General features: G+C 32.9%; 12 protein-coding genes, 1 long non-coding RNA gene and 1 pseudogene across 23 annotated transcripts; 8 read left to right on the plus strand and 6 right to left on the minus strand.

Moving 5' to 3' along the window:
* The first annotated feature begins 451 nt into the window (after positions 1–451).
* LOC133331829 (uncharacterized) lies at positions 452–1,051 on the plus strand. Its single transcript, XM_061540207.1, has one exon. The coding sequence runs from the start codon at positions 452–454 to the stop codon at positions 1,049–1,051; it is 600 nt and encodes a 199-aa protein (XP_061396191.1).
* A 13,505-nt stretch (positions 1,052–14,556) lies between these two features.
* On the plus strand, positions 14,557–44,745 carry LOC133331824 (2-oxoglutarate dehydrogenase complex component E1-like). Of its 5 annotated transcripts, XM_061540199.1 has the most exons (12): positions 14,557–14,580; positions 32,464–32,575; positions 32,645–32,785; positions 34,023–34,199; positions 35,425–35,554; positions 38,470–38,548; positions 38,626–38,802; positions 39,003–40,106; positions 40,168–41,059; positions 41,129–41,283; positions 42,555–42,833; positions 44,629–44,745. In XM_061540199.1, the coding sequence occupies exons 2-12, from the start codon at positions 32,483–32,485 to the stop codon at positions 44,726–44,728; spliced, it is 3,327 nt and encodes a 1,108-aa protein (XP_061396183.1). In that variant the 5' UTR covers positions 14,557–14,580; positions 32,464–32,482; the 3' UTR covers positions 44,729–44,745. The 5 variants fall into 5 exon arrangements, with proteins under 5 accessions (XP_061396183.1, XP_061396182.1, XP_061396185.1 ...); XM_061540198.1 differs by lacking the exon at positions 14,557–14,580 and having other exon boundaries at positions 32,425–32,575; XM_061540201.1 differs by lacking the exons at positions 14,557–14,580; positions 35,425–35,554 and adding an exon at positions 37,147–37,249 and having other exon boundaries at positions 32,425–32,575; positions 44,629–44,739.
* A 3,910-nt stretch (positions 44,746–48,655) lies between these two features.
* Positions 48,656–97,004, plus strand: LOC133331831 (2-oxoglutarate dehydrogenase-like, mitochondrial). Its single transcript, XM_061540208.1, has 11 exons — positions 48,656–48,748; positions 48,829–48,999; positions 49,065–49,356; positions 50,316–50,397; positions 50,471–50,647; positions 50,709–50,943; positions 51,139–51,852; positions 51,924–52,078; positions 52,174–53,071; positions 53,135–53,283; positions 96,707–97,004. The coding sequence occupies exons 1-11, from the start codon at positions 48,656–48,658 to the stop codon at positions 97,002–97,004; spliced, it is 3,264 nt and encodes a 1,087-aa protein (XP_061396192.1).
* A 1,614-nt stretch (positions 97,005–98,618) lies between these two features.
* On the plus strand, positions 98,619–99,503 carry LOC133331826 (protein big brother). The gene has a single exon (XM_061540205.1). The coding sequence runs from the start codon at positions 98,862–98,864 to the stop codon at positions 99,501–99,503; it is 642 nt and encodes a 213-aa protein (XP_061396189.1). The 5' UTR covers positions 98,619–98,861.
* Positions 99,504–101,306: 1,803 nt separating this feature from the next.
* LOC133331825 (protein OPI10 homolog) lies at positions 101,307–102,167 on the plus strand. The gene is made up of 3 exons (XM_061540204.1): positions 101,307–101,460; positions 101,527–101,886; positions 101,968–102,167. The coding sequence occupies exons 1-3, from the start codon at positions 101,431–101,433 to the stop codon at positions 102,163–102,165; spliced, it is 588 nt and encodes a 195-aa protein (XP_061396188.1). The 5' UTR covers positions 101,307–101,430; the 3' UTR covers positions 102,166–102,167.
* Positions 102,168–107,599: 5,432 nt separating this feature from the next.
* Positions 107,600–116,058, plus strand: LOC133331833 (iron-sulfur clusters transporter ABCB7, mitochondrial). 3 transcript variants are annotated; one of them, XM_061540210.1, is made up of 9 exons: positions 107,600–107,820; positions 110,639–110,780; positions 112,632–112,830; positions 112,893–113,047; positions 113,119–113,285; positions 113,770–113,880; positions 113,944–114,738; positions 115,520–115,795; positions 115,856–116,058. In XM_061540210.1, the coding sequence occupies exons 1-9, from the start codon at positions 107,677–107,679 to the stop codon at positions 116,054–116,056; spliced, it is 2,190 nt and encodes a 729-aa protein (XP_061396194.1). In that variant the 5' UTR covers positions 107,600–107,676; the 3' UTR covers positions 116,057–116,058. The 3 variants fall into 3 exon arrangements, with proteins under 3 accessions (XP_061396194.1, XP_061396196.1, XP_061396197.1); XM_061540212.1 differs by having other exon boundaries at positions 112,707–112,830; XM_061540213.1 differs by lacking the exon at positions 107,600–107,820 and having other exon boundaries at positions 110,640–110,780; positions 112,619–112,830.
* On the plus strand, positions 109,173–110,520 carry LOC133331828 (SET domain-containing protein 4). The gene has a single exon (XM_061540206.1). The coding sequence runs from the start codon at positions 109,186–109,188 to the stop codon at positions 110,518–110,520; it is 1,335 nt and encodes a 444-aa protein (XP_061396190.1). The 5' UTR covers positions 109,173–109,185.
* Positions 116,059–117,160: 1,102 nt separating the features above from the next.
* Positions 117,161–120,189, minus strand: LOC133331835 (vitamin K-dependent gamma-carboxylase). Its single transcript, XM_061540219.1, has 3 exons — positions 119,871–120,189; positions 119,461–119,807; positions 117,161–118,404 (listed from the first exon to the last, which is right to left on the minus strand). The coding sequence occupies exons 1-3, from the start codon at positions 120,182–120,184 to the stop codon at positions 117,161–117,163; spliced, it is 1,905 nt and encodes a 634-aa protein (XP_061396203.1). The 5' UTR covers positions 120,185–120,189.
* Positions 120,190–123,951: 3,762 nt separating this feature from the next.
* LOC133331823 (uncharacterized) lies at positions 123,952–125,376 on the minus strand. Its single transcript, XM_061540197.1, has one exon. It carries the CDS (start codon positions 124,620–124,622, stop codon positions 123,960–123,962), a length of 663 nt encoding a protein of 220 aa, XP_061396181.1. The 5' UTR covers positions 124,623–125,376; the 3' UTR covers positions 123,952–123,959.
* An 11,096-nt stretch (positions 125,377–136,472) lies between these two features.
* Positions 136,473–148,138, minus strand: LOC133331832 (neuronal synaptobrevin). The gene is made up of 5 exons (XM_061540209.1): positions 148,110–148,138; positions 147,745–147,895; positions 144,681–144,839; positions 144,561–144,612; positions 136,473–136,653 (listed from the first exon to the last, which is right to left on the minus strand). Exons 1-5 carry the CDS (start codon positions 148,136–148,138, stop codon positions 136,490–136,492), a joined length of 555 nt encoding a protein of 184 aa, XP_061396193.1. The 3' UTR covers positions 136,473–136,489.
* Positions 148,139–153,237: 5,099 nt separating this feature from the next.
* On the minus strand, positions 153,238–153,898 carry LOC133331836 (uncharacterized). Its single transcript, XR_009754400.1, has 2 exons — positions 153,730–153,898; positions 153,238–153,328 (listed from the first exon to the last, which is right to left on the minus strand). It is a non-coding gene; the product is annotated as an uncharacterized LOC133331836 (long non-coding RNA).
* A 2,144-nt stretch (positions 153,899–156,042) lies between these two features.
* Positions 156,043–158,301, plus strand: LOC133331838 (signal recognition particle subunit SRP54). Its single transcript, XM_061540220.1, has 2 exons — positions 156,043–156,985; positions 157,695–158,301. The coding sequence occupies exons 1-2, from the start codon at positions 156,068–156,070 to the stop codon at positions 158,298–158,300; spliced, it is 1,524 nt and encodes a 507-aa protein (XP_061396204.1). The 5' UTR covers positions 156,043–156,067; the 3' UTR covers position 158,301.
* A 23,949-nt stretch (positions 158,302–182,250) lies between these two features.
* On the minus strand, positions 182,251–226,171 carry LOC133331834 (protein alan shepard). Of its 5 annotated transcripts, none has more exons than XM_061540217.1 (8): positions 225,920–226,171; positions 218,658–218,710; positions 212,887–212,978; positions 196,052–196,193; positions 195,600–195,973; positions 191,161–191,325; positions 190,639–190,811; positions 182,251–182,364 (listed from the first exon to the last, which is right to left on the minus strand). In XM_061540217.1, exons 1-7 carry the CDS (start codon positions 226,039–226,041, stop codon positions 190,650–190,652), a joined length of 1,110 nt encoding a protein of 369 aa, XP_061396201.1. In that variant the 5' UTR covers positions 226,042–226,171; the 3' UTR covers positions 182,251–182,364; positions 190,639–190,649. The 5 variants fall into 5 exon arrangements, with proteins under 5 accessions (XP_061396201.1, XP_061396199.1, XP_061396200.1 ...); XM_061540215.1 differs by having other exon boundaries at positions 212,854–212,978; XM_061540216.1 differs by having other exon boundaries at positions 218,652–218,710.
* A 38,774-nt stretch (positions 226,172–264,945) lies between these two features.
* On the minus strand, positions 264,946–265,433 carry LOC133331827 (cytochrome c oxidase subunit 5A, mitochondrial-like; annotated as a pseudogene).
* Positions 265,434–288,358: the final 22,925 nt, after the last annotated feature.

The following is a 288,358-nucleotide window of genomic DNA, read 5'->3' on the forward strand; positions in this document are numbered from 1 at the left end:
AATCGGCAGCATCATTTGTCCATGACATTCCAATACAATAACTTACAATTGTCCAGATCAAGATCAAGATCATGGTCTTTGTTCTTTTGTTAAACAGTTGGGCTCATAAGTTAGCTCGACTATGCAAATTCAGAAGATAAACCATTTCATGCGGTAATTTATATTGAATATTAACAAAACCAATTTCCATTGTTATTGATATGAATTGGACATTTATTTTGAACTCGATTCGATTTATCAATGCTGAAAATATTTCTAAGAAGTTATATCGATATAAATATCTAATAGTATGGACGTAAGATATCACAACTTCATCATCATTGCGTCAGGTTTGACAAGCAGAAAATCAAACAGCAATCAAAAATGGTAAGCTGATTATTTCAACATCATCAAGTACCCTTTAATAAAATATAATATTCTCTTGTATTTATAGAAATTCCTTATTGTAACAATGGCTTTGGTAGCCACCGTTGTGATGGCTGATGTTTCCGAATTGGCTTATGATTATCATGCTTCGGTCCCCATGGAAACTTATTTCGAACCCGTAATTTCAGCTAATAGCTATCTACCACCACCACCAGCCGCATCGGCACCCGTCGAAACATATGCTCCAGAAGAAAATAATCTTAATAGCTATCTTCCACCAGTTGGTGCATCTGTTCCAGCACCAGAATATTATGCTCCTCCAGCTACCAATACAAACGGTTATCTACCTCCCAAGGCTTCAGCATCAATTCCCATGGAAACATATACTGCTCCTGCTGTAAACAATGAATATCTTCCTCCTGTTCCCTCAGTACCAGTACCCATGGAAACATACACTCTTCCAGAAGTTAACTACAATGGTTATCTTCCACCAGTTTCTTCCAATACTGAAATTTCATATGCTACTCCCATAGCTGAGAGTGCTCCCGTTGATGATACTTACAGTGAAGCTGTAAACGAACCATCTTCTGCAGTTGATGACTCTGCTGCTGCTGGCACAGAATTCGGTGATGATGGTTATCGTTATAAGACTGTCCGTCGTCGTATTTATCGTAAACGTTTGTAGACATGCATTTATTTTTCATAGGTATATCCAAAGATTTGTTAGTATAATTTAGTAATAATAGAACAATTTTAGAAATTATAATTTTTTGACTTTCTAATTATTCGGAAATGTTTTTTGCTAGCACTGATGACTTCTGAAGATCACAGAGATAAAAAAATGTAATACAAGATAAGTATTCTAGAGATAGAATACCACTGAGGTCTTCTAAAGAAAGGAGACTAATCAGGCCTTCTAAAGATATACGACCATTAGGGTCTTCTAGAGAAAACAGACCACAGAGGTCTTCTGGGGACCACTGAGGTCTTCTAAAGAATGACACCAATGAGGATTCTAGAGATAGAAGACCACTAAGGCCTTCTAGAGATAGAAAATCACAGATGTCGTTTGGAGAGAGGAGAGGAGGAGACCGGCCATAGAAGTCTTCTGAAGATAAAACATCACTGAAGTCTTCTAGATTTAGAATATAACTGAGATATTCTAGAGAAAGTAGAGAACTGAGTTCTATGAGGAGGGAAACCACTGAGATCTTCTATTTTAGAAGATCTTCTTTTAGAATACCACTAAAATATTTCATGGTTAGAAAACAACTTCTATAGACAGTAGAGCGCAGAGATATTCTATACATTTGTATAGAAGGTCACTAAAATCTTCTACACATATAAGAAAGAAAATCGTTGAGGTATTGTCTTCTAAGAACACTAAAGATTGGGGAACACTGAAGTTTTTTAGTTGAAGTTGATGTAAAGTCAAGGCCGCTAGGGTCTTCCACAGTTAGATTGCTACTATGGTATCCTACAGACAGAAGACCACTGAGCACCACTAGAAGATCAATCAGGTATTATATGAAAATAAGATCACTGACCACTTCTATAGTTAAACGGCCACTAAAGATAGCCACGGAGCACTTCAATAAATTGAGAGTCTTTTAAAGAAGGACCCGATTCGTTTTCGGTATTTTAAAGATTTAAGTCACGAAGTGTATGTAATTGGAAATTCCGGATTCCGAGTAAATAAAAAAATAATTCTCAATGAAAGGCCCTGCTTAATTTTCGGAACGTTGAAACCCGGTACGTTAAAACGTAACCTAGTTTTTCAAAATGTGCTGAAACTTTATTTTATAATATCACGTGAACGAACTATCCGATTTGAACATAACTTTGCACAACCTAATATTTTAACTAAGACTGTATAATGTTGAAAAATCGGACTTATTGACCTACTCCATCTAATACCTGCCCCACAATGGGTCAATGTCTTGAAAACTTGTAATGCTTTTATGAAACGAACCCAATATCCAATTTCATCGAAACTTTGTACAACGTAATATTTTTATCGTCCTTAGATCATGTCCGAAAATGGGAACCAGATGCGGCCTATGTTAGAGGATGCAGCGGCTATACAAGCCACACACATATGATGACCAGGAAATTTTACACGAAGAATGGGCAATACTTAGCGGGCGGTAAATATGTTCGAATGTGTTCCGTGAAATCGTGGCCGACTTAAGTCAACAATAATCAAAATAACAAATTGTGATTTTATGCTTGCCACTTGCGGTTTTTGCTGCTGTGTGTCGTTTATTTTTGTTTTGGGATACCAGCCCGGACTTGCGTCGAACTGGGAAAGACTTCGGTCTCGAGCCTGATAGGAGGTTTTCCGTATTGCGGGTGACAGGTGCCCCTGGGAAGCTTCGCGGGGTTTGTGGTTTCGCCCCTCACCAAGGGGGAGAGAGTGTGCTTCCGCATGCTCTCCGATTGGTACAGCACTTCGGTGCTAGTGCGCTGGTGGGCGCATTACCGCCTGTGGCTCAGCCATGATGAGGTAGGCCAATAGGCCAGTACTCACATTAAATCTCTCAAGATACCATCAGCCTTATGGCTAATGGAGGTATATACACTTTGATAGGGTGAAAATGTGCCTTATCGAAATATTGGTTTCCGTCTGTCTGTCTGTCTGTCTGTCTTTGCACATCTTAAGATTTCTTCCAAACTTCTTGCAGCAAATGAGTGATATGTGATGGGAAGACCAACACATTTATACATTAAAGGCAATTATGACGAAAACTCAAATCAGAGTCGAATAAGTTGTGTATCCTTCCCGATCCTTACCAACGTCGTTCTTATTTTTATGTGGGTCATGTTATTACTATTTTTTGTTAATGTGATATAATTCTATTCAAAACTATTCTTATTAAAATCCAATAAATGCCTCAAATAGGAATATCAACATATCATTGAAAATAAACAACAAACAATCGTGGATGTTTTTTTATCATTTTTTATTCACGTTTCGTATTTAACACTCTTAATGACGCATTAGTAAAATTTGCATAAACCATTTTATGCCGAATAAAATCTAAATTCAAAGAGGAAATAATTCAATAAATGTTGATATATCTCAATAACTATAAAAGTGGCAATTTGCATTTATTTGATTTGGTGAATAACGATACAAAATTAGTCGACCATGATACAAATGTTACAGTTCGAAATTGTGAGGTGACTGGGGCAGACATAGATTATTTTTTGTTAGATTTTAAACAAAATTCTAATACTGTGATTCAGATTTGTGAATGTTTATTCTTCGGTCTCGAGCCTGTATATTGTATATCATAATAGCTGAACCCGTGGCGCTTCGCTGCCCATACTGAAGTTATTAACATTGGATAGTTAACGTCGAAAACTATTTGTAGGTATTTCGTTGTGTAATATCAGTAATAATATCGTAGCAGCCGGTCTATGTATTAGTATATTTGATTCTATTCTATAGATTACAAAATCTTTGAATAACGCCGCACCAAACTGTGACTTTTTCGTCATGAAGAGGCAACTTCTTGAATCTGCTGAGGATTTTCAGTGGCGTAAAAACGACAATTTTGGGCTTCATCGGACATGATAATTTTGTTCCAAAATTGCTCGTCATCTTCGGCCATTTCGATGACTCTTTGGGCCCATTCCAATCGACGAGGCTTGTCCGCAGGCAACATTCTTTGTGTCAATTGAATTTTGTACCGGAACAAATGCAAATCAATGCGAATAATCCGTTGTAAAGTGGACCGAGCCATGCCCAACTGCTGAGAACGGCGTTTTTGGGATGTTCTTGGGGACCTCTCAACACTGGCTCGTACGGCAGCGATATTCTCGGCCGATCGCCTTGGTCGACTTTTATATGGCCTCTTCGGATTAGAAAGAGCCTTACCAGTCGAAAATTTTTCGTATAAACGCTTAATGGTGTTCTTAGAAGGCCAACTTCTCGCATTTTTTAATGTTTTATAAGCACGTTGAGTTTTGAGTAAATTTCAACTATTTCAGAGCGCTCGCGTGGCGTGTATTGGTTCATGGTAAAAATCTGCTTGGACTGACGCTTCAAATGCGGCATGTCATTAAGCGATGTGACATCTCTGTCAAAAGTTATGGCATTGCCAGATGGGTCCATCGAATATGGGCAACCCTGTACCTGACGTATGATCCTTGTTAAGTATTTTTAATTGTTTCACTGGCAAACAAAATTCACAATAATGCATTATCACATCATAATTTTTTACTGAACCTAGATATAGTATTGTTATTAAGTCCGAAGATAGGGTTTGTGGCGTTTGGGTAAGTCATTTCCTCTATAAATCCTCGAAATATATTACCTATAATGATAAGCCACCACAGATTTCGGACTTTTATAACTTTTATTCCACAATCAGCATTTCTCTCCACAATCAGCATATTTAATATATTCAAATATATGCATAGAAAATGAATATTAGTTCAGAGGTATGATTACTGTTGATGCTATAACTCCTCGCCATCGCGGAAGTTATAGCATCACGCAAAATTTTAGAAGTTTATATAGCCTATATTATTTCCCTCGGATGACATGGATGTGTCTAGAAACAAAACATTCTTTATTTCCTACATGTAGATTATTTAAATGTAACGGAGAGTGCATTTCCACCGATCTTATCTCGCTCATGTTTTTATGAATAAGGTGTATTCACACCTACGATATACAGATAAATTTTGAAGGCGTTATCTGTAACCATTCTTAACATAAACGCATATTACATGTCCAGAAAATTTGAGGTATGTTTACTATTGATGCTATAACTCCGCATCCATGCGGAATTTTTAAAGTTTATATAGCCTTACTTTCAGGGCATGCCCCGACATACAGTTTAAATCATAATAAGATCTGTTCAGCGGTTTTGGCGTCTATCGATAACAAACAAACAAATTGTTGTCTATTTTATATATATATATATAGATTATGTTAAACTGTGAACGGAATTCTAATATTGTTTTTCAGAGTTATACATGTTTATTTATTTACAAAATATTAGTTTTAGAGAGCTATAGAGCTATTATTACCTTACGAATGTATTCTCTCTACTTCTTGCTTTTTTTTGTACCCGATATTATTTAGTATTATTTTCTATTTATATTTCGGATTAGAGAAAAAATTCTATCATATACTCACCCCAGCTATTCGTTTATCTTCAAACGGCACCAGGGTCGGATGATAAATACCATTTGTTAGATCGTCAACACGTGAAATGCCACTCATTAAACGGGCAACCCGTCTACGGGCGTTATCCTCCTCGGAAAAATATTCATATTGATTGTGATTATGATCTTGAAAATATGACTGTTCTTCCGGTATGCCGGTATTTTCGGACCAAGCTGCATCATGTGTGGACGCGGTCTCAGTGGTCTCCATATATTCGATATTATCATCATGTAGATTTATGGGTGGTTGGAATTTAGCCACTTCGTGTTTGAGTATGGAAAATGCCTCTGAAAAAAAGGACATTTATGGACATTTTTATTATTTTATGTAATAAATGTAACTTTAATTTAAACATGACAAATATGGTAACTATCTCAAAAAGAAGAAATTGAATTAATCTGATACTTTTTCTGTATGTAGATTTTATATCCCGAGTCTATTCTATTCTACTCCCTTTATTGAATATAAAGTAGACATACAAGTTGATGGGAGAGTGGTAGATTATATATATATATATATATATATATATATATATTTGTTATGAAAATTAAAGATTTATTGCCAAAGATCGTACGGACAATAATGATTGGGGACTGTGAATTAAAAAAAAAAAATTGGGGTAACAAAGAGTTTCAAAAGGCAAAATTAAGCCCACTTCGGTGGATATCGTCATATGGGTTCTGTTCCAAAAAGTGGTCCTATATATATATATATCTTTTCAGTCAATTCATATATAATTTCCTTTGCCATACGGTTGAGGCCATAAGATGTACTAATATCACCACTTTATGATTGTTCCCTGTGTTCGCCAAAAAGTATGCTTTGATTTGCCCACTTGAAAAATATACTACGCAACTAACAAAAGTCACATCATTTAGAAATGCATTTCGGAATAATAGAAATAGGGATATAATCGTCATTTTTATACCCTTCACCACACTGTGGTACACGGTATTATGTCTTTTTGTATATGTTTGTAACAGGCAAAAGGACTCGAGATAGACCCATGGTTCCTTTTGAGAATATATGAGAATATGTTAACAAAGTACAGGTCGCATTTATCATCCGATTTGGATGAAATTTGGAACAGTTAACTTATTTGGCCCAAGGACGAACCCTATTGAAATTGGAGAAAATCGGTTCAGATTTAGATATAACTCATATATATATATAGTTTCGTCCGATTTTATGTAAATAACCCACCAAACTCCCAATATTTGTCCGATTGGGACACAATTTTGCACAGCGCATTGAATCAGGTCCATGCTTATATGTGCGGAGTTTTGTTAGAATCGGTCCAGATTTAGATATAGCTCCCATATATAGAGTCATCCGATTTTAAGGGAATGATGCACCAAACTCCCAATATTTGTCCGATTGGCACCAAATTTTGCATAGAATACTGATTTAGGCCCAGACTGATGTCTGCTTTGTTAAAATCGGTTCAGATTTAGATATAGCTCCCATATATAGTTTCGTCCGATTTTTTGTGAATGATGCACCAAACTCCCAATATTTGGCCAATTGGGACAACATTTTGCACAGAGTACTGAATCATGTTCAGATTGATATCTGCGAAGGTTTGTTAAAACCGGTTCAGATTTTGATATAGCTCCCATATATAGTTTCGTCCGATTTTGTGTGAATGATGCAATATTTGTCCGATTGTGACAACATTCTGCACAGAGTACTTAATTAGGTGCAGACTGGTGTCTGCGAAGTTTTGTTAAAATCGGTTCAGATTTAGACATAGCTCCCACATATAGTTTCGTCCGATTTGGGGGTTTTCAATTGGTTCAAATATTTATCTAGATAGCACATTTAATTTCGCCCGATTCCATCTCAATGATTCTCGTCCTCGATTCTCGCCTCGTCCGAATTTTGAATTTTCCCTAATGGTTTTATTTACAAATGCCGTCTGTCGAACGATAACTTACGAAGGGAGTAACCGATTGCATCCAAATATAGTAATATATCTTCCAAATTTAAATTCCTTCTATTACCTCACCCACTAAGGGACATCATTTCCAAATTTTTTAAATACAATATTAAGCGAATGAAAGGTCCGATTTGATCCAAACTTTGCACATCATAATATCTTTATCTTGGCTACATCAAGTCCGAAGATGGGTTCGTTACATTGGTTATCTCCTTCTGGTACCTCCCCCACCAAGTGCCAAACTTTTTGAAAAACTTTGCAAATCGTAATACTTTTTCAAACATAGATCATGTATGAATATGGGAACCATCGATCCACTCCTTTTGTAGCTCCATCACAAACATTCAAACATATATTTCTATATTTCGTATCAACTATTTGATACGAACATATACCTTATATAAAGCGAATAATAAAATAATGTGTATTAAGACCTCAGTAGACCTACGCAAATACATCTCTCGGCAACACTGATCGACATTTTTTTACTTGTTTGTAGTTTTTTTTTTTAATTTAAGGGGACCCCCCCATTCTCGGGGTCAAAATTTTTGTTGACTTAATTCCAATCTACACTAATTCAAGAATGTCCCTGCAAAATTTCAAGTTAAAATCTCAAGAACTCTTGAAGATATAGCTGATTTATTGTGTCAGCATCAAGTGACGGCTGAAGGGCTTCTCAAACTTTAAACGCGTTTTTCTCTAAACATTTTTTTGCGAATGGCGGGCACGATAACTCAAAAACTAATAACCCAATCGATTTCAAATTTTTACACGTTTCTCTGTGAGTGTATAGCTATCGTATGAACTAGGATAAAGCCAATCGGTGAAGATCTTCCTTATTTTTTAACTTGGTTTTTGGTAAAAAATCGGCGATTTTCCAAAAATATTTTTTCAAAGGTCCGCCATTTTGTTTTGTTCATACGAGAGCCAGACATGTACTCTTTCTAACACCGTTGAAATTTTCGGATTCCGATGTTCCAGTGAGGAGTTATCATGCCCGCCATCAAAAATAAGGACTTTTCTTTAATTAAAAAAACAACAACAAAACAACAACAAAAATTTTTTGTAAATTATTTTTTTTCCTTTTTAAATCTTCAAATATATGTGTGCAAAGTTACAAACCTTAACAAGCATTGGTATTCATTTACCAGCCCATTTAAAATCTTAAAAAAAAAATTGAGAATGGGGGGGGTTCCCTTAAGTAAAGGCATTCTTTTCGACGGAGGTCATGATTTCGATCATTGGAATATCCGAAACCAAAATTTCCAACAAATTTTTTTTATTATTATTAATTTCGCAAAAAATTGGGAAAACGGTGGACCTATGAAATTGGGTACTTAATGTCTTCACTAAAAATTATAAATAGCCCCCATATAACGGTACCTCCTAATTTTCAGTATTTTTAGGGTTTTTATCGTACTTTTCCACCGCATTGGCTGTAATTAAGTATTTTGAGTTCTTAATAGGTACCAAATCTCACGAAAAATTATAAATATAGGCCAATTTTTTCGGATAGCCCCCATATATGGGTACCCCCAATTTTCCGTATTTTGGGGTTCTTGAGCGGGGTTTTCAACCGAATTCACTGAGTTAGGAAGAAATAGTAAGATGGATAAAAATCTAAATTTTCTGAAACGAATTTTGTCCAAAGAAACATGGGGTCTAAAACAAATATATTTCGACGAGGCATAAGGCTGAGGGTATAATTATCCATTAACAATTTTTGAAATTTATATTATGGTTTACATAATCGGTTTGTAGAAATGTCTGTATAGGTCCACTTTTTGGTATTTTCCCTATATTTTCATTTCAAAGTTCAGGGTATCCAAAGTTCGGCCCGACCGAACTTAACGCTTTTTAACGCTTAAAGCTACATTACATTTATAGTATTATATATTTTAATATTTATAAAAAAACAATTACCTTGTACCAATTTATTTTTCACTTCATCCTGACACTCCTTTATAAAGGTTTCCACTTTTCTTGCCGTTCGGGGAGGATTTAAGCAGCGTGTTTTCTGCAAAAGGTCAATAACACTTTGATCACAACAATACAACCAAATGCACATATCCTTTCACTTGGTTTCTGTCATGGTTTATTAAAAACATAAAAAAAGAAAGACTTAAGACACAAACACTCCATATACCTTATTATTTGCATCATAATAGTGATATCCTTGTATTTCTAAAACATTTATCACCAAGAGTACCACAAAAAACATGGACACTTTCATTGTGGTTGAAAAACTAATAAAAACCCCAACACTGTCACTAATAAAAAAAATTATGAATTTCCCGACTGTTATGTCAACCGTTGATAACAACCAATTGTCTGCAAGGTCTTGCCGCAAATGAAAATGAAATTTTTACACATTTTCCTAGTGGATGTTGCAACACCAGTTGTAGTGTTTGGGGATACAATATTAGTGGCTCCTTGATTGAGAGAAAAAACTAGTTTTTTGTTGTTAATGAAAATCTTAAACTAATATTGCGTAGTAAAATCACATCTGCAGATGTTTGAATATTGAATTGGGTCGTAATATAGTCATATAAATAAATTGAAGCGTTTTTATAAATGAACCACAACAAGGTTTGGACATTTTTTATAAATATGTCATGTCGTTTATTAAGAAAATGTGTGGATTTTCTAAATACTTTTTTTTCAGAGACAACAATATTAAACGTGGCTTTCAAAGCATGTCTTTATAGGGACCGTAAAATGTTGTTTTCATATATATTTTTTTTCTTTTACGACCCCCTCTTATACACAATATTATATTTATTATTACAAGGAATTTCAACGAGAGCTTATAATTGATCAGCAATGCTGTAACAGTGCCGGTTGTTGTAATTATTGTTGTTCATATTATGTCGTGAGAGATAACAACAACAACAAAAAACAAGTTGCATAAAACAAATGTTTGCAGAGAAATTAAAGCATAAGTGTTAGACAACAACAACAAAAAGTTTTAATAACACATCTGCACATGAACTTGTACATAAATACATAGTTCAATGGCAATGTCAAATGAATCCTTAAACTGGTTAATCCAGATGCTTGTCATTAATAATTGAATAATATATTTTGTAGTTTAGGGAATTTTGAACGCATTGATCGAATAAACTACAATCCAAAAATGTGAGAGGTTTATAACGAGGTTATAACGAATTTTTCTAATAGCGAACACATTTCACAAAGAGAACGCCATTTTGTTTTGTGTCCTCTTAAGTTTAGTTCAATGTTTTACCACTTTTGGGGGTGCAGGAAGGGGTTTTGAGTAAAAAGTTGCAAAACTTGTAAAATTAGTAGATTCTTTTAGGTTCTGGAACGGAACTAATGTATCTTTATAATCCGGATTATAGAGTAAAATAGAGCCAAAAAATCCGGACTATTGAATAAGAAATGAATTGTGAAATGACATCCGGATTATCGAGATTTTACTGTATATATAGTCGATTTATAGTGTCAGCATCAGGCGACACCAAGAGTGTTTCTCAAATTTTAATCGCGAAACAGTGTTTTTTCGAATGGCAGTCGTGTTAACTGAAAAACTAATTATCTATTTTTATTTTATTGTGTTCCCTACATTTTATCCCTGAAAGTAATGTATTTCTTCAATTACAAAACCAACAACAAGGTTATATCACTTTATTTTCTTTTCATTTAAAACTTCAAAACACTTATATCCTAAAGCGGTGTACACACTATCATTTTTGACTGTCAACTTTTTTATCGATTACTGCCTGTCCAACAACCATAAATATTTTTGTGGTTGCCTGATGAATGACAAACATGTGAGGCCACACTATCAAACAAGCAAAATTTGGGCAAGAGTGCCATTCAAAAATGCTAGTGTGTACACCGCATAAGTTACCATGGAGAGGAGTTCCTTTAAAACATTTGTTACTGTCCTCGTTTAGTTCAAATTCGTTCATGTCCATATCTTATTAATTGTAGCTTCGCCATACCATTGGTCTGTTCCAGAACATGTAATAATTGGTATGTTCCCGTACTGCAAGAATCTACTATTATTTACTACGATAACACTTTCTTATTTATGATATCGAAAAAATAGTAAAAACTTGTAGATTCTTGCAGTACGGGAACAGGCCAAATGTAAAATTTTTTACTACGATAAAAATAATAAAAATTGGTAGACCTTTGCAGTACAGTAACAGACTACATGTTTAAATTTTCAATTACTTTTATGTGACATAAAAAATTGCATTTTAATAAATATTATACTGCATTTACATTACAACTTTTTACCGGGTTAACCTACTTTATGAGGATTTATTTGGCATATATTCAAAGGAATTGAAAATTTACAGTATGTTTACATTTAACCGGATTTGGTTAACCCAGTGGGTTTCAATTGTCATTTCCGTTGCATATATGTCAAATAAATCCTCATAAAGTAGGTTAACCCGGTAAAAAGTTCTAATGTACAAGGAGTTTTAAGCCCACTGGGTTAACCAAATCCGGTTCAATGTAAACGACCTTTTATTAATAAATGTGGGAGGGAAATCTCCTTCACTTATAATAAAATTATAAAATATGAATTATAACCAAAAATATAGAACATAAACTTCTTTACATTTTAAGCGTCTAAAAACATACACATTTTGTGTATGACAATTCTGTTATTGATAACATACTTCATTCTGCACCACATTTGGATTAAATAGAATATCCATCCTAACAACATTAATTTCCACTCAAATAAATGTTCAAATAATTTTTTGTAAATTTCTATGTGAAGATTTTTTTATCAATATTGTCATTAATAATTATAATAATATGTCAGGGTATGAATCAGTCAAATTTAGGATATATCTTCCCCATAATGAATATTTTTCTCATAAACGGCAATTTTATAGGTCTTAACTGCTACTTAGTAGAAAGTTTCATTATATACAATCAATTAATCTAAGAAAATACGAATTTAAATTAAAACGGTTTTAACAGACATTTTCATAGCCACCAGCTTTTGCATGTCATTGACGACCTACGCTATGTGCAACCCTGTTTTGCATGTGTGTCGATTAAAATGTTTATCGGCGTATAAAGTGAACAACAAGCGGCTACGTGTGTAGCATGGCACAATAAATAGTTAGTCCCAAGGTATATTTAATAAGGTAGCCGCGTCGGCCCAGCTGTTGGTGCAAATAATGTCAAAAATTTTGTTGTAGTGTGGAACCAAAAAATTTAAAAACAAATTATAAATGAAATTCTCCGAATTTTGAAGAGCTTGTTTGTGCAGTACTTTTATTGACATTTTCTACAAGAATTTGTGTAAAAATCTTATGAATCTGTTTGTTTTGGCAAAATATTTTTGACATATCAAAATACAACAACTGATGGTTATTGTAGAAATTCGCCGATGCGGCTACCTTATATATCTTCCTTGGGTAGTCCATTTAGCACAGCTGATGTCTTGATTGACTGTCAAAATCAAGTAATTTCTACATGAATTCGATGTGCAATGTTGCCAACCATTATAAGGAAACATTTGACAGATGGTCGAGACAAAAAAAAATGTTTTTGTTTTGAAACATCACCTTATTATTGCATCATGGCATGTAGCTTGAAACTCATGGCTAAATAAATAGTTAGTCCATTTAGCCCAGCTGACGATTCAATTTACTGTCAACGTGTGTAGTTTCTACTTGAATTCGATGTGCAGTATTTATAATCATGTGAAATATTACTATAAACATTTTGACAGATGCTCGGGACAAAAACAAATGCTTTTATTTTGTCCAGCTCTACAACAACCTTAAAAATTATTTTATATAATTTAATTTATTTTATATAATTTAATTTGAAAAGGATGAATGAAAATAGTTTATATATAAAATAATACTGCTCATGATACAGTCGAGTCCGCCCGGGTTAATTATTATTATTTTTTTTTTTTTTTTGAATATAATAATTCTGTATTTTTTATAATTTTGTACGACTTAATTGAAACTTTGTTTAAATGAAAACTCGATTAATTGAAAACGAAAATGCCTACAAAAGTTTATAATTCTTTGAAAACAATACTAAAACGGCATTTATATTGGAACTTTTTACCGGGTTTATGAGGATTTATTTGACATATATGCAAAGGAATTGACAATTGAAACGAAATCCGGTTAAATGTAAACGTACTGTAATACCAGTTATTTGCATAAAACTTATATGGTCTGTTCCCGTACTGAAAGAATCCACTATTTTCTTCGATTTATTCAGTTCATACGAGAGCTATACACTCCCAGAGAAACGTGTCAAAATTTGGAACCGATTGGATTATTAGCGGGCATTATAACTCCTCACTGGAACATCGGAATCCGAAAATTCCAAAAGTGTTAGAAAGAGTACATGTCTGGCTCTCGTATGAACTGGGATTATTGACTTCGAATAACAATTAACAAAATGGCGGAACTTTTATTATTATTATTATTTTTTTTTTTTTTTTGGAAAACCGCATATTTTTTACCACTAACCAAGTTGAAAAATAAGGAAGATCTTCTCTGATTGGCTTTATCCTAGCTCATACGAGAGCTATACACTCCCAGAGAATTGTGTCAAAAATTGGAACCGATTGGATTATTAGTTTTTGAGTTATCGTGTCCGCCATTCGTAAAACACTGCTTCGAGAAAAATGCATTTAAAGTTTGAGAATCACTCTTGCCGTCAGTTGATGCTGACACAATGAATCGGCTATGTCTTCAAGAGTTCTTGAGATTTTCACTTGAAAATTTGTAGGGACATTCTAGAATTAGAGTAGATTCGAATTAAATAAAAAAAAACTTTTGACACCGAGGATGGGGGTGTCAAAACAATAAAGAAATCTAATTTTTGTTTTTTACGTTCATTTAAATTCGTACATTTTGTGAAGAAAAATACGCTTGTTACAAAATTAAAAATAGCGCAACTCTAATTACTCTCATTTAGCCAATGAAAGGGAAAAAATCTCAAGACGAATGGCCATGACAAATAGTGTAAAGTACGCCTTATTAATAATAACGCCGTCAATATAGTCAGTGTGGCTTAGTTCTCTCAGTGCGGTTCACATTTAGTCTCCAATCCCACGGACGTATCTCAGGTAAAAAATAAAAAAATACTTAAAAACTCTAGAAAATATTTTGAAAATAAATAAAAAAGTGATTCAATATAAAGGTGAACATAAAGTGCCCGTGTGACAATAAAAACAACACCGCATACTGTTAAAATCATCATCCAAAACAGTGAATTAAAGAAAATTCAGGTCAAGTGACGTGTGGTGTGATTTCGAGAGTAAAAAAAAACTTTTTGAAAAAATTGCTATTCCATTATGAAAAGAAAACAAGTTGTGTAATTTGGCCAAGAAAATCTGAACCATATGAGTCAATGAGAGATGAGTTTGAAAACAAATGGAATGTATTTTCCTCGAAGATTAATCGACTGTATCGTACTTTTTCGCAATGCTCAGATAAAAAATTATGTAATTTTACTGCGCCGCCCAAAATGCAATGATGACAGTTTTGTCGGGCGGACGGTATTGTGGTTGTGGGTTGATTAGGCGACCTACGACAGTGGGTTGGTGGGCAGGTATTACAAAAATAAAAGCGAAAGCAAATCCAAGTGGAATTTTTGACAGTTCATAATGTTGCTGTTATGTGTTTCGAGTTTTGCCTGTGCGACGTCTGTGTGTGTTCACACATGTATCTACCTACAAGATTGGAAAATATTAGATTTTGGTGGCACCTATAAATATTTATGAACAACTAATTTTATTGTCGCTTCTAGGGCGATGTGGGTCAGAAGATGAAATACTGTTTCATTCATAATTATGATGCCGCTTTTGCAGTGCTATCACGTGCTTTGTTCTTATAGCGGATTTGTTTCAACTCATGGAAATGAATATTTTAAAACCTCGTGCTATGCCATTCGATGAGTTTTATGCATTCGCAGTTGTCGCCAACCGACCAACCATCTCCGCAACAGCCGCCACCACCATTATAGTTTTCGACACCATTAAACCGGTATTAGTCATCATTTCTGGAGGCTTGGCCTTAATCAAAGTGTATACGTTGTATGAATGACTTGACCGGTCTTGTCTGCCAGCTTGCATGAAAATACTACTCTTTAATTTTTTGTAGTTTTTTTATGATTCCATGTGTACATGGAATCATACGATATAGTTGTACAGTGCTTTCAAATGAGTGGTACTTTTTTATTTTGGTTACTGGATCGATTAAATTTTTAAAATAAGGCTCAGAACTAATCCAACATTTTAATGTGTTTCAAGATTTACAATTAACATGGAGAAATCAGCCAAACGATGGTTGTAGGCATATTCTGAATTTAAACATTTGAAGCCCATGACGAAGGTTGACCAATCCATTATAGAACGTCCCCAGCCTACCATCATAGTAAATACACATTTTTTGAATTTGTATACCCTTCACCACACTGTGGTACACTACATATGTTTGTAAGAGGCAAAAGCAATAGAGGTAGACCCACGGTTCCTTTTGAGAATATGCATAGAATCACTTCCTGAGTCGATTTATGCATGTCCGTCCGTCCTTGTATTTTTGTGTTCAAAGAAAATACAGGTCGCATTTATGATCCGATTTATGAAATTTGACACATGTCACTAATTTAGCCCAAGGACATACCCTATTGAAATTGGTTCAGATTTAAATATAGTCCGATTTTATGTAAATGGTGCACCAAGCTCCCAATATTGTTCCGATTGAGACAAAACTTTGCTCGGAGTACTAAATTAGGTCTAGATTGATGTGTGTCAAGTTTTGTTGAAATCGGTTTTTTTTTGGATATAGCTCCCATATATATTTTCGTCCGATTTTATGTAAATAAAGCACCATACTATCATTATTTGTCCGATTAAGACAAAATTTTGCACAGTGTACTGACTCTAGAAACACAAACGAATATACAAATCGGGAAAAATAAATTTTATATTTCCAGTCGATTTCACTCTTAGAATAAAGACTTCCTCTTTGTCGAACATTTTGTCCGCGCTCTTGTAACAGGTCAAAGGGAAAATCCGTGGACTACCATTTAAACACACGTGATTTGGATAATTTTTATTCGAAATCCTTTACAAATCTAATTTGATTAAAGCTGCTTGGCAATATTTCGAATTTGTTCACATTTTCGAATCGGTCAGCTTATTTACCGCCAATTCACTAATCTTTTAAATAATTTAATGTCAGATGGAGTGTTAGCATTATCGAGAGTTCACGGTATATTACTTAAAAAGCTGGAATAGTTCCAATGAACTAGTTCTTTCCGGAACTACCCAACTCTACCAATCACTTGCTATAATGTATAGAGAGTGAAGGTCTTTATGTATTTGAAGAAAATTTGTATGTTCCCGTTCTGCAAAAATCTACAATTTTTTATTACGATAACAATTTTTGTTTTCTGATAATGGAAAAAATATAGCAAAAAATGTTTAAACTCTTGCAAAAAGGGAACAGACGTGCAAGAATGTAACCAAAAATCTCTTAGTATTTTATTTAAAAGGAAATTTTTTTTTATCCTTGTAAAAAGTAGTAGAGTACGAGAATAGACCATACCATACACATTTTCCATTTATATTATCGAATAAAAAAATTGTAAAAATTGGAAGATTCTTTCAGACTGGAACAGACGTGCATGAATGTAACCAAAAATCTGTTAGTATTTTATTTAAAAGGAAAATTTTTTTATCGTTGTAAAAAGTAGTAGAGTACGAGAATAGACCATACCATACACATTTTCCATTTATATTATCGAATAAAAAAATTGTAAAAATTGGAAGATTCTTTCAGACTGGAATATGTCAATTCTAAAATGAATGACAACATTAAACTCCTTATTAACAATGTGAAAAACCAAAAAAATATGAAAATTCCTTTATAATCATACATACAGTGGTGGTCACAGAATTAAAACATTTACTGTGGTAAACATTTTTTGATCAGCCCTCGATTCGTTTGAAGTATTTTTTAATTTTTTTTAATTCAGAACACTTCGATATATTGCACTTAAGAGATTTAGTGTGAAAATGGACAATTATTGCATGCAATTTTTCTATAAATAACGGTTTTTATGAAAATACGTCGACTTTGAAGTGGCCATATAATTAAAACATTGTGTAATTTTTTACTTTATAGCATTTTTTGAAAATATTTTTAAAAAAGCTCTTTAATTTAGTAAAATTACGTAAACTAAGCACCGATAAAATCATTTACGATAAAAATTTTTGAAAAAATTTGTAAAATCTATCAAAATTGCCAATAATTTGTACAGAACACTTTACATTCAGAAAATAACCCTTATTATAGAAAATAAAGGTCCGAATGCACCAGAAATTGCTAGAATTAGTAGAAAACAATAAATAATTCTCAAAATAAATAAATATTTAAAATAAAAACTGAAAAAATAGGAATTAACCTAAAAGAACGACTCAATTTGGATAGCCTTTATTGAAGAAGGCCGGAATATTTTTGCAGTATGTGAGGAAATATCGATTGATATTGGCATTTATTATACCAAATCGATTGTTCGAGTAGTACAGAATATATTTTATCAAAAAATATATCAGTCACACCAGAACGAACAGAGATCAACACCTATGTTGACGAGAAAACGTTTCTGGTACACAGCAGCATGTTTGATGGTTAACTCTTGACCCTTAAAATCTATTGATCATGACAATATTTTTCCAAAATAATATTTTTGGAATAGAATAATGCCCATTTAATCTATTTTAGCCCAAAAGAAAGAAAAAAATTACAATTTGACAAATATTTAAAGTCTTGTGTTGAGCATCAAAACAGGTTCTGTGTGGCAGAAACTTTTATTCGTCAACATAGGCGTTGATCTCTGTTCATTCTGTTGTGACTTGTATATTTTTTGATAAAATATATTCTGTACTACTCGAACAATCGATTTGGTATAATAAATGTCAATATTAATCGATATTTCCTCACATACTGCAAAAATATTCCTGCGTTCTTCTATAAAGGCTATCGAAATTGAATTGTTCCTTAAGGTTAATTCCCATTTTTTCAGTTTTTATTTCAAATATTTATTTATTTCGATAATTATTTATTGTTTTCTACTAATTCTAGCAATTTCTGGTGCATTCGGACCTTTATTTTCTATAATAAGGGTTATTTTCTGAATGTAAGGTGTACTGTACAAATTATTGGCAATTTTGATAGATTTTACAAATTTTTTCAAAAATTTTTATCAGTAAATGATTTTTTCGCTGCTTAGTATACATAATTCAACTAAATTAAAGAGCTTTTGAAAAAGTATTTTCAAAAAATGCTATAAAGTAAAAAATCACACAATGTTTTAATTATATGGCCACTTCAAAGTCGATGTATTTTCATAAAAACCGTTATTTATGGAAAAATTGCATGCAATAATTTTCCATTCTCACACTAAATCTCTTAAGTGCAGTATATCGAAGTGTTCTGAATTAAAAAAATTTTAAAAATACTTCAAACGAATCTAGGGCTGATCAAAAAATGTTTACCACAGTAAATGTTTTAATTCTGTGACCACCACTGTATATACATACATAGCTAGAAATATGACCTTCAAGATTATTATTTTTATCGCATTATGTCTGTCGCCCCCAATGAAAAATACTTTTCGTCATTTTGCGTCTTATAAATGCAATCATGATAAGGTTAGATATGTGCTGATTACTTAGAAGTCGCATGAGGTGGGCAAAAATAAGATAAGAAGTTGCCAGGCTAAAAAAGAAATGGGTGTGTAACCGGTAAATAGTATAAATGTTTTTTTTTAACCACCGAAGAAATTTGCCAAAGTAATGCCATTAAATGTATTTATAATCTTCAATACCAAATATTGCAATAAAATGTATAGAACTATATGGAAAAGAAAGGTAATAAAATATTCAATAAACTACACACAAAACAAAACGGAAAGAATTTTTTGGACGGAAAACTTCTCTACAAAAATAATAATAATCATAAATCAAAAATTTGTTTGTGTGTTGGTTTATCATTAACATTCCAATCACGTTTTAATGAATTACAGGAAATTCACAATGAATTTGATAGCACCTGTTTAAAAAGGAAATAATTTATAAGCATTTAAAATGCAGCCGTTCGTTTTATATAATGAGAACGATTTTAACAGCAGTTTGAAATGAATTGGATTCTAGTTTTGAAATGGAAGATGTTATAAAAACGACATAAAATCCAGGAGGATCGTATATTTTTTACACGGTTTTTATATTAAACAAACTGAACGATGAACATGTTGTAATATAAATTAAACTCTTTTTTTATTACCCATCATAAGTTAAAGTGAGCAATTTTCGTCGTTTATACTTCTATGTAGCTAATATCGCTTTTAAAGACTTGTACATCGTAAAATACTGATTCGAGAAAAATTCGTTTAAAGTTTGAGAAACACTCTTGTCGTCACTTGATGCTAACACAATAAGTCGGCTATATCTTCAAGAGTTCTTGAGATTTTCACTTGAAATTTTGTAGGAACATTCTTGAATTAGTGTAGATCCGAAAAACTAAAAAATTTTTGACACCGAGAATGGGGGGTCCCCTTAATTGATATTAGATAGCTGCTTGTATTACATATGGTTGAGGGTTGTGAGACTATGCTAAATAAGTGCTTCATATAATCAATTCTTTTTGGAATTGTGTGTTTGAGCCCATGTTATATTACTGATTCTGGATTTTTGTCACCAAAAATCCGCATAGAATTCACAATATTAATAGTCAAGAATAGTCATTGAAAAAACCTAGTATTTTTTTTTTTATATATTTTTTTTTTGTAATTAATTGAACAAGGTCTATTATTAAAAACTTTATGAACTAGAATTGTCTCTTTTATATTGGAAATACAAAAATTAATAACACACAAATAATACAATATTTTTTCATTATAATGATGGTTATGGGAGGAAAAGAAAATAAAAAGTATGTCCTTAGAAGTGGCGAGCGAAAAGTAGATTTCAGCTCTAAGACACTTTGTGAGTTGCCGTGTATGGAGTGTTCAAATTCTAGTATGAGAAATTAACGATTTATTTCCTTCTTTAATGAAGCTGTTTTTTACCCATAGAGTGTTCTAGGCCCGTGTAACGTTAATGATTACTAGAGAATATTTCCATAGAGTCGTGGTGGTAAACTAAACATAAATATAACCATGAGACCAATAGTAAATGCTGCTTATCCACATATGATTTTTAGCAAAATTGTTTCATTTCTCATTTCAAGCTAGGAATCTCAGTTCATCGAAATTACTTGTCCACAGTTGCAAAAGTTCGTAAAACAGTATTGAGCTCAAGATATATATATATATATGTTATTAACAATCTACAAGAGAATCGTTGCTCCAGCCTTACCCGCCATTCCATTAATATCAGTAGCGGACTTTCGCCTCAGCAAACAACAGTAGCACTGCTTCATCTAGAGCAAATGCACATTTAATTTTTATAATGTATTTCATCCTCTTGGTTTTGTTAATTTTTGTTTCGCGGAGAATACATTTGATAATACTACTGTGTCTACTAAGATCTCAAAAGACTTGTTTCCTATATGATGTAGCGAATTACATGCTATCTGCATTTTCCTAGATACGGAGAATTTTTACAAGAAAAACTGTCTTAATATTTATTTAAATTTTTAAGTCATTGCTGTCTCGTCTGATAAAAAAGTATAGATAACAACGAAAGTCATACAGCATATATAATATATCTGAAAACCCGTGCAAATTCCATTTAATTGAAATTATAATGCGGCGGTTTTTTCGCCACCAATATATTTTTTTATCAAAGTGATAAGAAAAATTTTTTAATTGTTGGATACGAATAGATATAAAAAAAAACTCACCGGACTTTCGACGTAAAATACAAAGTACGAAAGAATGTTAAAACAAATAAAAATTTCGTCATGTGGTTGGGAAAAACATTTAGCCAAAGGGGAAATATGCTGCTCTCCTTCACTCATATAAGTTCTCTCTGTTTCTCTACAATTTATTATAGTGAAAGTTTCCATATTCTGAAATCTTTCTCCGCAAACATTAAAATCTTATTTATTCAAAAAAAACGTTTCTTTATTAATTGCTAGCTGTCAGCATACAGCTGTATATGTATGTACCCAGTTGGCTCTCTTAAAGATCCCCATGTATTGCCTTTTGAAATGCGTTCGCTATTTCTATTTCTCTATTCACCGTGATAAGTCAAAAAAAAAAACATCCGGAGAAATGTTATGAAAGAAATAGAAATTTAAACGCACTGATGAGTAGTCTAGGTGTTGAAGTACGAGATATATAAAATGTTATTGTTCATAGTTATTTTTAATAGTTTTCATTTTGGACAGTTTGATGACGTAGTATTTTTTTTTTTTTTTTTTTGTATAGAACTTGTTGTGTTTGAGCGAGTGACTGATGGTGGCGGTATCTCTTTATCATTTCGTAAAACAAAATTCCCTGCACCTTTCTTATAGTTTTGAAAGATAGTGAAACTGTTGTGTCTTTTCTTAAGAAGTGACGTCAATACTCTTTCTACTTCATTACTATTGTGCGTATGTGCGCGTTTTTTTATTTGTTTAAACAAACGTGTCTCAGGAAACATTTTTTCTTGTGTGTTTATTCATATCTCATCAATGTTCCTATGTCTATTTTTAACAAGAGGCTCGTCCATTGGGTTCACAAAAAAAAAAAATTAAACAATAAAATAAAAAAATTAAAGCCTATGTTGCTTGCCACCTACCACCAACGTTGTATGTGTACATAGATGACTCTTAAAAGGTTATTTGTTGCATTTGTGTGTACTTACGGTGGGGGCGATGAATCTTACCCAAGTAAATATTATTTTAGGTCTATGTACCTATTAGTTTGTTTTTATTGTGTTAATGGTTGTTGTAAACAAATCGGGGTTAATGTCAAGGTTCAAGGAAACTAAGTTATCATCAAAAATAAACTAAAAATTCAAATATAAGGTACAAAATTCTAATTTATATTGTATAGGCTACACCGTGGCTTCTAGGGTATGGTATATACGTATACGTATATACGTGACAATCGACCTGTCTTATCCACTAAAAATACAACTGCAGAAGTTCCATATTCTTTAAGAAATTAATATGGACGTGCGATAATTGATCAATTGGCTTCGGAGATTCCGATCCAGGCTATTTGTAATATATTATCAGTCTTGGTTTGTTAGTAGTAGTATGCCCAACAGAATATAAAATCAAATATCATTCCATTTGTGGCTAGCTTTAACCTGTAATGAAGGCGGGAGATCATTGCTCAAGACCTGCATCCTTTTTCCAATTGCCATGTACTACCATTTTACTCACTGTAGACCTCAGGAAATCTGCGTAATAGCTTATTGGAGATTTACCATACTTGGGCGACTGCTAGTTCTGTTGACTCAAATACGATCAATACCGACTGAGTCTATATGTTTTTTATAAATGAAGGTGTTCAATCTGGTGTCTTCTTCCATTCCAGAACTGTTGATTTCCATATCGTCTAGAAAGCCAACGAGAACATTGTCTGCCGGTTCTTCATCTTTACGAATAAATGAATATATTCTGCAGTGACTTCTATGTCTATCGATTTATATAGTCAAGGGTTCAATTTTACAAATCCCATGATAAGCATCATGTCGACCGTGAGGACCCAAGGGGTAAGGGGAACTCCCCCCATTTTCGATTAAAAAAAAAGATTTTTTTAATATGAACTTCTCATGAATATCTCATTAACCCTTTCAGTGTTTTTGTCGAATATATTCGACATTTAAAATTACTGTCTTCCTTTGCAATTTTTCGGTTAACCTATGTACCGTTACAATTGATGTCTTTGTTTTTGCTGAAAGACAAACAAAACAAAAAATTTCATATGATTTTAAGTACAAAATTTTAGATTTTTATTCCGACAAAAATTTTTTTGACACTGAAGGGGTCAGCATCAAGCAGCGGCACGAGTGCTTCTCAAACTTTAAACACATTTTTCTCGAAACATTGTTTTACGATTGAGAGGATAAGTCAAAACAATCAATCCAATCCTATCATATGAACTAGGATAACATCAATTGGGAAAGATTTTCTCAATTTTAAAGCTTGGTTTTTGGCCGAAAACAGGATGTGTCCAAAAATAAGTCAGTAATCCTAGTTCATACCAGTGCCAGATATGTAGTTTTTCTAATTGCATTGGAATTTAGAGATTCAATGTTCCAGTGATCGATAATCGGTGCCGTCGTCGAAAAAAAGGGCTTTTTTTAATTACAAGAAAACAAAATAATAAATAAGTACCTATTATTATAAATTTAATTTAAGTCTTCAAATACAACATAATGTATGCTCATTTACCAACCGTTTGAAAATCATCGAAATTTTAAATCGTAAATGTTTGGGGTCATTCTTGAAAAACATTCAGCTGTTGAAACACACCGAGATGCACTAGAGATGTAAAACATCTGTCGTCAGTATCAAAAAGACTTCAGTTCCTATTTATCCCTTCAAAGAGGAGTTTTCATGATTTTTTTTTATAAAATGGGAATTAGGAAGATGATCCACAATCGCTAGCCCGGTAAATTTTTGCGAATGTGAAATATACCCAGTGGAAGAGCATTTTAACCTGAGGGATGACGTTCTTAGAAATTGGAGTGGATTGTTTCTTTTAAAACGATTAAACAATTTTAATATCAAAGGATTTGAAGATCTATCTTACTCATGCCTCGGCATTATATAATGGTGTTATAATCATTCTAGTCAAAATCGTATCGATAGTATTTTCCCATTCAGTTATCACCAGGAACAGGTCTGGGAAACCTATTAAACTATTGAATTGGTATCTATACCATAATTTGTTCTCAAAAAACAACTCAAAATATTGTTGCTAAGCGTAACAAGCTTGGATTTGGCAATGAAATATCAAAATAATAATATTTACACTACATTTTGTTTGCCTTGGTTGGAATTAAGCATAAGACACTCATCTACAACCACAAGCAAATTAAGATATTTCTATACTCACACATGGATATATTTTAAAATACAAATTATTCACAGAAGAAAATTATACAACCAACAAAGATCTATGCAAATCAAAATAAGCCTATTCGTGATCAGCCGAGGGATTTTTGGTGATCTTTTAGACGATGACACCAATCAAGAATCAACTAATGACACAATCAGCACTACCCCGAAAAAAAGCCAGATACTTCTGTGACGACAAAGTCATGTGTTTACGGCAATGGTCATGTTCTCCATATATACATTGTCTCTGTCAGTCGGTCGATCTGTCTGCCATAGATGTAGGTAGTAAACAAACAACAACAACAATTCTTCGATTTAGTTATTTTGAAGAATTTTTTGTTTATTTTTTCATTTACCAACCAACCCACCAACAAAATGAAATGAAAACGTTTATCATATCTTTGCCGTGTTTTTTGGTTTTTTAAGCAATTTGTTGTACTTGTTGCTGACTGGCTGGTTGGTTTGTTGGCAAATGGTTTTTCTTTTTTATTAGTTTTTTTCATTTTGCTTGTTTATTTGTTTTTTATGATGTTGATGGGGCGGAGGAGAACCATGTTTGACGCTCTGGCGGGTATGGAGGCATTGGTAAGAGCTGCCGCAGCGTTAAACAACTGATGTCTGTGTCTGCGCTCACTCTTATGAATGATAAAAATTCATTGTCAGCTGTTAGATTAAACTGAAATTCTCACAAACGATTTTTAGTCGTCGCGCAGCGTTTCCAATGTTAAGATCGTAACAGTGAAACGCGAAAGAGAAAACGTAAAGTGAAATTAAATTTTGTAAAGGCCTATTACGATAATTTTTTACGATTTAAATTTAAAAAGAAAAAAATTAATTTAAAGAATACGGTTAGTAAAAATGTTTTGGAAATATTTTTCAAAGAAAAGTGTTAATTAAAAAAATAAAAACAAAATAAATTGTAAAAAATTAGAAAAAAATTGTTATCAAATTTAATCACGTAACGTAATAAAACAAATTGTTATATTTCCACGGATAACCGGGCTCATTAAAATATCAAACAATTTCATTTAAAAAAATACCAGTAAAATATTTAAAAAAGAAAAAAAAATATTTTGGAATTTTTTTGGAAATTTTGAAAATTATTATGTAATGTGTTCGCAATGCTTAAGTGAAAATGAAAATTAAGAGAATTTTTACTCAGCGTTTCGCTAGCTTGTTGTTGTACAGCCATACCATGAAAAACAAAACAACTAATTGTTTAAAGATTTTTTGTTTCTAAATAGAAATGGACTAGAAAAAAACTGATAAAAAATAAAACCTTTTACCAATTGTATTATTTTATTTTGTTAATTATAGCTGATTTCTAGAAATACATCTAAATTATTTTCATTCACAAAAGAACGTTTGCAAACATTTCTTTTATTATTATTTTTGTTTATTTATCCGTTACCTACCCTCCCTCCTCCACATTAATTCTCTTTGAACTGTGTGTGAGGGTGTTGTTATTTCTCTTTGCTAATTTTTTGTTGTTGTTCTATTTCCTTTGCCCTCTTTAGTTTATTTTTTCTATATTTCTTTAATGACGCTGACGTCGACGTATTTTATATAAGTCAGCGAGAAAAATCGATATTCTCTTGTTTTATTTTTTGTTTGTTTTTATTTTTAAGGCGACCGGCCGAATTTGTAACGATACGGGCCAAATAGAAATACTGGGAAACTTCTACAGAATAAATCATATTTTATTTTATCTTCTGATACTGATATCAAGTATAATTTAATTCAGTTTTGTAATAATTACTAAAAATTATAGTTTTGTACCCAATTTAAAGAATCCAAATATATGGATACGGCCACCATTTCAACTCGTGGGAAAAAATCAAACATTATTTTTATTATATTTCAGGATCACACTCCCATGATTGACACTCCCTATTGAAACATATTTTATGAATATTGGGGTTGTATTATTCAGGTTCTTGGATGGCTCTGTCAGTGTGAATGGTATTCACAACTCATTTATAAGGTTCTACCTAAATGATAAGGTCCCTTTAGACATCCAAACATGTTCAGCATCGACATAATGTTTTGTCGGTTTTTCGGCTATTCTTAATGGGCCAATAGAGTCAAAGTTCCCATGTAGAGATTCAAACAATTTTGAATATTAATTTTCTGGGTATTCCTTGGCCGGCTATTTGTCCTATTCGTAGTTGGTGTTCAGACTCTGAACACCATCCACCAGTATTTTAAGCGATATTAAAAGTTACCAGTTTTAGACATTTATCAGAATTTTTATCATAATGTTTAATATTAACGTAGGTTCCCATTTTGGCTTCTACACGATTATTGTAGCTTCCATAAAAATTCGGTTGCGTTTGTCAAAAAAAAAAAAAAATTGTAATTCTGTTCGTTGCTAGACTTGAAATTATTTGAAGTCTAAGTACCTTTCTTTCCTCATTACAATATAACGAAATAACAGAGGATAAATGTTAGACCTCAAAATCATGAGATCGAGTCTTAATGTCGGCAAAAGGCAACAAAATTATGGCGACAAATATACCGATGTTAATGAACAACACGCCTTCTCCCAGTCTTATAATCCAAATTAACGCCAGAGAATTTTGCTTCATAATCTTAATTTTAAAACTTCAATATTTTATTAAATAATAATTATTTTTGAATAATATTTGCTCTATCACGAAGCTAGGAGAGTATAGAACAAGATACAACAATAAAATAATTTTTGGAAATTCACTGAGATAACGTTTGCTTTCTAATAGGACGGTGGTGCCAAATGAGTTACTAATTTGTATTCTAAAAAACGGATACCTATTATATTTGGTATAAACTGTACCAATTATATTTTTCCCTTTTCTTTGAACCCAAAGCATTGAAAATCTGTTTAAGGCGCAATAAAATGAACGTGCCAATTTTCACAAAAGAAATTTTTTGAAATACCAATCGAACCGAATACCTTTCGATTAAATCTCTGCATTGATTTTTGTATTTTTGCATTTGCCTTTCACTTTTTTTCTGTTGTGTGTGTGAGTTTTTTTTTTTGTTATTTTATGTAAATAAAATGTATTTTCCGTATATTCCGGTTTAAGGCCAAGGTCATTGCTTTCAATTTTCATGTTAATGTCACTCTTTTTACAATGTATGTGTATAACTTGTTGGTGGTAATTATCAGTTGCTGAGAGCAAGATATTGCGGAAATACATTTAAAGGCAAATTCAAATATATTTTATTTTCTCCAAAAATCATAATTATATTTCTTTTTTCATGTAATTTCTTTCAACGTTTCCCACTTTACCCTTTTATTTTACTGATTATTCGATTTATTTATTATTCAACTCAATTGTATTGTTTTTTAATTGAAAATATTTGAAAATTCTAGAAACATTGTTGTATAAAAATTTTCCAGTTGATTTCCGATTTGATATGTTTGACATCAATCCGTACTATTAATTGCAATTATTTTTTATTGCGATAGTGGGAGCGATTATTTACTGATAATACAAAGTAACAAGTAATTTAAATATGGCGGTATTTTACTATTTTTTTTTTCTACCTTTGTTATGTCAATTAAAAAAACAAAAAAAAGCAATTGGTGAAGAATTTCTTAGGCACCGGAATACAAATTTTCAAAACTCAAATCGAGTAATACGAAAAATATGAAACATTTTGTGACATATCGAATGATAATTATTCCTCGAACCATTTCTAGGTTTGGAAACTAATTTTTTAATTCAAATTTTATGTAGGGCGTGAAATTAACTATCAGGTTTAGAGGTCTTGCCTCCATTTTCCATACATTGTCAACTTGTTCAAAATCTGCCGAAATCAATATTGGTCGATGGTCGATAACATATGTTTGTATGTATTTCTTATATAAAGGTCCCCACTTATAACAAATCTCAGGTTAATTGTTTTTTTTTTTTGCCATTGGAAATGCCAGACTTTCGATGTTCAAAGCCACTGCATTTAAAAATCTTAAATAAATATTTAGTAACATTGATCCTTTTGTATGGGTCAAACACATAATTTCCAAATATTTGATTATTATTTTCTTAACTTTCCGATGATCCGATGATGGGTATCTGCTGTTTTATGACGAAATACCTGCTATGACTAGAAAAAAAACAACAAAACATAACAAAAACAAACGATGAACTCTCTCACTCCCTCTATCGTGATAAGAACATGTGACCAAGCGTAGAAAACAAAAATCACCATCATCATAATGAAATTAAAAGTGTCTCGTCCGTCCAGCACACAAGTCTGGCAAGAACTTATCAGCTATGCAAAAAAATCAATAAAAAAAAAAACCGGCAAATCCAATTCAATTACACATAACGAAAAAACAAAACAAACTAGGCTTGCCTGGTTCACATACATATATCTGTCGTCTTATAACAATACTTGTATATTCAGTTAGAAATTCTTTTACTGCTATGCCTATTCATTGTCGCTCGACTCGCTTATCAAATAGTCAGCCCATTACTTTCTGTTATCTTTGAAGAAGAAAAATGTAGTTTGGTGCGGTTTTTTATTCTCCCTCTACTCTTTGCCAATTTTGAACTTCAACACAATCTTGTGATTATAAATTAGCACTTATATGTGTGCCGATCAACTCGTAGATATGTTGGCGATATTTTTACCTAGTTTTAATCTTTTTTGTGTGGAATTTCGAATATTCAAGAGTGTGTGGTATTAGCATTTCTTATATCTTCGTCTAGGTATATTGACGTCATTTCTTTTCCATGGAATTCACCCGTTTGCTGCTATATAACTTGTTTTTATTATAATTTTTTTTTTAATTTTTGTTGTTATTGTTTGATATCATAACTGTGTTCATTTTAATGATTCATGCAAAATAATATTTGTCTGGTACGTCGTCGTCACCGAATGAGGGCTTTGGAATTATTAATTTATCTTTTTTATAATTTACAAAGTTCATTTGCATTTGGATGCGTGATTTTGAACTCGTAATACAATATTTGAAATATTGTATAACAACATCTTATTAATTTTAGCAGTCTTTCGTTTAAGGGAACATACAAATTTAAAAACAAATTCAATTATTTCGAAATATTAAAATTGATAGTATTGATAGTATATATAAAAAAATTGTCGTATTTATACCCTACACAACTATGTTTAAGGGGATTATACCTTGGTGTGGCCCAAGAGATTGTAACGCCGAAAATACTAATCATCAGGTCTCGACTGTCTGCCAAAGCCAAACTTATGGACCAATTGTCACGAAATTGTACATGTAGGACCGATTCCAAAGTAGATTCCTATCGATGGTAATGATCCGTTAATAATTAAAAAAAAATTATCTGTTTTTCTTGTCACTTTAGAGGCTACAATAATGACCCGAATAGCATGAAATTTTACATTGGAAAGGGGATTTAGACATAGAATAAGGATGACTGTTTTAATGAAGATCGGTCAATATTTAGGGGACCAAATGAAGGATGGCTTTGGGTGTAAAATAAAAAAGCTGAATCCTATTAAGTGAATATTCCTGCTCCTGGATAACATAATTCGGAAAAGATGCTTGGGTGAGAATGTTTAGCTTTTGGCCTCTAATCGGTCAACATGGTGCAAATATTACGAAATATTGTCCAAGCTCAGAATGTAGATCCGCCGAAAATTTAAGCATCCCCTCTAGTCGAAAACCTTTGGTTCATTGCTTTCATCTTCTATATTTAAGAAATTTGAATATGATGCTCAAATAGGGTATGTAAAAGGAAACCAGTAAGGAAAGTAGTAAAGTCGGACGGGGCCGACTATATGATACCCTTCACCACTTTGAGAATATTCAACAGTTGAATCCTAACAGACGTCGCATTTTTAAAGGACCAGTAAAATGAAATTGGAACCATAAACACGTCATTCTGCAACCGATACTATCTAGACCTAATTCATTACGCTGTGCCAAATTGCGTGCAACTGAATGATATTAAGGGACTTTGGTGCACCATTTACATTAAATCGGACGAAAATATATATGGGAGCTATATCTAAATCCGAACCGATTTTCAGGAAACTTAACACACATCATTCTAGACCTAATTCATTACGCTGAGCCAAATTTAGTGCAAATCGAGAGATATATAATAAGAACACAAAGTACCAAATTTCAGCGAATTCGGTCGAAAAATGCGATCAAAGCCCCCAAAATACCGAAAATTGGGGATAATCTTATATGGAAACAATGGACCTTTATTTACAATTTTTGGTAGGGAGATTTGCTACCCAATAAGAACTCAAAATACCAAATTTCGCGCTCAAGAACCTCAAAATACCGAAAATTTAGGGGTACCCTTATATGGGGGCTATCCGAAAAAATGGACCTTTATTTATAATTTTTGGTTGGAAGATTTGCTACCCAATAAGAACTCAAAGTACCAAATTTCAGCAAATTCAGTTAAAAAACGCCCTCAAGAACCTCAGAATACCGAAAATTTGGGGGTACCCTTTTATGGGAGCTATGTCTAAACGTGGACCGATTTTCTCCAATTTCAATAGGGTTCGTCCTTGGCCAATTAAGTGACCTGTGCCAAATTTCATCCAAATCGGATCATAAATGCGACCTGTACTTTGTTAACAAAAATACATGGACGGACAGACGGACGGACATGCATAGATCGACTCAGAAAGTGATTCTATGCATATTCTCAAAAGGAACCATGGATCTATCTCGATTATTTTTGCCTGTTACAAACATATGCACAAAGACATAATACCCTCTCCCACAGTGTGGTGAAGGGTATAAAAAATCAGAAAAGAAAAACACATGTTTACCTAACAGTCTATATCTGCAAAGTTGTGTTGTTCGTTGATTTTCTGCCAAATTAATAGCATTGAACCTTAGACCAACAACTGAAATAAATCCATATGGAAATATTACAACCTCAACATTAATTACTTGAGCTATATAACAAATTAATGCATTAGTGCTAATTAATTCGTTTCAAACCATTTTTTTCTTTTAAATTTAAAATACCCTGCATGACTGCAGTCTGGCGGTATTATGAAACAAATACAAATTGTTTGTTGCAATTAAAGCTAGCTGTGTTTTTTACTTAATGAAATCTATTAACCTTGTGTATTATTCACGTGATACTGACGTTATAGCGTTTTTCAACATTTAGCGTATATTATATCAGGTGTAGATAAATTCGGTAGCGGTTTGACGCACACATCCAGAAAAATAAGTAATATACTCACCGAGAGAGCAAACCAAATATGCTTTCGGAAATATAAATACAAAAATAAAAATAAGTAAACAATTACAAAACAATGTTTGCACATTTTTGATCATTGGTTGCCATTTTTTTTTATTTAATGAAGTTATTAAATAATCGCCAACAAGCTTGTCTGCACAGGTTCGATATTATAAAACAAAAAATATTTATTTTATATATTAAATAGTGTCTTCATATCAAGATCGGAATAAAGTACTCTCTTCTGCAAGTTTTTTTAATGTGATGAGAACTTTCCACCACATCCACACGTCACTGAAACAATTACAATTTATAAAATAATGATCAGATAAATAAATGGAAAATACAATCAATTTATTTTTTCTAACATTAAAGTTATTATCTATTGCATAATCAAAAACAAAGCGTGTGTTTAAATATTTTAAACACACAATTATCTAACAAAAACAACAAAGTTGACAACCTGTCATATTGAGGTGAAAATTGCTGTGTGGTGTGCAACTAAATAATTTAGATAATTCCCCATCGACTTTGCAAATGACAACAAAAAACGCAACTTACCCAAACAAATATAACTTTTACTGCTACCAATTATCAATTACTATAAAGCGTGTGCTAACAAAAACAACAAATATCAATGTACTAATAATTTGCAACTTACCCAAACAAATATAACTTTTACTGCTACCAATTATCAATTACTATAATTTGGTTTTTTCTTTCTTTTTTGTTTTTGTTCTATTACAGCTAAAAATTCGAAGCCACAATGCATAGAGCCAATACAGCCTTTAATTTGGCTTTATCGCCAATTGCGCATAAAAACTTTGCCACATGGCTGTTGAAGGGCAGCAATAAGAAGGTAAGTTGTAACATTCAATTTTTTCAAATATTATTTTTTTTTAAAATGATTTTTTTTTTTGTTTTTTAGATTGTCCATAATGCTATGGCCGCTGCTGCGTTACGTTGTTATAATTCTGCTGCAGCCGAACCATTCGCTAATGGTACAACAGCATCCTATGTTGAAGAAATGTACAATGCCTGGCTTCGAGATCCCAGCTCTGTACACACTGTGAGTATTATAAACATTGAAATATTTTAGGAGGGGAAAATACGAAAATAATCCATAGTACGAAGAAAATATAGGGATTTCATATTTTTATATCCTTTAAGCAATCAATGTTTTCTCCTAAACGTATGGAGAATTTGTATTAGACAAATTACACACAAAAGACTTTTAAGCAAACGCACAGGGCTTGTTCAGTAACACAGGCCAAATAAAAGTCTCCAATGTGACATAATAATGGCTTTTTCTTAGCCCCTAACTTCAAATGACTCCTAACCGAAATTTGTATCTGAATTAAAGCAATTTTTGTCATATAAAAATTTGATAATTATTGGGTATGAGGAATCTCTATTCAAATCGGGTTCAGAGTGAGCTCACTTTCGGCCAAAAAAAAAAAAAAAAAATCAGTCATAGTAATTCACTAAAGGTATTTGACAATAGGTGAAACATGGTTCTATAATTTCACTACGAAGTGAAAAGGGGTCTTTTGGTCCCCTTTTCCAGAAGTGATTGAAAACTCATTCAAAACGGTGTTAAAGGTGCTCAGAATATTCTACAGAAATGTCCGCTATAACGTTTTACTATAAGTCTCAGAATAGACTAAAACTCAAAAATCTTAAAAAAAACAAAAAATAATTTTAGGGTTAAAATCGTACTTATTACTAGTTTTTACCCATTTTCCCACAAGATCTCGTTTTAGGTGGATGGTATAAGGAACAGAAATATTCTCCATCAATTTTAGCATAAGTCACTGAACAAGAGAAATTTGTATATATAATGTATATACCGAATATATAGTCATACATTTTAACCCAAAAATTCAAAATGTTCTTTCATTTTTTTCAAAGACATTTCTTAGTACTTTTTTCGACTAAGCGCATTAAAGTGACATGAAACTTAGTTTTAGGTATATTATGTTAAAGAATAAAATATTCTACGCCAAATTCCACTGCAAGTCCCAAAACAAACTATATATTTATATTCAATAGTTTTTAAGAAATTTACAGTATAAAATTATCTATAATAACAACAATTTTGTTGTTGACACCAATTGTCATATTAGTGTAGGAAAAATAGACTATAAATATTGTAATGTTTCTCCCATAATTTTGGACCGAACAAACTTCAAATTTTTTTTAATTTTTATATTTAACTAACTTCGAACTTCGCCTCATTCCAATTAAAAGCATATGCATAAATTTAGAATACTAATAATTAATATTTCTGTTTTATTTATTTCTAGTCATGGGATGCCTATTTCCGTAACAACAGCTACTGTGGACCCCCAAATCTCGCCCCACAACAATATAATACATTGCCCGCTACCGCTTTTGCTGGTATGGCCGGTGTAGGTGCTGCTCCAGACTCAAAGACCATTGACGATCATTTGGCTGTTCAAGCCATTATCAGAAGTTATCAGGTATGTTGGTTGGTTCATATTGCAATTTGTTGACGTTTGATGCTGTCCCCGTAGTTTTGTTTTCATTATTTTATTTTTTTCTTTGGTATTTGTTTGATTACTATACTATTATTTATTTATGATGGGGTATATTTGTTTGGTTAAACGTTTTTAAATGAACTATTTTATTTTCATATTTTGATTTATTTTTATAATTTCTATTAGTATATTTTCATAATAATTTTTTTGTTACTTTTTATAAATTTTGCATTAGATTTAGGTATTGTTAAGGTCTATAAGGCACAAATTTTAAAGGTGTTTATTGAAACTCCAGTATGTTGTTTAATATGAAAAACAGTGTATTTTCCATCTAGATACATATTTATACATTTCAAAGGTGTTTATTGAAATTAAAGTATATTACTTAATCTAAAAAATAGTATATAATTTTATCTATATAAAAAAATACTCAAATATTTCTTTTTAAAACGAATAAATAATTATAAAATCATCCGCTAATGTCAACTTCAAAGAATAAGAATAAATTTCCAATTTTTTTAACTTCTAATGAAGCATTTTTTGAATTATCATTTATAATGAATTATTTTATTATTGTAGTTTCAATACACACCAAAAAATTCTTTATAGCATTCTGATAGTAATTAATATTCCTTAAGCCATAAATGACCGCTAATTTTTTTCTGACAGTTTGTGAAATTTTACATTGGGGGATTTCTGAAATAATTATACAATTTATAAGGGAAAAATCATTTGATTGCAATCGAAAGCATGTAGTGTTTGTTTTTGTATCCTATCCAAAAGTGTATACTTCATTATGTAATAACAGCAAAATTTTCAAAATTTGTTTCTACCTAATTAACAACAAGTTTATAAAAAAATTGGAAATTGGCTTAAATGAAATAATAATTTTAAAGTATGTATCCTCATAAGAGTAACTAATATTGTAAAAATCAAAATAAATCTTGTTCTTCTATTGTAGTGTTAAGTATATAAATAACTGTTTTATATTAGCTCTCTCTAAATATTCACCAATGTCGTTGAATATTATATCCTTCCTCTCTGTTTATCTCTTACACACATCCTGCCCCCAAAATCCCACCTTCCGTTGACTTGCCACTTCTTGTTGTTTTTTCATCACATATATAATTCATCACAAATTCCTTCATTCATATACAAACTCATTCACTCACTCATTCATATTCATTCGTATATATATACCAATTAGGCACGCGGTCATTTGGCTTCGGAATTGGATCCCTTGGGAATTTTAACAGTTGAAAAGATCCAGGCGAAAGGTGGTCTTAAACGTCGTGCAAATGAAGATGTTTTGCGCCAGCATTCTGAATTTTTGTTTGGTAATTTTCAATTTTATCATCTATCTTTTTTGTCTAATTCTCTCTATATATAAACTTTTTCTTAATATAATGTAGAATATTTATAACACTATGTAACATTAATCATTTGTTAAAACTATTTTGAAAATTCAACGATATTTGAATATGAAAATACTTTTATTTGATATATTTCTTCTCCGGTTATCACTGATTGAGGCGACCTACTTCGTTTCGAAAGAGAGTTCTAATTTTACTCAATTCAATTTACCCCAAAAATATTGTTTTAGGCCCAAGATGGTCCAAATTTACCACCTATCAGCTCAAGAACATTATCGGTCTATATCATCAATTTAGACCCAAGTTGGTCAACAAAATAAACAAGTACAATGTTTATCACCTAGAGCTTTAGCATGGAGTGAGAGTTTCCCCCACTACTGTTTGCCTTTTGTTAATATTGTTTCTTACGAAATTATACAAAAATGAACTAAGTTTGCTCTTGAATTTCGGCTTCATTGAATAATTTCTTCAAACACGAAATGTGTATTTTTAAGTAATAAACAGAGAAAATCATGGATAACTACCTAGAGAGAAAATATATTTAAATAAGTCTATTAATCTAAGTTTAAATGTTCATATGTTTAAAATAATATTGTTACACTGTGTTATAAATATCACTTTCCACAAGGTATTAATACAAAAAAATAATACCTTTTAACAAAAAAAAAGACTAAAATATGAAATTCGGAGTTATCAACATAAAGGATTATTACCACAAAATATTTTCGTGTAAACAAAACTTCTGTTTATTTAGCAGGCTTTTATCAACCATATTTAGTTATATATGTTACTACCACTCGTAATTGTTCCATTAATTTGTTTCTTATATCCAATCAAAATAAGAAATATAAAAACGTAACACAATGCGTACAGATTTTAGTATTTAAGGCCAGTTTACTAGATTCGTTATTGTTGTTGTTTTTAATATTATAAAATATTATTCGTATTATTGTTCTATAATCCCTTAACACAACGTAAATAATATTCTTGTATTCATTAATTAATATTATTATTATTTTGTAGTTAGATTTTTATTTTTTTTTAATTTTTGGGTTTTTTATGATTTTTATTACTATTTTATTTATTTTTGTGTATGTGTGTTTGTGTTTCTTTTTTAACCCCCTTCATTTTAGAAAATACATTTTTGTTTCTATGTTTTCATTTGAATTTCCTCATTTGTTTGTGTTTTGTTGTCTCGCCATGAAAACGGTCATCATCAAATTACTATTTTTTTTTATAAAATTTAACCCAACTTAAAACAAAAAACAAAATGCTTATACAAAATTTATTTTCTTTTCTCTTTTTTGGTTTATTTTTATGGCTTCTAATTCGATTACTCTACTTCTACTTGTCTCTGCCCACCCACCACTAAATTGATGTTAACTTCACCGGCAAATTTTCAACTATACAAATTTCAAATTTCTTTCACAAACAAACTCAATTTTGATTTTCTTGATAATTTTCTGAAAACCAAAAATCATAAACGTTGTTGTATGCACACCAATCAAAAATCTATTGCGTTATTGTTGTTGTTGTCGTTGAAATAATTTATTTAGATTCGAGGCCATAACATTGCCCATCTTGATCCCCTCGAAATTAATTCCGCCGAATTACCTGGCAACTCTTCGACAAAAGCTATTTATGCTAATTTCAGTTTTGGTAAGTAAGTTTAATTTTGGATAGAATTCTTTTTTCTTTGCTATCCCTGCATCTTCTACAAAGTATATCCTTATAATGTTGTTGTCTTGAATGAATTTGAACCTTTGAGTTGATAAAAACAAATATCCACATGCACTTTATTCTCCAACCACCCTTTTTTAGTAATATTTGATATGTATGATTTTTATTTTATTTTAAAATATTAAAAGAAACAAATAAGATATATATATTTTTTTTTTTGTATTTTATTCATATTTCAGTTTGTAGTTATGTGTTTGGATTATAAATGACAAATGTGATTTTGTATGGGAATTTCGTCCAGATGTTATTCCATTTGTCATTTATGTTCATTTTACAACCATGTAGTTTGATTTTGTTACGTTTTGTTACAACTACCCCTCCCTATGTTTTATCCTTCCAGTCTAGTAGAATGAAAATGTCGTTCTGTATCCAATGCCAAAGTGTAAAGGAACATGTAAATATATCCTTAAATCTTTATGATTTACGTCCAATGAACGTTTCATTTTATCCATAGTGTCCAGTGTTGTTTCTTTTACAATTGTTTATTTTTTTATGTTGGTTTTATTACATTTTTTTTTTAATTTTTGTCAGCATTTTTCTTATTGTCCAATTAATATTTTTTAGTTTTGTTTTCTAATTTTTAATTTCAGTATTTTTATTTTTTAGCAACAAAACTTGTCTATATTTTAAAATAGTTTACAAAAGTATTAATTAATTATGAACAAAATTAAAATTACATTTAAAACATGGACAAGCTTTGCAAAATTAGAAAAATCATTATTATTTAACTATAATACTTCAACTAAAAAAATCACACTCAAAATAATTGGCTAGCTTTTTTATGAAAACCCAAAATAAATGTTTTAGAAATAGTTATTTAATTTGTTATACACCAAACTGCATGTGTCTACACAACACTTTTACTACACACAAATTTTCAACAACACGCAGGCTGCACACAAAGGCATGCTTTAAATATAAAAATATATACACACTCTCAAACAATTAAAAAATCCTTCCAAATTGTATTGCAAAACATCCATGTCCTCCGAATTTCAAAAAAAAAATCAAAAAAAGAAAATAACAAATATATTTATAATAACTAACAAAAATAATCAATAACAAAATATAATTTTAAATCAAATACTAAAATATAATTTTCTTTTTTCCAAACCACCACCACCTATCTGTACATGCAGGTGAACAAGATATGGAACGTCAATTTAAATTGCCCAGCACCACTTTCATTGGTGGCGATGAGAAACAATTGCCCTTGAGGTAAGTTTTTTTATTAACTGTGATTATCAATAATGTTGTATTAATTGTTTTTGTTTCCCTCAAAATATTTCCTCTAGAGAAATCTTGAACCGTTTGGAAAATGTTTATTGCAATAAGATTGGTGTTGAATTCATGTTCATCAACTCTTTGGAACAGTGCAACTGGATTCGCAAACAATTTGAAACACCCGGTGTTATGAATTTCTCTCCCGAAAAGAAACGCTTGATTTTGGCTCGTTTGACTCGTGCTACTGGGTAAGAATCAAAATTTTTAAATAAAATCAATTACGAAACATGTTCCTAGAAACTATGTTATGCATAAAGAATTTAAATTATAGAAAATAAATTATTTTCATAGTTGAAAAAATCCTTGGAACATTCGTAATTGCTCTATTTCTCGAATGCAAACTCCAATCTATACTAATCCTTCTAACATTTCTTCTTACATTGCTCAGCTTTGAAGGTTTCTTGGCCAAGAAATACTCATCGGAGAAACGTTTCGGTTTGGAAGGTTGTGAAATGTTGATCCCCGCCTTAAAAGAATTGATTGATGCCTCCACTGAATTGGGTGTTGAGTCCGTTATTATGGGTATGCCACATCGTGGCCGTTTGAACACATTGGCCAATGTCTGCCGTAAACCATTGAATCAAATCTTCACACAGTTTGCTGGTTTGGAAGCCGCTGATGACGGTTCCGGTGATGTCAAATACCATTTGGGTACATACATTGAACGTTTGAACCGTGTCACAAACAAGAACATCCGTTTGGCTGTCGTTGCCAATCCATCTCACTTGGAGGCCGTCGATCCCGTTGTACAGGGCAAGACACGTGCCGAACAATTCTATCGTGGCGATCAAGAAGGCAAAAAGGTCATGTCTATTTTGATCCACGGTGATGCTGCTTTCTGCGGTCAAGGTGTTGTCTATGAAACCATGCATTTGTCCGATTTGCCCGACTACACCACCCACGGTACCATCCATGTTGTGGCCAACAATCAAATCGGTTTCACCACCGATCCTCGTTTCTCACGTTCATCGCCCTACTGTACCGATGTTGCTCGTGTTGTCAACGCTCCTATTTTCCATGTCAATGCTGACGATCCCGAAGCTGTTGTCCATGTTTGCCGTGTTGCCGCCGAATGGCGTAACACCTTCCACAAGGATGTTGTTATCGATTTGGTTGGCTATCGTCGCAATGGTCACAACGAAATTGATGAACCCATGTTCACTCAACCCCTGATGTACCAAAAGATCCGCAAACACAAGAACTGCTTGGAACTCTACGCTGATAAACTTATTGCTGAGGGTACATGCACTTCGGAAGAAGTTAAATCCGTTGCCGACAAATACGAAAAGATTTGCGAAGAAGCCTTTGAATTGGCCAAGACCGAAACCCACATTAAATACAAGGATTGGTTGGATTCCCCATGGTCTGGTTTCTTCGAAGGCAAGGACCCCTTGAAGGTATCACCCACCGGTGTCAAGGAAGAGACCTTGGTCCATATTGGCCAAAGATTCTCATCCCCACCACCAAATGCTGCTGAATTTGTTGTCCACAAGTGGGTACCATAGAAAGTCATGCATTTGTTTCTCAGAATTATATTTTTCTAATTTTTGCAGAGGTCTCATTCGTGTCTTGAATGCTCGTAAAGCCATGGTTGAGGAACGTGTTGCCGATTGGGCTCTTGGTGAAGCCATGGCTTTCGGTTCTTTGTTGAAGGAAGGCATTCATGTCCGTCTCTCGGGTCAAGATGTTGAGCGTGGTACCTTCTCTCACCGTCACCACGTTTTGCACCATCAATTGGTTGACAAGGCCACCTACAATCCATTGCAACACTTGTACCCCGACCAGGCTCCCTACTCTGTGTCGAACAGTTCCTTGTCTGAATATGCCGTACTTGGCTTTGAACACGGCTACTCCATGACCAACCCCAACGCTTTGGTCTTGTGGGAAGCTCAATTCGGTGATTTCTCCAACACCGCCCAATGTATTATCGATCAATTCATTTCCAGCGGTCAAGCCAAATGGGTACGTCAATCCGGTTTGGTTATGTTGTTGCCTCATGGTATGGAAGGTATGGGTCCTGAACATTCGTCATGCCGTGTTGAACGTTTCCTTCAAATGTCTTCGGATGATCCCGATTACTTCCCACCCGAATCTGAGGAGTTCGCCATTAGACAATTGCACGATATTAACTGGATTGTTGCCAACTGCACAACACCCGCTAACTTGTTCCACATTTTGCGTCGTCAAATCGCCATGCCTTTCCGTAAACCATTGATCTTGTTGACACCCAAATCATTGTTGCGTCACCCAGAAGCCAAATCGCCATTCAGTGAAATGACTGAGGGTAGCGAATTCCAACGTATTATCCCCGATAAGATTACCGCTGAAAATCCCAGCGCTGTTAAGAGAGTAGTATTCTGCTCTGGCCGTGTCTACTATGATTTGACCAAGGACCGCAAGGATAAGGGTTTGGAGAAGGAAATCGCTATTGTTCGTGTTGAACAGGTATGTTGAGTTTATAAAAAATGTTTAATGTATATAGAATATAGGTATATAATATGTATTTTGTTTTAGATTTCTCCCTTCCCCTTCGATTTGGTCAAGGAACAAGCCAATCTCTACAAGGATGCTGAATTAGTCTGGGCCCAAGAAGAACACAAAAATCAAGGTTGCTGGACCTATGTCCAACCCCGATTCTTGACCGCCCTCAACCACAGCAAAGATATTACGTAAGTCATTTTAGTTTATTTTTTCATCGGTTATATTTTGGGCGTTTTTCTTATTTTTCTTAACTTTTTTTGAAGAGAAACTAATGCTTTAACCTTTTGTGTTGCTTTCACTTGACTTTCTTTTAACGAAATGGTTGTCAGATTCTTTTTTTAACCCATTTATTGTATATAATTTAATTTTCAAGCTGTTTAATTTTTTTAGTAATTTCTCTTCTTTACTTTGCAAGAAAAGTACATCCTCATTAGGGTTTCTTCTCTTATATTGTTTTCGAATTCAAAACCACTCACACACCAGTTGTTGTCTCTATTGTAGATTTATTTACGTTTTTTTATAATTCCAAGCACCATTGGTTTTTCTACAAAGCTTTCTATGTATTTGGGCACTATATTGAAATGCACATATCAGATTTTTTTGTATTTAAAAAATAATTATTTTAAACATATAATCAAAAGCACTGAGATAGATATGTGGTAAATAGTGTTGAATATTATTGGCAAATCGGGTTTGCGTTCCGAGAAAAAGTTCGAGTTCACGATTTACCTCAACGACCACCAGGCTGATCAATTTATTTTTATTGGGTTGTGTTTTAATTTAATTATAAGATTAAAGAATACAAGTATAATACGACATTCACTTGTTGTAAATTTGGATTCGAACGACTAGTGTGGATCTGGGAGATATTGACAAGGCAGAACTTTTGATTCTCACTATGGTATATTTATACTTTTAAGTACTGACCTATAATTGAATCGTATTCTTCGAGCCATTTCAATTCAAACTTATATTTTCAGCCATATTGGTAAACAATAATTAAGAAATAAATGTTGACCAGATATAAAGTAAACTTCATAAAACAAAACCAACAACTCTATACTTATTATCATTGAGCATGGCTTTTCCTACATATACTTTGTTGGTATCAAAATTATAATTCTAAATGTAAATCAGCTGTAACAAATTCACCCTGACTTATTGCTTTTTGTTTGTGTCCAAGTGTTATTTTTGTATAATTTAAATAATTTCAGCCAGCCAACAACGAACACACACAGAATTGTTAAATAATGTAAATTAAGTGTGCCACAAACCAGAACGCGACACAAATAGTGTAGCGTGTGTAGCCAAGCAACCCAATGGCATTAATGTATAATATTTTTTTGTTTTCTATTGTTGTTAGAATTCCAAATTCCACAATTTGATTTTTTATATGTTTTTATTTGTGCGAGTATGTTATTTGTTTGTTACCGTTGTTGTTGTTGTTAATTGATTGCAGCCCCAGTGATGCTACATCCTCTACCACCTCCACTACTACTACCACTGCTAACGATTCAGATTCTGATTCGGATTCTGAAACAAAATCGAAACCTTGGCTTAAACGTATATTTTCATCTTCGTCCGATAACCAATCTGTTGAAACAAAGCCGGCTAGTAGTAATGAATACAATGCCGCCAAACATTTCGATTTGAAAAATGTACGCCAAGATTTTAATAGACCCATTGGCAATGGTGCGGCACCTGGTGTGCGTGTTACTAAAACTGGACGCAAAATTAGGTGAGGGTTTTCATAGAAGATATGAAACGTCTTTTAATTTAATGCTATAAATATTATTTCTTTTACTTCAATGATAGTTGAATATTCATATGTATTTATTTATTCTTATTTTAATGGAATTAGGCAAGAAAAAAATAAGTTTTGGAAAATTACACTATGTAACAAAATTATATTTTACTTTATTTATTCAAAATTATATGGCTTAAAAGTTTAGCAGGGTTTTAAGAAAAAAAATTTCAATATAATATCCAAAGGGTATTTTCATAAAAATATTCATTAGTTATTCTATTACAAAAAATAATTATTAGTCTATAAATGTATATTGTTAGTACTATAAATCCTACACTAATATTCCTGAGGTAATTTGTTTTGCTACTTGCCCGTTTTTTTTAACAAGAAGGGATTATTGTTGATTATACGTTTTATAACGAGTATCAACTTAATAAATTGTATTGCTGTCGAATTCAGCTTTGAATAGAAATCCTAATCATATTTGTATCATCATTATCATATTGTAAACAAAATATACGTTATTTAGCTAATTTTGTTACATAGTGAAATTTTTTAGTACTTGAAACACTTAATTATTGCATCATTGGCACAATTTTTAAGCAACTAACTTTCTATATTAATTTTCTAAATTTATCTATCGTGGATATTTTTTGTTTATTAACAATATTATTTTCTTTTAAAATAATTTGCTGTCTCATAATTATTCTTAATAGGTTAGGGTCGTCTATGCTTTCCAACTGATATACACTATTCGAAATGTCTAATATGTCTGTGATTTATTTGTTCAAACAAAAACATAAACAAATTTTTCATTGAATAAAAAAATTGGCCTTTTCACAAATCACAGATATATAAATCCCTTTAAAAGCTATATTTCTATACTATTGCATGTTGTCTTTTGTTTCTAGTCTTTTTACTTGTTTCATATTCTACTTACCTTTCGCACTCTGTGTAATGCGTTTTTCACTAGACGTAATTATATCAATTTGTATTCATCTCATCATTCATTCATTATGATTAAGAGTGTTGGGATTGTTTTTTTCTTATGAAATGTAACAAAACTATTTTCTTTTGTATGAGAACCATGAACCAGAACCATCTAAAACCGGTCGGATCATTATGTATATCACAATTTTATAAATTTAAAAGTTAAACCTTAGGAAACTACGAGTTATGACGGGATCTTTTCCGGAGAAAAGGTATAAATAAACAAACAGTAAATGTCTTTTGATACGAAGCATTTGACTTGTACGGAGTTGATCTTTTCTAAATTTTATTAATCCTCAAATAAACGGCAATAGTCCGCTACCATTTTGTGGTGAGAGATATAATTTTACAGTAAGTTTAAGCCCATTGGTCTCTAGTGCTGTTATAGCCAATATGTGGTCTAACAGACTCCTATATCTGAAGATCCGTCGACTTTTTATAACAAATCGCCTTCATATAAAATATTATTCACAATATTTTTTAAATTCAATATCTTTGAATAAATAAAGTTCTTTTTTATTTTTAATGCATGGTTATGGTTAAAATGCATTTCAACTAAATCACTTTCATTCATATTTCACATAATTAGTTAATTATTATTAGTAGTATTTAATTCTATAATGGAGACAAACAATTAGTAATTATAACAACAATTTCATATAACAATCCTCATCATTATAATTTGCTTGGTTGTAGTGAATGTTTTGCTTTATATAAATATATAAATGTTACGTTTCAAAAATACACTATTACAAGATTTAAATTTAAACATTATTTTCTTTTCCTCTTCCTACAGCTATGCTGGTCGTCCATGTGGTGCTTCAACTGCTACCGGTTCAAAGGCTCAACATATACGCGAATTGAATGCCTTGTTGAATGATGCCATTCGTGTTTAAGGCGGCAACAACTGCTCTACGTACGATTCTAGGCTTCAAACAGAATGTTTATATATTTTATAATCAATAACGTTTAAGAGATATTTTCAACATTTGCTTGTGACATTAAGGGGAAGCCAAATATCCTTTTTACGATAGAAACCAACTACAAACTCAGCAATGATATTTGTTTACTTAGAAAAAAACCGAAAGTGTAACGTATTCTATTTTTTCCTATATAGTTTCATCGACAACCCCTCTACCTTCTAAATTGACAACAAATGTTATAATTTATGTTGATAGCAACTCTTATAAACAAAAATATTAGATAATTTTCTGTGCATAATGTAATTGAGGGTAAGATGAATAGTCAAAACTTTTTTTGTTCAAAGTAAAAAAATCTCTCAACAAACTTTAGAAGTATGCAAAAAACAAAACGAATACAAAGAAATATTTTTAAAACTTAAAAAAAAAAAAACAGAAACAAACAATACACATTTTATTTTTAATTTTATTTATTTTAATTATAACAAGATAACAACCAACAAAACCAATAAAAAGGTAAAAAATCCTTTGAAAATTTACAATATTTTGTTCTCATTATTATTATTCTTTTTTGTTTGTTTGTTCAATTGTTAAATATACATACAAAGATGCACATGATATGTGGCAAACATATTTTGGATGCGCGTGCTGTGTTGAATACATACATAAATATTTACTTATCAGGGATTTATTAAATGTAATTTTTAATTCTGTCTTCATCAACATGTATTTTGACCACCCATCAAATCGTTAACAATTAACTCTCTATCTCTTGTCTATATATCTTTAATAAGTTTATAATTTTTGTTTCAAGTATTATTTAGTTTTTTTTTTGCTTTCATAGATATATATTTTTATTTTTTTTCTTTTCTTTTTTTTTTTGAAATAAAATGATTGTGCCTCTTGGTTTAAAAATCAAAAAAAAAAAAATAGTTTTATTTATTTTTTAGAATGCATACGTTATTTAATAATAAAATATATTCAAATTTCTTAAAACATGGAGGCTTACGGAAGAAATGAGATGGATTTGCATAATCTTCCCATAATGCAAGAAATTGAGTTTTTATAAAAATTTTGATAAATCGACTACAGTGGAAACACGATTTTACATGTTTAATACAATTCATTAACGAGAGAAGTGCGTTGCAACCTACTGGTATATGTTATATGGCCCATGTTAGAATCTATGTTGAAGTCCCTTTGAATCTGCTATATATTCGATTTTCAAGACAACACCAATTTGGCAAGGATACTGTATAAAGCCATGAGGGACGTGTGTCATGTTTTAACTAAATATGTTTAGATCTGGATACAGCTCCCATATAATGCTTTGTAAATGTTTCTGTAAAGTTCTCAGATCGTAGTTCACTTTTGGTAGTTATCGTGATATTTACTGGTACTAATTTTACATCCTCAATACAAACACTTCTTTCTGATTTGAAAGACATATTATTTAAATTATTTACTTAATTCTGTTTACAAAAAATAAAACTAATAAATTTGGAAAATAAAACGATTCTAATAGATCAGATATCCTATTGAAAAAATACATTTTATCAACAACAAATTATATCATTTATCAAATCATAAAAAAATAATGCAGGATTTTAAGAATAAAAAAAAAATCGATCACACAAAATACGGAAATTTTTAAAGAGTGATACATTAAGATATTATTTATCTATACATAAAAAAACTCTGGAACAAGACAGCAAACCAAAATAATTAACGGATGTTAACACAGGATAAAACTATATTTAATTTTTCCCTTTTTTATTGAAAATAATATTTTTACAAAGAGAATAAATATCGAAATAAATAATATATGAAATCAGAAAAAAAAACATTTTCATGTTGAACCCATTTCAACAAACATTTGTAACGTTAATAAAAACAAAAAAAAAGATATTTTGGTGGATAGAACGTTTCCAAACGAATATAAAGAAATAAAGCTTTAGTATTGTAAGGCTTCTATAGAAAATATTACTATTTGAAATTTATTTAAAAAGAAAAAAAATACAGCACATTCTAAAAATAAATACGAGAAATGAACACAATGACAAATCTTTGATACCGCACTTAAAATCGATATTACACAGCTAAATGAATAAGAATGGATTATTTTGTATACTATATACATATTTGTATGTGGTATAGTATGTATGGCATTGTAAACTAAATACATGCATACATATATGTAACTGTGAAACCTCTGCACCAATCAGATATAAGTATGCGTAAATAAATACTAATTTGTTGTTTATTAAAATAAAACAATAGAAATATAAAAGTAATACCAAAAAATTACTAATAAAATATTAATTCAATAAAATACACAAATATACTTACAAACAAAACATACATTAGTTGGTTTATACTATATATTTTTAGTTGGGTGTGGTAATTAAATTTCTGATAATCTTAATATATAGAAAAGAGCTTAGTGATATGTGAGTGACTGTCTGGCAGATTATCGCCCAGGCCTTGAAATTTTGAGTGTTGGTTGTTGTTGGTGTTTAGGCGTAAGATAAGGCTTGGTGGTTTGGATATTCGAGCTAGAAGGGTACGGAAAGTACTAAAATGTACTACAAATGTTACACTTTGTATTAGGCAAAGAGGACTAGCTAGAATTCTGAAAATTGGAATGTGGGTCACTGATGGAAAGTTAGAAATATGTACAATAGGTTTTTTTTGGAAATTCGACCTATAAGTGTACGAAAAGTACTAAACTTTACTAAATTTAATTCTAATTGAAATGGAATCTTGAAATTTTATATGGAATACAAGGGGTGTTGATTTGTACTTATGTATATGAAAATTACTAAATGATACTCAATTTGGTAAATATGGGTACGAAAAATTTACCACAATTTGGATTTTGGGTGAACGGATAGAGCTCAAACCCTGAAATATGGAATAAGGATTACTGTTGAGGATTGACCTATAGAGACAGCATTGGAAATTCGTGATTATGTGTACGAAAAGTACTAAACGGCACTAGATTTGGATTACAATTTGGATTTGGGTGAACGAGGAGAGAGCTGGAAACCTAAAATTTGGAATAATGGTCGATTTTGGAGTGTAGAATTGAGATATGGAAATATAGTACATAAGTGTACTAAATGATACAATATTTGGTAGAACTTGCTTATGTGTGAACGGATATAGATGGACTAAAGAAGAGCGTAGGATTGGGGTAGTTTAAAAAAATCGTACTTATGGAAACAAACAGAACTAAATGGTACCAAATATTTTTGTGTGAACGGATAGGGTTGTGGAACCCTGAAATTTGGGATTAAAATTACTGTTGGGTTAGCCTAGGAAATTCGTAAGTATGGGTGCATGGTACAATTCGGACCTATGAACGAATAGGGCTGGGATCATAAAGTTCACTGTTGGAGTGTAGAATTGAGAAAGATTTGGAAAATTGTACTTACGTCTGCGAAAAGTTATAAATGGTACATATTTTAGTACAAATTAAATATTGGTGAACGAATAGAGCTGGAATCCTGTGGACTTAAGATTATTATTGGAGCGCATGACTGAGGTAGTTTTGGAAATTCGTACTTATGGGTACGAAAAATACTAAATTTGGTACAATTTGGACTTTGGAATCTTGAATGTTGGAACTAAGATTAATGTCGGAGTGTAGGATTGAGACAGTTTTGGAATATGGGCACGTAAAGTCCAGAATGGTACCAAATCTGGCACAATTTGGATTTTGGTGAACAGATAGAGGTGAAATTTTTAAATTTGAACTTACGATTATATATCCTACCTTGTATTATTGTGCAGGAACAATTCTAGTGTCTTTTACACTTGACATTTTCAATTTAAAAATTAAATAATTTTTCTCAATTTTTAAATTATATTTTGTAGATATATTTTGAAAATTAACCAAATATGTTTATTTTAAAGTCGAATTACAATAGATGCGCTATTGCAACTATAAAACAATGGTCGTTATATTTGAAACTTGAAAATAAATTACTTGTGGTAAGGGACCAACCAAAATTATATAGAAATTAGGATTACTATTACAAAAATCCTCTCCCCCAAATCTGTTCTCTTAACAGAAATCCCGTAATGCTGTCATAACATCAATAAATTATCGTAATGCCAGTAAAACAGCCAAATCGGAAAAGACCCCACAACAACTACCAACAACTGTGGGTGGTGGTTCAAGTGCGACCTACGTGGAGGATATGTATCGTGCCTGGCAACGTGATCCAACGTGTGTTCATACGGTATAGTATTATATTTTTCTTTTTTCTGTTTTTTTTTTCTATATTTTTCTTCTGGTTTCTTTTAGTCATGGGATTCGTATTTCCGTTCAGGTGTTTACGAACCCGTACCCGCCGAATCACATCCTCAACGTAATACCATGACAATATCCCAATTTTGTAGCGGTGGTGGTTCGCTACAAAAAGCAATAGACGATCATATTTTGGTTCATGACATTATTCGTAGCTATCAAACTCGTGGCTTTTTGGCAGCAAATTTAGACCCGTTGGGTATTATAACGCATAATAAGACCCTAACCAAATGTGGAATGCAATTGAATGCCAATGAAAATGTTTTCATTAAGGCTGATTTTTTTAAAGGTAAATTGGATAAAGAGAGATGATTGAAAAATGTAGAGGATCTTCTTTCCATTGAGAAACTTCTAGTGAAGTCCAAGGACGTATAGAAGGTATTACATCTATAGAAGGCCTATACTATCGATGGAAGATCTTCAGGGGATTTTCCTCTATAAATCAAAGGAAGATTACCTTCTGAATAAGGAAAACATATATGTTATTACTACAGAACATGCTCTGTAGTTGGGTATTTTATATGTAGAAGACATTTTTAGGTCTCCTATATACATTCTATAGATTTTTTATGGATGAAAGGCCGAAAGACCAATCTATGGAAGACCCATAAAAGGTATTTTATTTTCTATCTCTAGATAGCCGCCTATAGGAGGTCGTTTAATTCTTGGTCTACAATATTTTCCCATTTCAAATTTTTTACTCACATTTCCAACCAGAAAATTGTATAATTAATCTATACATAAATGCCCTGCATTCTTTCCCCTACAAAAAGGTGCATTCCAATTTTCGGTATTTTAAGAATTTTGAACATGTTTGAGAAAGAATGTAACAAAATATACTTGGAAAAACAAGATTGTCGGTTAAGGGCCCATTGTTTGTCATAACCACACTTACCAACAACATGCTATACTAGGGCACAAAATCTACCTGGAAAAATATGAACACATGTTTCGATCTGGCAACTCCTTCATATAGAAACATGTCTTTTTTGAAAACCTGTTGCCAGATCGAAACAAAATTTAGCATGTGTTCATAGCAGAGATGGAAGTTTCCAAAAAACTTAACTTTTTTCTGTTTATACCGCGCTTTTTGTGCTAGGCTAAGAACATTCCGAATCTCGTATAAGGTTTGTTCCAAGTGGGATTGGAAAGCTTCATTGGGGATAAATCTCAATATCCCAATGGTATAGGGTATATAAATTCCGCGCGGTCGAACATTAAAAGTTCTTTTCCCTTATTATTTTATAGAAAACCGAAATCTCGACCAGACCTTTAAATTAGCCGGAGCTAGTACATTTATAGGTGGCGATGAACAGGAATTGAGTTTTCGGTAAGTACTCATTCAACAAAAAAGTGACACTAAGAAATTCAAGCATTCCCCATATATTAACCCTTTACTGCAGTGAAATTATCAAACGTTTAGAAAATATATATTGTGATACGATGGGTATTGAATATATGTATATATTTTGTCCCAAGAAACGTAATTGGATACGAGAACGTATTGAGAAACCCGGGCAGCTACAAATGTCTGCGGAAAAGAAGAAATTGATATTATCACGTCTTATCAGGGCCACAGCGTAAGTGATTCGAGAGAGTTATAATTTAAACATTGTAAGAATTTTTAAATATTATTTTCAGTTTTGAAAATTTCTTAGCCAAAAAATGGTCATCGGAAAAACGTTTCGGCTTGGAAGGTTGTGAAGTTTTAATTCCATGTCTAAAGGAAGTTATTGATCGCTCATCGGCATTGGGTGTGGAATCGTTTATTATAGGTTTAGCACATCGTGGCCGCCTGAATACTTTGGCGAATATTTGTCGTAAACCGTTGCATCAAATTTTTGCACAATTTCGTGTACTGGAGGCGGAGGATTCGGTAAGTGATGGTAGGACCTAAAAAATGTTTAATTTAAATGTAAAATGTTGTGTATATATAATTTCCTACCGATTTTAATAGAAATTAATTGTTTTAATTCATGCATCTGTTATTCAGCAAAGTCGTCGGTTAGATAGAATTTTAAAAAAATTTCTCCTTCAATAAATCTGAATTAAATTCTTTAATTTTTTATAGGGTTCCGGTGATGTCAAATATCACTTGGGTACTTACGTGGAACGTTTAAATCGTGTTACGAATAAAAATGTACGCATCGCCTTAGTGGCAAACCCCTCTCATTTGGAAGCTGTCAATCCGATTGTGATGGGTAAAACCCGTGCCGAACAATTTTACAAAGGCGACTCCGAGGGCCGTAAAGTAATGTCCATTTTAATACACGGTGATGCCGCATTTTGTGGCCAAGGAGTGGTATATGAAAGTATACATTTATCCGACTTACCATCGTATACAAATCATGGAACAATTCATATTGTGATTAATAATCAAGTTGGCTTTACAACCGATCCACGTTTTCATCGTTCATCCCCATTTTGTACAGATGTGGCTAGAGTGGTAAATGCTCCCATTTTACATGTGAATGCTGATGATCCGGAAGCGGCAGTTTTTCTTAGTGGCTTAGCATCGGAATGGCGTGCAACATGGCGTAATGATATTGTTTTAGATTTAGTCGGATACCGGCGGAATGGTCACAATGAAGCCGATGAACCTATGTTCACCCAACCGTTAATGTATCAAAAGATACGAAAACATAAACCGGTTCTTGAGCTGTATTCGGAAAAATTGATAAAGGAAAAAATCATATCGAGCGAGGAGTTGAAAGCACTTGTTAAGGAATATGATAATATTTTGGAAGAGGGATTTAAAGAAGCCGACAAAGAGCAACGTATTAGTGTAAGTCCTTGAAGGGAGGGGAGACATTTTTGGGAAACAAATTTTGAAAAGTTTAAAATGTTTCTTTGTAGTATAAAGATTGGATTGATTCTCCCTGGTCCGGATTCTTTGATGGCAAGGATCGTATGCAAATGCCTTCAACCGGGGTCAAGGAAGAAGTTCTTCTACATATTGCCCAGAAATTCTCTTCACCACCACCCGTGGAAGCCCAGTTTGTTATACACAAGTGAGTCTTAAAATAGATTACAGCTGAAAACACAAAGTTCTGGGATATCAAATTATCAGCTTGATGTAAAATATTTGTGTATTCTCTAATTACAGAGGTATAGAACGTATCCTGCAGGGGCGACAGCAAATGCTAAAAGATCGTTTGGCCGATTGGGCATTGGGTGAAGCATTGGCCTATGGTACCCTACTCAAGGAGGGTGTTCACGTTCGGCTATCAGGTGAAGACGTTGAACGTGGCACATTTTCACATCGTCACCATGTTTTATGGCATCAAAACATTGACAAACTGAATTACAATGTTTTGGCAAATCTCTATCCCGATCAGGCCACCTATAGCGTATCGAATAGCAGTCTCAGCGAATATGCTGTATTGGGATTTGAACATGGCTATTCGATGAGTAATCCAAATGCACTAGTTATGTGGGAAGCACAATTTGGTGATTTCAGTAATACCGGTCAAGCGATATTCGATCAATTTATATCTTGCGGCGAAATGAAATGGGTACGACAATCAGGTTTGGTTATCCTCCTGCCACACGGTATGGAAGGCATGGGCCCAGAACATTCATCGTGTCGTCTTGAACGTTTCCTACAAATGTGTCATGATGATCCGGATACTTTGCCGCCATGCGATTGTGAAGATGTTGCTTTACATCAACTGAATGCGACAAATTGGATTGTGGCCAATTGTACAACACCGGCAAATTTATTTCATATCTTGAGGCGACAAATTGCACTGCCATTTCGTAAGCCGCTGATCTTGTGTACACCCAAATCGGGATTAAGACATCCCTTGGCAAAAAGTCCTTTCTGTGATATGGCAGAATGTACAGAATTTAAACGTATTATAACGGATGATGGTCCAGCTGCGGAAAATCCAGATTGTGTTAAAAAATTGGTATTTTGTTCGGGTAGAGTTTATTTTGATCTATTTAAGGCCAGATCGGATAAGAAGGCAGAAAAGGAAATCTGTTTGATACGTGTGGAACAGGTAAGGAAATATAGTATTCTATTAGAAATACCTAATTGTTATTCGTTCCCCCTTTTTGAATAGATTTGTCCCTTCCCCTTTGACTTGGTTAGAGAGGAAATTCTGAAATATAAAAATGCTGACATTTTGTGGGCCCAAGAAGAGCACAAAAATCAAGGTGCCTGGACATATGTCCAATCACGTTTCCAAACCGCTTTAGCTGAGGATGAAGAGTGAGTAGAAACATTGTTTTTTATAAAAAAGAGTAACAATATTTTTTTAACTTCTATTAGAAACACACTATAGCAAATGTCTAACAAGTTGATGACGTCAAAAATAAGTATTAATTTTTCATTCACATATTCTCTGAACACTAATGCATATTTGCCAACAAAGAACGACAAATACGCGTTGCTCCGATTCGCCTGATTTATGTTTAAAATATTTTTTTTAAATTGCTGGTCTCATTTGACAGCTAAAATGCGGTCAGCCTGCATAAATGGGTTATAGCGACCGAATACATACGTACATAATTTGTATGCCCCAGAACACGCAGTGGCACAGTGTGTTATATCTTGATGCATTTTTTGAAACATGGGCAAGGAATGAATTTACATCCATACATTTAGGCATATAATTAGAATCTTTCACCGCCGTCCACTTGGAATATTTTTTTAAAAGGTTACTCGATTTTTCTTGCTGTTTTTTCCATGATTAAAAGTCGACTTATACTTTTCATATCAAAACTTTTTATCCTCCACCATGGAGTAGAGGGTGTGTGGTATAGGATATATGCATGGGTTCGTATTGTGATATAGCCACATAGAACTGTATCGCCTGATTTTCGCATTTCGAAGGTTTTGAGGCGCAGTTTTTGCAATTTGACTCTCCAAATTCCTAGATGGTAAAAATAGCTTATTAACTAGCATATTACCGTTACTTCGTTAGCGAATGTGAGAATTAGTAACCAATATCGACCATATTTAAAAATTTTGTAGCATTTATCACTTATGTTCTCTTATAGTACGTATTTCCAAAACTACCTCCATATCTATACACTACACACCAATTCTGACCGTAATAGAAATCTAGCTCTATACTAAATTTGGTATAATTTATTACTCTTTGTGCTCTTGTAATAGGTTCACCCAAAACCCAAATTTAGTAGCAGTAAGTACACATTAATATAAATTCCCGTAAGTACCTACCTTAACAATTATAAATACTTAACAATTATAAATACGAATTTCCAAAACACGCCAATCTTAGTTTCAAATCTCAAGATTCCCACTCTATCGGTTCACCTTAATCCAAATGATATCAAATTTAGTACCATTTAGTACATATACGTACAAATTTCCATTACTACATACATAAAGCAATCCGATGGAAATCTTATTACCCAATTTCAGGATTCCAGCTCATCGGGTCACGATAAATCAAAATTGTACCATATTTAATGTCACATTGGTAGACATTTCCAAAACTTCCTACATACCAAAATCCAACACCCCTACAGTGATCCTAACTCCAAATGTCAAGATTCCAACTTAGTTCACCTAAATCCAAATTTGGTACCATTTAGTACACATTAGTACGAATTTCCAAAATGTTTTTATAGCCCAATCCCACAATTCATTTAGTACACATTAATACGAATTTCCAAAACTTTATACATAACCCAATCCTACACCCCAACAATGATTCTAACTCTAAATTTCAGGATCCCAGCTCTATCAGTTCCCCCAAAATCCAAATTGTACCAAATTTAGTAACATTTAGTACTCATAAGTACGAATTCACAAAACTATCTACATACTTTAATTCTACACTCCAATAGTAACCCTTAATTTCAGGATCCCAGCTCTATCAGTTCTCCCAAAATCCAAATTGTACCAAATTTAGTAACATTTAGTATTCATAAGTACGAATTCACAAAACTATCTACATACTTCAATTCTACACTCCAATACACTCAATTTTTTACTATTCCAAATCTAAATCCAAATTTTATCTAATTTAGTACGAATTAGTACCCATAAGTAAAATGTCCACAACTACATACATACCCGCAATAATCTTATTTCTAAATTTTAGTGTTTCAGCTCTATCGGTTAACCTAAATCCTAATTGTCATTGCCATTTAGTATACATTAGTATATATTTCCAAAACTTCCTTAGTACCCCGATCCTATACGTCAACAGTAATCATAACTCCAAATTTGAGGATTACACCTCTATTGGTTCACCCAAAAATTAAAATTATACCAAATTAAGTACACATAAGTACGAATTATCCAAACTACCAACATAACTCAATTTTACAATGCAGTAGTAATTTCATTTCCAAATTTCAGTGTTCCAACAAAATTGTACCGAATATAGTACCATTGTCCCATTTCCAAAACTACCTACATATCCCAATCCTACACATCGACGGTAATGTTAATTTTAAATTTCAGGAGTCCATCTCCATCTGTTTCTCGAAATTCAAATTGTACCAAATTTAGTACTGTTTAGTAATTTTCGTATACATGTGTACACATTTTTTAAACCACCATCTTATATCGACCCTGCCGCTCAACCTGAATTCCCACTTCAAATTCCAAGTTTTTAGCTCTATCCATCCCTTTGCTACGATATAGTACCAAATTTAGTACATTTTAGTACTTTTCGGAAGCATACAGTTCGAATATCCAAAAACTTCTTTGTTACATGTATTTTACACTCCATCAGCGACCCTTATTTCAAATTTAAGAGCTCTGGCTCTACCGGTTTTGTCAAATACAAATGATACTACATTCAGTACTTTTCGTACCGTTCTATATATAGGTTAACCCAAAATCAAAATTGTACCGAATATTGTACCATTATACCATTTCCAAAACTACCTACATACCCCAATTCTACACATCGACGGTAATGTTAATTTTAAATTTCAGGAGTCCAGCTCCATCCGTTTTTCCAAATTCAAATAGTACCAAATTTAGTACTTTTTAGTAATTTTCGTATACATGTGTACACATTTTTAAAACCACCATCTTATATCGTCCCTGCCGCTGAACCTGAATTCGCACTCCAAATTCCAAGTTTTTAGCTCTATCCATTCCTATGCTACGATATAGTACTAAATTTGGTACATTTTAGTACTTTTCGGAAGCATATAGTACGAATATCCAAAAATTCCTTTGTTACATGTATTTTACACTCCATCAGCGACCCTTATTTTAAATTTAAGAGCTCTGGCTCTACCGGTTTTGTCAAATACAAATGATACTACATTCAGTACTTTTCGTACCGTTCTATATATCGGTTAACCCAAAATCAAAATTGTACCGAATATAGTACTATTTCCAAAACTACCTACATATCCCAATCCTACACATCGACGGTAATGTTTATTTTAAATTTCAGGAGTCCAGCTCCATCCTTTTCTCCAAATTCAAATGGTACCAAATTTAGTACTGTTTAGTATACATGAGTAGACGTTTTTAAAACCACCTTCTTATATCGACCCTGCCGCTCAACCTGAATTCGCATTCCAAATTCCATGTTTTTAGCATTACATTTCGGATGCATACAGTTCGAATATCCAAAAACTCCTTTGTTTCATGTATTTTACACTCCATCAGCCACCCATCAATCAAATTTAATCCATCAAATTTAAGAGCTCTGGCTCTACCGTTTTGTCAAATACAAATGATACCACATTCAGCACTTTTCGTATCGTTCTAACACGAATTTCCAAAAACCCAGCCTCACCCAAAATTTCAAGAATCTAGCTTCAGCCGTTTCGTCTTGACGTTGATAAATCGTTAAGGTAGTCAATCACTTAACTCTTTTATTAGTATAGATAGATATAGGACTTTTTTTGTTATAACCCCCATATCAAAATTACAAACATTTTAAATATTTAGAATACGATACGGGTATGTTCTGGAACTCACGGTGTGTTCTTTTCACTTCACACATACACTTCACCTCAGAAGCTACCTCCTGTTCTGCTTCTCACGTGAATTGAAATTTTGAACTGCGACAAAAATAAACGTCGAAATGGTACTTTGCAGAAATAGTGTTGCCATACAATATAACTGTATTCGTTTTTAACATTGTTTCTGTATTTTTTAGTAATTTCGTTAATTCTAACGACAATTTTATTATACGGGCATGTTCTGGCATTCACTTCAACGGCAGAAGTGTATCGAACACACGCCGAGGTGTTCTGTAACACACTTTACACCCATTTCAGGTGTATTCTTTACACTTACATTTCCATAGTGAGAGTCGGGTGTATTCCTGTTTTTTCATATAAAAGAACATCTTTTTTGGAATAAAAAACGCACATGATGATAGATTGATATGTTATTATTGCGTATAATTTGATTAAAATCACAAAATGAACATGAAACACCATTAAAAACAAATTTTAAATAGATACTTGCATTTTCTTCAACTGAATTTCTTGCTTGACACAAACAGCTGATTTGATGTAAGGCCGAAAAAGATAGGGTTACCAAATGTTCCCCCTAAATCAATCAACAATTTAATGATATTACAGAGGTTTCATACATATATTTTATGTTGCGAATAATAAAATATTAAAAAATAATAATAAAATTGTCGTTAGAATTAACGAAATTACTAAAAAATTACAGAAGCAATGCTAAAAACGAATACAGTTTATATTGTATGGCAACAATATTTCTGCAAAGTACCATGTCGACGTTTATTTTTGTCGCAGTTCAAAATTTCAATTCACGTGAGAAGCAGAACAGGAGGTAGCTTCTGAGGTGAAGTGTATGTGTAATGTGAAAAGAACACACCGTGAGTTCCAGAACATACCCGATTATTTTTTAATATTTTATTATTTGCAACACAAAATATATGTATGAAAAACTCTGTAATATCATTAATTTGTTGATTGATTTAAGGGGAACATTTGGTAACCCTATCTTCTTCGGCCTTACTTCAAATCAGCTGTTTGTGTCAAGCAAGAAATTCAGTTGAAGAAAATTCAAGACAAACCTTAGTATCTATTTAGAATTTGTTTTAATGGCGTTTCATGTCCTTTTTGCGATTTTAAACAAATTATACGCAATAATAACATATCAATCTATCATCATGTACGTTTTTTATTTCAAAAAAGATTTTCTTTTATATGAAAAAACATGAATACACCCGACTCTCACTATGGAAATGTAAGTGTAAAGAATACACCTCAAATGGGTGTAAAGTGTGTTACAGAACACCACGGCGTGTGTTCGATACACTTCTGCCGGGTAATTCTGGAACTCACGGTGTGTTCTTTTCACTTCACACATACACTTCACCTCAGAAGCTACCTCCTGTTCTGCTTCTCACGTGAATTGAAATTTTGAACTGCGACAAAAATAAACGTCGAAATGGTACTTTGCAGAAATAGTGTTGCCATACAATATAACTGTATTCGTTTTTAACATTGTTTCTGTATTTTTTAGTAATTTCGTTAATTCTAACGACAATTTTATTATTATTTTTTAATATTTTATTATTTGCAACACAAAATATATGTATGAAAAACTCTGTAATATCATTAATTTGTTGATTGATTTAAGGGGAACATTTGGTAACCCTATCTTCTTCGGCCTTACTTCAAATCAGCTGTTTGTGTCAAGCAAGAAATTCAGTTGAAGAAAATTCAAGACAAACCTTAGTATCTATTTAGAATTTGTTTTAATGGCGTTTCATGTCCTTTTTGCGATTTTAAACAAATTATACGCAATAATAACATATCAATCTATCATCATGTACGTTTTTTATTTCAAAAAAGATTTTCTTTTATATGAAAAAACATGAATACACCCGACTCTCACTATGGAAATGTAAGTGTAAAGAATACACCTCAAATGGGTGTAAAGTGTGTTACAGAACACCTCGGCGTGTGTTCGATACACTTCTGCCGTTGAAGTGAATTCCGGAACTCACGGTGTGTTCTTTTCACTTCACACATACACTTCACCTCAGAAGCTACCTCCTGTTCTGCTTCTCACGTGAATTGAAATTTTGAACTGCGACAAAAATAAACGTCGAAATGGTACTTTGCAGAAATAGTGTTGCCATACAATATAACTGTATTCGTTTTTAACATTGTTTCTGTATTTTTTAGTAATTTCGTTAATTCTAACGACAATTTTATTATTATTTTTTAATATTTTATTATTTGCAACACAAAATATATGTATGAAAAACTCTGTAATATCATTAATTTGTTGATTGATTTAAGGGGAACATTTGGTAACCCTATCTTCTTCGGCCTTACTTCAAATCAGCTGTTTGTGTCAAGCAAGAAATTCAGTTGAAGAAAATTCAAGACAAACCTTAGTATCTATTTAGAATTTGTTTTAATGGCGTTTCATGTCCTTTTTGCGATTTTAAACAAATTATACGCAATAATAACACATCAATCTATCATCATGTACGTTTTTTATTTCAAAAAAGATTTTCTTTTATATGAAAAAACATGAATACACCCGACTCTCACTATGGAAATGTAAGTGTAAAGAATACACCTCAAATGGGTGTAAAGTGTGTTACAGAACACCTCGGCGTGTGTTCGATACACTTCTGCCGTTGAAGTGAATTCCGGAACATGCCCGTATGTTTTGGTCGCATTTTCCTCGGAGACTGTCGGATATGTTCTGGAACTCACGGTGTGTTCTTTTCACTTTACACATACACTTCACCTCAGAAGCTACCTCCTGTTCTGCTTCTCACGTGAATTGAAATTTGGAACTGCGTCAAAAATAAACGTCGACATGGTACTTTGCAGAAATAGTGTTGCCACAAATAAAACTGTATTCGTTTTTAACATTGTTTCTGTAATTTTTTTAGTAATTTCGTTAATTCTAACGACAATTTTATTATTATTTTTTAATATTTTATTATTCGCAACATAAAATATATGTATGAAAAACTCTTTAATATCATTAATTTGTTGATTGATTTAAGGGGAACATTTGGTAACCCTATCTTCTTCGGCCTTACTTCAAATCAGCTGTTTGTGTCAAACGATAAATTCAGATGAAGAAAATTTAAGACAAACCTTCGTATCTATTTAAAATTTGTTTTTAATGATGTTTCATGTTCATTTTGTGATTTTAAACAAATTATACGCAATAATACCATAACAATCTATCATCATGTGCCTTTTTTATTTTAAAAAAGATTTTCTTTTATATGAAAAAACATGAATACACCCGACTCTCACTATGGAAATGTAAGTGTAAAGAATACACCTCAAATGGGTGTAAAGTGTGTTACAGAACATCTCGGCGTGTGTTCGATACACTTCTGCCGTTGAAGTGAATGCCAGAACATGCCCGTGTATTTTGGCATTCCGGGTTCCCGATGAATAAATATATCCATGTGTTCTTAGATAAGGTCCAACGTACGGGCATGTTCTGGCATTCACTTCAACGGCAGAAGTGTATCGAACACACGCCGAGGTGTTCTGTAACACACTTTACACCCATTTGAGGTGTATTCTTTACACTTACATTTTCATAGTGAGAGTCGGGTGTATTCATGTTTTTCCATATAAAATAATTTTTTTTTTTTTTTTTTTTTGAAATAAAAAAGGACATGATGATAGATTGATATGTTGTTAATGCGTATAAATTGTTTAAAATCACAAAATAAATATGAAACGCCATTAAAGAAATGAAGTGAAAAGAACACGCCGTGAGTTCCAGAACATACCCGGTAATTGTCTTAAATTTTGTCTAGTCCAAATTCCAACCTTAGTGTATTTTAATTCCGTATTGAATTTTCTCTGGGGATTAAAAAAACCGATTCGATTCGATCCAAACTTTGCACATCGAAATATTTTTACCAAACCTAGCTTAAATTTTGAAAATATTAAAATCCAAAATTCCATTTGATCAAAACTTTGCATATTTTTTTCAAAACTACATCAAGTACAAATCGGTCCACACATTCTGGTTGGGTACTAAAAAAGTGTCAACATTTTCAATTAAAACAAATAAATAATACATATCATAGAACCCTTCAGATTACTATCTGTCATATAAGTATTTGTAAATTTGACAAATATATTACGTCGTATATGTTTACCAATCCTACACTAAATCTAATCGTCCACTCTTTTACATTTGATATATATAGTTAAATGAGTATTCAAAATCGATCTAAACTTTGCACATCGTAGTAGTTTTACCAAGCCTAGATCATGTCGAATCCATCGGCCTACTCCTTTTGATACCTCTCACACAAAGACCCAATTTTATGACTTTCTCTCATATACTGGGCCTTTGAATTGCTCTGTTCCAAAATCCGCAAACTATATTGCAAAATGAGTTCTTGGATTTGTTCTTTAAAAAAATTGGAATTTTTATATGTATATTTCATACATTTACCATAAAACAATCGAACATCCAACACCTAATCCCCCATTCTAAATTAGGAATTTTTTGTGATTAAATTTCGTATAAAAATATTGCTGAACATTTTTATTTTTATTGATTTTACGTCGACACGTTTTGTAAATACGGCAAATATTTATAGACATAAACGTAAATACAAGGCATTTACCCATTATTAATTTCATTCATATTTTTAGCCACATATCCAATAATAATCGGATGTCTAAAAATAAATGCTCAAAATAAATTCCAAGAAAAATAATCATGACTAATGGAATGTTTTATTTTTGATTGAACAGAATTAATTTGCAACAACATTTTTTGACACAATCCTATAACAATACATATAATTATACATATGTATTTAATGGGGTATACATATATATATATACATATGTATAAATATATATACCGGAAATGCATAAGCATCCCAATTTATCATTCATTCATATGATAGACAAATATGTTTTCGGGTTTTGGTTTTTTCCTTTTGTATTTTGAAAGTACATGCTTTTGTTCTCAGAAAAAAATGAAAATTTAATGCTAAATTAATATTTCGCTTCTGAAGAAAATAAAAACAACATGACAAATATGTGATGGTATTAGAAGGCTTTTATATTTATGTCCATACGAATGAATGGTCCTATGTATGTTTGTGTCTGAGTGTGTAAGAACATCAACGTCGGAAATCTTCATAATTTTTTGTTTTTGTTTTTCCTCAAACAAATTATGTGGGTTTGTTTTGCTTGACATTCAGACGGCAGAAAATGCCATTTACGCACACTTAAATCAACATTTTTGTCGCTTTTTTTGTTTCATTGCTTTTGGGTTTGTCCGCCTCTTTGGTTTTTTTCTTGACCATTCAATTGAAGAACTTGGAACAATTTTCTTTTTTGAATTTGTTTTCTTTGGGATTTTTATTAAATTCGTTTTGAATATTTTTTTTTTTTATAAAATTATATTAGCATTTTTAGTAATTTATTAATTATTTTCTAAACATAAATGAATGGATAAAATTCGTAATAGACCAATCAATATTTTTATGGAACAAATACACACATAATATTCAAACCACAAACAGTTGTGTCAATTAGAAGAGCTACATTTAAGAAAATGGGAAAACCTAGTCCCAATTATTTTAGGGCTATGTCAAAATATTGTTACGTTCTTGGATTTTAGTTAATCCCGTGTAGACGTTGTTTTATTTCCCGATACAATTCGTACCAAATAAAACGCGGGTTCTTTCTGATTACGATTATTACAATGATTTTATTCACACAACTTTACTTTGCACTTTACTTTACACGACGGTTTCAATTCGCGATCTGATTCACAACTGACTCACTGCCTTTCCATTCCCTCTATTTATATGAGCCCTGCCTGTCGCTACAGAAGTTTCTAGACGATCTGGTAACACCTAGATCACGAACAATCTACCAATGCAACAAACACATTGAGTAACAATAACAACAACAAACTTACTGAGTGAACAATAACAACAACAAACTTGAGTAAACAAACTTACAATAACAACAACACATATACAGGCGAGAGAGTAACAAAGAAAGATGAATTAAGCGATCATCAATGATGACGTTTAATAAGAATTATACGACAATAACAAAATAGAAAATGAAAGAGGAAATGGAAGGATGTAGAAAAATCTATACAGTAGTTGTTGTTGTGAAGTTATTCAAATAAACTGCGTAGTAGAAATCTACGTTACAATTCAAATTCTTAAATTAACGGAATTAATCTAAATTAACTTAAATCTAAAGTTATATTCGTAACATTGACCCCCGCTTAAGCCTGTTCGTCCCGAATAGGCACAGTTCCCGTTCCGTAGGGGGTCAGCCGCTCCAAATGTACAACTTTCATCTTCGACCTGGGACTGTCGCTCCTCTGGATGCGATAAACGACGTCATTTATTTTCGTGACAATCTTGTAGGGTCCTTCCCAGTGCGTTTGCAATTTGGGGCATAGTCCTTTCTTTCGCTGTGGGTTGAACAATAGTACCAGTTGCCCTTCTTGAAACCCATCGGTATTTGCCGCTCGATCGTACCTTGCCTTCATGCGGTTGCTAACCATTTTTATTCGATGTCGGACTGCATCGTGGACTTTACTAAAAGAGTTTTGACTGTCTTCATCTTGGTTCACATCGTCGTTTGGGGTAGCACCGAATATCAAATCGCCAGGTAGCTTTAATTCATTTCCGAACAGAACTTTGGCTGGGGTCCGGGATGTGGAATCATGAATGGCCGATCTATAAGCCAATAAAAACTTCGGAATATGCTCATCCCAGTCTCGTTGGCCACTGTCCACCACTTTCCGTAGATGTTCTTCAAGGGTGCGATTGAATCTTTCCACCATGCCATCTGATTGTGGATGTAGGGGCGTCGTTCTGGTTTTCTTAATTCCGTAGGAATCACACATTTCCTTGAAGATCGCTGATTCAAAATTCCTACCTTGATCGGAATGAACCTCAGATGGAACACCATAGCGACAAATCCAATTTTTGCTGAACACATCCACAATTGTCCTGGCTTCTTGATTTGGGATAGCATACACCTCCGGCCATTTACTGAAGTAATCCATGACCACCAAGACATACCGGTTCCCAGAGTCGCTTGTGGGGAACGGTCCAGCTACATCCATTGCGATTCTTTCAAAAGGGGCTCCTGAATTATACTGCTGCATGTAGCCTCGACTCTTCCGTGTTGGACCTTTAGCTTTTATGCACCTTTCACAATTGGCGATCCAGTCGGCAATGGATTTTTGACAGCCGACCCAGTAGAATCTCTGCTTTACCTTTTCAGCGGTCTTTGCTATGCCAAGATGTCCTCCACTTGGCCCATCGTGAAACTCCGACAAGACATCTCTTATTTTGGAGTCTGGGACGACGATCAAGTTCCGGTGAGATTTACCGTCCTCACTTTCCCATTTGCGATATAGGCAACCATCTTTTATAAGTAGACTGTCCCACTGGGCCCAATAGGATTTTAAAAGAGGGCTTTCGGAGGTAATTTCTTTACGACTAGGTCGCTTGCCCGTTTCAATGGCCGAAATTACTTTGCCCAGAATGGGATCTCTTCGTTGTTCCGTCGACCAATCTTCACCCGACTCAAACTGCAATAGTCGGACATCAACGATATTCTCCTTATTCTCAGCCTTTGAGCAATGCCTGCATTCTACCTTGCATGGCCGACGAGACAGGGCATCAGCATTACCGTGTTTTCCGCCTTTTCTGTGCTCGATTCTGAAATCATAACTCTGGAGCCTCTCGATCCAACGGGCTAGTTGACCTTCCGGATTCTTAAACCGCAGCAACCATTGGAGAGCAGCGTGGTCGGTCCTCAGCAGGAAATGTTGGCCATATAGGTATTTGTGGAAGTGTTTAACGCTCTCAAGGACAGCAAGCAGCTCTCTCCTCGTCAGACAGTAATTCCTCTCAGGTTTCGACAATGTCCGGCTGTAGTACCCGATGACTTTTTCCTGCCCGTCGATTTCCTGGGAAAGGACGCCACCGATGCCGCACGCACTTGCGTCTGTGTCCAGAACAAACTTGCCGCCAGGTATAGGGTATGCCAAAATGGGGGCTCTGCATAGCATGTCTTTGAGTTTTCTGAATGCCTCCTCCTGGTCGTTGCCCCACTGAAACCTCTGGCCTTTTTGCGTCAAGCGGTGTAGACAGGCGGCGATGTTAGCAAAATTTTGGACAAATCGACGGTAGTATGTGCAGAGACCCAGAAAGCTTCGCAGCTCATGGAGATTTCGGGGCTGCGGCCAATCTCTGACGGCCTGAATTTTCTCCTTATCCGTCGATATGCCCTCCGGCGTCACGTGATGCCCCAGGAACTTCACCTCTCGTTGGAAGAGACTGCACTTCCTTATCCAACTCTTTAATTTGGACCTCCACGGTTTCCACTCTCCTTCCAATAACTTCTGTAATGTTCTCGAGTTTCTCGTTCATTATTCTCGAATTTTCATCTAACTTTCTGGCATTCTCTTCGAACATTCGTCTCGTGTTTTCTTCTAACTTTCTGGAATTCTCTTCGCTCCTTCTGGAATTTTCCTCAAACTTTCTGGCATTCTCTTCGAACATTCGTCTCGTGTTTTCTTCTAACTTTCTGGTATTCTCTTCGCTCCTTCTGAAATTTTCCTCAAACATTTTGGCCAGCATTTCTCTGAAATCGTCACCCCTGGCAGCTACTGACGAGACTTCCCCACCGTTGGATTCGCCCATTTCCGATAAATCCACTTCATCCTTACTGTCAAACTCATATGTATCGATGTTCATACCACGGCGCTCGAACTCATCCAACAGACGTTTTTGTAGTTCAGCCTTGTTGCCAGTAGAGGACAATTCCAATTTATTCAGCTCCTTCTTCAAGTCTTCCACTCGTAGATCCTTAAACTTCATCGTAGTATTATCGTAATCTCACTTCCGACACCAATTGTTACGTTCTTGGATTTTAGTTAATCCCGTGTAGACGTTGTTTTATTTCCCGATACAATTCGTACCAAATAAAACGCGGGTTCTTTCTGATTACGATTATTACAATGATTTTATTCACACAACTTTACTTTGCACTTTACTTTACACGACGGTTTCAATTCGCGATCTGATTCACAACTGACTCACTGCCTTTCCATTCCCTCTATTTATATGAGCCCTGCCTGTCGCTACAGAAGTTTCTAGACGATCTGGTAACACCTAGATCACGAACAATCTACCAATGCAACAAACACATTGAGTAACAATAACAACAACAAACTTACTGAGTGAACAATAACAACAACAAACTTGAGTAAACAAACTTACAATAACAACAACACATATACAGGCGAGAGAGTAACAAAGAAAGATGAATTAAGCGATCATCAATGATGACGTTTAATAAGAATTATACGACAATAACAAAATAGAAAATGAAAGAGGAAATGGAAGGATGTAGAAAAATCTATACAGTAGTTGTTGTTGTGAAGTTATTCAAATAAACTGCGTAGTAGAAATCTACGTTACAATTCAAATTCTTAAATTAACGGAATTAATCTAAATTAACTTAAATCTAAAGTTATATTCGTAACAATATGTAACTTTATGCATAATAATCTTTGAAAATATTTTTTAACCGCCTAGAACACAACCTTTATATTTGGGCCTATGCCAAAATATGAACCTATGCCTATTCAAATTTTTTGCATAGAAGCTGTTTAACCGCCAAGACCACAGGAAGTCAAATTACAGACACTTCGATTGGAAAGGCGCCTAAGGTCATGGAAATGGTACGGGACCTTTATATGACGGCTATGTCAAAACATGGACCAAAATTGACAATTTTCTGCGAAGAATTTTTTTCCCAAAATCCTTACTAGAACGGCACGAAAAGTACAAAATATGGTAACATTTGTAAATTTAAATTGAGGGTCATTGATGGAGTCTAGGATAGATGTACCAAAGGGTTTTTGGAAATTCGAACTATAAGTATCCGAAAAGTACCAACATGTACTAAATTTGTTACAATGTTGTAGCATATGAACGGATAGAGCTTGAAATTTGGAATGCGAATCAAGGTTGAGAAGTAGAAGTTGGACGTTTGGAAATTTGGTACAATTTGAATTTTGAGGAACGGAAGGAGCTGTAAACCTGAAATTAATATTACCATTGGAATGTAGGATTGGGATATGTACGTAGTTTTCGAAATTATTTACTTATGTGTACGAAAAGTACTATAATTGGTACAATTTTGGTTTGGGTAAACCGATCGAGCTGGAACACTGCAATTTGAAAATAATGTTACTGTTGCAGTGTAGGATTGGGGTATGGATGTAGTTTTGGAAATTTATAATTATGGGTATTAAATGGTACTGAATTTTGTACAATTTAAATTTTGGGTGAACCGATAGAGCAGGAATCCTGGAATTTGGAACTAGGATCAATGTTGGGGTGTAGGATTAAGGTATGTAGTACGTTTTGGAAATTTGTACTAAGTGGTACCTAACTTGGACTTTGGTGAACCGATATATCTGCAACACTGAATTTTGTAGGTAGGGTATGGATGTAGTTTTTTTGGGGTGTAGGATTAAGGTATGAATGAAGGTGTGGAAATTCGTACTGATATATACTAAATGGTACCAAATTTGGATCTGGGTAAACCAGCTGAAACACTGAATTTTGGATGTAGAGTTACTGTCGAAGCGTAGGATATATATATGGATATGGATGTAGTTTTGGAAATTCATACTTATAGGTACTAAATGGTATTAAAATTGGTACAATTTGTATTTTGGAAGAACCGATAGATCAGGATTCCTGGTATTTCGAAATAGGACCACTTTTGGGGTGTTGAATTATGGTATGTAGGAAGTTTTGGAAATTCGTACTAATGTGTACTAAATGGTACCAAATTCGAATTTGGGTGAACCGTAGGTAGTATTACTGTCGGAGCGTAAGATTGGGTTATGGATGTAGTTTTTTTAATTCCTACTTATGGCTACTAAATTTGGAACAATTTGAATTTTGGGTGAACCGAAATAGGTGGGATCCTTAAATTTGGAGTTAGGATTCACTGTTGGGGTGAACGATCAAGGTACGTAGGAAGTTTTGGAAATTCGTACTAATATGTACTAAATGGTACCAAATTTGGATTTGGGTAAACCAGCTGAAACACTGAATTTTGGATGTAGGGTTACTGTCGAAGCGTAGGATTGGGATATGAATGTAGTTTTGGAAATTCATACTTATAGGTACTAAATGGTATTAAAATTAGTACAATTTGTATTTTGAAAGAACCGATAGAGCAGGAATCCTGGAATTTCGAATTAGGGCCACTGTTGGGGTGTAGGAATAAGGTATGTAGGAAGTTTTGGAAATTCTTACTAATGTGTACTAAATGGTAACAAATTTGAATTTGGGTGTGTTAGGTAGTGTTACTGTCGGAGCGTAAGATTCGGTTACGGGTGTAGTTTTTTTTTTAATTCCTACTTATGGCTACTAAATTTGGTATAATTTGATTTTTGGGTGAACCGAAATAGGTGGGATCCTGAAATTTGGAGTTGGGATTCATTGTTGGGGTGTGGGATTGGGGTATGTAGAAATTTTGGTTTCGTAGATTCCGTTCAGGAGTTTTTGATGTTAAAAATGCGCCTCGCACAAGTAGGCCGGCCGTCTAAAATGTCGATAAAATTGGAGAAATGATCGAAGTTGATCGACATGTTAGCAGTCCTAAAATCGCCCAGGAGCTAAAAATCGACAATAAAACTGTTTTAAACCATTTACATTTGATCAAAATTGGTCACCAGGAGAGGTGTCGTGTTCCACCAGGACTACGCTAGGCAGCACACATCTACATTGACTCGCCAGAAACTTTGGGAGCTTGGTTAGGAAGTTTTAATGCATCCGCCATACAGTCCGGACTTAGCACCAAGCGATTATCATATTTTTCTTGCATTGCAAAATATTTTTAATTATAAAAAATTGATATCTAGGGATGATTGTGAGAGAGGCGTTATGACGTTACCTTTAAAAAGACAACAAAACGGAGCCTATTTCACCCATATCGAACATTCCGAAGCATGCTAAATAAAGTCCTATAGTTCACATAAAAATAATGGATTTCTTTTCCCCCAACCTAATATTTAGACATGTTTAAATAATTCTCATGTTCGCTAACGATGTAGCGGGCATATGCTAGTATCTTAATAATTACTTCAAACTTAAATCTAGTTTGAAGATGAGAAATATCAGTCAAGACATTCTGGCACGTCTCAAAAAAAAAAACACTGTAAAAACTTTGCTGAAATAATAAATTTATAATATTATGCGGATACTTTGTTTTTATATTTAACCAAATATTTTAACCAAACCTAGAACAAGTTCGAGGATGGAAGCCATTGGTCTACTCGCCCCCCACAAAGTTCAATATTTGAACAAATTTTTAATCGCACATCGTAATATATTTACCAAACCTAGATCAAGTCCAAAAATGAGACCCATCACTCCTACTACTCCTTCTGGTACCTTCTTGTTGTACCTCCACTACCAAATCTACACTTAATCGGACGATCAATAGGACAACTTCTTCTGGTGCCTCCGCACAGATTGTGAACTCTTTAATAAATTGTCAAAATTTTGAAAAATTAGAAATTTAATAAAAAAGGATTGGCAGTAATTCAGTTGACCTCCGCAAGCCATAATAGCAGACAAAAGTCAGGATAGGGTTATACTATATATGTCATAGAGTGAGGTTATATATCTGTCGACAATACCGACTATCACTTTTCTCCTTGTTTAATAGCATATTCGCATTAAACATATTCAACATATAAAAAAAAAATATTTATCCCAGAGAGAACCACAAAATGTTCCCATTGAAGGTCGGTCATTCAGAAAAGAAAAACATCAACGTTTTAATAGCTTTCAAAAAGTATTATTATTATTTATTATCTTGTTTTCTTTGGGTTAGTGACATTGGAATTATTAAAAAACACACAATTTGAATACTTTTCGGAAAACGTAATTCACGCTAAAATCATGTTGTCCAACAAACAAACAAACTATATGTGACACAATGTTACCAATTAGTAATTGAAATGTTTGTAAAGTGATTTAAAAACGAAACCCCGAAATAAGTTGGTAACCCAAACAAATAAAGTTCAATGTCAAAGGCATGTTTTCTTTTATTTACACATACATATAAATATTTTTCAAAAGTAGGATGGTCACTAACAACGAAAATAAAAAAAATTCTATCAAAATTGACATTAACCTTGCCACAAATTGAAAACACTCACACACACACATGCAAACGCATAACAGCCCAATGAACAAATTGCGAACAGACGGAATTTCAACAAACTGTAAAATTTAGAAAAAAAATTTCATTAGTCAGACGAGCACCAAAAGAAATTCCCAAATAAAAATAAAATTTTGAAAAAAATACAAAAAAATCTGCATTGTAGCCGAAACAAATCGATAAAATGTAAATTTTGCACAATTTTGATAGCATCTCAATTGGTGTGGATGGGTGTGTGTGCAATAAAATTAAATAATCCAAGTGTGGCGAATGTCGAAAAATTGTTGTTGTTGTTGTTATAATGCCATTGATCAATTTGCAATTGGCTAAACAATGATCAATCTGCGACAACGATTGATGATTTCTAGTAAATCAACTGCCAATTTATATCAACAGGAAAAAAACAAACATTTAAATAATTGAATTCGAATTAGTTTCGAACATAGAAAAATCGAAAATACCACTGCCACAAAACTACACAATTTTGCTTTGTTCTTCTTCTTATCTTTTTTGCCTATTATTTTAAAATGTCCTTTACACGCGGCGTTGATCCAATAGCTCGTGTCTGCCGGACGGGGTTGTGGCAATCTAGAAGTGTGCCAATTTTGTTTTTTTATTCATTAGATTTTTTATTTTAAATCGATGAACAAAGTAAATGTGTGACCCTGATACTTGTTTAACAAATACCATTAAATAATAAAAAAAAAAATACAGAAAAGAACATTCGTCCATATAAAAATAGTTTTGGTCATATTACGACGAAAATGTAAACAAATAGATATGTCGATCAATGGTGATTAGAGGACGGACAATGTTTGTCATAAAATGATGTTAACCTAGTAAGAGTTTGACATCTCATCTGATAAAAGAAAAAGGGAAATATGCAGATAGGTAGAAGAATGTTTGGTGGTTATAAGCACATTATGGCCTCAATTCGAATGTAAACTCATTGGGCGTCACTGTCCTTTTGAAGGAACATAGAAATGTCATCATCGAAACTAAACCTACTCAAAAATGTTCTCTAAAAATTTCATGCGGGAATTTCAAAAACTCTTCAAGGTTCAGGCGATTTTTGGTGGAAGCTCTAAGTGACCATTTTTATGACTGGGCCATTGTAAATTAAAATTTAAAAAGTAAATGATCAGTGCCAATTTGGGATAATATAAAAGTGTTCATTATGAAAACTAACCAGTGAACGGAGCAGTATAGTTGGACAGGATCGACCATATGATAACCTTCACAACTACTACTGAGCTCTAAGTTTTTGCGCATCTATATTCCGAGTCTCGGAAATATTTCACGATATCTTAATCGGATAGTGGTCAACAGCTCATCTGCGGCATCTATTTTGAATCATGATTTCCGGAGTAATAATTTACTCCATTAGATTCAATTTTTGTTTTTTATACCCTCCACCATAGTATGAAGGGGATATTAATTTTGTTTTTCAGTTTGTAACACATCGAAATAATCATTTCCGACCCTATCAGCGTAAAATTCTATGATGATCTTAGCATGTCCGTCTGTTTGTTGTAATCAGTCTAGCGTCTTTTGCTGCAGGCAGATCAAGTTCGAAGATGGGCTATATCGGTCCACGTTTAGACATACCTCCCTTATAGAGTTACCCGCAATTTTCGGTATTTTGGGGTTCTTGAGCGCGTTTTCTCAACCGAATTGGCTGAAATTTGGTACATTGGGTTCTTATTTGGAACTTAATATCTCCTCTAAAAATTATAAATATCGGTCCACTTTGTCTGGTAGCCCCATATAACGGGGTTCTTGAGCACGTTTTTCAACGGAATTCGCTGAAATTTGCTCAATTGGGTTCTTATTGGGTACTTAATGGGTCGCCCATTTGGCCCTCTAAATATTGACCAATCCTCATCAAAACAGTCCTTCTTTTCTCTGTACAAAATTTCGAGTTCTTCGGGTCATAATTGTGGACTCTCGAACGTCCAGAAGAAGAGACTGAAATAAAGTTTTTTGGTCCATTTCATCCCCTAAATCTTAACTTATCATTATAAAAAAACAATAGTTGTCTTCTTTGGCCAGAATCCGTCCCACATGTAAAAGTTCGTGGCGATTGGTCCATAACTATGGCCGTGTTTACAAATTATAATGGACAGACGAAAGGACATACATGTCCAGATCGACACAGCTAGTCGAGATATGACAATCGGCATTCTAAAAGGTTGAGATAGGACCAATATTTCGCGGTGTCACAAACTCATGGGCCACACAAAGCTATAATACCCTGACAACATAGCTGTGTAGGGTATATAATCCCAATAATGAGTTTCTGTCTCGTCTATAAGAATATTCCGCAGACCCAGCGGAATCATTTATTGTTTCATTCATTCAATTTTTTTAAATTAATTAACAAATTCTTTTACAATGTAGGGGAGACTGGGGCACCTTCGGCATCGGGGCACCTTCGGCAATCGCGTTTTCGATATGAAGCTCTCACCGTACATCACTAGTTTCGATACATAGGTATCGAATATCGAAATAAATAACTGACACAAAGTTTGAAATTTCTAGCTAATAAGCTTATTTAGATACATAGGATTTTGTATTTTTATAGATGTTTCTGTAATATTTCAATTCCATTTCGTAAGTATTTCGTGTATAAAACTTTTAAAATTTTTAAGACAATATTATTAAAAAGTGGTTAACTACGATGTGTATTATTATACAAATATTTAAAAATATAATGTTTTTACAAATCTGATCGAAACAAACGAAAAAAACTATAAAAAGTACATTCGGGGTACATTCGGCATTTCAAAGTGGGGCACATTCGGCCATATACAGATTGTGCAATATTATTTCCTTAAAATGATTTTGAGTTTGTCTTTAAAACTAATCCTTAAATATGGCTCGAAATTGCATATATAAGATCAAACGTGCTTGTATTGACGAAAATGCGATAGAAAACCCCTATTTCTGATGGTGTGTGCGACCTTGAGATGTAAACGTCCGCCGCTAGAAAATAAAGGCCTATAATTCAAACATTGTGTGGCGTATTAAAACCAAATAGAGCCTTTCGAGGATCAGAATTTCAACTAGACTGATAGCGATGACAATTACCCGGCTATGACTATGGTGCCGAATGTGCCCCATGAAATGCCGAAGCTACCCCGGGTTGGGGCACATTCGGCGAATTTGACTTTTTTTACAAAACTGTAAAATTTTTTAACTAATACTATTTTTTTACATCTTTTTGGTACTATTTTTTATAATTAACTGTCCGAGGACAACAATCAGCCATAAAGTTGTTATATATGTTAAATAAGTTCTGAGATATAGAGCTCTAAAAAAAAAGTGCCGAAGGTGCCCCAGTCTCCCCTACGTCAATTACACGAAGTATAATAAATCATTTTCGTATCAATTTTGTGTTTTCCCACGTTCGCTTTTATTTGAAAATCTATAATAATGTGTGTATTTTGATTATTAATAATAAAATTTATTTATATTTTATAATTCATTAAGAAATTTTCTTTTCGTACAAAAATGAAAAAAATAAAACCCATGAATTTAAGAATGATGGTCAACGTCATTGATGTGAACCCATGAATGAAATAAATGATAAAAATCATTTGGTTTTCTGGGGGGAAGGAAAATGGGGGAAGAGCGACATTTTAATGCAAAAATATTGCCAGCTGGTCAATGTTAAATATTATGAAGGAATGCTGTACAATTAGCCTGTTTTTTGCGGGTTTATAACTTACATATTCAAAACGTCTATATGAATGTATATTAAAATGAAAGTATGCCACTACAAAACCCACATACATTTCAATATTTTTTTTGTTATAAAATATGTTGTTTTGTTTTAATTAGATTTTCTTAAAAAACACAACCACACAAAAAAAATAAAAATAAATTCGTTGTTGTTTTTTTTTTCTGTCTCTCGCCACCGAACTAAAAACGATGAACTTGTGGCATGACATTGTTGTTGTTCTTTTTCATTGTCAACAACAATAGAAGGAGGCATCGATCGTATTTTTCGTTGTCGGCACAATGGGGCGTGGGAATTTGTAAAATTATTGTGTATGGAAAATGTGTTTTTTTTTGTTTTTAACATTAGTCAAGGACATCCATTAAAATGTTTCGCTAGCCAGACTAGCTTTAAGTTGAGGGTCGGCCATTATAAGAAAGTTCAGGTGCAAGGTTCTTTAAAAACAATACTTTATGGGATGTTGTAAAAAAAAATGTCTCACAGAATATGTATATTGATGTTCGAACCTGATTGGGTTGATTAACCTCAGTGTTTATTCTTTTAATTTATAGAAGATTGCTTAAAGGGAAATTTATTCGATATACATATATGTAGATATATATATATATATATATATATATATTCAATGTATGTATGTAAGAACATTTTATAGAAACGGCGCATTAAAAAGTTTTATATATATATAAAATCCCGTGTATTTAGTCTCGTACATTTCACATAAACAAGATTATATATGGGAGCTCATAAATACAACTCTGAACCGATTTATAACAAACTTGACACACGTCACTCAATTCAACACCATATGCAAATTTTCGCGTCAATCGGACATAATCAACAAAAAGGGATATATATCAAATCAGGGAAAGAGGCACTTTAGAGATATTTATATAGACTAGCTGATGGGAGTTTCAAAGAGGACCTGTATGATGTTTTTAACAGACGAACTGAAGGGGACTTCATAGGCGAGTGGAATCTTTTTAAGGCAAACTGAACAAAGTATTCGTAAGCGAGCTGAAGTGGTAGTATTTGTAGAAAGGACGCAAAATCTAGGAACACATGCCGGTTCAAATTTTCTATGTAAATTTTCTATCTTAATGTACATGGGTCCGCATAAGTGATGACAATACTCATACGCCACACTAACGGGGAAAAAGAGAATTTATAGGGAGCTGAAGGCAGTCTATATAGGTGATAGGGAGTCTTTATAGACGAGATGAAGGGAGTGTTTTTAGGCGTGCTGAAAGAGGACTTTATAAACGAACTGAGTCTTTACTAAGAATACAAAGGAAGAGGGAGTTTTTATGGACGAGCTGAAAAAAGTCTTCATAGGCGAGCCGAAGGAATTCTTTATAACAAAGCTGAAGGGTCGAGTTTTTTTTTTTTTTTTTTTTTGCTATATAGATCGACTACGGTGGCTAGGCCATGTTGTGCGGATGAATGAGAATGCCCCCAGCCCAAAAGGCATATAAAAACGAGCCTACTGATGGTTCCCGTAGAAGAGTAAGGCCACGAATTAGATGGAAACACCAAGTAGAAAACAACATCTTGGAACGTGGTCTTCCAAATTGGTGGATTTGCGCACAAGACCGACACGCTTGGAAATCTTTTTTAAGCTCGGCTTATGAAACATCCGTTCTGTAACAAGCCAGCTAAGTAAGTATATAGACCGAATAAAGTATTTATAGCCGATATAACTGGCTTTTTTATCTACCTAAATGGAGACTTTATGGAGCTGAAGGAGCCTTTAAAGCCTTTATATATAGAGCTGAAAAGGGAGTCTTCATAGACGAGCTGAAGAAACAGTCTTCATGGATGAGCGGCAGGCTGAAGGGAGTATTTATAGACGAACTGGACGCAGCCTTATCAGAAGAGTCGAATAGTGTATTTATAGTCGAGCAGAATGAAGTCTATAGACTTAGTCTTATAAACCTTATAGATAAGTTTAGGGAATCCAACATAACGTGCATGGGGTTGTATAAGTGATGATAATATTCATACGCCACATGTACGAATTCCATAGAGTTCTTATAGAGGAGCTGGCGATTTTCCAACAGCTGGCAAATGAACCTGCATTATATTGAAGGCTTGTAACTTCGCATATATGTATTTACTCACACACACACACATTCAATTGAATCAAATTAAAAACCATTGACACGCAAAAATCCTGAAATGTGGGAGAATTTGTTTACTCTCTGTTGACTCCATCGGTTTGGCGCCCAATTGTATTTAGGCTTCAAATATTATTGGTTCTTTATTATTTCAAAATACACCAACCGCAATTTAAATTTGTTATAGGCAATTCTAAAACACAAGTCTATGAGAATTTTATTTATTTGCATTACCTATAACCTCATACGAATCCCGTTGCATATCCTAATCAATTTACTTATTTTTTTATTAAGGATCTTTTCGAACTTTCTCCGTCATTGTCCCTTGGTTATCAATTTCACATTTTACTTAATTTTCCCTTTAATAATATTTAATAAAACAACAAACTGGCATTGAGCCAGAATATTTTAAAATAACAAAATACAGTAGTTTCCCAGAAAGTCCTTGTGCTCTGTTTTCCATGTGACCGACAACAAATGCCTTTGCACCAGATACCCTTTTAAATAAAACCAATGGTTTTTTATTTTTTAAAAATTAAATTTAAATTTTATTTTCGTAATTTTAATAGTTTCTTTTTATTCTTAGTTTGTCATATAACCACTAAGAAAAATATTTTTTAAGAAAATAATATATTTACAATGGGAAAATAGAATATAAAGTATTATAAAAAATGAATATAAAGTTTATAATAAAAAATAAATAAAATATTAAATTTTAAACAGAAAAAATAAAACTATTATATAAAACTATTAGTAAAAATGAAAGAAAAATTATGGGATATCTAATCTATAAAATATAAAAAATTGGGTATAAATTAAGTTTGAAATAAAAATGTAACAATAATTTGCATGAGTTTTTTTTTAAATTGTTTATTAAATTTTATTTCTGATAGAGATTTATTAAATTTTGTTTCGACAGAGATTTCATATAAATTTCTTTGGCATAATTAATTATATTTACATAAATATGTAATTAACACTTAACACTAACTATACATAGAAAAAATGAATTATTTTGTTTTTGTTAAACATTATATTACACAGTGTCACAAGAATGTTTAGGAGATCATTAAAAAATTTTAATTTAAATTTAAAATTTTTTAATTAAACTCAATAGAAAATAATAATATAATAAATAAATAAACTAAACTATATATACACACTCTCAATACTACATAACTAATATTGTTATAAATTATAAAAAAAATAATAATAGTAAAAATGGTTTTATTTGCTGTGTTTGTTTGTGTCTTTATAAATTATAAAGCAGTGAAAGAGTTTAAAAATTATTAGTTATACCAAAAAACAAATTTGTTAAAATATTAGTGGCCCCGTAATAGGATATGGATATGATATGGCTTTCGTATTAAACCAATTTTGTAAACGTTTTGATCTGAAACGAAAATGTTCTCAAGCTGATTATGAATTATTATTAATTATATATTTTATTGTTTTAAAATAAAAAACTAATATAATAATAGAGGACTTGGAATGATGTTCGTTTATGTTGCGAGTAAATAAATTAAATAAATTTCATAACTGTTATAACTGCATAACAGTTATAAATTTAAACTGTTATACGCTGATGTTATCGTTGTTAGCAAAAGTCATTACCAGTAAATAAAATAAAAAAATGAATAAATTTCATAACTGTTATACTGTATAACAGTTATAAATTTAAACTGTTATACGTTGGTTTTTTATTGTAAATTTAGTAAATGACATTACGTTAGAAGTTGTTTTATTTCCGAACCGTTACAAAGTGTTTGATTTTTGACTGTTGTTGTATTAAAATGATTTGTAACTTTTAATTAATAAAATATTTATTACTAATTCATTAACCCTTTCAGTGTTTTTGCCGAATATATTCGACATTTAAAATTACTCTCTTCCTTTGCAAATTTTCGGTTATCCTATGTACCGTTACAATTGATGTCTTTGTTTTTGCTAAAAGACAGACGAAAATGTCCGAGGGCTAAAATAAGAATTGCTTTTTTTCTAAACTATGTACCTTCATATGATTTTAAGTACAAAATTTTAGATTTTTATTCCGACAATTTTTTTTTTTTTTTGACACTGAAAGGGTTAATAAGCTCAAATTTCAATCTACTATATTTTATTATATTTAAGGAGAATTGAGTTAAATTATTAATTTCGCAAAAAAAAAATCTATATTTAATTTAGATTTTCAATTAAATTGAATTTAATAAATTTTTTTATTTTTTTTTTTTTTTTGCAATGTGTTAAACTTAAACATTTCCGTTTCAGATTTTTTAGGAAGTCACACAAATTTACAACAGAATGTGTTATTTTTTTACTGTTAATTTTTTTGTAATTTTTATTATAATATAATTTTCTTTTTTTTCAAACTGATATATTTTACATAATTAATTTAGATGATCGAATGCTTGTTTCGATTGCAACTATTCGAAACCTGTTATATTATTTTTCTATTTGACTTGAAACATAAATTATTGTAATAACTGTTATATTTTTCACCTTGAAGTTAGAATGCATAATGTGTTAAATTTATATTCATAACTGTTATATTATATCCTTCATTTTAATTAAATATATGTATTATATGTTTATTCAAAACTGTTATATTAGGCCGCGTTATTAGAAGATAGAATTAATTAAAAATTATATTCATGTGAAACCAAGGATTTGAAAACATATACATAAAATATGTTATACTAGGCCCATCGAGTTAAACGATTACATTTAATTACTATTATTATTATTTTTTTTTTTTGTTCATTGTTTAAAAACCAAAACTCTTATATTTTGTATGATACAAATTTAATTTTAATTTATTTTACTATCTAACGGTTCACAGTATAACACAATCTTATTTAAGATATAATTTCTCGTAGTTTTAGTAGTAAAAAATTAATTAAATGATCAGAAAACTATTATTTATTTAATTGTATTTATATATAATTGTTTTTATATTATTATTATTTAATGCATTACAAAACTATTATATTTTATATAACACAGCTTAGCATATATTTTATATTCATCAATATTTAATTCCTTTAAAATTTATTTTTTTCTCAATTTTTTCGAGTTTTTTATAATATTCAGATTTTTAATTCACAGATAGTGACAATTGAGATATTTTAATTTTTTCAAAAAGCACGAAAACTGTTATATCATTATTTTTCAGTTATGAATTGACTTTTAATTCATTCTAACTTTTTTGCAGGAGTAACAAGTTTGTTTGTTTTCTTTTTTAATTTTCAAACTTTGCAAAAATTAATATATTTCGGCATTTTATGCGACATTACAAGATTTATGAATTTTAATTGTAATTTCAATATAATTTCATTTTTCAAACTATTCGAAAATTGTTATATTTTGATTGATAACACGTTTTTATTAATTTGTTTAAATATTAATTATTTTCTTTATTTTTTTAATTCACTTCAGCTGTATTTTTATTTCTTTGGTGTTCGAAAGTTTCATATTTTAATAACATACTTGGTTTATTTATAACAGTTTTAAATTTTTTTTATTTTAAAAGTTTTGGTTGTTGTTTATAGATTTTAATTCATTCTAACTTCAAGTTGGTTTTTTAATTCTTCAAAATGAATGGAATTTAAAGATCACACTGTTCTTTTTTTCTACTTGTGATATACATTTTTAAACTCTTCCACGTTTTTTACATTTCAAAATCTTTTAACAGGTATTAATTTTAATAACACAATTTGTTTTAATTTCTTTGGCAATATTTTTTTATTTGAACAGTTGTTTTCTCTTTCTTACAGTCCACATTAAACTGTTATATTGCTTTTCTGATCACCTTTGAAGTGAGCATTTTTTTCACAGCAAATAAAACCATTTTCAAGGTTTTCTCACAATGTCACATAAATTTTCAATTATGATTTTTCTTCACTTCAAAATGGCCTTAAGCGTTTAGCCTATTTTTCTCTTTCACACTTACACCATATTCCATATACTATACGAACGTTTTCTAGCCCTTTCTGCTCGTTCCTCATCTTCGGCCAGCTGTTCATAGTCGATTTCCAAATATTCCTTGCCACCGAATTGTACCTTGCGTCCCGTGTATTTCTTCAAATAGTTAATGTGCGACGACACCTCGGTACCATCGATATCGATCAAATACGATATACTGGTAATTTTCTCCTTAACCCGGCCACGCCTCCAACGTATTTGTGTGTTCCGGCGATAACGTTCACCGTAGAGGACATCATCTCCGATTTGATATTCTTTTTTATTAATGCAGGATTTCAGGGGTTTCTTTTCCTCTTCCACCTTTTTGGCCGCATCCGGCTCTTCTTCGTCCTCCTCGTCGTCGGTAACATAGGCAATGGGTTTTTCAAGGGTTTCAACTTCAGTATTGGCCGGCTCCTCATTACAGACATTTGGGCAAAAGAATGACGAATCACTTATGGAGAGTTTACGCTTTTGGCGCTTGATAATAACCTTGTTTTTAACTTTGCGAACCTTCTTCGGTTTGGCAGCCGCTGCCCCAGATTCGGATTCCGAAACTTCGGTTGTTGAACCTGAACATTCTTCACTTGCACTGGTGGTTAAATCCTCAGCGGTAGTTTCAGTCTCAGATTTTTCGGAATCACCTGTGGAATCGCCTGTGGGAGCAACCACCACAACACCAGCATCAGCGGCTGGGGCTGGGGCTTCTGTCTCGATTTTTGGTTTTTCATTAGCCTCTGATTTTTTGCTCTTATCTATGGATGTCTGTCGTATAATTTTTTTAATAATAATTTTCTTTTTTAATTTATCACCCGGTTCATGGGGTATTTCGGCAGTTTGAACCGGTGCCGGAGCTTGATTTAATTCTGGCATATTTGTTGTTGCTGTTAAATCCTTAGCTTCGTGTTCTTCTGCTTCCTTGGACTTGGACTTTTGCTGTTCGCCTTCGGAGAGTTGATTTGTGGCGATTTGCTTTTCCTCTGTTGGTGTGTCTGCTGTGGCGTCTTCTTTACGACTAATGGAAATTTGTGGAGAGCTGTTGATTTTTGTAGCAGTCCCCTCTGCACTAAGTGGCGGCGTTGATATTGCTTGTGATTGTGGTGGTCGTATTGGTGATTCGGTTGTAACCGTTGACGCTATGTGCTGATGATCTGTAGTTGGTGTTATTGATGACAAATTATTCGCTGGGGAGGTCGCAATATCTATTGAATTAGAAGGTTCTATGTCAGCTGTTGTCTTTGGCACCTGTTCTTGTTGTTTTTGGATATTTTCATCCAGTTTTTCATTGGATTTTCCAAGGGATGTCTCCAATGTCTTTGATGTCGCTCCTGCGTCGCCTTCTTGCCTGTTCGCCTGCAGATTTGTCGTGGGTTTGACTATCACTGCTGACTCCTGTAGCAGATCGTGCAAATCTGAACTACCACGATTTCGTTGATCGCTTGCCTCACTGATTCTGTTATCTGAACTTTTGAGCAACGACGTTTCGCCAGCATTGGCTAGCATGGTGCTGCTGCCGCCAGTAACAACAACAACATTGGCTGCATCATTCTCGAATTTAGCCAATTCGAAATTCTTTGTAGTTGTCGTTGTTGTTTTTTGTTGTTGTTGTTTGATTTGTTCATTTGTCGCTTCGTTGGAGATACTTGGGGTTTCTATGGTTCGACTAATGTTCGATTGAGGGGGGATTGATGTGTTATCGTCAATCGCGGTTGTCTGCTGGCCATCGATCACTAATTGCGTTGATAAAATTTCATTCGTTTGCAATGAAGACGCTATTGTCGTCGCCGTCTTGGTTGCGGGTTGTGGTGGTGGTAGCGATGGTGGCAGCATTTCATCATTTGGCAATGTTACATCCTTGTTTTGCTTCTTCTGATCACCCTCAATGTGAAACGATTTATTAGATGCCATCGATACATTGTCAATCACGTCGTTTCTATCACCCCCAGTAAGCGATGATGTTGCACTTGTTTTTGTTGCCAACTCATTGATTTGCGTCGGTTCGGTCGATTTCTTAATCGATGAACGTTTAACTTTAACAATTTTCGGTTTGGGCGTCACTTCCGCCACACTACCGGAAGTGTTTAGTTTACCGGTGATTAATTTCTTCTTGACAATGGCTTCTGAATCAGATGGTCGTCTTTGTATGGCAGCTGGTGTTGCCAATTTTACGGCAGGTTCTATTTTTGAACCTTCAACGGCAGCCAGCGATGCACGGCGTGAAGTTTCGCCCGCGTGGGTTTTTGTTTTTACAGGAAGTTTTTTCTTTTTTTTCAAAGAATGTTCATCAAAGGTATCGTTTTGTTCATTGGATTTTTCATTGCCGGTGATTTGTTTTTCACTTGGAGAAGAGGGTTCTACTTTAAGTTGGGCGGGTAGTTTGTCGAATTGTTCTGTCGATTTGTTTTTGTCGCTAACTTCCTTTTCAATTTGAGAAGTACGAGCTCCTTCAAGTTTACCTGAAACCTTTTCGAGGTGTACATTTCTTGAAATTTGTCTTTGGCTTTGGTGGGGAGTGGTATTTGGAAGATGGTCATCGGTTTTGGGCATTTCATTTTCAGTACTTTCTTTTTCAAATTGAGAAGATTTGTCCCCTTGGAGATTATCGATTTTATCATTGCTCGATTTCTCTATTTCAAGCGTTTCTGACTTTGGAATAGAGTTGGGTATCGAGGGAGATGTACTTGGAACCGATGTTAATTGGGAACCAGTTATTGAAGAATCAGGTTTTGGAGAAGCTTCTTTGTTATTTTGATTTATGGCAAGATTTGACATATTTGTAGCTGACATGTGTGGCATTGTGGTTTCAATGGAAGCCGACGTTCCGGACAAAGGGGAAGATTTTTCCTTCATTTCACTTGGTTTGGGAGAAAGATCTCTAATATCAAGTTTCGTTGTGGCATTGTTACCCGCAGGACTTGCTCTAACTGGAGATGATTCGACAGAAGGTAATCCATTGATGTTGGGCGCCAACAGTTCGTTCTCTACTTTGGAAGCACTTTCTGATGAACTATTTTCAGGATGCTTAAAGCTTTCACAAATTTCCAATTCCGATTTGTTGGGCGAAATTTCCGATAATTTTTCATCCACCAGTTTTGAATTTAAAATCTTAGAATTTCTACGAGATTTTTCATTTGTTTTAGATTTCTTTTCACTTGTTTTATTTTCATTTATTAAATTATCCGAAGATTTTTCCGTTTGATTTTTTTCATCCGTTTTATGTTTGGTTTTATTTGATTTTGGTGAAATTTTCGTATCACCTGTTTTATGTGAAATAATTTTCGATTTTTTATTTTTCTTTGCAGATGTTTCACAATTATTTTCAGGTTCAGGTGTATTCTCAATATTGTTCACTTGATTATCGTTTATAGAATTTTCATGTTGATGATTAACAGCTGATGCCACTAAAACTTCTTTGATTGGAGTCTCCGAATTCACCTCTGAAGCATTGACTATTTTATTTTCAGCTACAACTGATTCCGTTGAAATTTCCTTATCCTCTGGCTTTTTAGAATTCTCACTTTGGACTTGGCTTGAGTTGTCTTGGGAATTCTTCTCATTTTCCGTTGTATCCATAATTTCATTTCGAACGGTTTTATTATCACCTTCTTTGTTAGGAATTTGTTCTTCCCTAGGTCCGACAACGACTCGATCAACTTCATCAACACCCTTTTCATTTAAATCGTTATTTTCACTCCGATCCACTTCATCCACTTTGCCTTGGTTTTTATTCGCACCTTCCTCTTCATCTTCGGGGAAAATACTACGTTTTCGTATTCTCTTAACGAACCTAAAACTGACAGGTTCGCCTTTAGATTCCTGAGAAGATTCCACAATGGGTTCAGTGACTTTGTGTCTAGATGACAAAGGGGAAACTGCCGTGCTTTGAGCTTGATTTTCATTTTCTTCGGTGCTATATTGTTTTAGAACCCCCTTAACCTCACTTAGCGATGCTGTAATGCGTGCCTTTAGGCGATTTAAACGTTCTATGGGATCCTCAGCCTCTTGGGAGTCTTGGGAACGCAAACGTCTTTGTCGACGCAAGCGTGAACGATCTCCCGTTGCCGTATCCATAGAGAGACCCTGCGATATTGTTGAAGCGGAAGGTATTGTGGAATCTAGAGATGTGTCTGTGGAATATGGCAACGTTGTTGAATTTCGTATGGAACCCAAGGATGGTGTGGCATTACGTGTCGAGCTGGAGATACTAGAACTGGGCTGATTATCGATTGTAAAACGTGGTGAAATATCACTGCTATATCTTGAAGAGCGATCAGTGTCATATTTTGTACTATCATGTCCATAGCGCGAATTTGCATCATTGCCATATCTGCTTGTTAATGAGCTTGGCTCATGACTATGTCTTGGGGAATAATCATTGACATACTTAGAACTTGCCAATGAGTGGTCGTGGCCATAACGACTGGATGTGGATGTTGGATCATTGCCATGTCGCAATGAAGTTAAGGAGTTGACATCATTGCCATATCTGCTACTGACATCATTGCCATATTTATTCGCCAATGAAGTTGTGAGATTAGAATCATTGCCATATTTGGAGTTTAACGAGCTGCCATCACTGCCATATTTACTAGCTATCGAACTGGTAGTGGGTGTGGAACGTCCAGAATATGATTTTGTGGAACCAGCATCAATTGAAGGTCGTTTTGTTGAAGAACGATTTAAATCATTCGCGTGCCTAGATGTGGGCGTAGAACGGCCAGAGGCATTACTATCTGTTGAAAGCCGGCGCGATGTAGAAGCAATGGGATAATTATAATCAGTTGTTGTGGTTTTTAACGTCGAAGGAGTTGGAGTTTTATTACGCGCCGTACTACTTGTTTCATAACGCGATGACGGAATTGAGGCCGCTGTTTCGCCGCCAACACTTTTATTACTTTTCATTTCGTATTTCATTTCATTGGTTTCACTGGAATCTTTATTGACATTTGTTATTGTATTATATTCTTGTTGTTTTTCTTCTCTCTCTTTTAAATTAATTTCACTTTCGTTGACCGATTGAATGCTGCCTTCACATGCATTTCTATTTTTCAATTTATCATCGAATTCAAGCACATCTAATTTTGGCAATAATATTTCACTAAATTGTGGAGTATTGTTGCGTGACGTAAGACCTGTCGGCACGCTACCATTAAGGCTAGACGCGTTCTGCGATGACGTTGAAGAATCGCCAATCTGATGTTCACCCGGACGCGTTCGACTATTATTAATATTGTTTCGATATATTTCACCGCCGTATCTTTCAACCGTTATGGTCAGCGAATCACAAACATCTGAGCGTTCCACAATTTGGGCAACCTGCGGATTGCAGAGATCATCAAGATCACGTTCATGGTGGTTTTGTGCTCTAATTCTCTCGGTATTTTGAACACTTGTTGTTGGTGGTGGTGTTGTTTGCGAGCTCATTGGGGGTGTTGAGGCGCGTAATATGTTGGCTACTTCCTCATCAATATCGTCGCCATCATACTCATCATCGGCATCATCTGCCCCAACATCTTGGCTATTAAATGGCGGCCGATGATTAACCAAAGTATTTCTAATATTCGTCAAGAGCAAAATATTCTCATTTTCTATATTATTATTATTAATAATAATCTGGGCATTTTTGGTTTCCTTTTTCTTTTGTGAGCTATTCTCCGCCGCACTCTCTACGGTTACTGGGCTAATGGATGTGGCCCGGGGGGTATTTGCTCTCTTTGGCCTAAATGATTTTACGCTGTTGTCCATATGATGAACTTGAGACGACGCATGTTTTTCATTTTCTCTAATATTTATTTTATCCAATTGTTGTTGTTGTTCTTGTTGCTGCTGCAATGAATTTTTTTGTGTCATGGATTTCGCACCAGTATTCTTGTTTATTATAAACTTTTTGTTATTGTTGTTGTTTACATTTATTCCGTAATTGGAATTTAAGGAATTTGTAGAAATGTGTTGTTTATGCCATTCATGGATATTAAAAAGCTTCGTATATTTGCCAGCTGTCATCGCCGAAGAGATATCAGCTTCTTGTGGGAATTTCCTATAGAATTTTCTTATTAATCGCTCTTTAAATGGAAATTTTCTAGCTGGATTCTCTGGTTTATTAGTTAATTCGAGGGTTGTATTTTGTAAGGTATTTGAGATTTTATTTAAATTAAAGAGGTTTTGTATTTCTTGGGTATTCAAATTTAATAGCACTTCCTCTTTGGAATTTGTAAAAGGGAATTTATTTATCCCCATGTTTGTTTTCAGGGGAAAAGGTCTCTTCATTGAAGATATTGTTTTATGATTTTTGAGTTCAATGTCGAAGTTAAATTCCAATGGGAACTCTTTTTCATACACTTTCCTTGCGAATGATGTTAAAGGGAACCCATTTGTGTTGCTGGCTTGTGTTTCGGTATTCTTTACTTTTGTGTTGAATTTCTTATTTCCTTCATAATTTGAGGTTAGGTTCTTTAATTTACTTGCTGCATCTTGCAAGGATCTTGTTATTTTGTTTTTATTAATATATTGTAACGATGTTTTGGGTATGTTTTCGACATACTCTTTCAAAATATAAGGAAATTCCAAAGTATTTTGTATTTTTCTTATTGGAAATTGTATATTTTCCATTTCATTTGTATTTTCAAAATTATCTGGTATTTCTTCATTATTTTCAAGAGGAAATTTGTTTCCTGTCGTCTTCTTTTGGGATTCTTGCAAGGGAAATTTTGATAACTCCAAATTTTTGGAAATTGTAGGGACTTTATTTACAGCTTTGAAATTAGCCATTAGCTGTGCAAAATTTCCGCAGAAATCTTTTTTATCCAATAGCTTTTGATTCCCTGAATTGTACTTAATTTTCAAAGATAAGGGAAACTTCATTGCCTCAGGACTAGATTTTATGGGAAACAGTTCTTCCAGTTGACTTAATTCTGGTTTACCCCTTGATTTCCTCGTAAATCGCCTATAGGCATAAAAATGTTTCCCAAATTCTGGTAGTTTTTCAAATTCCCCTTTATTTACGGGGAACTTTTTACGCCTCTGATTCATCAATAAATTCAATGGGAAATGGCTTCGTTTCTCCTTTAAATCCACATTTCCCTTGGGTTTTAATTCCTCTATGGCTTTTTGATTCCATTTTATCATTTCATATGTTGGGCGCCATAAATTACAATCATCATTTTTCTTTTCGATGGCATAATGACCACCGAAAGGAAATGTCAAACAACAATTCTCATTATGTTGATATTTTTGACAGGGAAATATTAATGCTGACGTTGTACCAAATTGTTTTTCGCCGCCAGGTGAGTCATCGATTGATTTCGATAATTGTGCTGCTGAAGGTGACGACGACAAATTATCGTCATTTTCATTTGCTGATGTCATTAAATTGTCATTATCAATGACGTTGTTGGCTGCGGGCATTTTCGTTGTTGCCAATAGAATGGTTTTGGAATTTTCAATATAGGATTTTGGAGATGTAGAAGGCACTGGGATTTGGGAAGGGGTTTCTTTGCCTTTATTCAGTGATTGACCTATTTTTACGTTTCTATATTTTAAATATAGTAAGGAAATTTTTACAAAAAAAATCTCTCTTTTTAGACGCTTTCTCTCTTGTTGTCAGTCACTCTCACAATTAACTTTTTGTAGTATTTTGTTTCTATTAATAACAAATTGCTCTCTTTTTTTTCTTTCCCGTTTAATAAGTGTTTTGCAAAAAAAAGTATATTTTTGTCTTCACTATTTCACTTATATGTTGTCTTCACATAATATTTGAATAACAATATTTCATTTTTTTTTTTTTTTCAAATATTTGTTGCAGTTTTTTTGTTTGTTTTGCTTTCATTTATTGTTCCCGTACTCACTTATCCATCACCGCAAATAGGAATTCGTTGCCCATCATCAACATTCAAATTTGTATTTCGTAAATAGTTTCGCGTATTTTAATCATATCGTCTGAATAAAAAATTCACCACTGAATTATTTGCCGTTATTTATGTGAACAATTGCATTTTTTCCCCGTTTCTTTGCTGCTTTAGGTAATAGAAAAATTCCTCTTGATGCTGGTGTTGTTGTTTCTTTCCTCTTTGATGGTGAGATTTTTTTCTCGTCTTTTCAAATGCATTACCAATATAATTTAATTGCAAACAAATTTTCTTTATTGGTGTTTATGTATGGGTATTACATTATTGCTTGATTGTAATAGTACATGGGTAATGCTTGATAATGAAAATATCGTATGGTATGTAGTATGATAATGAGGGGAATATATAAGAAGCAAAATAATACTAGTAATCAGAACAGGTTCTATTCGAACTCGATTGATTACAATAAAGGACGGTAAGTTCACCTTCAGAGCAATAACTTAAATATAAAAAAATGGTATTGAAACTTTTTTCTAATTCCTACATCACCCTGTACAGTACAGGGTTACTTCATATACTTCTTGTGTAGACAATATTAAGTGTCGTCATCTGACAATTGCATTAGAATGTTTCATATTTTTTAGCATTAATATAATCGGAAGGGTTTTTAAGGGTATTATGATTTGCCGTTATTTATTTATTATTTACTTACGTAGCTGGCTTGTGACAGAACTTTGGTTCCATAAGCCGAACTAAAAAAAGATTTCCAGGCGCGTTTGTCTTTTGTGCAGTTTTCTCAATTTAAAACACCATATTCGGCAATGTTGTCTTCCACTTAGTCTTTCCATCTTATTCGTGGCCTTCCTCTTCTGCGTGAACCATAACCTGGTTCGCTTTTATATGCCTTCTGGGCTGGGGCATCTTCATCCATTCTCACAACATGACCTAGCCAACGTAGTCGCTGCAGCTCAATACGTCTAACAATGTCGATGTCCGAGAATAGCTGGTACAACTCATGGTTCATTCGACGGCGATATTCACCGTCAACGCAGATTGGCCCATAGATCTTTCGGAGAATTTTTCTCTCAAGCACTCCAAGAGCTGTCTCTTCTGTTTGCGCAAGTGCCCATGCTTCAGATACATATAACAGCAAGGGTAGTATAAGCGTCTTGAGTGTGAGTTTGGTCTGGCGGGAGAGTGTGAGTTTGGTCTGGCGGGAGAGTGTGAGTTTGGTCTGGCGGGAGGTGGCCTTGCTTTTGAGTTGTTTGCTCAGACCATAGTAGCATCTGTTGGCCATCACTATCCTTCTTCGAATTTCAAAACTGATGTCATTCTTTTTGTTTATGGCGGTACCAAGGTATGTAAAATCTTTGACTACTTCGAAGCTGTAGTTCTCAAGATCCACAGTTGGTCCGAGAGTGTGAGTTTGGTCTGGCGGGAGGTGGCCTTGCTTTTGAGTTGTTTGCTCAGACCATAGTAGCATCTGTTGGCCATCACTTTCCTTCTCCGAATTTCAAAACTGATGTCATTCGTTTTGTTTATGGCGGTACCAAGGTATGTAAAATCGTTGACTACCTCGAAGCTGTAGTTCTCAAGACCCACAGTTGGTCCGAGTCTACTGGACGTATTGCGCGTTGATACCATCAACTTGGTCTTCTCGCCGTTTACTGCCAGACCCACTTTGGCAGACTCCTTCTCAATTTGTTCAAAGGTGGCTGATACCGCTCTCGGTGTTCGACCCATTATGTCAATGTCACCGGCGTAGGCGAGTAACATGTGTTGTTTGGTGTACAGAGTGTCATTTCTGTTCACTTTTGCCTCTCATATGCCCTTTTCCAGAAGGTCAAACTGTCACCTTGTCGGAATCCTCGTTCGGTATTAAAGGGCTCAGAGAGGCCCTTTTCGACCATGTGCCAGTTAAAGATATCCTGCATAGCCGTATTAATTTTGCAGGAATGCCAAACGCAGACATGGCTTTATACACCTCTGAACGGATAGGGCTGTCGAATGCGGCTTTATAGTCGACGAATAGCTGGAATGTGTCGATGTGTGTTTTTGGTGGGTTTTTTTCCAGGATTTGGCGTAGAGTGAAAATCTGGCCAATGATGGATTTGCCAGGTCTGAAGCCGCATTGGTATGGTCCAATAATGTCATTGACCATTGCCTTCAGCCGTTAACACAGTACGCTGGGAAGAAGACTTTTTTTTGTGCACGGGACACAGGATGCTGAGGTTCCAATTATTGGACATGCATTCTTCTAGCCAAATTGTACTAATCAGCTGGTGCATGCTTCTTACCAGCATCTGACCACCAGTCTTGAATAGTTCGGCTTGTAGCCCATCGGCACCTGCTGCTGTATTATTCTTCAGCCGATTGATTGCTATTCTGACTTCATCTTGGCTAGGTATTATACACTCTATACCGTCATCTATTATTGGTTCTGGGGTATCCTCTTCACCGCTACTATTTAATACCAAAAGTTTTTTTTTCAAAATGATCCTTCCAGATCATCAGTCCGATGTCTGTATCTGCCACCAGGCTTCCTTCTTCATCTCTACAGGAGGATGTGCCTGCACCAAAGCTTTCATTCTGACTCCTGTACATCTCGATTTGCTCACGATCACGTGTTTCTTGTTATTTCTTCTTTTTTTGTGAAAATACGTTTCTCCTCTCTCCTTCCCCCCGGATAGTTCTCCATCGCATTACGTGTTGCTACTGTCCTATACGCTGCGTTTTTCATATCAGTAGCATTACGACACTCCAGATCGTACCACGGATTTCTTGATGGTGGTAATTGGTACCCAAATGTTGCTTTTGCTGCAGTTTGTAGGGAGTGGGTAATTTCCTGCCACTGTGCTTCTATATTATTATCGGGACAAGGGGTGCTTTCGTCAATCAGTTGGGTAAATTGAGCGGCTGCCACAAGGTAATGGTCCGAATATTTTGAAATCATATTCTGCGACTTTTAAAATATTTTTTGAAGTAATATTCCAAATTATAATACCCTGCCCAAAATCGCACTGTTTGTGTTGTGGGATTTTGTAACTATATTCTGAAGGTTTATTCAGGGATTTGTTTTAAATACTTGTTTTTTTTTTTAAATAAATCTTATGCATATTCAATTTCTTTTCATTTTTTTACAAATATTTTAGTAATCAAAATTGAATTATTTTTTTAAAAAATTCTTCTAGTTTTTGCCTTGATTACTAAGTTTAAATAGTTAAAGTTCTTTGCACTCCAAAAATTTTAATTTTCTTATGGAATCCCCATTTATGGTCAGTCCTCTTTAATTGTTTTTATACCCTCCACCATAGTATGGAGGGTATATTAGTTTTGTTTTTCCGTTTGTAACGCATCGAAATAATCATTTCCGACCCTATAAAGTATATATATTCTTGATCAGCGTAAAATTCTATGACGATCTAAATGTCCGTCTGTCTAATCTGTTGTAATCACTCTAGCGTCTAAACGAATTGAATAGATCGCCAAAATTTTTAAAGTCGTCTTTTTCTGCAGGCAAAAAAGTTCGAAGATGGACTTTATCGGTCCACGTTTAGGCATAGCTCCCATATAAGGGTATCCCCCATATTTTCGGTATGTTGGGGTTCTTGAGCGCGTTTTTCAACCGAATTCGCTGAAATTTGGTACATTGGGTTCTTATTGGGTACTCAATGTCTCCACAAAAAATTATAAATATAGGTCCACTTTTTCTGGTAGCCCCCATATAACGGTACCTCCTAATTTTCAGTATTTTGGGGGTTTTGAACGTATTTTTCAGCCGAATTAGCTGTAATTTAGTATTTTGAGTTCTTAATATGTACCAAATCTCTCCACAAAAAATTATGAATATAGGTCCATTTTTTCGGATAGCCCCCATAAAAGGGTACCCCCCCAAATGTCGGTATTTTGGGGTTCTTGAGCGCGTTTTTCAACCGATTGCGCTGAAATTTGGTACATTTGGTTCCTATTGGGTGCCAAATATTTTCAAAAATTTATATAGGTCCAATTTTTTGGTAGCCCCCATATAATGTACCCCCAATTTTGCTATTTTGAGGTTAAAAACGTTTTTCACACACACATTCGCTGAAATTTGGTATATTGTAGTCGAATATGGTAACAAATTTCTCTACAAAAAAAATTTAATATGCACCCCCTTTTTGGGGTAGTCCCTATATAACCCCTTTTTTATATTAAAATAGTTATGAAATTTGTTCGGCGTTTTGGGTTTGGTTCTAAGACTCTGTTGTAACTATATCACCTGTGGGGGATATCGAGATAAAAAACTAGAACGTAAGGTTCGATAATGAACTATACATGAACTATAACCCGTATTTAAACCTAGCGCCTGTGTGGGAGGTACCAGAAGGAGTGGACCGATATATATCTTCGAAACAACTAAGTTTGGAAGAAATAATAAGATTGGCAAAGTTTGGATGAAATGTAAATTTTCTGAAACGGATTTGGTCCAATGAAACATGGGGTCTAGAACCAATAAATTCGATGAGGCACATTTTCACGGTGTAAATTTTATACACCCTCATTAGCCATAAGGCTGAGGGTATAATTATCCATTAAAAATTTCTGAAATTTATATTATAGTTTACATAGAAATGTCGGGATAAGTCCACTTTTTGGTATGTTCCCTATATTTTCATTTCTAGTACCTGTCAGTATATCTATGGTGGAGGATATCCAAAGTTCGGCCCGGCCGAACTTAACGTTTATTCACTTGTTCTTTATATATTTTAGATTTTTTTTAATTTCTCCCTATATAACCCTCTTAATTATATATACGTTTATAAGTGATGAGCGTGTCTAGTTTATGGTTTCCTATACTCTAAAAGCTGTTGGTGATCCCCCTCATACCACATTTCATCTATTGTGTTTTCTTTGAATCCTATTTCGGCTGTTTTTATTTTTCAATTTATATTTGTTATTTCCTTTGACTTGATGTTCTTGCCAAAATTTTGTTTTATTTAATATAAAAACATCATTCATACACACACACACAGACAGACACACAAACGTGAACATTTATCACCTATACATATGTAAAGACTTAACAACCGTATAATCACAAAACAACCGGCAATGCGACGACACTTTGCCCATTGTACTTTAGTGTTGTTGTTGTTCTTGTTGGTTTATTTTCGTTATCGATGGCGGTCCAATCCGGCCCGTTCGTTGCTAGTGGGGTCTCTTTGTTTAGATTTTCGGTATTCGGCATTATATTTTATTGTTTTAAAAATTTCTTGGCATTCAGTATTTGTTTAATATATGTATGTAAACAACAATGTTGTTTGTGTTTTTGTTGGGAATTTAGATATTTATTTATTTTTGTTTTTTTTAGCGTTGGCATATTTTGCACAATATAAATCGGTGGGTGTATGTGTGAATATGTGCGCCTGAATGCTGATAAAATTAATTAATAAAATTTGAGATTTATTTCACTCTTCTTGGCGTGGAAATATTCAATAAAAAGTTTTCTAAACATCATTGGAATTTCTCTTTTTTTGTTTGTTTTCGGTGCACATTGTATGTGAGCAAATTGTTTTCGAAAATACATCTCGTTTCAAATTTTCCTCTTTACGTTTTGTTGAACGTGTAATTTTTCACAGAATTTAATTAAACTGTCCATTTTAATTTGTTCATATATCAAAGTGAGCGACATGATTAATGGCCAATAATCAATTTCAAGCTGATTACGATACGGCGTATGAGTAATGTGGGGCCCAAGGAATTTGTAATGGTACTAATACGCCACCATATTATTAACAAACAAACAATATTATTATGCTGATTGGCAAATTGTAAAGAGTGCAAAAGTTACAGAAGATATGATTCACTTTCCAAGAGAAAGGAAATCCGTTATTTCTATTGAATTGATTTTATTTGCCGGCTAATGCAAATGAAATAAATATTTTACTTAATGTTAGGTAATTAGAGAGGATAATAAATGTTATAACGGAATATCGCATCTGTATTTCTGAGCCATTGCACTATGGGTAAAAAGTATGATTTTTTGGCATAAAGTCAATTTTTTTTTGTTTTCATATTTTGAAATTTTACTGATTTCCTAACTATAGATACCCATATTAGAAAAAAAAATTAATATCAATGCAAGTGGCAACACTTTTTTTTGTGGCGAGCTTTAAAAGTCAGCACTTTGAAAGTCACATTGTTTTGGTACAACAAAATCAGCTATGTTCGAATGCTTGTAATTTGACAAAATTGAAAAAAATTAAAATGTGTAATTATGGAAAACTTTAGTGCAGGTATGTAAAATTAAGACGAGATGCCCTTTTTGTCATATTTGTCTGTTGTTGTAATACTGTGAAATGTTTTGTTTATGTATAACTTTATATAAAATCTATAAATTGCAGTTTTGTTCCGTGGAGTATAACGTGTGAATGGCAAAGCATTGCAAAAAGGTGTAAATGCCAAGTTATTAACAAAAGTGGGTTAATTAATGATTTTTGTTAAATTTTGTGCCAACACGTGTTTTTACTGATAAATATGTGTTTGCCCATGCAGCGCTTATTGAAATTTAGAGCAGCAATATCAATAATATCAGTTTAATATCAATAATATCAGTAATATCAGTTTAAATGAAGACCAAATGCGTTTGATATCAAAACAATTTAAATATTTTGTTAATTATATAAAAAACATTTCCCAAAGTTCAACCGTAAATTAGAGCGATTTAAAACTAAACATTCAAAATGGCTTAGCAAAAGTATAATTATAGTAATGGGTGAGCAGTATGTTTCCCCAAACAAAATAGGTCGCCCAAAATTAAATTATGAAGATGCTGGGCCTAGGCTAAAAAGGAAATTAGCCTTCAAAGTTGCTTCACAAAATAAACATGCAACGCCGTTGGTAGTTCATGCTGCTACGGTTTCAGCTAAAATATCCAAGACAGAGACATGGCCTTTGTTTTGAATAAAGCAGTCAGTAATGGAAATATAACCGAAGTAAGGAACAAACTTTTTGCTATGAAATCATATGAAAATTAGTAGGTCATCTTGGGAGCATAACAAATGTATACAAACCAAATTTCAATTCAATAGCTTTATAAACAAAAAAGTCGGGACAAATCGGCCAGATCGGCTATATGGCAGCTATATGATATATTCCCCCAAATCATATGAAAATTGGTAGGCCATCTCGGGAGCATAACAAATGTATACAAACCAAATTTCACTTCAATAGCTTTATAAACAAAAAAGTCGGGACAAATCGGCCAGATCGGCTATATGGCAGCTATATGATATAGTGCCCCAAATCATATGAAAATTGGTAGGTCATCTTGGGAGCATAACAAATGTATACAAACCAAATTTCAATTCAATAGCTTTAAAATTAGAGTTTATGCCAAAATAAACGTAATAAAAACCATAGTACATAGCCCTCATATAAATATAACAGCAAATATTCGCTAATTCCTACACTATGTAACCTAACTTTATTATCTAAATTGCAGTAGTTTGAGGATTGTATATTCTACCATGCGTTGATAGTCAGTATACAAAAAATTCACTGAATTACAAACAAAAATAAAACATATATAAATATATCTTACAAATATTTCAAGAAATTCCCTTAATCCAATGATCGATATATGGTTCTTTTTACGATTTATTGAATTTTGTAGTAGCATTAAAATAAAATATTTAAAAAACAGTGAAATGTTCAATGAACTTGAAGAAAAAACAATTTATGACATATTTTCCATGTTTTTATTTATTTGTGAACGATTATATGGTTGGTCAAGTTTCATTTAACTTTCAATACAATCGTTATTGAATATACATTCCTATGTACATATATAAATAATATGGATATGTGAATGTATGTGTTGTTTGGCATTTTTAATGCCAACAAATCACACCATATATTCCTATACGTAAAAACGATATACATATATATATATATATATATATCAAAATTAATATATATGGGGAATTCCACACAGTATTAACTAGATGGTAATATGAAATATTCACTAGGGATAGCCCTCCAATATAATATATTTTATTTAAAATATAGAATTAATGCGAATTACTTTAAGCTACTGTTCCGCGATATATTCTCATAATTAATAGATATTTATTTCAATATTAAAAAAAAACAGTTTTAGAATTAGCTGATTCAAAAAAAAAAACTTCAAGTTTTATTTATTTAAATTAAACATGTTTATTAACAAATGTCAATTAAAACACTCACATGCAACAAACGCGCGCTTTAGTTGTCAGTGTGTCAAGCCTTTTAAAACACCAGAACAAATGTTTATTTTAATTAAAAAAAAAACAATATTTTCATTGTATGCAAATTTATAGCGCATAAATATTTGAAATATATAAACCATTTTTATGATAGCTTTTCATCATTTTTTTTTTTTATATTCTATATTTTATTTTGTGACGGTATTTGGCAAATTGGCGCATTTATTTGGCACGTTTATTGGTTAAAAAACGTCTTTTGGATGACGTTCTGAAATGCTTTCATTTTGCTTTGTCGTTATTTGGCATAAAGGTATGAGCCCGTTCTCTTTGCGAATCAAAAGATTGAATTTGCAATTTGTAAAAAAAAAGAAAATTCTGAATAAATGAAATGTAATGTAATGGCGCCCTATTTGCTTGCGAAATGTGTGAGCTTTTTTTCGAACTAATTACATGTAGTTTCATCTTGTTAATTAAACAGAAATTGAAATGCATACTTACATATATTTTTGTATTTTCTGCATTTTGTTATTTTATTTCCTTTGGTTTTTATTTTTAGCCTACAAATTCAGTATCATGGTCGTCCCACTGCCGCTGCACCATCGACAGGCAATAAAAAACAACATGAACGCGAATTGCATGATTTTCTAGTTAGCATATTTGGTGAACTGACCGAAGCCGAAAAGGAAGTACTGAAGAAAGAGGAGGAAGCAAGATTGGCAAAGGCCAAGGCCGATGCGGAACAACGAGCTAAGGCAGCAAAATCAAAAAAGGCAACTGAAAATTCTAACAATGACAACAAGTCTGATTCAAAACCACCAACAAATTCAAATAAACCAAATGATGACAAAAAATAAAATCCTTTATATTCCATGAGACCAATTTGTATATGTTTTGTAAAAATTTGTAATATGTATATTTAAATTAATGTGTTAAAAAAAAATTACGTATATTTTCGTAAGGTTAATTTATGATTAACGAAATCTTTCATCCCAATAAATGTAATTTTATTATTTTTGACTCATCAGAAACACTTACAACCATTGGTTCTCTCTAAAAAAGGCGGTATTATTTCGTATAGAACCAAAATTACATGATATAGTTGTAACGTTGTAATTATAGTGTAAACGCGCTTTAAGGTATATTCTGAGTTTGGTTAAGTAAAAATGTAACTAGGTATGCTAAATTTTAATTGCTTGTTTGTTGAGTTTGAATGATTATTAGAACATTACAAAATGGAAATGTAAAAATATGACAATTTAACACAAGGACTTGTTGCATTTATTTTGACTTTAAAAGCCTCAAGATAGAGAAGCATTTTAAATTTGTTGTATCCTACCTTGCATTGTACCATGCTTTTACTAGCTCTATTATAAAAAAACAAACCAAAGATGTTTTAAAAAAATGTTTGTACGATATCAAATATAGATTGTACAGTACAAATTTGCAATTCACCATGAAATGAGCACACATTTAAATGTTGTCGCCATTTTTAGCATCAACGCCGTTCAAATGTTAAACGGGACTTGGTACTCTGCTGGAAAACCGTTAATATCGATTTTCGACTTTTACTGACTAATGCAATTTAATTTGTAACCAATTACATTCCATAACCCGATTTTTAAATTGTCACACCTTTAAAAGCTGATCGTTTTACGTCAGCAAACTTCTGCGTTGTCAACATGCATATAACAACGCCATCACACAATAACATTTCTGTATGGCTCGGTTCTCTGACTGCAGCTGCTGTGAGTGTATGTGTTGTAAACAATACGGTACGGTTCCTTTTAGTCTCCATCTCACCTTATTTGTAATATAGAATATTATTCAAATTTAGACTCTTCTGTGGAAGCCATCGATTTTATGATTTTGTCAAACCTATTGATTTTGTCAAAGTGACTAAAATGTTTTATATGAATCGAAATAAAGTTCTGTAATATGTAATTTTTGGGAAATTCTGCTTTTTGATTTTATAAAACATTGATTTTGAAAAAATCGACTAAAATTTTTTATATGAATTGTCATCAGACATGGGTTTATCCCACCTTTGTTTCTTGTTTTGTACGCTAATTAGAACCAAATGGAAAGAAACGCATATTGCATTAAATAGATAACAGAATTTACATCCTTGTGTATATATAAAAACTAAACAATTTTTTACTTTTCATTAACCATTTTCAATTTGACTAAAAAATTTATAAATATTTTCATGCTGTCAAAAGTAATTTATTTTCGATAAAATACTCTCAATTGTTAGAGATGGGACAAATTTCTTGGTTATTCGGAGCTTGATTCGAATTGAACAGTGTACAAAAATCGGTGTTCGCTCAGAAATGTTTGTATGGAATCAAAGGGTGAACAACGCTCGTGCGTACATGGCATTAGACCTTTCAATACAGAAAGTCGATTAATCGATTAGTCAAAAGTCGATTTACTCATCCCTTGTTGAAAGTCGATTTATTTATCCCTAGTTATCTGCTGGAAAAACCGCAAAAAAATAAGTATAACACAATTCGATTCGTGCATTCTTTGATTTTGGAAATATCTCGCCACAGACAAAGCATTTTGCTTAAATTTAAGCAATAAAATAAAGAGAAAAAGTATTTCTTCCCTTGCGCTTCAAATAAAAAACCACAAAAATAGCGGCTCAACACAAGTGGGTGGATTATTCCCAAGCCCAAAGTCTTTGCTGTTTCTTTGAGAATCAAAACACCATGAACGAAGCAGCATTAGCTGGAATGCTACCATACGATTCCATTGGTCTGTATGAGCAACCTAAACCACGCTTCATCTTTAAGATGCCTCGCGTGGTACCGGATCAAAAGTCCAAATTCGAAAGTGATGAACTTTTCCGACGCCTCAGCCGTGAAAGTGAAATACGCTATACGGGCTATCGTGAACGAGCCTTAGAGGAGCGTCAGATACGTTTTCAAAATGGTTGCCGTGAGGGGCATACAGAAATATCATTTGTTGCTTCAGGCACAAATCTACAACTGGTCTTCAATGCCACCCAGAATCCCTATATACACGACAAAGAATGCGACTTCGACAAGGAGCACGGTAAGGTGTACATCAAATCGTATTTCATAATGAACGGTGTTTGTGTCCGATTCCGTGGATGGTTAGATTTGGAACGCCTTGATGGATCTGGTTGTTTGGAATTTGACGAACGTCGTGCAATGCATGAAGATGCAATACTGCGTGATCAAATCGATAGGTACAATCAACGTTTAAGGGAATTTGAAGATTCAAAGAGAGCCTATAGAGAAAATCGACCCGAAGATTTGGAAGCTGTGCGTCGTGGGGTATCGTCCGGCGGTATAGGTGTGGGCGCTGCTAGCATGTGGCGACGTTAGATGAACAGAGAAGCATATTCAATAATTACCATTCGTATGATATTTCTAATAGATTAGCTTACATTTACCATTTATTTATAGTTTTAATCTTGCCACTTACTAATTTGGTTCTAATGCAATATTATAATGAAGAACAATTATGATTTCAGAATCTCACATATTCTAGATGTTGACTGAGCAAAACACTTGATAACCTACAAAGTATAGAATTTTAAGTTTTAAATAAGAGACCAAATAAACGAAGCATAATTGCTTAATAGTAATACAACGATTGTGTTTTAATTGTATTATACAAATATATTATATTTAGCAAGGTATTAAAATGGCCAATCACCTTATTATAAATCGAATTAATGTGAGGAATTGTAGAATTTAGTCATGGTAACTTTTTATGTACTAGTTAAAAACGATATACAGTGAAAAATGTCATTCCATTGTCTTTGGTTTTAAAAAAAAACTTGAGAATATATATTTCTGGTTGTATTTTATTAAAACTAACAAATCATACTCTCAAATTGAGTAAAGCATACAATACATTGTGAATGTGACAATTTATTAAGGGAGGAAGTAAACACTTTTTAACCATAATTTTGTGAAAAAAATACACACGCTCTTAAATTATGAGAAATAGTAAGGATTGGACTTAAAAAAAACGCACATTCAAATATCATGGAACATTGTTTAATACAAACTGTTTTTTTTTTTTTTTTTTTGAGTGCGGGTACTGATCAAATATGTGATCCCTCTGTTCTAAAATTAGTAAACTGTTGTCCTTTGAAAATATAAAATTAAGGTATAGTCCAATGTTTTTTAACTATAACTGAACTTCTCCTATATGTGTAATCGGCTATAAGCGAATTTTTATTTATATTATAGATAATTTTCCACGCGGATTATGATAATGACTATTCCACTTAAAAATCTATTATTTTTTAGTTGTCCTTCTGTATTATATTGAAAAATGTGGTTTTCGGACTTTGGAATTATTAAACAAATAAAAAAGTTATAGAAAATAATTTAATTTTATATAATTATATACTTTTCGTCATGGTTTAATATACCGAATTCAGAGGTTAAATGGGATTAAGGTTAAAATTATGGTTATTGTTGTATAAATTTACTAAAAATGTATTTTTTGTAAATGAATCGGTCTTTGGAGTACTTCCAATGTAGATACAAAATAATTGAAAATGTGCTTATTTTTCACCAATATTCCGATTATAGAAAAACATTAAATTTATTTGTTCCTAATTACAATTTTTTAATAATTTTTAATTCGAATATGTTCTTTTGTGCATTCCATACAATTATGAATATATCCAGGTGAAAAATTGTCAATGTTAATTTAGTTACGAGTCTTTTAATTTCGACATATATACTACTTTTTCTTAAGAACCCTAAATTATCGGTAGTTTTGGAAAACCTCATAGACAAAATTCGAAATTTTTACTGAGTAAATGAACTTAGCTTGATGGAACTTTAAATAGAGGTAAGTTACAATATTATTTACGATTATTCAAGGTGTTTTGCATATTTGGTAATCTGTCTATAATTCGCTGTGTCCTCACACATACACATGAACAAGTAGTGAATAGAATTTAATTATTTATACATAATAAAAAATAGAAGGTATGTGTGGAATTGCAGTTTTTCGTATATACGGGAAAGCTGCCTTTAAAAATAACATCATTAAAAACACTAATTTCACAACAGCTAAAACGTTACATTGACATCACTGAAAAATGTCACATTTTACTGACAATTATTTTTATTTATAAATATGGCAACACATTACCGGCAGAGGTCAGGCCAAACGTCAAAAATATTGTTCTAGAACAAACGTAAACAACAAGAGTTCCCATTAACTGTTGCAACAGTATTTTTGTACAATTGTTTTATTTTTTATAATATAACCTCTATTTGTAAAATGTTTGGCTTAATTATTTCTGGAAGACTGGTAAGTTGTTTGTGGAACAATTCATCGGCAATGCAACAAATCAACGTTCACTCGTCTCACACACAGCCCCAAACAGACTTCACACCAGTGGATGAAAACAAACTGCTGATTAATGTACCAGACATAGACCATGTAAATTATATTGTGGTGTTCCTAACCGGAGTACAACCCCTGCCCGATGGTATGTCGGCGGCAGTGTATTTCTCGTGGCCAGATGCATCAGCAGCACCAACATGGCAGTATCTGGGACACATTTCAAACAGTAAACCCTCAGCTATTTTCAAAATCTCACAACTGAAAAAGTCACACGAGTTAGAGGCTCAGGAGAATGCTATGCAATTTGGTGCTCAGGAAATCTCACATACTGCACAAATTGGTATATCTGTGGAACCAGAAATGACCATAACACAATTAACACCCGCAGTGGTAAGTTCAGCGACAAAGAAACACCATTTGTATATAATGCGTAATTTGTTATTTACATACACTATTTTTTCTTTGTTTTAGTCAAATGCCAATGCCAACCTCCAATTCAGTCAAAAGATGTTAGAAAATTTCTTTAATTATGCCTCCAGCTTCAGTGTTACACCACATGAATTACCTCCAATGAGCAATCAACCAATGGTACCATTATCCACACTACAAAATTGGTACACAAATTTCCAGAGACGCATGGAACAAAATCCAAATTTTTGGAAATATTAAAAAAATGTTAGTTTCCTGCCTACTACTACTGTTCCACATGATCTTAATCTTTCATATTTAGAAATTTATTTTCAAAACAACGGTTATGCCGTTTCATATGGTCATCGTAATGTTATTTTTTTAAATTTTCATTTAGCATACTTGTAATAAGTTAAGAAATTTTATTATTTTTTTTGTATGTTTTACTCAATGTAAGAGTATGATTTGTTAGTTTTAATAACCGAATACAACTCAAAAGTGTTTTTTATATAAAAAAAACAAAAAAATATTAAATGAAGAAAAAATACGCAAAAGAAAATCATTTTGTACTGTATTTCGTTTCCGTTTTTGTACTAGTACACAGAGTATCTGTGGTTAAATTATACAATGTAGCACGCTTCCTATAATGGTTTTTACATTGATTCGGTTCCCCATAAGTTTTATTGTCAGTGGGTGTAATTATTACTAAGGTGCCTTTGTTGTACTAAGACATTTCCTAAAAATATATTCAAAATTTTTTATTGGATTGATACGCAAAAAAGAACTATATTATGACTAAAGAGACAAATGTCGAATCTTGATAAATTTGAATTTAATTCGCATATGCAAGTTTCGCATCAGGGCAGAATAAATACAAGTTATCAACATACGACCTTTGTAAAGCCACATAGCCCAATATGCCTGATGAACACCTTAACCAACGACGAAACGCATCGCATAATGGTGGGTACGTAGGTTCTTCTCCTTGCTTTCCTTTTCATTACAAAACTTAGATCATTAAGCTCGACTCGCAAGAGTATAAATAACTCACTTAAAATGACTAAAGATATATCTTTAAGTCAAATTTTTCCTTTTAAAATGTTTGCAAGGATGAGGGTTGGGTTAACGTAAAAATTGGAATTAAAACACGAAAAAAAATATATATATTTTTTTGTCTTTGAGAACCATTCAGCTACTTCGGGCGCTATAAATGTAATGTGTTTATTATTTTGGCTGAAGGACTGCGGAAATGTTACTTCCTGCTCGATATATACTTATCTCTTTAAAATATTGTGTATTTGACTTTGGCCATTTAGGAGTAGAAGTGGGTGGATCTTGGTTCTCGAATGTAAAAAAAAAAATAAAATCGCTTTTATGTGTTTTGAAGGCTTCGAAATAACTGTAATAACTGTTATTATTGAAGTATTATTCAGATTCTATCTATATTTCAAACCCACACTACTAAATTGTCTACTAATTCTTCTGCAGTTTCGTTACATCCATAGCATTTAATTTTTGTCATTTATTTATTCTATTCATAATACAATAATTTTCAAAACAACGGTTATGCCGTTTCATATGCTCATCGTAATGTTATTCTTTTTAAATTATCATTTAGCATACTTGTAATAAGTTAAGAAATTTTATTTTTTTTGTATGTTTTACTCAATGTAAGAGTATGATTTGTTAGTTTTAATAACCGAATACAACTCAAAAGTGTTTTTTATATAAAAAAACAAAAATCATTTTGTACTGTATTTCGTTTCCGTTTTTGTACTAGTACACAGAGTATCTGTGGTTAAATTATACAATGTAGCACGCTTCCTATAATGGTTTTTACATTGATTCGGTTCCCTATAAGTTTTATTGTCAGTGGGTGTAATTATTATTAAGGTGCCTTTGTTGTACTAAGACATTTCCTAAAAATATATTCAAAAATTTTTATTGGATTGATACGCAAAAAAATAACTATATTATGACTAAAGAGACAAATGTCGAATCTTGATAAATTTGAATTTAATTCGCATATGCAAGTTTCGCATCAGGGCAGAATAAATACAAGTTATCAACATACGACCTTTGTAAAGCCACATAGCCCAATATGCCTGATGAGCACCTTAACCAACGACGAAACGCATCGCATAATGGTGGGTACGTAGGTTCTTCTCCTTGCTTTCCTTTTCATTACAAAACTTAGATCATTAAGCTCGACTCGCAAGAGTATAAATAACTCACTTAAAATGACTAAAGATATATATTTATGTCAAAATTTTCCTTTTAAAATGTTTGCAAGGATGAGGGTTGGGTTAACGTAAAAATTGGAATTAAAACACGAAAAAATATATATATTTTTTTTGTCTTTGAGAACCATTCAGCTATTTCGGGCGCTATAAATGTAATGTGTTTATTATTTTGGCTGAAGGACTGCGGAAATGTTACTTCCTGCTCGATATATACTTATCTCTTTAAAATATTGTGTATTTGACTTTGGCCATTTAGGAGTAGAAGTGGGTGGATCTTGGTTCTCGAATGTAAAAAAAAATAAAATCGCTGTTATGTGTTTTGAAGGCTTCGAAATAACTGTAATAACTGTTATTATTGAAGTATTATTCAGATTCTCTCTGTATTTCAAACCCACACTACTAAATTGTCTACTAATTCTTCTGCAGTTTCGTTACATCCATAGCATTTAATTTTTGTCATTTATTTATTCTATTCATAATACAATAATAGCCTTCTGGGCCTATTTAATGTATTAAAAAACATTATTAAAAACCTGATAGTCTAAAAATATACTATAAAAATACGGAAATATTATAAAAAGTATTTCGGAAATCGACATATTTACGTAACGAAGTGCCTTAAAATTTAACAACAAACTCCGATATATGCTCACGAACTCTTACATTATAAACAATTCTTTCATTTATTATTAACAGTTTTCTATTAATTTTATACAAGTCAATTTAATGGTTTAACACATATATATAAATATGAACCTATTTTGGCTACATTTCAATCTTGTTCCGGAAATGGAAATTTAGCCAAGCCTAAATTAGTTATATAACTGTATAGGAATTGTTCCTGACCCTCACGAAATCTTGGCATTATATAAATTAATATTCAGCCTTATTCTGGATTTCAATTCCACGTGAATTTACTCGCTCTTCCCCTTCGTCTTATTCTGAACAACATTTTTGTGTGAATTTTTTCGCATTCTCGCTTTCGCCTTATTCTGAATGAAGTTCGAAAGCGAAAAAATCCGCTTTGGGGAAAAATTAGGTATTCTGGATTACAGTGAGTAGGAGAATGAGATGAAATTTTGTGCGAATTTTTTCGCTAATAAATTCAAAGTGAGTTGACTACAAAAACATAAGTAATAAATATTTTTATGAAAAATATTAACACAATACTTATTCTATGACGATTTAGAATATTATAAATGATAGTAAGCAAATATTTATCTGGAAAACAGCAAATAAAATGCCTTTGGAAATCCTATTGATAATGATGCATGCTGAACCAAATATTGCCAAGGAATGTATAAAGGTAATAATGAATATTTAAGTCGAGTTTGATGCATTTTGGAGGCGAAAAACAGACATTTTGGGAGAGGATCTGTATCTCAAGAAAAAAATTATAGAAAACCCAAATTTGCCTAATGAGCCGCTTAACAGTGAAAAACTTAAATAAAAATTATGAAAAAAAAAAAAAAAATACAAAAAATATTTTTTTTCAAAATTATCGTTTGCATTATTTGAAGGAAGAAATAAAGGAGTAGGAGCATAACAGGCCACTTTAAGAATTTGGAGAGATAAAATATCGAAATTAAATAAAAAGGCACACAATTATGTGCCTGTGTTTTTCCCATCATAAAAAAATGTTCTTTTATTTGTAATCTATTGTAGTTGTTGTACCAAAATGCATCAAAACAATGAACAGCTGTTTCACATGTCATATTGTAGGTAGCCATATTTTCAAACTTTAATTAATTTTCTTTTAATTACAAGGCATTTATAAAGCGGATTCTTGATATTTCACATTTATATTGTTATAAAGTTTAAACCACAATAACAAGTAACAATTTTTAATAAAATATTGGAAAATATTACACAATTAAATTACAATGGGGCAACACACATTACAACTTAAATTACAATATGGCAACACACATTACAACTTAAATTATAATATGGCAACACCAATCTTTTTTCCAACCACCATTTTCGAAAATTCGAATCCGCATCTCGCATTTTTTGCGTCTCCCTATTCATTCAGAATAAGGCGAGAATGTGAAAGCGAAAATTTTTGTATGTGCGAGATATCTCCCAGCGAATATCCAGAATAACAGCCTGTTTTTGTAAATGTAAAATGTCCATTCGTTCGTCGAAAAAACGAACGATTACTCATTTTGGTTTTCGCAAACAAATTACCGGTTGTAATGAGCAAGGTATATTTAATAAGGTAGCCGCATCGGCCCAGCTGTTGGACAAATAAATGTCAAAAATGTTGTTGTAATGTTGAACCAAAAAATTAAAAAACAAAATTATAAATGAAAATCTCCGAATTTCGAATAGATTTTTTGGCAATACTTTTATTAACATTTTCAACAAGAATTTGTGTAAAAAAATCTTGTCAATCTGTTTGTTTTGGCAAAATATTTTTGACATATCAAAATACAACAACTGATGTTTGTTGTAGAAATTCGCCGATGCGGCTACCTTGTATATCTACCTTGGTAGTGAGTGAGAAATAGGAAAGAGCTTTTGGTATTCGTATTTTTTTGGTTTTTGTTATACAAAACGGTGCGTTATTTACGAACAAAAATGTCAAAAACAAACGAAGAGAAAATACCATTCGTTTAAAAAATAATAATAAAGAAAACTATTTGTTCATTACAATTTGTGTGTTGTTAGTGAAAAGAACGTAACAAATATGGAAAATTCTGATGAAATATATAAGAAGAAATGGTTTGTAAAAAATTATATATCCCTATGAAATGTAAAAAATTATATTGAATTGTTTGAACCCCAAGCAACAAAAGGACAACGATTGCCCAATTCCAAAAATTGGTTGATCTCATGGAACTTTACCCACAATTAGCAACTGGCCGTCCTGTTTTCGGATCCAATAAATTTGAAGTGGATAACAAGTGGAATAATGTTGCTGTATCATTAAATGCCATAGGTATTCTCCTTTGGGGAATATTTTGCTTTTCTTTATAATTAAAATTAATTGCAATCGTACCAAACATTTTGAATTTTCTATTTTGACACTTTTTATGTAAAAAAAAACTGTTTGTAAACAATAAACAGAGTTACCCTCATTTTGCAATAATTCTATTGGAAAATTTGCAACAAGATACCAAAAGAAACACTTTGGCACTAATGGTTAAAAACGAATGAAAAAGCTCAATCGTTTCTAGACGAAAGCTTTTACAATTATTACAAAAACCAAATTTTCGACGTATACGTTTTAATACGAACGATAAGTGTGACTGCCGGAACAAATTACAAAAACAGGCTGTAAGGCTGATTATTTTCAACATTTTAAATTGTCTCTCATACGGCAGTGCCAGCATATGTTAGCATTAAGCCGTCATCATACGGGCGACGCCGATTGTGTTTGCCGCACTCTTGCATCGCCGCCAAATGTCAATATTCCTATGTCAAAATTTGACAGAGAAGAAAGTAGAAAAAACACTATTGGTATTTTTTTATTGGTGAAGACGGACGCACGTTTGTTTTAATATTTTGATTGGATCGACAAATTATGGCTGGACTTGTCCACTTGGCGAGAATTTGCAGCAAACATCAACAATACTTTAACAGTCATAGAAGTTTTAGTACTTTGGGACGTTATCCATACTGCAAATTCAATGCTCCCGGTCAGCATCATCGTGTGGCAGCAAATTTGGTAAGTGGTTACTGGGGGAAGTGTTTTGTTCACGCATAATCATGCAAACACGTAGTATGTTTGTTTTTTTTCGTCAAGGCCAATCTCGTTGAGATTTGTTGAAAAACATCTGATACAAATATTTCGTAATACAATCAATGTTTGTTATTCTTGTGGACAATAGCCTGGAAGTGGTTGTTGTATTTTTATGTGTGCATGATATTTCTAACGATGCAGAATAAATGCAATCTAGAATAATCGAAATCATATGAAAAATAATGAATAATAATAATAATAATGTATGGTGACATTTTTACAACATATAGACCTAAGAACCCGGACTGTAACTACATGACGGGACATGAAATGCAATCGAACTTATTTTGCTCGGAAGTATGTACGCACTTCCTATAACAATAATCGAAGCTAAATTCGAAACGATCTACAACAAGGCCTTGAACTTAAGTGAAGCCTCAGAATAAGACCCTTTTGATATAAAGGTTTCGCTTCATTGTAGGCCTCACCAGAATTGATATTTATAAAACCTGGGGTTCAGGTTTTTATATTTTTAAACATGTTAACATGTGCAAACGATGTGTCTACAATTTAATAATTCGATATTTCAGATAGTGAAAGATTTTCCACACTAAACAGCTAAAGAATTTATATTTTTGCTTAGATATGAATTTCCAAAGTTCCAAAAATACCCTCATTTAAGATGTCAGAAAATTTACCACTGGTAAACCTTCCGATGGTGATTAGATGTAAAGAAAATTTAAACCAATTTTTTCTTGTCCTGTCATCCCATTATATCATTTTCTGACAACCGACCCACAGCGTCGACTTGTATAGATAGGATGAAGTTTCTGGTTGAAATAAAATTAGTTGTGTAGAGAATAAACAATTGGTCTAATCTATCGACGAAATTGTCAAATATTTGTATTATATTATTATATACAATTCGGAAAAGGGAATACAATAGATATAGGACCTATAAACTAAATTATTCAAAACCGAAAATAAACTTTTCACACTAAGCCATAAATGCTTATTGTGTTTGTCATTTGATTTTCGAATATTAAAAATTAAACTATAAAAAACAATAACCAGCAAGCATTTCCACAGTTTCTATACGATTAAAATTATTCATGGTAACTGTTCAAGAAGTTTGCAACAAAATGCTGCTACTAGTAAATTTCCTGCTTTTTTATTTATTTCAAATAAAACTGACTTACAATTCACTTCATTTTGTTATCTTTGCAGACATTTTAAATTTCAACTAGAAAAAGACAGATTAAACAATTGTTGCTAAAACAAGTGAAAAGCTGTTCGAATTTCAACAGTGGTGTACATTTTCTTATATATTTTTTTTTTTAACTCAACAAAATGGGACGTACCTATCGTTATCGTAAACAACGGCAAAAATTAGCAAAGGAACATGAACAAAATAAAGATGACAGATTCTTACCTGATTTGTATAAATATTTAAGTTCATTGGGCTGGAGAAATGAAAGTCAATTGACAGCTAGAAACTTTCCTCTTACCGGTCGAGGTTTATGTTCAAAATCTCTAACATTAGAAACTGGCTCAGAACTAATACGCTTACCAAGTAATGCACTTTTAAGTATAAAAACTATAGAAACTGATGATGAATTCAAAGACATATTTGATGAAACAAAATTTGATAAAGATCACAAAATATCATTTCAAGCATTAATGGCATTTTATATTTTATATCAAAAAAATCTAGGAGATAATACAAAATATTTACCATATTTAAAATCATTGCCTAGTTATTTTACAACTCCCTACTTCTGTCCAATTTCGGAATTACAATGTTTACCGGAAAATATATTGGAGAGAACTGTTGAACAAAATCGTCTAATTAAATTGGCCTATAGCAACTTGAAATTGGTTTTAAAAATCGAAAATTTTGAAGAGCAATATCCGCTACAACAATTTCGCTGGTCATATTTTGTTGTGAATACACGAAGTGTTTATGTCTTTGGTAAACAACTAAAACCTGAAAAATCCTTCTTCCAATCTTTCATAACAGAAGACTGCAACTTAGCGTTGGCTCCATTTTTAGATCTTTTCAATCATTCAGATCAAGTTCAAACCCAGGCGGATTTAATACGTAATAAAGAAACCAAAGAATTGGAATTTATATTGACATTGGAGAATTGTGAAAATTCGAAAATCCTACCATTACAACAGATTTTCATAAGCTATGGTGCGTTGACAAATTTAAAATTATTATTAGAATATGGTTTCTTTTTATCATTAAATTGCCATGATTATTTTGAGTTTTCGCTTAATGATATAGAGAATTTTTTACACATGGAGAAAACGCTTAAGGGGCGACTATTCCACAAAAACAAATTTAAATTTATTAGAGAACATAATCTATGCGACCAGATGTTTGTACACCGTTTAGACGGAATATCACATAATTTACATGTAGTCTTACATTTACTTTTCAAAGAAGAGAGTCATTTTCCCAATATATTGAATCAAGTGGCATTCGGATCTGTGGCCAACTTAGAAAATGTTAATGATGAAATGAAACTTTTATTGGAATTTAAAATTAACGAATATGAAATATTCATTAATTCGTTGGAATCAATGAAAGCCCTATCAAAATCAGGAATAGTTGTTAAGTCGTATTTACAAGAATGTCATAAATATTTACAAAATTGTATAAATACAATAGAATATTAGAATTTAAGATTTGTGTTTACACAAAATAAAATATAATTTTAAAATGCTTTTGTAGAAAAATGAATTGTGTTTTATTTACATTATTGGGAATTGTTTTCTTTTCTTTGTTTCTTTATAGCTGCTTAGCTCCCGCACGACTGTCACCAAGGTGGACGATGGCACTTCAACAAATGACCCACACAAAAAGAAGATAACACCATTTACTCCCACACCTGGTAGTAAATTGCTTGGTGGTGTTTTTGTTAAGAAGACGCCTAAAGGTAATTGTATGGCATGTTAACCAAGTGTGGAAGCGATATAGCAAAAGTATCCTGTGTCTACCTTTCTTACTTTTTTATTCTCTCTACAATATTACATGTTGTATTGATAACAACAAGTAATGAAACATTTGGTTTACTGATCCCCCTTTTCAAACCTTTATAAGTATACTAGTAATTGCAATGGGTTTGTAGAAAGCGTAAGCTAAAATGTCTGTCTTTAAAATTTAAATTTCTTGTCTATAGTTTTTTTTGGATTGTTCTATTAGCACATTGTATGTTTACAAAATATTTTCAATCATTTTAGTTATCATAATTTATATTCTATTTGTAATTCATTATCCAAAAAGTATTAATCAATTCCACAAAATCCAGAAAATAATGGATAATTCAACAGCAGATCGTTCTCCTCCCTATATCAAAATTGTTCTCAAAATTGTACGCAATTGCGAAAAATTTTCATGTTGTATCTCGTCGTCATTGTGAATGTGTAAAAATATAATTTTAATTTTCCATTATAAAATGAATTAGATCTCCAATTTCACCTATGTCCTTTTGTGCTAGAATTTTCTATACCAATGTTCGCTTATCTATATAAATATATTTCAGAACTTGCATCCTTCTTTTCTTTTGGTAATTTCATCTGTATTTTCCCCACTAAAGTTTGTGCTCTTCATTTATTTATTTCTCCAATCCTTTTTTCAGGAGATGAATTTGTTTTGAGACACTGTTTTCTACTTTCAAATTGTCTTAAAGATCTTCATCTCCTGTAAAAAAGACCACAAAATGTGTTTTTGTTGCAGTAATTACATATTTCTTGTTTTTCAATTTATTTGTATGATTTTTTATAATAAAACTAACAAATTTTATTTGTGTACGTTCCTCCGCCATTTGAATACAATATTCGAGCAATTGTTTCAGCTTCGCCAATCGTCAGATTTGTTTTACATCAGTAACTAACCAGAAATCAGAAGAATTTAATTTTTTTTTAAATAATATTTGTTTTTATCATGAAAAAAAGGAGTATAGCAATAGGTAGATCAATAAAAGTAGTTCGGAATAAAAAAGTTCGGAAAGTTCTTAGCCTAGCACAGAAAGCGCCATGTAAACAAAAAATTTAGTATTTTGGAAACATCTATGTTATGAACACATGTAAAATTTAGTTTCGATCTGGCAACTCCTTCATATAGAAATAGGTATTTAAAAAAGACGCATCCACAATTTTTTACAGTGGAAAAATTAGAAATGCGTGCTTTCATATTAAACAATTTTGAACACCTGTTTCTATATGAAGGAGTTCTGTGCTAGGCTAAGAACTTTTCGAACTGCTCTCGTAATGCACAGAAATGAAATAAATACAATTTTTTTCTTAATGTGTGGTATTTCATTGAAGGGACGACTATTAAAACATTTATCTTCTTTAAAAGCCTTAGACCCTTGTTTTATGAAAATTTGCAGTCCAAATTGCGACGTTTTCTTTTTTTAATTTCTATTAATACGAATTTAGTAAACATGGGTATGTCTGCACCAACCGGATTAAAACCATTTCTGTGACCAATATTTGCTTATCATACTCAAATAAAAGCTTTCCTAAGAAAATAAATTCAAATGGTGGGCGCCGGGAGGTTACACTTTTATTTTTGTAATAACATTTTTTAACCTTTCTGTTATTGCTTTGTTTGTAAACCTAACAAAAAAGGCTAATTGTTTTACTTGAATTAACAACAATTGGAAAACCAGAAAATTGAATTTTTCATTTTGTACGTATGTATATATTATAAAAAATATATATGCTTGTATGTTGTGTTTGCCCTGTGGGGATCCTACTTTGTTCAATTTAGTAAATCCCTGCAGGTCCAGCCCAACATGTACAAACATTGCAACAACAACTCCAACTACAACCGTTACGACAATGTCACGTTCATCTAGGAGGTGGTGGTGATGGGGGTAGTAATCTAGGAAAATTAGATGCACCGGAAGTAACATCCAAAGATATGATAAGGGCAATGATGGCCTATATATGGCCCAAAGATGATGCCTTAGTAAGGAAAAGGTAAGAACGGACACAAGTATTAAATTATTTATTATAAAATTCATATAAGTGTTTTTTTACAGAGTTGCCATATCATTGGGTTTGTTAGCTGGTTCCAAAGTCTTAACTGTATGTGTGCCATTTTTGTTTAAGGGAGCCGTTGACACAATGGGTAGCCTAACAATGGATACACCTGCCGATACAATTTTAACCACTGCCACAGCCATGTTAATTGGATGTAAGTAGAATTTACTAATATTTTGAGATGGATTGTTATTTTATTATTATCGTTTTTACTAATTTTTCTAGATGGTATTGCCCGCGCCAGTGCAGCCGGTTTTAATGAACTGCGTAATGCTGTATTTGCCAAAGTGGCGCATCACTCCATTCGTAAAATTGCAACGAATGTATTTTTACATTTACACAACTTAGATTTGGCATTCCATCTAAATAAGCAGACTGGTGCATTATCAAAGGTAAGAATAAATACTATAAACCAAGTTTTTCCCGAGAGGACATGAAAGTTAGTGATCTCAGCGATTCTTCAAACACAGACTGGTTATCCTGACTTTGAAAAATGTGAATATTATTCACGCTTAAGTTATAAAATATACAGAGCATATTCGCAAAAATCCGCTATATTCTCGCAGACTGTACAAGACAGCTTTGCTTGAAACATTTTGACAATTTCAGATATTAAAGATTCAAGTGAGCCAACCGTTTCCCTATCGAGGTATTGAGAGGAGTAATCTATGTATGCGGATGCCTTGACATGAGTATCCTTTGTGCGTGTAGTGATAATTTGGAAGTCGTATGTTTCATCTCAACATGGATTGAAAAATGCATTTATCCATATCGTTACGGACAGTTTAGCTTTCTGTCATTGGCATTCTTCTTCTATCTGCTACATAGATTTTTTCTATACAATTTATGATTATTCTTTATCTTTTTTCTTTACAGACGATTGATCGTGGCTCCAGAGGCATTAATTTTGTTTTAACTGCCATGGTATTTAATATTGTCCCCACCATTTTTGAATTGGCTTTAGTATCCAGTATATTGGGTTTAAAGGTATGTTCATTAATTCGTTTCCTAAAAATCATTGTAATTATTTAATTGTTTCTATTTTTCCAGTGTGGTTTAGCATTTGCCGGTGTATCAATGGGTTGTGTTGGTGTCTATGCTGCATACACCTTATCGGTAACACAATGGCGTACAAAGTTCCGTGTTTACATGAATCAAGCCGAAAATGAGGCTGGCAATAAGGCTGTAGATTCCCTAATTAATTATGAGACAGTTAAATATTTTAATAATGAAAAATTCGAAGCAGCACGTTACGATCAAGTCTTGAAAAAATACGAATCGGCCAGTTTGAAAACTAGTTCTAGCTTGGCGGTTTTAAATTTTGGCCAGAATGCAATTTTCAGTACTGCCCTAAGCGTTATAATGGTTTTGGCTGCCAATGAAATTGCCAAGGGCAATATGACTGTCGGTGATTTGGTGATGGTCAATGGTTTACTCTTTCAATTGAGTATACCATTGGGTTTTCTGGGCAGTGTTTATCGTGAGGTGCGTCAAGCTTTGTTGGATATGCAAGCTATGTTTACCTTGATGAATGTCGATAGTCGTGTCCACGCACCCGTTAATGCCCCACCTTTGCTGTTGGGTCCAGATAATGCCTCAATTGAATTTAAAAATGTTAGCTTTGAATATGAACCGGGTAAACCAATTTTTAAAGATTTATCTTTTGAAATACCGGCTGGAAAGAATATCGCATTTGTTGGTGGATCCGGTTCGGGTAAATCATCAATGGTTCGATTGTTATTCCGATTTTTCGAACCGAATGCGGGTAAAATCTTAATTGGTGGCCAGGATATAAGTCAAGTGGATATTGAAAGTTTGAGAAAAGCAATAGCTGTAGTACCTCAGGTAAGTTGTGTAATTTTTTTACATATTTTTGATAAACATCCTGTATAAATAGCAACAAATTATAGCCAATTATAAAGGCAAGCTCTGTACGTGTATGAGAATAAGAATTCGGACTATGTTATATCTTGTAATTAGACAAAATGAAGCGAGTATGCAATATAGGGGTCTTAAAGCATTGAGAAAACTAATGGCTTAAATGAGTTTTCTACAGCTCTTTATAAAACTGAACTGTTATGAGTAGTTCTGCAGATGCATGGGTACGAATATATTGACTAGAAAAGAAATGAGTATAAAAGTAAACACTATGTTACGAGAATGTACCTATAAATATGTCGAAGAATATACGAAGAAGACAATCTTTTAAAGTAAGCTGAAAAAGGGGTCTTTGTAGACTAAGTGAAGCTAGATTTTATAGAAAAACTGAACGATGTTTTAATAGACAAGTTAAAAGAAATTCCTTTCAGTTGAAGATGATAGTTTTAATAGAAAACTAAATCTAGTTTTAACATACGCAGGAAAATGTAACATATTAGAAAAATTGAAAAAAAAAACTGTAGATGAGCTGAAGGAAGCCTTTTTAAATAAGTATCATGTAGAATTTATTTTTATAAGGTCTTTATAGAGGAAATCTTTATTTTGTGAAGCTTCATTATTTTCTTAATTCAATTATTATCTGATTAGTAGGAATACACAAGTAGTACTGAATAATAAAAAAATTTAATTTTAATTTTAAAATAATTTAATTGTTTAAATATTAAAAAATGTTGTTTCATGTTTTTAGGATTCTGTATTATTCCATGATACAATTAAACACAATATTCATTATGGTAACTTGAGTAAAAGTCAAGAAGATGTTGAAAATGCCGCACGTATGGCCGATCTACACGATAATATAATGCGTTGGCCCAAGCAATATCAGACGCAAGTAGGCGAACGTGGTTTGAAACTTTCCGGTGGTGAAAAACAGCGTGTGGCCATTGCCAGAGCCATATTGAAAAATTCCCCCATTCTTATATTTGATGAGGCTACCAGTAGTTTAGATTCAATTACAGAACATGTAAGTAGATTGAAAAATATCCACTCTTAATAAAATTCATACTAACATATCGATATGTAGAACATTTTACAAGCCTTGGCGAGAGCTACAAAAGGTCGCACCAGTATATGTATAGCTCATCGTTTATCCACTGTCATGGATGCTGATGAGATTTTAGTTTTGGAAAATGGCCGAGTTGGTGAACGTGGCACTCATGCAGAGTTGCTTAAGAAAAATGGTCTCTATGCTCGACTCTGGGAAACACAAACACAACAATTTTGATTTTAAGCCAAAAGGAAACGAATGCAACTAATTGATATCAAAATGTATATAGATGTTAATTGTCTATTTCTTTTTGATTTTGATTGTAATTGTTATGCAGAATATGTGTGTTTTTTGATTAGTATTAAGTGTTTTTGTTTCTCTTTTGTAAATTAGTAATAATTATACCAAACGACCATTGAGATGATACAATTTTTTTTAATTTAAGACTATAGAAACGGTTGAATTCCTAGTTAATAAAAGTGAAATTTAATTTACCTGTTTAAGTACATTTACATGTGTGTATATACAAACAATTGTGGAAATTGAAAAGAAAACCTCATCCCCCCGATAAATAAAAGAAATTATAAATATGTCTTTTTTAATTTATTGTATATTTGTTAAATGCATACATAAATTGTCCATATATCACTCACATTTTTTTCTGAACATAAAACAAACGGGTATTTGTATACAAATGTTAATAATAACAAAAATATGTAAATATATATTTTTTCACAAAAGTAAGTAACTAATCTTTAAAAGTTTATATTTGGCATATACTTGGCACATTAAAATAAAATGGTATTAGAATACATATTAACAAACTATATACTACATTGTTAGATCAACCTAATAATTAAAACCTGTACCTGTCATAGGTTTCAATTATTTACAAAAACAACTTTCTATTTAACTTTTACGTTTACATAGATTTATTATTTATGTTAACAATATGACTAGCATATAACTGATGAAGGGATATTTCTATATACGGTCTGATGAAGGTACTGTGAGCTATTAACGAGCTGAAGACAGACTGGTGAAGGGAATTTTATAGACCAGCTGACAGAACTAAAAATTTCAGACAAGCTGAAGGAGGAAGTGTTCATATAGCAGGTGAAGGAACGATCGGCTAAAGAATAGTAACAATGTACAATTTTGTACACCTCATATATTATCATTCGTCCCGTCCTTTTTGTCTTAGATCTATGAGAAGTACATAATTTGTTATTTTGTATAATGCCATTTAAATAAATTAAATTATTAATCATATATAGTTTTTTTATAAATTGTCTTTGTTTTTTTTTTTGTTTCAATTCATAATCGTGCAGTAACATCTTATTAATCTTTATCTCGTATTTTCATTGGTATCGGTACACCATATAGCAAATGTAAAATACAATTACCCATATGTTGTAGGAAACGTATATAATTATCTACGCGCTGTCTAAATTCTTGCCACAACGGCAGTAAGGGTTTCTCCTTTATTGTTGTGTTATCAAGTATGATATTCTCTTGTTGCATGGTCTTATTAACATATGTATAAAGATAGCATGATGGCTTCATACCTAATGTGGTTATGTGATGCATAACACCAGCGGGAAGACCAATACTTTTACCAGCTGTTAAAAAATATGATTCATTTTCATCATCACTTTTATAACGGACATGACCCTCCAGTATGGTAAGCGAAACATTTGTCAAATCCGGTGATATAAAATGATCCAATGTTAGACCTGGAAAATCGGCAACAAACATCACATCCGAATAATTATTCCACGATAACACATCATCGGCTATGTTACGCAACCGGGGTCGCATATGATTCAGTTCTGTGAGCAATGGCAAGGACCATGATGTTCTCTTAAAAGGTGACCATTCAGCTGTTAGTAAATCTACCCTTGGATCAAATACGCGTTGCTGAAAGCGGCCATTCATAGAACACCAAACATCAATGTAAATGGAAATATTTGTTGAACTTAATGGACTGCCACGAGGATTCCGTTTGTGTTCAAAATCAATATTACGTTTTATACACTGGGCATACTGTTGTGCCATATCGGCGTATTTCATCCAACGATCGTATTCCGTAAATGCATAAGGATTTAAATAGTGTGTTTTATTATTGGAATTATCTACAACTTTAATAGTTGTCATAATGGTGTTGTACGAATGCACCATCATATCCCATGAGTAACCATATAAGCCATTTGTCCAATTATTATATCCTTTGGTAATGAAATGTGAATATGGCAAAAATAGTTGCAATGCACAGTAAAGCAGAACAACAAATGTTTGCAAATATTCTTTCTTGTTGCATTTGTTGGTTATTTTTAATTGTTTCTGACACCCTTTACAATAATATATTGGATTGTCGTTTATTTTTTCTGGTTCTTGGAGTTCATTGTTAGTCTCTTCTTTGCTGCTGTCTTTAATTGCATTTACTTTTTGTACTTCCTTTTCATTGGGATCTTTTTTCATTAATTTGTTATACAATTTTTTGAAATTTTCTTTATTAAGTTTTCGCGGCCAATCAAAGCCATAAAACATTGGCACTTGGGCCAAACACACCCATGGAAACATACCTGTTGGAAAAATAAAAAATAATAAGTTTTCTGTATAGTTTTAAGTGTAGTTTTTTTGTTGTTTATAAAAGAAGGATGAATTTATAGACAAGCTGGAGGCAGCCTATAGAAGAACTGACAAATGTTTACAGGCCAGCTGTACAAAGCTTGTTTAGACCAGCTCAAGTGTTTATTTATAGACGAGATGAAGAATTTTTTTTATAAAGGTGCAGAAAGGATTTTTTATAGATCAGTGAATAAAGTTTAGACGAGGTGAATGGACTTTTTATACTATAAAATCTTTATAAATTAGCTGATAAATTGAGTCTAGGGAGTCTGAATATATATACGCTGTTTAAATACATATACGCTTTGCATGCAGTAGTTTATACGACCCCTTAGTATGCTTCGACTTAGCATGTTTTAAATACATATACGGTCCTTAATTTAAATTCACTGAATTTTGCAGCCAATCCAAACCAAAGTTATAAGCAAAAATGTGCATGGCATATATACTTTGAAAGCTTCTAGAAAAACTCACTTTTCAGACTTAAAGATATATACGAGATAAAGATAGGAAGTTCTAACATACAAAGCGAAGGCAGAGACTCTTCATATAAAAAATGAAGTCCTAACAGACGAGTTGAAGTCTTAATAAAAGAATGGAAATATGTAGTATTTATATAAGTGCTGATCTAATATACAAGGTCTCTTTAAGATGAACTGATACGTGGAGAACACATAGACAAGCGGAAACAATAGACCCACCGTAGACGTCTGTCACCTCAGCCCGTTGTGTAAAAGCAATATTGATGGTACAATTCAACGGACAAGATATGGACAGGGAGTCTTAATAGAGGATTTGAAGGAAGGAGGTCCTTATGGATAGAGTCTATATAGAAGTTAATATTATAATTGTTATTATATTTCCTTATTATAGACTTCCTCGTGATGATATTGAATCACTGTACAAAAGAACACAAATTTTATTCACATAAACCCTTTTCTTTTTTCTTCAGATTCTAGAAATTGTCAAAACATTTGTATTTACATTTAAAACATCAACAATCAACTTACCAATTACAAACAGACGTGAGTTCATCAAATGAAAACTAACCATAAATGGTGTGGCCAATAATCGTGTCTTGCTGCATGTCATGAAAAATGCTATACTAAAATCAAATATTGCCGTAAACCAATGAACAATTAATAAATCAGCCAATTCTTCAGATAACACCCAACGAAATGGACTCAAGACCCAGTGGCGACTTAGTGAAGACATAGCGTAACCCGATAACCATTCAGCGGTAAGTTTTTTAAGTCCGGCATACATATAGAGTATGAAAAATTGAAATTTAATCAGAAAATAATTCCAATATGGCACAGTGGTCGGCATTTCTGGATTGAAATATTTATCTAATGAGCTGTAAAAAAAGATAATTTATCTTTATAAAGAAAAAAATTAAAGAAAACACAATCGCACTTACCAATAACGATTTGCTTGGCTAAAGAGTAGCATTACACCCACCAAACCAAATAGATAACTATGATTATTCCATGCCGGCTTATCCAAAAGGAAAATATACCAATAGGGTAGAATAAAGGCCAAGCAGCTAAGACGGAAACGATAACCCAATATTATGCCAATGGCACCCAACCACATACACAGGTAAATGCAACCCATAATGGGAAAACTGAACACCTGTATGCCATCGAATAGTGGAAAATGACAATGCAATGGTTCACCAAATCGAATGTCTAAATTTCCGCCACCACGCTCCTCAGCCATATCGATTAACATTGCAGCACCTAATTAAAAAACAATAAAATATTCATATGGGAGATCATTTTGTATATTTCAATCGAACACCTACCATAAAAAATACGAAATACACCAAGCGTTGCTGCATCTACAGGACGTTGTAGCCATTTTGTAAAATTGTCATATGTGCTAAAAGTCTCCAGGTCATAATCAGTCAAATATTTAAAAAGCCTTTCCATTGTGTTGTCGTTGTTGGTGTTGTTTACTAAGGTCGTTGTGGTTTTATGTTCAATGAAAGTCTCGTTGGGTTCTTTAGTCGGTTTTGTTGTAATTGTGGAGTTATTCTCTGTAGTCTCTTCAGATTCTTTTACATTGTTGCTGGTTTCATCTTCTTCTGAGCTGTTTGCGGACACATTTATAGTTTTTTGGTATTCAGAAATAAGTTTTGTTTCAACATCCATATTGTCCGTATTCTGAAAATTTAGAAATCCAATAAAAATATTAAAAGAAGTATATAAATAATTTCGACCTTTTTAGCCAGGTTGGAAATTAATGATGAAAATTGTGGTTTAAATGTATGATGTAATGAGAACAGATGAAATCATTATATTTTTAAGGAGTTTTGGGGACTCAATACCTAAATGTCGACCATTATTTAAAAAATTAATGTAAGGCGATTTTCTACTCAAACGAAATGTATCCTATTGGAATAATAGGTTATATAGGAGCTCTTGATAAAATGGAACCAATACTGATACTTTTCGGTACGAAGAATTGTGAATGTGAAATTGCACCCAATTTTGTAAGAAACAAACAAAAAATAAATGCTGTATGAGAGGTTATACTGTATCTGTAGATATGCCAATATGAAGATATGCCAATATTATTTGGGAGGGAGATTTCCTACCCAATCTTTATTGGGGATACACCAAAAATGGATTTATCAATACCGCCAATATTTTGAAATTAGAGTCTAAACCAACATTCGAACGAGATTGCTAAGGGTCATTAATATTCTATAGAAAATGTGTGTTCATTATTTTCAATAGAAAATGAGTTGATTCTTCTAAGTCATGTACTTTCCATAGAAGCTTTTTCGAACCTTCTAAGGGTCATTGATTTTCTATAGAAAATGCTTTTGCCATTCTTAAGTCATCGATTTTCTACAGATTGTAAGGACCTGATTGGATATTTTAAAAGAAACGTTTTCTATAAAAAATACAATACACATTATATTTATATGCAATATAGTAGATAATAACATCTTCATTTACCAATTCATTAAATTTCCATCTACAATTCACATGAATTAAGAATTTCCCACCCCTGCCAATTTGATGAGAATACAATAATCCGCATACACATTTTTTATTTTATTTCAAGAAATTTTATTTTGTTTGGTTTTCTTTTTAAAAATTTGATATAAATACATGCATGCATTATTTTTTTTTTCTGTTTTGCTCTGTTTGTTTATCATCATTCCCGTTTGTTTTGTATACTAAAGACTTAAATTGTTGTTGTTCTTGTCGGTTTATTTGTGAATATTATTGTGTGTTGTAAATTTCATACGAATGAATGGAGAAGATAAGACGCAAAAAACAAATGTTGATTTTCGCATAAAGATGTGTATAGTTTTCGAAATTATGGAAATTGAATAATAAATGTTTGGGGGATTCCCCTATTTTGTGGTTGAAAATAAACATCTCTTTATACGAACCATATCTTCTTTGTATATTTAAATTCTTCATGTTCTTGAATTTTTGTTCACTACTGTTTTGCTGTTTGCCATTCATTTTGTTATTTTATTTACGTTTTGTTTTTGTAATATTTTTGAAAATCTCTAAAATCGTTTACGACGACAAGCATTTGGAAAAAATTTGCTTCAAACTACATTGTTTTATATTTTTTTGTTTAATATTTTAAAAGTACAATAAATTGTTAATAGTTTTTTAAGGAGCATTTCTAATACGACAATTGTGAATATTTTTTTATTTGTTTTTGTATTTTTTTTCTGGTGATAATTTGAAAATGTAAAATAGAATTTCTGTAGTTTTCTTGAATAAATAAATAATTGAAATAAATAAAAAATACTTTTTTGTATTTGGAAATAAATATAATTTTTTATTTTTTTTTAAAAAATAAATAGAAATATGTCCAATTTGTAATTTAAGAAGGAATTAATAATTTTCTTTTTAATTAAGAATTGATTTTATATAGAAGAAATACATATACATATAAATATAATTGAGAATACAAATAAGTATGTGGGTGTAAGTAATATTAAAAACATTTTCAAAATACATACATTCAAGTTATCCATACATTTATATATTTTGTTATGTATTTAAATTATTTTATTTTTTTTTCAGTATTCAATTTTAAAATATACTTTCACCGTTATTTTTGGGAAATACACTTAAAGTTAATCTTTGGAAATATTTGAAATAGAAGTAGTATAATATATACGATTAAATATGTATGTATGTCTTTAAAGTCATATTATTCTTCATCATCATCATTGTAATAATGTTATGTGCCGGTCCACCATTGCACCCTTCCATCCGGGTTATATTCGAAATTTTCTTTGGGTAAATTTGAAAGTAACCCATTAAGATTGGTGGATGGGTGTGTGTGTCCCGGCTTCAACTACAGTAAAATTTTTATATTATTTTATAATGGGGGAGATTTTTTTCGTTACTTTGGTTTTTTAAAAAATGTTACTTTTACTGTTTGTAATTTTACGACAAATATATGTATGTGTGTAATTCAAATTTCTAATATATTTTATACTTTTGGGAATTGTAATTTCATTATTTTTGTTTGCCTTTGCCTTCATTGATTTCTCAAATATTAGTTGTAGTAGTAGTAATTGTGAGTTTTCTGTTGTTTATAAATTTCTAAAATATTTTAAAGTATATTGTTATTAATCTGTTGTGTTTTTATTTTCTTCTTCTTCTGTAATATATTTTCTTTATGAAATACAATATATTTTTCTTTGTTTATTTCTTCATTATTTTTTTAGTTAAGCTTTTATTTCTGAATTGTGTTGGAAATTTTATAAGTTGTTAGATTTCATTTTAAGCAAATTCTCAATTACATTTGTTTTTCAATTGCAAAAATTTAAAAATTTTTGAAATATATAGATATATATATGTATGTAATGTATATATAAAAGTATATGTATATGCAATATAAAGCCAGCAAAAATTAGGGGAAAATACAGGAGAGCAAGTAGCAACTTTTCAATAGGGTGAACAATGTAAAAAGTTCTCGAAAAAATTGTTAAAACATTGCTGCTAGTTTTCTTTGTTCTTTTGGAGATGCATACTTTAGGGGGGTTTTGAATAACAATTTGTCGGTATCCACTTTTTGCAAAATTTGTTCTCAATTTTTAATTTTTCACTCTCCATAAACGTTCCTCTCTGTTTTTCAGCATTACGAGATACACATTCTATTTGTTATGTTTTATTTATTTAATATTGTATGTATTCGTTTGCACTCATTCTCTATTTTCTCTCGTTCTCTTGATAACCACCCCCATTGAGTAGATAAAAGCACCCCTAAACAGCAAAACAAGCAACTCTGCTTTCAACAGCTCCCCTTCCAGGTGTCCCATCTTCATCATCTGTATTTATTCTGCTCCACCTACCACAGTTACCACCGTCCTCTTCTATTCCCCACTGCTACTGCTTTCCATTGCACATCATTACTTTTATACCTCCCTCCATCTTCTCAGCTAGACTGGTTCATCTTCAAATTTCTTTTCGTCTTCTTTTGTTTCTGAGAAATTTTCACAAATTTTCTTTGATTTCCCTTAAATGCGATTTTGATTTAATTGGGAACGTGGTGTAAATGGTGAAACCATCACACCACTCGGCCAAATTGCCTCGTTGAACAGTTCATTGAAGCGATAATCGGGTATGGAAATTTTGAACTTACAATAGGACAAGGCAGCTAAATTGGCATCGTTTTTCACCAATTTGGTACATTTCACCAAATTCTTGTTCATTTTCAGCTCCTCGGCCAAGTGCTCAATGATGTCGTCCTCAGTGGTGGAGGTGGCAAATTTACCCACCTGCACCCAACGGCCATAGTCACAGACCACCTGCAAACGATCCGAATTGCAGTTGTTGCCCACCACAATCAGACTGTTGGTCTGTTTCTTTACATCGTTGGCATTGTTGGTGTTCGGTCCCATTTGAAAGTATTGCTGATACATGCGACCCTGTATCTGGTTGACCCCATTCACCAGCTTGTTCAGCTTATCCTCCATGGCCTGCAATTTGGTGGCCATGGCTTTTGGTGATTGCTGGCGACAATCATCGCAGCTGAACACGATCATGGGGTTCTTTTGTATGGCCTCATACAGGGCTTCATCGATGTTCACACAGCTGCGATGAAACTTCTTTTGACAGGCACAGGTAATGCCCTCCTTGGCGTTGATGACCTTTTTGCACTTGACGCAGTTGTCAGCCATTTTTGGTCTTCGGTTGTTGCCGCCGGCAGCAGCTGTAGTCTTATTCGCCGTTTTCGGTGTTGTCGCCTGGACGGGAGATTCAGCCGACCCTGAGTTGTTGGCTGCTGTTTGAGCGTCCGAAGAGTTTTCTGCCTTTGGGGATTCCACTTTTAATGATTTAACTAACTCACAAAGGAGTCAAAATTTGGCCTCAAGAAAATTTCCAAAAATCGGTTACAACTTAACACCCAAAATGTTTTGCTTCACTTCTGAGCTGATATTTCACGCAGAGAAGTCGCTGGACAGGAAACAGAACCGGATTGGATAATTTTGCCACCGCCTGGACTATTTCTGCCACAAATCTCAAAGAAAGAACACACACCTACCTCCTGGTTGGTTGGTGGGTTGGTGAGTACTTTGTTGTTGTCGTCGTCGTAAAATTGCACAAATACGAAATTTGTTTTTGCTTTTTGTTGTTGGTTTTCTTTTGTTCTATGGATGTAACAACGTTTGTGTGTCTCGTCGCCGCGTTACCTCCACTGGATACATACACAATGTATGGATGAGAAGTTCTTTGGTTTCTGCTGTTTTTTTTTTAGTTTTTTGTTGTTGGTATTATATTCAAAATGTCTAAATTTTTGGGGTGTTATAAGAAATGAGAAGTGAGGGAGAATTGAATTGAAATTATTTAAAGAAGAATTGCCGCTTCCGCCAAACTAGATTTTTTATGATCCGTACGCTCCGAATGCCGCTGTTCAACTGTGCTCTGTAACCGGCTGTTGGCTCAAGCATTGGCTGTTGTCGTCGTCGTAGTCATAGCCATATCGACCACCAAACGAACAACCAGCAGACCGGTCATGCGAATTGGAACACAGAGAGTGCAAAAAACAACCCCTATTCGGGGCGGCTTTTGTTCCTGCTGTCGATGGTGGTTGTGTTTATGGTAATACAGTCTTTTCGTCCTACAAATCAACTCTCTTTTGCACATACAATGATAATATTTTATGGGATAGCCAACTTGATGCCATGTATACACAATAACGCTTGGGAACCGTGGTTAGAATGATGTGTTGATGGTGCCTGCCATATGTTAATGTTTTTTTTTTTTTTTTTAATTTATTTATTATGAAGGGGTTGAAGTATCACACATCTTTTCGAAAGTTTTGGACATGTAGGATTCATCGTTTAGTAGCTCGTGATCAATTCGTTAATCCTTGCTATATGGTCTTACTTATATTGGAATATATGTGACTCATATTGAAGTGCTTCGTAGTTAGAAATATTGCGGAACTAATTATAGAAACATTGAAAGCGATACATATGTATGAAACTCAGAAAATATAGATGTTGAGTTTTCCGAAGATATGTTCATTAAATTTAATGGATAAGTTGATGGAGTTAAAATTAAACTAACTTCTTCCAATCAATATTTGGTGATTTATTTTCATGCCACAATGATGGAGATGTTTGTTGCGAAATATAACGTTGTAGACAGTCCACCAAAATTAGAAGAAAACAGTTTTGAAGTCACACCTGCTTTAGATGTTGAACAACAGACATCTTCAACACAAGGGGAAATATATTCAGCAGATTGATGTAGGAGCTAAAGAAGGATGTAATGTCCAATAAGCGTCTTTTTATTCAACCTATAAAGCCAAAGCAGGTTGTATGTTACCATTGGTGATTATTTTATAGCATTGTGTTAACTTCTTTTGCCAAAGAAAACATGACCGTCTGATATAGAAAACGGTCAAGCGATCGATTTCCTTTGGAATTGAGAAGGAATCATACACAATATATGACACGAAGATCAATCCTAGTCCTGCCAATTGAAGTCCTATGTTTTCGCCAAACATCACACATAATCGCTGTGAAAATTAACCGACCAGTGACCGTGACGATGTCGCTTGAACTTTATAATCAATCAATATTATTTTTATGGATTTAGTATAGTCCATCTATATGGTCAAAAATTTGACAGAGATAGATCTGCTTATCGTTGTTTATATAAAAATTGACTTATTGCCCTAGAAATAACTTTGCAAAGGGTATTGTGAAATTTTTTAAAAATATAAATTTCGATTTAAGTTTACTCCAATAACCACTGTGCATTTTTGCCTGAGGTCTTAAGGGCTGATTTTACCCTGTACCCCTAAAACAGCTACTTGTTTTCATCCACTTTGTATCGTATTTATTTTTGTTCTCTCAACATTTTCACAATTGATTGCGGCCACTTTCATTCTCTTGGTCATGTGTTTTTTTGTTATAATTTCGAATTAGTTTCATTTCAAATATTCACCTACACCAATAATTTTATTCCTGTGCTTTATCACACAGAGGGTTAATAGCGTTTCCCCCAAAAAACAACTTTTTGTGTATTTGCCGTTTCCCAATTTTCTAGCAGATTTAGATTTTGTCTGTAGCTTTATTTCATATCATATTCACCAAAAGGGGGTGGTGGTGATGATAAATGTTGTCGTTCGTTAGCCGGTGGTGCATTTTTCGCCACTCAGCTCAGCTGTCATTTTTGTTAGAGGGTGGTGGTTGGTTGGTTGTTTGGATGGTTGGCTGGCTAGCGATATGTGATTATATCAACGTTTACACATATCGACAATATCATAGTGGGGGTAGTATATCTACCTACATTGTATTCTTTTGATTTGTGTGTGTACCTACATTTACTTTGTAATTGTAGGTATATGTATGTATTGTATTTGATAACATTTCCCCAAAAATAGAAAAATTGTGATTTTATTTTTGCGATATATTACCATTAGTTTTAATGCAAACACTTATGTTTTATTTGTTTTTAGTTTTATGATACATTGTCACACCCTGAATATTAAAAGTACATTTTCATATTTAATAAAAATCTAATACAGAAAATCCCATTCTAAATAAGGACTTTTATATAAATGTTTTTAAGATATATTTTATATAGTTAAAAAAAAATATATATATATATATAAATATATCATTATATATAAACTTTACAATATAAATTTTCGTGTAAATATATCCCATATATAAACATATAGAAAGTTATTATATGCAGAAATATTTATATAAGAAATTTATCACAAACATAGACCACCTTACGTATGGGTGAAAGTCAGGTTTGACCTTATACATGCATATTGCATATTAAAATTATGTATGTAATATTCAATGATTTGTAAATTATACAAGAACATCTCATATAAGTTAAAAATCGTATACTAGAGTATTTTTATTTTATATTACATTTGCAACACTCGAATAGTCATGTTCGTCTGTTGAATTCACTACAGACATCGCAATATATAATATAGAGCTTTACAATTTGCACAGACATTGCAACTACACGTAGGATGTTTGATATTGAAAATTTCGAAAAAGATCGGTCAACGTTTTGGCATAGCCCCGAAATTAGGCGTACCCCCAAATAGTCCTTATTTTTAAGTTTTTGGGAAGGCTTATCAACCGATTTTTTATACCATACACAACTATGTTGTCAGGGAATTATAGCTTTGTGCAGCCCCAAAAGTTTGTAACGTCGCGAAATATTGGTCCTAGACCCACCTTTAAGTATACCGATCGTCATATCTCGACTAGCTGAATCGATCTAGACATGTGTGTCCGTCCGTCTGTCCATTATAATTTGTAAACACGATACAGGCCACTGCTATGGACCAATCTTCACGAAATGTAGGATAGGTTCTGGCCAATGAAGACCCCTATTGTTTTTGGAAAAGATCGGTTAATATTTAGGGGATGAAATGGACCAAAAACTTTATTTTAGTCGGTTTTTCTGGTCGCCCCACTGCGAATTTTTGCATGGAGAAGGGGATTGGGCCAAAGAATAAGCATGCCTGTTTTGATAAAGACCGGTCAATATTTAGCGGGTCAAATGGACCCTGACTTTTGTGTGAAAAATTACAAAATTTATATTGTATGGCGCATATATTTACTCCTGAAGGACATAGACCCGATAAATTGATAGTATATCAAAGAGGAGTGGTTGACCTTTAAATCGATACCAAATATATTGTCGTATGTACCCGGATGTGGGAGTTACACATAAATATTTACAGGTGGTTACGTATTCATATTATTTAGTAACCCATTACCGCACTAGATAGTAGTTAGTAGTTTTGGGATAAATTGGACCGAAAACTTATTTTTTGTGTAATTTGGAGTCGATCTATAGGCCACAATTGATAGCCGAACTTCACAACACAAAGGGTGAAGGGAATTTAGATAAGTAGTTAGAAAGGCTGTACAGAAATGAGTAATAATTGTTGACCTCTAGTCCGTCAAGAGGGTGCAAATATCGCGAAATATTACCCAACGTCAGAACATAAAAAGTTAGACTTTCGTGGAAGTTGTGTAGGGTATCATTTGCTCCGCTCACTGGTTTTATTATGGGTCGCATTTTACAAATTGACTGTATTTTGGGTTCGCATTGAGATCATGATTCCATTATTCGAAATTTTGGGAATGTTTTTTTAACAGAATTGACTATTGTTTGATATTTTAAGTTTTGAAATGTTTCTACTGAAAATGTACCAAATCATATTTTTATATAAAAGTCCAGTTCGAATGTCCGCCTCAAGGTGAATGGTATAAAAAACTCGATCCGCTCAAATTTAACCACATTTTTACTTCTTAAAAGGATAAAATGTGTAAGACATTTTTTTGGCATATCCCCAATATAAGCATCCCGACCCAATTTGGGTATTTGTTATAATTTTTCTTTCAGATTCTCTCCTACAAATAATTTTGTTGTTGTTTGTGATTAAGAAAAGTCCTTATTTTGATGAGTATATATCTATAAGAGAGATAAAGTGTATATCTTTAAGAGTCGTTGAGATTTTCTTTGTAAATTTTGTAGAGACATTCTTGAATGAGTGTAGGTTCGAATTCAATAAAAACCAAATTTTTTCAAACTGAGAAAATGGGGTGGAGGTCCCCCCATGCAAAAAATCTGGTTGTACCTCAAAATATTGAAATTCCTTATTGCATTTACACCTTAAACAAATGTTCGCACCAAATGACTTCTTTTTATTCCTGAATCGTGTCGTATTCGAAGTGAAAATGAATAGTGCATATACAATCAGTTTTAGCGCATAAAAAAGTTTATAAATAATGCTGGGGAATAAAAAAAAAACAATAAAACCATTTTTGATGGTAAATATTCGTATTTTAAGTATAAAGCTCAAGTATATAAAGTATCACTGAAAAGTCTATTTTATAAATATTTGGTTCATCATTTTGGAGTTACCCTACAAATATGGTAGGTAAACACGACATTGAAGGATCAAAAACCCAAGGACTATATAGACACTTGGCCGCCATAATCCAGCTAGATTGGTACATGTGCTATTAACCATATTAAAATATGTAGGCAGACCTCTTTACTAATCTCAATATAACTACCATATCAACATCAATACTTGCAGTTTTTCGTATTTTTTACACAAAATAACCTAAACTGTTCGACCGATACTCATCAAAAATGTCAATGTTATTTTTTTCCCAAATCACCTTCCTTCGTGGCGGCCTGTACTTTGACAAAACATTAAAGTGGAGAGATCGATTGATGCAACTATTCGAAATTTGGTGACCGGTACGTGGGTCTAGGGCCAACTCTTTGGACACCCAAAACAATAATACGCCCCCAAACATAGTTTTGTAGGACTTAAAAATGTATTGGGAAAAAGTGTTAGAACCTTAACATGTCCGTATAAATCTCTTTTATTACCGCCCCGAAATTTACCGTCCTATTTGATGTATACTGTAGGTAATATTAATATTTTGAATTGTCATATAACAGTAGGTGCACTTGTTGATTTTTCTCAAATTTGCGTTACTATATTAATATTAAATATGTATAAGAACACTTCTTTTTGATATTCAACGCAAAGGTTTACAATTGGTTTAATTTACGTCATTAATTGGTAAGACGTCTCAAAAATATTATATTAGTATTCGGCTATTTTATAATTGTTTTCCATAGGATTTTTGAGAACACCTTAATCGTTAAATTATTAAAAATTGGCCAATAGTTGTATTGGAATTCATTACGGTATTTACTTACCACTTTTCGTCTCATTTTGTTATTGATTTTTTTTTCTTAAGCTAAACTACTATTAAAAAAATAAATGTAAACAATTTGTATTTTAATATAACTTCAATTATGTATAAATTTTGAATTTTTTTGTTTTTGTTTATCACGTGAGTTTTTCTTTCTCGAAAAGTCTTTCACACACCAAAATAACAACACAGCAGCAATGAAAACAACAAACTGTGGCTGTTTACAACTGAAGCTGGAACATTTTAGAATATGGCTTTTTATAGGATTACATGTCGACATCCCAATTCTTGTGCGTTCGATGTAAACAAAACGACGTGACACAGTGGACTTTGTTTTGCCAATAGTGTGTGAAATTTCATACAATTGCGAAGTGATACAGCACGAATCCCACAAGGAAAAACTATCTACTTAACCCTTTATGGTCCAATGTTGCCCACAAACAGACAGGTATTATTTGGATTTCCTATGTCAAGGCCTGATTATGGACGACACATATCACAAGAAAAATAAAAAAAAAAATCAAATTTTGACAAAGTTATTAGCTTTCCAATATAGAGCAGAGGGCAAAAATGTGTACAGTACTATTTTTTTATACAGTCCAAATTGTTTAAATCGCTTCGTATTTCCAATGTAGGAATTCTGCCATTAAAATTATTTTTGATTCTTGCAAAACAGAATATAGAGAATAATTTAAATTCGTCGATTTTGCATTTGGTTTTCTTGATATTGGGCTTTTATTTTTCAGAAAAAATGTACTGTATCTCCCGAATGCAAGGATGTAGTGATGTCAAATTATCCGTAGGACGGATAATCCTTTACTTGCAATCTATGGAGAAATTAAAGCTAAAATAATTTGCATCATGGCAATGCGAGCTATTTCACATCGACTCAAACTTCAACCGTTTTGGTCATAGATTTTCTTCTGTAATGCCAATTACGTGTTTTAACAATTTTTATTGTTTATATTTCATCTAAATTACGTATTTTGTTCAAAACCAACCCAATGTGATGTTACCAAATGATTAAACACATGATACGAACGTACCATCTTTCCATTATGCGCATGTCTTTTGTGAAATGAGGATTTGGAAACTTCTTTTCCTTCTCAATGGTTGCATTTTTATTTTCAAGGGGAAGACATTTCCATATTTCCAAATTCTTTAATGAGCACATGTCCTAGATTTTGTTTTTTGGTTACCTCGTATGTAGTCCTAAACGAAAAGAAAGGATATAGTGGTGATATGCATGTGTATGTTTTATTTTTTGCTATAAACGTTATGTTAAACCTGTTTTTGTATCCTTTGATATTTACCTTGATTAAAATAAACGACTTGTTATTGGATAAATATTAACATTTCGCGTTGGCGTTGATGACAATGACATGTTGATGTTGGGCGCCACTTGTTTATCTCTTATCATTGCATTAGATATAATGTAATGTATGCGTGTTTGTGTGTGATTTAATCAGGTGTTCAGTCAACAGTGTTTAAGTATTGTATATCTTATGGGAGAACGGAAAGACGTTTATGAGAATTGAAAGCAGTGACATTTGTCCTGTTATTTAATAGACTCCAAGTGTTTGAACACTGTTAGTGTTAGAACACTGTACAAATTTATCTTTTCCACTTTACTAAGAATATTTGAGTCCTTAAAATTTGTTATAAATATTCATACATACATATGCATTTATGCTAAATAAAACTAAGAACTCCTTTGCATATTTGTAGTATCCGTATTTATATTTCTTGGTCAAAATATCACGTCCGTTTCTTTATTAAGAAATCTTTTTTGTCTAGAAAATTATACAAATAAGATGTTCCACAGAACTTCTGTGGGTAAACAAACTTTTATGGGTCTTTCTATAAGAAATGTTCGACCCTATAATTAAAATAATTTCCATTAGTTATGTATATACCTCCCATGAATCTTTTACAGATGGAAATTGTGAAATCGGAATGATTTAGATAATCAACCCTAAGTGGGTTCCATAGATGCGATTTTTTCAGAGACACACTACCGATCTCATACGTTCGATCGATCTTATAAATGTTTTTCCAAAGTGGAATACACAAATTTGATTTGAATTTGTGAAAACACTAATCAAGGAACTATCTTTGGTAATTTATTGAGAAAAGTCAACATTATCATTGTGGTATAGAACACGAACAACCATCGGTAGCAAATTAAAAATCCCACCCCCCATTCCCGTTTTTGATTTTTCAAGATTTTTAATGGGCTGGTAAATCAATACCAATGCTTGTTCAGGTTTTTAACTTTGCACATATATATTTGAAGATTTAAAAGAGAGGAAAAATTATTTACAAAAAAATTTTGTAATTGTTTTGTTGTTGTTTTTTGTAATTAAAGAGAAGTCCTTATTTTTGCTGGCGGGTATGATAACTCCTCACTGGAACATCGGAATCCGAAAATTCCAACGGTGTTAGAAAGAGTACATGTCTGGCTCTCGTATGAACTAGGATTATTGACTTCGCTCTAAAATTAACAAAATGGCGGACCTAAATATTTTTGGAAAATCGCCGATTTTTGACCATGAACCAAGTTAAAAAAGGAAGATCTTCACCGATAGGCTTTATCCTAGTTCACACGATAGCTATACACTCACAGAGAAAGGTGTAAAAATATGGAATCGATTGGGTTATTAGTTTTTGAGTTATCGTGCCCGCCATTCACAAAAGAGAAAAACGCGTTTAAAGTTTGAGAAGCACTTTAGCCGTCACTTGATGCTGACACAATAAATCGGATATATCTTCAAGAGTTCTTGAGATTTTCACTTGAAATTTTGTAGGGACATTCTTGAATTAGTGTAGATTCGAATTAAATAAAAAAAAATTGAACCCGAGAATGGGGGGGGTCCCCTTAAAGCTAACTTAATGCTCAAGCAAACTGGACTAGTACGCTATTCCAAATTTCGGGCAAATCGAAAGATATATAGGGACTTCTGTGCACCATTTATATAAAATCGGACAAAAATATATATGGGAGCTATATGTAAATCTCAGCCGATTTTCACAAATCTTAGTAAACATCATTTCAGACTCAATTCAGTACGCTGTGCCATATTTCGTGCAAATTGAAGGAAACATAGAGGCTTTGGTGCTCCATTAACATAAAATCGGATGGAAATGTATATGAGAGCTATATATAAATCTGAACCGATTTTTCAAAACTTCACACACATCATTCCAGACTTAATTCAGCACACTAGGCCAAATATTGTGCAAATCAAAAGATATATAAGGACTTTGTACACCATTTCCATTAAATCGGACGAAAATATATACGAGAGCTATATCTAAATCTGAGCCGATTTTCACAAATCTTAGTAAACATCATTTCACACTCAATTCAGTACGCTGTGCCATATTCCGTGCAAATTGAAGGGAACATAGGGGATTTGGCGTTCAATCGGACGAAAATATATGTGGGATTGTCACGAAACTTACCACTCATCATAACAGACTTGCATAGACGATGCATAGGGACTTTTAAATTAAATCGGACGAAAATATATATTGGAGCTATATCTAAATCTAAACCGATCTTTCCCAATTTCAATAGGGTTTGTCCTTGGGTCAAATGAAGGTGCTGTTGCCAATTTCATCCCATTCGGATCATAAATACGACCTGTACTTTGTTTACAATTTAACATGGACAGACAGACGTACTGACATGCATAAATTGACTCGTTATTTTACAAAACTTAGATTAAGATGGAAATCATGCTTCCACTCTCTTTGGTACCTCCCAATAAAAGTAATAAAACCTGTGCAGGCCATAGGCTGAGGGTATACAACTGTCAACAACACCGACTGAAACGTTTTAATATTTTTTTGATGAAAGCCCCTATATATAAAGTCACCCTTTTTTGTATTGTTAAGAGTTTAGCCGCATTTTGCATTCCGGGTTATTGAAGGATGAGAAGTATTTATAGAAAAAATTAATACTTGGTTTGACTTAGTCACCATATAAAAGATCCGCCTCATTTTAAGTACAGTGAACTCTCGAATTTATTCACATTTTTGATTCGACCTGATTTTTTGCCGCTAATTCATTATATACCGAAAATGTTCAATACACCTAAGTCTGTTTTTACATGGTCTTTTTGTACACGGTTTTGATATAACACGGTTTGAAAATTGAAAGTTTTTTTTTTTTTTAAACTGAGTATTTTTATTTTTTTTACACGATTTTATTCCATTTAGCACGATTTGAAATTTTATGTACTTTTTGTCAAATTTAATTTTTGCGATGTATGTTCATATCACAAAAAAGTATTTATGAAAGAAAAAAGTCTGAAACCATTGATAGTATCGATAGTTTGCGAACACTAGCTTAAAGATTTATGTGAATTCCCCTTTAGCGCGTACAAACAATTTTTACTGGTCAAATCAAATGTGAATAGCACTAATTTAGGGGAATTCCCTTTTTTACACGTTTTTTTTACACGGCTTCTTCTGTAAAAACAGACTTAGGTGAATATGCTTTGACATATCTCCCATATAATGATCCCACCATCCATTTAGGTATTTTTAAATGGTTGCAAATTAGTATTCTTAGCGTTTGGTGTGCAAAATACTAATTCCCTGAAAATTGTCGATATAGGAGCATTTTTTGGCATAGGCCTTCTTTTATAGGTCCCGTACATTTTCAGAATACAGAATTTTTCAGCATACTGTAATCTGTTTCTTCAGAGGATATACAATTTTCGTGTCAGATAATTTACAAGTTTTGAGTCCCGACCAATGTCAAATTCATGTTGGGGATGGTATTAAAATATATTAATATTTTACTTCCAGAAAGTATTTTAAAATTTTATATTATCCTCCACCTTGTTAAAAGTAAAACACCAAATGCAATTTATTTGTATGTTATAATTTTTATTTATTTGAAATTAAATAATGCAACCATAAATAAATTATTTCTTTTCCATTTTTTTGTTTTTGTTTTTCTGTTTATAATAATCATCTAATCATTTCATCATTATTTTTGTTTTGCATAATTTTTACACCATATTTTGTTGTTGTAGTTTATTAAGTGTTTTTTATTTCTGTTGTGGTTCTCCTTTATCGTTTCCTTGTAGTTTTTTTTGTCTTTAATTATTCATTTTTCTTTTAGTTTTATTTTTCCCAATAGTATTATTATTATTTTTAAGTATATATATATATTTGTTAGTATGTATGTAATAATTCCCATTGTTGTTAATAAGTTTTTTTGTTCTTGTCGTATTCCACTGCTTCTGTTTTTTTATTATTATAATATTTGGTGAAGTATTATTGGAAATTGTTATTTGTTTATGCAATAAGATTGTTGAGTTTGTGTTTTTTTTTTCATTGAAATACATTTGTTTTCTAGTTGTGTTTATTATTTCGATATTATTTTTATTATTTGAATATAATTGTTGGTTTTTTATATTTATTATATAGTATTATTTGCATTGTTGTTTTTATTATTATTAATAATAAATAGATTTATTTACCATTATTTGTTAAGTATCTTTTCTTCATCTTTGGATTTTTTTAATTGAGGTTATATTTGTCTGGGTGAATGTATGAGTGTGTGTGTTTCGTTTTTGTTAATTGTTGGAAATAAGATTTGAAAATTATTTAATTAGTTTGTGTTTGTTTTCTTAAGAAATGAGAGAAAAAAAATAAATTGGATGATTTTGTTTTATGGGGAGTTTTAAGCAATTTTAACACTGTTTTGTTGTTTTCCTTTTTGTTTTGTTAAGTTGTAGTAGTAGTTGTTGTTGTTATACTTATTTTTTTGCAGCTGATATTAAAAACTAATTCTCTTATACACCGCCTGCTGCTGCATGTTGTTTAGTATCATCTGCGACCAACGATGATGTACCACCACCAGTACCAGCTGCCTGTGGTGGTGGTTGTGGTGGTGGCGGCATATAATATTGTGGTGGATACTGGGGCTGTGGCTCACTGCCTATTAGACCAAGTTTATCTAAATTTGCGGGTTTTGAGATAAAAGGAAGATTTAAAGAAAAAAAAAAATAGCAAAATGTTAGTAAAAGTTCAGTGGATGTTTGGTAGACATATGAACATTGACTGGTAGAGATTATTGAAAGCATTAATAGACACATTCATACATAATTACTTATTTATCTAAAGGTATATAATTATTTTATATTTACATTTTGCATTAGACTGCAAAGGCATAGTATATTAGCTTAGCTTAAGAAATATTAGTTTATATTAAAGATAATTTGTTAAATTGGTTAGTCATTTAGTATTGGAAGACCTTCTGTATTTCATATTTATTTTAAAGCTAGTAGATAAGCCTTCTTTGGATTTCCTGTGTCAAGACCTGATTATGGACGACACATATCCAAGAAAAATCTAAAAAAAATCAAATTTTTATTTTTCAGAAATAATGTACTGTATCTCCAGAATGCAAGGATGTAGCGATGTCAAATGTTTGCATATTCTATCTAGGATAGTTGCATTAAATCTTTGAACAGAAAATTGTTCTGTGATTATGGAAAAAAATCGGGACTCAAAGGCTTAATAAAATATTTTTGTTTGTTTAGTCCGAATCCGATAGAAGTTCTTCTATATATAAAATTGTTAAAAATTCGGACTAAAATATAAATATTAGTTTTGGACGAAGGAGTACACCTTGGACTCACTCGATTTGTGATAAAAATATTCCAAATAGAATATTAAAAATATAACATTGGAATCGATGGTGGGAAATAGTTATAAATGGTATGAAAAATAGTATTTGGTCAAAGTCGTTGACCGAGTGAGACTTGTTTCCTTTCGGATCATAGATAGATAGACTAGACTATTGTGTAAGTTTGAAATAAGGATTTTGTTTTGATATAAGTACAATAAGTGTACGAAAAAGTCTAAATTTAGTACAATTGGGATTGAGTGGTTGACTACACCTTTTTCAAATGTTATTCAAAACGTTTCAACTGCAATTCGAGAATTTCATTTGTAATTCGAAAACTCAATTTGCAATTCATAACATTTCACTTGTAATTCGAGTATGTAATTGGTAATTCACAACTTTTTATTTGTAATTTTAAACTTTTCATATGAAATTCAAAAACTTCCACTTGAAATTTAAAAAAAATCATTTGAAATTGGTATATTTCCATTTGAAATTTGCAGAGTTTCAATTCTACATGAAATTTATAACTTTTCACTTGAAATTTATAATATTTCAGTTGTAATTTGTAACAATTCATTTCAAAATCATACATATTCCTTTTGTGTTACCAATAATATTTTTCGAATTTAAAATTAAATGTTATGAATAACAAATGAAATGTTATGTATTTCAAATCAAATGTTAAGAATTTCAAATGCAATTTTTAAATTTTAAATGGAATTTTATTAATTTCAAATGAAAGTTTATGAATTTCAAATGCAATCCTTATAATTTCAAATGGAAGTTTATGAATTTCAGATGGAATTCTATGAATTTCGAAAGGTATTTTATTAAGGGAACCCCCCCATTCTCGATTTTTTATATTTAAGATTTTAAATGGGCTGGTAAATGAATACCAATGCTTGTTAAGGTTTGTAACTTTGCACATATATATTTGAAGATTTAAAAAGGAAGAAAAACAATTTTTGTTGTTTTTTGTTATCAAAGAAAAGTCCTTATTTTTGATGGCGGGCATGATAACTCCTCACTGCAACATCGGAATCCGAAAATTCCAAGGGTGTTAGAAAGAGTACATGTCTGACTCTCGTATGAACTAGGATTATTGACTTCGCACAACAATTAACAAAATGGCGGAACTTTGATTTTTTTTTTGAAAATCGCATATTTTTTACCGCAAACCAAGTTAAAAAATAAGGAAGATCTTCACCGATTGGCTTTATCCTAGTTCATACGAGAGCTATACACACCCAGAGAAACGTGTCAAAATATGGAACCGATTGGATTATTAGTTTTTGAGTTATCGTGATCGCCATTCGCAAAAGAGAAAAACGTGTTTAAAGTTTGAGAAGCCCTTTAGCCGTCACTTGATGTTGACACAATAAATCGGCTATATCTTCAAGGGTTCTTGAGATTTTAGTGTAGATTCCAATTATATTATAAAATTTTGACCCCGAGAATGGGGGGGGGGTCCCCTTAATTACAAATGAAATTCTCGAATTACAACTGATATGTTATGAATTGCAAATGGAATTCTCGAATTGCAAATTGTATGTTGAGAATTACAAATGGAATTCTCGAATTACATTTGATATGTTTTGAATAACATGCGAAAAAGAGCAAAAGCAAAGAGCAAAAGAGCAAACATTTTGAAATTTGGTATGGGGATTATATTCATACCTTACATCCATAATTTCGGTATTTTTAGGAGTGTGGCAAGCAAATTAGTTATATTTTTATATATTGGATCCCCATCGAGTGGAATATTCGAATATTTCTATCAAAAATATCATTACCCCTCATTATTCAATATTTTAAATACGTTTTTTAACAGAATTGGCTCTAATTTTACCCTGCCGTGTTTGCAACGCTACGAAATATTATCCAGAGACTGGAAATAAGTATCTCGATAAACCTTTTATAGCTCTGCTATAGACAAAATTTGTTCTATACACCACATAGAGGTATACATTATTTATATTTATGGTATAAAATGATATTAGAGTTGAATAGTTCCGGAACGAACTAGTTCATTGGAACTATTCCGATAAAGGAATGATAGGAACTAGGTCCACTTCGTTAGTTCCTTTCACTGATCTTGTTCCTTTCTTCCCATATATTTCAATAGTTCTTGTTCGTTTTTCTGTTGCTGCCAAATTTTTACAAATATGTAAATATGCTCGTCTATTTAATATTGTGTAAATAATAAAAATTATATATATATGTATATATATATAGCAAATGAACTATATGGAGCAGAGGAACAAAAGGAATAGAAAAGATCGATCCGCTTCGTGACCTAGTTTATCCAACTCCACTAATGTCATACATCATACTGGTGTGAGAGATTATTCTATAGCTTTGCAAAAATAATATATAATCATTGATATATCGCTCATTTGCTGCAAGATCGACATAAATCAAAAATCGTGATTTTTCAGTTAATTATGCAGAATTGTTTGCTATATCAGACTTGTGTAAAAAATTCAAAGGAATATATCGTACAGGCTTTTTGAGATTGAGAAGCTGTAGAGGTAAGTAACCTGTACGGTGTAAGTAATTTTTTATTTATACCGGTTATGCAGCAAATGAGCGATATGTTATCAAAAACGTAAAAAAAAAATAAAAAACCACAACAAAATAAGAACACAAACGAAATTAAACAACACAAATAAAATACAATTAAAGCAAATTTAATTATTAATGCCAATAAAGCCAGATAGATTAAAGCCCATTTAAAAGGAAAAAGAAGAACAACAAAAATATAAATCCTAAAATTTAGCTTACAATTTTGAATTTAGTTTAGTGATTTACTAAGACAATTTTTGTTTGGTTTAATTTTGTGCTGAAGGTATTGTGTCAGTGTGGATGTGTTCGTTATTTTCATTAGCCGTTAATGGTTGATGTTGTGCAATTTCTGGTGCTTCGCCAACTGGTTCCGAGGCAATTTGTTCATCTCCTGGCGAGGGATGGTGGTGATGTTGTTGCCTTGAATCTGAATCCATTGCAACAGCACCGCCATGCTCCAATTGTCCCGAATGATGTTTGGAATATTCATGGGGATATTGCTCATTGTATTGTAGTGGTGGTGATGGTTGTGCTTGTGGTGGTGGTGTTGCTGACGAACCACCAAAAAGTGAGTCTAAACATTAAAGAAAATTATGCCATGTGCAAATAGTTTTTACGATAGATAATTGTGCATTAAGGTAGGCGGGGTAGGAGATTGACAAACAAAATAAATTAATTAATCAAATTAAATTATATATTTATAACACATATGATAAAATAAAAGAAAATATATAAATGTTAAATTAACATAGAGGTATATTACACGAGACATTTCTGTCCGATGTGATGGAATGTTAATTAACCCCTGTAGCAAATACATGTATAATAACATTTATGATATCTATTTCTGTGGTAGCTTAAAATTTTTTTATGACTAATTTCACAAATGTAAATTTTTGTTCTTTAGCTATACCTTAATGTATTATTTTTTTAATTAATTATTATATATTTTACCTTAGATTTATTTTTATATTTATATTAAAGTTTTTTTTTACTATATATATATTTTTTATTTTAATATTTGCAGATAAATTTTAATCATGTTCATCTTTTTCTGTAAAATGAATATTTATATTAGAAATCAGTGTAATTATTGTTTTTTTTTTTTTAACACAAAATTTCTTGCTATCGCGATTGAATATTTCATGTATTGTGATTGAATATTAATATATGAACTATTAATATTGAACTATTTTATAATACATCATTTGTTATATATGGAATGTAAATGATTTTTCCCCTTTCACGAACGCTAACAAAATATCAAAATGCAAAATAATGTACGTATGTATACTTAATGATATTTTTTTATTCAGTATACGCAGTATGGACCATAAATAATATGACATTTATGATTTAAAATCGTGAATTCTTGAAATTAATATATCAAATTAAAAAAGTATGAGCTTTTTAATATAGGAGTATATAAATGAGATTTGATATTTAACTTTTACATGGAAGATAGAAAAATGGAATTACTGATTGAATACACTGTTGGCCAAAATTGTATGAATACACTGTTGGCCAAAACTAAAGCAAATGAAATTGCAAACTTAATAAATGTCCTGTAACTTTTTTTTAAAATAAGTTAATAGCATTTTTTTCAGAAATATAAATATGTAATTTATTCACTTTTAAAAAACAAAAAACTTAACCCCAAAATTTATTTTGAAATAAAAAATAATAGTTCCGTTCCAGAACCTAAAAGAATCTACCCATTTTACATGTTTTGCAACTTTTTACTCGAAAACATAGTTGGGCAGACTTGCACACCAGCGTTGATTGATGCTTTAAAAATATTAAATTTAATAAATTCTGAAGAATAATTCATGTTTTTATTTTCCCTTAAACATTTTTTAAGAGAAATTTTGCCCACCATTGCTCGAAAACCATTCCTCAACCCGCAAAACTGGTAAAACATTGAATCAAATTTAAGAGAGCACAAAACAAAATGGCGTTCTCTTTGAAAACTTTTTACTCGAGAAATTTGGTCGAGTAAAAATTGTAAACAGGAACGCTGTTATGTTGATTTTGAAGTATTGCCACCTAATTTTGGCTTATTTACTAGATTTGCGTTCTCGAATTTTTCAAATTATTTTGTACTCTGAGAGCAATTTTGAAATGTTTCCCTTTTACTAGATTTGCTATTAAAAAAGTACTGGAACAGACCAAATGTATGGAAAAATAAATTCACCTAATTTTGCTTGGTCAAAACTAAAACAACTTTTTTAATTTTTTTTCCATAAAATATGTAAATGTAGCTAGTAAACGACATCGTAACCATTAATTTTGTATTACGGTGGCACACGTAATAGGCATTGGATATATAAGACGCTTAATCTGATCCTCGCTTCCTAAATGTTAGGGAAGAGGTTACTTTTGATTTTTGACTCCCGAAACCAATCTCCGGCATGTATATTCGGTGTATATTTAAAGTTATTGTGAAGCTGAAACACCCAAAAGTTTTTAAACACATTTCTAAAAACAATCCGATCCGATCATAATTCTCGTAAACAGATCGAAGTCCATAAAAAGAAAAACAGCCAGTTCGTGTCTGAGCCTTTAAAATTAAACTTTAATGCATCCGAGAACAAAATATTTATCCATTGATTCGGATTCCAATTAATATGAGCTTTTGCGAGAACCACAATTGGCTTCCCGATTTTTCAGAAATAAAAGGGCTTTGTTGAAGGTTTCCGTTGAACTTTGAAATGAAATTTTTTGCCCATTCGATATAATTCGTTGATCAAAATAACTAAAATTTCAGAACTAAATTGTTCTCGAGCAGTAGTTAGTTTTGTTCTATCAATAATTGAGACAATTTATTTTTCCATACATTATCATTTTTATACACATTTTTATACCGCGAAATATTGGTCCTAGACCCACATTTAAGTCATATCTCGACTAGATGAGTCGATCTAGACATGTGTGTCGGTCCGTCCGTCTGTCCATTATAATTTGTAAACACGTGCAGGTCACAGTTATGGGCCAATCTTCACCAATCTTCGAAATTTTGCATGTAGGATGAGTTCGGCTCAATGAAGACCCCTATTGTTTTTGGTAAAGATCGGGTAATATTTAGGGGATGAAATGGAACAGATACTTAATTTTTGTCGGTTTTTCTGGTCGCTTCAGAGGCCACAGTAATGGCCCAAACATCTCGAATTTTTATATGGAGAAGGGGATTGGGCCAAAGAATGTGAGAGTTACACGTAAATATTTACAGGTGCTTACGTATTCAAATATTATTTAATAAATCATTACTACACTAGAGGGCGGGAATATGGCGATGATCCCTTTTGAAATGTTCCAAGAGGTTCCAGAGTAGGTCAGGGACAACGCCTTTATTTTTCTGTGTTGATCAGATAATTATTTTGGGATGAAGTGGAACGAAAAGTTAATTTTTTGTGTTTTTCGATATAATTATAAGCCGAATATCACTACACAATCCACGTTGAAGGGAATATGGGCAAGTAATTAGAAGGGCTGTACTGAATATTGGTAATATTCGGAATCTGCAGAAAGAGTTCGTATGGTCGGCCCCGTCCGACTATGCTGCTCCGCTCACTGGTTTCAAAATGAATTTTACATATATGCTTTTGTTTCTTTTTTTTGTTTTAAGTGAATGAAGTACCCAATTTAAAACTAAAAAATCAACACTATATTTTTATTTTTGATAAAGTTATACGGCATTTATTATCTTTGCAATTTCAGTTGCTTTGTATATATGTGCCCTATATTTGAACTGTAAAAATAAAAATAACAATAATGACTCATAAAGATAGGTTTAATAAATCCACGCCGAGGGCTCTATATTTAAGGCCCTTTTTTAACTCCTGTTTAGAAATACCATTCAAAAACATGTTGAAAACTCAACGATTATTATTTAGAAATCTTTTTGAAAAATCAACGCGTATGTATCGGAATTCCAATTAAAAATAGGTAAAAAAAGTATAGATTTGAAAAACTATTAAAAAGTAACTCGAAAATCCACGGTTATAGCTCTGAAGGACGTTAACAGGATTAATTTTAATTAATAACCAAGCTTATGGTTTTATGAAGGTCTTACGAAAAATAAATTCTAAAATCTAGTTTTTTGGCTCTGAAGTGATTCGCATATTGATCAGAAAAATTATCCAAAATTAAAATTCAAATTCATAATATTTTTCATATAGATAGTAAAAATCACATTTATAAATTCAAAAATACAAAAATGCTGGTTCATTATTATTTGTGTATTTTTGGTCATAACTGAAGTTGTTATTGAGAAATGCATGTGCATAAAATATAATGTATAAATTAATCACAAGCCCATTGAATTGTATACAATATTAAGGATTTGATTTCAGTTTGCATGAAATTACATAACAAGTAATAAAAACAAATAAAATATAAATAATAAAAATCTAAAAAAATAGTAATAATAAAAATGAAAAAAATATGTTGTGAAACTTGCATATATTGGTGGAAATGTACATGTCATTGTATATTATATATGCGTGCAATCGATATTTGAACAAACGGTTATTCAAAAAAAAAAAATATGTATGTGATGCATTAATGTATATTACTTTATGTACACATTACATGTAACCTTTTAATATCCTTAAAATCCTTTTTATTTAATCTTATATATGTAGCTGTAAAATATATTAGAAACTTACTTGCAATAATGCCCACAATAACGAGACCAATAACACCCATTATAATCATCATCTAAAAATCGTAATAATAATAATATTTGTTAATATTTCATATTTGAAATGAAATAAAATGGATATTACCTTCAAATTTTGCAACCAGAACTTTCGTTTCAATTTACCAGCCTGCTGTTCAAATTGTGAGGCACCCTGTTGCAGGGCATCGGCACGATCATCCAATTCCGATAACTTTTGATCTCTTTCGAGTACCTTTTCAACATTTGTTCGCATAATATCAACAACCTGACGAAAAGAAGAAGATAAGGCGAACAATATTTATTAATAAGAAATTCTAAATACAAAATTTTTAATTCATACATGCACATAAAAATAGGAAAGAAACCTTTTGCGGGTTTGCTTCTGATACTCTCCATAAAATATATCAAATATATCATTGATTTTTAGATAATATTAGATTTTTAGATTATATATTCGTCTGTTTGTTTGTTTGTCTGTTTCGCTTCGGCTTAAGTACTGGTTTCTTACTGACGGGGCATGGCTCTCTCAATGCTTTTCTGCATAAGAGAGGCCTTGCCCAGACGGATTTATGTGGGTGCGGGATGACTGAGGACTGGAAGCATATACTGACGGAATGCTGTTACTATGATGACATTAGAGATTTTGCAAGTATGGGTATATCGAATAGAGGGGCGGGGTGGGATTTTAGTAGGGCACTTGAAGATGATCGGACCTTTAGTTGTTTAAGTAGTTTTGCTCGTGAAGCATTTAGGAGAAGGACAGTACTTAGCGGAGGTGGTCCTCGTGCATAGCCCCTTGCAGTTGGGTTTGGTCGGTTGCACCGGGTGGTGGTGGGTTGGTGCGCCGGTTGGCGTTGGTGCGGTTGTTGGTGGAGAGCTGTGGCTGCTGTGCTCTGCTGTCGTTCCGCATCGTGGGAGGTTCGCGGTGTCTCTACTTCGCGGAAGCCACTTCTGCGGTTGTGGATGTCGTGTAGGCTGCTCGTGAGGGCAGTTTCGTTGATTGTTTGTCTTGTGATGTCCGTTGCCGCGGTCCTTGGGCCCTTTGTGCAGTCCGTGAGGACAGCATGTTAATTGTTTGTGTTGTGTGCATTTGTTCATCGTCGCCACTGCCTGTGGCAAAGTCTTCCTTGTCACTTGCGGTTATTTGATGTCGTTGCCGTTGTTATTTTTGTTTTGGGATACCAGCCCGGACTTGTGTCGAACTGGGAGAGGCTTCGGTCTCGAGCCTGAGCGGAGGTTTTCCGTACCGCGGGTGTCAGGTGCCCCTGGATCTGTCGATCCAGCCTGACAGTTGGTGTGGCCCCCTGGGGAGCTTCGCGGGGGTTGTGGTTTCGCCCCTCACCAAGGGGGAGAGTATGCCTTCTGCATGCTCTCCGATTGGTACAGCACTTTGGTGCTGGTGCCCTGGTGGGCGCATATCTGCCTGTGGCTCAGCCACTGCGAGGTAGGCCTATGGGCAGGTACTCGCATAAAACACTTTCAGATACTGTCTGTTTGCCTGTTCGATTGTTGAAAGAACATTTCAACGATTCTAATCCAATTTTCGTATTGAAAATTCGTATTGGTATTGGAGCTACTTTTGGAAATTCGTACTAAGTGTACCATACAAATTCCTTTTTAAAGACTGTCAAATATGTGTCAGACCCCTTTTGGAGTTTATTGGAAGATGATCCAGGTTTAACTATATTTCATGTCAGGAGACAGAACATTAATTGTTCTGATGAAAATCCAACTCTTGAAGACGGCTTCTCAAACTCGCGTTTTTCTTGAAACAATGGCGGCACGATATCTCAAAAACTAAAAATTCAATCCTTTTCAAATTTTAACACGTTTTTTTGTATATACACCTAAGTCTGTTTTTACACGGTCTTTTTGTACACGGTTTTGATATAACACGGTTTGAAAATTGAAGGTTTTTTTTTAAAAAAACTGATTATTTTTAATTAAAAAAAAACTGATAATTTAATTATCATATATATATATATATATATATATATATGAAATAGGATAAATGTAATCGGTCAAGATCTTCCTTATTTTCAAACCCAAAATCTAATTTCACACACAAAACTTTTGTGTTGTGTTAATACCAGAGCCAGACATGTACTCTTTCTAATGCGGTTGGAATTGTTGGATTTTGACGTTCCAGAGAACAGAAATAAAGTCCGCCGGTTTTTGATAGAAAATAAGAAATTTTTCCCAAAATCTAATTTCACACACAACATTTTTGTGCTGTGTTAATACCAGAGTCAGACATGTACTCTTTCTACTGCGGTTGGAATTTTTGGATTCGAACGTTCCAGAGATCGGAAATAAAGTCCGCCGTCAAAAAGAAGGACTTTTCATTAGTTACAAAACACAACTGCAAAACAACATATCTTGTATGTCTTTAAAGGGGGTTCCCTTAAACAAATGATGCGTGTTCATTGTCCATATCCAGTCCATGTGTCACGTAGGCTCTCATAATAGAATTGAGTCTGCTAAGTAAAAAAAAAAACAATCTAATTCGTTCTAGTCGATACAGATATAGGTGTTCTCGTTTGTACAGTCGGACCGCTCTCCCAGATTATTAAGTTCCCTCTTGTAGGGTCTAATTAATGGAAACCATCCCACAAAATTATGGCACGATGATCCTGGCGATGGCGCCCAAACATGCATCATTCTTTTGTACCTGACGATCTAACTTAACTTTTTATATCTGAATCTCACATATGACAGCCCTCCAAACATATTTATATATATTTGTCCATATCCAGTCCATGTGTCACATAGGCTCTCATAATAGAATTGAGTCTGCTAAGTAAAAAAACAATCTGATTCGTTCTAGTCGATTCAGATATAGGTGTTCTCGTTTGTACAGTCGGACCGCTCTCTCAGATTATTAAGTTCCCTCTTGTAGTGTCTAATTAATGGAAACCAGCCCACAAAATTATGGCACGATGATACTGGCGATGGCGCCCAAACATGCATCATTCTTTTTTACCATGCATCTCTCTGTGTGGGGTTAGAGACTCTCTAACTTAACTTTTTATATCTTAATTTCAGATATGACTCCCGTCTAACATATTTATGTATATATATTTATGCTTCTTTTAATTTTTTCCATTTAAAAAATATTTTAGTTCCCATTTAATATTTTCATTTCACTTTTTTTTCGAATATCACCTTACCTCATCGACTTGTGCCTGGGTTTGTTGTAATCGTTTTTGTGCCGCAATCTGTTGAGGATTACGTGGTCCTCCAACAATCTCGCCATCTCCACCCTCACCTGCTGGTGGGGCATCAGCTGGAGGAGCATCGGCTGGTGGTGCTGGATCCGCCCTAAATGTATATAAAATTCATAGCGATTAGTATATAATTTCAATTAAATGTTTCGTATAACACAAAAGCATTTTAAACAAGTACACTGTGAGAAATGTGTTATCAGTTTTGATTTTCTTGTTTTTGTTTTTTCTTTCATGAGTCGTTTTTTTAGCCTTTCTACAATGAACACAGACTTAAGAAAGCCAACCATTTATTGTTATTGCAAACTTACTCTTCCTTTTTCTTATCTTTCTTGCCCATTGTTTGTTTATTTGTTTTGTTTTTAAAGTTTTAATAAACAACAAATATTACTGTTTTGAATGGAAAAAATAGAATAGAAACATTGACAATTATTCAACGTTCTGTCAAGGTTTACAATTTGTTTCTACGTGGTTTTTATCAAGCCATTACTTGGAATGTCGATGAGCAGAGTATTATACAAATGTTGGTTATTTTCGTTTCTGATTTCTTTTTTTTTTTGTATTAAACTACTCGGCAAAGTATTTAAATATTAGGTGCATTGTAAATATTTTATGTGCACTTCGCTAAATTTCCTTATTGATTAGACCCATATAATGTAAGGTTAAAATTTTATATTTGAGTCACCACATAAAATTATGTCAAACCCTAATTAAATTGTGAAAAATCGGTTCAGGTATAGATATTTAGATTTAGATGAATTGAGCCTAGAATGATGAGTGCTAAGATTCCTGAAAATCGGTTTAGATTTAGATATAGCTCCCATATATATTTTCATCCGATTTTATGTTAATAGTGTATGAAATTTCGCATAGGGTACTGAATTGAGCCTAGTATGATATGTGTTAATTTTCGTAAAAATTGATTCAGATTTAGATATAATCCCCATATTTATTTTCGTCCGATTTAATGTAAATGGTGCACCAAAGTCCCTATATATATTTCTATTTGCACGAAATTTGGCACATCGTACTAGATTAAGTCTAAAACGATGTGTGTTAAGTTTTGTGAAAATCGGTTCATATATATTTTCCTCCGATTTTATATAAATAGTGTATCAAGGCTCCTATATATATTTCTATTTGGTACATCGTACTAGCGTACTGAATTGTGTTTAGAATAATGTGTGCTAAGTTTCGTAAGAATCGGTTCAGATTTAGATATAGCTTCTACATATATTTTAGTTCGATTTTATAGTAATGAAACACCAAAGTTCTTACATTTTTTTCCATTTACACGAAATATGACACATCTTACTGGATTAAGTCTAGAATGATGTGTGTTAAATTGCGTGAAAATCGGTTCTGATTTAGGTATAGATCCCATATATATTTTCGTCCGATTTAATGTAAATGGATGCACCATAGTTTCTATATATAGTTCTCTTTGCACGAAATTTGGCACAGCGTACTGGATTAAATCTAAAATGATGTGTATTAAGTTTCGTAAAAATCGGTTTAGATTTAGATATAGCTCTCATATATACTTTCCTCCGATTTTATGTAAATATAGTATCAAGCCCCTATATTTTTTCGATTTTTACGAAATTGGCCTAGCGTATTGAATTGAGTATGAAATGGTGTGTGCTAAGTTTCGTGAAAATCGGTTCAGATTTTGATATAGCTCCCATATGTGTATTTTCGTCCGACTTAATGTAAATGGCGCCCGAATCTACTAATGTTTGTCCGATTGACACGAAATTTTGCACAACGTATCAAGTTCAGATGTTTTGTTGAAATTGGTGCATAGCTTCCATATATATTTCGAACGGGTGTCTGATTGAGATTAAATTTTGAACAGTGCGGCATACCAAATATCAAGTTGGCTTTAAATCGACTCTAAATCTTGGCGAATGACATGAAATTTAGCATAGGTTGCAGAAAGGCATGTGTATGGATTGATTTTAGTCGGTTCACTTATAGATAAAGATAACATATTTATGAAAAGGCGATGCCTGTTAGGATATCATATAGTCTAGTCCGATTTTACTACATTCCTTACTGGTTTTTTTCTGGGGATGTGTCAAAACGTACATCAACATAAAAATGTAAGTCATGTGTTTTTTTTTTGTTTTTGTATACATTGGGAAACGAAAATGTGAATTAAAGGTTAGAAAATTTGGCTAGGTTCTTCAAAATGCGGAAAAAGTAGAAGGTATGTTTCTATGAGGGATATGCTAAAATATGAAATTAAAAAAAATTGGCATGGGCCAATTTTGAAAAAGTGTCAAAACCGAACAAATATTCTTTGCATAATCGTATCCTATTGTAATATTAGAGAATAAATATAATTATTTTAGGGTATTTTTTTAACTCTACCGGCATTAAAATATACAACTTCCGAATAGCATTCTTCTTTAAGCATTCATTGTAACATATTATGTTATATTATTATGGTTAGGTTTTTCTTTTTGGCACATGACTATTATACACTGTTATACAGATTTTTGGACAGCATCACAGAAACAGACAAATGAACAAACGAAACAAAAAACCGAACTTTATTCAATTGATGACCAGAATAATGACGCTAGTAACTGTCATCAGATGAATCATGTAGCCACAAGAAAAAAGTTCAAACAATATTGGGAAAATATGATATGACCTTATATCAAACACACATACACACACACTCTCCTCCATTACACATACTATATAACATATACACTTATGAATGTATATATCTATATACATATATTATTATTATTTTATGCATATGCAATTTTTCGTTGACATGTTCGAACACACATTTCACTCACGATAGAAACCCTATTTTGTTATTATTATGGATTTGTGGAAAATTTTCCAATTCGATATTTGTTAGCTTACATGGTATATACTTGTATTTAATATTACTATATTTATTTAGTTATTAACGGTATATATATATATATATATATGTGTGTGTGTGGGCGGTTTAAACGTTTTGGTGCATAAAATCCTTTAATTAATAGAGGCTAAACCCGTTTTAAAAATTAGAATTTGCACTTGAACTAAAAAGAACACAATGCACACGAATGAATTCCACAAAAACGAATGAGAACAGTGATGGCTGGTTGGTTGGTTGGTGTCGTATTTCTTTTTATGTGTGTATTTTTTTTTTGTTCTTCTCGACGAAAGTATGGCTAAAAATTGTGTACAAGTGTAGAATGAGTACTACGAGTAGGGTTGCCAAACATGTGTATTAATATGTTGGTATTTTTTTTTACTTGGGGTGTTATAAATATATATGCAAAGAAAAGGTCCTGCCAAATTATAAGAAATCCTTGTCCTTGGTAGATTTTCTAACATTTCGCGTAACAAAGTTCTTCGCAGAAAATTTTAAATATAGGTAAATTTGTTGACATATTTCTCATTTAACTTTCTTTTCTTGACATAGTTTTCATATAAGGGTTCCGACACTTTTTTGTTTTGGGTTCTTAACTTTCTCACAGAACACAGACCTATGCTTAGTCCACATTTTTACATAGCATTCTTGTGCATTTTAAGTGTTTTATGGTTCCAGACGTATTTTCCCAGCAAAATGGCTGAAATTTGTCATTCCAGATTTTCCATCTTTTTATAGCATTTTCAAGATCGACTTTCGATTGCCTTCATAAATACTAGATTTATTATCATCTGCCCAAAAATTAGTCATTCCAAAATCAAATCAAATTTTTAGTCGATTTTATAGTTTTGACAGAATCGAAAGATCGAAAAGTCGATTTTTGTGCTCGACTACATATACCTAGTTCAGATCTCTACAATAACTTTATCCCATTTACAGAGTTGGGTAATGCATCTCCAAAATCTCTATAAGAGGCGTTGTTCGGACACTGTTCGGACATGGCAATAAGAAGGAAATCCCATATTATTGAGTTTAAATACAACCGGATGTTCAGAACGAACCAAAAGATAATTTGTTTTATAAAATGAAATAAAAAGTTTAACCTCCTGAAGATTTAAACGAACGGGATGTCACTTTAAAGCTGTGTTATGTTCAGTAGAAGGAATACTTTAGCCTGAGCAGTTTTTTTTTATATCGCTTATAGCGACGATTTCGTCACTCCCTTGACCTTCGTTATAAGCTATTCGGACTGCATATTCTTGACTACAATACAATTCTATGTCGAACAATAAAATCTGTCCGCCAGTCTGTTAAAATCGCCACAGATAACCTATATTAAAGGCCGAAAATTATTTATTCAGTTTCTCACAATAGCTAAAAAAGTTCGAATGATCCGGGGCACACCGAAGTGGCTTTAATTTAGCATTCCTGCTTTTTGCTGGATGATAGGCCGAAAATTATTAATTCAGTTCTAATAAAAAAGTTCCGCCGAAGTTTTACCCAATAGTCCAACCTGGGTGTTCGGTATTAGCATTTCGAGATAACTTAAAACAATGTTCCGGATTTATATCGACGTAATTGTGATAAATCTATTATCTATCAAATTAACGAGAAACAATCACAGAAATTCGACGGATCGACAGGTGGGAGCACATTATTTTAAATATCCTTCATATGTGTTTTATGGTAAAATATAATTTCTTTGTGAAGTTGTTTGTAATCCTTTAAATACAAATCGAATCATTTCTAATTTCATAACAAAAATATGTATAGAAATCCCTTTTGTCACTAGCATTTATACTCATCTGGCAACCCTAACTATAGATGACGAAAAAGTGGTTGAAAGAGAAAGGGACGAGAGGGAAAGGGAAACGGAAAACTAAAATCGATTTTTTTTGTTCACTTACATGTCTTTGGTTTACGAAGCTTCTTTAACGGTTTTTTTGAGCGATAGATTGGGGTTCTTCGTTTTGCTGTTGTTTACGCCTTCGGGGCTCTTTCTCTGGTCGGCTGTTGGTGTATTAGTGAATGGAGGATGTTTGTTTCAATGGAGGGAGAATTATTACACACTGGCGCAAACAAAAAAGTATGTCAGTGTTTGTGTTTGTAATAACCAGCAAACGACGTCCGACGACGACTATAACATTGAGAATATTCTGATGGTGCTGCTCTCCGACGATTTCACAATAGCTTTTTTTGAGTGGGGGTGTTGTAGGATGTGAGGGAAAAACAATTTCACTAGTTGTGTTGGTATTAGCAAATCTTCTTATACACAGAGAGAGAGGAGACGGGAGAGAGCAAGGAATTATACAGATTCGTTGTTATTCCTTCCAAAAATACTGCAAGTTGCTCTCTTCTACGACTTGTATGGTTTTTATATGGTATTTGTTGTTGCTGTTATCTTATAAGTTAGTTAGTTGAATGAAGTCAACTACTTAACTTGTTAGTGACAAAGACAAATGGTGATGGTGACGACGACGACGACGATGTTATCATGGAACGAAAGGAGCACAATTATACACAGGCGCGTTAAAGTCCTGTATTTTTTATTTCAGTTTGGTGTTTTATTCTTTACGGAAGATTATGGAAAAAAGCTTTTCACAACTTGTGTACTCTCCTTTTGCAAGTTTGTTATACTCTGCAACACTGCTGAAAGAAAAAATCTTCGGTTAAAGAGGAAATATTGCAATTTTTATGTAATTTGTTTTTCTTTTTCATCCTTGTGTCCAAAGGAATGAAAACTATATTTTCCATTTTGTTAGAGCTGAAATTTATTTATAATGGTATAAAACTATATAATTTTTTCCTTTCTGATATATTATAGTTATTAACGTTTTTATAATATATATGTATATTGCTTTAGTAATCCATTAAATGTTTGTTCTTCTTTGAATTGTTCTTCTTTCCATTGAAACTTATATATTCACAATATTTCTTTTTCGTCAAAATTGTTGTTCCAGTATTTTCACAAATTATTTAAAAAAAAAATAAGTAATTTTTCTTGTTCAAAATTTTAAATATTTTATATAGATTTTAATTTTTCTTACAAGAGCTCTGCTCAATTTGTCGCACTATCTTAGAGTTTTTTTCTCGATTTCTTAACGCTTAGAGTATAAATGTTGAACTGTTTAGATTTTCCACCATTCATTTGGTGAAAGCTCTACTAACCGTGAATTCCATAACCGTTATACACAAGTATTTTTCATGTTTATGCGATGGTATGCAGTAACGGTTATACACGCTGTATAATTCCATCCCATTTCTTCTCGTTGATTTATATATGTTTGAAAAAGAGAGACAGCAATAGAATCCCAATTTTATGGATTATATTTTAATAAGCTTGCGTTTTGGATGGAAACTACTGGGTGTAGCTAAAATCGAAATAAAGACATTGAACAAAACACATGTTTTCTAACACTATGCTACAAAGAAAGAACGCTTTTAAATTATTGTGAAATTCATATATGTCCTTGAAAATCGGGTGGGATATATTAAAGTTTTTATAGTATTAGTAAACCAATATACTCAATAGAATGAGTATATTGTTGTGCCATGAGCTGATTGGCATATACAGTGACGAGCAGAAACGAGTACATGTTTGTAATTTTGACATTCTTCTTCCAATCACCACAGATTCACTGTCAAAGTTCGACTGAATTATTAGGGGTTGATTGGTACTGTCCCACCTCTCTCTTTACGATTGGCCCCAAATTATCCTTCGGATTGATGTCGAAACTTTGTGCTGACCACTGTGTTAATTGAAAATTTTGATCACGAAGATATTCAATCACGATTTTGGACGAGTGTCTTTTATCACCATCTTGTTCATAATTACTTCTCCTACAGGATAATTACTTCTCCTACAATGCTCTCAATAGAGTTATTTCATTATTTTATTGTAATTTTTTATATCGGTCCAGGACACACAAATTAAAGCCTACGCATACCGTGGCAATTCCTCAACCGTGCTTCACATTGGGCCTTTGAATTAGTTTTCATCACCAATAATGCCTATCGTCAGATTGAAAACGGTTGAATTTGCATTCGTTGGATCCGACTACACTTTTCTAGTCGACTACAGTTCAACTTTTGGTCTAGTTGAAAAGTCTTTTCTCTGATTTTGCAGTTTTTTCCTGCAATACAGATTTTTAGTTTTTTTACTACTGCTATATCCAATGTCGGGAAGGGCTCTTCACGCCGTTCAATGACTAATAGGTTTGACGAGTACTTACAAAGAATATTTTGGTGTTAAAACTTTTCAAATTATATTTCCCTTATCATTAGACGTGGGTCTACAGAACTTATAAGCGGTGTACGACCTCTAATTTGAGGTTTGAGAACAACGGAACACCGTTTTTGTACCCATTTGACCAATAATTGGCACAATTTAAGTCCCTTTGCAATCCAGGGTAGAAAAGCTTCTTTAACTCAAAACCCGAATGACCTCTTCAGTGGTTATTAAATATTTCCTCATGATTTATTATTATTAGTTATGTATTTGATTTTTGTTCAAAACTTCTTCATTTTTTTCTTAGTTTTTTTTTCAAGAGTTAGATTTTCTAATTTAACTTGTTTGGTTAAATACAAAATACCCAATAAAATGCAACCAAAATTTTTTTTGTTTTATTTTTATGACGTAAAAAAATCCAAATTACTAATATGTTCTCGCTTCTGCTCGTCACTGTAGATCATGATTTAAGGTATGTGTAAACAGGGTGTATTTCTGGATTTCGTTAATCGAGTCGAATAAAAATCGTATATGTAAATTTTCTTTTAGCTTTGTTGCGTTAAAACAAAGACACATGACTTCGATGTGCAATGTTGCCAACCATTAGGAATATTACTAGATAAAATTTGACAGATCGAATGTCGAATGAAAGACAGATGTTTTTATTTTAATACATTGCCATATTATTGCATCATGGTCTACATCAATCTCATAAACACAATAAATAAAATGAGTTGGTTTTTATATATTCTTTTTTTCAATAAATGGAGTTTCTAATGATATTTTAAAAATTTCTTAATTATTTACAAATGTAACGGTTATTTTCTGTTAACATATGTTTTAACATGAAGCACTCGTTTACTTACGCCGTTACAACTGTCAAATTCACTACCAACTTTGGACTCTGACTTGCACATCGACGTGTCAAAATACGTCGTTGTCTCTCTCTGTTTAGCAGGGAACGACATCAAATAAAAAGTAAAAGTTTTTCTTGTATTTACGCCAATTCCTTTGTGCAAATATAAAAATAATACACGTGAGAATAATATTAATAATTATTTGTCATTGAAATAATATACATTTATTTAATATCTTCCAGACGTGTACATTGCAATCAAGTTCATTCGTGGTGGTGTACAAACAGCAACAGCAGCAAAATGGTTTTAGCAGATTTGGGTAGAAAAATAACAACTGCCTTGCACTCGTTGAGCAAAGCCACAGTTATCAATGAAGAGGCCTTAAATTCCATGCTTAAGGAAATCTGTGCTGCCCTCTTGGAAGCTGATGTCAATATCCGTTTGGTTAAGCAGTTACGTGAAAATGTTAAGGCTGTCATCGATTTTGATGAAATGGCTGGTGGCTTGAACAAGCGACGCATGATACAAAGTGCAGTGTTTAAGGAATTGATTAAATTGGTTGATCCGGGCGTAAAACCATATCAACCAGTGAAGGGAAAACCAAATGTAATTATGTTTGTTGGTCTTCAGGGTTCGGGTAAGACCACAACGTGTACCAAATTAGCCTATCACTACCAGAAACGTAATTGGAAATCATGTTTGGTGTGTGCCGATACATTCCGTGCTGGTGCCTATGATCAAGTTAAACAAAACGCCACCAAGGCTAGAATACCTTTCTACGGTAGTTATACAGAAATTGATCCTGTTGTCATTGCCCAAGAAGGTGTGGATATGTTTAAACGTGAAGGTTTCGAAATGATTATTGTCGATACATCGGGTCGTCACAAGCAGGAGGAATCATTGTTCGAGGAAATGTTGGCAGTCGCAAATGCTGTCAAACCAGACAATATTATATTCGTTATGGATGCCACAATTGGTCAGGCTTGTGAAGCTCAAGCTAAAGCTTTCAAGGAAAAAGTTGACATTGGTTCGGTTATTATTACCAAATTGGATGGTCATGCGAAAGGTGGTGGTGCATTGTCTGCTGTTGCAGCTACAAATTCACCAATTATTTTCATTGGTACTGGTGAACACATTGACGATTTGGAACCGTTCAAAACAAAACCTTTCGTTAGCAAATTGTTGGGTATGGGTGATATCGAAGGATTGATTGACAAGGTAAGTATGTATGTAGTAAACTGATCTTAATGTTTTTTTAGTTTTATAGGAAATGGTTTTATAAGAAATATAGACGACATCTAAAGTCTGAAAAAGTGCATTAGGAAACGTTGCAACAATTTAGGTATCATATATTGAGATCGTGCTTTCCATAGTAACAAAGGGCAGTTACCACTGCGTTTAAAAAGATACTATACCTACCTATATAAATTCCATGCAAGGCGTTGGCCTGACAATTAACTGAACTATTTGCCAGTGGTTTAGATACTCTAATAAAATCCAACCAAAAAATATAATTTATATAGAGCAATCCATTCTCCGTAAGTTTTGATTCAACTTCATGATAATTTTGCCGGAAGAATTCCGCATTATTTTCATGTATTTCAAGGAAATTATTATCAAAGATACAACGTTGTTGATGAAATCTAGCGTTAACAGCATTTTATAAGCCTAAATACCAAAGACGATCCATAATATGGTGTGAAATGCCCAATATTTGATCAGCCTTTGGGCTAGGCATCAATATTCTCAGTTGTACTTGAGCGACTTGTCCCAACAGCTCGAATTTGTTAACCCGACATATGCTCCTCAATGACGTAAACTGAAACTTTATTTATTTGAAAACTTTTTTAGTGATCGACATTGTATTCCTCTATTAATTTTTAAATATATGTTATATATGACTTTGCTAATCACTCTCCACTTACAGGTCAACGAACTTAAACTCGACGGCAACGAAGAATTATTGGAGAAAATCAAACATGGCCAATTCACCATACGTGATATGTACGAACAATTCCAAAATATTATGAAAATGGGACCATTCTCACAAATTATGGGTATGATACCTGGTTTCTCTCAAGACTTTATGACCAAAGGTGGTGAACAGGAATCAATGGCACGCATCAAACGTATGATGACCATGATGGATAGTATGTGTGATGGTGAATTAGATAATCGCGATGGAGCCAAATTGTTCAGTAAACAGCCACAACGTTGTGTTCGTGTTGCCCAAGGTTCAGGCGTTCTTGAACGTGAAGTAAAGGAATTGATATCCCACTATACGAAATTTGCTGCCGTTGTCAAGAAAATGGGCGGTGTAAAGGGCCTATTCAAACAAGGAGATATGACGAAAAATGTTAATCCTACACAAATGGCAAAACTTAATCAACAAATGGCCAAGATGATTGATCCACGTATGCTGCAACAGATGGGTGGTGTCGGCGGTCTACAGAATATGATGCGTCAATTACAACAGGGAGCAGCCGGTGGCTTAGGTGGTTTAGGGAATTTGATGGGTTTTGGTGGAAAGTGAAGTTCGGGCGTTGTTGCTTTGTCTAACAATGAACTACGCCATTGAAAATCTGGGATGTTTGGATTTTCATTAGTTTATTATTTCTTTTTTTAGCAATATTATTTGTTAAGTGGATGTTTTGTCCGACCTCCCACCCCGTCATTATTAATATCAAAAACAATACAAAAGAAAAAAAGATCAACCTTCATGCATTGTAATATTCCGGTGTAAGTTGTTAATGATTTTGGAAAACAAAAGTTTTATTTAAATGAAAACAGATCACAAAATATCAAATTATTGTTTCCATGGAATTACACGTGTAATTCAATTTGAATTAAGACATCAACAACCATATGAAATACTATACAAACAAATCTTTTAGTCATTTAGTACCATCTAAATTGATTAAAATAAATTCGTGTTTTATATAAAACTATACATTTTTATTTGAAAAGTGTGTGTTATTTTTATTCGATTGTTACGTCTTATATGTTATGTAGTGAATATATATAAAATATACTTCTTGCACATATTTACACTAGGTATACCGTCGCTCCAGGGTGGTGTATGAATACATATTTGAAAAGAACTTATAATAAAAATAAAATATATAATATTAGACTGAATGCGACCACTCTCTATTCGTGTTTTGTAAAAAAATGACAGGCTTGGTGAGAGAACTAATATTTATTAAAATGATTGTAAGAAACTGTCTAACCCAAGAATAGTCAAGATACAACGACAACACTCTATATTGTTGGATTTATTTAAAAAAAAAATTACTAAACGAAACCACCTGCCTTCAAATAAATTATGTTAGAAAATTAATGTTTTCAAATATGTTCTGGTATTAAAGGTTCGAAACGATCGCAATTTTAAATCATCAGATATGTCTTAACTTACACTACTCCAGTTAATAGGCTAAATATTAACATATGCTCTCGTTCTATGCAATATAGCTTCCGATTTGGATTTATATAATTTATCATTTTGCTCAATTCCCATACTTCTACGTTTGTCCGTAGTCGACCTGATTGAGTCTTCAATGACGTATGCCAAGTTTAAGAAAAGGGGTCGCATCATTCTAGTTATCAACGAAGTCGATTTACTTTCGAACCTACAACTAATCGAGGATGCCCCTTAAAATTTTCCACATATGTTGATAAAATAGCTGATGTGTCTTGGAAGGGTTAGGTGGCTGCGAAAAATTCATATATTGCACATACAATTCTGTATTGAAGTTCGCTTTAAATATCTAAATCAGTGTAGGATATCATATAGTCGTAACCGCCGGATTTGGTTAATTTCTTACAAGTCCATAATTTTGTATAAATCCATTTTAAGAAAAAAATGTTTATACGTATATGGTGGGTTATTTCGATGTACTTCGTTTAATTAGGTATTGTGTCCAAGTCTACGAAGCTTGTCACAATTAAATTACACAATAGATGATGCACATTCAAAATCATTACCAATGATGGTAAAATGTCTGTGTGTTTTTAAGGATAAGGTTAGGTCAAACAAAATTAAGACTTTTATAAATAAAAACTTTATTATTGAATACGAAATTCGCCATACTTTTCGGACTAACCTCGTACATATCTATGTATGTATGCAAGAGCTTCATCATCGACGTATTTGCACTTTAATGGTGAACATAAAAAATTCATGTTTTTCTACCAGGCTAACAGAATACACAATTCAATCATTATTTTTTGCTGTTGTCTTGCAAGGTCTTTTCCCGTATATTTGTGTTCAGTTTTCTACCCTATTCCAGATATCACATTGTTGGTTATAAAAGTGTTAAGACACAATGAAAGCAAAAATATGGAGAAGAAAGCCAAACAACAGTAGCACACTACTACTTAAGTATTCCGTTGGTATCGTCATCATCATTACAGCCGATTGAATTTTTCCCTAAAAACCAACAATTTCTTTTGGTAGACATGTGTGTGTGTTTTTACTACACAGTGCTACAGACAAAAAATACAATAACATTTAGAAAACAGTTGGTAGACCTGTCTATCGAATAATTAAACTGAGGCGTGTAGGTTTGACCAAAGAAGAGTTGGAATAGATTGGGTTATATATATTTGTATATTATATATTTTTTGTAACACTGTGTCACATTATAATTTAAAAAGTACTGCTGATTACCACCATGTATGTACGTGAGCTATTATGAGGATTCTTCTGTGGGTAGAAGAACATTATGGCAACTTTCTTGTACATCCAAGGGATATGCGGGCAAAAACAGCACGCTACTGATGATGTTCGTCGTATCATAAAATTAAAGCGTGCTGTGATGGGGTGTGCTTGTGTGCTACATACACTGTAATAACAATCTCCCCCGTTGTCATAAAACCCATCATTAAGCTGTCAATGAAAGATAGTCATAAAATCATCAAACAAGTCAAAATAACAGGCGAACAGCAATCAGGAAATTTCATTGGAGCCAATGTATTGCCGACGTGAAGTGTTTTGAAAATCTTGTATAGCCAGTGATTGCCTCAAATAATTTTGGGTAATTTTCATATACGCAATAAATATTCAGTGGCTTTGTACAACGTTTAAGGGTAGTTAGCTTTAAATTCAATGCATAAATCTTTAATGATGGTTTTGATATTTGAATCCGGTTTTATTAAAGGGTAAACATGTTCAGTTATTTTTACGCCGCACATAGAGTATTTAGAACGTAAAATAATAAATATATTATGAACATTAAAATGTATGTTGATGTAAGAAATAGTTTTGTTTATGTTAAAGTATTGCATATAGGCTGTGTCATACCATTTGAACTTCGAGCGGTATTGTAATAACATTGATGTCATACGAAAGATTATATTCGTATTTTCATAAATCTGACATGCTGTACGTTAAAAATTATTTGCAAAGATACGTTTTGAAATTCACACCTTAATAGCTCTTAATCAGCTCTGAAGAGGAACCTGTAAGGAAAGGAAAACAATTTGGACGTACCTACTATATGGCACCCCACACTAATTCAATTATATACAATAGTGTAAATGTGTTTTGTTGTTTTACGACCGAATATAGGTTGCTCTTAGATTGAAATGGCGAAAATTAAAAATGTTATGCTCTAGGTTTTGTCCCATAACTTTTGAACTACTGGCGGTATTTTAATAAATACGAAATGAAGTATGTGATTTGTTTTTAATATTTTTTAACATCGCACTTTTTTCCGTAGCGAAGTGTATATACCCACATTTGGCATAAGGCTGAGGGTATAAAAACATGACCGATCAGAACATGATATAACTCAATTCAATACGTTATGTAAATTGAAAAAAGATAGACACTACGTACATATAAATGAAAAAGTCGATATATCTTTGAGCTTTATATATGCATTGTCACTATGGAATAAAACTTTAGAATTCCCTCTAATCAGGTTTTCAAGAATTATGAAAATCTGTTAAGTAGTCACCGAGTTATTTGCATTTGAATTCAACGATGTTCCGAAATATACTTATTGTTCTGTTATGGACGCCTATTCTTATAAAATGAAAATGCACACAAAAATGGGTTCTTATAAAAACGGAAATATTTTTTAAATAATATCTACTTTATATGTATATACAGTTGAATTACATAAAAAAATCGAATTACATACGGACTGTGTTTGATCTAGAAGTATGCTATATTTTTCTTTACAAACAAGCAGCAGAAAGAAAATGCCGTTTTTAAAATTCCATTTTTATGTGGTTTTTCATATTCAAGTAATAGGTGCCCGCCCAGCATCGAACAGTAAGTACATTTTTGGGACATCTTTGAATTCAAATGCAAAAAAACTCAGCGACCACAGAACCGATTTACATGAATTTAGCACAAATGGTTCGAGGAAATTCTGAAGTTTTATTCCATATTAACGACATATAACAATATATTTGGACGGAGCCGACCATATGCTACTCTACACAACTAACTCTGAACTCTAACTTTCTGCTGAACTATATTTCGAGCCTGGGTAATATTTCGTGATGTATGCATCTTCTTGACCGAGTACTTTGGCAATTTTCCGAATTATGTTTCCTGGATTTAATCATAAGATTCAAATTTTGTCTGTGGACCCCCTAAAGTATTAACAGTTAATCATGAAAACAGCCATTATTCTTCGTTGGTCAGAACCCCTTCCCCGTAAACAATTGTGATATTCGGTTAATAAAAGCGGCCTATAGAGTAACGATAAAAACAGACAAAAATAATGTTTTCGGTCCATATCACCCCCTAAATATCATCTGATCATAACCGAAATATAACATATATGCGTCGTCCTTGGCTATAACCGGAACTTCGTGTAAGACATCCAGCCTTATTCTGGATATTCGCTGGGAGATATCTCGCATAAAAAAAAATTTTCGCTTTCACATTCTCGCCTTATTCTGAATGAATAGGGAGACGCAAAAAATGCGAGATGCAGATTCGAGTTTTCGAAAATGGTGGTTGAAAAAAAGATTCGTGTTGCCATATCGTAAATTAAGTTGCGCTGTGTGTGGCCATATTGTAATTTAAGTTGCAATGTGTGTTGCCCCATTGTAATTTAATTGTGTAATATTTTTCAATATATTATTTATTGATTTTTGTTATTAAAAATTGTTACTTTTTATTGTTATTTAAACTTTATAGCAATACAAATGTGAAATATCAAGAATCCGCTGTATAAATGCTTTGCAATTAAAAGAAAATAAATTAAAGTTTGAAAATATGGCAACCTACAATATGGCTTGTGAAACAGCTGTTCATTGTTTTGATGCAATTTGTTGCAACAACTACAATAGATTACAAATAAAAGAACATTTTTTTATGATGGCAAAAACACAACGAATAATAGGAAGAAATCTGCGATTTAATTAATTAATTCACAGTTTATTATTTCACTACATAATTGTGTGCCTTTTTATTTAATTTTGATATTTTATCTCCCCAAATTCTTAAAGTGGTCAGTTATGTTATGATTTGCTCCTACTCCTTTATTTCTTCCTTCAAATCATGCACACGATAATTTTGAAAAAAAAAAAAAAATATTTTTTGTTCTTTCATAATTTTTATATCAGTTTTTCACTCTTAAGCGGCTCATCAGGAAAATTTGGTTTTTCCATAATTTTTAAAATTTTTTTCTTGAGAGACAGATCCTCACACAAATGTCTGTATTTCGCATCCAAAATGTATCAAACTCGACTTAAATATTCCTTATTACCTTCATACATTCTTTGGCAATACTTGGTTCAGCATGCATCGTTATCAATAGGATTTCCAATGGCATTTTATTGGCTGTTTTCCAGTTAAAAATTTGCTTACTATCATTTATAATATTCTAAATCGTCATAGAATAAGTATTGTGTAAAAATTTTTCATAAAAATAGTTATTACTTATGCTTTTGTAGTCAACTCCCCTTAAATTTATTAGCGAAAAATTTCGGACAAAATTTCATCTCATCTGTAATTCAGAATACCTAATTTTTCGCCAAAGCGGATTTTTTCGCTTTCGAACTTCATTCAGAATAAGGCGAAAGCGAGAATGCGAAAAAATTCACTGGAAAATGTTGTTCAGAATAAGGCGAAGGAAAAGAGCGAGTAAATTCACATGGAATTGACATCTAGAATAAGGCTGATCATCTTGACATTTCCGCCATCTAGCGTGGCAATGGTAATACTAAACCATATCTGAATAAGTACTTCCCTGTAAATATTAACGTATTCGAATACATGCAACAACAAAATTGGTATCAATGTAAAGGCCAACTACTCCTTTTGGATATACTGTATATGCCCTTTAGAAAAGTCTCGATCCATATAATCCGCTAAACCGATTATCATGAAAATGTTCTTCGGGTGTTGATTGTTCTACAATATTCCTTCAGTCTGTATTTTTTCTAATTATTTCTAAAGGTCTCGTTTTTTAAAATTTCTTTAGGCGTAGATATTCTATAGTTTTCTTTAAAAAAAAAATTCAAAGAAAATGCGAACAGTCAACGTTTTTTAAGAACATTTTTTCGAAGTTTATTTAACAGAGCAGCCATAGTGATTTTTTAAAGTAATCATCTTTAGTCAAGGACGACCAAAGCTGTGATGTTGATTTTTTTGAAATATATTTCCCGATAATGAGCTCCAACTGAAAATCCACAGTTTATCAATTAGTTTCGTTTTCTAACTACCTGTTCTGGATGCCTTGTATGTTTGAGCAATTTCCGAAAGATGCCTGAATTTATTCATCATTTGTTCCTGTACACTACTATTGTTTTAAGCAGTGTATGTAGAGATTTAAAAACAAATAATAAAACAGTTTTTTATTTATTTGTGGATGGTCTAAAAATCTGTTGTTAATGGGGGTTCTCACTATAAGTCGCTTCACATCTCTATCCTGCCTTCCAATGCATTTAAAAAATAATCCCCAAAATGTTGTGCATTTTGGGCAAATTTCTCAAAAATTCCAGGCGCCCAGAATAAAATAGAATATGTGATGACGTCACAATATTTCTTTCGCCTGGCTTTGTGCATTTTTTGGGTAAATTTCACAAAAATACCAGGCGCCCAGAATAAAATAGCAAGTTGCCCGCCCAAAATAAAAATTCCGAAAAATGTTGATCTTTCCGCAAAAAAAAAAAATCGAGCGCCTAAAAGTATGGCCCGAAATTTGAAATTTTAATGTTTTTTTTTTGGCGGGCTACCTTCTATTTTATGCTGGGCGCATGGTATTTTTGAGAAATTTACCCAAAAAATGCACAAAGCCAGGCGAAAGAAAAATTGTGACGTCATCACATAAACGTATGTAGCACAGGTATGGGCATGTATACTTTCCGTATTTGAATCCGTAAATAAAAACAAATACCTTTTTAGTAAATTCGTTTTTTTTTTTAATTTTTATTAAATATTCTTTAAAATTGTATACATATTAATTTTAATAAATAATTTTCTTAAAATACGTCGGTTATTTGGTCTCAAATGTATTGCAATCCCTCCATTCTGAATTTTATGATTGAGAGGACAGGGTAATTTCAAAAGATATATTTATTGTTATAGGTGGGCCTGCCATATTTTTAACTTATTTCTAGATCTTTTTCGATTGCCATCATATGAAAATCCGAACATTTACCATTCACAACAACCTGGAACGAAAATAAAAGATAAATTAAATTAAAAAAGTGGGAGTCTGTGTTGCCAACATATATACCGTCAGCCTATGGTTTGCGGAGATCTACGGAATTGTACACAGGTTTTATTATTCGTAGTATAAAAGTTTATGTTTTTCCCAAAGAGTTGATCTTCTATGTAGAAGTACCAGAAGAGGTTACCCTGTATACCCTAACTACGGATTTTGTTGTTTTACGACCGAATATAGGTTGCTCTTAGATTGAAATGGCGAAATTTAAAAATGTAATGCTCTAGGTTTTGTCCCATAACTTTTGAACTACTGGCGGTATTTTAATGAAATTTGCGTCATACGAAAGGCAATAAGTCTAGCTATTTCGTAATCTATTCGTATTTTAATAAATACGAAATGAAGTATGTGATTTGTTTTTAATATTTTCTTACATCTTTAATAAATTTAAGCAAATACAAATATTTCCTTTTTATACCCTCAGCCTTATGGATAATGAGGGGGACCAGTCTGCCCTATCCTCTGGTATATCTTTAATTAAATATATGCCTTATATAAAACGAATAATAAAACCTGTGTATAGCTCCGAAGACCTCCACCGCAAAGCCATTTTTTTCCATAATATCTACGTTATATATAGATAAAGTTGAATTACATAAAAAAGTAAAAAAATCGAATTACATACGGACTGTGTTTGACCTAGAAGTATGTTATACTTTTCTTTACAAAACAGCAGCAGAAAGGAAATGCCGATTTTAAAATTCCATTTTTATGTGGTTTTTCATATTCAGGTAATAGGTGCCCAGCACCGAACAGTAAGTACATTTTGGTGACATCTTTGAATTTAAATGCAACAAACTCAGCGACTACAGAATCGATTTACATGAATTTTGCACAAATGGTTCGAGGAAATTCTGAAGTTTTATTCCATATTGAGGACATATAGCATATATTTGGACGGAGCCGACCATATGTTTTTCCCAAAGAGTTGATCTTCTATGTAGAAGTACCAGAAGAGGTTACCCTGTATACCCTAACTACGGATTTAAAGTGATTTTGGTATAATATTACGATGTGCAAACAATGAATTAAATTGCTTTAAAATAAAATTACAGATTTGAAAAAGATTGACTCTGGAAAAAGAAATCCAATTTTTTTGTGCAAATGCTTTAAAAAAGTTTTATGGTCGATTTTAGCTCCTGGGCGATGTTACGACTTACGACTGCTAACATGCCGGTCAACTTCGATCGTTTCTCCGTTTTTATCAAGTTCAAATATACTCAAAATATGGACTATTTTTGTTAAATATAAACCAGGGATGGTCTGTGTGACGAATTTTTAGGTTTTCGACTGTCAAAAAGATGTAAACGTCGAAAAGGTCATATACCTGTATGAAATGTAATAAATGTAGTAAACGTCATTTATTTCAATATTTTCAGCATATACAATTATTTTCAAGAAAATATATTATTTTTATATATATCTGACTATACATTCCTAGAACTGAAAAAAATGTCTAAATTTTTTTGAGAAGAAAATTTTTAAATTTTATATTAATTTGAGTAAAGCACGCGTAATTTCCGAATTGATTAATGGCCATTTTGTCAAAAACCTAATGGATTTGGGTAGGTTTCCGACGTTTCTGACGTATGGTTTATACGTCGGAAATGTATGTCATTTACGTCACTGTTTCTGACAGGCCATATCTGATATAAACAAAGTAGACAATATCTATCTTTGTTCAATTTAGACGAAATTTTGCGTCGCGTACTGAATTGAGTGTAGAATGACGCATCCTGTTCTTGATCGGCTGATGAGGATATGTAGACTTCCAGAGGCAAAAATGTATCTAATCGAAATGTTGGTTTTAGACTCCATGTTTTTTGGACCAAATCCGTAAGTCCGTTCATAGTGCAATATCGAAGGGATTAACCGATTCCATCCTCTCTTTCTGATACTCCCACTTAAAATGGTCAACATGTCGTTGAAGAATAGTTTTGAATTATCATGCGAATGGCCTATCCGAGTTGAACTAAACTTTGCACAACCAAATATTTTGTCCCTGTCTGTATAATGTTGGGAGTTATTAGTCCACTCTTTGTAGTATCTCCCGCACAAACCCTTTGAAAACGAATAAGTTTCATATGCGGAGAACCAAATATCCAATTTCATGGAAACCTTAGTCTTTTTGGGATATTCTCCCCAGAAGCTATTAATTGCTTCTTTACAAAAAACCTTTCATACACAAATGTATCTTGTGACAAATTGAAGTTCTTCGTTGGGGCCTGACTTCGTGGTTTATAAAAACAACAAATTCGGATTCAGCCTGACTATTTTACAAATATACAAATACAAATGGTATTCCAAATAACTCGCTAACATAAAACAGCGGATTTGATATGAAAATCTCTACATATTCATGGTCCTATATGTAATAGAGTAACTTTGGGTAATGTGGACTAGGCGTCTAATGTGGACCACCCCCATATGTAAGAAAATGCTTGAAATATGTTAATGCCGCCTTGATAAATGTTTTCCTAATTAGTGAAAACAAACATCAAACTTGGTTTTTAATAAATAATTGCAATGTTGAAAATTTAGTAGGTGAAAATTTAGCTCTGATTGTAAAAGTGTGATTTGAAAATTTTTTAGCACAATAGTCGAACGTATTTGCAAAATAGTCGAACACTTGGTTTTTCTCGAATATAAAGAAGTTATGTGGAAGTTATGTGTTTTCTTTAACAAAAATATACGTTTAGCAGTAATTACAATCGGTGATTTTTTATTTTTAATCATTTTTGAAGCCGATAATTATTTTTAAATAAAAATATTCAATGTCGGGTAATGTGGACCACTATAAAAAGTGGGACATTTTCATGAGGACGAGTTGGAAACTTGCGCGCATTTAATATGCGAGGTTGTATTCTATCCTCTGAAAATTCGATATGCAAAAAATCAGGTGCCTCGGTTGGATAATGAAGCAAGGACCTTCAAAATACCGCAAATGGGGCGGTACCCTTAAATGGGGGCTATTCCAAAACATTAATATATTTTTACATTCTTTGTTACCTAAGAGTGCAATAAATGGAAATTAATCACAACCAATTCACAACCTACCTTTAACTTACTGATCCTGATTACCCACACATACTGGTCCACATTACCCGCCAAGTTATTTTTATTTGCAGTTTAGAGTTTTTTGAAATATAATGTAATAACATTTTTATAGACAAATATAAATAATATTTGACCTGGAATATATTTAGCCAATAAATCTACTATGTTGGGAAAACAATTTGTTTTTATTTTTTACCGTACAATGTCAAAAAAAGAAAATGGTGGTCCACATTACCCGAAGTTACTCTAATAATAGAAGCATGCATATTTTCCGTGTATATGCTGCTTCACTTCCATCCACTTAATTTTATCGACCTTTTGATTTACATTTACTTACCATAATGGGCTTATTGCAAAATTATACAACTCTTAACTGTTTTTTGTTTTCTTACAGAAAATCAGTATTTTTCTTTATTGATGCAGAAAAAATTCTCAATTATGCTTCGTCTTTTTTGTTTTTTGTTCAGTTTTCATACTTGTTTCATTTTTTTATTGGTTTGGTATGGTTTTCTGTTTTTTTTTCTTGTATGATTTTTTTATTTTTGTTATCAGCCATTTGACAAGTAGAGGATGTGATGAAATTGTTGTTGTCTACTGTTGTGGTATCATTTTTTTATTTGGCATTTGTTTTCAAGGACCCTCAAGGATGGGACATGTGGGTAATACTGTATATATGTATGTGTGTATTTTTGTGGATGTATGTGTGTGTTAAACATATATCCTTACAAATCGACAATACAATTCAAACATATAAACACACGTTTTTTGGGGGTTTCTATTTAAGCAAATCATTTGTTTTATCTGCGATCTTGTCAATGAAGTTTTCTTGCTTGTCTACAATGCTGTGTGAAGTTCTGTGACAAAATTGGTTGTTATTTCTTTTCCCACAACTTCTATTGAGATTTTTTGTTTGATGATTTTTTTTATTTCTTCTTCTTGTTTTGCATTAAATATTTGTATGCATTTTCATTTTCTCATTTGTTTTAATCCTATGATTTATTTTTTTCTTTGATTCATTTCAATGTTTTTTTCTTGTTTTTTTTTTTTTAACTATGAAGACTTAAGCAAAAATTAGCACAAAAAAGCCTTTGCAATCTTATCTAAACTAACATTGTTGGTTTGTTTTCCCATTTTGTTTTTTTCAAAGAACATTTTGTTTTATTTCTTTTTTTTTTTTTTGTTTGTTATATAAATTAATGCATTTCCAGTTGAAGAAAAAAAATAATCAGAATTACATTTTTTAACCCATATATAGATTTAATATTTTCAACATTTTTTTTATAAAGATTTGTATAAGAATTAGAAATACTGGAAAATACAAAAATTAATACACATATTTTTTTTCATTTTGTTTCTATAATCAAAAAAGTTTCCTAGAAAAATGTTTGTTTGTTTTTTTTTTGTTTACAGCTTAAATTAATAAGGAAAAAAATTATCTTTCAAAGATTTATTCCGTTTAATTTGTTCTTGGGAAAAACTTCCAGCAAGTACGACTTAAAAATTAATAAAGAGCAACAAGCGAAATTTACAAGTTTTGTTTTGTTTGTTCTTAAGCTTAGAGTTTTGCTGAATGCGTTTTCATTTGCATTTGGTTTTTATTTAGTTTTCTTTTATTATTTATACTTTTGTTTTTGTTAATATTTTTTTGTATTCTCTTACAAATATTTTATTTTTATTACTTTTACGATTTCTGTTTGGCTTATATTTAAAGCAAGTTTATGTGTTTAGGGTTTCCTAGAGCTGGATGTTAAGCCAATTTGTTGTTATATTTAACAGTTGTTTCTTCAGTGTATTTTAGGTTTGTTTCTTTATTTAAAAAGTTTCAAAAAAATATATTTCATTCATTTTCTTCGTACTCGGTTTAAAAAAATAAAATGACTATGTCCTTTTGGGACAATAATTTTTAACACTAAAATAATTTATATATAAAACAATATAAATATTAGTTATTTAACGGATAATAAATAATACAAAATAGCCATTGATTAGGAATTCTAGAATATAAAATTGTTTTGAAATAGGGCAAACAATATTACAAATCTGTGGTACAATATTACAATATTGTTACGAATATAACTTTAGATTTAAGTTAATTTAGATGAATTCCGTTAATTTAAGAATTTGAATTGTAACGTAAATTTCTACTACGCAGTTTATTTGAATAACTTCACAACAACAACCACTGTATAGATTTTTCTACATCCTTCCATTTCCTCTTTCATTTTCTATTTTTGTTATTGTCGTACAATTCTTGTTAAACGTCATTCCTCTTTCTTTGTTATTCCCTCGCCTGTATATGTGTTGTTGTTATTGTAAGTTTGTTTACTCAAGTTTGTTGTTGTTATTGTTCACTCAGTAAGTTTGTTGTTGTTATTGTTACTCAATGTGTTTGTTGCATTGGTAGATTGTTCGTGATCTAGGTGTTACCAGATCGTCTAGAAACTTCTGTAGCGACAGGCAGGGCGCATATAAATAGAGGGAATGGAAAGGCAGTGGGTCAGTTGTGAATCAGATCGCGAATTGAAACCGTCGTGTAAAGTAAAGTGCAAAGTAAAGTTGTGTGAATAAAGTCATTGTAATAATCGTAATCTGAACGAACCCGCGTTTTATTTGGTACGAACTGTATCGGGAAATAAAACAACGTCTACACGGGATTTAGTAAAACCCAAGAACGTAACAATTGGTGTCGGAAGTGAGATTACGATAATACTACGATGAAGTTTAAGGATCTACGAGTGGAAGACTTGAAGAAGGAGCTGAATAAATTGGAATTGTCCTCTACTGGCAACAAGGCTGAACTACAAAAACGTCTGTTGGATGAGTTCGAGCGCCGTGGTATGAACATCGATACATATGAGTTTGACAGTAAGGATGAAGTGGATTTATCGGAAATGGGCGAATCCAACTGTGGGGAAGTCTCGTCAGTAGCTGCCAGGGGTGACGATTTAAGAGAAATGCTGGCTAAAATGTTTGAGCAAAATTCCAGAATGTTCGAAGAGAATTCCAGAAAGTTAGATGAACTCAAGGCAGATAATTGTAGAAAGTTAGATGAACTCAAGGCAGATAATTGTAGAATGAACGAGAAACTCGAGAACATTACGGAAGTTATTGGAAGGAGAGTGGAAACCGTGGAGATCCAAATTAAAGAGTTGGATAAGAAAGTGCAGTCGGTTGACGAGAAGATTCTGTCTGTAGATGAGAAATTTCTGGCCCACGACCACAGGTTTACGAATCTGGAGAAGAAAATGTCGGAACTGGAAATTAAAGGTGGTCCGGTGCGAGTTCCTGATAACACACTAAAAATCAAACCTCCTGTATTCGACGGCTCTACGTCATTCAATGTTTTCAAGCTACAGTTCGAGACAGTGGCTTCTAGAAATTCGTGGAACGACAGCGACAAAGCGGTTGCACTACTTCTGGCATTGAAGGGCAGTGCTGCTGATGTTATTCAGAGTATTCCTGTCGCTTCTAGAAACAACTATGAAGATGTTATTGCTGCACTGGAACGTAAGTACGGTGGCGAACATAAACAAAACATCTACCTTATGGAATTAAGGGGAAGAGTACAGAGGGCAAACGAGACGTTACAAGACTTTGCAGCTGAGGTGGAACGTTTGGTGCTAATGACGTATCCAGGAGAGAATCATCCATTGGTGGACCGTATGAAAATCGAAACCTTTGTGAATGGCATACGTGACCCTGAGATTAAATGTGCAACATATGCGTCACCAAAATCGTCATTTGCCGAAACTGTGTCGTTTGCCCTTGCCCAAGAGACGGCAAGAATGATTGTTAAGCCCCAGACCCACAAGATTAGCCAACTGGAGACCGAATGTTGCGAACACAAATCTCTCGTTAACTTGATCAAGGACGCCATGAGGCGGGTAATAGAAGAAACAAAGTTTGTAGGGATGACTAAGCCCAGGGTTAGATGCTACAACTGCGATAAAGCAGGTCATATTGCGCGCGAATGCAGAGCTAAGCGCAAACGATCCAGGTCATCGTCACCACCTCCAACGAAAGATGGTAGAAGAATGGTTCAACAGTCCACCAATGAGTCACCGTTAAACAGAATCGAGCACAGAGAAGGCGGAAAACGCGGTAATGCTGATGCCCTGTCTCGTCGGCCATGCAAGGTAGAATACAGGCACTGCTCAAAGGCCGAGTGCAAAGAGAATATCGTTGATGTCCGACTATTGCAGTTTGAGTCGGGTGAAGATTGGTCGACGGAACAACGAAGAGATCCCATTCTGGGCAAAGTAATTTCGGCCATTGAAACGGGCAAGCGACCTAGTCGTAAAGAAATTACCTCCGAAAGCCCTCTTTTAAAATCCTATTGGGCCCAGTGGGACAGTCTACTTATAAAAGATGGCTGCCTATATCGCAAATGGGAAAGTGAGGACGGTAAATCACACCGGAACTTGATCGTCGTCCCAGACTCCAAAATAAGAGATGTCTTGTCGGAGTTTCACGATGGGCCAAGTGGAGGACATCTTGGCATAGCAAAGACCGCTGAAAAGGTAAAGCAGAGATTCTACTGGGTCGGCTGTCAAAAATCCATTGCCGACTGGATCGCCAATTGTGAAAGGTGCATAAAAGCTAAAGGTCCAACACGGAAGAGTCGAGGCTACATGCAGCAGTATAATTCAGGAGCCCCTTTTGAAAGAATCGCAATGGATGTAGCTGGACCGTTCCCCACAAGCGACTCTGGGAACCGTTATGTCTTAGTGGTCATGGATTACTTCAGTAAATGGCCGGAGGTTTATGCTATCCCAAATCAAGAAGCCAGGACAATTGTGGATGTGTTCAGCAAAAATTGGATTTGTCGCTATGGTGTTCCATCTGAGGTTCATTCCGATCAAGGTAGGAATTTTGAATCAGCGATCTTCAAGGAAATGTGTGACTCCTACGGAATTAAGAAAACCAGAACGACGCCCCTACATCCACAATCAGATGGCATGGTGGAAAGATTCAATCGCACCCTTGAAGAACATCTACGGAAAGTGGTGGACAGTGGCCAACGAGACTGGGATGAGCATATTCCAAAGTTTTTATTGGCTTATAGATCGGCCATTCATGATTCCACATCCCGGACCCCAGCCAAAGTTCTGTTCGGAAATGAATTAAAGCTACCTGGCGATTTGATATTCGGCGCTACCCCAAGCGACGATGTGAACCAAGATGAAGACAGCCAAAACTCTTTTAGTAAAGTCCACGATGCAGTCCGACATCGAATAAAAATGGTTAGCAACCGCATGAAGGCAAGGTACGATCGAGCAGCAAATACCGATGGGTTTCAAGAAGGGCAACTGGTACTATTGTTCAACCCACAACGAAAGAAAGGACTATGCCCCAAATTGCAAACGCACTGGGAAGGACCCTACAAGATTGTCACGAAAATAAATGACGTCGTTTATCGCATCCAGAGGAGCGACAGTCCCAGGTCGAAGATGAAAGTTGTACATTTGGAGCGGCTGACCCCCTACGGAACGGGAACTGTGCCTATTCGGGACGAACAGGCTTAAGCGGGGGGCAATGTTACGAATATAACTTTAGATTTAAGTTAATTTAGATGAATTCCGTTAATTTAAGAATTTGAATTGTAACGTAAATTTCTACTACGCAGTTTATTTGAATAACTTCACAACAACAACCACTGTATAGATTTTTCTACATCCTTCCATTTCCTCTTTCATTTTCTATTTTGTTATTGTCGTACAATTCTTGTTAAACGTCATTCCTCTTTCTTTGTTATTCCCTCGCCTGTATATGTGTTGTTGTTATTGTAAGTTTGTTTACTCAAGTTTGTTGTTGTTATTGTTCACTCAGTAAGTTTGTTGTTGTTATTGTTACTCAATGTGTTTGTTGCATTGGTAGATTGTTCGTGATCTAGGTGTTACCAGATCGTCTAGAAACTTCTGTAGCGACAGGCAGGGCGCATATAAATAGAGGGAATGGAAAGGCAGTGGGTCAGTTGTGAATCAGATCGCGAATTGAAACCGTCGTGTAAAGTAAAGTGCAAAGTAAAGTTGTGTGAATAAAGTCATTGTAATAATCGTAATCTGAACGAACCCGCGTTTTATTTGGTACGAACTGTATCGGGAAATAAAACAACGTCTACACGGGATTTAGTAAAACCCAAGAACGTAACAATATTGTGGTATGGAAAAAAACATTATTCAATAATAATGTTTTATATTAGAGAAGATAATATTAATACGGCTGTTATAAATCTGAAAAATTCAAATAGCCCACAGAATCGAAAATATATCAAGAGTAAAAATTACTTGTAATATTATTATTACTGGCCACCACAAATAGTTTCAGTACGGTATGTAGCAACCATTAATAAGAACATTTATAAATACGAGTAAAAATTGAAAAATACACAGTACATTTTCTACATTACCCCCCATTCACGATTTTATTTTTTTTTTTAATTTTCAATGGGCTGGTAAATCAATACCAATGCTTGTTAAGGTTTGTAACTTTGCACATATATATTTGAAGAAAAATAATTTACCCCAGGTGTGGTCCCCTTAAAAGTGAATTGTAAATTTACGGTAAAATATGGAAAAATACGCCGTACATTTTTTAAAATTGTGAAAGTGTAGTAAAAAGTGAATTATAACGCGTCATTTAAAAATTGAATCACCCTTATAATTAAGTTTCTATATAATCTTCCTATGTAGAAACTCATCACATTTCATTTACCTATTACACTCCCAAAGAAATTGCTCTCCATAATGGTTGTCTGATCCATTAAAGCAATTATGTAAACTTCTTGGTGAATCATACAAGGAAAGCTTTTAGGTTGTCTTCATTTATAAGAAGGCCTTTAAAGGATTTTTTTTTTAAATTCACATGATTAATAATTTATGCCTACATTGTGCGTTCAAATAAAAAATAATAATTAAAATACATAATACCTGTTTGTTTTTGTTGACGAAACAAAATTAACTTTTATTAAAACAAAATTCACAAATAAAAATTAAGACTAAATAAAAAACAAAAAAATAAATCAATTCTAAGCCACTCTCTGTCCATCATTCATGCTAAACAACTTTATTTTGTCAACATTTCAATACATATTCATCCGTGTTTTCATACACATTTTCATTTTCGTGTTACTTACAAAAATCATAAAACAAAATTTAATTTTAATTATTATCATAATTTACTTTAGCTAAAATTAAAACAACAAATTTCTTATAATTAGAAAAAAATAGAAAAATTAAATTAAATAGTGTAGAAAAAATCATTTTACACCGGACAACCAATTGCTTATAAAATAGTTTTTAGCATTATCATTGGCTGTCTGCCTGTCTACTACTCATCATAGAGACTAAAAGCATTTCTTTATTATTTAATTCATCGTTTTTTTTCAACATAAAAAATAGTTTTAAAAATATAGTAGAGCAATAAATTAACTACTTAAATAACAGCATTGTTGGTATTCTAAATTCTTAAATTATATTTTTCTGTTTCGTTTTTTGTTTTTTCTCCTTAACAAAAAAAGTCTTAATATTTCAATACAGGAGAAAGAAGAAATTAAAATAAAAACTAGTTAGGAAGTATATCATCATTTCATTTTTTCATCTAAGAAGGGAAATGTAATGCTTGGTATAAAAACGCAATTGTTTGTATTACTGTGCCTACAACTTAAATTCATTTATTAATTCATAGAAAATTTGTCATAGAACTAACACCGCATTGTGCGGAGAAATATCAAAAAGAGGCTATAGAATTTCTTCAATCTATAGACAGAGATTAGAAACATGAAATAGTTCTGTGCATAAAAAAAGTTTTTTAAGTGATCTCTTGAAATCGCTTTAAGTCTACTTTAGTGCGCAATTTCGTTTTAATATCTTTATAGTCAAGACGAGTATGCCAATTTCATAATGCGCTGAGCTTAATAAAAGTTCATAGGAATATGTAAGAACTCTTTTGCAATTGTATGTCATCGGTTATATTTTGTGATGATATATAGCTGGAGAAATAAACGTTACATTTTTAGGTATCTTTTGTATTTTTGGAAGATATTTTTGTTGCTGCACAGCACCATAGCGTATTTTTCAATTACCTATAAAACAATATTGAAATCAATTGCGTTTTTATATATTTATATACTCTATTTTGGGACTATTCCCTTCTGGTGATAGATCTCACGAATGTCCTATTTCTTCCCTAGACTTCTATTATAGCCTGTTTTGGGTTCAGACGATGTTCAAAACAGACTGTCTATATTTAAGACTACATCAAAAAAATGTATTGTTTTTTTTTGTGGTTGTTGTATTTTCTTACTTAAAATCTATCAAAAATGTTAGCTTATCAATAAGTTTTTTTTTCTTTAACAAAAAATAAAATAAAAACAAAAATTATAAATCATCTATGTTCTGTTTAACTTCTTAGGTCTAAAGTTTTATTTTTGTAAATTTATTTCACTTAAAATTGCTTTTTGACTTAAAATAAGTCCTTATATTTAAATTTTATTACTTAACTAGTAAATTTAAATTAGAAAAAAATATTTTGCTTAGCAAATTATTTTAAAAAATATAGAACTTATATTTTATTTATAAAATAAAACCTAGATCTAGAAATTTAAAAACAAAACAAGACATTGCACAATTTTAAACAAAATAAAAAAAATAATGTTAAAAAAATAAATAGAATAATTTGTTTACGTAATAATTTTGTATTTGTGATTTATATTGAATTTGTCTGTTAGATGCCAAAACAAATAACATTATTTGTAACTGGATTATGGAATGTGCATTTTATTTATGCATTAGGGGTTTCTAATTTAACACAAAATAATATTTAAAAACTATATTTTTTGATATTATTAATTTTTTGTTTTAAGTTGCCTTTTTTAGTATTATTATTATTTGTTTTTAAAGTTTAGCATTGTAATCTTATACAAATTTTACAATCAGTCTAGTTTTGTGTTTTCTTTTTAATTTTTTTATGTTCTTTTTATTTGTAAGTTTGTTGTTGTAGTTGTAATTAAGTTGGAAACAAAAACATCTTAAAGAGTATATAATTAATGTTTATATACTGTTTAATCATTTGTCATGTCAAAAAAAATTAGGAAGACGTTTGGCGTTTTTTGTTTTGTTTCAATTCATATAATATTATAAAGATTTATTTTTTTGTTTTGTTTTATAAATTGTTTTTATGTTTTTTTTTTAATAGATGATGAGCCAGGGAAATGATATAAATCAAAATTACTATTTGTATTTTATAGCGGCACCGTTGGTAATTACTAAATAAAATCAGTATTAAGCACCAATTAGGAATCTAAAAGTGTCAATCAGTTATTTGGCATTAAATTGTAAAAACGAAAAGAAAGATAATTTTCAAATATCTTAAAAAGTAATTCTTTTATAGGCTGAATATTTTTTTAGGTATAACATTATCCTTACGTCCTCAATAGAGAGACAATTTATTTCTTTAATTACTAGAGGATCTTCTTCACAGACAGTTTGTACATAGATAGAGAAGACCTTTAGAAAGAATCCAATATATATTCTATAGATATATGACATATAGCTTTCCTGTAGGTAGCCTGGAGGCCTATTTAATATATTGGAGAACTCTTCTATAAATATAAGACCTGTAGCTATTCTACTGATAGAAGATCTACAGCTATTCTATAAGTAGAACACCTACATTGTACAGGCAGAATATATGTAGCTTTTCTAAGAATATAAAACCTTTAGTTAATATTCACTTCTAACCATTACTTGTTTTTTTTTTTTTACAAAAAATTTTAAGTGTTTCTTGATTTCATATTACAGTACTATCCCGAAAAATGGCTCTCTTTTGAAATAGGAATGTTATGTGGTATTCTTTTATATGATTCCAAAATAAATAAACAACATTACAAAAATGACACATTTTTTTTTAAAATTTAAAATCACAAATACAAAATTATAGAAAAAAAAATGTTTGAAATTAAAGGGACAACTATATAAAAAGGAAAACGAAATAATTATATACTACTTACATACATATAACCTAGCTTACACATATACGATTAACACTAAAGTTGTGTTCTTTTCCTATCATGTTTTTTTTTTCTTCTTAAAAATTAAATATTTTTTTGTTTTACATTTTCTGGTTTCATATAAAACTACAATTTGTTTTGTTTGTATTACTTTAGTTATTGTTTGAACAATAACTTGACATTCTAGTTGTTGATTTTTTTTTAAATCTTATGACTCTACAACTGACTAAAAACTACTAAATGTTTGTTTGTTTTGTTTTGCTTCATTTCGTTTCTCTTTCTTGCTTCCATTTCATTGGCGATTTTCATAGTTTTGTGGTGGTGTTGCTATTGAATCTCTATTTCTAATAACATAATTATGTTTTTTTCATTCTAAATTGTCAACAACACCACTAAAATTCTATTTATTCAACATTAGTTTGCGCTCACTCTCAGTGTACACAATTTCTTAAGATATCTAAAACCAAGAAATAATTCTCAAATACATGACATAAAGAATTGTCATTGTGTGCGATTTCCATTTAAGGTTTTCTTGTGTTTATCTTTTAAGGTTTCTTTATAAATGATAGTGTTTGTTGTTAGAAAGGAATAGTGTAATAAAAAAACAAAAATCCTTTTCAAATTATTTTGAAACGGCTTTGAAAAAAATTACTAGGGGAAATTAAAAACATTTAAATTAAAAAAAATATAATTAAAAAAACTACAACTATAAAATTTCTATTTCGTGGCTTCCCTTAAATTAATCTTTCTTAAATTTCCATTCTATATTGATTTTTTTTCTTCTAATAAAAAATACAAAAAAGTTTTAGTATTGCCTTTAGTTTGGTGGACTTCATAGAATTTATCTATAACTTCTACTACTATGATTTTGTTTTCACTTAATGTTTTTTTTTTTTTTCAAAATATGTTTTTTTCACAATTCGTTTATTTTGTTAATTAATTTCTTTGTTTTCTCTTTATAAAGAAACTAAATTGTTTCTTCATTGCCATTGTCCCTCGTTTTTTATGATCTATCATGATTTTCTTCTTTTTCTTTTATTTTACTTCTAAGCCTACCTTCTGCAAATGCTTGTTTTTTTCTTTTGTTGTTTCTTTTTTATAAAAAATCTACTATATTCTTCAGTTTTTAAGTCTATTATATGATTTTTTTGTCTTCTAAGTTTTAATATTTTCTATTTATCGTTCGACTTACATAATTTCCCTTGAATTTATTGTATGGTTTCTCAATATGTTTCTTTTTGTGTGTTTGTATGTTTTGTTTCTTCTTCTCAAAAATATAAATAATAAAAAAATATTAAAATTGAACATATATGATGGAAAAATATGTTTTATGTTATATTATTAATTAAAAATTATTATTAATTAAAAAAATTAAAAGAATTGATTTGTCTTCAATGTTTCTTTATTTCGTCCATGTTTTTAAAGCCGTTTTTTTAAACCTGTGTGATCTTTTAAAATATTTGAAAGAGTCCTTTATTAAACTTTGGAATCTCTATAATATTTTACATCCAGTAATCTGTAATTGTTGTTGACGGGTAAAGCCTCAAAAAGAAACATTGTGTTTGTGGTATTTTCTAGAACACATGACCGGTTTCCAATTGAGATGCAACAACATTCAAATTCTTCGACAGACTAACACAAATGACAAATGCATTATATTTTCACGATTGTTGATCATCAGGCATCCACTAGGGGTACACATTTTACAACATTTCTATCCAAAATTGGCTGGCATATATGAATTTAGGACCAAATTCAAAAATTCGTTACATTTGTTAAAAAAAGGACCAAATCTTTTAAATCACCAAATATTTGCTAATCAAATGTTGAAGATGACGAGAGTGGGGAATGCATATCATCATGCTCAAGTGGTATACAACTATACAAATTATGTTGTGTCCGCAGTCGACAAAGAAATATGGTATGCAATTTGTTCTTTACACTACACAGTCATTGTTGAAATTGGTTAAACCTTCCTTCTCGACCTTGGAACCTTCTATAAAGGCTTATGTAATAAACACTCCTAAAAATCCTTTTCTGTTAGAGATAGAAATACTTAGAGATAGAAATACTTCTGAATAGAAGGAATTCAACAAGAACTCTTAACGGAAAGAAGATAACATCAGTATTTTTGTATGTCTACTGCAAATCGAATGAATCTATTTAATGTCTTGTATAGAGAAATGAGTTTAATTTATTAATGACAATATCGGATTCCTTGAGTCTTCGAGTCTGTTGCAATAGTTGAAAATATTTTAATTATGAATATTTTGTATTTTGTGGACTTGCAATAATCAAAATTTTTTTATATAAAATCTCTTTTTTTAATTTCAACTATTACAAAGGCTATTTATGTGTTAACAAAATGTTGTTGCATACTTTTAGGCGTAGCGAATAAAAAATGTTATTTGAAAGAATTCGAAGATATTTAAAAGTGGAAAACATAACATTTAACGTTTAGAAATACACAAACAAGGAAGACAAATCAAAATAATAATTTGTTGTTTGTTTTTGATTCACAAAGTTTTTTTTCTATAATTGCAACTAATTGAATTATTAATGCCAGTTATAATAAATAAATTACAAAAATAAAATAAAAGCACAAGAAAAATCCTTCTACAATTTTTTACAAACATATACATATCATTTATAAAATGAATTTAAACAAAAAATATATGAATAAAACGAGCAAGGCATTTTAAGGAAACACTTGGAATAAATAAAAATTATTTATGGAGGAACTTCAAAATGGTTAGCATACTACATACAACACAATATATAAAATAATGAATGAATTTTAAATTAAGCATAAAATTAGAGTTGTTTATTTTTGTTAGAGTTTTGTTTAGTGTTTTTATGTAAAGTTTGTTCCTCTGTTTTGCTTTGCTTAGATTTTATTTCTTGGTTTTCGGTTGTGTTCCGTTTTGTAAATTTTATTCTATTTTTCAGTTTCTCTTCTGACTGTGTTTCTATAAATCCCTTATTACGGCTAACCTTATTTGTTCCGGCTTGCAAAACTTTTTTTTATTTTTCTCTCTCTCTCTCTTGTTCCTGGCAACTACTGTCTGTTAAGTTCGCAACTTTGTTGATGCCGTAATAATAATTATTTTTCTCACATTTTCCAAGGTTTAGCTGTGTTAAACTTTTCCATAGTCTACTATTTTTCTCATTTCATGTTGTGTTAATTTTTTTCCTTTCTTTTAGTTGCTGGTGCTTTCCATTTGTTATTTTTCGTTTCCTTTTCAACTTATATTTCTAAAGTTTATTTTATATATATTTAAATATAATTTTTAAATTAAATGTTGTTTTATTTGCATTTTGCAATAAAAATGTTTTTGTGTTTCAGTTTTTTCTTAAATGTTGTTTTCAGTTGTTGTGGTTGTTGTTTCTAATGCTTAAATAATAATATTTGTTTTTATTATTTTTATAGTTTAGTCTTTGCTTTACTGTTTTGAATTTATTTTTTTCCTCCATTTAGTTCATTTTTTGTTAATCGTCTTCATCTTTATTATGTTGTGGTTTTCAAGTTGTTGTTGTTTGCTGCTGCTGCTTTTGTTGCTGTTGTTGGTATCCTTTAGTTTCAGTTTTTCATTAAAATACAAAAGTTTCCTTTTCTCTGAATTTGTAAAGTTTTCGGTTTTTTTGCTGGTTCTTGTAAATGAATATTTTTTGTTGGTTGTTGTTGCTCTTATCATTTATTTTATTTCTTGTTTTTTCTAAGAATATTTTTGTTGTTGTTGTTTGTCTAAATACTTTCAGCCACAGTTGTTGTTGTTGTTGTAAAATCCAGTCAAAATCAGCCCCTTCAAAGTGCCACATGCGGTATTAGAATATTACATCTGTAATGGTAGGTATTAATTTTCATTTTGGTTAGTCAACAATTTCACAGAGAATTGGTTCCATTGGTCATTAGTTTTAATTTTAATTTTACAAGTGCGATGTGATAATGAGGCTAGACATGCGATTTGAAATAAAATGAAAATGAGGGTTTTTGGGCTATGAACATCATTAATTAAAATTTTATATTTTTTATAACATTTAAAAATAATTTACAGATAGAACATTTTTACAGGTTTAATGGTTCGATGGAAGTATTTTAAAATAAAAAATGTTATTTAAAAAAAAAAAAATTGTCCGTAGGAAATTTTAAGGCTGGCATTTCCATTTGTTCTGACAACAGTGGACCTGAAGGTCTTCTAAATATTATATTATCGAAATATAAAATACCTTTCGAAAGTTGCCTCTCGAAATACGAGCCACATGAAATTCCCTGAGGATGTCTTCTGCCAACACCAGAATTAAAGATTTTTTATTAAGGAACCCCCATTCTTGAATTTCAATGGGCTGGCAAATCAATACCAATGCTTGTTTAGGTTTGTAACTTTACACATATATAATTGAAGATTTTAAATAGAAGAAAAATAATTGAAGATTTTAAATAGAAGAAAAATAATTTACAAAAAATTTTTGTTACTGTTTTGTTGTTGTTTTTTGTAATTAAAGAAAATTGGGTTATTAGTTTTTGAGTTATCGTGCCCGCCATTCGCAAAAACGCTATTTGGAGAAAAACGCGTTTAAAGTTTGAGAAGCCCTCTTGCTGTCACCTGATGCTAACACAATAAATCGGCTATATCGTCAAAAATTGTTGAGATTTTCACTTTAAAAGTGTAGGTTCAAATTAAATCAAAATAAACCAGTAAGGAAAGTAGTAAAGTCGGACTGGGCCGACTATATGATACCCTTCACCACTTTGGGTATATTCTACATATGTATCCGAAAAGACGTCGCCTTTTTGAAGGAATTCTGACATGAAATTAAACGAACTTAAAATGTGATTTTTATGTCTTTCTGGAACCTATGCTAAATTTCATTTCGTTTGGGCTAGTTTAGAGTCGTTTGCGCACAGTGGGACAGATTTGTGTAAATCGATTTAAAGCAAACTTGACACACGCTATTCGGTATGCTGCACTGTTTAAAATTTAATCTCAATAAATAAGTCGAAATTATATATGGAAGCTACGATAAATCTATATCTGAACCGATATGAAGCAAACTTGCCAGAGATTAATTTATATTAATTTCAGTACTTTTTGTCAATCCGCCTAGCTGTAGATCTTTATTGCACAATTTACATAAAATCGGACGAAAATACATATACACTTAATCTACACTTAATTCAATAAGTTATACCAAAATTTGTGCAAATCGAATGATTTTCGTAGACTTTGGAGCGCCATTTACCTAAAATCGGGAGAAACTATATATAGAAGCTATATCTAAATTTGAACCGATTTTCACGAAACTTACCACACGTCATTCTATACTTAATTCAATACGCTATGCCACAATTGGTGCAAATCAAATGATTTTCAGGGACTTTGGTGCACTATTTACCTAACATCGGGCGAAACTATATATGAGAGCTAGATCTAAATCTGAACCGATTTTCACGGAACTCAGCACACATCATTCTAGACCTAATTCAGTAAGCTATACCAAACTTCGTGCAAATCGAAAGATATATAGGGACTTTTGTGCACAATTTACCTTAAATCGGGCGAAACTATATATGGGAGCTATATCTAAATCTGAACCGATTTTCACGAAACTTTGCACACGTTATTCTAGACCTAATTCAGAAGGCTTACCAAATTTCATGCAAATCGAAATATATATTGGGGCTTTGGTACCCCATTTACCTTAAATCGGACGAAAATATATATGGGAGCTATATCTAAATCTGAACCCAATTTCAATAGGGTTCGTCCTTGGGCCAAACAAATGAGCTGTGCCAAATTTCATCCAATTCGGATCATAAATGCGACCTGTACTTTGTTTACAATTTAACATGGATGGACGGACGTACGGACATGCATAAATCGACTCAGGAAGTGATTCTATGCATATTCTCAAAAGGAACCATGGGTCTATCTCGATTATTTTTGCCTGTTACAAACATATGCACAAGGACATAATACCCTGTACCACAGTGTGGTGAAGGGTATACAAATTAAATTTTTTGAAACCGAGAATGGATGGGGTCTCCTTAAAGAGATTTTGTCTCTTTAGAATAGAGGTTCAGAGGTTTATTACAGATTCTTAAATCATCAAACATTGGATATGGGTGGATAGTTATGATTATGACCTTCAGTTAACTTTGGTTGACTGAAAGTTGAAAATTTCTCCGATCTCTCAAATATGCTATCTGTAGATTATATCTATAGATGATTGTTAACAGAACAGAAGATAAATTTATATTTCAAAGAGGTAATCCATCCATATGGGACATGAAAGGAAAATTATTAGGTCATCTATACTATAGAACCGTCAGACATACAATACAACCTAATAATGAAATTGTGTTGCATACTTTTGGGCGAAATAGTTTAGAAGGGAGAATTAGTAATTAACAAAGTAGATTAAGGTTTCCGTATATTTCATATCTATAGGATCTGTTTTAGAAAACCCCCACAAAATGATCTAACTAGGAGCTCAAAAGGCATTCAATACAGCAAATTTGTTTCAAAACTATCTATAGCTGATGAAGACTATGAACATGTTTTGTATCTACAGGATGCATGAAAAGGACTTCTAACGGAAATAACTTCTATATAGAAAACCTTTAATCCACAGATTATTGTTTATCTCTTTGATATAAACAACAAACATTTATCTACAGAAAAATATATTAGGGGATCTTTCTGCTGGGGATGTTAAAGCGCAGGGAAACTTGGAAAATCTGACCGAAAGCATCATTGTCTTGTAGTTCTAAAGACCTTCAAGAGCTCGTATATGTATAACAAAATGTTAAAATCTATTATATACATAAATCATCTTCAATAGCTCTATTATCTTCAATATACCTCTGGAGGGCTTGAATGGGATTTTATCTGTATAAGCTGTGCAAAAGGTCTACTATACATCTGATGTATCATTATTACTGTTTTTATTTAATATACAAAAGTCGTTCCAAAATCTTATATTTATTTTTAGGATCTGCAGTGGCCTGTCTTTCATCGGCCAGCACCTCCGCCTTAAATTCATAATATCCATGACTCATAAAAAACGAAAAAAAAACCATTGACAATAATAAAAACTAATATAACTAACAACTCCCCCAAATATGTTCATGATGTACTTATCAAATGATTGATGAGCGTTTCGATGATGATAATGTGCTATTCCATATTCAAATAGTTCAACTGTATATTCTTTTAATTTTTTTGATGTACAACACTAATAATAAAAACATTGTGATGAACAGATTTTAAGCAAACAGGCAGGCAAAGCAGGCAGACACTAGCAGCGCACAAAAATGATGACACGATTGATGTTATGAATAATAGCATTTAATGAATTAAAAATTAAACGAAATAATAAATGATAACACAAAAACAGCAAAATTGAATTAAAAAACCGGAACAAATTACACACAGTTCCCATTAAAAAAAAAATAATAGATTGTAGTTTTTTTAAGAATTAGTTTATAAAAGTTGTTTTTTGTGACAATGATTGGCTGTCACGATTGATGGATTATCTCGTATTGTAAAAAAAGGTGTTATTAAATAAACACAGTTATGCTAGAATTAAATTTCAAATTAAAAGGTCAATTTATCTAAGGTTACTATACTAATGGACATCACATGCACTAAAAATAGAAATGAAAACAAATAAAATATAATCACATAATTATTTCAACATGTGACTTGATTGAATATTTTAAAATAGAGTATTTTTCGACTATTTATTTATTTTCTAAATACTATTTAGTATTTGGAAAACAAGACTACCATGTTTATAAAAAAAATTCATTATCAATTATCGAATAAGGAATCTTTTCCTACACAACTTTTTTCATTCCTTGAGTATCCTTTTAATTGCGGCATAACAATCCAATAATAAAACAAAAGTGTTTGTAATGATTTTAAGTATGACACTTGAAGCCAAGAAAGCTAAATTTATAAAGCTTAACCCAGACAAGGCCAGTTTTTTCTTCAAAATCTAATATTATATTTTTAAACTTACATTTATTATTAATAATAATGAAATATTTATGGAAATTGTTTTGACATTAAGCTGGGAGAGTATAATAGCAGATACAACAATAAAGCAGTGAGCGGAGCAGTATAGTCGGACGGGCCGACCATATGATACCCTACACAACTTCCACGAAAATCTAACTTTATGTGGTACTACATTCTGAGATTGGGTAATATTTCGCGATATTTGCACCCTCTTGACCGACTAGAGGTCAACAAATATTACTAATATTCAGTACAGCTATTCTAATTACATATGCAGATTCCTTCACCGTGGGTTTTGTTGTAATGTTCGGCCTTCAATTGTGGTCGATAGATCTACTCGATAAACACAAAAAATTAAGTTTTCGATCCACTTTATCCCAAATATAATATTATCTGATCATTACCGAAAATATAGGCGTTGTCCTTGACCATAACGGAACCTCACGGAACATTTCAAAACGATCAGCGGTATATTTCCTTCCTCTAGTGTGATAATGGGTTGCTAATAATATCTGAATACGTAGACACCTGTAAATATTTACATGTAACTCCCACATCCGAGTACATACAACGATATAATTGGTATCAATTTAAAGGTCAACCACTCTTCTTGGATATACTATCAATTTGGATATACTATCAACTATCGGGTCTATGTCCTCCAGGAGTAAATATATACGCTATAGAATACAAATTTTGTCATTTTTCACACAAAAGTAAAGGTCCATTTGAGCCGCTATATATTGACCGATCTTTATCAAAACAAGCATGCCTTTTCTTTGACCCGATCCCCTTCTCCATGTAAAAATTCGCGATGTTTGGGCCATAATTGCGGTCTCTGGAGCGACCAGAAAATCAGATAAAAATAAAGTTTTTGGTCCATTTCATCCCCTGAATATTAACCGATCTTTACCAAAAACAATACGGGTCTTCATTGGCCAGAACCCATCATAAATGCAAAATTTCGTGAAGATTGGTCCATAAATGTGGCCTGTATCGTGTTTACAAATTATAATGGACAGACGGACGGGCACACATGTCTAGATCTACTCAGCTAGTCGAGATATGATGATCGGTATACTTAAAGGTGGGTCTAGGACCAATATTTCGAGGCGTTACATACTCTTGGGGCTGCACAAAGCTATAATACCCTGACAACATGGTTGTGTAGGGTATAAAATAACTTAGAGAAATTTACTGAGATAACGATAGTTTTTTTCCAGTGGTTTTGGTGAATTAGTATCTAAAACATTAAGAAAAAATGTCGTATGTGCAACCGTGCGGATTCCGCCAAAGTTAAAATATGAATAACATATGTATAAACTCATTGAAGATAGCTATAATTGATATGGTCCCTCATATGTAGGATAGATGTAACTAGGTATATATATATATATATATATACGAATGGTCAAAATTAAAATTTCTGCCACTTCAGTTGGAAAATTCAGTTAGGATCCTCAAAACACCAAAGATATTATTCTATGTAGGGACTTTACATTGAACAAGTAAAAAGAAATATATACCCTCAGCCGGGTCCACCTTCGGACATCATTCAGGCTTGGTAATGATAATAGGCTGTGGATTGTATGGTTCAAATCTGAAATTTAATTCGCCTAATATTGGACTTATAAATATTGAGTTGGGAGGTACCAGAAGGAGGGGCCCAATTGATCTCACCTTTGGTCTTCATCTAGGTTTTGTAGATATAAAAAGTTGTGCAAAGATTGGTACACATCGGATAGTCCATTCGCATGATATTATAAATTTAATGGTTCGCCTAATTTTGACCATTTTTTTGGGGTAGATACCAAAAGGAGTGGACCTATATTCCGCATCTTCGAACTTTAACTAAGTTTGGAAGAAATATTAAGATATGCAAAGTATTATCCTCTGAAAACCCAAAATGTATAATTATAGCCACTTCGGTGGGAAAATGCAGTTAAGACTATCAAAATACCTAAAAGGGGTGGATTGGGGCTATGCCAAAAACATGATCTTTATTACTAATATTTTTAAAATCGGACGAAAATGTATATAAGATGTGTATATGGGAGCTATATCTAAATCTGAACCGATTTTCACGAAACTTAGCACACGTCATTATACCCTACACAACTATGTTGTCAGGGTATTATAGCTTTGTGCAGCCCCAAAAGTTTGTAACGCCGCGAAATATTGGTCCTAGACTCACCTTTAAGTATACAGATCGTCATATCTCGACTAGCTGAGTCAATCCGTCCGTCCGTCCCTCTGTCCATTATAATTTGTAAACACGATACAGGCCACAGTTATGGACCAATCTTCACGAAATTTTGCATGTAGGATGGGTTCTGGCCAATGAAGGCCCCTTTTGTTTTTGGGAAAGATCGGTTAATATTTAGGGGATGAAATGGACCAAATACTAAATTTTTTTAGGTTTTTGTAGTCGCTCCAGAGGCCGCAATAATGGACCGAACATCGTGAAATTTTCCATGGAGAAGGGGATTGGGCCAAAGAATAAGCATGCCTGTTTTCATAAAGATCGGTCAATATTTAGCGGGTCAAATGGACCCTGACTTTTGTGTGAAAAATAACAAAATCTGTATTCTATAGCGTATGTATTTACCCCTGAAGGACATAGACCCGAGAAGTTTATATTATATCCAAGAGGAGTGGTTGACCTTTAAATTAATACTAATTATATTGTTGTATGTGCTCGGATGTGGGAGTTACATATATCCGTATTCGTATATTATTTAGTAACTCATTATCACTCTAGAGAGCGGAACTATAGCGCTGATCGCTTTGAAATGTTCCATGAGGTTCCAGTTATGGTCAAGGACAACGCCTATATTTTTCGGTGATGATCAGATAATAATTATGGAATAAAGTGGACCGAAAACTTAATTTTTTGTGTTATTTTTGTGTCGAGCTATAGACCACAAATGAAAGCCGAACATCACAACACAACCCCCGGTGAAGGGAATATGGACAATAGCTGTACTGAATACTCGTAATATTCGAAAATATGTCAGTGAGAGGAAGGATGCAAATATCACGAAATATTGCCCAGGCTCGGAATAAACATCCGCAGAAAATTTGAGTTCCGTGATAGTTGTGTAGGGTATCGTATGGTCGGCCGCGTCCGAATATACTGCTCCGCTCACTGGTTCTACAAATCCAACGATGTGCAGGGACTTTGCTGCACCTTTAAATCTAAACTATATATTTAAATCTGAACCGCTATATTTAAATCTGAACCGATTTTCTCTATTTTCAATAGGATTCGTCCTTTGGCCAAAAAAGTGACTTGTGCGAAATTTCATCCAAATCGGCTTATAAATGCGACCTGTACATTGTTTACAATTTAAGATCAACGTGCGAACTGTCGGACAGAAATGTATAAATCGATTAAGAAAGTGTTTCTATACATATTCTCAACCATGTGCTATCTCGTTTCCTTTTGCCTGTTACAAACATATGCACAACGACATAACGACCCTGTACCACAGTGTGGTGAAGGGTATAATAATGACTTTAATTGAAATTGAATTGAAATCTTAAAAATAAAAATTTTCAATACAGAACATTTATAAAAGCTCACCTTACTAAGCAGATAGTTTAAGTCCAAGAAAGAGAACATATGTAAAGAATAACCTATGATCTGGGCCTTTTACCATCGATTTTTATTAAACTTCAAAAATATAACTGATACCACAAGTTTTGCATATTTTTAAGATCAAGAATTTAGATGTACATGTATAAATAAAACCCTACAAAATTGTTTAATTTTTTGTTGAACTGTGTGTAATTAAATCACTAATAACAACAAAAGGTAAATCTAAAAAAGCAACATAAAAAGGACGTCAAGTAAGTAAACACAAAACCGACAGCATAAAACACCTCTAGGAAATATAATTTTTTGGACAACAATTTGTTAGTGTGTTTGTGTGAGTTGTGAGAAAGTGATAGGGTGAAATAAACAATTAATTTTAATGTCCATGTCATTAATTTGTTTTTAAGATTTAATTTCAGTTTGTTTTTTTTGGTTTAATTTTAGTTTGTTTGTTCTGAAACATATCCATTCAAACACACTGACGCACTCACCTCGCGAAAACCTATTTGGGAGCGGCTGGATGTGGATACTGCGTATATGCCTCATCGGGTGATGCAGCTGTGCTAGCCTGTTCAGAATCTGTCATTTGCATTGTTGGTATAATTGTAGGTTGTGCATAATATGGATAACTTGGACTAATATACTGTAATGATGGAGAGAAATTCTAAAAGAACACAGAGAACACAAGGAAATAAATAAAATGGAATACAAATTAAATGAAAATTAAGAAAAAATTAAAAAGGGGTGTTACAGTAGATCATAAAAACAAAATTGAAAATGTTATATTCATAATTAATATAGGTAGGTATTTATTTTTACAAAAACAAATGTTGTGGCGTTCCACATTAAAAAAGTAAACAACAACTACTTGGTAGCGTAATTTTCATTTATATATATATAATGTATTATATCATCAAGTAACTGTTTTATTTATTTATATACATATACATATTTATATGTATGTTTAATATAATTAATTGAATTTAAATTATTTGTTTGTCTGTTGTACTTACCGAATTGCCAATTTGCAATGTGGCCAATTGGGGCATCATTGTGCCATATGGAACGCCTGTGTCGCCGCTAACCATCATCGATATGCCACGTGGTTGCACTTGATTGACAGCATCTGGTTTATAGGAAGCAACGCCTAATTGTGGAGCAGCGGCCATTTGCATATACTGTTATATAGATATATGGTGATGTTGAGTGTGTTTGCAATATCCATGTATGAAGTAAAAAAAAAAACAACAACAACAATAAGTGTGTAAGTAATTAACTTAAATATGCATAAATCATTTATTGTAATTATGTGTTCATTAATTGAAAAACAGTAAATTAAGCATATGTAGACGTTATATCAATTGTATGTGGTTAAGGCATGTATATATATATATATATTAAAACGTTGATAGTCATAATGAAATAATTCATATATTGAATTATATTTATAAACATTTTTATATATTTCTAAATTATATGCATCATAATTTGCACTATTATTAATTGATAGTTTTAGACTTAACCCCGTATGAAGACAAGTAGTAAGGGGTTGTAGACCCAATTACTTCGCTGTTCACACATAACTTCCTATATAAGATATATAAAAAACTAAGAGATTTCGGGAAAATATCTTGAAAAATATGCCGGTACACAAAAAAAGTACACAAAATCGCTTGATACAATTTTCTGGGGACAATACCGAAGAGTTATATCTGAAAGAGTTTGAACATTAATTGCGAACTATGGATATGGGCATTTGACTAAAAATTTCAATTTATGTATAGTATTTTAATCAATTAATTTGTTGATAGTGAAAGTTAGGCTATTCTGATTCTCATCGCTTTATATAATTACATGTAAATATGTTTGTGTGTTATATGGAAAAGGAAATTTGTCATTTTCCAGATGAATATATTTCAACCTTGAATATTATTATTGTTATTAAATAATTTAATGCTATCCACAATTTTAATAATAAATAATTTAATTGCATTTCTAGAAAATTTCAATAGAAGGACTTCTATAGAAGAAAATCTCGTATATAGAAAATATCTTGTGATTGGTCTTCTAAAAAACTTTTGAAAATAGAAAACCTTTCAGAGAGATATGACATTATAATCCTCTTAAAAGTATTTTATATACATAGCATGCTTTTAGGAGGTTCTATATATATAAGATAGGAGAGCTCTTATAGACAATATAAAAATAAAACCCTTCTAAATTGAACATATATTGTCTATGAAAGATTTGTGTAAGGTCTTCTGGGTACTGATGACGTGCAGAAATTGTAGACATTTTTAAATAATAGTCCAATTTTCTGTCAATGAAAATCTATTGGCTGCAAAAACATCTAAAAAAGGTCCGTAGAAGGCTGGTCATTTACAGAGGCCATGTACATGTGTTGCAATACAGTGGGTGAAACAAGTATGATCCCAGTTGGAAAAACAATAGAGATATTTTCCTGAACTATTACAGGACCTGTAAAAGATCTCTAGATTTGGAAAAAATGAACTTTATTTTTCTCAATAAAAGTTCCACAGAAGATATTTTGTCAAAGAAGACCTGTAGCAGGTCATTTGTTTATGGTTAACTCGTAAAAATTATTCTATCAATGACGGACCTGTAGAGTGTTTATCGTCCAGAGAAGGACTATATAAACTCGTTTGCAAATATGGAAACTGTAGATGTTTTTGGGAAATCTGTTAAAGCTTTTATCTCTCTTGAAGGCAAGTAGAAAGGCTATATAGAGGACCTAAGGGGAAATCTCATTTCCAAGTGTTACCTGTGAAAGATTTTTGGTCTATTGAAGACCTGAGGAATGTTTTCATTATATGGAAAACATTATAAAGTTCTTCTGTCGGTAGAAGAAGGAGATTTTGATATGTCAAAATTCTCAATTAAAGACATGGCAGTAACTTCTGGAGAAACTCTGTCTATAAAATAACTGTATGAATATGTTTGTCAAAAAGGTCTACTGACAATAAGTCTTTTGTCTACAAAAATTCTTTCTTCTATATAGGACTGTAGAAATTAGTGCACAGAGGTCTAAAATTTTTTCCATGGATGACCTGTGAAATGTGTGAAGGCTGGTCATTTACAGAGGTCATGTACAGAGGATATATAAAAGGTCTTTGAGTAGAAAACCAGTGGAAAGTCTTCCTTCAATAGAATGCCTGTAGAAAGACTTATGCTTATAGAAATCCGATAACAAGTTTCCCTTTAATTGAAGGCCATCAGAAAATCTTATGTATAGAATGTGTTGTAGAATAGAAGGTCTAATGTTTATAGAAGAATCTGAAGAACTTGTTTCTATAGGAGACCTGTATATAAAGAAGACATTTCAATAAAGGAATTGTAATATATCTTCTTTACCTGGGTACCTCTTAGAGGTATTTTCTCTATATATAGCATACCTGTAAAAGGCCTTTAGCCCATAGGATACATGTTAATATAAAAATACATTTTAATAGAGGAATTGTAATATGTCTTCTTTACATGGGGATCTCTTAGGGGTATTTTCTCTATAGAATACCTGCAGAAGCTATTCTATAGAGAAAATACTTCGAAACGGTCACTAAAGATCTTCTACTGGTCAAAAGAGCTTCCACATTTCTTCTAAAGTCTTCTAAAGGCAAAAAGCCTTTTACAGACAAAAGTGAAAGGCTTTTTGCCTTTAGAAGACTTTAGAACAGTGTTGGGCAAAATTAAATTGAGGGTAGGTGTGTGTGAGCGAGGGGGGGTACCCCTATATGGGGGTTACCCGAATAAATTGACCTATATTTATAATTTATAGTGGATAGATTTGCTACCTAATAAGAACTCGACGTACTAAATTACAGTCAATTCGGTCCATCAGAACCCCCAAAATACCAAAAATTTGGGGGTACCGTTATATGGGGACTACCAGAAAAACTGGACTTATATTTATAATTTTTAGTGGAGTAATTTGGTACCCAATAAGAACCCAATGTACAAAATTTCAGACAATTCAGTTATAAAACGAGCTCAAGAACCCCAAAATACCGAAAATTGTGGGTACCCTTATATGGCGACTATCCGAAAAAGTTGACCTATATTTATAATTTTTAGTAGGGAAATTTGCTACCCAATAAGAACTCAAAGTACCAAATTTCAGCGAATTCGGTCCAAAAATGCGATCAAAACCCCCAAAATACCGAAAATTGGGGCTACCCTTATATGGGGACTATCCGAAAAAATGGACCTATATTTATAATTTTTAGTAGGGAGATTTGCTACCCAATAAGAACTCAAAGTTCCAAATTTCAGCGAATTCAGTTTAAAAAGTGCTAAATAACCTCAAAATACCGAAAATTGGGGGGTACCCTTATATGGGAGCTATGCCTAAACGTGAACCGATTTTCTCCAATTTCAATAGGGTTCGTTCTTGGGCCAATTAAGTGACCTGTGCCAAATTTCATCCAAATCGGATCATAAATGCGACCTGTACTTTGTTAACAAAAATACATGGACGGACGGACGGAGGAGCAGACAGACGGACATGCATAAATCGACTCAGAATGTGATTCTATGCATATTCTCAAAAGCAACCATGGGTCTATCTCGATTATTTTTGCCTGTTACAAACGTGTGCACAAAGACATAATACCCTGTACCACAGTGTGGTGAAGGGTATAAAAAGAGAACATGTGTTTACCCATCGGCCCTCAGTTACGGTAGCGTATATGGGTAAGAATGCCTGCTTTAGAAGAAATGCGGAAGCTCTTTTGACCAGTAGAAGATCTTTAGTGACCGTTTCGAAATTCTTCGAACGTAAATTAAGGATCTGTAGAATGTCTATCGTCCCTAGAAGGACTATATAAACTCTATTGCAAATATGGTACCTGTAGATGTTAATGAGAAATCTATAAAAGCATTTCTGTCTCTTGAAGACACGTAAAAGGGCTACTGTCTATTGTGGATCTATGGGAAATCTTATTTCCGAGTATTAAATGTGAAAAATCTTTGGTCAGTAGAAGACCTGGTAAATGATTTCATTATATGGAAATCATTTTAAAGTTCTTCTATCTGTAGAAGAGGTTTCTGTATGTGACAGAGTTCTCAATTAGATGGCATAATGCCCATGTAGGATTTGTAGGAAATAGTTATTCCGGAGAGCCCCTGTCTATGAAAGACATCTAAATATGTTTTTCTATTGAAGGTCTACTGACAATAAGTCTTTTGTCTACAGAAAATCTATAGAAATTATTTTTTCTATATAGGACCTGTAGATAATTGTCCACAGAGAACTATTGGATGAAATGTGAAATGTTTTATTGTCGGTTGGAGACCTGTGGAAATTGTTTGTCTATTTATTTATCTATACCAAAAAATCTCCAAATATTTACAAATTATTATTCTCTATGTCCTTTAAGGTCTTTTATTGACTTTGTTCTAAAAATATCAGAGAAAAAAACGTTCTTCTCCTACTCACCTGATCATCTACCTGAGTGATCGGTTGTGTCATCATATAACTGGGTATCCATTGTGAACCAGCCATTGGATAACCACCCACCTGGGGTGCACCAAAACGTGAATATGGCACACCAATTGGTGTACCCATATTTACACTGACACCATTCTGTTGCATAGCATTTGGATCATAGGCCACGGGGATACCCTCAGTGGAGACATCACGCCACGTTCGTCCACTCTGATCGGGTGCTTTGAAGAGATTCTTCTTTTTGGGACCGCCATCGGCAAATTTAACTAGAAGTGGATCTTTGGCACCGGGAATAGTTGTACCATTAAATATGGCAATGATTTGTTCACATTTTTCACGGCTTTCCATGCGGGCAAAGCCAACACCTGTGTGACAAAAATAAAAGCAGAATGGAAATAAATTTATTAGAGATTATTATTATATGAAAAATATTCATCATTTACCCTTTGAGTTTAGTTGAGCATCACGTAAAATTCTTGTTGACACCACCTGACCATATTTCGAAAGCATACCCTCCAGATCGGTCTCTTTGAAGCTGGGTGGTAAATTTGCAATGTACAAATTTGTGGGATCCTGTTCTTGTTGCTGTTGTTGGTTGGATAATGCAAGTTGGCAACAATGTGAGTGAGTGTGTGGGTTGTTGGGTGGGTGGATGAATTTCAGTTGGTTGGTAGGTGTTCATGTCATGATGTTGTTGGGAGTATAAAAAATAAAAAAATAACGAAAAAATATTGTGTTTTCAATTGTTAAAGGTTGAATGTTTTATAAAAAAATTATTGGTATTTTTTTTCAAATAAATTGGCCGCACACATTTTTTTAGTTTTATTTGCAATGTGGTAGTAGTAGATGACGATGGTGTGTTGGTGGTAGTGGTATGTTAACAATTGCATATAGAGACACACAAAAACATTTGTTGTTGTTTTTGTTGGTTTCAATTGTAAATTAACGACAAAACAAGAAAACATTGAATGGGAAATTGTGTAGGTGGTGTATGTCGGTAGGTCGATGTTAGGCGATGTCGTTGTTACGGTGCAGTAATTGCAATAGTGTGCATGTGTAGTAGGTATTGTTTTTTTTTACATTGCAATAGCAAATGTATTAGTAGGTGGTGTAGGTGTTGGTAATATACATAAAATAGAGTCGATTCATGTGCGAAAAAAACGACGTCAAGTTGAAAACGTTAAATTCATTTTGTTTGTTTTCCCATTTGCCAAAAGCACACACATTTATAAAAGTTCCAAATAGTATGTGAGTGTTGGGTTATTAATTGTAGAGAGGAATAGAAAGAGAAAGAATGAAAAAAGAAAGAACAAGAGAAAAAAATAGTGTTTGTTTTCGTTGTTAGTGAAATTCATTTGCTTCTATTTCAAGTTAAAAAAACAACAGTTTTGTAAAACTTAATTTTAATAATATAAATGGTTGTTGCTGCCTGCACTCATGTCCTTATGTCTATGTGTATTAGTTTAACAGTGTATAAAGGTGTGATATCATGTAGTTAACGTATGTATATTAAATAATGCGCCTGCATGTGTATTGTGTTGTTAGTTGTTATGTTGCAATACAGTGGGTGAAACAAGTATGAACCCAGTTGGAAAAACAATAGAGATTTTTTTCTGAACTATTACAGGATCTGTAAAAGATCTCTAGATTTGGAAAATATGAACTTTAGAAGATGTTCTACATATAAAGGGAAGTGTAGAAATGAATCAAGAATATCTGTTTCTTCATTTTTAAAAAAGACATAATGATGGTGTACTTTACAGATTAGAATCAAGGAAGGATTTCTCTCTATAAAAGTTCTGCAGAATATATTTTGTCAAAGAAGATCTGTAGGAGGTCATTTGTTTATGGTTAACTTGTAGAATGAAGAATTCTACAGATCCTTCATTCTGTCAATGAAGGATCTGTAGAATGTTTATCGTCCAGAGAAGGACTATATAAACTCTTTTGCAAATATGGAACCAGTAGATGTTTTTGGGAAATATGTTAATGTTTTGGGAAATCATTCTGTCTATGAAGGATCTGTAGAATGTTTATCGTCCAGAGAAGGACTATATAAACTATTTTGCAAATATGGAACCTGTAGATGTTTATGGCAAATCTGTTAAAGCTTTTCTGTATCTTCTGTCTGTCTATCTATAGAGGACCTAAGGGGAAATCTCATTTCCAAGTATTACCTGTGAAAGATTTTTTGTCTATTGAAGACCTGAGGAATGGTCTACAGATATTTCATTCTGTCAATGAAGGATCTGTAGAATGTTTATCGTCCAGAGAAGGACTATATAAACTCTTTTGCAAATATGGAACCTGTAGATGTTTATGGGAAATCTGTTAAAGCTTTTCTGTATCTTCTGTCTGTCTGTGTATAGAGGACCTAAGGGGAAATCTCATTTCCAAGTATTACCTGTGAAAGATTTTTGGTCTATTGAAGACCTGAGGAATGGTCTATAGATCTTTCATTCTGTCAATGAAGGATCTGTAGAATGTTTATCGTCCAGAGAAGGACTATAAAAACTCTTTTGCAAATATGGAACCTGTAGAAGTTAATGGAAATCTGTAAAAGTTTTTTTTTTGTTTCTTGAAGACACGTAGAAAAGCTACTGTGTATAGAGGACCTAAGGGGAAATCTCATTTCCAAGTATTACCTGTGAAAGATTTTTGGTCTATTGAAGACCTGAGGAATGGTTTCATTATATGGAAAACATTATAAAGTTTTTCTGTCGGTAGAGGAAGGGGATTCTGTATATGACAAAATTCTCAATTGGATGGAATTATGTCTATGTAGGATCTGTAGAAAATTGTTGTTCCCGAGAGACCCTGCCGATAAACACATGACAGTAAATTCTTGAGATATTCTGTCTATAAAATAACTGCATTAATATGTTTTTCTATGGATTGTCAAAAAGGTCTACTGACAATAAGACTTTTGTCTCTAGAAATTATATAGAAATTCTTCCATGTATATATAGGACTCTAGATAATTGCCCACAGAGGACTAGAATTTTGTCCAAGGATGACCTGTGAGAAGTTTTTGTCAGTTGAAGACGTTTGGAATATATTTGCCTATGGAAGACTTGTAGAAGATTTCGGTCCACAAGAGTTCGAACAAATTGTTAAAAGTGCATCTACATAGAATACCTGTGAGAAGTTTTTGTCAGTTGAAAACCTTTGGAATATATTTGCCTATGGAAGTCTTGTAGAAGACTTCCGCCTATAAGAGTTCGAACAAAGTGTTAAAACTTCATCTATATAGAATACCTATATAAGGTCTTCAAGTCATAACATATCTAATGAAGTGGGGATTTTTCTTAGAATAAATAAATCCATAAGTGTAGATTTTTAAATATATTTTTTCAAACAACTACCACATCCACAGAAGTCGATTATTTTAAAATGTTTTTTCAAATGCTATCAAACTCACAAGACAGGATTTTATAACAATATTTTTTCAAGGACTATCGAATCATAAAAGTTGATTTCTTTAATATTTTTCCAAGGACTATGAATTTCATAAGAGTTGATTTCCTAAGAAAATATTTTTGTAGGACTAATAAATCCATTCGTGTAGATTTTTAAACTATCGTCAAATCCATAAGCGAGGATTCTTTTTAAATATTTTCCAAGTACAATCATATCCGTAAGTTTGGATTTTTACAAATATGTTTCCATGGACTATCTAATCCATAAGAGTGGACATTTAACAAATATTTTTTCCAAGGACTACCAAACCCTTAAATTAGGTTTTTTATAAAAAAGGCTTGGATTTTTTTCATATTATTACAAGGCCTATTAAATTTAAATAATTTGTAAGGACGAATAAGTCCGTTCGAGAAAGACTTGATAATTCCTGCTGCCCGTGTGAGTCCTCATATCTACAAAATGTTCACGCCCATAGTAGATCTGTTCTAAAATTCTGTTAAATTGAACTGGCTGCATACTTATTCCATCTGCTGTATTTTGAACACATTTGAAAAACGGGAAAACTTCTTTGTGTATATGTATGTGTTAATATATGTGTGTATATGTATATGTGTGTGTGATGTTTAAATGAATTTCAACAACCTAAACTTAGTTTTCGTCGTTAACTAGTGAATGAATTTCTATGTATGGAAGCACTTTTTATTATTGCAACCTTTTCGCTTAAAACATACATACAAACATATGTATGTAGTTGAAGCTGAACAGAAGCATATTCCAGCCATATATACAAACACGCATTTGCATATTACATTTCTATGTAAATGTTGGCTGTTTGGTTTCACAGGTAGCTATGTGAGCTGCATACACACAGAGATGTATTTTTGTATCTATGTATGTATGCATATGCAAAAAAGTTATAAGTGCTTTTTAATTAGTAAAAAACATACTTAATGTTAAAAGTACATCAAATAGTAACGGCACAAAATAAAACTGAACAAAAAAAAAAACACATATTTCAAGTACTTTAATTAAACGCGGCAATAGACAGACACGTTAGTCGGAATCATGATAAGTTTTCATTAATGTGTGAACGTGTGTTCACATTTCACATACCATCAAAAAAAATTTTTGTTAGGTTCTTGATATAATTATGTTTATTTTGGACGATGCTACACCAAATGTTTGTTTTAAACATTTTTTTGTATTTTAAATTAAAATTTTCAAAACAATTTAATTGAAAATAAGTACTTGAAAAATAGTTTTATTTTGTGTTACATTTTTCACTTTATTTTGTTAATAGTAAATGCTTTAATTGAAAATTATTTGTAATTTAGCTTAGGAGTATGTGTAAAAGAATTTGCTTAATAACATTTGAAGATTTTTAATTTTATTTACTAGGAATTTTAAAATGTATTATAAATATATTAAAATAATTATTTTCTATAATTTCAGAATATTCATTAAATTCCTTGTTTATTTAAAATCAGTCAAATGTTATTAATCAATAATGTGTGAGTTTGTATGTGTGATAATGACAAGAATTTTTAAAATACCTTAATTTTTTTTGTTACATACATATTAATTGTTATTATATTAATATATGTTTTATAAAAATACGTTTTAATAATAATAATGGCTTAATAACTAAATTAAATATTTATTATCAATTTCACATAAATAACTTGTTAAAGGCCGGCTCAATAGTAGCGTTAAGAGAAGAAGACATGGGTTAATTCCATTTGTAATTACATTTAATGGAATGAAAAGAAATGGTTTCTATTAAATTTATGTAAAATTAATATTGGAGGAGACTACACTGATATAATCAGGAAAAAAACATATTTACTCTTAGCGCAATTAATTTCAAGTTTTACAAAATTTTCTAATTTTTTACAATAGGTACTAAATCGTTGTATATTTATTTACTACATATACATGTCTCTGCGATAACTAATTCACGATTTTTGATATATTTATATCTTTATATAGAGCTACAGGATGTATAAAGTTGTTTTGAAATTTTTAATACCTCACAATTTTATTTATTAAATTAAAAAAAAAATGATGTATTGACGTAAAAGCGTTTTAGTACTAAAAATAATTTTGGTTGTAGTCAAAGAAAATATAACATATAATTGTTACTAATAAGTAAATAAATATTACATACTGGCCCTAAAAACTGCAAAACTATAAGATAAAAATAATTAATTACTACATGTATGGGTTTTTTTGATTATCAAATTCACTAGCTTGGTTTTTTATACCCTACACAAGTATGTTGTTAGGGTATTATAGCTTTGTGCAGCCCCCAAAAGTTTGTATCGCCGCGAAATATTGGTATATAGACCCACCTTTAAGTACCCTCGTCATATCTCGACTAGCTGAGTCGATCTAGACATGTGTGTCCGTCCGTCTGACCATTATAATTTGTAAACGCGATACAAGCCACTATTCTGGCCAAAGTTAAAATCGGTTAATATTTAGGGGATGAGATGGACCAAAAACTTTATTTTTGTAGGTTTTTCTGGTCGCTCCAGAGGCCGCAATTATGGCCAAAACACAGCGATTTTTTGCATGTAGAAGGGGATCGGGCCAGAAAATAAGCATGCCTGTTTTGATAAAAATCGGTCAGTATTTAGCGGGTCAAATGGACCCTGACTATTGTGTGAAAAATTACAAAATTTGTATTTTATGGCGTATATATTAACTCCAGAAGGACATAGACCCGAGAAGTTTATACCAATTATATTGTCCTATGTACTCGGATGTGGGAGTTACTCTTAAATATCTACAGATGGTTACATATACAGATATTATTTAGTAACCCATTACCACACTAGAGGGCCGAAATATAGCCCTGATCGCTTTTAAAATTTCCACGAGGATCCATTTATGGTCAAGGACAATGCCTATAATTTTCGGTGAGGATCAGATAATAATATTGGGATGAACTGGACCGAGAACTTAATTTTTTGTATTTTTTTTTTCGAATCGGTCTATAGGCCACAATTGAAAGCCGAACATCGCAACACACATCGTAATATTAGTTGACCTCTAGTCGGTCAAGAGGGTGTAAATATTGAAAAATATTCCCCATGCTCAGAATATAGAACCCGAAAACGTTAGATTTTCCTGGAAGTTGTGTAGGGTATCTTATGGTCGGCTCCGTCCGACTATACTGCTCCACTCTCTGGTTTTAAATAATATTTTTAAAAGGATTTTTTATCCATAAGAAAAATGATTTTTCAAGAAATTTAAAAGTGTTTTTTTTTTTATTTCAAAGACTATGAAATTCACAAGAGTGTATTTTTAAAAATATTTCTTCCAAGGACTATCAGACCGATAAGGGTTGATATTTAAAATAGCTTTTCAAGGAAGTCATTTTGGCAAGTTATTTGTGATACCATTTGTATTTTGTTATTGCAAAATAGTCAGGCGTAATTCCAAAATACTTTAAAGGACTATAGAAATCTATAATCGTGATTTTTTTCCAAATAACTGTTATCCGTAGAGGACCGGCCAATAAAAGTTTCACAGAATAACTTACTTCTATACCGGAACTGTTGGAAAATGCTGTATCTAAAATGTCTTCGTGAATATATTTTTCTATGAAGAAATGAAAGTCTTCTGCCTTTTTGCAGACCTGTGAAATAGTCATGTAATAGGCCCTAGCAGGTCTAAAGAAGTGTGGATCTTTCTAAGGATCATGGATTTCTTTAGATTATTTTCTCAAGGACTAGCAAATTCAAAAATTTATTGAAGGACTACAAACTCATAAACCAGGATTATGAACAAAAAACTTGTACAAGGTTGATAGGCCAAAGGACATAACTGTGGATTTTGAAAAAAAGATGTTTTCCAGAACTATTAAAGGCATAGGCGTGGTTTTTTAAAAATACCTGTTGGAAAAATTTTGTCTATAAGATACCAGTGGGAATATGTTTTTTTGTCTATATAAAATCGTTAGAATTTTTTCTGTCTATATAGAAACTATAGATAATTGTCTACTGAGGACCTGAGGGGACAAAATTGCCCATGTATGACATATGAAAGGATTTTTGTCTGTTGAAGACCAGTGGAAAATTGTATGTTTATCGAAAACTTGTACAAGGCCTTAAGTCAATAAAAGGTTGGAAAAATGTTAAATTTCATCTCCTTAGAATACCAGTATAAGGTGTTCAGACCATAGCAGGTCTAAAGAAGAATGGTTTTTTCTCAAAACCATTAAATCCAAAAGTATTGATTTTTTAAAATACAAATACATAATACGGGATTTTATAGCAATATTTGTCCAAGGACTATCAAAATTGAAAGAATATATTTTTAAAGAATATTTTTCCAAGGAGTATTGAATCCATAACTGAATTTTTTTAAATACTTTTCCAATGTTCATAAGAGTTGATTTTCTAAAATTATTTCTTGTTGTAGTAGATTTTTAAAGTATTTCTCTGACTTAACCGTAAGCGAGTAGAATTAAAAAAAAAAAAAACATTTTGCATGAACTATCGAACCCATAAGGCAGAGTTTTATAAAAATATTTACCCAGGAACTATTGTATCCATAAGTGTGGACGTTCAGATTTAGCTCCCATATATATTTTCGTTCTATTAAATGTAAATGGTGCACCAAAGTCCCTATATATCTTTCGATTTGCATGAAATTTGGCACATCGTAATGAATTAGGTCTAGAATGATGTGTGCTAAGTTTCCTGAAAATCGGTTCAGATTTAAATATAGCTCCCATATATATTTTCGTCCGATTAAATGTAAATGGTGCACCCTATATATCTTTCGATTTGCACGAAATTTGGCACAGCGTAATGAATTAGGTCTAGAATAATGTGTGTTAAGTTTCGTGAAAATCGGTTCAGATTTAGATATAGCTCCCATATATATTTTCGTCCGATTTAAGGTAAATGGTGCACCAAAGTACCTATATATGTTTCGATTTGCACGAAATTTGGCACAGCGTAATGAATTAGGTCCAGAATGATGTGTATTATGTTCCCTGAAAACCAGTTCAGATTTAGATATAGCTTCTGATATATCTGACCAAATGAAACATTTTATATCGGCTGCAGAATGACATGTTTATGGTTCCAATTTCATTTTACTGGTCCTTTAAAAATGAGACGTGGTGTAGGGTATCATATAGTCGTCCAACTGTCCGACTTTACTACTTTCCTTACTGGTTTTAGCCGTTGTTGTTTGATTGCCAAAACATAAAACTGAATAATAAATTGTTTACTTTAAGAACTAATGTAAAATTAATTGCAACGCATATTAAAAAAAGTGTAAAGGATACATTACACATTTACAAAGGACTTATGATAAGTCTGTTATATAAATTGCTGTTGTTAAGAACTATTAAATGTTTACGAAGAATTGTAATTTTAATACTTGTTAATGAAAAGACTATTTATTGTATTATATAAATTTAATGAGTTCATATATACTATGTGTATGTATAAGCTACATGTTGTTGATATTAAGGTGGAGGAATTGATAAAGATTCGATTTTAAGGCTTATAAATTTCAGTTAACACAAGAACTTAAGCATGAAGACTATTAACAACAACTTCGAGTCTTTCACGATTGTGTTCTTGAAATGCATGAAAATTATTCGGAATATCATCGAAAAGTCATATTGCCTGATGATATCTATTTCCACCTTGGTAGTTGCGTCAGCAAAGAAAATTTTCGTATTTGAGTCTTTGTATTTTTTTCAAATAAAACTTACTCCACCTTAATATATGTTTGTGGTATAGGTATATAATCTCTAGTATATAAATAATATTTGTAATACAACATAAAGCAAATATTATTTTTCAAGAATTACTTTTACAATATAAATACGATAATAAGTATGTAAGTTTGTATTTCGCATTTGCGTATTCTATCTTCTAAGATGATGTTAAAGGGATTCTCATTGATAAATACTTGTTTGTATTCTAATACTATTATGGAATATTTAAAGATTACAAATATTACAAATTATAACTGCAATGTAACCAGCAAACCTATTGTCGGATGAGCGTCTGACATATTTTTCCAGGCGTCTTAAGCGATTGTGAATTCTGAGCAATTGCCAATTTGACCGAATTTACTACTCCAGAAGAATCAATAATTTTGTATTGTATTTAGAAATTTTAAATCTTTTTCAAATTTCCGAAATCAGTACAAATTTGCATTTATATGTTCAAGATTTTTTCCAAATAGGTTTGCTGGGTAGATATGATTCTTTTTTTTTGTAATACTCTACACACTCACACTACATGAATATACACTTTTTGTATATATTTTCAATAAATTGTAATATAAATAAATATACTATTCACTGTTTATCTTTACTACTTGTATTTCTTATATATTTAAATAAAAAAAAAAACATATAGATCTATTCGATTGAAGATATGAAATAAAAAGTAAGAACTAACTATTAAATATAAATAAAATGAATGAATTTCTATTGAAATGGAATTTCTATTCTATTGGATGTATTCAATGGAAATTATATCAAAATACCTACTACCATACTACAATTATGTTTATATATAGAGATATTTTTAACATAGGGGTATTTATTTAAATAGGGAGAAATCTAAATGGGAATTAAATAAAAAAATAAATAATTTAAAAATAAACAATAAAAAAAAACATTGTAAAAAATGTACAAAGAATGATGGGGCAAAATGTTGCCAATTAAAAATGTATTTCATTTCCTTTCGATAAGGAAAGTTTGTCCGTCTGTCTGTCCATGTTAAATTGTAAACAAAGTACAGGTCGCATTTATTATCCGATTTGGATGAAATTTGGCACAGTTCACTTATTTGGCCCAAGGACGAACCCTATTGAAATTGGGAAATAGCGTACTGAATTAGTTCCTGAATTAGTTCCAGAAAAATGTGAGACAATATTCGAGAAAATCGGTTCAGATTTAGATATAGCTCCCATATATAGTTTCGTCCGATTTAAGGTAAATGGTGCACCAAAGTCCCTATATATCTTTAGATTTGCACGAAATTTGGCACAGCGTATTGAATTAGGTCTAGAATTATGTGTGTTAAGTTTCGTGAAAATCGGTCCAGATTTAGATATAGCTCCCATATATAATTTCGTCCGATTTAAGGTAAATGGTGCACCAAAGTCCTTATATATCTTTAGATTTGTACGAAATTTGGCGCAGCGTAATGAATTAGGTCTAGAAAGATGTGTGTTAAGTTTCCTGAAAATCGGTTCAGATTTAGATATAGCTCCTATATATATTTTCGTCCGATTTAATGTAAATGTTGCACCAAAGTCCCTATATATCTTTCGATTTGCACGAAATTTGGCACAGCGTACTGAATTAGTTCCAGAATAATGTGTGCCAATTTTCGAGAAAATCGGTTCAGATTTAGATATAGCTCCCATATATAGTTTCGTCCGATTTAATGTAAATGGTCCCCCAAATACCCTATATATCTTTCGATTTGTACTGAATTTGGCACAACGTAATGAATTAGGTCTAGAATTATGTGTGTTAAGTTTCTTGAAAATCGGTCCAGATTTAGGTATAGCTCCCATATATAGTTTCGTCCGATTTAATGTAAATGGTGTACCAAAGTCCCATATATCTTTCGATTTGCACGAAATTTGGCACAGCGTACTGAATTAGTCCCAGAATGATGTGTGTTAAGTTTCCTGAAAATCGGTTCAGATTTAGATATAGCTCCCATATATAGTTTCGTCCGATTTAAGGTAAATGGTGCACCAAAGTCCCTATATATCTTAAGATTTGCACGAAATTTGGAACAGCGTACTGAATTGGGCCTAGAAAGAGGTGCGTTAAGTTTCCTGGAAATCGGTCCAGATTTAGATATAGCTCCCATATATATTTTGGTCCGTATTAGTGTAAATGTTGCACCAAAGTCCCTATATATCTTTCGATTCGCACGAAATTTGGTATAGCGTAATGAATTAGGTCTAGAATTATGTGTGTTAAGTTTCGTGAAAATCGGTTCAGATTTAGATATAGCTCCCATATATAGTTTCGTCCGATTTAATGTAAATGGTCCCCCAAATACCCTATATATGTTTCGATTTGTACTGAATTTGGCACAACGTAATGAATTAGGTCTAGAATTATGTGTGTTAAGTTTCTTGAAAATCGGTCCAGATTTAGGTATAGCTCCCATATATAGTTTCGTCCGATTTAATGTAAATGGTGTACCAAAGTCCCTATATATCTTTCGATTTGCACGAAATTTGGCACAGCGTACTGAATTAGTCCCAGAATGATGTGTGTTAAGTTTCCTGAAAATCGGTTCAGATTTAGATATAGCTCCCATATATAGTTTCGTCCGATTTAAGGTAAATGGTGCACCAAAGTCCCTATATATCTTAAGATTTGCACGAAATTTGGCACAGCGTACTGAATTGGGCCTAGAAAGAGGTGTGTTAAGTTTCCTGGAAATCGGTCCAGATTTAGATATAGCTCCCATATATATTTTGGTCCGATTTAGTGTAAATGTTGCACCAAAGTCCCTATATATCTTTCGATTTGCACGAAATTTGGTATAGCGTAATGAATTAGGTCTAGAATTATGTGTGTTAAGTTTCGTGAAAATCGGTACAGATTTGGATAGAGCTCCTATATATATTTTCTACCGATTTTAAGAACATAATGCATATAACTTAACCAGGGGAAAGTTTCAATGAAATCGGTTTAGATTTCGATATAGCTTATATATATATAATGGTCCTTCAAAAATTTGACGTCTTTTAGGATTCATCTGTTGAATATACCCAAAAAGGTGAAGGGTATAATATAGTATATAAAAAATTTTCGATTCTGCACATCTATATAATAGACCTTAAACTCGCCTGAATGGTACTTCGCTTTAGATAATTTCGTTCGCTCCAACATGTTCATAGATACTCTATATCTTCAGTTGGTCCCTGTTTTTGTTCCTCATCTTGTCGTCTATAAGGAAGTTTTTCAGTTCTTAAATATGCTCTTCCGTTCGTATTTGATTACACTTTGTTTCACCAGTTCGTTCAAAAGATCATCTGCTGCACCTTGACTCTCAAGATTGCCTGAGTAATCAGTCCATCCCAGCCTTCAGTATGTATTGCTTTAAATTCATTCTATGAAGACTCCCTGACTTTAATTCGTCTATAAGGACACCCTGCCCCACCTCAGCTCATTTATAGAGTTCGTCTATAGAGACTCCTTTCAGCTCGCCTATATAGTTTCCCTTTAGCTCTTCTATAGATGTTCCTTTCAGCTTGTCTGAAAAGGAAAACTTCAGCTTGTCTGAAATGCAAACTTCAGCTCGTCTATAGAGACTCCTTTCAGCCCATCTATTGACTCTCCCTTTAGCTCCTCTATAAAGACACCCTTCATCTCGTCTATAAAGACTTTCATTATCTCTTCTATAAAATCTATTTAAATCATTTACCACATTAATTTTTGTCCCACCGATCTTTGTAAAATAATGTATATAATTAATAGAAAATTCTTAAATAATAAAAAAAAAAAATAAAATAAAAAAATTATGTTCAAATAAATGTGTATGTTATTTAAATTCAAATGTTCAGTGTCCCTGATGTCCTTTCCGAATGCAAAACAGGAAAAAAATCCTATCACATGAACGCACCGGAACTTATTGCATACATAAACGCATATACACACACACAGACACGTTTATATACACACTATGTAAAATACTCCATTGTTTCCTCAAAACCCAAGAATTCAATTATTCTCGAAATAAGTACAAGAAGAAGAATAAATATAAAAAAAAACGAAAACAACGACACAATCTAAAAACTGTACAAGAAACGGAAACGGAGAAAACCCTGAGAACATCTCAAGAATGCACTAGAAATGGAACTGTAAAACACCGAGCTATGAAATGCTATAAAAACAGAGAACACTGGAAAAAGAACGACGTAAAAAAACTATTTATAATAGAAATATAATCATTATAATGGCATTTGTGCGTTCATGACACATACCAACAGAAATAGAGTCCTGGCCAAGGACCAATCGACTTTTTCAATAAGGGAAAATATGTTGGTGGCTATGTAGGGGTTTCAATGGAGAACAAGGAGAAGAAAACATGTACTGTCCAAGTTGCTGTGATAGAGACAAAACTTCATTCGGCTGTTGATAATCTTGGTAGAAGGGCACAACTCGTCCCTCCCTCCGTCTCAAGCAGAAAAGGTGTGCAAAAGAATGTTATCATCACCCTCTGCTTGATGGTGGGTATTATGGTCAACGACTTTCCGTTAAATATGCACACCAAAATGTCATAGACCGAACCGAACAGCATTGAGTTGTTTAACCCATTGTTAACAAGTTCATAATACTATTAGAGAAAATCTCGTTAGGTAAAAGTATTTCTATTTATTTTTCTCACATGGTAAATGTCATAAGTTTGTTATACCCTGCAAAAAGGGGGAGGGGCGTCCTTTTAACGCCAAGGAATTTTTACAACCCTATTAAGGGAATTTGATTTTAGCAAAAAAGCAAAGGAAATCTTAAAAGTATTTCTTTATTGCAAATTGAGTAAATATTTAAAAGGAAAAATGTGTGTGTGAAGGTTTGTGGAGTACACACGCTTAGAATGGAGTCTGTGAAAATTTAGAGGGTAATGTAATGTAAGATGGTATTTTATTAACTTCAAGAGGGAGAGAAGACGTGGAAACGGTTAATCAGGTTTCGGAAAGGGATTTCTAAACTTTTGTTATACATATATTTGAGATTATACTATACGGAATTTTTATAATCCATTGAAAATTCTGAACCTGTTCATTGTAAAAATTCGTTTTTCACAGATTCATGAATGAAATCGATCAACATGTTTGCCCTAATTAATTTTATATACTGCTCGGCATATATATTTCAACAAATGTGTTTCGTTTTAATTATTCCTCAGGAAGTTAGAGTTCAGTGAAAATTGCTTATGGTATCATCTGGTCGGCGATATCAGACTATACAGATCCGCACCGCTGGTTTATTAATAAATATTTTAGAATTAAAATTAGGTGTAAAGGGTTGGGTGCAATCAAAAAATATGTAAATTTCGGCCGGGTTTTTCGATTTTTGTTGTCTCAATCATAGGTATACTGGGAGGGATATTTGGAAATGAAAATTACTGCCGATTCGTTTAAAAGGGTGTCCAAAATCCTCTAAAATATCGAAAATTAAACAACGAACCTATGTTGATAACTTCATTAAAAAACGTATTCAAACTCTCCAAAATACCGAAAAGTTGGGGATGTTCAATAGGGCTTTCCTAAGTGGACTTATGAGAGTCTAAAATGTGTTGAATATATTGGATGGAGGGGTTCTCCTGTACGGAGGATGGTACGAATGATTGATTTTTGTGAAGAACATCATCCAGACCAATGCCTTGAAATAGATTTAATTCAAAAACCAGTAAGGAAAGTAGTAAAGTCGGACGGGGCCGACTATATGATACCCTTCACCACTATGGGTATATTAAACAGGACCATTAGCATGAAATTGGATGAAATAAAATATGTGATATTTATCTAAATGTGAATCTACCTAGATCTATCCATAAAGTATGTAAATCGACTTCAAACAAATATAAATAGGTCATCCGTTGGCCTATGTCTGTACTTCTAAAAAACGCAACTATATGAAACTTGGCAGACATCATTCTAGGCTCAATTAAGTACGTTATCCCACATTTCGTGCAAATCGAAGGATATTTAGGGACTTTGGGACACCATTTACATGAAATCGGACGAAACTATATATGGGAGCTATATCTAAATCTGGACCGACTTTCTCGAAACTTGGCAGACATCATTCTAGGCTCAATTAAGTACGTTATCCCAAATTTCGTGCATATCGAAGGATATATAGGGACTTTGGTGCACCATTTACATGAAATCGGACAAAACTATATATGGGAGCTATATCTAAATCTGGACCGATTTTCATCAAACTTGGCAGACATCATTCGAGGTTCAATTCAGTACGTTATGCCAAATTTCGTGCAAATCGAAAGATATATAGGGACTTTGGGGCACCATTTACATGAAATCGGACGAAACTATATGGGAGCTATATCTAAATTTGGACCGATTTTCTCGAAAGTTGGCAGACATCATTCTAGGTTCAATTCAGTACGTTATGCCAAATTTCGTGCAAATCGAAAGATATATAGGGACTTTGGTGCACCATTTACATGAAATCGGACGAAACTATATATGGGAGCTATATCTAAATCTGGACCGATTTTCTCGAAAGTTGGCAGACATCATTCTAGGCTCAATTCAGTACGTTATGCCAAATTTCGTGCAAATCGAAAGATATTTAGGGACTTTGGGGCACCATTTACATGAAATCGGACGAAACTATATATGGGCGCTATGTCTAAATCTGGACCGATTTTTACGAAACTTGGCAGACATCATTCTAGACCTAAATGATTAGGCTGCACCAAATTTCGTGCAAATCGAAAGATATGTAGGCACCGTTTACATTAAATCGGTAAAATATATATATGGGAGCTATATCTAAATCTGAACCGATTTTTCCCAATAGGGTTCGTCCTTGGGCCGAATAAGTGACCTATGCCAAATTTCATCCAATTCGGATCATAAATGCGACCTGTACTTTGTTTACAATTTAACATGGACAGACGGACAGACGGACGGACGGACGGACATGCATAAATCGACTTAGAAAGTGATTCTATCCATATTCTCAAAAGGAACCATGGGTCTATCTCGATTATTTTTGCCTGTTACAAACATATGCACAAAGACATAATACCCTGTACCACAGTGTGGTGAAGGGTATAAATATCCTGGTATTAAATAAATAGGTATTTTGGTCATAAGATCCCATTGGCCATATGAACCGCAACTTCTTAAAGAGTTACAATAATTTTTTTTAAGACTTTACATGAGTTCCTTATTCTTCACAGAATAAAGAAAACGATAACATCACGAACAAACACTGCCATATGTGATCATATGGTTGTGGTGGTGTTGATGTTGAAATGAAAATTTTTCAAAGAAATAGTTTAATAAACAACGCACTCTGCTCTATATAAAAATACGAAGAAAAATCTTTTCAAATTCAAAAGGAGTAATTGAATTATTCAACACACACACACTCGCATGCTTATTATTGTTATATATACAGCACTTGTACGTGGAGCATTGGGAAAATAAGAATTTTAATCTTGCAGTGAAATGGTGAGTTTTGCTGCCCTTCCTCTTCTATGAAAAATAACAGGCTAATAAAATAACATGGAAAACTTGTTCGGTAAGAGCTATGGAATAACGTTTTTAATTCCAGAAATTTTATATATTTGTATAAACAAATCTTTTTAAAATTAAAAAAAAAATAAATGTTAGAAATTTGGTATTTAAAAAAATTATTTCATTTGATTATTTGTCAACATAAAATTATGTATTCAACTTTAATGTACAACCTTCCCGTTGACCAAGTTCCTGGAATTGCTGTTTTCAAGTATATTTACTTTACCAAAACTCAAGGACACTGAACAGTTTTTCATAATGTTGTCAGAAAATTCAATAAGTAATATTATTTTAATAATCATAAATTATAATATCAAAGTTTATACGAAAAAAAACAAACTAAGGTCCAGGTTAGCAAACAATATGAGTTTCAAGAAAAAAATATTGTTTATGAAAAGAAAAAAAAGTTAAATTGTAACAAAAAAGGAATTAAAATAAAAAAATAAGAAAACTGAAAACCAAAACAAAAACAAAAGAACAAAAAAGGTGAGGGGTGAGGGGATGAGTATTACTTGCATGCAAACAAACGTACAATGGCCGGCCTATGTAGTACCCAAACACCCACTTTGGCCATTTGAGCTTGAACGCCCTTTGCCTGTAATCCTTTGACGGCTCCTTCAGCGTAGGCTGGACACTCAAAGTCCACAAAACCATAACCTGCAATAATATTGTTGTATGTGTGTTTGTTGAAAAGAGAAAATAGAAGGGGGAAGAAAGAGAGAGAAAAAAACGGAAATTATATTTCATTAAAATGTCAAAATATCATTATTATTGTCATTAATAAATAATCAAAACAAAATCAGAAACAAATGCCAATACCAAAAAGCTCCACACAACACCAAAATGCGGAAAATACGAAAAGCAACATTTTAATTACAAGCGCCATGCATTTTTAGTATAGCTTATAATTTACTAACATGCTAGAGTCAAATTATTTTCTATTATTATTATTTTCTAGTAGTAATAAATTATTTATAAATCTATTCTTACATACATACGTTTATTTTTTTTTTATAATATTGTAGGGTCTAAGAGAGCGCTATTTATTAAAAAATTATTATTAGTATAAACTACAACGCCATAACTTTTGACAGAGATGTCACATCGCTTAATGACATACCCCGTTTGAAGCGTCAGTCCAAGCAGTTTTTTACCATGAACCAATATACGCCACTCGAGCGCTCTGAAATAGTTGAAATTTACATTCAACAGAAGAAGTCAATTGTGAAAACTCAACGTGCTTTTAAAACATTAAAAATAATGTGAGAAATGCGCCTTCTAAGAACACTATTAAGCGTTTATATGAAAAATTTTCGACTGGTAAGGCTCTTTCTAATCTGTAGAGGCCATATAAAATTCGACCAAGGCGATCGGCCGAGAATATCGCTGCCGTACGAGCCAGTGTTGAGAGGTCCCCAAGAACATCCCAAAAACGCCGTTCTCAGCAGTTGGGCATGGCTCGGTCCACTTTACAACGGATTATTCGCTTTGATTTGCATTTTTTCCCGTACAAAATTAAATTGACGCAAAGAATGTTGCCTGCGGACAAGCCTCGTCGATTGGAATGGGCCCAAAGAGTCATCGAAATGGCCGAAGATGACGAGCAATTTTGGAACAAAATTATCATGTCCGATGAAGCCCATTGCACATTGAATGGGACCGTAAATAAGCAAAATTGCCGTTTATACGCCACTGAAAATCCTCAGGAGATTCAAGAAGTGCCTCTTCATGACGAAAAAGTCACAGTTTGGTGCGGCGTTAGTGCGAAAACGGTCATTGGGTCGTTTTTCTGAAAATGGCCAATCAGTTACCATCAATCAGGAGCGTTATCGCGACATGATGACCAATTTTGTGATCCCAATTATTCGTCGAAAGCGTATGAGGCAGTTCTGGTTTCAACAAGACGGCGCTCCACCGCCCACAAGTCGCATAACAATCGATTTTCTGAAGAATTTGTTTCCGGGCAGTTTGATGTCGAAAAGTGGTGATTTGGACTGCCCACCGCGTCCGATTTGACGCCACCTGACTTCTTGTTGTAGGGATATTTGAAGTCAAAGGTTTACTTTAACAAGCCAAGGACCGTAGAAGAGCTCAAGGACAACATTCGTGAAGAAATAGCCTCTATTCCGGCCGAAATGTTGGCAAAAACGATGGAAAATGCAGCAAAAAGGGCACAATACGTCATCAACGCCAGAAGCGGCCATTTGAGAGATATCATATTCAAAAATTGATGTAAACAAATCTACTTGGAACAAATTAAATGATTAACATTGCCATACGCCAAATTTTTATTTTTTTCTTTGATTTAATAAAAAAACATGGGTCCGTCGAATATGTATGTTTGCATTAAAATTGATTAATAATAAGGCATAAATCATAATTGAAATTAAATATTACGGCTAATGGGGGTATATAAACTTGGCTATGATAAAAATTTGCCTCATTTAAATATTGGTTTTTGACCCCAAGTTTCTTTGGACCAAATTCGTTTCAGGCAACTATGATTCAATTTACAGATGTCCGTCAGTCAGTTCGACTAACTCTCGAAGTTTGCCGCACAACTATGTGGTAAATGTATTATAGCTTTGTGTGGCTCCAAGTGTTCTTGTAAATCCGCGAAATATTGGCCTTGAACCAAGCTTTTTGTATACCAATCTTCATATATATAGACTAGCTGAGTTGATCTAACCATATTTGTCCGCCCGTCATTATGTCCGTCCGTTCATTATTATTATTTGGTCTATAGAGGGCCTCTATTTATTTAGGTTAATTTTTAGAGGATGGAATGGACCAAGAGGCCATAATAATGACCTGAACATCAAAAATTATACACGGGGAAGAGCAATTGGCCAACGAATAAGCATGAATGTTATAATGATGATCAGTCAATACTTAACAGGTCAAATGGTCTGAGCATTTGTGTGAAAATTACAACATTTTCACTCTGTGGCGTATTAAAGATATAGGGCCGATCTTTAAACCGCCTTGTAATTCTAAAAAAAGTTCCGATCAGATGATGACCGAGAACTTTATGTTTTCTAGACGCTTTAGAGGCCACAATGTGAAATCGAACACAGTAAATATAATACGGGGAAGATATCTGGACAACTAATTGACTGTTTTGATAATTATCGGTCAATGTTTAGGGAAACAAATCACCCAAGACATGATTCGGAAAAGATGATGAGCAAGGTGCAAATATCGCGAAATATTGCCTAGGCTCGAAACATAGATCCACAGAAAGATAGAGTGCAGGTGTAGTTTTTCAGGTTATGATATGATCGGTCCTGTCCGATTATACTGCTCCGCTCACTGGTCTAAGATATTGCAAGCGAAATGTGAAATGAATACACCCCCATACTTATGGTTTCAAGTAATTTTAATTTTTTAATTTTACTGTTCATATCGGCAAATATTCCACATTGAATCCACCTTGGAACCCATTTCCATATGGGCGAAGTATCAGAGGGGATAAATCTATATAGAAGTTATTTGCACTAAATCGAAATCAAAAAGTTGACCATCTTTTGGTCAGTGACCCAAGTAGGTTCGATAAAAATATTACGATATGGATCAAATTGGATACTTCATTCGCTTTACATGAAATTGATTTTTTTTCAAATTGTTGATCCTTTATGTACGGTGGACATATAGGTTTTATTTGTATACCCTACACAACTATGTTGTAAGGCTATTATAGCTTTGTGCAGCCCCCAAAGTTTGTAACGCCGCGAAATATTGGTCCTAGACCCACCTTTAAGTATACCGATCGTTCGACTAGTTTTTGTCATGTGTGTCCGTCCGTCCATTATATTTTGTAAACACGATACAGGCCACAGTTATGGACCAATCTTCACGAAATTTTGCATGTAGGATGGGTTCTGACCAATGAAGACCCCTATTTTTGTCAGTTTTTCTGGTAGCTCCAGGGATCGCAATTATGGCCCAAACACCGCAAATTTTTGCATGGAGAAGAGATCGGGCCAGAGAATAAACATGCATGTTTTGATAAAGATCGGTCAATATTTAGTGGGTCAAATGGGCCCTGACTTTTGTGTGAAGAATGACAAAATTTGTATTCTATAGCGTATGTATTTACCCCTGAAGAACAAAGACCCAAGAAGCTGATAGCATATCCAAGAGGAGTGCTTGACCTTTAAATTGATACCATTTATATGGTCGTATGTACTCAGATGTGGGAGTTACACTTAAATATTTACAGGTGCTTACGTACTGATATTATTTAGTAACCCATTAACACTAGAAGGCGGAAATATAGCTCTGATCGCTTTGAAATTTTCCATGAGGATCCAGGTATGGTCAAGGACCGATCATGATCAGATAATAATTTTGAGATGAAATGGACCGAAAATTTATTGTACCCTATGTTGTCAGGGTAACGCCGCGAAATATTGGACCTAGACCTACCTTTAAGTTTCTTGATGATCTCAGATAACTAATGGTACAAAGGTACATTCCACAACATATTTCACCACCTCAAAACTAGAACCACGAAGTAAATGTGAGAGTTTCATTATACGAAATATTATAATAACGCAAAATTTTGTTAACTTTTGAGGAATATTCAATGGTCGGCCCCGTCCGACTATACTACTTTCCTTACTGGTTTAATATTATGTAGATTTAATAAAATTATTACGATGTACAATAGAGGGAACAAACCGAATACTTCATTATATAATTGCTAGTGGACCGAAAGCCTCATCTTCGGAAATCTTTTAGATTTGGTAAAAATATTACATCGGAATTAATTCAGACTTGCAATTAGCTCGAAAAGATAAAGATTACAAACATTGAAAAGAAGTGGAGTGTTGTTAATAGCCTTAAAACGTTTGCAATGTTTGGATCAAATCGGATACGCCATTAGGACAAGGACCTGTTTTAAATGCTAATTTGGACTATTCTGAAAGGGTGGTACCGGACGTCATTTTTGGCCAATATAAGGCTTTGGTAATAATAGAAGATGGGATCTAAGCATGATTAAAATCCGCATGATATTGCACATTTATATACCAGAAGGAGTGGACCTATGGACACAATACAGACGGACATTCCTTAATCTACTTCAAATTTTCAAGATTACGAAGAGATACATTTTGTCATATTAAACCTTTATTTTATTGCAAAAGTATTGGAATTTAAGAAAATAAATATAATTGTTATCAATGGTAATATGAGAATTCCTCATTAACGCATCAGCGTATACACATCCGTAATATAAACCAGAACTCTCTTTTGTAAAACGATATTCAATTCGATTCGACAAGCAATCAAAATAAAATCATGTAAATAATAAAACCCCGTAATCTTATTACAATACTATGTAAATGGTGTTAAACAATTAACACTATTTGGCTTTTGAAAATATTGACTTGCACGAAAAACAGTACAATTAATTATATAAAATGGAAAATAAAATACAATTTATTGATTATATTTCCAATGAAAACTACGTACACACAACACATACACAGGCGCTACTATTCTAAAATACCAGAGTGCAATTTTACAATGAGATGAGTTATGATGAAAAAAGATAACATAAACTTTTAAATATCAAATAAAAAAAGAAAGTTAATTGAATGATAAAATAGAAAAATAATATGAAATATAAATAAAAACAGTAATAAATTTAATACAACTACTTAAATGAAACAAAGAAAGTTAAATTACAAATTAAACTACAAAAAAGAAAAACATTGATTTCACACATAGATCTAAAAATAACATCAATAAAATACAGATACACAAACATACACACAAGCACACATACACTCCCATTAAAAAAAAAAAATATAGTAAACAATGAATATATACAATAACAGAACGTAAATATCAATAATAACAATAAAAAGGAATTAAATAATTAACTTAACATTTGACTTTGTTATTCATTTCCGTTATTGTTGTTGGTCGTTGTATTTTTCTCTGTTCTCTTCGTTGTGGGTGAACAACAAAAACATCTCAACAACGATAATTGGCAAGGAATGAGCACCAAAGAAAACAAGAGGAACACATATTACATACACACCCACCCACCCAATTATTCTTCAATATACACAAACACACAGACAGACCCACACACACACACAACACCCATTCAATCACTCATTGTAATTCTGTAGATGAAAACACCAACACAAATACAAATATTATTAATAACAAACATTTACAAAAATACAACAACAACAAATATAAATAAATTTAATAATAAACGATAAATAAGAAATAAAAATTATTTAAAAAAGAAACGAAAACAGAAAACACAAACTAAAATTGATGGAGAAAATGGTGAAAAGCAAAAAATACCTTTACATTTATTTGTTGTTTTATCTAAAATAGCCTTTGTGGATATAATCGTTCCATATCTGTAAAAAAGAGTGGGGGGAGAGAGAGAGAAAAAAATATAAATCATCATTAATAATTGTTAAGTAATAAATATTTTTAATATTAACAACAAGTACAGTACAATCTCTATAATCGAGGGAATAATCTGGTTTTTAATATTATAAATTATTATTATAAATTATAAATATACCGGAGAGGACCGATATTTTTCATACGAGGTTTATTGATTATTCACAGAACTATGTTGTAAGTGTATCATAGCTTTATGTGGCCCCAACTTGTTTACAACACCGAGAAATATTGTTTCCAGATCCACCTTTTAGTATATCGACCATATCATAGCTATAGACACAAGGCCATATCATATCTCAACTAGCTGAGTCGATCTAGACAAGTGTGTCCGCCAGTCCATTATAATTTGTAAACAGGACCGATATTTTTGATACCAGGGTTATTCACACAACTATGTTGTAAGTGTATTATAGCTTTATGTGGCCCCAATTTGTTTACAACACCGCGAAATATTGTTCCCAGATCCACCTTTAAGTATATCGACCATCATATCTCAACTAGCTGAGTCGATCTAGCCAAGTGTGTCCGTCAGTCCATTATAATTTGTAAACACGATACAGGCCACAGTTATGGAGCAATCTTCACGAAATTTTGCATATAGGTTTAGTTCTGGCCACAAAATTTCCCTATCCGTTAATATTTAAGGGATCTAATGACCCAAAAATTATTTTTTGCCCGTTTTCCTTATGCCTCTAGAGGCCACAATTATGACCTAAACAAATAATTTTACATTGTGAAGGTGATTTCGAATATTCGGTTTAATAGTTTAGAAATTCATTTTCTGTGTATTTGCATCTATGTTATTAGAAAACTAGTAAGGAAAGTAGTAAATCCGGGCGGGGCCGACTATATTATACCCTTCACCACTTTGGGTATATTCAACGGATGAATGCTAATAGACGTCGAATTCTGCAACTTATACTAAATTTTTCATTTGTTCAGATATAGGGTTGCTTCTTACAATGGGACAAAATTACCTAAAATCGGGAGAAAATATATATAGAATCTCTATCCAAATCTGAACCGATTTCAAAACTTTCCACATTTTAAAACTTTGGTACGTTGTGCAAAATTTGTGTCCATTTTATGTAAAATCGGACGCAAAAATATATATGTATAAGCTATATCAAAATCTGAACCGATTTCAATGAGAATGACAGAGGTTAACTTATATTAACTACAGTTTATTGTTCAAAATTGTGTGGCAATCGGACAAACTGTGCACAATTTACATAAAATCGGAAGAAAAAATATATAGGAGCTATATATAAATCTTTACCGATTTTCTGGAAACTTTACACACATCACACCAGACTCATTTCAGTACGCTATGCCAAATTTCGTGCAAATCGAAAGATATATAAGGACTTTGGACACCATTTACCTTAAATCGGACGAAAATATATATGGGAGTTATATTTAAATCTGAACCGATTTTCAGGAAACTTAACACACATCATTTTAGACCTAATTCATTTCGCTATAACAAATTTCGGGCAAATCAAAATATATATAGGGACTTTGGTACACCATTTACATTTAATCGGACGAAGATATATATGGGAGCTATATTTAAATCTGAACCGATTTCCAGGAAACTTAACACACATCATTCTAGACCTAATCCATTTCGCTATGCCAAATTTCGGGCAAATTAAAATATATAGGGACTTTGGTACATCATTTACCTTAAATCGGACGAAGATATATATGGGAGCTATATTTAAATCCAAATTCAATAGGGTTCGTCCTTGGGCCAATTAAGTGACCTGTGCCAAATTTCATCCAAATCGGATCATAAATGCGACCTGTACCTTGTTAACAAAAATACATGGACAGACAGGCGGACGGACATGCATAAATCGACTCAGAAAGTGATTATATGCATATTCTCAAAAGGAACCGTGGATCTATCTCGATTATTTTTGCCTGTTACAAACATATGCACAAAGACATAATACCCTGTATCACAGTGTGGTGAAGGGTATAAAAATCGCACGAATCTGACAGTACTACATAATAAGGAATGTATACTGAACACATACAGTGACAAGAAACGGGTAAAATTGAGAATGTACCAATAAAACGTTAAAATATCGATTTATCGTCTTTTAGGAGGGTTGTTTTGGTAAATATTCGGTCAATATTTAGCGGGTCAAATGAACCAAGATCTTTGTGTGTAAAATAAAAAAGGTTGAATCTTATGACGTAAATGTTGACTCAGGTAAAATAGGAGTCGAAAATGATGCCAGGATAACAAAGAGAGACTGTAGACCTCTAATTGAACAAGAGTGTGTAAATATCTCCCTAGCTCGGAATATAGACCCCGCAGAAAATTAGGGTTCAGTGATAGTTGTGTAGGGTATCATATGGTCGGCTCCGTTCGATTATACAGCTCCGGCCATTGGTTTTATATTAAGTAGATCCCTCTGGGAGCCGAAACTTTTGAACCTAAACAGAGTAAAAACGATAATACACTAGGAATAAAAATCTGATTAACCGACATTTTTAGCGGTTAAACGATACAGCATCATTGTCGGCGTTTGGAAGGTTTCAAACATATTTTCCGAACAAAGTATCTGTAATTTAGCATTCCGAGTTCTCAGAGAATAATTTTCTAAATAATAATTATTAATATTGATCGTTGTTTTATAACTGGAATTTTGGGTTCTAAGGGTAATAAACAATACGATTCAATAGAATTTTATATTAATTTATTTTAGTGACGAATCAAAGACACCTGCCATATTTTAGGAAATTTTGAATCCTTATCACTTTTTCTTCGAACAAAAGTGACTGCAATTTCACATTTTTGGTTCTCAAAGGTAATATATGTTCTTTATAGAATATAGTTGTTCATGTTTTGAGGTCACGCCCCATTTGGTACTAGGAAGGTACTCGATACAATTAGCCACCAAATTATCTGTAATTTGTTATTTTGGGATCTCAGAAAGCAATAGGTCTCATATATGAGGATGTGCTTCATTTTAGGTACTTTGAAGGTCCTAACCGCAATTTTCAACACAACTAATGTGTTGTGTTGTTCATTGTGGCAAAAAAAAAAAAAAAAAAAAAACAAATCGTGAACCACACATTCACATAAAGATGAATATATTTGACCTTATTTCGAGGCAAAAGGTCACCTCTTTCTGATCATGTGGCGAATTTTCCGATCCGTCCAAAAGGAAGATGTTCTTCCGAATTATCAAAGATCAATCAATATTTGCTACGCTTTAATCGGCAACAACCTAGTGATTAGTTGAGCCATATAGGTTTGCTTTGGAAAGCAGATGTAAAGTTTTCCCACATCGATGAAAAGTTTTTTTTTCAGTAGTAAACTTCCGAATATCATTCATAGCGGCTACAGCTATTATTTTTAGTCAGCCAGATTCTTCTCCACTGATTTTTAACCATTTGTGGAACTTATCTTATTGGAGGCTCTAGATTAAAAGCGGTTAAAATAACCACTGAAAAGCTTTATCCTGTCTGGCGTATATATTTTTCGAGTGCTCTGCAGTTCCTCCATTTCCAAAAATTTAGTAAATGCCAAATATAATGGGTTTATTGAAATCGCATTTCGTTGGAAAATAAGCCAAATCCAACTTCTTAGTCAGGTATACATTTATACATTTCTTTCTACAGCTCTGGTTAAAATAACCAGTATCTTGTCTGGCGGATACATTTTTCGAGTGCTCTGTACCATTTCTAAGTAGAACAAAATCAGTATCGATTTTATGGCAAGACTAATTTAGATTCTTTTATTTATTCATAACTATTTCTATTCTCCCATTTATTTGAGAACCCCATAAATACTTAGTCCCTACAGTTTCACGTTTCATAAACAAACTTGTTGTTGCTGTTGACTGTGGTCATGTACAAGTTGATAAATCACAACTGTTCTAAGAAATCTTTCCAACAAAACAATGCAAAAAAACACTTCGATGTTATTCTTAGAAAAATATAATTGCATGTTGAAAACAAAAAACCTAGAAAAAGTAAGATTTGTGCTATGGGTAATAGAGTTTATAAGTGGATGAAGAAAAGTAGTAAGTAATGCAAAACAAAAAGCCATAGACATAAAAAACTAAGGTTAAAAAATAGAAACTTAATGAGTGAAAAATTGAGGTATGACTTCGAGCCAATTGGGTATAAGAAATAGACAAATACAGCGGGAGTGTAAGCCCTGTTCGTAATGCATTTGGAACGACTGAAAAACAAATGTGGCAATTATCCTCCTTACAGCTTTTTAAATTAAACTGATCACGAAAAAATCAATTCAATCTTCATTGTATTCACTTCCAGAAAGGAAAACTTTCTGATTGGCATATTGTTCATTTGCTACAACACCGATATAAATCAGAAATCGTGATTTTTGAGTTAATGATGCAGAAGCTGCAAAAGTTTCTATATTCCTTGTAAGGCTATTGAACACTTAAAACACATTTTCTGCAAAATAAATTTTTGATTGATTTATACCGGTCTTGCAGCATTGAGTGACATTTCAGGCACTTCGATTAGAATCTTCAAATATCGAAAATTGGACGGGCTATGCCAACAAATGATTCTACATGGATCAAATTCAGCAAATATGCCATTGAAGAGCCTGGAATGTCCAATAAATCGACTTTGGTTGGAAAAAGTAAGGCTGAAATATTCAATATACCGAAAATGTGAGAGACCTTTACATGCGGACAATGTCAAAATATGGACAGTATCTGTAGGGATTTATGTCACCATTCAGGAAATTAAAAATGCCAAATTACAGCTACTTCCCTTAAGGACCCGAAATGCGGATATATACAGAAAATTTCGGTCGTTCAAAAAAAGTCATTCACAACTCCTATATAAATCGAAAACCTATTTTTTCACTAAAAAAAAGGATCTTCTATAATATACATCTGGGTTCTTACATTCTATAAAAATAAAAATAACTTTTGGTCTACTTTAAAAAGGCCTTCTGACATTCTATAAAAAATAACTCCTCGTATTTCATTAAAAAGTACTTCTGGTGTTATAAAAGAAGACCTCCATTCTGGTCTTCTATCTGGCATCTGGCTTCTCTAAGCGAATACCTCCCATTTTTCTAAGAGATAACTTCCTGATCTCCTATAAGAAAACTTGCAGGTCCTCCTGTTCCTTTATTAAAATACCTTATCGACTTCTAAAATAAGCCCTTCTGTATGAAGTGTTTGCTCTGTTATCCTATAAACGACCTTACCCTTGCCCGACCTTCTTATTTTCTATAGAAAGGCCTTCTTGATAGAAAAAATAATAAGTTATGGTTTCTTTCGTCTATAATAAGATTTTCTCTTCGTTCGTAACGTCATTGCCCGAATTTTTAGGTATTTTTTTATTTTTCAGGTAGAGGATATTACAAATTTGTCCCGTTCGAAATTGGCGATGTTTTTACTTGTTTTACTAAAGACTTGCATTTTTTAAGATCGTAGTGAGCGTAAAGGACAATATTTTACGATTGTAAATGTATATCGTATTTGAGGGACCTAGTCATATTCTCTTAAGGAATTTATTTTCCTAAAATTTGAATTATTAATTCAGTTTTTGATCGACGTTTCTTCGCAGAAAATTTGCAATATAGGTCTATGTCTTCAAATAGTCCCCGTATAAAGTTCCTGTCATATTTTCGGCATTTTGAAGGAATCGAACCGGTGGTACTGTAATTTTTGCAGTCCGGAAGGGTTAAAAACTTCTTTCCGACAATTTTCAATGTACATATGTCTAAATTTTGGTCCAACAATATTTTCATAAAATTTTTATACCCTTAACCACAATGTGGTACAGAGTATCATGTCTTTGTGCACATGTTTGTAACAGACAAAAATAATCGAGATAGACCCATGGTTCCTTTTGAGAATATGCATAGAATCACTTTCTGAATCGAGTTATGCATGTCCGTCCGTCCGTCCGCCCGTCTGTCTGTCTGTCCATGTTAAATTGTAAACAAAGTACAGATCGCATTTATGATTCGAATTGGATGAAATTTGGCACAGCTCATTTGTTTGGCCAAAGGACGAACCCTATTGAAATTGGGAAAAATCGGTTCAGATTTAGATATAGCTCCCATATATATTTTCGTCCGATTTAAGGTAAGTGGTGTACCAAAGTCCCCATATATCTTCCGATTTGGACGAAATTTGGCACAGCGTAATGAATAGGGTCTAAAATGATGTATGTCAAGTTTCGTGAAAATCGATTCTGATTTAGATATAGCTCCCATATATACCTTCGTTTGATTTAGATATAGCTCCCATATATACCTTCGTCTGATTTAAGGTAAATGGTGTACCAATGCCCCAATATATCTTTCGATTTGCACGAAAGTTGGCATAGCGTACAGAATTAAGTCTAGAATGATGTGTGCTAGGTTTCATGAAAATCGGTTCAGATTTAGATATAGCTCCCATATATATCTTCGTCCGATTTAAGGTAAATGGTGTACCAAAGTACCTATATATCTTTCGATTTGCACGAAATTTGGCATAGCGTACTGATTTAAGTCTAGAATGATGTGTGCTAAGTTTTGTGAAAATCGGTTCAGATTTTGATATAGCTCCCATATAAAGTTTCGCCCGATTTTAGGTAAATGGTTCACCAAAGTCTCTGGAAATCGTCTCTTTTGCACGAATTTTGGCATAGCGTTCTGAATTAAGTGTAGAATGTTTCCCTGAAATCGGTTCAGATATAGATATATAACAAAGACGCGACGTCTGTTAGGATATATATGTAGAATATATCCAAAGTGGTGAAGGGTATCATATAGTCGGCCCAGTCCGACGTTACTACTTTCCTTACTGGTTTGAGAATAAAATTTTGAAAGTTGATATGGGTTTTATTAAGGAATGTGTAATTTCCAAATTCACAAATGGAAGTAACTCTTTTGTAAAAAACCTATAGGTTTTTAATGGGTTTACGACATTTCTGACGTATTATACCTCGGAAATGTATGTAATTTACGTTACTATTTCCGACAGGCCATATTTGTAGGGCACAAACATATGCACCTCGCAACATATTATATAGTTTAAATAATGTTTGGATCAGACCGTCTTTATTTCATTAATAAGTAAAAATTAATAAACTAAAGTTATTTCACAGTTTTTTTTTTTTTTTTAAATAAAATTAACAATGGAAATACTTACTGTGCACACATAGTAACTAAATCTTTATCGGTTGTGCCTTGCTGTAAACCCCGTATATATAAATTTGTTTTCGACAATTGTTCGCCTTGATGATTCTGTGTTGTACCATTGTTAGGACCCATTGTTGTTGTATTTGTATTGGTATTGCTTAGACTAGTACTTAATGTTCCGCTCTGGGATCCGGTATTTGATGAGCTGCTTGAATTTGTATTACTTGGTGAAGTTGCTGTGGGTACACGCTGACCGTACTGAAAAAAAAACGATAGGAAAACAATGAGTGATTGTGAATAATTAGTGATATTTATGAATAATAATTAAATATTGAAAACCAAAACAAACAAAAAATCAATATAACATTATTTATTCATTCATATGCAAAGAAATGCGAGTATATTACATTTTCATATATTTCATATTGAGGGCAGAAAAAAAAACAGAACGCCAATTAATCAAATTCCTGTTTGTTTGCAATATTTGCCAAAAATAAAAAAAAACTTTTTCTCCCGTTCGTTAAAATGAAAATGCTTTAGGCCATTGTTGAACGAAAACAAATTACATCCATATCTGCAACAGTTTTAATATTTTCTTTTTGTTTTCGTTTGCCAATAGCCCTTAGATGTGTTGGTGTTGCTGCGACGCTGTGGCCACTGTTCCGATAATCATGTAGTATAACAGGTGTTCAATAATTTATAAATTTGCTTTTGGGTCCTCCATAGAATTAAAGAAAAAAAAGAAAAAAACAAATTTACGCAAATGTTTTCAAATTTCAAAGTATAGCAAAAAGAGGAAAACAGCGTTTGGAATAATATCGGATAGTCAAACACTTGCACATACATCATCCGTTGAACATCTGGGGCATATAGAACGTGATATAATGTTTTCCGTTTTTGCAATGGAGGCGAATTGTTGTTGTTGCTGCTCAGTGCATGCTCGCCTATAGTATCAAATTATCAAATGCCGATTTTGGCATAATAAATTTACTGGAAGTATTAGTGTGTGATTATGTTTTTTTTTTGTTGTAATAAAAAAGATTATGGCCGTTAGGGCTGTGAGATAAAAAATGAATATTAGTTAAGGGAAATTTTACGTTGTATACTGATAAAGACACAGCATTGAAAGAAAAATCTACCAAAAATATTTGTAAAAAATCCCCACTCACGTACTTGAATTTGTGTAATTGTCACTCGAGTCAAATCGCTAAGTTTCTTAACCAAATTAAAAAAAGGCATGCTCGTGGTTTGTCCTTGAGAAATTATTTTCACGAACTTTAGGCTTGAGTCAGGTCCTTTAGAAAACGTTGAAAAAACTGACCCTGGTGATAATCCCTTTAGGCAAAACAAATCTAAATATTGTCTGACCATTGAATAGAAATTTAAAATTATTGACTGTATCTATGCTCAAGCAACGAGATATGAAATTGATCATGTTGTGATAGACGGAAGGCATTCATCCAGTGTTTTAGACGTCCGATCGATCCGAGGAGCGAATATCGATTCGGACCATTACCTTGTGGCACCCGTCTTAATGTAGCAGCAAAGGTGCGATCTAACACAACACGGAAACTCGACGTCGAAAAGCTGCAAACACAACAGGTAGCCGAGGCCTACTCCGCTCAACTTACCCATCTGCTTGAAGAAAAAACTCCTTGTCCCGATAATAGTATAGAAACACAATGGCAAAGAATTGTCCACTTCCTACAAACTGCAGCAAAAGCAACACTTGGGTATCAAAAACCACCACCAAGAAACCCATGGTACGATCAGGAGTGTCGTAATGCTACTGATGTGAAAAACGCAGCGTATAGGGCAACCCTGCAGACAGTAGCAACAGGTAACGTGATGGAGAATCACTGGGAGAAAATGAGAGAGGAGAAACGTGTTTTCAGAAAAAAAGAAGAAAGAACACGAAAAACGTGAGCGTGAGCAAATCGAGATGTACAGGAGTCAGAATGAAGTCCGGAAATTTTACCAACGAGTAAAACACCAAACCGAAGGCTTTGGTGCAGCACATCCTCCTGTAGAGAAGAAGCACAATGGCAAAGAATTGCCTACTTCCTACAAACTGCAGCAAAAGCAACACTTGGGTATCAAAAACCACCACCAAGAAACCCATGGTACGATCAGCTGCGTCGTAATGCTACTGATGTGAAAAAAGCAGCGTATAGGGCAACCCTGCAGACAGTAGCAACACGTAACGTGATGGAGAATTATCGGGAGAAAAGGAGAGAGGAGAAACGCGTTTTCAGAAAAAAAAGAAGAAAGAACACGAAAAACGTGAGCGTGAGCAAATCGAGATGTAAAGGAGTCAGAATGAAGTCCGGAAATTTTACCAACGAGTAAAACACCAAACCGAAGGCTTTGGTGCAGGCACATCCTCCTGTAGAGATGAGGAAGGAAACCTGGTGACAGATACAGACAGCGTGTTGAGGATCTGGAAGGAGCATTTTGAAAAGCTTCTGGTATTAAATAGTGGTGTTGAAGAAGATACCCTAGAACCAATAAGAGATGATGGTATAGAGTGTATACCACCTAGCCAAGATGAGGTCATAAAAGCAATTAATCGACTCAAGAACAACAAAGCAGTAGGAGCCGATGGGCTACCAGTCGAACTATTCAAGACTGGTGGCCAGATGCTGGTCAGGAGCATGCACCAGCTGATTAGTATAATTTGGTTAGATGAATGCATGTCCAATGATTGGATCCTCAGCATCCTGTGTCCCGTGCACAACAAAGGAGACAAGACGATATGTGCTAACTATAGAGGAATAAGACAACTTCCCATCGCATATAAAGTGCTATCCAGTGTGCTGTGTGAACGATTGAAGCCAATGGTCAATGACATCATTGGACCATACCAGTGCGGCTTCAGACCTGGCAAATCCACCATTGACCAGATTTTCACTCTGAGCCAAATCCTGGAAAAGACTCACGAAAAACACATCGACACATACCATCTATTTGTCGACTATAAAGCCGCATTCGACAGCCCTATCCGTTCAGAGGTGTTTAAAGCCATGTCTACGTTCGGCATTCCTGCAAAATTAATACGGCTATGCAGGACAACTTTAAGTGGCACAAGATCAGCAGTTAAAGTAGGAAAGGACCTATTGGAGCTCTTCAATACCGAACGAGGTGACAGTTTGTTGTGTGATATTTCTAACATCCTACTGGAAAAGGTCATACAAGACGCAAAGGTGAACAGAAATGGCACTCTGTACACCAAACAACACATGTTACTCGCCTACGCCGATGACATCGATATAATGGGTCGAACATTGCGAGCGGTAACAGCCACGTTTGAACAAATTGAAAATGAGTCTGCCAAAGTGGGTCTGGCAGTAAACGGCGAGAAGACTAAGCTGATGGTATCAACGCGTAAGACGTCCAGTAGAATCGGACCAACTGTGGAACTTGAGAACTACAGCTTCGAGGTAGTTAAAGACTTTATATATCTTGGTACCACCATAAACGAATGACATCAGTTTAGAAATTCGGAGAAGGATTGTGATGGCCAACCGATGGTACTATGGTCTGAGCAAACAACTCAAAAGCAAGGCAACCTCCCGCCAGACCAAACTCGCACTTTACAAGACGTTGATACTACCCGTGCTATTATATGGATCAGAAGCATGGGTACTTGCGTAAGCAGATGAGGCAGATCTTGGGGTGTTTGAAAGAAAAATTCTCCGAAAGATCTAGAGAAAATTATTGTTTCACCAATTCAGTATGCACCCAATAAACCCATAGAAGCTGCGTAATTTAGAATTATTTAATTTTTGTCACTTATCTAATAAGCGGATCTCCATGAAATTGGGTTAATGTGAATGTGGTACAAACTGTTCATTTGATGGCTATACAACAATGTTGTAATTGTGTCATCGAAAAATGTTCTTAGAATGCTTTTAGTGTAACTGGAAATGTAATTAAATAAAATGTTGAAAAAAATAACGAATTCTTAGAATTCAACTACAATACGCAATTGGATATGTCGAGCAATTTATGCGAGCATGCTGCTGTAAAACGCATATTAATATGCTACACATCAAGAGAGAATACATTAATATCATTTACAAAATATAATATCGTCAACAATGGCGGCAGTGACGACGACGATGATAATAATGATGTTAGATGCCTGGCGTTGATGTAAAAATCTAAAACCACACGCACTCACATATTAGACACACATTTACACATTCAATGACTGAAAATTGCGTAGAACTATGGGCCCGCTGCAAATATATTATCAACAAATGGTTTTTGAAAACTATTCTATATGAAATGTTACTGCAGCAATATATGCTTCTGAACGTGTGTGTGTGTCTGTGTGTAAATTAGAAGAAATAAAACTATAACATGAAATAATATGACAGACGCATAATTTTCATATCATGTCAATGCATAAAATTCCAAAATGGATTAATGTGTCATAGCGTAATGTCAGCCACTGCTACTGACTGATATTTGGAAAAGCCTGCAGATATGAGCATGTAGCATTAGTTACACATGAAATCCATTAAATATTCTATTATGTGTGTTTAGATAATTCTATGAGGAAAAATCATGAAATTTATTATAGGACGTCGTTTAGGGAGTAGGAGGTATTAGATTTGTAAATTAAATTATGTCTATGTCACTTTTACACTTAGAAAATATTCTTTAAAAATCTACGCCTTGTTTAGCCTCCTTTAAAGATCTACGCGTTGTTTAGCCTTCTTTAAAAATGCATGTCTTTCTTAAAAAATCCATGCCTTTTTTAGCCTTAAAAAATAATTTTAAAAAATCCACATCTTGAGAGAAGCCTTGAAGCCTTGAAAAAATATTCTTTAAACAAATCCAAAAAAATAAAGAATGATCCAAGAAAGGAATGATTCACGCCTTGTTAGCCTTGAAAAAAATATTCTAAAAAATCCACGCCTTGTTTAGACCTAAAAATGATTCTTTAAAAAAATCCACGCCTTGCGTAGCCTTGAAAACAAAATCCACGCCTTGTTTAGCCTTGAAAAAATGATTCTTTAAAAAGCCCACGCCTTGTGTAGTCCTGAAAAAATGATTCTTTAAAAAGCCCACGCCTTGTGTAGTCCTGAAAAAATGATTCTTTAAAAAGCCCACGCCTTGTGTAGTCCTGAAAAAATGATTCTTTAAAAAGCCCACGCCTTGTGTAGTCTTGAAAAAATGATTCTTTAAAAAGCCCACGCCTTGTGTAGTCCTGAAAAAATGATTCTTTAAAAAGTCCACGCTTTGTGTAGTCCTGAAAAAATGATTCTTTAAAAAGCCCACGCCATGTGTAGTCCTGAAAAAATGATTCTTTAAAAAGTCCACGCCTTGTGTAGTCCTGAAAAAATGATTCTTTAAAAAGTCCACGCCTTGTGTAGTCCTGAAAAAAATATTCTTTAAAAAATCCACGCCTTGTTTAGCCTTGAAAAAATTATTCTTTAAAAAGACCAATCCTTGTGTGGCCTTAAAAAAATATTCTTTAAAAAATCCACGCCTTGTTTAGCCTTGAAAAAAATATTCTTTAAAAAATCCACGCTTTGTTTAGCCTTGAAAAAAATATTCTTTAAAAAATCCACGCCTTGTTTAGCCTTGAAAAAAATATTCTTTAAAAAATCCACGCCTTGTTTAGCCTTGAAAAAAATATTCTTTAAAAAATCCACGCCTTGTTTAGCCTTGAAAAAAATATTCTTTAAAAAATCCACGCCTTGTTTAGCCTTGAAAAAAATATTCCTTAAAAAATCCACGCCTTGTTTAGCCTTGAAAAAATTATTCTTTAAAAAATCCACGCCTTGTTTAGCCTTGAAAAAAATATTCTTTAAAATAATCCACGCCTTGTTTAGCCTTGAAAAAATTATTCTTTAAAAAGTCCACGCCTTATGTAGCCTTGAAAGAATTATTCTTTAAAAAATCCACGCCTTGTGTAGCCTTGAAAAATCATTATTTAAACCAGTAAGTAAAGTCGGACGGGGCCGACTATATGATACCCTTCACCACTTTGAGTATATTCAACAGATGAATCCTAACAGACGTCGCATTTTTAAAGGACCAGTAAAATGAAATTGGAACCATAAACACGTCATTCTGCAATCGATACTAAATTGTTCATTTGGTCAGATATAGAAGCTATATCTAAATCTGAACCGATTTCAGGAAACTTAAAACACATCTAGACCTAATTCATTACGCTGTGCTAAATTTAGTGCAAACCGAAAGAAAGGGACTTTGGTGCACCATTTACCTTAAATCGGACGAAAATATATATGGGAGCTATACCTAAATCTGAACCGATTTTCAGGAAACTTAACACACATCATTCTAGAGATAATTTGTTATACCCTGTACCACAGGGTATAAAAATAATTTGGTTCAAGAACCTCAAAATACCGAAAATTGGGGGGTACCCTTATATGGGGGCTACCAGAAAAAATTGACCAATATTTCTAATTTATAGTGGAGAGATTTGCTACATAATAGGAACTCGATGTTCTAAATTACAGTCAATTCGGTTGAAAAATACCATCAGAACCGCCAAAATACCAAAAATTTGAGGTTACCGTTATATGGGGATTACCAGAAAAACTGGACCTATATTTATAATTTTTAGTGGAGTAATTTGGTACCCAATAAGAACCCAATGTACAAATTCAGTTATAAAACGAGCCCAAGAACCCGAAAATACCGAAAATTGGGGGTACTCGTATATGTGGGCTATCCGAAAAAATGGACCTTTATTTATAATTTTTGGTAGGGAGATTTGCTACCCAATAAGAACACAAAGAACCAAATTTCAGCGAATTCAGTTAAAAAACGCGCTCAAGAACCTCAAAATACCGAAAATTGGGGGTACCCTTATAGGGGGGGGGCTATCCAAAAAAATGGACCTTTATTTATGATTTTTGGTAGGGAGATTTGCTACCCAATAAGAACTTAAAGTACCAAATTTCAGCGAATTCAGTAAAAACACGCGCTCAAGAACCTCAAAATACCGAAAATTTGGGGGTAGCCTTATGTGGAAGCTATGCCTAAACGGGGACCGATTTTCTCCAATTTCAATAGGGTTCGTCCTTGGGCCATTTAAGTGACCAGTACCAATATTCATCCAAATCGGATCAGACGGACGGACAGACGGACATGCATAAATCGACTCAGAAAGTAATTCTATGCATATTCTCAAAAGGAACCATTGGTCTATCTCGATAATTTTTGCCTGTTACAAACATATGCACAAAGACATAATACCCTGTACCACAGTGTGGTGAAGGGTATAAAAATCTACGGTCTAGAATTAAAATATATATATACTTTTGCCTTGGAAGTATATATATATATTACATATATATTTAAAAATGTACGCTCTGTTAACTCACAAACTTAACTCGAAATTTAATTCTTCATGCCTCTGGCATATTTATGTAAATGTAAGTATCTACGAAAAATATATAAATAAATTATACAAACATATATTTGAGGTCATTTGTTTTTGAAAACCATGTAATATGTCTAATTAATATATTCATAAGTGATTTGATTTGTTTATTGTTTGCCCTGAATACAATATGGCGTATTATTTATAATAATTGGAATTATTCATTCACAACAATGGATTTAATTAAAATCTATTATACGTCACAATGTAAACAATTTTTGCCCTTGGAAGTTTTTCTATTTAGAAACAGAATTATTTAGATATTTATATTAAATATAAATTAAAATGTTCATTCATTATAAAATTTTTATTAATAGATATTTAGAATATATGAAAACATGCAAAAAGATAGAAAAATTGATTACAACTCTTTTGAAATTTAATCAAGATTCATTTTTGGCGCTATACCAAAAAAAATCCCTCAAATTTGGAATTGCATTTTCTAACAAAAATTGCATTTTCTAACAAAAAGAATTTGTAATGATGAACTTTATTTTTCATGAATATTTTCCAAGAATTCAAAACTTATTTTCACTCACACAACTACTAAGTGGGTGCGTGGAATTCCTGTTTACGGTAACAGAGCAACAATAGTACACTGCATGCGAATATAACCACACATATACACACCTACATAATTAATAACTTTTTTTCATCTCATATAAAAAAACACATCCCAAAGGCTAGGCTGTTGCTTCTCAGAATTTCAGAAAAGTCTCAAGTGGACCTGGTTGAGACTCATCGCCATATAACAATGTTTTTGTTGTAGACTGCAAAAACTTTTAAAATATAAATTTGTGTTGTTGTTGTTTTTTTTTAATTCAAACACTCGTATGAATGTTTAACATTTGTTTATACGCATAAGAAAGTCTGTGTTTATGCCAATTGTGGAAAGTTTACAAAATATTTTTTTCAAAAAAAGTCGATGAGAAGAAAAGGCTTTTTAAATATTTTCTTCTCGTTTGTCTGTGTGCGTGACATTTTTGAGTACTCTTTTGTCATTCATCGTCAGGGTTGTCATCATCTTCACCACCACATATATCGTTGTCGTTATATGCAGACATCGCTAAATTAAAAAAAATTAAGTTTTTAATACAAGTAGCAAATGCGAGATGAACAAACCATTACATGTCTATGGATGAGATGAGGAAGACGATGAATTGGAAGCACATACATACCTACATACATCATTATGCATTGTTTCGAAATTATTTTCAAGTGGCACGAGAGCACCATGGGGAACTGGTTGTGTCATTGACTCAAGTCGAAGTATATATTATAAATTTGCTATCAATATCATGCCGATATATTTTGAAGAAAATGTGGTCAATCTACCAGGGGTGAGATTTTTCCTATAACATATTTTTCCTTGGCCTCACAAAAAATAATTATCTAAGGAAGTAACCGATTTGGTCCAAAAAATCTTTCAAACTTAAATCAAGTACAAAGATGGGGAATACCGGTTTACTTCCACGGTATTATATAATGCGAACGAAGTATATGAAAAAAGTGAATAGTTTTGGGATAAATAATCTGTCATTGCAAACTTTTCATGATATTGACCTCCAAACCTTAAGTGGGTGGAAGATGTGTCTACTTTAATGTAAAAAAATGTGTAAAAACAAGTTGAGGCGAACCAGTTTTTTTATGTTCTTTATGTCGAAGTAAAACTAGAAGCCTACGAAATGAGGACTACGACTCTTAAATTTTAACATTTTAACTGCATCTACCTTTAAATGATGCTGACATTTTGAAGCTCGATTTTGAGTGTTTTTTTTATACCCTTCACCACACTGTGGTACAGGGTATTATGTCTTTGTTTATAGCGGCCAAAAAAATCGAGATAGACCCATGGTTCCTTTTGAGAATTTGAGTATTTTTGTTAACAAAGTACATGTCGCATTTATGATCCGATTTGGATGAAATTTGGCACAGGTCACTTAATTGGTCCAAGGACGAACCCTATTGAAATTGGAGAAAATCGGTTCACGTTTAGGCATAGCTCCCATATAAGGGTACCTCCCAATTTTCGGTATTTTGAGGTTCTTTAGCGCGTTTTTAACAGAATTCCCTGAAATTTGGTACTTTGAGTTCTTATTGCGTAGCAAATCTCCCCACTAAAAATTATAAATATGGGTCCATATTTTCGAATAACTCCCATATAAGGGTACCCCCAATTGGGTGTTTTGATCGCATTTTTCGACTGAATTCTCTGAAATATAGGTCCAGTTTTTCTGGTAGTCCCCATATAACGGTGCCCCCAAATTTTTGGTATTTTGGGGGGTTCTGTAATTTAGTACGCCGAGTTCTTATCAGGTAGAAAATCTCTCCACTATAAATTATAAATATAGGTCCATTTTTTCGGGTAGCCCCCATATAACCCCCCAATTTTCGGTATTTTGGGCTTCTTTAACGCGTTTTTCAACCAAATTCTTTGTAATTTGGTTTTTTGTAGTCGTATATGGTAACAAACCTCCCTCAAAAAATTTTTAATATTCGCCCCATTTTAGGGGTAGTCCCCATATAACCCCCCTTTTTATACCCTCCACCAGACTGTGGTACAGGGTATTGTGTCTTTGAGCATATGTTTGTAACAGGCAAGAATAATCGAGATAGACCCATGGTTCCTCTTGAGAATATGCATAGAATCACTTTCGATTTATTTTTGTTAAAGTACAGGTTGAATTTATGATCCGATTTGGATGAAATTTGGCAAAGGTCACTTAATTGGCCCATGGACGAAACCTATTAAAATTGGAGAAAATCGGTTCAGATTTAGATATAGCTCCCATATATATTTTCGTCCGATTTTAACTTATTGATGCATCAAACTCCCAATTGTGGTCCGATTGAGACAAAATTTTGCAAAGAGTATTGAATTAGGTCTAGATAGTTATATGCCAAGGTTTGTTGAAATCGGTTCAGATTTAGATATAGCTCCGATGTATAGTTTTGTCCGAAATAATGTAAATAGTGCACCAAACTGAATGCAGAGTACTGAATTAGGTTCCGACTGATGTATGAGAAATTTTGTTGGAATTGGTTCAGATTTATATCTAAATATGCTATATATAGTTTCGTCCGATTTTATGTAAATGGAGCAACATACTGCCAATATTTATTCGATTGAGACAAAATTTTGCACAGCGATTAAATTAGGTCATGATTGATGAATGCTAAGTTTTGTTGAAATCGGATCTGATTTAGATATAGCTCCCATATATAGTATCGTCCGATTTAAGGTAAATAGTGCACCAAACTTCCAATACGATTGAAGCAAAATTTTGCACAGCATACTAGACTAGGTTCCGACTGATGAATGCGAAATTTTATTGGAATCGGTTCAGATTTAGATATCGGTTCAGATTTAGATATAGCTCCCATATATAGTTTCGTCTGATTTGTGCACCAAAATCCCAATATTTGTCCGATTGAAGCAAAATTGTACACAGAGTACTGAATTAGGTCCCGCCTGATATATGCGAAATTTCTATATCTACAGGATATTGTAGATATTAATATGTCTTACATGTACCCATAGTGGTGAAGGGTATCATATAGTCGGACCCGTCCGACTTTTGAACTTTCCTTACTGGTTTTAATAATATTTTCCGAGTAACAAAATAACCAAACTCTTTTTAAATACCATGCCTTATGAATTTGTTTAATCAATATCTATTTCAAGCACTGTCTCATATAAGTAATGCTAATTGTGACATTACTCATACGCCTAGTTAGTTTCTTAGGGGAACTGTACGTAATTTCAAAATGAATATTTTTTATTCAATATTCCACTCACGTATACAATTTTATAAAAATTTCAAACAATTTGTTGTTGTTCTTTTTTTGATAAAAAAAATAACTACATTTGAATATAATCCAATTTATAATTTAAAGCTGTTCCCGAGCATCATCATGTCTTATAGGAATAAGTCATAATGGCGCAAGAAATGTGGGTATGTAATACATAAATGTGTGTGTATGTTTTTTGTATGTTTTTCGCATTGTTGTCGAATTCTTATTGTATTAACATTGTTGTCGTCGTCATCACCGTCATCATCATCATCTTCATATTGTGATAAGTTAATTTTATTTAAAGTTCAGACATTTTGTACGCAACACACGCACCGTGACAGAGATAGCGAGACACACACACACATTCACATCAGCACAGAAATTTTCTTAGTATTTCATCGTATAATTGTCAGAAGATTGGCAGAAAGAAAACAAATGGAAGAAAGTTGAATGACGAAAAACAAAAATAAATATTCCGACATGCGGTAGGGTCTGTGGGGATGCGGCAAAAGCAACAGAACAGAAAGAATAAACAAATAGCCGGTTAACCCCATAAAAAAACAAAACGGCGGAATTGGATTGTTTACAAATAAGAAAAATATATACAATTTCATGAAATAACACCAAAATGTGACAATCATAAATTTATTACAAATTTAATTTATTAAATTCACATCAACTGTGTTATATTTTCCAAGGGCTATTAAGGTTATAACCAATTTTGGCAGGAGTGTAGGACAATGATATTGGAAAAGGGTATACAAACGAAACAAGAGGAATTATTTTCTTAGAAAAATTGTAATGAACAAATAATTCGAAGAGTTATGAACAAAACAAAAAAAAAAGATCCATGGTGATGGGATCAAAATTTTTGGATTGCAATGGAAGAAGTAAAACTTTTTCCTTCAGAATGAGAATAATTTATTTAAATACATATATTTTTAAGACTTTGTTAGTAATGTGTAGCAATCTTTTAAAGCTCAGAGGGCATTATGGAACGTATTCATAATCTATTTTCTATAATAATATTACAAATTCCTATTTCAAAAGGATTATATTAGATAATTTTTTTCGCAATTTAAACCACTGTGCCGATATTTGAATTCGGACCACAGTGTATCTCTCTATAAAATGCTGTTATTTTATTATTCGCTGTTGGTGGCCTTACTGCTGCTGTTGCTTTTTTTTCGTTGTCTGCTGCGTTTCCTATGATGAGTGGCCGACTTGTTGTTCAATAAATTCCATACTTTGTGTAAAAAAATTGGAAAAATGGAATGTATGTACATTAGGGTGAAACGAAACAAATTTAATTTTTTTTCATAAGACCACTTCATGTGTTCTATACAAAAAAAGGCCTTTTGATATTTTCGGGAATCCCACTATAAATATACTTCAATAAACTACTTTTTGGGATGAGCAATAACAGAATATTTTTTGGGGGATCATCCGGAGCAGTATGATGGATTTTTTAAAGAATATTTTTTTTAAAAAACCTTTCGAACTGAAACACTTGATTTATAAAGAATATTTTTTGATAACGTTCCATGCTGAAAGCGTAAAATATTAAAGAATATTTTTTGGATCATTTTTAGGCCTGAAAGATTTTTAACGAATATTTTAAGAAGCGTGGAACTTTAAGGAATATTTTAAAAAAACGTGGAATTTTAATAAATATTTCAAAGAAGCATGAAATTTTAAAGAAGACTGGATATTTTTTTCTTGATAATATTTCAAGCTGAAAGCGTGGAATTTCAATGAATCTTATAGAGACACCTTTCGAGCTGAAGTTGAAGATTTTTAGATAATTCTTTTTTTTGTACAACCTTCCAGACTGAAAGCGTTCATATTTACAGAATATTTTTGTTAAATATTTGGAGCATTAAATGTGAATTTTTAAAGAATATTTCTTGGACAACCCTCCGAACTTAAAGCGTGGATTTTTAGATTTTTTTTCGATAATCTTCGGACCAGAATATGTGTTTTTTAAATAATATTTTTGCGGTAACCTTCCGAACATTAAGTGTACATTTTTAAGGAATATTTTTGGGATAACCTTCCGAGCATTAAGCGTGGATTTTTAAGTAATATTTTCTGAGCAATAAGCGTGGATTTTTAAGGAATATTTTTGGGATAACCTTTTGTGCAATAAGGGTTGATTTTTAGACATGTTCCATAATCTTTGGACCAGAATACGTAATTTTTAAAGAAAATTTTTTGGATAATATTCCGAGCATAAAATGTCCATTTTTAAGGAATATTTTTGGGATAACCTTCCATACATTAAGTGTGTATTTTTAAAGAATATTTTTGGGATAACCTTCCGAGCATCTCCAGAGCTTAAAGCTTGAATTTGTTACAGTTTTTTTTCGGGATGATATTCAATGAGTAGGTTTGGTATTTTTATACCCTACACAACTATGTTGTCAGGGTATTATAGCTTTGTGCAGCCCCAAGAGTTTGTAACGCCGCGAAATATTGGTCCTAGACCCACCTTTAAGTATACCGATCATCATATCTCGACTATCTGAGTCGATCTAGAAGTGTGTGTCCGTCCGTCCGTCTGCTCATTATAATTTGTAAACACGATACAGGCCACAGTTATGGACCAATCTTCAATTAATTTTGCATGTAGGAAGGGTTCGGCCCAAAGAAAACCCCTATTGTTTTTTGTAAAGATCGGTTAATATTTAGGGGATGAAATGGATCAAATACTTAATTTTTGTCGGTTTTTCTGGTCACTCCAGAGGTCCCAATTATCGCCCAAACATCTCGAATTTTTACATGCAGAAGGCGATTGAGCCAAAGAACAAGTATGCCTGTTTTGATAAAGATTGGTCAATATCTAGGACCAATATTTCGCGGCGTTACAAACTCTTGGAGCTGCACAAAGTTGTAATACCCTGACAACATAGTTGTGTAGGGTATACAAATTTTTCTTAAAAATGAATTACGAATTACAGCCACACCGGTGGTAAAGTGCATATAAAACATTTAAAATCCACAAAAAAAAAAAATCGTCTTACCCTCACTAGCTGAGTCGATCTAGACATGTGTGTCCATCCGTCCGTCCGTCTGTCCATTATAATTTGTACATACAATACAGGCCACAGTTATGGACCAATCTTCACGAAATTTTGCATGAAGGATGAGTTCTGGCCAATGAAGACCGCTATTGCTTTTGGTAAAGATCGGTTAATATTTAGGGGATGAAATGGACCAAATACTAAATTTTGGTCAGTTTTTCTGGTCGCTCCAGAGGCCGCAATTATGGCCCGAACATCGTGAAATTTTTCATGGAGTAGGGGATCGGGCCAAAGCGGGTCAAATGGACCCTGACTTTTGTGTGAAAAATTACAAAATTTGTATTCTATGGCGTGTATATTAACTCCCGAATGACATAGATCCGAGAAGTTGATAGTATGTTCAAGATGAGTGGTTGACCTTTAAATTGATACCAATTATATGGTCGTATGTACTTGGATGTGGGAGTTACACTTAAATATTTACAGGTTCTTAGGTAATCAGATATCATTTAGTAACCCAATATCACAGTATAGGGCGGAAATATAGCTCTGATGGCTTTGAAATTTTCATGACGATCCATGTATGGTCAATGACATCGCCTATAATTTTCGCTGATGATCAGATAATAATTTTTGGATGAACTGGGCCGAGAACTTAATTTTTTGTATTATTCCGAGTAGATCTATAGGCCACAATTGAAAGCCTATCATCGCAAGACAACCCAAGGTGAAGGCAATATGGCCAAGAAATTAGAAGGGTTGTTCTGAATATTAGTAATATTGGCTGACCTCTAATCGGTCAAGAGTGTGGAAATATATCGAAATATTGCCTATGCTCAGAATATAGAGCCACAGAAAGTTAGATTTTCGTGGAAGTTGTGTAGGGTATCAAATGGTCGGCCCCGTCCGACTATACTGCTGCGCTCACTGGTTTAAAATATGAACCTTCTTTTATTTTTCTGCAAAGTTATATCGATGTTTTGACGACAGGTGGACCCATATATCCAATAGCAATGTATTTGTAGATTTTCAATACTGTATATTAAATATTACGAACTCTAGAGTAATTTAAACAGACGAACATAACTAAATCGGTATAGAAATTTATTCTGATAAATTCATTTGGCGGGACCGTCCTTTTAAAAGAACACTGTAAAAAAGTAAATTTCTTTAAATGATTAAATGATGTTTTAAATGATGATACCTTAGTCTATACTCTCCTAGCTTCATGCGAAAACTTTATTTTATTCAAAAATAGTTAGTAATACACAAAATATTTAAGTTTTAAGATTAAACTTAAGATTTTGCAGAACAAATATCTGATGTTATTTGGGTTATACACTTTATAGTATAAGCAATGAATATTTCGAAGTCTTGCAAACATGATGACACTCCACCATCAGAAAGCTTTCATTAGCAATACGACTTTCCTATCTTCCATAGGAATATATTATTTATATTCTGCCGGTTCCATAATAAAACGGCTATCGATAATTTTTTTCTCCCACTACCCTAATAATACCGTAAGCAAGCATGTTGTTGTATATTTTTATATATTATTTTTTTGTTTGCTATTTCCTTTACTTGCTGTTTATTTATTATGGAAAACACTTTAGTCAATGTAGTTATTATTGCTGCTGCTGTTGGTGTTGTTGTTATTTTTAAATGTGCCATATATGAGAAAGTATATTCAATACACCATAAATGAGGCACCAGTATTCGCTGCGTCTTGACTTCGAAAACGTCGACAACAGCGATGACTACAACAAAGCCGTTTAATGTTGATTGTTAGTTGTCGATGTTTGATGTCAACGACAGAGAGACTTCGTTGTAGAAACGCTGGAGGTGGTTACGGTGGCATAAATACCAGACAAATACCACTGTTCAAATTTAAGCCGGTTCATTTGTCTGTCTTCGAGTTATGTGTGTACATAGCAGTCGTAGTTGTCGTCGTCGTCATCATCATCAATTGCTACTAGTTGTGCTGCCTTTGCAATGCCAATGAACTGCTGATAATGAAATTATATCATTGGACGACAAGCTTAATTTAATGCTGCCATCATACCAGAAGCTATGTGAATGAGTCGGTGTGTGTGTGTTTCCCTTTATATTAGAGTACCACTACAGGCTTTGTAAAAAAAGTTGCCTTATTTATTTCTTATGATCTTTAGTAATTTCTCCACTTCGTTATGACATTCTGCTTAGTTTGCGACTCTTGTTAGGCGTTCTTATTTTGTCTGGAGATTAAATTTATACAAAAGAAAAACACAATTGATGTCGTGGGGTGCTTTTTCTAATTTTGTTATTTTTATACCCTCCACCATAGTATGGAGGGTATATAAATTTTGTTTTTCCGTTTTGTAACTCATCGAAATAATAATTTCCGACCATATAAAGTATATATATTCTTGATCAGCGTAAAATGCTATGACGATATAGCCATGTCCGTCTGGTTGTTGGTATCACTCTAGCGTCTAAACGAATTGAGATAGATCGCCAAAATTTTGCATAGAGTCGTCTTTTGTCTGCAGGCAGGTCAAGTTCGAAGATGGGCTTTATCGGCCCACGTTTAGGCATAGCTCCCATATAAGGGTACCCCCAATTTTCGGTATTTTGGGGTTTTTGAGCGCGTTTTTCAACCGAATTCGCTGAAATTTGCTACATTCGGTTCTTATTGGGCACTAAATATCTCCACAAAAAATTATAAATATAGGTCCACTTTAGCCCCCATATAAAGGTACCTCCTAATTTTCAGTATTTTGGGGGTTTCGATCGTATTTTTCCGCCGAATTAGCTGTAATTTAGTATTTTGAGTTCTTAATAGGTACCAAATCTCTCTAAAAAAAATTATGTATATAGGTCCATTTTTTCGGGTAGCCCCCATATAAGGGTACCCCCCAATTTTCGATATTTTGGGGTTCTTGAGCGCGTTTTTCAGCCGAATTCGCTGAAATTTGGTACATTGGGTTCTTATTGGATACTAAATGTCTCCACAAAAAAATTAGAAATATAGGTCCACTTTTTCTGGTAACCCCCATATAACGGTACCTCCCAATTTTCAGAATTTTGGGGGTTTTGATTGTATTTTTCCGCCGAATTAGCTGTAATTTAGTATTTTGAGTTCTTAATAGTTGAGTTCTTAATAGGTGCGAATATTAATAGAAATTTATTAATATTCGCCCCCTTTTTGGGGTAGTCCCCATATAACCCCTTTTTTATATTAATATAGTTATCTGATATGTTCCGCGTTTTGAGTTTGGTTCTAAGACTCTATTGTAATCATTTCACCTGCAGAGGATAGCGAGGTAGAAAATTAGAACGTAAGGTTCGATAATGAACTATAGTCGCATTTAGACCTAGCCTCTGTGGAGGTTTCAGAAGGAGTGGACCGATATTCCCCATCTTCGAATTTGAATTATCAATTAAAAATTTCTAAAATTTGTATTATGGTTTACATTATCCGATTTTAGACATGTCGGTATAGGTCCACTTTTTGGTATGTTCCCTTTATTTTCATTTCTAGTACCTGTCAGTATATCTATGGTGGAGGGTATACAAAGTTCGGCCCGGCCGAACATAACGCTTTTTCACTTGTTTATCATTAAAGACATTTTGCAATGCATGAAAAAGATGATAATCGCTTGGTGCATTAAAACTTCCCAACCAAGCTACCAAATTTTTTGGCGAGTTACTGTAGGTGTGTGTGGCCTAGCGTTGTCCTGGTGGAACACAACACCTCCCCTGTTGGCCAATTCTGGCCTTTTCTGATCAATTACTATCTTCAAATCTTCAGAGCTTAGCGATTGGTCATATGAAAGCCACTCGTAAACAACAATCCTCTTCCAGTCCCACCAAATGCATCGCAGAACCTTCCTGGCCGTTAGTCCTGGTTTGGACACCGTTTGAGGTGCTTCATCGCTCTTTGACCACGATCGTTTTCGCACAGGGTTATCGTATGTGATCCACTTCTCATCTCCAGTCACCATCCGTTTATGAAATGTGTCTATCTCATTCCGTTTGGTCAAGGCTTCGCAGATTGAAATTCGATCCATCCTATTTTTTCTGTTAATTGGCGTGGCACACAAACATCGAGCTTCTTTTTTAATCCAACTTTGTGTAAATGGTTTAAAACAGTTTTATGGTAAATTTTTAGCTCCTGGGCGATGTTACGACTGCTAACATGCCGGTTAACATCGATCATTTCTCAGATTGTATCGCCATTTTCGACGACCGGCCAAATGGATTTTTGTTTCTCCATCCTAATATTACTCAATACTAGATGGAGTGGACCAATGTGTCCCATCTTCGGACTTGATCTAGCCTTGGTAAAGGTAATAAGTTGTAAAAAGTTTGGCTCAAATCGGATAGTCCGTTCGTATGATATTTTAAAATTAATTTTTAGCATAATTTTGACCATCTTGTGGGGGGTGTACCAGAAGGAGTGGACCGTTATTCAACGCCATCTAACTTGAACTATGTTTGAATGTAATATTATGATGTGTTAAGTTTGGATGAAATCTGTCACTCCCTTCGAGAGTTATGCTACGCACCAGCCGGCCAGACAGAGAGAAAGACGGAAGGTCGTTGGTAAATCAACTCCAAATTGTCTGAAACAGTTTTTTGTCTGTCCGTAAAACCAATATGTCGATGAGGGGCGTTTTTCAAGGCGTATATAACACATTAGCCATAAGGCTGAGGGTATAACAATCAATTTTGTGAATAATATTTTTGGGAACCTCCGGATCAAATATATATAATACCATAAATGTTTCAGTTAGGAGACATGTCTCATTTAGGATACGTCTATCATTTAGGAGACATCATCAATAGATTGAAGCCCCTTTATAATATTTCTATAAATATTCAATAGCACTTATCTAGATAGAACATCTTCCCACGCTCTTCTGTAGAATGACGACCTGAGCTCTTCTATCAATAGAACAAATAAAAACCTAGGGTCGAACTTTGAATATTGGTTCCATTATGAGGAGGTAGAATGACCACTTCAGCTCTTCTATCAATAGAACAAATAAAAACCCAGGGTCGAACTATGAATATTGGTTCCATTATGAGGAGGTAGAACTATTTTCTAATCGGTTTTCCTAAAACTAGATCCATAAGCGTAATTTTTTCCAATGAATATTTTCTGAGGAATTATTAGAGCTCAAAGCATATTTTTTTTTAAGAATTTTCAGACCTAAATTTGTTTAAATATATTTTTTTTTGAGAATTATGTGGCCTGGATTTATTTAAATATGTGTTGAAGAATTTCGAATTTTTGACGAATAGTTAGAGGTTGTCAAGCTTGATGTTTGTAATTTGGTTTTATTTAATTTGTTGCATTTTCGATTTTTTGTATAGCTTTAGGAGAAAACTGACCGTATATATTGACAGTAATGTAATTTCTGTTCATATATCCGCCCTTCCCGCCTCCCACATCAAACACCATACACCATGTTGTTGCAAGTACATTTTTGCAAATTGTTTCATTACACCACTACAACCTGACAATATTTAGTCGTCAAAAGTTTTCGCGTGCAAATGTCAGGCGAAAGGATTTGTAACAATGTTGTTGTGTTGTGACAATTTTGTAAAACATGTTTCCTTCCAATTAGACAATCAACACCATTGCGACAAAAAAGGTAAGGACAACAACAACGACAACACATTTAAAAAACAATGTGTGTTTGCGCCAGCTATCTATGTAATTTTTGAATTATTTTAAATGGGATTTTTAGATTATAGCAACAACTACACAAGAACAACAACAATACAACACAGCAACAGATAGATACTCAGTTTGCCATTTGTTGCTCCGACATTCAATAAGGGATGATTGCATGAAGGCTAGGTGGTTGGCAGGAAGGAAGGCAGGCAGGCAGACAAACAAGCATTGCAAGTCGACTCGTACAACAAACAAACACACATACATATATGGTGTATACCATGTCATCGCAATGGCTTAGTACAATTGACCATGTTAACAGTTACAACAACAACAACTACAACGGCAGCAAGCATAGCAACAAAACTAGAAAATTTCAAATCGCATTAAATCACATTGAATGTTGAATGTTTAATTTGAAAATGCCTGTAAATCGGTGTTGACAGGACAACAATGGCCGACAGGAAATTGATATGACCACTTTAATGGCAATAATGAGTGGGTATATGTGAGTGCGTGTGTGTGTCTGCGCCGGCATGTGTTCATTTGGTTAAAGCTGGGTGCGTATGCTTTGTTGGTTTATTTAAATACCTATTTTGTATTGTCATTCATGTGCACGAAACTTAGATATGATTACAAAACGTTCGTTAAAAGGACTTCCATTAAAGGGCATTATTTCGAAAATTAATAGTTTGGTATTTTAATAATTGACCAGAATTGTATGAAATAAATTTAAATTTATTATACTGTCAAGCAAACTTAACAAGATTGATAACAACAACAAATGGCTTATGATAGGATATAATTTCTGATATTTGAGGACATTATGTATGAATGGTATTATTAATAGGTATTAGCAATTCATCTGTGGTTAAAATTTATTGGAGAAATTATGTTATGTGTATACATACGTACTTACAAGATAAGAACTATGTAATGCGAAATTTTATAGGGCTTACCTGAAACAAGAAAGAAATTTAAAGTTATTAATGAAGGTAAAATATATTAAATTAGAAAAATTAGAGTTGATTTTTTTTAAAGAAAAGCAGTGGATTTTATTAAAGCTATATATAAAATAAATAAATAAAATAAATAAAAAATGTAATGATTGGAAATATAATTGAAAAAAATAACGATCATTAACAATACAGTACTTTTTGCTAACACTTCCAATAGGTGGTGGCAACTGCACTGCAATTCATTTTTGGAAATACAACAATGCATTTTTCGGAATGTTGTACTAAATGTTGTTGTTGTACTCAATGTTGTTGTTGTACTCATTTGCATACCAATGAAAAACCTCACCCTACGACAAAGCAAACGCACAAGCTAAAATTCTTTTCTCTCTAACATTCCACCAGTACAGAAGTCATCAAAAGCATAGTGACCTCTAAGTGATCTTCATTTTCTGATTAAAATATAACTTTACTTTCGATTGAAAAAAATAAGCTTACAGTAAAGTAATTTAAACAGAACTTTATTAATCGAAAATATATAATAGTTTTTTTACTGGTGCCACACTTCAAGGTAACTCAATAAAATCTGTGCAAATAAAATTAGTGTGAATCTAATAATGCTTATTATGCAGGAATAAGTGGAAAAATACTATCCACCAAAAATTTCCACATAAAGTGCCTAAATCTGTCAATTTATTCGCCATCCAATACCCCGGTATCCACAGATGTGTATTACGGTGATCCTACAAGCTAATTTCAGTGGGAAAAAGCCAAAACTCGTGGGATATCGGGGCCAAAATATAAGGAAAGATCATTAAAAACGATATTGGTGGCAGCGAATCCCCATAAGTGAAGTAAAATAGAAGAATTCTGCAGCAATACCAACAATATTCAATCCAATCTTCAGTAGATGAGCATATAAACGCACAAAGCTTGATAAAAATTCTTCCGTAAGAAACTATAGCTTCAATACTACAAGTTTGCTGGAACAATCTCCATCAGTACCATAACCCACTTCAACATCATTGTGTAATCCAGACTTATTGCATTGAATAACCTTTATTGCGAATTTTGGTATTTCGCATTGGCACTGAAATAATCCAAAGCAACACATAGTGTCCCCTACCTGTAATACGCTGCTGTACTATGATAAGAAGAACAGCGCACAGAATGAGAAATACAGCTGCTTATACACAAACATACACTTAAGTATACTTATAATGAATTACTAATTTTACCGAAAAAAACCAACTAGAATAGAATTACGTTAAAATATTTATTTAATTTTAGAAACGATCCTAAATTGCATCAAAAGTCATATAAGTATCTTGATATACGCAAATCTCAAAAGTAATGCAAGAAAATATCATCAGAATATAATTTGAATTGAAATTGAGATAATTTTATTGAATGTTTGATCAAACACAATTTACACGAACAACAATCAATAGTCATAACACATCAAACCATAATAATGATCATCATCATCACGGCATGCTGTTTGGAGGCCTTCAACGAGTAAGCTACTTGGTGAGTAAGAACGTAATTATTACCTAATGTGGGTGCATTTTTTATATACATACATTTTTTATTGTTGTTGTAATTGTGCTTGAGTTCATAACTTGCATTTCGATAGTCAAAAGCGTGTTGATCATTTCTTTTCTCTTTTCTGTTTTATTTTGTCTTTGCATTAGGGTTACCATGTTTGGTTATACCATTAGTTAAAGTATTTGATTGCAATTTTGGATAGATTAATAAACGTCGTTATCATTAAGAATTATAAATAATATTTCAAATATATATGAATAGATTTTTATGATCAAATAGTAAATAATATGAAATAAGAAAATAATTTGCTACTTTTTTTAAGCATAATTATATTATTAAAATGTTGTGAATAAATAAGAAACAATATGAATTGTTAATTAGACGTGGGTGTATTTTCATACAGATGATGCGGTAGGAGCGTTCTAGGACGGTGACAAATGAGGGGCCCTGAATTAATCAGCGCCATCGGGGCAATGGTAAGGGCGGGTAAAGATGCGCATTATTTCAGAACAACAGAGATAAAATAATAAATTAAAGAGTTGAATATTTATAGGCTTGTGGGGTATTCAGAATTTTTAGATATACATATATTAGTGTTTTTTTATTCCATTTAGTAAGTTTTAGCTTCTATAATAAAAAGGGAGTCTACAAAAAATATTTTCTCGTAATAAAACTAGTTCTGCGGGGAAGGACGAGAACCCCCACCCGACTGACGTTAGCTGTCCAATGGCTCCCGCAGTCCTCTCTCCGACAGTACACAGGTAGAAACACCTTACCAACAGACACTCTTCTGTCTGCTCTAGCTGTACATTACAAAAATAATAATAATAATAAGAAAAAATTCAAAGGTTAAAAAATATTTAATATATTTAAAGACAGGCTTAATTGTGGACGTTTCAAAAAAGTAATTTTGAAGAAAGTACGCACCTCATACCGTAAAGAAATATTTTTTGAATATTCTTTTTATTTTGTTAAAGAATTTTCAACTTTAGGATTTGATTGAAAACATTTTTGTTTGAGGAACTATCTCGATTTTTTATTATTAAGATTTTAAATGGGCTGGTAAATGAATACCAATGCTTGTTAAGGTTTGTAACTTTGCACATATATATTTAAAAGAGAAGAAAAATAATTTACAAAAAAAAAAAAAAAAAAAAATTGTTCTTGACTTGATGTTGTTTTTTGTGATCAAAGAAAAATCCTTATTTTTGATGGCGGGCATGATAACTTCGCACTGGAACATCGGAATCCGAAAATTCCAACGGTGTTAGAAAGAGTACATGTCTGACTCTCGTATGAACCAGGATTATTGACTTCGCAAAACAATTAACAAAATGGCGGAACTTTGAATAATTTTTTTGGAAAATCGCAAAAACGCTGTTTGGAGAAAACGCGTTTAAAGTTTGAGAAGCCCTTTTGCTGTCACTTGATACTAACACAATAAATCGGCTATATCTTCAAAAATTTTTGAGATTTTCACTTGAAATTTTATAGGGACATTATTGAATTAGTGTAGGTTCAAATTAAATCAAAATACAAAATTAAATTTTTTGAAACCGAGAATGGGGGGAAGGGGTCCCCTTAAGAGAATATTTTCTGAGGAACTATTAGGTCGAGGAAAAAGAAATCCATTATTTTTTTCGGCAGATGGATGGCAGATGGATTCTGATAGATTTCTCGTTAAGTATCGGACAAACAATTTCAGATTTATGGAAGTGTCAGTCTGTGTTTCCGACAGATATAGATATACACATATATTTTATTAATAGCTTTATATAAGAAATATGTTCTTGTCAAAGATGTTTCGGATTTAATGTTGAACAAATTTTATGAAATATTGACCATTTGTAAGGGAGGTACCAGAAAGAGTGGACTACTGGGTCCGATCTTCAAACTTGATCTAGGCTTGGTACAGATAATAGATTGTGTCAAGTTTGGTTCAAATCAGACATTCCATTCGCCTGATATTGGATTTAGGAATATTGAAAATGTTGACCATTTGTGGGGGTGGTACCAGAAGGAGTGGACCAAAGGGTCCCATCTCCGGACTTCATCTAGACTTCATAAAGATAAAAGGTTGTGTTAAGTTTGGTAAATCAGACATTTCATTCGCCTTATATGTAAATCCAATATATATTGACAATTTTGACAATTTGTGGTGGAGGTACCAGAAGGAGTGGACCAATGATTCCCATCTTCGGGCTTATTATAGAATTCGTAAAGATAATAGGTTGTGCAAAGTTTGGTTCATATCGGACATTCCATTCGCCTGATATTGGATTTACAAATATTGAACATTTTGACCAGAAAGAGTGGATTAATGGGTCCCATCTTCCTACATGATCTAGGCTTGGTAAAGGTAATAGGTTCTGGAAAGTATGGTTCATATTCGACATTCCATTCGTATGATACTGAATTTACAAATATATTGAAACTTTTGACCCTCTGTGGGGGAGGTTACAACAAAATTATTTTTTAGCACAATTTTGACCATTTTGTGGGGGAGGTACCCGAAAGTGTGGAGCGATATTGCCCATTTTCGAACTTAAACGAAGTTTGGAAGAAATATAAAGATTTGCAAATCGATTATTCCCTTCGAGAGTTATCGTGCGCACCAGCCAGACAGACAAACGGACAACACAAGGACGGACGGACATGGCTAAATCGACTGCAAATTTTCTGAAACGGATTTGGTCCAAAGAAACATTGTGTCTAAAACCAATATTTTGATGAAGCACATTTTCACCGCATCAAAGTGTATATTAGCCATAAGTCTGAGGGTATAAAAATTATGTTGCTGTTTTTTGTTTGGTGCATTCAGTTGTGAGTCACAGGGTGTTAAACAAAGAGAAAATTCGGTACATTTTACAGTTTTTCTATGGCAAAGGCGAAAATGCAAGCCACACGCTTAAAATTGAGAATGGTGTTTATGGTTCCGATACTGCAACAGCCAATTATGTGCACAATTTTCGTTTCTTAGATTCCGTTCAGGAATTTTTGATGTTAAAAATGTACCTCGTACAGGTAGGCCGGTCGTCGAAAATGTCGATACAACGTGAAAAATGATCGTGGTTGGCCGGCATGTTAGCAGTCCTAACATCGCCCAGGAGCCAAAAATCGACCATAACTGTTTTAAACCATTAACATTTTATTTTAAATATTATATTGAAGAATTATCAAGGCATGGATTTAAAAAAAATCGGGTTTTTATACCCTTCATCACGGTCTAGAATAATGTGTGTTAAGTTTCCTGAAAATCGGTTCAGATTTAGATATGACTCCAATATATATTTTCGTCCGATTTAATGTAAATGGTGCACCAAACTCCTTATTTGTGTCCGATTAACACGAAATTTAGCACAACGTATCAAATTAAGACTGGAATGACGTTACTGGGTTTTGTTGAAATTGGTGCAGATGCAGCCATAGCTTCCATATGTATTTTGAACAGGTGTCTGATTGAAATTAAAAATTTAACAGTGCGGCGTAACGAATAGCGTGTATCAATTTTGCCATAAATCGTTTTCCATGAATTTGTCCCATGGTACGCAGACGACCCTAAATTTGCCCGAATGAAATTAAATTTAACATAGTTGCAGAAAGGCATGAGTATGTTCCTTCGAGGGAACATTGACATACAATTGTAAGGATATACATGTACCCAAAGTGGTGAAGGGTATCATATAGTAGGCCCAGTTCGACTTTACTACTTTCCTTACTGGTTTAAGAATAATTCTTAGAGAACGATCTTTTTTAGAAATAAAAATATACAAATATTTTAAGAAGTTTTATATCTTATATAATTTAAGGCTTGGTTTTTTTATGAAGAACTATCAAAGCGAGAATTTGTCCCCAGAAATATTTTTTTTATTTTTTTTTTTTTAAATAACTAACAAAGCGGGAATTTGTCTGAAATTTATTTTTTTTGTAATAACTACCAAAGCATATTTTTTCGCCACTAGAAGCTTTGACTGATTTTTATACTTTCATTCCGAAAATCCAATTCCAATATCGTATATATCATACTAACTATTAGCAGCATAATTCAGATGTAGACAGTCTGTCTCATCTTTCATTTAAAAGTTCCATACACCCGTATAGACAGACAGTATTACATTGGAAGCCACCACATCAATTTCCATGAAAACAAAAACAAACACAAACTGTACATCAATTGGTTAGTTGTTGTTGTTATTACTGGATTTTATTACACTTCCCGTCATCCATATATAGTACACAAACACACACACACACACACCATAACTACACGCACATCCTCTCCGCATGAGACGTATAAAATAAACGCACGTGTCAAAGCCCGGTTGGATACAAAAACAAGAGAGTGAGAAAAAACTACAACAACAACGAAAATGTGTTAAGGTGTCTGACAGTTTAGCTATTCATTCATGTCAAAAACATATGAAATTTATGTTTTCAAATATTTAATGTGAGCTACCTAACAAATTTGCATATCATTCATTCATGCGGGCTACGGTGCTGCTTCAGTGTCGGTGGATGTGTGTGTGCCGTTTTTTTTTTGTTTTTGACAAATTGTCAACTGTCAAATGTTGTTATGAAAAATGCGAGAAAAATATTCTTCAAGAATGCCACACGATGTCGTCGTTGGCCATGGGGAAAAGGTGTTTGGCATCATGTCTCTCTAAAACGATTTGAAAAAAAAAATATTTTTTTGTGGTTTCCCATGGAGTTGTAATGTGGAAACCTTGAAAAAATTACAAGACATAGTTGGAGATATATGACCTCTCTACGGCATGGGTAGAAAAAGTAAATATAATAAAATTTTATAGAGTGACCTTTGACTTTTGAAAGGAAGTGCGAAGGCTTTGTGGATTGTAAAAATGTTTCTTTTTGTAAACAGTAAGTGTGGATTTATATTTTTCCAAGAAGACTTTTTCCAAAAAATATTGTTATTTTATTAAAGTAACAAAGCGTGGATTTCTAAAGCAGATTTACCAATTTCCAAGCCGTGGATTTTTAGGAGATTTTTTCCAAAAATTATCAAAGCCTGTATTTTTAAAAAAGATATTTTAATTATCAAGGTGTGGATATCTTAGGAAGATTTTCTTCCAAAAAATTATCAAAGCCTGGATTTCTAAAGAATATTTCTTCCAAAAATTTACAAGCGGTGTGTTTCCAAAGAAGATTTTTTTTCCAAAAATTATCAAGACGTGGATTTCTAAAGAAGATATTGTCCAAAAATTATCAAGCCCTGGATTTCCAAAGAAGATTTTTTTCCGACAATTATTTCTAAAGAAGTTTTTTTTTTTTTTTTTTAAATTGTCAAGGTGTGGATTTCTAAAGAAGATGTTTCCCCAAAAATTATCAAGGCGTGAATTTCCAAAGATTTTTTTTTTTCCAAAAATCATCAAGAAGTGGTTTTCTAAGGAAGATTTTTTCCAAAAATTATCAAGGCTTGGATTTCTATTGACGATTTTTTTTCCAAAAATTATCAAGACGTGTATTTCCAAAGAAGATTTTTTTCCACAAATTATCAATACAGGGTTGCCCATATTCCACGGACCCATGTTTTTTTTTGTAAATTAAAGAAAAAAAAAAAAAAAATAAAAATTTGGCGCTTGGCAATGTTAATCATTTAATTTGTTCCAAGTAGATTTGTTTACATCAATTTTTTAATATGATATCTCTCAAATGGCCGCCTCTGGCGTTGATGACATATTGTGCCCATTTTGCTGCATTTTCCATCGTTTTTGCCAACCTTTCGGCCGGAATAGCGGCTATTTCTTCACGAATGTTGTCCTTGAGCTCTTCTACGGTCCTTGGCTTGTTAACGTAAACCTTTAACTTCAAATATCCCCACAAGAAGAAGTCAGGCGGAGACAAATCATGCGAACGCGGTGGCCAGTCCAAATCGCCACTTTTCGACATCAAACGGCCCGGAAACAAATTCTTCAGAAAATCGATTGTTATGCGACTTGTGTGCGGTGGAGCGCCATCTTGTTGAAACCAGAACTGCCTCATACGCTTTCGACGAATAATTGGCATCACAAAATTGGTCATCATGTCGCGATAACGCTCCTCAGTGATGGTAACAGCATGGCCATTTCCATTTTGGAAGAAAAACGGCCCAATGACCGTTTTCACACTAACGCCGCACCAAACTGTGACTTTTTCGTCATGAAGAGGCACTTCTTGAATCTCCTGAGGATTTTCAGTGGCGTAAAAAGGGCAATTTTGCTAATTTACGGTCCCATTCAATGTGAAATGGGCTTCATCGGACATGATAATTTTGTTCCAAAATTACTCGTCATCTTCGGCCATTTCGATGACTCTTTGGGCCCATTCCAATTGACAAGGCTTGTCCGCAGACAACATTCTTTGCGTCAATTGAATTTTGTACGGGAACAAATGCAAATCCATGCGAATAATCCGTTGTAAAGTGGACCGAGCCATGTCCAACTGCTGAGAACGGCGTTTTTGGGATGTTCTTGGGGACCTCTCAACACTGGCTCGTACGGCAGCGATATTCTCGGCCGATCGCCTTGGTCGACTTTTATATGGTCTCTTCGGATTAGAAAGAGCCTTACCAGTTGAAAAGTTTCCGTATAAACGCTTAATGGTGTTCTTAGAAGGCGCACTTCTCACATTTTTTAATGTTTTAAAAACACGTTGAGTTTTCACAATCGACTGCTTCTGTTAAATGTAAATTTCAACTATTTCAGAGCGCTCACGTGGCGTGTATTAGTTCATGGTAAATATCTACTTGGACTGACGCACAGTGGGTTAGAATACCCTGTTTCCTTGGATTAATTAAAAAATTAAATTTTAAGTATCGTTAAATTTTTTTGCACACGGTTAAAGTATATAAAATTCTACATCATTTGTCGTTGAAATTAATGTCAAAAGTGGACTGGTGTTTTTGTAGTGAAACTTCAAAGTCAAACTTCATACAAATTTTTGTGCCAAAAAAGGCTGAAAAAAGTGAAAACGTTCCCGTAGAAAATTTTATTTATTTTAAAAAGTATTGTAAAAGTTAAACATTTTTCAACGGATCCATGAAGTTTAGGTTATTTTGCAAATACTTCGTTAACATTTGAGTATGAAATTGTGTTTGGAAGTGATTAAGATTTAGTTATTTATATTGAAAATGCCAAAAAAATTAATATTTTTATATTGTAAATGGATAAATAGTTATTATTCGTCCACATTCGTTTCATAATTTTTGGTTTATATTAAAGAGGACATAAATCTGTGTTATATTGCAAAATTTTACGCTGCCCTTTTGTGCCTTTTAGAAGCTATGCGTTGTTTAATACAAGTGTTGTAGCAGTCAAATTAGCTAAAAGTCACATTGATCTCGTGGCTGGTGCTGTTGTTGAGTGTTGTGTTTTCTTGTTTTTCATGTTATTTTTTCTAATTATTTTATTGTTGTTATTTTTGTTTCTTTTAATGATATTCTTTGTTACAATAATATTTTGTTTTTGTTTATTTTAATAATATTCATAGTGTGATTGTGTTGTGCAGTTTCAAGTAGTCGGGTAAAAGCGTTCTTTATTAGCATTTTTTATAGGTACAACTTCGAACGTTGTTTTTTATAATCGTCGAAGATTATGATGAATTCGAGCGCTCAAACAATGAATGACAAGATGACATTTTTAGCTAAAGAAATCAAAAAAACGCACCAAAACGCTAGAAAAATCTGCCGAAATAACAAAAAAATATGTTAATTTAATAAAAATGCACGTGTCGGTTATAGCTGTATCCAGTGGCCATGAGATTAATAATGAAAAATTTCAAATATATGCACACAATACAGGACGACTTTTTGTTGAAACGTATCCTTTGTATAATATGCCTACCACTTTGCACAAGTTTTTTATTCACGGACCCGAAATTGTGTCAAATGCCCTTTTACATATTGAGGAATTATCAGAAGTTGGTGATGCTGCGGACAGAGGTGGCCTGTGAGAAACAGTGACGTAAATGACATACACCCACTCAAAACCATTATGTTTTTTATAAAATGGCTATTAACATTTATCGAGTTGGAAATAACGTATGCTTTACTCAAATTCATATCGAATATCAAATTTTCTTTCTTAAAAAAAATTCGGAATTTTTTATCAGTTCTAGTAAAGAATAGCCAGATATACAGTAAAAATAATATATGTTCTTGAAAATGACTGTATATGGTGATAATATTGAAATAAATGACGTTTACTACATTTTATACAGGTATATGTCGTTTTCGACGTTTACACCTTTTTGACAGTCGAAAACCTGAAAATTCGTCATACGGACCATCTCCGGCTGCGGATGATGACGATGTGGATGATTAACTTTACGATGTATAAAATTCAATGTTTAAGTTATCATATTGTACTCCTTGCACTATATACCTACACTGATATTTGGCACTACTTAATAAAATTATACTCAAATATACTTAGAAAACATTTTTTTTAACTTATTTTAATGGTATTAACTGAAAAATAAAGAAAAATTATTCTAACATAGCTTCCCTGATTTGATCCAAGAAAACATGGTACTCTAACCCACTGTGTGACGCTTCAAACGCGGTATGTCATTAAGCGATGTGACATCTCTGTCAAAAGTTATGGCGTTGCCAGATGGGTCCGTCGAATATGGGCAACCCTGTACTTGCATTTCTAAAAAAGTTTTTTTCCACAAATTATCAAGGCGTGGATTTATAAAGAAGTTTCTTTTCCACAAATTATCAAGGCGTGGATTTATAAAGAAGTTTCTTTTCCACAAATTATCAAGGCGTGGATTTCTAAAAAAATATTTTTTCCAAAAATTATTAACAATAAGTCTATTTTCCAGAATAGAGAACATCACTGTCCTTAGTGAATTGTTGGAGTTTCTTCTTTTGTATCTTTGTTCTGTGATGCTAAAAGGCAGCTCTGCTTTGTTTACAACAATCCCCGAATGTCAAACATGGCTGTCGTCGTTGTTGTTCTTCTTCTTGTTCGTGATGATGTCACACTTGAAGTTTGCACAAAAAATTACGACATACGAAGAGCATACATTAGACTTAAACCTTAATTACCACCACACACAACAAAGAATGGTGAGACAGACAAGCCGACAGACATCCGCACGAACGGATAGACGGGTAGACAAATAAACGGACACACTGACACACACACACACCCTCGGAGACATTTGAAATGTGTCAAATCGATTAGTTTCTGTGTAGAGGATGAAAAGAATGCTGATGGTAGATGTGGGGCGAGTGGAGTGTGGCATGTGTGTGGAGGGTGGTCTACACTTTTCGCCATTAGTATAACTGTAAAGCAAAACATGAAAGTTAGCTTTTCTCGCAACGAGCAGCAATGGAAAATCCATTAAAGTTTTAACACTCAATTGGCAAGCAATGATTTTTTTTTCTTGTACGCTTTTGCTTTTATGTATTCCATTTTGTTTTTTGGTTGGTCAGGGCAGTGGGGTGGTTGGTTGGTTGGTTCAAATTTACAATGTGTGTAAACTAATGGAAGAAGTTTGAAGAAGTTTTTTTTTTTGTTTTTATGACAGGCTAGACACATTGGACTATGTACAGACAGAGGAAATGAAAGAGGAAATTATGGAGGGTTTTTCAATTTAGTTTGACTTAAATACTTTCTCTGGTTATTTATAAGAGAACAAAAAAAAACTGTTTGTAATCATTCAGCTAAAGTTTTCAATATTTCAATGTCCTAAAAGTTATATGACTTGAAAGATTAACAAAACAAACAAAGAAATATTTTCAGAAGTTATGTCCAGTTGTGACTTGGAATTTTGGCTATATTGCGAAATAAAAATGGGAATTCCCCGAGAGTTTGTTAAAATAGCTAGAAAAACCAAGGAGTTGTTTAATGTATGCAATGTAGGACTATTATCGAGTGAACCTTTATATGGGATTTTGTCAAAATATTGAGTAAAATTTAATATTTTCTGTCAAATGGTACTTTATCCTTTGAAAATCCGATTCTGGGACGTTTTCAATATGGACCATATGACCCATATGAAACATTATTTGCAAATATTATTTGTACTCAACAATAATACGGAATGCCAAATCACTGCATATACGGTTGGAAATTAATCGGGACATTTATATGGTGCCATCTATACATTTAAGAACCCGGAATGCCAACTTGTAGCGCCTTCGCTTGAAAATGTGCTATTACCGGCGGGTGCAGATGTCCTGTAAGAATTCCTGTATATGTTCTTAAAACTTTGAGCCAGATTTATCTTGTAAAGGCGTAAGCAAGCCAAGAACCTTACACAAAATTCGCCATAAATGATCTGGACTATGATGAATTCTTGAGAACGCCTTGGAATTGATGCCACGGACACCAGAACAGCAGCAATTAATATTTAGGGGAAAAATTTGACCAGAACATATTTTTGTCGCTTTAGAACCCACAATTACCACCCGAACATCACGAAATTTTACATGGGAAAAGGAATCTGGCCATAGAATAAGTATGGCTCTTTTCATAATAATCGGTCAATATTTAGCGCTAAAATATTTACTACTGAAGGACATAGGAGATGGACATCAAGAGAGGGCAAATTTCGAAAAATATTGCCCAGGCTCGGAATATAGATCCACAGAAACTTAGAGCTCAGTGGTAGTTGTATATGGTATCATATGGTCGGTCCCATCTGACTAATCTGCTCCGTTCACAGGCTTTTTATACCCTACACAACTATGTTGTCAGGGTATTATAGCTTTGTGCAGCCCCAAGAGTTTGTAATATTGGTCCTAGACCCACCTTTAAGTATACCGATCTTCATATCTTGAATAGCTGAGTCGATCTAGACATGTGTGTCCGTCCGTTCGTCTGTCCATTATATTTTGTAAATACGATAGAGGCCACAGTTATGGATCAATCTTCACGAAATTTTGCATGTAGGATGGGTTCTGGCCAATGAAGACCCCTATTGTTTTTGGTAAATATCGGTTAATATCTAGGGGATGAAATGGACCAAATACTTAATTTTTATCGTTTTGTTTCTGGTCGCTGTAGAGGCCGCAATTATGACCGAAACATAGCAAATTTTTACATAGAGAAGGGGATCGGGCCAAAGAATAAGCATGCCTGTTTTGATAAGGATCGGTCAATATTTAGCGGGTCAAATGGAACCTGACTTTTGTGTGAAAAATTAAAAAAAATGTGTATTCTATAGCTTATAGATTCACACCTGAAGGACATAGACCCGAAATCTTGTTGGTACATCCAAGTGCAGTGGTTTACCTTTAAATTGATACCATTGATACTCCCACATCTGAGTACATTCGACCATATAGTATGTACTCAGACGTGGGAGTTACTCCTAATTATTTACAGGTGCTTTCTATTCAGATATTATATAGAAACCCTAGAGGGCGAAAATATAACTCTGAACGCTTTAAAATGTTCCATGAAGTTCCAGTTATGGTCAAGGATAACGCCTACAATTTTCGGTGACGATCAGATAATTATATTGTGATTAAGTGGACCGAAAACGTAATTTTTTGTTTTTTTTTCGAGTCGAGCTATAGGCTCCAATGTTAATAAGAAGATAACAACACAAAGAAGGAATCTGGATAAGTAATAAGAAGGGCTGCACTGAACATTAGTAATAATTGTCGGCCTCTAGTTGGTCAAGATGGTTCAAAAATCGCGTAATATTGCCCATGCTCAGAATATAGATCCACAGAAAGTTGGTTTTGCGTGGAAGTTGTGTAGGGTATCATATGGTCGGTCCCGTCTGAGTATACTGTTCCGTTCTCTAGCTTTTTTATAATTTGTAGACGTAGCTCGACAGTGACAAATCAAGGTCATTTAGAAAAACACTTAACACTTAAGATTGTCAATGGGCTGGTAAATCAATACCAATGATTGTTAAGGTTTGTAACTTTGCACATATATAATTGAAGATTTAAAAGAGAAGAAAAATAATTTACAAAAAAATTTTGTTATTGTTTTGTTGTTGTTTTTTGTAATAAAAAAAGGCCTTATTTTTGATGGCGGGCATGATAACTCCTCACTGGAACATGGGAATTCGAAAATTCCAACGGTGTTGGAAAGAGTACATGTCTGGCTCTCGTATGAACTATGATTATTGACTTCGCTCTAAAATTAACAAAATGGCGGACCTTTGAAAAAATATTTTTGGAAAATTGCCGATTTTTTACAAAAAACCAAGTTACAAAATTAGGAAGATCTTCACCGATTGGCTTTATCCTAGTTCATACGATAGCTATACACTCACAGAGAAACGTGTAAAACATTTGAAATCGATTGGGTTACTAGTTTTTGAGTTATCGTGCCCGCCATTCGCAAAAGAGAAAAACGCGTTTAAAGTTTGAGAAGCCTTTTAGCCATCACTTGATGCTGACACAATAAATCGGCTATATCTTCAAGAGTTCTTGAGATTTTCACTTTAAATTTTGTAGGGACACTCTTGAATTAGTGTAGATTCGAATTAAATCAAAAACATTTGTGACCCCGAGAATGGGGGGGGTCCCCTTAACCTGCTTTGGATAAACTAAAATGTGCCTAAACAAACTTTCTCAATGTCAGCAATGAAATCGAAATGAAAGAATCCCTATTTGAAATGGTTATTTCCGTTCGCAAAAATAAGGAAAGGGTGCTTTGCATACCAAACTAAACAACACAGCACAAAACAGTTCCTAACAACTCGATCGAGAAGTATGGTTCAATTCAGAAACTCGCCGTAGTCGATCCTTGTTTTTAAGGATCGGATACTTCTCAATAGACCTTTAACATTCGTATCCATAAATGCCAACTGAACAATATATTTACCTTATGGTGAATTGTTTGACTTCGGCGAAAAACTCAGTGAAGGGGTTTCATCACTAAATGTTTTCTAGAACATATTATACCTATACATGGGGTTTCCTATAAAAAAGACAACATATCCGTATATATCTCTTAAACTGCTTTCCCCTTTTAAAGTAGCCATATATCGCCTATATATGCCTTAAATTCCTCTTCCCTTTAAAATAGTACTATGCGGTCTTTATTTTGCTATTATCCATAAGATCTTCAACTCGATTCATTAAACGCATTAATAACGTAAATTGAGTTGACCCAAATAAAACTGAAAACCCTTATTCTTATGAGGTCATAACTTATACCATTAACATAATCAAATAACATTAAATTTTCATTTAAGAATATAAAATTAGAACTACTATAGCTAGGAAAAGCCAAAAAAAAAAAAATAGCACAAAAATCAAGTTCAATATAGCAAATTAACACACACACACTTTCGTGAGAACAACACATTTAAACCGCAAAAGCATGGAGCAAACAACAACGCGATACAAAAGTTCGATTTATTCAGGACAATGTTAATATCCATTCAATACATTGATATATATATATATATATATATAGCACGTGGTTGGTGTAAAAACACAAATGTTCAAAATTCCCCACTACCACACAGCAGAAAAAAGGAAAATTAAAATTTACTTCCCCCCCCTGCTACGAACACGCACACCAACTCGCAATCACAAAAACAGTCGAATAATTTTTTGGCAGTTAATCGATAAAATGGGATTTTACTTGAAAATGCCATATGAGGCATATATAGCATATTTCACACACACTGAACACGCACATTGCATATGTGAGCCACATAAACACACATAGCTATCCTGCCAGACATACAGGCCAGACCATTGTACCATGTCACGGTGCACACATTAAGCCAGCCAGGAACTAAATCCATCTGATACCAGTAGTCTTGTGCTTTGCTGATTGCTGGCATACACGACAAGTGCAAAATGTTATCATTTAGTGGTTAGACTTCCATCTACTCAGACCACCCCCTCCCCATCAAGGGCAGGCTCATCTGTTGGACGTACTACTTCCGCCGTTCTGTTTGGTATTATTTTTCGATGAAGGTCCATTAATTTTTATTAGATTTTGAATTGTGGCAAAGTAACTGAGGTGTGGCATGTAGTAGGGTATTACATATTTCAAAAGATCTTAAAATTTATTTTTGACACACACACGCACACTTAGACACACCGTTATCTGACATTGGCAAATTTTCTTCGTTTATCCACCGTAGAAAATCTTGCTCACGTGACTGCTCGTTCACTCATAATGCTCACAACTTTGCAAGGGAATATATTTTTCACATTATCCCCACGTTAGACCTTTTGTGTTGTCGGGAAAGTCTTTTACATGCCGCCGTAGTTATAAATGAAGTGATGCCTTTTCTAACTACGTGACAAAAATTATGCTCGTTTATTAGAATTTATTAAAAATTCCTATAATTTGAAAGTGTGCCTTACAATTGGGAATGGGAGAGGGAAAGAGGGGGATATAGAAAATGTAAATTCTTGGGTCTCTTGTTAAGAATAACATTGTAATTCCGTAAATGGTGCCATCAGCTAATTCAAGTATTAGATGAAGATACATAACATTGTAGAGTATTTTTGTTACGTATTAAATTGGGAAGAATACAAAATTTTGGAAGAATACAAAAAATCATATTTAAAAAAAAAAAAAAAAAAAAAAAAAAAAAAATAATAAAAAAATTGGTAACTGTCTGTAGTTATAAAAACGGAACCGAAAGACTACAAAATAATTTTTTTTAGATAAAAATGTATATGATTTATACTAACATGAAATATTTTCAAAATCAAGGTGTTTTTTTTCACTCCAGTTGGTTCGTTTCGAATTTTACTAAATATATGCTGAAATTATAACATATAATCTCAATTTACGATATATGCTATATAATTTTATCCTGGTATTTGCTATATATTTTGGACAGGTTTGCAGGTCTTTGGAGACAGATACTATGAACAATATACTACACATATCTGCCCCATTATTAGACCTGATTAAGGACGATACACATCAAAAGAAAAATTAACAAAACCCAAATTTTGGTAAAGTTATGAGTTTATCAATATAGAGAAGAGGGTAAATTGGTGTACAGTACTAATTTTTGTATACAGTCCAAATTATTTAAATCGCTTCGTATTCAAATTGTACGAATTCTGTAATCAGAATTATTTTTGATTCTTGTAAAAATGAATATAGAGAATAATTCAAAATGATTTTTCTGTCGATTTTGCATTTAGTTTTCTTGATATTGGACTTTAATTTTTCCAATAGAATGTATTGTATCTCCCAAATGCAATGATGTAGGGTTGTCAAATTTTGTGCATATCCTACTTAGGATAGTTGCATTAAATCTGTGAACAGAAATTTGTTTTAAGATTGCGGAAAAAATTCGGGGCTTAAAGGGTTAATCAAATACAACGGATTTAATTTAAATATATTCAATAAAAATATTAATACTACTATTACAGTGTGCAAACGATGGGATACTTCATTCGTCATACATACAAATTGTCCTCCTGTTACTCCCAAGAAGAGTAAGCATTAGCCACTCTTCTTAACTACATGAATTGGTTTGCTGTAGTGATGGGACCGCCATCTATCGTTGCATAGAAACAATGAATCCTTATGTGCAGTGGTTTCTTGTATATACAAATTTCTCATTCAACCGAAATTTGCACTGAGGTTGCTCATGAAGGAATTTCCTAATAGATCCCGAACCCACATGCGGCTTTGATGTATGTATATTAAATAAAAATATTAAAACAAATATTACATTGTGCGATCGATCGGGTACTTAATTCGCTTCGCATACAAATGTTCCTCTTGAGAGACAGTAAGAAGGAAATTTGGAAAGGCAAGTTATTAGTTTTGTTAATAATTGTTTGTTATTCCTGCTAGATAGATGATTAGTCTGCTGTAGTCTATCTTAGGCAGTGTTGCCAATTTAGCACTTTTAGTGCTGGATTTAGCATTTTTGAAAATCATTTAGCACCAAAAAAATTGATCTAGCACCTAGCATCTTTTTTAGCACTTTTATTTTTTTCGGGTTATTTTTTAGTTTAATCCGAAAAAATTGTTGTTTTCGATTTCACATACACCTATTGAAATTTCTTTATGTTTCACGCTATGAGTTTGATTTGCCAATGTTAAAAAATCTATGAACAAGTAAAAAAAACCGATCCGATCATGAACCCAAGTTGTAAACTTTCTGGAAAGATGTTTTTTTTCAACTGGAATCCAGAATGTCAAATTAGGACCACTTCATAGTACCGAAAATGGGTCGCGTCCCACTTCAAATGAGGGTTATGTCAAATAATGGACCTACATCGAAAATGTTCCGCAAACTTTTTTGGGAAAAAAGGTTTTAAAACCTTAAAAGTATGCAAATGGGGCGGGAATTTTATATTGACTATATGTCCAAATATAGAAAATTGTCCGCATAAATATTTTCTACCCTAACAGAGCCCAGAGAATACGACTAAACTCCTCAAAATACCGAAAATAGATCGGTACTTTATTCTGAAGGCTGTGAGCAAACCCTGACCTAGATTGATAATTTTCTGCATTTGTGCCAATTTTTTTTTATGTTTTTAACAAATCGGAGGCTTTATTTTCTTCTTCATTCAGGAAAAATGCATTTTCTGCGAATTCATGTTAATACATTTCCATTATTGGCGTTCCCAATCACAAGTTTTCTTTTTGTTTTTTCAAATTAAACTAAATACATTAGAAACAAAGATTCTTCACCCCGTCCTTACATATCGAACACAGACTTAAGGGCCAATTCTGGTTTGTCGTAGTTGATTTCTTCGGGTGTGGGAATGCCAGTCAGTGAGGGCGGGACGAATGTGGTTGATGATGTAGGGATAGATTTCATCGGTCTTGTCGCCGCACTTATCCTTGACACCTTCCAACCATCTGATGGCCAAAGCAATGTCGTTCACCTTACGGCATGCCTTCAAGCCAGCATCGACAATTTTGGGAGCCGGAACCAAATCCATACCCAACAAATCGTTCAGGCCCTTGCGCACCTCACAGCCATCGATATCGGCACGGCTGAAGTAATCTTCATACTGTTTGTCGAATTCCTCGGCAGGAATTTCTTGATGGGCAGCACGGACAACACCAACACGGCTGGTTACGCCGATGGAGCTACGAGCAATGTTAGCGATTTGGCTAGCAGCAAGGCGGAACATTCTGAGAGTCTGATAGTTCGCGTTGAGAAAAATATACTGTCTATTAAAAAAATTGGAGGCCACCCGGACACGGACCAATATGGATAATTCTTTGTATGGAGATTTTCTGCCTAATGAGAATCCAAAATATTAAATTGCAGCAACATCGGTTGAAAAACGTGCTAAAGTCGAAGCATGCATTCATATTGATAATTTTTGGTAGGTAGATTTTTTTCCAATTAATATCCAAAATATTAAATTAGAGCCAATTCGGTTGGGGCTACCCTAAAAAGGACATACATATATCACATTTTCAGTGCCAAACATTTCAAAGATTTTTCTTCAATATCGCAAGCCTGTTATCGTTATCGTTATTTAATCAGACAGACGGACATGGCTACATCGAAAAATTTTATTCTGATTATGAATAAATAGGATCTCTGGTGAATATTTCGAGGTGTTGCAAAAATATTTAAAATACACTCACTCCATCTTATGTGTATAATGAATTTTTAATAAATACATATCTCATTATTAGCTACAAGTGAAGTTTCTTCCAAAAACATTTTAGCACTTTAATTTGGCACTTTTTTAAATTTTTTTTACCATTTTCTAGCATTTTTTTAAACAAAATCTAGCATTTTTATCGATAAAGTTTTGGCAACACTGATCTTAGGTGATGTAGCCGCCATCTAGTTCTGCTTAGACTCGACGCCCCCTTTATTTAGGTACATTGGTTGGGGTCCTTGCTTATACAATGTTGCCATTTTCGTCAGAATGGCGGTATATGCTGTCATTCCTAGTTTGTGTTATCCTATTTGTTGAAGCCGATGCATTTAATCTGGAGAAGAATATAAGCCTTGTTTTTCAAATATTCGAAAATTATTTTGGAGGAATTTTTCCTCCACGGGGATTCGAACCCAGTTGAATTAATTGAAGGAAATTGGTATAAGTTTGGAAGAAATGTAACAACGCGAACAATTTCGATTGCCTCCCAACCTTCGGGAAGATAGACGGATATACGGGCATTTCTACAACGCCTACAAGTTGTATTAAAACTGACTTAATTCAATGATCTTTGATGTTTAAACCCGATTGTTTTTCAATGTATATATGTATAGATACCATTTAAGGCTTTCCTAATTGACAGAATATCCTAAATAGATTTACTACACGTCTTAAAAGACCTTATGTAATGTTCTATAAATAAATAATACTGAATAGGTCCTCATTTAATATAATACATTTTATGCATGGGCGACATACTATACACGCAGATTCTTGTACAGGTCTACCTTCTACAGGTCCTTTGAAGGTTTTCTATTCATAAGTAGGATTTTTTTCAGAAAACACCTTTTATTCTTTTATATATAGACTACCTTTTGTAAATTGTCCTTAAATTGCAGACCTTTTGTAGATTTCCAACCTAGAACTTCTGTCACATATACCCCTCCTATACAATCTCCATACGCACTTCGCAGATATCCCAACTCCATACAATATTAAAATATCAGTCCATACGTTATTTATTTCGAAAACAATGAATGTCAATTTTATGTACTTATTTATTTGTTCAATATTTCATATTCACCTATTGTATTTATAAATCATCCAAACGAATATTTGTATGATATGAAAATAATGATTTCATTGGACAACACACACACAACTCAGAAAAAAAAACGATTGTAACAACAACAAATACAAACAAAATCGAAGTCACGTAGAACAAATGTTCGATTTGTGACAGAATCATAACAAAATCCTCGAATTTTGTACGGGGACACGTTGCAAATAATCATCATCGTCAGTTTTTGTTTTGTTTTTTGGGGTGACTTATGGTGCTATTGACTGGCGACTAACTGTTATGTGTGTGTAAGCATATGCGTGCGTGTTTGTTAACTCTGTGGACACAGCTTTGACATGTGTAGTGGGAGATTATTTAATATTCCACATTTCAGGTATACATTTGCAAATTTGTTACGAGAGAATTATTACAGGTAGGGTATGTAGAGTTAAAGAAATTACTGGTTTGGGAATAACTTGCAAAAATACATTAACAATTCATTCTAAATATCTGAAATTTATTTGAAAATTAAAATTACAAAAATGAATGTTTATTTATTGTTTAAATAATGAAATTTTTAATTAAAAATTTTAATTTATTATATCTATATATGTAATGTATAAATTTTTTAGTCCTATGTTATTAAGTTTATACTGTGTGACAATAATCAAATTTTCTTAACAAAATAATAGAATAAATTGCTAAATGCCAACTTTAGAATTATTTAATTTTTGTGTACACTGAGAAAAAATGCCACAAACTTCAAGAGGTACATCTATAGGTATTAAAAGTCTACAATAGGAAGATAGAATATCTTCCATAGGTATTCGAAAGGTGAAAGGTCTCCCACCTGACTTCTTTGAAATGTTGGTTGGTCGGTAGAAAAATTCCGGCTTCACATATAGATGTCGCCACTAAAATTAAATCCATATAATTTTAGCAGGGATGGGCCTACGTTTTAAGTCAATCTATGAACAGAAATCATTGTAAATGCCATTTAAATACAGACTGCCATCTTGAATGATTTCTATATTAAATAAGTCCATAAGAAAAATACCTTCTACAGGTCCATTGCAAATATAAAACTTTGAAAATGTAAGTTTTAGAGACAGAAACTTGAAAATGCATCTATGGACAGGATGACTTGTTCACGGTTTCTATAGCCTTTACAAAGATATTGTATGGACCGACGAAATATAGAAGACATTTAACAGGTGCCTTCTTTAACGTATTCTAGAAAAATAAAACCTTTTACAGGCCTTTTTTAGAAATAATAATTATTACCATCCATCTTTAAACATATGACCTTTTATGAACCGAAATATTTTCATAGGTCTTCAACAAGCAGAAGACTTTTTATAGGTCTCCTCTATGAATAATACCTCTTATATATATTCTATAGGCAAAATAACTTTTGCAGGCCTTCACATATGAAAACCAGTGAACGGTGCATTATAGTCGGACGGGGCCGACCATATGATACCCTACACAACTTCTACGAAAATAGAACTTTTTTCTATATTCTGAGCTTGGGCAATATTTTGTGAACAAAATTTACTAAAATTACTAATGATCAATACAGCCCATCTAATTATTTGTCCAGATTCCCTTCACTGTGGGTTGTGTTGTGATCGACTCGAAAAAACACAAAAAATTAAGTTTTCGGTCCACTTCATCCCAATATTATTATCTGATCATCATCGAAAGTTATAGGTGTTGTCCTTGACCATACCTGAATCCTTATGGACGATTTCAAAGCGATCAGTGCTATATTTTCGCCCTCTATTGTGGTAATAGTTTACTAAATAATGTCTGAATACGTAAGCACCTGTAAATATTTAAGTGTGACTCCCCTATCTGAGTGCATACGACAATATAATTGGTATCAATTTAAAGGTCAACCCCTCCTTTTGGATATTCTACCAACTTCTCGGATCTATATCCCTCTATACGCTGTAGAATACAAATTTTGTCATTTTTCACACAAAAGTCAGAGTCCATTTGACCCGTTAAATATTGACCGATCTTTATCAAAACCGGAATGCTTGTTCTTTGGCCCGATTCCCTTCTCCATGTAAAAATTCGCGAATTTTGGGTCATAATTGCGTTCTCTGGAACGACCAGAAAATCCGACAAAAATTAAGTTTTAGTCCATTTTATCCCTTAAATATTAACCGATCTTTACCAAGACTTATAGGGGTCTTCACGGGGAGAACCCGTCCTACATGCAAAATTTCGTGAAGATTGGTCCATGACTGTGGCCTGTATCGTGTTTACAATTTATAATGGACAGAAGGACGGACGGACACACATGTCTAGATTGACTCAGCTAGTCGAAATATGACGATCGGTATACATAAAGGCGGGTCTATGACCAATATTTCGTGGCGTTACAAACTTTTGGGGCTGCACAAAGCTATAATACTCAGACAACATAGTTGTGTAGGGTATAAAAACGACATTTTATATTCCTTCTATGGATGGGAGACCTTTTACATGTCTTCTACAAGCCGAAGAGCTTTTAAATGTCTTCTATATTGACATCATCACACAGCTGACCTTTTTGTCGGTCTTCTAAATGGATAAATTCATCTACATATTCTATAGACAAAATTATATTTTAATGTCCACTAATACGTCGTATATATATAGAAAATATATTCTATATGTCTTCTATAGACAGAAAATCTTTTACATTTCTTCTATATACAAAAAAAAATAGTTCTCATGTCATCTATAAACCGAAGAACTATTACAGGTCGTCTTAAGAAAGAAGCTCGTTTTTTCAATAGACAGATGGCCATATACAGGTTTCCCGTAAGTTTAAAGACCTAAATACGTCGTCTATATAAAAAAATATATTTTATATGCCTGCAGTAGACAGAAAATCTTTTTGCGGAACTTCTATTGACAAGAAATGGGACTCCTATAGACATATGTTCCATAGACAAGTGTATAATACGTCTTCTATATATAAAATTTATTTTGTATACTTTCAGTATATAGAAAATCTCTCACAGGTCTTCTATACACAATACATTTTTTCACAGGGTTTCTATAAACCGAATACTTTCTATAATTCTTTTCAAGAAATAAACTCGTTTATAAGGGTCTTCAATGAACAGAAGGCCTGTTATACGCCTTCTGTAGGCAGAAAATTTTAAATGTCTTCTATAGGAGGTATATGAAAGGTCTTTTAAATACTTGATTTCTTTTATGTGCAGAAGATCTTCTATAGAAAAAACACAAAATAAAGGTCCACTTCAGACTATTTTTTTCTATTTTTTTAAGATTTCTATTTAGCTATCCTTAGAAACCATCGACAAATAGAAGATCTTAAAAAGGTCTTCTTTATATAAAACCATCTATAGGCACGACCTTTTATAGGTTCTTTGGAAACAAAAGAAGAAAACTATTCGATATGAGAAAGACTTGAAATATGTCTTCTATACCTTGTAGATCATATGTGGGTCTTCTATACTTAAAAGTCCTCTGCCGAACTTTCTATATACAGAAGACGTTCAAAAGCTCACCCATTTAATGTATATATTTTTTTTAAATCCACTCTGAAGGATGACCCCTAAAAATATTTTTTAAAAAAATCCACGCTTATGATGGCCCTTGGAAAATATTCTTTAGAAACTCAACACTTAAGGATAGTCCTTCAAAATTATATTTTTCAATAATCTACTCTCAAGGATGCCCCCTTATAAAATATTCTTTAAAAAATCCATAAGAAATGGCCTATAAAAATACTCTTTTAAAAAGTTAATTTTTAATCCATGCTCATGGATGGCCCTTGGAAAATATCCATTAAAAATCAACGCTCAAGGGTGGTCCCTATAAATTTATTTTTTCGAAAACGCCAATGTAATGGGTGATTTTTGCAAAAAAAGAAAATCAATTAAAGGCACATTTTAGACTATTTTTTTTCTATTTTTGTAAGTTTTCTATAGAGCTATCCTTAGAAGACCATCTAAAGGTTTTCTACAAGTAGAAGATCTTCAAAAGGTCTACTATATATAAAGCCTTCTAAATACACGACCTTTTATAGGTCCTTTGGAAACAAAAGAAGAAAACTATTCGATATATGAAAGACTTGAAATAGGTCTTATATACCTTGTAGATCATATGTGGGTCGTCTATACGTGAAAGTCCTCTGATGAGCTTTCTATATACTGAAGACGTTCCAAAGCTCTCAACAGAATACATTTTTTTAAAAATCTATGCTGAAGGATGACCCCTAAAAATATTTTTTTAAAAAATCCACACCTATGATGGTCCTTGAAAAATGTTCTTTAAAAACTCAACACTTAAGGATGGTCCTTGAAAAATATATTCTTCAAAAATCCACGCTCAAGGATGCCCTCTACTATATATTGTTTAAAAAATCCCTATAAAAATACTCTTCTAAAAAGTTAGTTTTATTTTTAATCCATGCTCAAGGATGGCCCTTGGAAAATATTTATAAAAAATCAATACTCAAGGGCCCTATAAATTTATTCTTTCAAAAACTCCAAACTAATGGGTGATTTTTGGAATAATTCTTCTATATCTTGTAGATCATATGTGGGTCTTCTATCCTTAAAAGTCCTCCGGTGAGATGTGTGAATGCAGAAGACGTTCTAAAGCTCTCCTCGGAATATAATTCCTTATATGGGCTTCCTTTATATACCCAACACATTTAGAAACCTTTTAGACGATTTTAGATACAATTTATAATCCCTCTGCTACTTCACATTTTTCTTTTATTGTATTTATTTTGTTGTTGTTGTTGCTTTTTTGACATGTATAATCTCACGCCAACAACAACCACCCACCCAGAGAAATTTCAAATAAAAAAAAAAACATTTCTTCGTTATAAATTGCTTTAATTTGCATTTAAATTATAATAATTTGTATTATTTCTTTAGTTATTTTTAATTCATCTGGTTGGCCGGCTGCATCTCTGTCTGTCCGTTGGCAAATTTTGGTTTATTGTTTTGACAAATGTCTGTCTTTTTGAGTTGATGAAGAAATTGAAATTTTGCAAGCAAACAACAAACTAACAATTTGTTTGGTATCCAAATGTCAGTTTCACTGAGTCGAATTTGCCAAGCGAGCTATGTGGTCTGACAGTGGCTGGCATGGGGTAATGGTGTGTGAATTTGTTGAGGAGGAGGAGGATGATGATGGCGGTGGTGGTGGTGTCAATATTAAATAAAACAATACATTTTGAAAATGTAAAATATTCAAAGGCAACTAACAAAATTTACATCGCCATCATCATTGTTATTATCATGATCATCATCGTCATCGCCTCTATTATAAATTCAACAAGTGTTTTGAATATATCAGCACTTGTGGTTGTCTAATTTTTGTGAGCATATCATGCATTTCAATAATTTATGGGGTGGTTGGATGATGGATATTAGGGGTAGGTATGTGAACTTTGCAAATTACACGGAGTTGAAATATAAATTTAATCGATTTAAACTGTTGAACTATTTAGCATTAAAAAAAAAAAATATATATATATATATATAATATGTATATATAGGTAAACAGAAGGCATTCTGAAGTTCTTCTACTAACCGATGACCTGCTCTATATATCTTATATACAATAAAAACCCCAAACTTTCCACCTCAGTAGTATAGAAAATTAATAACGAATATTTTTTTCATTTACCCCCAATACAATTGCATGCCATTGGCAAATATTTAAAATGTTTATTATTTATAAAAACAAATGTAAATACATTTGTTACTAATTTGTATATTTGCAATGTGTGTTTGCATGAAATTCTATTGTTTGTATTTGTGTTATATATGACGGAATGATTTATATATATATTCAACAAAAAAATTAATTTCTATTTATATTTTGACCACATTGCCGCAAAAAAACATCTAGTCATTGGTGGACGGCTAATTTGTTTATTTTTATTCTAAACAAAGGAAGAAAAAACCTAACAATAACAACAACAAAAATAAATAGCAAACAATCAAGTTTGCCATAATTCATTTAAGTATTTGTGTTTATTTTCGATAGATTAAATATAATTTCCGTTGATTTACATATTTGCTGTTTGCCAAAAAAATACATATTTTTTGTTTGCATATTAAAAATATGTTTAATAATAATAATCGAATTCAATTAAACTGTATTGTTAGGAGAAGTGTAATAAAATTGATATTAGAAAGTAAAAATTTTCAGAAAGGAGGCAGAAACGCTTCAAAACAGCAAAACAGGTTACAGCAACCTGCATTATTTTCATTGATAGCCCTCAATGAAATTTAAATCAAAATATTTCAGAGGGTGGAAGATCCTCATTTCAGGAGATATAGTTTTTAACCTTAATAATAATAGAATCATTTAAAATTTTCTACAAGTTAGCTTGACCCGTGGAAAATATGTGATGTTCGGCATATATTAGTGGTCTCTAAGGCGAACAGAAAAATAAACAACAAATAAAGATTTCGGTCCATTTGATCTCCAAAATATAAATCAATTATTACAAAAAACAACAGGGATCCTCTTTGGGCCGAACCAAACCTATATGCAAAATTTTCTGACGATTTACTCGTACCAATAACTGTGTCATCTACCGTCTTTACAAATTATAGTGGACGGATGGGCGAATACACTAAGACCAATATTTCGAGGTGCTTAAAAACAGGATGCGAAGAATGATTAAAATACACTCTTTCTCACGAATGCTCACGGGCCAGAATTTGAATGTTTTCAATTTATAGCGAATGATAAAGTTACAGTGAATGAACAAACATTTGCAATCTCTCGCGAATATTCGCATTGTACGAAAAATTCACGAATGATAAAATTTCGCTGCAATCGTCTTCGATTTATTCTTTCACGAGCATTTGTTGCTGAAGAACGTTCTTTGAAAAACTGAAAAAAAACTAATGTTCGCGAATGCTCGCGGACACTGTTAAAAACAAGAACAAACAAAAATATCATAGAAAAGTAAACACATACAAACAACGAAAGAATGTGTGTGTAGAAGAAAGTGTGTAGAATAACAAAACACATGTGCAACAACTATTGAGTTCACGAACGTTTGTTGTTATTGTTGTTGCCGTTTTGAGCATTCGCGAGAATTCGTGAATGTTTGTTTTTATTCGTGAGAGAATGTCAGCAAGAATTTCAAGCACCAAACGAAACGAACGAACGTTGTTGTGTGTTCTCACTCGTTTGTTATGTGTGTGCGAACATTCTTTGGCGAATGCTCGTTTGGTAAAGAATTTATCGCCATAAATTCATTCGTAAAATGAACACAAAACGAAAATAATGTATTTTGAATCGTTCGCGAGCGAATTTTTGCGCACCCTGCTTACAAATTCGTAAGTCGTGTCAGTCTTGGAAGGTCATTTAAAACTGCTCTCATGGATGGTCCTTGAAAAATATTCTTTAAAAAAATTTGATCCATAAAAAATGCTCTTTAAAAAATTGAAGGTCTCTTAAAAATATTTCAACGACGGTTCTTAAAAAAATATTCTTTAAAAATGCAAGTCTCCGAAGGTCCTTTAAAAATATGTCTTTACAGTATACACTCAAGAATGGTCCTTGATGTGATTATTTAAAAAATCCACGCACATATTTGGTCCTTTCAAATATAGTTAAAATAATATTTTTTATAATCGTAGGCTTTATAATAATTTTTAAAAAGTCTGCTCTCTAACCCTAAAAACGCCACGCTAATGAGTGGTCTTTGAAAATAGTTCCTGAAAAATATATCATAAAAACTCTCCACATTAATCTCCACATTAAAAACATATATATATTATTCAGATAATACAAATAGTTTTTTATACCCTCCACCATAGTATGGAGGGTATATTAATTTTGTTTTTCCGTTTGTAAGTCATCGAAATAGTCATTTCCCACCTTGTCATTTCTTGATCAGCGTAAAATTCTATGACGATGTGGGCATTTCCGTCTGCCTGTTGTAATCAAAGAATGGAGATAGATCGCTAACATTTTGCATAGAGTCGTCTTTTATCTGCAGGTCAATTTTTTCGGGTAGCCCCCATATAAGGGTACCCTCAATTTTCGATATTTTCAATATAACGCGGAACCATTTGAGCGCATTTTTTAACCGAATTCGCTGAAATTTAGTATTTTGTAGTCGTATATGGTAACAAATCTCCCCACCAATAATTATTAATATTCACCTCTTTTTAGGGGTAGTCCCCATATAACACCCTTTTTTATATTAAAATAGTTATCTGATTTGTTCCGTGTGTTGGGGTAGGGTAGTCGTTACGGGGAATAGTTAATGTTTACCCTAGAAAGACTATTTAGCCATTTGTTGTAAACATTTCGCCTTCTAAAGATATTGTGATAAAAGAAAACTCAAACATGATGATAATGAAATATATCGGCAGACATTTAGGCATCTTCTCAATGTAGTGATACCTCCTGAAGAAAAGAATTGAGATAAACAATTAAAATATTTGGTTCAATATTGGCATATTCCAATGATATCCCCAATTATTCACTATTTCCTACACTATGTAATCAATATTGGTCCCCCTTTAGGCATAGCCTCATATAACTTTGCAATCTAAATTACAGTAGTTTGAGGATTTTATACTCTACCAGTCCACTTTTTGGATATTACAGATTTTAGGAAAAATCCTTATTAAAAATTGCTGAAGTTTGTTTTTGGTGTACATAATGGTTTACATAAATCGATTTGTAGAATTATCGGTATATGCCCACTTTTTGGTATGTTCCCTATATTTATATATTTTCATTGAATGTTGATATGTATAAGATACGGGTGAGATACGGGTGGTATTTTGAAAAGGTACACTAATGGATTATTCGGGAGGTAAATCTCCTACATCGCGGTAAATAGGTATCTACGTTGTAGGACTCTTACTAAAATAAAAACAAAGAAAAAAATCAGTGTTTGGTTCCGCGTTATAAGAGGTTTAACTGTACATTATACAAAGTCAATGATGAATTCTGTGTGACTTTTGGGTATAGCCAAGAGTTCATTTTTCGAATTTTTTTATCTCTTCAAAAGCAGCAACCCGGTTTCCTTTCATGGGTGTCTTCAAAACAAAACAGAATTTTTCTGTTTTCTTTATATCATTACTGTAAACATTTCAATTTGTTATCAACAACAAACCTAATATATTATTTCTCTCTCTCCTAGAATTTCAAAATTTCTGAGAATTATAAAATTATCAAAATTGGCATTTATTTGATTACTAAAGAAAATTTTTGGATGAACGTAGCTTGAATTGTACACAAAAATGAATTCAATTCTGCAAGGTAATTGCTCTGAACATTTTCTTTAGAAAAATAAAACCCCTAATCAAATTGATTAAAAGCTAACGCAATGTACTTTGTTTCCTTCGTGTTTTTTTATAATGACAAAAACAACAACAGCAAAAATAAAAAAACCTTTTGTGTGTGTTTCATTTTGCTATAGTATCACTAATAAATAATTTTTTTGAGGCTGCAGTCATGTGTGAATTTGGTGCCGGCTATGGCAGTGCAGCATACATATGTCTGACTTGATGATCTGTAAATGTGATTAATGGTTATTGTCTGATTAAACTAAATAAAGCATTTCATTGTTATTGTTGTACTTGTTCTTATTGTGAATATTATTTGTTTTCTCTTTACAACAACATTAAGGAGGCAGGCACTTCGATGACAGCATTTAAAACAGATCTAGTAGAAGGTAGGTCATTGTTGTGCTGTGTACTTTTTTTTTATTTTTGCATTTAACATTTTCTAAGAAAATGAAAAAAAAAGATTAGATTTATGTATTTACATTTAGATTACAAAGAAAATATTTTGTTTTAATCAATTAAATTGTTTTGGGCTATGCAAATTGTGGCTATTCGTTAATTTAATAAGCCATAGGCAAATGTTTGCATATAATATTAATATTAAGCTTATTAAGTATAATATGAGTATTTTATATACATGGGAAGGATACGATGAAATGAAAGGAGCCTTGAAAAATCTATTATTTTAATCCATGTTTGGATAACTTTAAAAATAATTTTTGAAAACTTTTTCGTTTTTATATAACTTTCCAAAAAATATGATATTTTAATTCACAATTCACAAATATTTATAGTTTGAATATTCCTTTAATATTTTTAATTTTTGTTAAAACTCGCTTAAAATATTCTGGTCTATAATAATATTGTATATAAATAATTAAAAAATATATATTTTATTTACGCTTCAAATTGATGGCTATTGAAAAAGCAATTTATTTAAAGGTTGTTCAATAACCTGAAATTAAATTTGTAACGCTTATCGGTGATGCCTTGTCAGCCATACAGCCAAAAGCCATAATTGATATTTTTTTATTCATAAAAAAAGCTTATCTAATGAAATTGGTTGCATGTGCTGTTAAAAAAACCGGACACACAAACCGAAAATTGTATTCCATACAGAAAAATTGGAATATGGAAATTTCTACAAATATTTGTGTAAACATTGCTCACGCCACTTAAAACAAAAACAAAGCAAAACCAGTAAGGAAAGTAGTAAAGTCGGACTGGGCCGACTATATGATACCCTTCACCACTATGGGTATATTCTACATATGTATCCTAACATATGTAGAATATATCTGAACCGATTTCAGGGAAACTTGCCAGAGACTAATTTATATTACATCAGTACGTTGTGTCAATCGGTCTAGCTATGGATCTTTTCACGAAGCTTAGCAACATCATTCTAGACTTAAATCAGTACCCTGTACCAAAATTCGTGCAAAGCGAAAGATATATAGGAACTTTGGTGCACCAATTACATAAAATCGGACGAAAATATATATGTGAGCTATATCTAAATCTGAACCAATTTTCACGGAACTTAGCACACATCATTCTATGCTTAATTCAGCACGCTATGACAAATTTCGTGCAAATCGAATGATTTCCAGAGATTTTGGTGCACTAATTACCTAAAATCGGATGAAAATATATATGGGAACTATATCTAAATCTGAACCGATTTTCACGAAAATTTGCACACTTTATTATAGACGCAATTCAGTACGCTATGCCAAATTTCGTGCAAATCGAAAGATATATAGGGTCTTTGGGGCAACAATAACCTTAAATCGGATGAGAATATATATGGGACCTATATCTAAATCTAAACCGATTGTCACTAAACTTTGCACACATCATTCTAGTATCAATCCAGTATGCTATGTCAAATTTCGTGCAAATCGAGGGATATATAGAGACTCTGGTGCACCATTTACATAAAATCGGACGAAAATATATATGGGAGCTATATCTAAATCTGAACCGATTTTCAGGAAACTTAACACACATCATTCTAGACCTATTTAATTACGCTGTGTCAAATTTCGTGCAAATCGAAGGATATATAGGGAATTTGGTGCTCTATTTACCTAAAATCGAACGAAAATATATATGGGAGCTATATCTAAATCTGAACCGATTTTCACGAAATTTAACACACATCGTTCTAGACTTTATTCAGTACGCTGTGCCAAATTTCATGCAAATTGAAGGATATATAGGGTCTTTGATGCACTATTTACCTAAAATCGGATGAAAATATATATGGGAGCTATATCTAAATCTGAACCGATTTTTCCCAATTTCAATAGGGTTCGTCCTTGGGCCAAATAAGTGAATTGTGCCAAATTTCATCCAAATCGGATCACAAATGCAACCTGTACTTTGTTAACAAAATACATGGACGGACGGACAGACGGACGTGAATAAATCGACTTAAAAAGTGATTCTATGCATGTTCTCAAAAGGAACCATGTGTCTATCTCGTTTCCTTTTGCCTGTTACAAACATATGCACAAAGACATAATACCCTGTACCACAGTGTGGTGAAGGGTATAAAACAAAGCAAAAAAAAAAAAATAAATAAAGTTATAAAAGCCATCATAAAACAATGTGAGGAAAGTAGAAAAAATAATAAATACATTCAAACTTCAAACAACTTCAGTTCGGTTCAATTGAATTGAAATAAGTAATTGAAGTTCGACGTTGTTATTGCTAGGGGTGGGAGGTTTGCTAATGGATGATTGGTGGGAGAGGCCCCTCAATATCAGAGTATGATGACGTTGCATTCACCCGGCAACATCATTACTTGTAATGACATCCATCATCCATGCATTCGTACACAATACTTTTAATGACACCTAACATCTATCGGCTTTTAAAAGGGAGCGAGAAAGAGAGAGGGAGAATGACATAAATATAAGTACCTACCCTCTTCCTCCTCCTCCTAACAGCTATTCATTGCTGCACAGCCATTAAAATGTCAACCAATTGAGTGTATTTGAGCGTTGTGTATATGTGTAGTTGATGTTGTCTGTTGCTGCTGAAAGTGCCAATGCTTTGGTATTTGACTTGGTTTTTATAGCGTATCATTGGGTGCATGAACCCCATGTTTTACTATCACTCACCACCACCATCATCAACATCAGTGGAGTAATAATCATTATTGGTAATTATAAAGGAGACACAACATCTATAATTTATGCACTCAAAAGCAAATAAAAAAAAAACAACACCCACGCACAAACACGGACGTATATATAAAACTGTCAAATACACAGGCGATTGGTAATAAAATGACCGTTAAATAAAATACACTCGTACAAATATCTATATATATATATATATAAAAGAGCTTAGTGTTGAGTAAGTGAGTGACTGACGGACAGATCATCGCCCAGACGAAACGGCTAAGGCTAGAAGCTTGAAATTTTGAGTGAGGATTGCTGTTGGTGTGCAGGCGTGAGATAAGGGTTTTTATGAATTCGAACTAGAAGGGTACGACAACTACTAAAATGTACCAAATATGGTACCCTTTGTATTAGGCGAACGGGAAAGAGAATTCTGAAATTTGGAATTTGATGGAAAAGTGATGTACAAAAGGGTTTTTGATGTGAATGGAAATGGTTTATGAAACATATATACATGAAATTTTATATATAAAATGTATGTATGGAAATGGTTTATGAAATTGGTACTAAATTTAGTACTATTTGCGTTTAAATGAGTGCATGGAGATGAAAGCCTGAAAATCGGAATTAGGAATACTATTGTAGTAAAGGATTGAGGTAGCTTTAAAAAATTGTACTTATGTGTACGAATAGTACTAAATTCGGTGCAAGTTTGATTTAGGTGAACGGATAAAGCTGAAGTCTTCAAATTGAGAATTAAATGACTGTTGGAGTGTAGGCTTGAGGTAGTTTAAAAAATTCGTGCTTACTGGTACGAAAAGTTCTATATGATACTAAATTTAGTACAATTTGGATTTTGCTTGAAAAGATAGAGCTGAAAATCTGAAATTTGGAAGTAAGATGAAGATTGAGCTATAGACACATATTTAGAAACTCGAATTTTTGTGTACGAAAAGTACTAAACGGAACTAAATTTGGTACAATTTGAATTTGGTTGAATGGAGAGATCTGGAAACCTAAAATTTGGAATAATGGTTGCTGTTGGAATATAGAATCGAGATATGGAAGTATAGTACTTATGTGTACTAAATGGTGCTATATTTGGTATAACTTAATTATGTGTGAACGGATAGAGCAGGAATCAAGAATTTTCGAATTAAAATTACTGTTGGAGTGTCGGAAAAAAGTACTAACTGGTACCAAATGGTTTACAAATTGTTTTTGTGTGAACGGATAGGGCTGAGATCCTGAAATTTTGAATTAATATAACAGTTTGAGGGCAGGATTGAGATATGTCGGTAGTTTTGAACATTCGTAATACGTGTACTAAATGGTACTAAATTTGGTACAATTTAGATTTGAGTGAACGGATAGAGATGGAAAACTTAAATTTGGAATGAAAGATTACATAATTAAGGTAGTATTGGAATTACATACTTGTGGATACGAGAAGCACTAAATGGTACTAAATATGGTACAGTTCGTTTTGTGTATGGAAATCATAAAATTTTGAATTAAAATTAAGGAATGGATTGTAGGATGAGAAATTGAGTTAATTTAAAAATGTGTAATTACGTGTACTATATGGTACTAAGTTCAGTACAATTTAGATTTGAGTATAAGGATAGAGATGAAAAACGTATATTTAAAAATAAAATTATTGTTAGAGTACAGGATTGAGACAGTGTTGGAAATTCGAACTCATAAGTACGAAAAGTACTAAATATGGTACAATTTGGATCTATGTGAAGGGGTAGGATCCTGAAAGGGCTGGGATCCTGAAATTTGTCATTAAAAATAGTCTTGGAGTGTGAAATTGAGAAGTTTTAGAAACTCATACTAAATTCTACGAAAAGTAATAAAAGGTACTAAATTTGATACAATTTGGATGTAGGTGAACGGATAGAGCTGGAGTCCTTAAATGTACACTTAAAGTTTTTATTGGACTGCATGACTGAGGTAGTTTTTGGAAATTCGTACTTATGGTACGAAAAGCACAAAATTTGGTACAATATGGACTTGAGTGAACGGTTAGAACTCGACTTCTGAAAGTTGCCACTCAAGTTACTGTGGGAGTGTAGAAAAAGTACAGAACGGTACCAAATCTGGTACAACTTGGAGAACAGACAGAGCTGAAATTTTTAAATTTCAACTTACAATTGCTACTTGAAAGCAGGTTTGGAAACCTAAAATTTAGAATTTCGGTCACTGACGGAGAGTTAGAAAGAAGTACACAAGGGGGTTTTGGAAGTAATTGGTACTAAATTTACTGGTGGTGATGGTATGGTGGTAGTCTTAATAATGTGTACTTATGTGTTCGAAAAGTGTAAAATTAAACTAAATGTGGAACCTGTAAGTAAACTAAAAAAAGAGATTTCGGAAAATGGTGTGTATGTGTATGAAGAGTACTAAATGATAACAAACTTGATATTAGACGTAGAAATAGAGTTGGAATCCAGAAGTATATAATACAACAAATTATACAGTAGGTATTCTCGATGACATATTTTTTTGTTTTCCCTTTCCGCATATGAAGTAGCGGGTACTTTGCTAGTACATTTATAAAATATTAGAGACAGAGATGACACTATTTTATTGGTTTTGTGGGTGTGGGCGGAATCAAAATAATATTTTTTCAAGAACCATTCATGAACTTGAAATTAAAAATATTGTTTAAGGATCATCCATGAGTGTGAATTTAAAAAAAAAAAATATTGTTCAATGACCATGCTTGAGCATGAATTAAAAGATGTTGTGTGAATGTAAGAAAAATATATAGAATATTTTATTGATCGACAATGAACGTGGATTTAAAAAATATTTTGCAAGGACCATCAAAAAGTATATATTTTCCAAGGATTATCCTTGAGCTTAGATTTAAAAAAAGAACAATATTGTTTAAGTAGCTTGGGTTTTCAAGAATATTTTTCAAGGATCTTGAGGGTTCAATGGCTAAATATTGTTCAAGGACCATTAAAAAACAATACTGTTCAAGTAGATTGGATTTTTTTAAGAATATTTTTCAAGGACCATCCTTCACCCTCCTCAGAGACTTGCATTTTTTGAAGATTTTTTTTTCAAAAACAGCAGAATTCGCATTTTTAGAGAATATTTATAAGGGATTATAAGAACTATGCATTTTAAGAGAATTTCCATGACCTGGAATTAAAACAAAGCTTGTTTTTCCAAGAACCAGCAATTAAAAAATATATAATATTTTTAAAGAACAACCTTTAGTTGGGATTTAAAAAAATTAGAAGCATCATCCATAAACGTGGATAAGTAGAGAATATTTCCGTGAGAATTATCAAATGAAACCCATCCCAAAGCCCGGAAAAAATATATATTCATGGAACATACATAACCGGGGATTATTTCTAAATATTTTCCTATATTTACGGAATTTTATTACCCAGTATTTAAAACATTATTATTTTAAGGACAATCCATAAGGCGGACATTTCTAAAAATATAATTTTCTTATTCGAAAACAATTCGAAATCAGGATTTTTAGCAGTTTTTTAAAATGCATCTAAAGCTGATATTTTTTTTTAAAATATGTATTTTAATGAATTTTTCAATTACGTTTACTTTTTACACCATTCACAAATTTGAATTTCTTGAATACTATTATTTATCACGATCAAAAGTGATAATTTTTTTTCAAAAATTTTTTTCAAGAACTTCTATATGGTTATCAACTGACTCAGGGTCTTTAAAATCTCCTATATAGACACGGGATATTTCAATTGAATTAAAAATAATTTTCCGTCTTATTCGAAATTTCCCATCTCTAATAAGCAAAGCACATCGATACAAATCTACATCATAATATATATTTCACATTTCGCTATTAGTCATCATCACACTTACATACATGTGAGTTTGTATGTGTATGTGTGTTAGAAATTTGCTGTAAGTGCACAAGTATTTCCAACTACTATTGGGGACATACATTTACAATCCATCCATCCAGTTTGTATGTCGCTACATACCTACATACAAATATTCGTTCGTTGTACCATTCTCAATTCTATTGATATTTTGGAATGCATTGAAAAATGATGGAAGATTTATTGATGGAAATATGAGAATTAAATAATGGTCAATTTGATTTGATAAATGGATTTGTGTGCATCAGACACAACATTCCGGTTGGCAGTAGTAGGTTTGACAAATATTTTTGTTGTGTGTGTGTGGTTAGATTGGCTTGGCGAGGATGGTTACAGAGAGAAGAAATTCGATTTTAAGAAATTATCGAGTAGCTTCACTGTGGATAATTGTATAATTAGAAAGCATCGGTATTGGCAGGTAGTGGCTAGTTTATTGGTTTTGCGGTGTTGTGTATACACAAATAAATGATTGATATGCTACATCCTTAGTACGGAGATATAACATTTTATCAGATTAACGCATAGTTGTGAAAATTCTTTAATAATAATATTTACATTCGAATTACTTACTATATCACAAACATGTGGTATTTGAAAACTTACCTAGAAACGAGAAAAAGAGATATAAAATATTTATATTAATATAAAAAGAGATATAAAATAAATAAAAAATAAATAAAATTAAAATATTATTATTTAAAGCAATTTTCTCTTCCTTTTGTCGTTGACAAATATAAAAAAATACATAGAAATACATATTTTAAAAATCCACCCTTGCAAAATAGTATTTTAAAAACTCACTTATTTTAGATCTTGTCCTAGAAAAAATAGTCTTAAAAAAATTCACGATCCTTCAGTCATTGCAAAAAAAAAAAACAATGAATGGAGCAGTATAGTCGGACGGGGCCGACCATAACTTTCTGTGGATCTATATTCTGAGCTTGGGCAATATTTCGCGATATTTGAGCCATCTGGACCAACTAGAGGCCGACAATAATAACTAAGGTTCAGTACAGCCCTTCTAATTACTTGTCCAGATTCCTTTCCCTAGTGTTGTGATCTACTTCTTCCCATTGGAGCCTATAGAGATCGACTCGAAAAACACAAAAAAAAAAAATAAGATTTGGTTCCACTTCATCACAATATAATTATCTGATCGTCACCGAAAATTGTAGGCGTTATCCTTGACCATAACTGGAACTTCATGGAACATTTTAAAGCGATCAGCGCTACATTTCCGCCCTGTAGTGTGGTAAAGGGTTACTAAATAATATCTGAATACATAAGCACCTGTAAATATTTAAGTGAAACTCCCACATCTGAGTACATACGACCATATAATTGGTATAAATTTAAAGGTCAACCACTGTCCTTGGATATACCAACAACTTTTCGGGTCTATGTCCTTCAGGGGTAAATCTATACGCTATAGAATACAAATGTTGTAATTTTTCACACATAAGTCAGGGTCCATTTGACCCGTCTTCATTGGCCAGAACCCATCCTACAGGCAAAATTTCGTGAAGATTGGTCCATATTTGTGGTCTGTATCGTGTTTAAAAATTATAATGGACATACGGACACACATGTCAATATCGACTCAGCTAGTCGAGATATGATCGGTATACATAAAGGTGCTTCTAGGACCAACATTTCTTGGGGCTGCACAAAGCTATAATACCCTGACAACATAGTTGTGTAGGGTATAAAAATACTCGTGGGTGTCCTCTTTAAATAGATATTCTTAAAAAAAAACTAGTCCTTTAAACAATATTATTTAAACAAATGTTCTCTACCTTTTAAAAAATACATAAAATATATAGAAATACATATTTTAAAAATCCACCCTTGCAAAAATATTATTTAAGAAACTCTCTTATTTGAGATCTTGTCCTAAAAAAATAGTCTTAAAAAAATCCACGATCCTTCATTCCTAGTTATTAAAAAAATATTTCAAAAATCGAAGCTTTCTTTAGATTAACCCACGTTTTCTTTAGACCTAGTCCTTGAAAAATATTTAAAAGAACACGACTTCTTATCCGAGTTATTAAAACATGATCATTAAAAAATCCACACTTTATTCAGAACTCGAAAAAATATTATTTAAAAACTCCACGCACTGTTAGAAACAAAAACCAGTAAAGAAAGTAGTAAAGCCGGACTGGGCCGACTATATAATACCCTTCACCACTTTGGGTATATTATACATACAGGGTTGCCCATATTCGACGGACCCATGTTTTTTTTTTAATCAAAGAAAAAAATAAAAATTTGGCGGTTGGCAATGTTAATCATTTAATTTGTTCCAAGTAGATTTGTTTACATCCATTTTTTAATATGGTATCTCTCAAATGGCCGCCTCTGGCGTTAATGACGTATTGTGCCCTTTTTGCTGCATTTTCCATAGTTTTTGCCAACATTTCGGTCGGAATAGCGGCTATTTCTTCACGAATGTTGTCCTTGAGCTCTTCTTGGCTTGTTAACGTAAACCTTTGACTTCAAAAAAAATTGGTCATCATGTCGCTCCTGATTGATGGTAACAGCATGGCCATTTTCATTTTGGATGAAAAACGGCCCAATGACCGCTTTTGCACTAACGCCGCATCAAAATGTGACTTTTTCGTCATGAAGAGACACTTCTTGAATCTCCTGAGGATTTTCAGTGGCGTAAAAACGGCAATTTTGCTTATTTACGGTCCCATTCAATGTGAAATGGGCTTTATCGGACATGATAATTTTGAGAGCGCTCGTGTGGCGTGTATCAGAGCGCTCGCGTGGCGTGTATTGGTTCATGGCAAAAATCTGCTTGGACTGACGCTTCAAACGCGGTATGTCATTAAGCGATGTGACATCTCTGTCAAAAGTTATGGCGTTGCCAGATGGGTCCGTCGAATATGGGCAACCCTGTATGTATCCTAACAGACGTCGCGTTTTTGTTATATATCTGTATCTGACTCGATTTCAAGAAAACTTACCAGAGGCTAATTTATATTACCTCAGTACGGATCTTTTCGCGAAGCTTGGCAACATCATTCTTGACTTAATTCAGTACCCTATACAAAAATTCGTGCACATCGAAAGATATATAGGGACTTTGATGCACCAATTACATAAAATCGGACGAAAATATATATGGGAGCTATATCTAAATGGGAACCGATTTTCACGAAATTTAACACACATTATTCTAGACTAAATTCAGTACGCTATTCCAAATTTCGTTCAAATCGAAAGTTATATAGAGACTTTGGTACACCATTTACCTTAATCGGACGAAGATATATATGGGAGCTATATCGAAATCTGAACCAATTTTCACCAAACTTTTCACACATTATTCTAGACCTTATTTATTACGCTGTGCCAAATTTCGTGAAAATCGAAATATATATATGGACTTTGGTACACCATTTACCTTAAATCGGACGAAAATATATATGGGATCTATATCTAAAACTAAACCGATTTTTCCCAATTAAAATATGGTTCGTCCTTGGGCCAAATAAGTGACCTGTGCCAAATTTCATTCAATTCGGATCATAAATGCGACCTGTATTTGGTATACAATTTAACATGGACAGACGGAAAGACAGATGGACGGTCAGAAAGTGATTCTATGCATATTCTCAAAAGGAACCATGGGTCTATCTCGATTATTTTTGCCTGTTACCAACATATGCACAAGTACATAATACCCTGTACCACAGAGTGGTGAAGGGTATAAAAAATATCTTTAAAAACTCCATGCTTTGTTAGTAACCCGAATGTTCTTAAAAAAAACACCCAAAAACATAAAGACTCAAAAACAAAATTTGTTAAAAGGCACGCTTTATCGTATTCGTAAAAAATCCGCGCTGGCTTAAAAACTAGAAAACTAGTCTTAAAAAATTCACGTTTCCTTAGGAACTCAAAAAAAATATTCCTTATAAAATCTACGTTTCCTAAGGAACTCGAAAAAAAAATCTTAAAAAATTCACGATTCCTTAAGGAATCAAAAATATATTGTTTGAAAAGCGTAGCTTCCTGTAAATCCTTGAACATTTTTTTTATAAAGTACCACTCTTCGTTTAGTCCTTTAAAAACATTTTCAAAAAACTCAGTCTTTTAGTACCTGAAAAAATAATCTTTATAAAATCCCCGCATATTTTACCCATTGAAAAAATATTGTTTAAAAAATTCCCGCTTCTCTTACCCATTGAACAAATTTTCTTTAATAATTCCACGCTTCCTTTGAACCTTAAAATTTGTCTATAAAAAATCCATGCTCCCAATAGTCCTTGAAACATATATTTTATCTTTTTAAGTGGTTATTTATACTCTTTCGATTCGAGCTTGATGATCTAAGTTTTGCAATGAAAAGGAAAGCCAGGAGAAGAACCTACGTACCCACCATTATGCGACGCGTTTCGCCGTTGGTTAAGCGGCTCATCAGGCATATTAGGCTATGTGGCTTTACAAATGTCGTACGTTGATAATTTGTATTTATTCCGCCCTGATGCGAAACTTGCATATGCGAATTAAATTCAAATTTGTCAAAGTTCGACATTTGTCTTCATTCTAGGAACAGTCCTTTTCAAAGCAGATTTTTTGTTGTAGCGATGGATAATTAAGCCACACACCTACAATTGCTTCCAGGGTATACACATGTTTTTGCGCAACCGTTTTGGAAGTGTGTTGATGGCTCAGAACGTTAAGTGGTCTTGGCGATATTTGTGTTGCTCCGAGGACCTAGGTTCGAGCCCTAGCCGTGCTCGGCTGAAATTAATTTTTGTTATTTGAATTTGGCATTGTAAGGGCAGTGTATACCCAAATCGCGGGTAGAGCTGTGGCTCGGTGTGGAGTTGCATTACAACCGGGTGCCTGACCCATAGAAAGGCAGGAGTTTTAGATGGGCTCCGCTCCTCATCCAAGGAGGTGATCGCGTCCATATACGTGTGATCGATTGGTACCTGCATTTCGGTGTGGGGGCGTTGGTTGACGCTTTGTATTAACTGGTGTTTACAGCACCGTGGTGTAAGACCGCAAGGTAGGTACCCACGTACTCTAAGCATCTCTGTAAGGGCAGTGATCATTTGAAAGTAATTTTT

Source organism: Musca vetustissima, unplaced genomic scaffold (assembly GCF_032173495.1).
Source record: "Musca vetustissima isolate MV318-11 ecotype Yass unplaced genomic scaffold, APGP_CSIRO_Mvet_v1 utg4060, whole genome shotgun sequence".
Lineage (NCBI taxonomy): Eukaryota > Metazoa > Arthropoda > Insecta > Diptera > Muscidae > Musca > Musca vetustissima.

Bases quoted from the DNA above. Each gene is read 5' to 3' on its own strand.
- LOC133331829 (XM_061540207.1), top strand. From the start codon at position 452: ATGGCTTTGGTAGCCACCGTTGTGATGGCTGATGTTTCCGAATTGGCT.
- LOC133331828 (XM_061540206.1), top strand. From the start codon at position 109,186: ATGGGACGTACCTATCGTTATCGTAAACAACGGCAAAAATTAGCAAAG.
- LOC133331838 (XM_061540220.1), top strand. From the start codon at position 156,068: ATGGTTTTAGCAGATTTGGGTAGAAAAATAACAACTGCCTTGCACTCG. The intron at 156,986-157,694 runs GTAAGTATGTAT...CTCCACTTACAG, and splicing joins TCGAAGGATTGATTGACAAG to GTCAACGAACTTAAACTCGA.
- LOC133331834 (XM_061540214.1), bottom strand. From the start codon at position 226,041: ATGGGTCCTAACAATGGTACAACACAGAATCATCAAGGCGAACAATTG. The intron at 212,979-218,651 runs GTATTTTTTGCT...ATATTATTGCAG, and splicing joins AACAACAAATAAATGTAAAG to GTTATGGTTTTGTGGACTTT. The intron at 195,974-196,051 runs GTAAATGATGAA...TTTGTCACACAG, and splicing joins TGCTCAACTAAACTCAAAGG to GTGTTGGCTTTGCCCGCATG.
- LOC133331833 (XM_061540210.1), top strand. From the start codon at position 107,677: ATGGCTGGACTTGTCCACTTGGCGAGAATTTGCAGCAAACATCAACAA. The intron at 112,831-112,892 runs GTAAGAACGGAC...GTTTTTTTACAG, and splicing joins GATGCCTTAGTAAGGAAAAG to AGTTGCCATATCATTGGGTT. The intron at 115,796-115,855 runs GTAAGTAGATTG...ATCGATATGTAG, and splicing joins TAGATTCAATTACAGAACAT to AACATTTTACAAGCCTTGGC.
- LOC133331831 (XM_061540208.1), top strand. From the start codon at position 48,656: ATGTTTATTTTAAAGTCGAATTACAATAGATGCGCTATTGCAACTATA. The intron at 50,944-51,138 runs GTAAGTGATGGT...AATTTTTTATAG, and splicing joins TACTGGAGGCGGAGGATTCG to GGTTCCGGTGATGTCAAATA. The intron at 53,072-53,134 runs GTAAGGAAATAT...CTTTTTGAATAG, and splicing joins GTTTGATACGTGTGGAACAG to ATTTGTCCCTTCCCCTTTGA.
- LOC133331824 (XM_061540199.1), top strand. From the start codon at position 32,483: ATGCATAGAGCCAATACAGCCTTTAATTTGGCTTTATCGCCAATTGCG. The intron at 38,803-39,002 runs GTAAGAATCAAA...TACATTGCTCAG, and splicing joins CGTTTGACTCGTGCTACTGG to CTTTGAAGGTTTCTTGGCCA. The intron at 41,284-42,554 runs GTAAGTCATTTT...AATTGATTGCAG, and splicing joins AACCACAGCAAAGATATTAC to CCCCAGTGATGCTACATCCT.
- LOC133331832 (XM_061540209.1), bottom strand. From the start codon at position 148,138: ATGGGCAAGAAAGATAAGAAAAAGGAAGA. The intron at 144,840-147,744 runs GTAAGGTGATAT...TCTTTTCGTCAG, and splicing joins CCCAGGCACAAGTCGATGAG to GTTGTTGATATTATGCGAAC. The intron at 144,613-144,680 runs GTAATATCCATT...TACGATTTTTAG, and splicing joins TCTGGTTGCAAAATTTGAAG to ATGATGATTATAATGGGTGT.
- LOC133331825 (XM_061540204.1), top strand. From the start codon at position 101,431: ATGTTTGGCTTAATTATTTCTGGAAGACTG. The intron at 101,461-101,526 runs GTAAGTTGTTTG...TCTCACACACAG, and splicing joins TAATTATTTCTGGAAGACTG to CCCCAAACAGACTTCACACC. The intron at 101,887-101,967 runs GTAAGTTCAGCG...TCTTTGTTTTAG, and splicing joins CACAATTAACACCCGCAGTG to TCAAATGCCAATGCCAACCT.
- LOC133331823 (XM_061540197.1), bottom strand. From the start codon at position 124,622: ATGGCTGACAACTGCGTCAAGTGCAAAAAGGTCATCAACGCCAAGGAG.
- LOC133331835 (XM_061540219.1), bottom strand. From the start codon at position 120,184: ATGTTAATCGATATGGCTGAGGAGCGTGGTGGCGGAAATTTAGACATT. The intron at 119,808-119,870 runs GTAAGTGCGATT...CTTTTTTTACAG, and splicing joins AGCCAAGCAAATCGTTATTG to CTCATTAGATAAATATTTCA. The intron at 118,405-119,460 runs GTAAGTTGATTG...TTTTTCCAACAG, and splicing joins CTCACGTCTGTTTGTAATTG to GTATGTTTCCATGGGTGTGT.
- LOC133331826 (XM_061540205.1), top strand. From the start codon at position 98,862: ATGAACGAAGCAGCATTAGCTGGAATGCTACCATACGATTCCATTGGT.